Genomic DNA, 214,032 nt, shown 5'->3' with positions numbered 1-214,032 from the left:
CGGAGTAGCAGGAACGGCTCTCAACTTGGCAGGCTGACGGAATCAAATAAGAGCAATCCTAGAGCATAATTTGTAAAGACAGTCAAGATCTGGCAATTCCACAGAGGAGACAAGTTCAGAGGCTTTAACTTTGTCTGCGAACAAAATATGGGCGTACTTAAAGCTCGAAAATTGATTTAAAAAGCCCCAAACACACATATGTGTGCGTTTACTTTGCATTTGATGTGGGTTGTCGAGACCAGTGTGCACATAGACGCAGGGTGGACCATACACGAAAATGATCACAATCTACTAACTGGGACTTTTGAGCAGACAGGCCAAGAAATACTCAGGCTTGATTGCATCAAAGAATGGTTTGGAAAACCTGGAGCGCCAAAGAGGCAGGAGAGATCAGGGAGCATGACACATGCAACACCCATTTTTTTTTCATACAGGAAGCATTGCGGAACCCAATTATCTTAAGTGAAATTAATATGTTGCAGTAAAATATTTGCATTAAAAAGATTAACAATAGGCAGCAACACTTTCTTTTTTAAATTACCGATATTTGTCTTTCACTCCTTCCATGTACTAAATAACAATTTGGAAACTTTCAAAAGTTTTTATTCTCTGAAATTTATTTAGTTGAAAGTATTCAGTTTTAAGTGAGTTCATGTCAAATAAACATTACATAAACAAGTAAATGAAACAAATATGCTGCAAATGCTTTTTGAGGAACTAAATTGTTCTTTTTTTTAAAGCTTTCACCATCCGTAGCATATCTTCAGTTAAAAATTCAGTTTTATTTTTTCACAAAGGCAAGGCTCTTTCCAAAAAAGCTTGGGTCCCCTATATTTTCTCACTCCTCTGTGCTCTTGTTTTCTTAGACGAGTGAATCATCCTCTTCAGCTCCAGATCAATAGACATCTCCACATGACTACTCACAAACTGCCTCGCTCTTCTACTTCGCTCTGCAATTGCCATGGAGACTCCAGTAAGCAGATTTGCTACAACTTGTCAGAGACATGCAGTGGTTTGTAAAGGTCCCTGAGGCACACACGGAAACATGAACCGACGGCGTTCAAAGTTCAGAGGTAGCAAAAAGAATCTCTTGACCTGCTAGGTGCGTCCCCCCATTTCACCCAGCAGCTCATCCATGTTAGTGGAGATCAACATTTCCTTTAGGATAGCCAAACACCTTTTACTATACATGGTTGGTTACCGGTTTTTGACTGGTTTGCACAGGGACAGTAAAAGTCCAAAAGCAAAACTGTTACGGCTAATTAAAGGGAGGAGACCCAGCAGCAGGAAGAAATGACCCAGATTCAGTTTCCAACTAGAAAAAGGCTTTAATGCCAAAACCACAACTGAAACCAGGAGCATAGATGAAAAAGACGCTCCGACCCAGAAACAAGAACAGACACCATGTAAATAGACAAACATAATCAACATAATTCCGAACACCTGTGACTCGCAGGAGACCTCAGGAAGGGGAGGGCCTCCAGGAGATCACAGCAGAGGCAAAGTCATGGTTCTTCATGACATAACCCCTCCCCTATGTCTAGCTACCAGACGGACGACGATGAGGTTGATCAGGGTGCTCACGATGGAAACATGAGACTAGGGATCGGTCAACGATGAAACGGTCAGGGACCCACTGGCAATCTGTCGGACCTTATCCCTCCCAGTTGACCAGGTATTGTCAACCTCGTCCCACCCAAGCAAGGAGGGTCTTGACGGTGTACACAGGACCTCCATCCATGATACCAGGGGCTGGTGGGGATGCTGGAGTGGGTTGAAGAGGAGAGACTCTGGCAAGATTTAGTTTGCTGACGTGGAACACTGGGTGGATACGCAGAGAGCGAGGTAGTTAGAATCTCACAGCCACAGGGTTGATCATTTTGGAGATGGAACATGGACCAACGTAATGGGGAAGCAGCTTTTTGGACCCTCCTTTTAAGGGGACATCTGTGGAGGACAGCCACACCCTGTCTCCCACCTTGTACTGCGGAGAAGCGGACCTCCGACAATTGGCCACAGCCGAGAGTCGTTCTTGGTTCCGCAGCAGCTCGAGCCTGTACCTGCTCCTGGTTCGACGACGCCGACTCACAAACGCAGCAGGACTGGAAGCGGAAGCGGCGAGGAAACAGAGGTGGCTGATGACCATAGGCTGTTTGGAAGGGTGAGTATCCGGAGGAGTTGATGAGTGAGTTATGCGAATACTCAGCCCAAGAAAGCTGAGTATTCGCTGCACATGGCTTGTAACGTCGTCTCCAGATCCTGGTTGTACCTCTTTACCTGGCCGTTAGTCTGAGGATGGAACCCTGAACTCAGACTAACCTTGATCCAAAGGAGGTTGCAAAACTCCTTCCAGACCTCGGGTTCGGAGGTGATGTTCTAAGGTAATTCATATAGACGAAACAGATGCTGGGAAACAAGTACGGCTAGTTCTTTGGCTGAGGGAAGTTTCTGCAGAGGTATGGCATGCACCAGTTTCGAAAAATGGTCAATGATTGTACGTATGACCGTCTTACCTCTCGAGATGGGTAGACCAGTAATAAAATCCATAGCAACGTGGGACCAAGGTCTAGATGGCACAGGTAGAGGGTGAAGCATACTAGCAGGCGGGGTCTTGGGGGTCTTGACACTGGCACACACGGGAAAAGCAGCCACAAAGGCCCTAATGTCGGATGACATAGAGGGCCACCAAAAATGCTGGGCCAACAGAAAACTGGTCCTGGTCACTCCGGGATGACAGGCAAGTCAGGAGGAATGACCCCACTTTAACACTAGAGTGCGCAAGGATGGCGGCACAAACAACCGCCCTTCAGGACAGCCAGCAGGTATGGAGGCTAGATCGGGAACTGTCGCCTTAACTTTGCGCTCCAGAGTCCAGTGAGTGGTTCCCAAAACCAGTTGTGGAGAAATAATGGTGGAGGGTGTCAGACTTGATGTTTTTGCTCCCTGGTCGGTAGGACAGAGAAAAGTTTAACCTGTCGAAAAACAAAACCCACCTCGCCTGGCGAGGGTTGAGACACTTGGCAGTCCGGATGTACTCCAGATCTTTATGGTCAGTCCAAACCAAAAACGGCTGCTCAGGCCCCTCCAACCAATGATGCCACTCCTCCAAAGCTAGTTTAACTGCTAGCAGTTTTCTGTTCTCAATGTCGTAGTTTCTCTCTGCAGGAGTGAGCTTGCAGGAGACACACGCGAAGGGATGGACCTTACTATCGGAAGCTCTCTGAGACAAAACAGCCCCTACCCCAGACTCTGATGCATCAACCTCCACAATAAATTGTTTGGAGGGATCAGGCTGAGTAAGAATAGGGGCTGTAGAGAAATGTCTCTTCAGCTCAGTAAACGCCTTATCGGCCCCCTCATTCCAGATAAAACGTAACTTCGCTGATGTGAGTTTATGGAGGTGTGCAGCAACGCCACTGAAGCCTCTGATGAAGCGCCTGTAAAAATTGGCGCTGGAGTTGTTTGCGTCCAGTAGGAACAGGCCAATCCTGACAACATGAGGAGAAAGAATCACGAGGGTTTTATGAGTGTTCCTCATGCAGGTGTTTTTTGCAATCAAAATATTAACAAAAATGAAAAAAAAACAAAAACATTTAAACACATTCTTTGAGTAAGTGTCACAATTTGAGAAAAGAGATCACAAAACCCAAAATAAACCAATAAATAATAAATGCTCCATCAAATCCCATCACAAATAAAACTGCCAAACTTTTCAAAACTCTAAAAGTGACTCTAAGCTAACCAATACACATTTCATTACGATATTCTGGACAAAAACATTAATATTTGGTCATCATTACCTGAGAACAGGGAGAAAAAATCAGAAGAGTGATTTTATTCGTGTTGCTCATGCAGGTGTTTATTGCAATGAAGGGAAACAGCGTGACTCCCCCTTGTGGTGGGTGAAGTCATAACTAATCAATCCCAGAACATTCCCCAAGACAAATCAGTCAATTTGCAATATCATAAAAAATATTTAACACTTTAGTAAACTTTTAAAAGCAATATCATTAATATATGAACGTAAAAGTTAAATAAAATAATTTGGAGTTAATATTATGGTTAGGGTATACCATTCTATTTACGCCCATCATATTAACATGACACAGTTTGCAGGTTATTTCTGTAAATAAGAACTGGACTGATTGATCCTTCCCCCTTGCGTTCCAAATATGAAGTACTTGTCCCAAAAAGCCAAAATCCAATAGACCTATATGAAAATAAACAGCTATTACACATTCTTTATCCCTTGTGCTATCCTATGGGGTCAAGATGACCATTGGCGTGTTATTCCTACCATGACAAAGGTGGATAAAGGTGGAGAGGATTTTGTGTAATCCATGGAAACCAGTGAAGATCACAAATCATTGAAGAAAAAAGTTCAGCGCACTGTCTTGTGGGGTCTAGATGACCCCACTCCCAATGTCAAAGTGCCTATAGCACAAGGGTTAAATCCATCAGAAGAACCATTCTTGCTCTGATGCCTTCTTTTTAACGTGCTTGTTGGAGCCATTTGGCTGAATTTAGGTTATTTATTAGATTTCATGCATGCGCCTGTCATTCCTTGGCCATGCAGCTGTTCTGGCTTCCTATTGGTTGGGTGTATTTTGGGAGCTACCATGTCTTTTATTGGCATTTGCTTTTTGGATTTTGAACTTGGGAAGCATGGCAGCACAGTGATCTTAGACCATGTTTAGAATGTGTTTAGAAAGTGATTAGAACATGTTATTGTCATAGTTAGGACGTGTTCATGCCCTTGAAAAGTATTTTTTGTGGTTTGTACTTTATATTTTTACTGTTCAAGAAAGTGCAAGAAAAGAAATTACATAAAAGGAAGAACGAAATTTTTTTTACTATGAAGCACACGTAAAGATGGTTTCTGCTGTCTAAGATATCCAAATGTAACAGCTACAGTGCTAATCTGAATTTTTTATTTCTGGGATATTTTTTTGCTATTGCACTAGTTATTCAAGTTATAAACTAGCCAGTCAGATGCCTCAATAACAGGATGTGGTCTCATGTTGAACGTTCAAAATGTTTGACAGATTCTCCCAAGCCCGCTTTCCGAGGTAGGGTTGTGGCCTTCCATCAAATTTACTCTTGAATAGTGAGAGTGGTTACCATAGAAATGCTGACTCAGACCAATCACTGCTTATTATGGATTTCTGCCCTCAACATGGCGACGTCCGTAAGGCAAAAAGATGGCGACTGAATTAGCTTGATTTTGTCTGAACCAGACCCAAGTCATTTTCTATTGGTGACATTGTACTCAGTTTAATCCTTCAAAATAAAAGTGGCAGAAAACCATTCATGTCAATTTAAAGGTTTTTGCAGCTAAATAACACCAGTTAACACAACCAACACTGACCCAGAATTCTGTGCTTTATTATATTTCTATTAGCTTCAATCAAACCCAGCAAATATGTCAGGTTCTGCCTGCCATTATATTGTGTGCCTTTGGCTGGAACTCGGCAAAACACTGAACTAAGTGCACTAAAAAAAAGTAAGAGTCTATTAGTATTTTATTAACAATTAAATATATCATGGATCCACCCAGTACTGTGATGGTCATATCCTGTTTTTACAGTGACATTAGTTAAATCCTGTAAAATTTTGAGGTTTGAAGATCAGGCCCAATTACATTTGTAATTAACTAGCCCTGCTGTATTGGAACATCAGTGGATGAGCATTGTTTTAGTGTTTTTGATCCCTAACTGAATTAAAATCTCTTCAGGCCTCTTCAGGCTGTTAGGGTAAACAAATGATCCCCAAAAGTGTGGATCACTTACTTAAACCTTGTAAGATGTGTCCTGTGGAAGCCATGGTTGGACTTAACCAGGGATGCCTAAAACCCAAAACATCCAGCTTCTGAACCTGTACTCACATAAACATGGGGTGAAATCACAAATGTGCTTCCAGTTTGCAGACCGTTTGCTGAGGTGTGCTCACTTTAGCCCATTACAGTTGGAAATGAGACACGGCCCTCACCCATCATCACAGTAATTGCTTAAATTGCACCTACATGTATTGCTCCCAAACTGCTGCCAATTTACCAATGAGAACAGCTGGATGAGAATATGAAAAAGCAGAGTGTTGGAGGAATGAGTAGTATATGTTTCCACCTCACTGACACACCAATGCTAATGTAACACTAACACTGGCAAATCTGTGATATTTGAGAGCTTTCAAAACCAGTCTCTGTGGTTAAAGACTGGTTTTCTGAAATTTTACAAAAGCTTTCAAATTGAAATCACAGGGATTAAGCTTGCTTTGATCACTCCAAATATTGTCACCTATGGAAGCATTTATGTATTATAACTCAAAATAAAAGTCAATACAGTCAATATAGCTTGCAACATCTTTTGTTGTGGTTAGCTAGCAAATTAAGTAGTTAACAAAGGATGAATTATATATCAACCCGAATGTCAATATTCCAAAAGTCATAACAACATTAATAAACTTACCTTTTCACTTTTTAGGTCTTGTTTAGGGCCACTGAGAGACACTAGATCTTTGTTCTTTGGTTAAATGTAAATACCGTAGTCAACTTTTTTTCTGCGTCTTCAGTCAAAAGACTGGTAGATAAAATAGTAAGACGATTCTTGTAAGTTTTGTATCTTCATCTTGTTTAGGGCCACTGAAGAGACACTGGGCCAGCCGAAGTTCCCGCTCCACAGATATTTCTTCTTCTACTGGATTTTGGCCAGTTCCTTTGCCTTTTTAATGGACTCTCTTTTCTGGTTTTGGGAAAAATTTATTACATCAAATTTACTTTTTGGATTGAATCACTTTCAGTCAACATGATAGAAACGAGCATGTTTAACAATTTATTTCATCACACAATATTTATTTATTTATATTACGTTATGTTACGTCAATACATTGCGTTGTATATACTGGCTTAATTTTAATCAATTTAAAAAGTCCATGTTTCCCTTTTTCAGTGTACAGTTCACATTTCTTCTCAAATGTACTTTAAAGGTTTATATTTTGACAATTTTCTAACATCTGTGTCCCAGTTGGTCCTTTGTTTTTTCTTTGGAACCGCTTCCAGAACAGCCCCTGACTTTGTCTCTGGTACTAAAACTTTCGCAATTCCTCTTTTAGTTTGGATTTTTGTGCCAGATGTGTTGTGTCTCCCCAGTTTGTCTTTGTTGATTACCTTACAGCGGATTTCTCATTTATCTTACATAGTTGTTTATTCATTGTCTGGATCTGTATTGCATTACTTCATAAACACACCATAACAATAGCAACCCCCAGTCTAAGTGAAGTACCAGCAACCACAACCATCTAACTCTACTATTAAAGTAAAGTGTTGCAGAACAGAAACAATGAAGCAAGAAAAATGCAGAGCAGTCCAAAAACATGTTTCACAGTTTGACTCGAAATTGTTCATTGGAAAGGTATGGGAGTCTGTCTTTACATGGCCCTGGGATAGACTAGCAAACTGTACTGGGTGTACCCCATCTTCAAGCTGAAGAGACTGGGAGTGGTTTTTGAAGATGGTATGGATGGATGGACATGTTGTTGACCACTTTATCGTACGTCAACACATCTTTATCCAGTAGGGCAACATTTCATTCATTCTCACAAGGTTCAATGATTTTGATTGGTCTTATGGACAGCTTTCACTGGTGCACGAAAATACACTTCAATACATCCCAAACAAGAACTGACAGACAACAGAAATACTCATATACGGTTCAAGGTTGACTGCAGCTGGGATGGTACAATGAATGAATCGTCTGCAGTGTTACTTAAGAAAGGACTACAAAGTTCCTACATTTTGTCTTGCGTGGGGCTGTACAAACCTCCATACAGTTTAAATCAGGTTTTAAGCACATACTGATAAGAGCCTAGATTGAAATTGACTGAATTTAAGTTGTTTCCAGTTCTTTAAGCGTAGGACTGGCACATGGAAAACCAGGGTTCGATTCCCTTGAGGTGCAATGAGCTTCATCCAGTGTGGGGCCTGGGCAAGAAGAGCATCTGGCATAAAAATCTCTACCAAACCACCTCTGCAAATCAGTAAAAATTCAGAAACACCAAAACACTTAGATCATAAACTACTGATATTTAAATGAATGTAAAAGCAAACCCCAATACATCTGACCTGATGGCATATAGGGCAGAAATGGGCAGAGGAGGCCAATGATGCATTTCTGTACCATTTATGTGTCTACTGTCTTAGGCGACAACCACAGGTAGAAACCTTGTATATGTGATGTTGAATTGCGCAAGCAACAAGTCTACAATTTATTTGGTAACATTTGTCCTGCAGAAACAGCCTTCTCTTTATACCATGAGCAAATGTGAATCTGATACCCCGTTAAAACAGTACGGTCCCACTCAGGGCTTAGTCCTAGCTCACAAATTTACACCAGCAATGTGTTCAACAGTTATAGAGACCTGTCAACTTTTTAACTGAATGCCAGCGTTTCACTGAGCTGAAACATGCTTTCACAGTCACACAGCTGCCAGTGGAAGAACTCTCAGCTCTGTGTTGGACGCTCGTGTCAGCTGTTGCAATAAAATGACTGCCTTTATCAGAGTGTAATCACTGTTATTGTGCTTTCTCCCTTGTCACTGTCACACAGCCAGAGGAAATGGCTGCAAGTCTATTTTCAGGCTCCCTGCAGTTTGCTGTCAACAGTTCAACCCTTCTGTTTGAACAAGCACACATGTCGGAGCCTTCAAAAACGCTAAGGACATTACTTCGATACCAGGTTGATGAATGAAACTTTCAGCATTGGTGGAGTTCTTGGTCGGCTGCAAATCTTCATTTGTCAGGCCGATTGTTTTGTTGTTGCTTCCTTTAAACCCTCCGATCCAGCCACTCCACAACGAGGATCATTTATCGAGCCGTTTGATAGGATTTTTGTCCTTGCTTTAGCAGTCGAAACCTGAGCGATGAGTTCATTTTCAGATCCAAAGGTTCTGCCAGGCCAGACATGGGGCTGTAGTTTATTTGAAATGTAAATCTTGAGCCGTGTCTATTGGGCTTTCATCCTGTCCATGAAAAATGCATGCTGTGATCTCATTATCCTGCTCGCCTCTTGGAACGCCTCGTAAAATCAATCTGGGGCAGAGGAGGGGTGAGAACTCCACAGACTCTTCTTCTCTTTTCACAATCAGTGAAGAGGCCTGACAAGTGGGAGGAGAAGTGGAGAGGAGGGTTTGCAGAGAACCGATAGTCTGGCTCGATAAGCATGTTCAGGAGCAACATATAGGATGAAATCATGATTTGACAGCAAATGTTTGGGTGTCTAAAGTAAAAGTTCACTCTCATCGAGGCTGTCTGTGCTTGTATGCCCTAAGTTGCGGCTACTTGATACAAATTGGACACACATTCGTGGAAAAACAACCCACAGTGGGACAGTGCTGAGCTTGTAATTAGCAGCTTTAGATCCAAGTGATGTCCCACTCGGGTACAATTAAGAAACTAAAACACCAAGTTCTCCTATGAAGTATGTTTTGTCAACCTGCACAAATAAGAAGCGACCAAAAGATTAACATAAACAAGTACAACTCTTGGTTGAAATTTTTTGCATGGTTCTGCAGAAATGCTGCACAAACTCTCAGTGAAAGCTTGAGTTCAATTTGACTTGTAACTTGGATGTTTTTCATTATTTTTTTTTTTTATATTTACATTCTTCCCATTTTTTAATCAGCAAGTTTTGTTTAATTCTACACAAAATATTCAAAAATTAAAACACTATACAGATGGACGAAGTATTAGTTGTCACAGAATGATTATTTAAACCGAAAACCATTCATATCGTATTTGCTAAACACATTTCAGAGACTCCTATCTCATCAGTATGATTAACATTTTCCCTAAAATCCCATGGTATATCACTTGGTCTATGTCAGGGGTCGGCAACCCATGGCTCCGGAGCCACATGTGGCTCTTTCATCCATCTGTTGTGGCTCCCTGTGACTTTGGAAAATAATGAGTATTTTATAATAATTAAATTTTATTTTAGTTTTTTCATTTTTCATGGCATTTCAAAGGCGCTGCTGGCTCCGCACGAAGCACGAGCCACGTAAAAAAACAGCTTCGTAATGAGCTCGTATTTATCGGGCGAGACCTGCAGAGCTGATGGCAGGGAGAGGCACGTGGGGCGGCTTCAATAAACACTCCGATCTTCTGCCGGGAACTTGACGTACCGCGGGGCAGAGAGCAACTCGCTGATGACAGACTGAGAGTTCGCACCAGCGTTGCCAGATAGAGTCACAGGTTTCCAGCCGAAAAGTCTTCTGAAAACCGCCAGACCCAGCCAAAAACCGCCCAACACAGCTTTTGTTGATGTTTTTTTTTCATACTGGACTGATAAAATAAAAGATTTTTCTAAATAAAAGATAGTTCAGACTAAAAATAAAATGTGTACAATATTGAATATTTCTTCAGCGGAGCGCCTTCTTCCATTCATTTGCTTAACCTGCTCTATCCCCGCTATAACCTGCGTCCGGCTCTTTCATCCTTTTGTGGCGCTGGAGCGCCCGACTATCGTATTTTGCGCTCTCTGTGTAGAACAGACTGAGGAGCGCGGGGGAAACAAATCTCAGCTGCAGAGGATATGAACAGGTGAACAGGTAGAGAGGAAAAGCAGGTGGAGAGGCGGAGGAGGGGCTTTGGCTTCAAACTCTGTCAGAGAGATGGAAACACGGGCGTCAGATTCAGACGCAGCTTTCCCTGCAGGAGTTGAAGCAGAGACTTTCTCTGGGATGATTTTATAAACCCAAACATGGAAACATGATTACCAAGTAGAACTCTTCAAAATAATAATCCTGATCTCTCCACATTCTCAGTGTCTACCATGCATTGATAAACACATTGCTCCATGCAGCGATCAGACCAGAACCAGTAACTCCTCCCAACGCGGCCGCGGTATCATCCTTTAAAGAACATAATGTGCATATGCAGCGGTGCATGCTTCAGACGTTCTCCGATTGGCCAATCTCCATGTCAATCAAGTCCCGTACTTCTCAGTGAGGATTTTGATTGGCTGGTGGATTTTAAAGAAGTTCTTTTCTGGCCCGCGATCTACACTCATGTCATTGAAGATCGACCGGTAGATCACGATCGACGTAATGAGCACCTTTGAATAATATATGCATGCATAATATATATAACGATGTCAAAATGGGTTGTGACTCCGGGAGCTTACTTTTTTATTAGGGGCGGTCCCAAATGGCTCTTTGAGTAAAAAAGGTTGCCGACCCCTGGTCTATGTTTTCTGCCCTGTAGTTCTTCATTGTTCCACTAGAGGCAGTAGAATGGCTTTTCCTGGTCATTTCAAGTTCCAAGAGGTTGGAGCTGGAGGTTCATGGATATATAATGAAGGAGGACATCAAGGTAGTTGGTGTGAACCAAGAGAATGCAGAGGATAGACTTTTCCTGGTCATTTCAAAATGGCTGCCTCCATGAAATCTCAAAAACTCAAATTATAACTAAAGAAAGAGTTTGGATTTTATTGCAAAAAAAATTGGAAGGGGAGAGAAAGGGAAGATGGCTCTATAGGATACATAGAGTAGTGGGAAAAAATGGGGTTTGTGGGAGGGACTAGATTGGGGAAATAAGTATTAACCAGGATTAGACTTAGTTATACACAACTGAACTACAACCTGTTTATCATTGGAAAACGTATCAATGGTGGACTTTGCAGTGACAAGGAAACATTCAAACATATGTTGTTACATTGCATGACATATAATACACACAGAGTTGTATTACAGTGTCAATTTTTTGTCCCATAACCTGGGACAAAAAAGACATTTTATGGCATATGCACAGTTATTATTTTTATTGAGATTTCTTAGTAATACACAACAGATCAGTCAGTTGTGAGGTAGATGCATCTCAGTCCACACTCCATTCGAGTAGGTGGCGGTAAATGCACCAAAAAGTTGAGTGCCAACTGCCTTAAAGCCAAAGATGAAGAAAAATCTCCATACCTCTTTTGGTGGAACGGTTGCGCTCATTTTCAAAACTTTATGGTGAGAATAACTCATCTATTGTTATCATTTTTGTATGAATATGTGGGAAAATAGCAGCTGGGTAGCTCGGTTGGTAACATGAAAAGACTATCACGCAGTGAACCAGGCTTCGATTCCCGGAGGGGAATGAACAATGGGAATGGGGCAATTCCAATATCAATGGCAAGCAATTAACATCACCCAGTGAGGGCCCTTAGGCAAGACCCTTAACGCTACTGCCTCCCAAGCGCGGCTCGGCTTCAGCTCACTGCTCCCCCTGGGGATGGGTCAAATGCGGAGGACAAATTTCCCATTGTGGCATAAATGCAGTATAATTTTTTATATATTGCATATTTTTATATTTATCATATATATATTATATTATAATATATATTTTCTATATATATAAAAACATTGTTGGAGCAAGCAGGCTTTTTTGGAACTGTTTTAGAGATGACTTGTTAATCAAAATGTTGTTACTTAAAATTTTATGCCATGTTAAAGAAGACAAACTTCTACATTTTAAGTTTTTTTTATAAAAGCTTTCCTATAGCTGACCAACAGAAGACAGTGGAAACATTTATATTTACTGGTTTGGTCTGCAGCATTAATCACTCTATAGATGGTACACACTCTGTACCTAGATGTGCTGTAAATACTACATGGAGTTGATTGATTGCTGTACCATTAACGCAGGGCTGGCCAAGTCAGGTCCTCACGAGCCTCTACCCTGCCTGTTTTCCAGTTCCCCCGTCCCAGCTTGCTCCTGATTAGCTGACTCAGGTGATTCCAAATCTTGATTGACTGAACACACCTGATTTTGTCAGCATCAAGTACTCCAGGGATAGCTCAAAAATAGGGAAGGTTGTGGCTCTTTGGGACCAGAGTTGGCCATTAGTGTCTAGTCCAAAGCCGGGCAACTCAAAGCCTCAAAGGCCGGTGTGTCTGCATGTTTTCAGATGTCTTTGCACTACTCACAGCTGATTAACTGGATCAAGTGTCTAGCCAATCAGAACAAGATAGACCAGAGAATGTTGGAAAACAAGCCAGAATGAGGCCATCATGCACAGTAACTATGTTGGCCAGTGCAGTAGGTGGCGTTTTGTTTTGTTTTGTTTTCTGTCATCCAGAGATACATCATGGCTTTCCCGTGTAGTCTGCATGCTTATTATGATAACATTTTATTTGCATGGAATTCAGCTTATAATTACAATTATTTTACTGTATGTGTCTTTACATAGTCATGGCAATAGTCATGGTGGCTGTTACATCTAGGCTCAGTGGGTGGGTGTTGCATCTCCCGACCCTTCTCCCCAAAAATGTAATCAATATCACTGATTTTGTGCACAATCGTGAAAAGCCCACTGTACTGGCTCCTCCAACCACCTTGTTTCAATAGCTTCAAAGGGCCCCGAACTGTATGACCAAACACCATCTCAGCCGGACTGAAACCCAGAGACTCCTGAGTTACTTCCCTAGCTGCAAACAGTAGCAGTGGGACCCCATCATCCCATTCCTTCCCAAACTCCTGACAATAAACTATCAAAACTGTCTTTAATGTTTGATGAAACAGCTCAAGGGCCCCTTGGGAATTGGGATGATAGGCTGAAGATGTGCAGTGCTTGATAGACATGGTAACCACTCGCTCAAAGTGGGGAAAAAACTTCTCCACATCTTTTTCAAAAAAGGGGGGGACCAATTTAATATGTCGGGCCACATCAACTCTGATTGCTCCAAGCTCAAAGTAGAATAATAGCCATCCCTACAACCACACAAACTGGTCAATCCAATTCTGGCATTGGACAACTTTTAATGTTTTTAATGCTATGCTTCATGATTCGTTCATGATTCATCTGAGTGCAAGTTAAAGTTTTTGTAGCATTAGATCAAACCTTTAGACTCTTCAGAGGATCATTAACCGCCTCTCAATGAGCCAGATTAATCTCTGCTGCTTCCCATTTCCTTGAGCTATTTATATTTGTGGGTTTTAATCCAATCTGGATGTTCAGGGATCTTGATTGACTGTCAGCTGACACAGTTTCTTTTAGGCATGGGAATTTATTAATATCTTAGTGTTAGTGACTGTCATAAAAAGTGCTGCGAATAGCCTCTGAGAATATATAAATTGCTGTGTTATGGGAGAGACGGCATGACGCACTCCTTCCTGCTGCAGTCTTTGTTCATCTGTCTGGCCTGTCTAGCTTCCTGGAGATCAGTTTTAATAAAAATGCTGGACTGTTTATGTTTAACTTAAGGCACATTTTCATCACATATTGGTTCATGGGTCTGACGCACATTGCCTTGATGCACTGTACATCCTAGAGTTTGCTTTGATTTGTTCCTTATGCTGGATGAGTGGGTAGCAGAAATCTCTAAAACTATCTGTCACAACAAATTTAGAAGCTGACAAAATCGGCAGTCATGCTCGCGTTTTATCACGTCTTCTTTGGTCCGGTGAAGCAATCTCAGGGCAATGATGGCTCATAGCAGCTTTTCCTCTCAGGGAATGTCACTTGTTTTTTTCTTTTTTATGTTTAAAATCTCTCTCATCACTAGTGTTCTTCCTTACGATCTCAGCCAATTCCCCCTTACCCCTGGCAGGACCCATCAGTTGCAATGCTATTAGTGTGCCTCATGCTCCAATGGCCCCTGTGAAGGCTGTAAAATAGTGAAGGACTGTTAAACAGTCACAGTGTCAGCGATGTCAGCTGTTCTGCTACCAATCTGTTCTGTTAGCAGAGCAGATTGGGAACTAGATTGGTATCATTGCTAAAGGAATATTCCTTCGTGTATCTTAGTTGTAAGGCTGTCAGAGTGTCAGTGTGGAGGTGTGTTCACACTAAACACATATTTGGATGCACAGTAAAATGTATCTAGTAAATATGACAAACTGTCTCTCAGAGGGCCTAAACTTTTTAAGAGGTCAATTTTGATGTAGCAGAGCTGAGGATGTTGAGGTTCTCTTTGGGAGTGTCAAGGGTGGATAGGATGATGAATGTGTACATCAGAGGGACAGCACATGTTAGAGGTTTTGAAGATAAATATATGGAAGTCAGATTGAGATGTTGGTAAAAAGATGCTGCAGTTGGAGCTGGAGGTTCATGGATATATGATGAAGGAGGACATCATGGTAGTTGGTGTGAACCAAGAAAATGCAGAGGATAGGATTAGATATATGCACATGATTCTTTCTGGCAACTTTTAAGGGAAGCAGATGAAATGCAAAAGTAATTTTTCATCTTGGACAGATTAATAACATGTTTAAGACGGATTCATAACAAATCCAACAAAAAGGTGAGCACTTTAAAGACCTTTCTTATTTGTTTCTAAAAGTTGTGAGAAAGACAGAATAACTCCACTCTTGCCCAACATCCAAATGTCTTTAACCTTTATTATATGGCTTCCAATCTGATGGAATTAAGTTTCAAAGGTTGCAAAACCCTCACATGTTGTCTCACAAAACTAAATTACAAACAGTTTAATTTAATAGCTAATGTTGTATGTTTCCCTTTTAAACGGGATGAACAATAAACCATTCATTCATATTTGAAATTGCACCATATTACACACAAAAAATTATAATGATAAGAAGTTTTAGGTTTTCTATGACAAAGTTTTTTTTTTTTATGAGCTTGATGTTTTTAAGTGTTTCCCTTGGCAATATAGTCAATGAATCGATAAAAGCCTAGATCTTTGACTGAATTGAAAGTAATATGTGCTAGATTCATCCCATTTTACATGAAGAAAAGTGGACTCTAAAGCTACCGTCACACCACCTTTGGCTATGTGCGTTCAAGTACCATCATTTGATTAAAAGTCTAAATTCTCCCACTCTAGATTACCCCAAAGGTGTTCTATCAGGCCAATCAAGTTCCATATTTTTATGGACCTTGCTATGTGCACTAGTGGAGAAAGAGGAAGGGGCCCGCTCCAAACTGTTCCTACAAGGTTGCGAGCATGGAATTTTCCAAAATGTTTTGGTATTCTGAAGCATTCAGAGTTCTTTTCACTGGAACTAAGGGGCCAAGCTCAAGTCCTGAGCTTGGCCTCAAGCAACCCCACACCATAACAACTCCTCCACCAAATTTCACACTCGGCACAATTCAGTCAGAAATGTAGAGTTCTCCGGGCAACCTCCAAACCCAGATTTGTCCATCAGATTGCCAGATGGAAATGCTTGAGTCATCACTCCAGAAAAGGCATCTTCACTGCTCTGGAGTCCAGTGGCGGTGTGCTTTTCACCACTGCATCCAACGTTTTGCATTTCACTTGGTGATGTGGGTTGGATGCGGCTGCTCGGCCATGGAAACCCATTCCATGAAGCTCACTGTGTACTGTACTTGGGCTAATCTGAAGGTCACGTGAAGTTTGGAGCTCTGTAGAAACCGACTGTGAAGAAACTCTGCGACTTCCTTTCACTACGCGTTTCAGAATCCGTGGTCCTCTCTCCGTCAGTTTACGTGGCTTACCACTTCATGGCTGAGTTGCTGTTGTTCCCAAACTCTTCTATTTTGTTATGATAGAGCTGACAGTTGACTGTGGAATATTTAGGAGTGAGGAAATTTCACAACTGGATTTGTTGCACAGGTGGCGTCCTATGACAATTCCACGCTGGAATTCACTGAGCTCCTGAGAGCAGCCCATTCTTTCACAAATGTTTGTATAAACAGTCTGCATGCCAGAGTGCTTGATTGTATGCACCTGTAGCCAGGCCAAGTTATCAGGACACCTGATTCTGATCATTTGGATGGGTGAGGGAATTATTTGGTGTTATAGTGTATAGAGTTGTGAAATAAAAGCCTGGAGCAAAATTCACAAGATTTGCACAGCTTTGAAATTTAACACCAAGCCTCTTCCAACTGTAGTAATAAACTGGTAAACAGTAGCAAAAGAAAATAAAGCCCCTCTGTAATTGGTTAGCGTGAACACCATTGGTTAAATGCGCAGTCAAGAACCAATGTGACATGCCCGGTATGAAGAAAAGAAGAAATCAACACATCTTCATCTTCCTCATCTTCTGCCGTTTAATCCATTTCGGGGTCACGGGGCTGCAGGAGCCTATCCCGGCCACTTGTGGGCGAAGCCAGGGTACACCCTGGACAGTTCGCCAGTCTGTCGCAGTCAGTCGCAATCATCACCTATAAACCGTTATTTAAAGTTTGTTTTGTAATTGTTCCTACATTTTCCTTTTTTCCGTTGAATTAAAACTAAAATGTTATTGCATTGAATTTTTAGCTTGTTTACATTTTCTATTCTGTATTTGAGTGTGTGGTGGAGGGAATCGTTTTTACAAAGCAGAGCTGTTCTCTGCTTTGTAAAAAATATTTGGACACATGTGCAAACAGTGTTTGAGATCTAAAACATTTTTGAACAGTTTTTTTCTTTACAAGCAATTTTGACACAATTTAATGTAATAATATTTCTCTCATTACCTTTTTAGTTTATATTTATTTACACAGGGAGAGTGAACTCTTATTGTCAAGGATGCCCTGTTAACATTTGGCCAGTGTCACAGTCACACCAAGGAAATGACTTGTGCAATCAACCTGGGCAACTTTAGCTCGAGACCTATGTTGCTATAGCTTTAGTAACAACCCTAATGGGGGGATACGGGCTGTCTGCGGGTGAAAAATGGGCATAACTGCATGGGGCACATATGTGAAATATAAAGTTTGTAGTCTGCTCAGTAAAAAAAAAAAGAAACATCTTCACACATATTTTTCCTATGGGCATGCTGCAAGTGACAGTTCGTAGTCAACCCGTATACAACACAAAAGGGTAAGTAAGGATGAGGTACATGAGATGCAGATTTTTTATTTTTTCAACCCTCCTAACCCCTGCGTACTGCCCAGGGGGGCGAGCATTGTTTGTTTGCGTGCACTCCTGCGTGCATCACATATCACCTTCAACGCCCATGAGTGCAGCAAAAATTTGGTGCTGCTTGTTTCCTCTAACTTAAGTCTCTGCGTTGTTTACATACAAGTAAAGCATCCAAACCTAAAGGAGCATTCCTGCTGTAATATCATTTGGAATAATGGAAAGAACAGCTTCACCGTGTTCTGGTGCTCAGGTTTATTCAACGATTTCTCCCGAGAACTCAGTTAGTAGCGATTTGTTGCCGCCATCATCCAAGGTCCCCGTCACCGTGATTAAAATCTGTGTGAGCTAAACTGATTTGCACCCTGGGTAATGTAAGAACCTCTTAAATGAGAGGGAGAAAAACAGCACAGAATCTGGAGCGTCGCGTTCTGTCTAAGCTCAAAACGGCGAGGCTCTAAGCCAGCAATCTTTTCTTCTGGTGTCAGCCGACAGGAAAGACGACACCAGTCTCGCCTCCTGTCTGCCCCAAATGTCAAAAGGTGGAAATGTCAGGTGATGCATGTTGGCTGGTTGGCCTTTGAATAAACAAACAGGTCTGAGGAAGATTGTTGGGTTTATGGCACGTTGCTAGTAATAAAATAATAACTATGTTGTGAAGCACTTATTAATTTGATAATGAGTGTGAGCATACGTCTAAACAGAGGATGTAATTTTCCAACAGGATAAAACTCAACACAGACAAATTATGATTACATAATTAGATGCCTCACAAGCACAATGAGTGTGGTTTTAATTGTTAAACCAGAACAATCGAGCATTTTGTCTTAATCAGGTGGTTGAACTGGGTTTATTTTTAGCTGAATATTCAGTTGAACCCAATTATATCTGCTGAAGCAGGTACCTCTGGGCTGCTGTGGAAGCGTTTTACAAACGTAATTGGCTTTCCGTCTGTGGAAAGATCAGACGGTGGGAACATGGAGTGCGCACACCAAGACTCAGGCTCCTTTAGTGAGGATGAGGGAGTGGATGAGGCTGTCATTGAATTAAAAAGTTTCTGGAGTGTTGTGATAGATAGGAAAAGGGCAAAAAATGAGTTTCATTCATTCATTCATCTTCTAAACCATTTTGACCCTTTCGGGGTCACAGGGCTGCAGGAGCCTATCCTGGCCACTCAAGGGTGTCTCCTTGACAGGGGGCAGTCTGTCGCAGAATGAGAGTGTCCCAAGGAGCACATTTTCTGTTTTTAGTAATTAGTGTGTGGTCCCCAGGGTCAGAGCTATTATTATTCTATTACATTTTTAAGTTCAATAACTAGACTCACTGGGACCTCCATGTTGTTTCTTCCATTAATTGATTGCATGATGACTTTAGAAGAGTTGGAATGTGGGAGCAGGTTACTCCAAGTAAAACTGTTTAGTTAGTTAAATAGGAAGAAGAAAGAAACTTAATAATAAACAAAGGGAGTTTGAAAAATACCTATTTTATTGAAGTGAAACAAGAAAACAAGAAAAATTTTACTGTGAGGACTGTCACATCTGTTCAATTAAAAAAAAATTCTGGACCAATAAATTTATTGGAAAGACAGGAATCAAAAATGAAATTTAGAGGGTCTGAAAATCATAGCCCTGGAGAATGTTTGGAATAAATAGTTGTTTCACTTTGACTCATCTTTGAGCTGCCATGCTTGGTTAATCTAAACTCTTGTGTCTTTTGCTGTCAAGCCCAGAGTATTTTCTAAGTAACAAATACAGTCTTTTTCAAATAGCATTTTTTTTTCCATCTGCTACCTTTTCACAAGAATTTGAAATAGAAATACTCAGAAATGCAATTTTAGGCTTAATTTTCTTTAAACATTTCCTCCATCATAAGAAAAATGCTACAAGAACATGGTAAAAACACTCTTACAGTAGGCCAATGAATAAGTACCAAGGTCCTCCATGAGTTAAATATATTTTCTTTATGTGGAAAAGAGACTGTGGTTGGAGCTCCAAAGCTGAAAAAAAAACCTTCTATAGTATGATCCATGTATGTTGTTCCAAGTTGAGTTTTTTTTCTGTTCATTTAAAATGTCTAATTGATGCTCTGTGATCTGGTTCCTCTGGATGATGCATCTGTCTACCCCGGAGCTGCAGCTTCCTCGACCGCTGTGGAATTATCTAAATGGATGCTTGTTTGAGCAGCAAGCCCGCCTCAAAAGCAACAGGTTTTCCTAGAGTATCTTATCAATGAGAACAGAGAGGAGACGTTTTTCTCACATTTTAACCATGTCCAGGAGAAATGCATCCACGTCCACAGAGCTGTGCAGCACTCCTATCTCCCCAACAGCAGCTGATAAAACATTTAATATTGGAATAATTATTGCAGAGAATACCTCAACCGCTGGTGCACTTCTTATAAATATTAAAAGGAAATCCTAAATATTATACAGAATATTACAAAATATTTCAAATAAACACAAAGCATCACTGATGATGTTTTCATGTTCAAAATGAAGATTTATTTTTATTTTAGTTTGCTTAAAAAAAAAAAAAAAACAGCCAAAAATACACCCATCATCAAAGCTGCTGCTGCTGCTCAGTTAAGGGTTGATGGTTCTGCAAGTTCCTCTGGTTTGTCTGAGGACATTTTGGTATTTGCTTTAACGGTAAAAGGTTAAAGATTTTTTTATTTTTACACATGTTCATCATCTTTAATTTAGATACCAAGAATTAATACATCCCTCTAATAGAAAATAATTTAGCTTAGTTTTAGTTTTTTTAATTTAGCAATGATTATTCATCCGCCTTCAGAACTCATTGAATTCCACAGAGATGCTGGAGCCTATCCCAGCTCTTATGGGCAAAGGCGAGGTACACTCTGAAAAGGACACCGATCAATTTAGAGCACCCATTCATACCACTTTGATAAGTCAATTAATGAATCTTTGCAAATAAAAAAAACTATAAAAAGTGAAAATAATAAATGGAGACATTCAGAAATGCCCCAAAATTCATTTTTTTAAGGATGAAAACTACTTTTTGCTAATTTGCAATGTCTGATCTACAACGACTAAAAGAGCACAAATGATAAATCATTCAGATGAAGATCCTTTGAGCTCTACTGTTCCTTTAAAGGCCTCACATGAGAAAAAGTGCTATCACTGAGCTCAGTCAGGAGCAAGACAAACGAACAGTGAGCATTCAAGGCTTCATAAGCCCACAATCCCGAGGCGATTCAGCCTAAGCTTTTGTTCCCATGACAGCAGCAGGACGGAGCTCAGCCTGCAGTTTCACTGAGCAAATTGTGCCATGCTGCACATCTCACATCAGAAATTGTTGTGAATTTTCTCAAAGAAGTAGCCAGGCATAGTTTTACAAGTCTGCTTTGATTGCACAGCGGTAAACAAAAAAAATCAGAAAGGCAGAAAAAGTGTGGAAGGGGAAAGCTAGAAACCAGTATCTTAGGAGTCTGGCTGCTTGACAAACTGGTGTTGAAATTCAGATCACACAAATGGTTCGTCACCAGGCTGCATACAAGGGAAGGAAGAGGTGGGCAGAAAGACTCAGAAACTGTGGTAAACGTGACCCAGAATGCAACACCAGAATTGCATTGAATTATAACTTTTATCCCAGCCTTTTAGAAACTTTTAAATTATGCCACTTTTAAAAAAAAGGCATAAATGGATGAGCAGCAGAGCTAAACATTTGGGCAACCAACATTTGATACACTTCTTCTTAACCTTTGTGCTATCTTAGATGACCCCCACCCTTACATTGACGTGTTCTCCCTACCATGACAAAGGTGGATAAAGGTGGAAAGATTTCATGTAATCCATGGACACCAGTGAGGTTCACAAATCATTGAAAAAAAAAGGTTCAACACACTGTCTAGTGGGTCTAGAAGACCCAAATCCCAATGTTAAAGGGCCTAGGATAGCAAAAGGGTTACGGAAGTTTGCTAAATGTCCAAAAACTCCTAGTAATCTGAATACATTTAGAAGTTAATTTTCTCCAAATCTCCCATGGCTTGGTGTAACAAGCCACCTAGTGGTTACTTTGTGAACTGACCTCATTTTGTTGACTAGGTTTTGGAACGTCAATACATTTTTTTTAATGACACACAGTTGTGTGACATGTCACAAATTTTTATTTTAATTAAACTGTAACTGATTAAAACACATGAATTCTAATGTTTATGTTCTCAATCTTGTGCGTACCACCCAGCAACCTCGAGCTCCCTCTTTACTTTCATGTTTTTCCATTTCATTATTTTTTTACATTTTTTACAAAAAGAGCTGCATGATGCTGATTACAGCTAATATGCCAAACCCTTCCCTTGGCATTAATTCAGAAGCGATGGGTGAATGGCTCTTTGGTTCCTAAAATCAGGTGGGGGGGACCTTTAACTCAAGTTGGCATTCCCATTTGCACTCTTGCATTCCCCCACCACCACCATTCTCATTGCTCCTGTTTGGATGTTCATTCCGGGTCAAAGGTTCTGGATTAATGGGGCCGTCGCTCAGAGCCCCACTGGGTGGTAAATGAGCAGGGGTGGGGGGGGCTCTTTTTCCTTCTTCCATTGTTTGCTTATTTTCTGTCATGAATTGCTTGAGTCGCTCGGTCTGTCAGCCCTTGTTAGAGGCAGAGTCTCATAAAAAATGTAGAGATGTTGATGAAAAAAAGGAAGTGGGGGGAGTAGAGGTGTGTTTTCGGTGAACACAAAAAAAAGCTAAATAGGGACAATTTGTTGGTTGAAAGTTTAAAAAGGAGTAAATCTTTAATCTATTACACCTGCAAGAATCCTCCTTTCTTCTACTCTAAACCACAATGTGGCACCTGTTAAAGCAAGAAAGCCATAGGAGTTTGCCAGAAGTGTCTGATCGAGTACTTGGGGAGGGACAGTCTCTTTAAAAATAGATTGATTCCCTTCTGCAGAGGCAGCCATCGATAGCCAGCCATTATTCAGGAAGTTCAGGCAGTCTGGATTTGATTTGCGTCCTTTTCCTTTTGCAACTGAAAATACTCCTTCATATCATCACCGGTCCTGGCCAGCTAAGTATGGGATGGCTCTAAAGCAACAAATGCTTAGGACTTGTCAGGTTTGCCGGGACTGGATGATCATGAAGGACCTAAAATGCAGAGATGGGAGGCACAGGGTTCCAGGGCAATGGATTTATTCTCAAAAAACAAAAACTCATTGTGGTAAACTGGTAAACAGACAGGGCCATGGTCAGGGAAGAGCCGGTAATGGACCAGCCCAAGAGGAAGGCAGAGACAAGACTTAAATACAAACAGGACTGACAAGACACAGGTGAAGATGATCAGGAGAGATTGGGACCAGGGAAGTAAAACTCAATACAATGTCATGCAGGAAACCTTTCAAAATAAAACAGGAAGCAGAACTCAAATCATGACAGTGACATAACAGAAGCAACTCATATCATATAATTCTTTGTTTGTCAGAATAGTGTCGTGAAGTTACTGCTCATTATAATCTGCCATTGATGACTTCATAACTTTGTGCACCAATGTTAATGATAAAATTTATCACAAAAGTAATTTAAATTTAGTTTATTTTGAATTACTTTAATTTTCTTGGATGTTCAGTTCCAACTAGTGGGAATCCTAGCAGAAAGTCAAACTGGTTACACTGCTCTAAAGCTTTTCTAAGATTACTTATCTCAAATAATTTTAGTTTTGTAAAAAAAAAAAGTTTCTGTCTGGTTCTGGAATATTTAAAAGGAAAAACATTTGTTCGTTAAACTTTCTAAAGTATAAATATTGCTGACAAAGATGTAGGCCTTCTTCAAGTGTTCATTCTCTTTTCCTGACAAAGATCCTTAAAACAGATAATAAAAATAATCTAAACAAGGGAAAGAAGGGTCCTCTGTCTTGAACACAGTGTTCTCTGCAACTCCAATCACTATGGCAACTAGAATCCTTTCTCAGCAACTCGTTTAGATTAACAATAATGTCAGCACATCACTTCGTGTTGTTAATATGTTGTTATAGATGTACTTAAGCACAGCCTGATCCTGGCATTTGTGCTGCTGTGTTCTGTTTCCTGTCCGTCATCCAGCAAAGTGTAGCTATTCATAGAGGCAATCAATGGTAGCCAGCAGGAAGAGTGACAGAAAAAAGCTAAATGACGTGCGAGGCAGCTTTTAATAGCATGTACAAATGAACTGTACACTGCTGCTCACCAATGAACTGATCGGCGAGCTTGCCGAGAGATTTTCCCGCACCAATGGGCGAATTTGATTTTGACTTTGCGGACCCAAAATGTGGCCATAATTTGGGCAGGTTTGGGGTCAGTTTAACAGTTTTGCCCCTGATGTTACACTCTAGACAACAGAAAGACCAGGCAGAAAATGCATGTATATGAGAATTTTAGGAGAGCAAATAACTACTGAGGGGGGGCAGTCTCACATGAAACCAAAACATCTGGATTATCGCCGATAGTTTTGGGCAAATATTCTGTGGATTTATGTGGCAAAACTGGAACTTTAGAAAAAACTTACGTTTTTTTCCATCTGGAGTCAAAATAACTGCCAACCATTTAAAAAAAAAGAAGAAAAAACATGTCAGCAACAGCTAAACTTGGTGATTAGACAGATAGCGGCTGCTTTAGATACTAAAATGGAATGGTTATTTTTCTGAGCTTTGCCAGATTTTGGAGAACACTTTACTCCTTTAGTCAATACACTTAAGCTCGTGAGATGCATGGATCCAAAAACACAAAAAAGTGTAGCTCAGAATAGACCAGAATAATTTCAGACTGAGAACGTATTTAATGGTTTAGTCAAAATGTACCTGCTTTAGATCCAAGGATTTGTAAAAGTCACAAAACACCCATAGACTAAAAGAGCTAAACATCTGTCATAGAGTTTACTACCATATTCTTGTACTTTTTTTCCTTGCCTAACGCACCTAATAGTTCGGTACATCTTATATTTGATAAAAGTTTGAAAATAGACCATGCATTCACAGTTCGCCCTACAGTGTGGAAAAAGAAAAAATTCAAAATGATTTCCAAACAACCAGTTATACAGAATCTGAAAAATAATGGCACCCCTGAATCTATTTCCTTTTTCTAGTTTGTTCCTTACAGGCTGATGAGGAGCAGCACACAAGAGAACACAAATAGTTAAACAAATACTGTGGGGAAATTATCTGTGTATGTCGTCTACATGAGTCAGTATCTGTGCTCTACGGGGGCAGTAATGCAGGGTAGTTTCATTCATATGTTTCCCTCTGGCTTTATGAAGTTCTCTTTTGGTTTCAACCATCTTTGTTGTTTTTGAAAGCGGTGTCCTTTTTTTCTTAGATAAAACTTCCTAATACGATACGATGTCACTGCAACACATGTAGACACAAAAACAGCAGAGCCTGCGGGAGGATCGCTTTTCAACCGCAGCAACCACAGACTCTCACCCCCACACAGCCAGAGAGCATCAAAAGCCAGTCTCAAGTCTCCAAGCTGGTAAAAGTAAATGAGGTGGAAACATATGAAGCCTAAAACATCCCCAGGGAGACATTCTGTGCAAGAGACACCATTTTACAGAAGAATACAGCCACACAGGACTGAGCAAAACACCAAAGAGACACAAACCAAGGCAGAAGGGAAGCAGAAAGGGAGTTGACCTGCAACGCTGTCGACATGCAACAGAAACACAGCAAGTGAGAGCATTCGTTAAGAGACTGAAGTCTATTAATATTCATCAGGGTTTTTTTCTAGATGTTTTATTCTAGGAAATATTCTTGGTTGAAAAAAAATAGATTTTTCTTCATGTTGGATCCAGGAGGCAAACTTCCGGTTTGAAGCAGGTTTTAAAACAAAATGAGCTGAAGACCACTCATTTCAGCTACGGAGCCACTGAAGTGCTCGGTATGCTTGCAGGTCATGCCTCTGTCATTCCAATAGTTCCACATTAAAACATAAACAAAATAAGATCCAGATCCAGAAACTGTTGTCAGCATCATGGCTCGTGGGCTGACCACGAGAGTCAACTATTTACTGTACATGAGAACTGGACTGAGTGACGGCTCCCCGCTCCCGCTCCAGACAGGAAGTATCCACTGGATCCAAAAAGGCTTACCCATCTACTGACAAATAAACAGCTATTACTCAGTCATTCTTCTAAGAATAACCATTATTGCTCTAAAACCTTTTTCAACATGTTTTTGTTAATAATCTTTTCTTCTCATTTTTTTCTGTAGTGCAAATCGTAAACTGACCAATCAGATGCCTCGATTAAAAGCATGTGGTCTCACCTCCAACATTTAAAATGTTTGTCAGATTTTCCTGAGCCCGCTTTCAAGTGGTAGGGGTGTGACCTTCCAACAAGCTCATTCCTGATTGGCGAGAGTAGTTCTCATAGAAAAGTTCAGTCGCTGTACAGACGCTGACGAATCCATCCTTAGTGATGGTTCCAACATGGCGGCATCCATATTGCAAGGAAATGGCGCGAGGAATCGATTTCATTTTGTTGGAGTCGGAAGTGTGCCACTTTCTATGGGGTGGCTTCACTCTCACTCAGTCCGCTTCTCATACAGTTAATAGTCAACTAAGGCTGAAGTTTCATGATTTGTTATTATTTTGTTGTCTATTTGGCAATGTAACAGCACAGAGAGGGAGGTTTGATCTTCAAATTATTAGGTGACAATTAATTCTTTCAAATTAAACAACCTCTAAAGCTGCGATCCAAGTACTGTCAACTTCTGGGTCCCACCTATTTGCTCATTTTCCTAAAGTATACAGTAACAATGCGGTAAACTTGACAACCCAATTTGCATACTGGTTGTACTTGACTGGATTGCTCAAAACACATGGTGTGGAAGCTTTGAAACATTTCTGAATGTTCATAAAGTTCCAGATTTGCTCGTGTAATTTGAAGAACAGCGCTGTTGAGTCACTAGTCCAGGGGTCGGCAACCCGGGGCTCAGGAGCCACATGCGGCTCTTTAGCGCTGGACTAGTGGCTCCCTGGAGCATTTTCATAAATGTTTGAAAATGTAAAAAGATGGGGGAGAGAAATATATTTTTTGTTTTAATATGGTTTCTGTAGGAGGAATTAACAAGACACAAATGTTCTTAACGTTTTCTAATGCTGTAGGAATGTGTAGAATAAATATTGTAACGCCCAGGAGGTACATCAGTTGCTGCGGGAAAAACGGAATCAAAGCTGTCAACCAATTCTCATTCAACTGGCTGCACTAGTGAACTGTCCGTTTCCCATACACCGCACAATTCTGGACAGTCTCAGAGAGGAGAAGGCAGAAAGAGAAGCTGCGAGCAGCCTCCTTTCCGACATAAAAAAAACCATTTATTTTGAACACATATCACATTGAACATTGCACATGGGTCATCATCCTCTCCCCCTCCCACACTCATGGTGCAACATAATGAAACAACATAACAGGAAGAAATAATCTAAGGTGGAACAACAAAACTGCCATATGAAAAGAAACGTGGGCAAACAGAAACGCTCATGCTCAGCCCTAATTAGACCAGGAGACCGCTTCCCACAATCCCCTGCTGCTAACAGACCTAAAATGCACATGACCGCCCCTACAATATTAAATTTCAACATTTCTGTCAACGAAGATTTGCGTCATAGCCTGCGACACACGTTTCTACCAGCAGGGCTTTTTTATTTATTTATTTATTTTTTTAACTTTTAGCGGACCGCTAGGCAGGTGGCTGATGTAAATAGAACCACAGTCAGTTCCATGCATTGCTTGATGAAGTTGAAAGCGAATATTCTGATCTCCTGCTACACAACAAAGTCCGATGGCTGTCCAGGGGTGAAGTTTTGCGTCACTTTGTCATCTGTTTAGAACACGTGAAAACATTCCTGAAAAGCACAGACCTGAACTACCCGCAACTGGAAGATACTGAGTTCCTTGAAAAAACTGCACTTTTTGGTGGATATGACTGTGACAAGCCAGCTACACGAGCTGAATGAAAGTCTCCAGGCACGGCAAATGCTTGAAGCTGTTCTGTCATTCGAGCGCAAGCGGACAGTCTTTGCCAGAGATGTACATCGAAGAGCAGCAGAGGATGCTGCTGTATTTTATTCTTGCACTGACTTGCTTGGCATTTGCACAGAAATCAAGCTTAACTGTATTGATTTGATTTTATATACTTTACCTTTTCAAAAGGCTGCTGATTTCTTTTTTATTAAAGCAGGCTGCATTTAATTGCATTCTGTTTAGTTCCCAGAGAGGGGCACGTCACGTACGTTCCATTTTGTTGTTTTTGTTCGAATCCTCAAAATAAAAATGACATTAAAAATCTTAGTCATTTTGACTTAAATAGGGCTTTTAATATTTTGTGGCTCCAGATAAATTTGTTTTTTGTTTTTTTTCGTCCAATTTGCCTCTATCAACATTTTGGGTTGCCGACCCCTGCACTAAACTATCAAAAATGCGACCTCTGGATTAAAAAAAAAAAAGAAAATCTAGTATCCAAAAGTCCCAAAACTGATACATATTACAATAGTCACTTACTGTATTGGAGTTCACCTTTTGCTTTTGGGTTGTTTTTTTCAAACAGTGTATTGTGTTCTGCATACTGATTGGCTGTAAACGGTTGTCAATCAATCTCCTCTGTGTTGTTTCTCCTGTACAAAATGCAGTTTACAAATTTACATAAATCTTCAATCTTCAATGTTCTATGAAAGTTTGAACTTTAAGAGTTTAACCCTTGACCCCACCCTTACATTGACGTGTTATCCCTATCATGACAAAGGTGGATAAAGGTGAAGAGGTTTTCATGTAATCCATGGACACCAGTGAAGATCACAAATCATTGAAGAAAAAGGGTTTAGCACAGTGACTTGTGGGGTCTAGATGACCCCACTCCCAATGTTAAAGCTCCTAGGATAGCAAAAGGGTTACACAAGAGAGAAAAGTGTGAAAATGTTCTTGTCTGTCTGATAAAAGTGCATGAGATGTGTAGTGAGGAATTTTACAGCCTTGTAATTACTGTAAAAACATAAAGATGATGACTTTGCATATTTTATTGGTCGCCGGTTTCAAAATGTAAATCCCACAATAGATATATGAACACCATATGCTTAATTTCTGATTATGACAATGAATAAACTCACTTTTATGCTGCAAACAGATTATTTAATATCTTCAGATTGATGCCCATCGAACTATTTCACGTCCTGTGTCATAATCTCAGTGCTTGACCTTGCATCCATGTGCTCAGAGACAGTATTAAAAATCCTGCATCTCTTTATACTGTGTAAACAACAAGTTACCCGTCTGACCGCTGACCCCGGACTGCGCGGTTCCCCAGTCCTACTGTCACTCTCCCCCAGAGAGCCAGCAGGGGCAGCTGTGCCTGCCAAACCCCCGTCACCAGGGTCATGTGCACTGGCTCCAAATACACAGCTTACCTGTCCAAATAAGCACAAATTGTTTATCTCAGCGGCATCTGTCACATCCCTCTCCTCTCCCCTTTAACTCACAATCTGCTTTCTGTTGCCACATATAAAGTATGTGAGACTCGTTTTTCTTGATGATCGTTGAAACCTTTTTTAAATCTGACAACTCAATTTTTCTCAAGAACATTTTAAAATGCTGAAAGTAACCCAGTAAAGTACAAACATAAGGAGTAAACATCAGTCAATGTTAAACAGATTTTGCTTTTGAAAACTATATATGACTGTGTACGGAATAATAAAAAGACATTAGGATTACGTAACAATAGTGATGTAAGTTTTTATATACATCATTTTTTGTTTAGTTTTTTTATATCTATATTTTTATGCAACAAAAGAAAATAAAAAAAACTACAGTGGCGCTGAAGTGCAAATCACATCAACAAATCACGCAAAAGCACATTTAAGATTACAATGACGATTTAAAAATGCTTAACAAAGAATAAAGGAACCATATTACATTTTAGAAATCAAAGCACAAGTCCAATAAAATAAAAAAAATACAAATAAAAAATTTCATTTGATTTTCAGAAATCGAGTGTTTGAAAAAGTGAAACACAATAAGAAGTTGGAAAAAGTAGGTACTGTGGGACTTCACTGATTGGATAATGACGTTTGTGCATCATTTCAACCAAAACTTATTTGGCATGAAGTATTACTGGATATGCTCCATACCAATCATAGAACTTTTATTGATATGAGGACATTGAAGAAACATTTAATTAACATTATAAATCAACCATATTTGTTTTCCTTTGAAAACCTTCCTTTTTCCCCAATACTAATAATTATATATTTTGTCTTATTTTTATATTTGAGCATCAAATAAGATAACAATTGTATTATCAACAATTTAATTAAATGGTTATATAAATGTAATACTACTATTAACTCTATTCTCTTTAGTGCCAAAAAATGGGACTTTTTCAAATAAAATTTTCATCAACAAAGAAAAAATGTATCTCCAGATGTCCCTGTCCTTTAAACATGCTGGCCTTGTGGTTCAGGGTTTTATTGTAAAAATAAATGTTTTCATCTTAGGCTTCACTTTGCTTTTTTTTCATAAAATCGTTAATATGCTGAAAAATCTGCCTACCACTCTGCAGACAATGCACAAAGAAATCCTTAAGTATATGGAGTCCTTCAGAGAAAGTAAAAGTAAAAAAGGCTCTCTGCGGTGGTTACCATGGCAACACTGGTTGTCAAGGACCACCTCTGGGAAGGATCTTTAGGATCTATTAAAACATTGAAAGAACATGTACCAAAATATGAGTGAAGAGGTACAGTCGACGGCTTCTGCTGAAGATGGGATCAACTCCAGCCGACAAGATCAGTTACCAACTCAGGAAATTTAGCAATTACTCCAATAAGAAACAAACGGACATGAGAAAAAAGTAAATTCTACTAAATTCGTCTCAGCTGCTGTTGCAAAGACCTTGTTATAAATTAAAGTGTTTTATAGCGGCGGGTCAAACAAACCGTTGAAAAAATAATAATCAGGCAAAATGGTGTGGAAATTTAACCTTTGATGCTTAGTGTTAAGCAGAGAGTTGTGGGAGGGTGTTCTGGGAGGAAGGGATACTCAGCCTGCTGTTGAGGACCAAGTGCTTCACATACAACAAGGGCATGATGCTTGGTTTCCACATCCGGGAATGAGTCGGTCTTAGTTCCACTCTGCCAAAGTTGCCCTTTCTAACTCACTTGGTTCATGACTTTTTTTCAGATAAATAGCAGAGAAGTTTGGTTTTGGGAGCCGGAATCTCCTATTTGCATTCGCCTTTTTGGTTTCTTCAAATCATGACCTTTAGCTCTCTGAAGAGAGGTTTGCAGCTGAGCGTATATGGGATGAGCTGATAAGAGACTGGAAAGCCTCTCCAGGTTAGGAATGAGTCACTTCCGGGGGTGTGGGTGGTAAAGTTTGTTTCCACAACTCCCCTTGAAGCACTTATTAGGTTAACAGAATTTTAATAAATAGAGATCTTAAAACTTTGATTGAAAGACTCATCAGTGACACAGGAATTTGTGCATGAAAAAATCCCTAGTCTTCGGTGGTTGGGCTCTGGGCCGCAGACATCTTGCATGCTTGGCATGACCCCGGACCCCAGAGTCAAGACCCTGATGGTGGTTAAGGTCAAACCATACGGTGGCCAAGAGCCAGGAGCAGAGACGAAAATGTCTGAATGCAGATAAACAAACTTGAATGAATTTAAAGGCAGGAATTTTATTGTGATTGGCTGAAGAAAGTGAGCACTGATTGATAAGTGAGGTTTGAAGTGAAGAATCAACAGTCCAGCACACCTAAAGATGAGGTAGATCTTCCTTAATGAAATTGCGCCAAAGCTTCAGTTACATGTTTGTCCATATTCCCTCTACAGACAGCCATATCTGGTCTATGTGGCAACCATCCTAACTGTCTGCCACAGCTCTTCCCACCCTAAAGATTCAGTCTTCTTGAGAGCACATGTCAATGTCAGGTTTTCCAGTCAGGTGCAGTATATTTTCTTTGTCTGGGCGGTGAAATGAGGTCGGTTAGCAGGCAGATGGTCAAACAAACAGACAGACAGTCTTGACAGGGATTGGATTAACATGGAGATCTAATTGCATTTGAGAAAACAGAGAAGGCACATAAGGGAGAATTAATTGGCGCCCAAATGATGGCTCAGTTTCATAGCAACATTGGCACAAACAGAAAGACTGTTCCGATAAGCAGGGCTCTAAATTGAAGAAACCTATTTTACATAGTTGCTCAAAGTACCTCAAATGTCAGTTAATTAAATCCAACTCCTCTCCATTGAGGCTAATAATTAATGCCTCAGATGCTTGTGCGAAATCCGTCGACTTGAGAGTCCTTTCTTTGTCTCGCCGCTGTCTTGTTTTTCTGGCTCGGATCGCCTCTGTTCAGTTCTGCCTTTTATGTCAAGCTCAAAAATGCACAGATGCTCATGTTCTGGGTTTAATTACAGCGGCAGCGTGCGGCTAATTGTTCCCTCAGCCTGCCTCTGCTCTGAGCGCCTGAGGACAGCCCATCCAAAAGCTTGCATGTGATTAAATATTGAATACAAGCAGAGGTTTTAACGTCCGTTGTTGAATGCTGCGTGCGTGCTGCTGAGGAGTTCAGTGTGGTCAACAAAAGTGCAAGTTCATCAATGTGATTTATTTCGTTTTTTTTCTTCTTTTGTGCTTTCAAGCATGAATCCAGAGCTTTGGTTCCGCGTGACTCCAGAGTCAGGTGAATGAACATTGGTGCACGCCCCGTTAGCTTGTTTAACACTCTGCTTATTTCAGGCTGCAGGTTTGTCTTTTAGTTTCCCAGAGTGAGAGGAGGGCTGCAGCATCTGTGCTGCAGGTCAGAAACATCTGTGTCCTTCAGTAGCAAGTCAGCATCATATAGTTTACTCACTCACTCCATGAATGCATGTTTGTTTTTTTTCCTCAATGCTCGACCGTGATCAGAGGTAGGGTGGTCAACCTCTGATGAGAAGATCTCAGATTTGGTTCCTGCCATGTATCGAAGTGTCCTTGGGCAAGACACTAAACCCACAAATGCTCCGAATGGTTAAAGGTTGGCACTGGTGTTAGTCATCAGACCCGCCATCAGAGTGTGTGTATGAATGGGACTGTGACTGTAAAGTGCTTTGGGCCTTCTAAGCAGTAAAGCACTATATAAGTACACACCATTAAACATTTAGGACCATTTTTCCAAAAGACTTAAAGAAAATCTTTCCCATAATTAGTTCTTTTTTTGTGTGTGATTCAAAATCAATGGACAAGTCATTTCCGATTTTATAATCCATTGTGGATTTCAAAGAAATAAACCATTTCAGATTACTAGATTGGGGTATTTTTATTTGTTTGTTTGTTTTGCAGCTGGACATGTCTTTTAATTTAGACTTTAGCTGATGCTTTATTAGCTAATAACTAATATCAAAGCTTTGTGTTGCTCAGGTGTGAAAAACTTTGCACAAACTCCTTAGTGTCCCCCTCCGATGATCTTTTGATCTATTGTCAAAGCATTCTCAGTGGTCTTTTAGTTATGATTATGCCCTTTTTAGACAAAATTTAAAAAAAAAACTTGTGTTGTTTTCCAGGACATAGTTTCCACAGAGCGGCAGGAGTTCATTAGAAATTTACCTCTGAGTGTTGGTGTGGAGTAAGCCCGCCCCCACTTCCCACCACCCATCTGTTTATGCGCTCTCCCGCTAATTACAGCCCCTCACATGGAGCAGTGAGCTTGTGGCCCGCCCTCTGTATTTTCTACGTCACAACTACGATCTTTTTCAAACTGCATTTTTCCTGATTCACAACTATTTGAATAAAGAAAAATTCAGAAATGCAATTCATGCTTAATTTTCTCTATATGTGTCCTCCATCATGAGACAAATGCCACAAGAACATGTTAAAAACACCAAAAACGGGAATTTTTATCAGAGTGGGTCTTTAAGTGCGCCTCCAGGCCCCCCACATGTTTCACACTTTCCACTTATAGAGAACCGGAACATTGCGACTGTTAATTTGCTGCCTTGCTGCTGATTACTTTGCATTACAGTGAATCTTTGGAGGACATGCCGTGATTTTCCTTTTTCTTTCGAGCTGACTGATTATGGCTGGAGGGTAGTGGGGTGGGGGTGGCTGTGCTGGGTTTTGTTATTGAGGAATGAGCCCTGCACTGAAGTGGAAGAATTACACAGTGTGTGAAAAATTTGAATTCGCACCATGATGAGTGGCTGAACGGAGGCACAAATGAATCCAGGAAATCAGAAAAGATGGATGGCAGTTGCTGTGGGTAGCTGAGCCCTGCACAGCGGTTATCATATTATTTACAGCTCAGGATTCAATGCATCACTCAAAAATGAGCTGGCAGCCAAACGCCTGGTTTCTGAACTTTGCTTATTCACTCACAAACTCCTGGCAGCAGACGGCCAAAGTGCTCCATCCAGATGGAAAAATAACCAGCTTCCTGTGTGACTTTAATCCTTCCTTTTATGCAGTGTTACATTCAATGCATGGATTCATACAAATGCATCATGTCTGCCGGAACACATGATTTCAGTTGACTGTAAAATTCTACAACTAACACAGCACAGAAAACATACAAGTTATGTATAAATATGCACTTTTAAAGTAATAATGTTGTTCTGTTTTCGTTTATAATCCTTAATCACCACCCAAACCCTGCTTTTTTTCACCATACTAAACCTTGCAAGAATGCGAACCGGTCGGGAAAAAAAAGGCTACAGCGACCTCTGCTGGTAAATCAATAAAATAGACCAACATGAACAGTCCAAGACATGTCATGAAAATTTCTTACAAATAAATATAAATTGATTGCAGCGTTTACTGTTTTTGTAAATCGTGTATAAATCTAGCCAGTACTGCCCATCACTTGGTCCCCCCCAAAAAATCAAGTTTTTGAGAAAAAAACAACAAATAAATAAATTAAAAACTTTTTGGAAAATTGACTGATACGATAATGATGTTTTTTTTAAAATCATATTCACGAAAAAATCAATTTAAAAAGTCATATTGATATACAGACAAGAATATAATTAGGCTGAACAGATTTTTACCCTCGTATTTGACCAATTTCTAGCTTTTTTATGAATCAGGGAATAAACAAAGTTGTAACATACTCTAAATGAGGGGTTTCTCGCGCTGAATTTAAGTTGTTCAGGTGTTTTGAAATAATAATTTAGTTTAATTTAAATGTATAATTTTCACATTGTAAGTAAAAAACTTTCCGAAAAATTTCCTGTTGAAATAAGTCAAAATTTCTTGAATAAGCAAAAGAAAAAAACATGTGCCAAAGGGATAAAAAAATTATTTTTTACCAACCAAGAAATCTTGTTTTAAGATATAAATTGTAGTCACAAAGGCATGTTTTTTTTCTAAACGAATATCATTTTGTTATGAAAAACTTTCTTAATAGGACAATTTTTCCTGTAAGACAAAAACTAAAAAATATAAAATCTCAAAACAAGGATCTTTTAACTATCCTAAAATTCTTTCTTTGCTGTGAATGTCATGTTTTTAGATTATCATTCAAGGTTATAATTTAAGGTTATCAAGTAAATTGCTGAGGCCCTTGTGGGAGCTAGAAAATGGTGAATGAGGTTGGGGGCAGAAGAATTTTGGCGAGGTGGTAAATGAGAACAGCAGAGTGGAATGCCTTTACAAATGACATGATCAAAAGTGCACTTATATAATTGTTGTTATTCTTATCTAAAAATATTTGTTTTAAATATCACTTTTGGTGGCACAGTGATTAGCGCTTTGCCTCACGGCAAGAAGGCCCCTGGTTCAAGTCGTGGCTGGGGGACCTGAAACAGAACATCAATGAGGAACCTTTCTGTGTGGAGTTTGCATGTTCTCCCCGTGCATGTGTGGGTTCTCTTCGGGGACTTTGGCTTCCTCCCACCATCCAAAAACATGCTTCATTGGTTAACTGGTTAATCTAAATTGTCCATAGGTGGTAATGTGAGTGTGCATAGGTGTGTGATATGTGTGACGCTGCGACAGACTGGCGACCTGTCCAGAGTGTCCCCTGCCATCACCCATAAGTGTTCGGGATAGGCTCCGGCAGCCCCATGAGCCCGAAAGGGATAAACAGAAGAAGATGAATGATATCGCTTTTGGCATTTTGGCAATGATTAAAGAAGCTTGTGTTGATGATTTTTTAGTCTTAGTTCTCAGCTGCCCCCCCCCTCCCCCCATTCCCCTGTAGCTCTGGCCCTGCTGGGGTCATGAAAGACACAAGAAAAACCAGTTCACACCAGTGAATTTTTGTTTAACACAGCTTAACTGGAGCATATTCATAATCTTAACAATATGTTACACTTTGATGTACTTTCTCTAACTTTGTCAATAAATTATGAGACCAAAGAGGAGGTTCATGACTGTTGTGAAGGAGGATGCTGTAAGTCAGGAAAATGCAGAGGAGAGGGTTAGATGGAGGCAGATGATTCACTGGGATGACCCCAAAGGCAGCAGCTAAATGACAAAGATGTTAATTAATGATAACAAAATTGAGCCTTTTTTCAAAAATGTTCTAAACACAGATTCTAAAACATGGATTCTAGAACAAGCTCTTAGCCCACGGTGTTCACACTGGACAAGTGGGATGGGCTTCTTCTTTTGCTACTGTTAACCAGTGCGTGTCTGTTATGCTGTGTTCACACCTGGCATGTGAGACCTGTTCTTGAACGGCGTATGTCTGCCACTTACAATTGGAGGAGGTTTGGTGCGAAATTTCAAAACCGTGAAAATCTTGCTCCAGGTTTTGTCTTTCACAAATCTATTCTGATACATCAAAGACTTGGTGTCATAGAATTCCATCTAGCCACAAACTCAAATTATTCATTTCTCCTTTGTGAACAGTTTTCAAACGGCACTTCTGTGAATTAAAAAGGACGCCACCCATACATCATTACCAAATCCGAATCCCTGATTGGTCAGCAATCGACCTGGTTTAACTTTCCACGTGTGTTCAATGGCCGTCCGATTTGTATGTAGAGTCTCATAAAAGTTATAGAAACTTGCGCAGCTACGCATGAACGCGACAGTCTTGAACGCAGAAGTGTGAAATGCACGTTTACGCACACTTCCATCACGTTTTTCTTGGAAGTGGCCAGTTATACCCCAGCGTTGGCGAGGGCGGTGTAAACATAGCTGTGTATGTGAGTGAGTGTGAGACTGTGTGCCAATGTTACGGACTGGCAATCTGCCCAGGGTGTACAGCACCTTCACCCAACAGTAGCTGGGATAGTCTCCTGCAACCCCTCGCAAAAGGGATTTAATGGGTTTGGAAAATGGAATGGATGCTTATTTGGCACTTCCTGGTTCACATCTCATCCGTGAGCCCGCCCCATACATACACATATAAAATCAAACACTTTCTCAGTTTAGTAAATGAGACCTAAAAAAACCTGATGCAGTCTCAGAGCAGTTACATTTTTATTACTTTTTTCCTTAAAACATTCTGCTACATTAATCTCAGAGTCATTTGAAACTATTTTATGACTATGGTTTTCTATCAGACTGTTGTTGGTTGAACACAAGTTAATCCACTCTGGGAGCTGCAACCTGCTTTTCCTTTTACATTCCTGCCAGCGACTGTGTGATGGCCCATGAGGTGAAGGTGGAAAGCAGAGAGGCGGTGCAGAGCGTCTTCCAGCACATTCGTAGGAACAAGGACACACAACCTTGGAGAATTTTTAAAATAAGTCACATTTTCTGGCAAAACATCACATCATATCTATTGTTGAAACAATGATGTGTTGTCATGGTTACATTTTCTACCTAAAGTGATGGCTGCCAGCTTCTCCACTGTACTGTCCTGCACCCAAAAGCAAAAGTTCCTCTTCCAGTAACTTCTGACAGTAAAAAACATCTGCGCCCAGCCCCAGCATCTGGAAACACAAGAAAACTGTTATGCTAAAACTTTGCTGTGTCGTTTCTTTTTTTTATGTTCAAATAGTTTATGAAATGAAATAGCTTCCTTATTGTTGATGTTAACATTGTTACTTAAAGTGTTCAAAGAATGCTTGACTTTCAATGTAATTCTGAAAAAGTAAGTCCTAATATTTGATTAACCCTTTGACACTAGGGTTTCTTTCAGCTATGAAAAAAGATCACCTGTTTTTGCAAGTAGATATAAAGTGGATGTGATGCATATTTGATTCACAATAATTTAAATAAAGAAATATTCAGAAATGCAATTTTAAGATGAATGTTTTAAGACATGTCCTCCACCATGAGAAAAATACCAGAAGAACATATTAAACACACCAAAAACACCATTTTCATCTGAGTTGGTCTTTCTTATAAATTCTATTTCATCTTCTTCTGCAAAGTGTCATTTGCTACCTCAGCTTGCTCTCGGATCCCAGCTGGTAGCTTTACACTTGGATAGAGGTATATTCCACCCATGGCTGGCTGGCAGCTGAACCCTGGTAGATCATTCAGAACCTCCAGAGCTCGCTGAGCATTTCGGGTCAGAACAGTCCGGGTCAACAGCAGCTCCTGCGGGGAGATGATTGTCGGGAAACTGCAGACACTGTGTTGCAGCAGGTCAGGTTAGCTGTGTTATCACCTGGGCGTGTGTGTCGTATGACGGCTCTCCAGGTCCAGGTGGGTTCAGCATGAGGTCCAAAGCAAGCTGTCCAGTGGTGGGAGCACTGATGTCAGTACACAGCATGGTGTCAAACACTTTCATCACATCTGGGTCAATGTTGACTGCCTCCATGTATCCTGCTCTCAGACCACACCTGGAGACAGAAAAATGTTTCATTTCTAACATTCACTTTTTTTATGTATTCCTCAATTTCTGAGGTAAAATAATCCTGTTATATGTTGTCCCGTACCTTGCATTCATTTGCATTGAACATTTAGAAATGCATGACTGAAAGTCCCACTTCATTCATGTGTGCTATTGAACAAGTGTCCCCAGTGGTCTTTTAATTTTAATTATGCAGATTTTACCTCAAATCAAAATGTACTTGCATTGTTTTGGTTGAAGATTTTAATCCCATTTGAGCCCATGCTTCAAAATAACATCTCTATAACGCAAGAAGCATTTAACCCTTGTGTTATCCTAGGCACTTTAACATTGGGAGTTGGGTCATCTAGACCCACTAGACAGTGCGCTGAACCTCTTTTCTTCAATGATTTGTGATCTTCACTGGTGTCCATGGATTACATATAATCTTTCCACCTTTATCCACCTTTGTCATGGTAGGGAGAACACGTCAATGTAAGGGTGGGGTCATCTAAGATAGCACAAGGGTTAATGGATGAATATGGGGAATATTCTACCCTATTGTTGGTTGAAACTCTTTTATCAAATGGAAAATTTTATATAGTTACTCAAATGTTACTTATTAATTATTAGCTGTTACCCAAGAGTGTTAATTAATCTATCAATCTCTTTTAATGTAAAGCCTCAGTCACAACTGCCCTCACGGGTGGATACAGAGACTGGCTGCAGGTGAAAATTGTGTGATTGCACACGATTGTAAATGCACATCTTTTTCTGCAGGTATGCTGCAGGCTTCAGGTTTTAGTGAACACTTAAACAACATGTAAGGCTAAGTCAAGTAGGTGAGACGCAGGCGTGTCTTACATAGGTTGTTTTTTTTTCAACCCCCTGAACCATGCATACTGACAAGGAGCTTGTCAGTAAGTGAAAGTGAAAGGCACACGCTCCCTGGTCCCTCCACGCGCACAGCCTGACTGTTAGGACTATCTGAAGAAAGAACCTTTGTGTCAAAGCTCCAATACTGTAATCAAAGTGTCAACAGCAGCTGGGAGGTCCAGAAGAACAAAGACAACTAACAACCACTGAACAAACGAGTGAAACAGATGACAAACGAGAAGACTCAACTTGAAAATTCTAATCCCTTTAAGAGGCTTACTCTGCCACAGAGGCACAGGACAAGGAATGGAAGGAAACCAGCTCCACCGTCTCGCTGAACTCTTGGCCCATCTCAAACAGAACCTTCTTGTAGGAGAGGAACTCTGTGTTCTGTCCATATACGCTGTCCTGGTACACCTGAGGAGCAGAGGATGAGCAAAGAGGGGTGAAGAAGTCGTCAGGAATAGAGCCCTGCAGCCTAAGAAGATCTCTGATTACCTCATCGACCAACAGCAGGAGTTTCTCAGCTGTGGCCAACTGGATCACTTCCTGTATCGACTTCCTGTCTTGAACATGTCCTGAAGAGATCAACAACAACATGAGATTGGACTATGGCAGGGTGGGGATCATGACCCAATGAGTGTGGACCTGTGGGGTTTCCTGGGTTACTGATGTATACAGCTCTGGGATTACAGCCCCCTCGGGAGGAATCTAGAGCTTGACGCAGCTGGTTAAGGTCCAAAGCCCATCCTCTTTCTTCCATCAGCCGGTATGGCACCGCTAAGACTCCAGCTTCATCCAGCAAAGGGGGGAGTGTGTGAGGGCAAGGCTGGGGGGCCAAAATGCCTGTTTGCGTCTGCCCTTCTCCACTGGATAGCAGCTTCACAACAACCTAGAAGAATTTCCTTCATTTGAAACTTACAAATTAGACGTCAAGGAAAGTTTTGATTTAGGATTATTCTATTTTATTTTTCACCCCCCTGCCCAAAAAAAGGTTAATAATTGATAAATAATAAAGAGGAATAATTTGAAACTTAAAGCCTAGACAGAATTAATAAATAATTGTAGTTGAGCATGCTGCAGAGAAAAAGAGCAATGTTTTAGCTTTCGTTGTGAAATTTAGTTTTGAACTATTTAAGAAACGTCATTTTTAAATTTACGATAAAAAAATAAAATGAATAAATCAATTCACATATGTATATACCTTTACTAAATTAGATTAGATTAGATTAGATTAGATTAGATTAGATTAGATTAGATTAGATTAGATTAGATTAGATTAGATTAGATTTTTGTTAATGATACTGTACATGGCAGAAACTAATATTTACAGTACACTGCTACCATTAAAGCCCTTTGAGCACCAGAAGAGATGAAAACGTTCCTGGGATTTGCAGAAATACCAGTATCTCGTTTGGTGATGAAGTCTGCAATCGTCTGCCTGATGTGATGCAGCCCAGAAGATGCCGTGTATGACCCTGTTAAAACCACAAAACTATTCATGCAGGAGTTAAATATAAGCTTCAGTGGACAGATGTCACAATAAAAAAGAAAAAAACTTTCACCCAAACTTTGTCCTTCGCAGATTTGAAGGAGCCTCTGCGCTCTCAGCTTGACATCCAGAGGAAAGATCGTGTCTTGAAGCAGATGAGGATACAAACACACTGCCAGAACCTAAAAACATATATTCAATACTAATTTTATTTTATTGTATTTTATTGTATATTTTATTTTTTATTTTTTGTACATGTGACAAAAATCACAATATTTTTTATAAAACTCATAGCGTTTGAGTTTTTCTTATTTGTGATGCACATTTCAAGTTTTTGAGTCAAAGCCATAGGATAAAACACAGTCATTTCATTTAGAAATTTACTAAAAATAAATCAAAGACTCATGTGATTGATTAATTTAACTTATCTGTGTGTAACGGCTGTGTTGAACTCCACTTCAAACCAACCTGTCGAACAAATGAGACGGGCTTCATCCCCGCTCTATGAGGGTCCCCTGAGCTCAAATCAATAACACCCTTTAAGGGTTTCTGCCCACCCTGCAGGAAAACACATGATTGAGCTGAAAGATGGTTAAAAGACCATGCTTGGCTTATCAGAATTATGAATTCATACATTTCTCTATTTATTTTGCTGTCATAAATTTAACATTCACTTGTATGTTGCAAATTTTATAATAATGGATAATACCGTAGTTAAAATAAATGAAAAAACATTTTTTCTTTCAAATTACTGCCCCTGACAATTGCAAGGAATCTTTTATTATTTTACATTGCATGCATGTAACAGGATATTGGTTTTTACTTACCTGTGTCATGTTCTGAGTGATTTGATGAGCGAGATTCTGCAAAAAGCTCTGCGTCGAGACTCGAATTGCTCTCACTCTGGGATTCACATAATCCAGTGAAGTTGTCATCTTTGCAATAAATCTAGACGCTAAAAATGTTGTATTGCTCGATTCAATGACAGAGAGATTCTATTTCTGAAACTGTATTGCTTGAGATGGAATGCATAACCAACCAGTGAAATGTGAGAGCTGTTTGATGTCCTGTTAATTTGTACTGGATTTACTGTCAAATATTTAATCTTGAAAGTGGACTTTGTGTTTGTCTTCTTTTCTTTCTTTTTTTTTTTTATTGAAGAAGCATCCAGGAGACATTCAAGCAGCTGGACGGCTCAGTTGGCTGTGTGTAGAACTGGTGCATAAAACTAGAGTTTGTTTCCCAGGGGGCACAATGAGCTTCATCCAGTGTGGGTCCCTACTGCCTAATTATGTAGTCACAAGTGGGCCTAAGTCTGGGTCCCCCTGTGCCTGTCCCCAGCCAGGGTACAATACAGGGTTGTGTCAGGAAGGCTATCTGGTGTAAAAATCTCTCCCAAACCACCTGTGCAAATCTGTGAACCCCTGACGGGGTGTGCAAAAAGGTTGACATAAATAGAAACAAGGAACAAGCTGACCCCATGGGTCCATGAAAGAGCTTTATTTACTGGGAACTTGCACTTGATCTGAAATGCAGAGTAATAATACTGACAATGGCCTTAAGTACAGAAAGAAGAAAACTTCTGTCAAATCACTTAACACACAATGACTGTAGGCCAAGAAGGTTTGCATAGAGCTCCCAATAGAGCTGCTGGGAAAAAGTCTGGTTTGGGTCTACGGGGACAAAAGGGTTCTATTCTTCAACGTTGATCTAGAAGGCATTTGACTGCTAATACGAATAGCTTTTTCAGCTCAGAACCAAAGGGGCACTAGGATGTTATTCCAAATGTCTTTTATGTGAATCTTTAAAAGTTCAGCTGCCCTGAGGAACTGATTCCTGTGATGCAAGAGCTGAATGACTGAGAATCTCCACAGTCCGTGGGAACATTTAAAGGGGATTTTATGGTCTTGATTTTTACTCCATAAGGATTCTTCTAATATATTTCTATCATTTCTATCTCCATGAAAACAGGATCTACTGATAAATAAGAAGTTATATAAATTAGTTGGAGTGAGACATGAAAACATGCAAAGGCTCAGACCAGAATAGTTCTGGCAGGTCCAGGACAAGCTGAGCCACATCTGTTGATTAGAGCCAGATGATGGAACCCATCCTGTTTCAGGCGTGAGGCGCTGAATCCGAGCTGAGTGCTAATAGCCCTTACATAGCTTATACAAATGTGTGTAACACACTGGAGCCCCAGTGCGAGCGACATCCAGGAGGGTGAGGGTACTTGCCCCTTTTTTAGTTCCTGCACACTTGAAAGTAGTGTGGATAAACCTCGAGCCCTTGTAGAAGGATTTACTGACCTCTTTGTACAGTTTGTGCTCTCCCCAATGGGACATAGAGGGAAAGGAGTTCATGAGATCCCCCAAACCAAGACTTGATCAGGAGGATCTTAGTCAGTCTTAAATCCTTAATGAGTATAGTGGTCTGAGCCAACAGGAGATCACCTTATCCAGTTTTCATACCTTTCCAGTTGTAAAAAAAAAAGCAGCCAGTTTTCCTTCACTAGAGCAACAAAGGCCATCAACAAAGGCACGTTTGAGATATTTCCTTTCAGCAATGCTCCTTTTATACCAACATGTGAGTTTTTTACTTTATTTGAGAATAACCTGAGAATTTGTCTCCCTTTTTAACCAGTTTTTCCCCTTAAAACCTGAAAGGCATTGAGAGCAGACTGGCCCACAGGCTTTGTTTTTTATATTTGTGGCCATTGATTCCATTAGATGGGATTTATTGAGCTGAGAGGCCACAAATGGATTTACTTCCTACATTCCTGCACCAGGAATGTATTAAGTGCATTTCTTTATAAAACAAACTACATATTTATCAATATTTCCTTTCAAGTGGTTTCTTTTCATGTAGAATTTTGCTGCCAATTTTTTAGTTACCTGTTCAAAATCTACTGCAATTAAATTGTTTTCTCAAAATGTGACCATATAAAGAATTTATGATAAAAATGGCATATAAAAAGGGTGATTCGTGATTCATTCAATTACTAAAAAGATAAGCAGCTCTGCTTTTTAGCTCCAGAATGCTCTCGATGCATAACAGCCCTTTAGCATGATTGCTTTATAGCTTAGTTAAGTGTTGTCACTCTGTGCTTGTGTTTCTGCGTTTGTTAGCACCAGGACATCCCACTTCCTACTAATAAGGAATTTGGTTAGTTTCATGCATTTTTTCCCCAGTTACATATTTCATGTTTAATATTGCTGCAGTGGAGATATCGTCTGGATGAGATGGATATCGCGCTGGATGAGATGGCTAGCTTCGCTTTGCCGCCACCTGCTGCCTCAGCTTCTCCCTCCTCTTCTTCTCTGTCAGCCTAAAGAAAAGTGAGAGGACTTTAAGATTCAACACAAAATATGCCCTAACAAAAGTAAAACGAACCCAAACATATTTCTTTTCATTTTTTTCAATTCTTGTCCCACTTATTCTGATTTTAGCTCAGATTTTTTCAGCTGGTGAAATATATTCTTTGTAACATTTAATTCTTCTCTCTGATGTTTTTTTATCCTTTTCCTTTACTGTTTCTGTGTTTCTTTCCAAGGTTTATGAGTCATGTGATTACTTGCCTGCGGTTGCGAGCCTCCACCAGCTCGCTCAGCTGGTCCTGAGCAGCTCGCAGCTCTTCCAGACTCTGCTGGTAGCTAAGGTCTGCAGAGCCTGCCCTCTCCAGGAGAGACACCTGGGTGGACAGCTCGCTGGTTCGATCCCGAAGCCGCTGGATTGATGTATACAAGTTCTCATCGTCTTCTTCCTATTAATGAAGAGTGGGGATAGGGATCAGACAACGCCTGTTTAGTTAATAGCTTGTTGATGGACCCTTGAAACTCCAGGTCAATTTTTATTCTGTCACGCATGTGGAACCTCTTAAACCCACCTTTGCATTGACAATCTCTATATGAACCAAAAGAGACGCCAATTCCAGCTCCTCACTGTAGCTGTTTTTCAGAGGAACACTTCTGTACCCTTTAACACAGCAAAAATTGTTAAAAAGTGTTAATGATTATGAACAATTGTTAAAATCCTGAGACATTCCTTCTTTTCCAGCTAAACCGAGAACATCTAGTCTCACATTACCCTGCCTCATGTCCACAAGTTCATTCTTTCCTCTCCTTTACAAGCAGTCGCATCTTCACCAGACCCAGCATTAATACAAGTCAGTACATAGATTTTTCCTAATGGAAAATTACAAGCAGTCTTAATGGTGTTCCACAGGGTTGTGTTCTCTGCTCCCTACTCTTCTCATCTTACATGCCATCTCTGAGCTTTATGATTTTTCTTGGTAAACAGCTCTGTTTGTTTTTTATAAAATATAGAAAATATGTTTAAAAACACAAATGGAAGGAAGCACTAACCTAACCCCGGACGTTTTTAAGGGGGTATTGGTTCCGCCACAATAAGGCTCTTGGGCAGTGCTTTCAATTATGCAATTATCTATGTGCATGTGCAGGGTTACATACCACATGCTGGAATCTCATCTACTTTACCCTTACTTACTCTTACGTGTTATTTAAGTGTTGTCTATGACCTGTCACCCACAGGATGCCCCTAGAAAAACATGTTCATGAACATTTTTGGGTGAGACAAGCAAACTATGACTTTAATATTTGCTGTGGGCTATCTGCAAGAGTACACATTTTTCAGCCGCAGGTTGCAGCCCAGGATCCACCTGTATGGGCAGTTGTGACTAAGGTCTAAGCTATAGATCCCAAGCTAACCCCACCGTCTCTGTGATCCACAATAACTTGAGCCTTACACACACAGATGTAACACCCACAATAATCAGAAAACAATAAAACTGAACTTTTCAGTATCTCTTTATGAGCTCAGAAAAATCTCCATGCACTTGAACAATGAATAGAAAGACTGGAATTAAGATCCTACAGATAGAAGGTTCACCTGTTCGCAACAGGCGGACTGGGTACGTCGCCTGCGCCAGAAAGTTGGGGTCGCTGAACATGTCCTCTTCGTACACAGTGAAGCGCAGGAAGGAGAAGGTGGGATTGTGGATGTCAAACACAAACTGTTTCTGCAGCCACACTGGATTCAGGCCGTTATCAGCTGCAACGGATCAGATTGTTACTCTACAGCTGGTATGGATACGAGAACAACAACATTAGGGATCAATCCCTCACCGACAACATCAGTCTTGAACTTGCAGCAGTCGTAATCGGCTCCACAGATCTCCATTTCCACAAAAGGACACACGATGCTGCGGCCGTTTTTGGGGAGATGTCGGGCTCCAAGCACCTGGAAAGAAGTGCACGATCCAAACATAAAACACTAGTCTAAAGCTGGTCAATGATACATATAAGAGCAGGGGTCTTCAAGCTCCACTGCCACATGTGGCTCTTTGGTGAAAGAAAACAAAAAAAAGTTTTTAGTTTAAAAAGAACTGTAAAGTAAAAAATAAGTATCAGTCTTTCTTTTTTAAACATCCCTAAAATTAAAATGTAGAATACACTTCTTAAAGAAAAAAATATGCTTAAATCGAATTTAAAAGAAGAAAGGCTGCAAAACACCCATTATTTTTCTGAAATATTGAATCAGAATGATACTTTTAGTCATTATTTTATGGAGTGTAAAATAACACCCACCACTTGTGGTAAATAGCCACTTTGTTTCTTTTTAAAGCTTTATTCTTTTAATGTCTCCAAGCAATACAAAACATGTCTCTGACCTGGATCTGGATGGTAATTGGCTCCACATGCAGCGTGTCTTTGTCGAAAGGGTCGAAGGCGTCGTCCCTCATGATGTCAGGCTGAGGGACGTAGCCGCTGCCACCTCCCAGCATGAACAAAGCCTGGTTCAGCTGCATGGGTTTATCTGCAACATTAAAGATTATTTTTCCTCTCCGCTTACATTTATGGTGAGCTCATTAAACATGAAAAGGGGACTTCAGTCGGACCTGGTGTCTGGAAATTTAGAGCCACCAGCTGGGAGCCGCAGAGCCACATGGGAAGTGGGTCGTAGTTTGAAGAGTCCAGTCTCTGCCCTCTGGGGTAAACTCTAGACAGCTGGCGGCGATTGTACTGCAGGAAACGCTTCCCTCGACCTCGAGTCGCAAACTTCTCTGCCTTTGTCTCAGGGAAGGAGGACATGTCCCGGTAACAGGCGCGCTCCGTCCCAATTTCTGTAAGTGAAAGAATTCAAAACAATTCTGACGCATGTCGATGCGCGAATAAAGATCTTGTAAACTGAAGAAGTGATGCTCACTGTCCTCGTTGAAAGGGACAGGTCTGCAGTAAACCACCAGATCGGACAGCTCCACTGCAATCTTCTTTCTCCTCTCCATCTGTTTCTCCTCTTGCATCTGTTACCATGGAGATATACACAAACAAAGCGCCATAAAGATACAGAGAGGCTGGGGTCATATACCAATCAAACGCTGCTGTCTGCTGGTCCGTGTTCTGGTACCAACCCGAGCATCAGCATTTTGGGTGGCCTCCTTGATTTTGCCAACCCAACTGGAGAGATCCTCCAGGGTGTCAGCAGCCACGTCTAGAGTCTGGACCGGGTGAGAGGACATGTTCTGGGAGTGAATGGTGAACACGAAGGGCCGCAAGTTCTTCCCGTCTTTATGGACCACTGCAGGCATCCATGGAGAAGCAGTGTTACAGCAGAGCTTTATCCAAGAAAAGCCACGTCTGGACCAGTATTTTATTCAAAAATAAAATAAAAACCTTTTTTACATTCTGCATATCAAGGCTTAAACAATAATAAAATGAAAGTCAAAAAAAATTATCAGAAAACAACAGCTTTAACTAACTTTACCCACAATTTAACCAAAAGAATTTTTGCATAATTTTTGCTGCATTGTTGTGCAAAATACATCATAACCAAGTCAAATTATCACAATCTAACCAATTAAAGCAACTTTTAGACAAATAAAATCAAAAAGAAAAACATTGACTAAAAGAACTGAGAAAAAAACACAATTGAATCAAGTCAAACAGCAGCAATAACACAATTCTGGTAGAAGATCAATTTTCAGCCTCATTTTTAGAGCAGGTTTTGTTTCTCACCAACATGGCAGGTGGGTACATCGATGAAGCCCTTCAGGAGGTTACCCAGAGGACTGTTCTCTGATGACTGAAACACACAAACACCAGTCTCACAGGAGTTTCATTCAAAAAACAAGGTACAGGGACTCAAAAGTATAAAGTAAAGACAAAAAGGGAAGTTTGAAACAGAAAATTCTCGTTTGCACAGCCCTCTTAAGAGAAAAAGGCAGAACAAAAGTTAAACGCAGAAGCAAAAAAGTATTTTCTTCAAGCCTATAAAACATTTCTTGATTCCAAACACACAACACAAAGCAAGAGAGGCTTTCAGAAGTACGATAACATAAATCAGCTCTCTCTCTAATTCATTATTTCAGAAAAAAATACATAGCAGGCAAAAAAACATTTGTCAGTCACAGATTCTGCATTTTGTCCCATTGTAAAAAATCTGTGGAGTTTATCATAGATAGACTTCAGCTGTGAGAAACATAGCACAGAGTTCCCCTGCGCATTTCACTATTGACAGTTTTCTCCCGTTCATCACAAAAACTCAGCTAAGAATGCTTTATGAGAGAGGAGGGGAGCAGAGACGAAGAGCACGCCAGCCTGTCGCCTTCCTTGCCGGGTGCTAAAGAACATTTCACAGCTTCTACCGGTTCCTGAATTGCTATAACGAACGTTTGTGCCCCTGCATGGAGAAATGGCATCAGCTGACTCAGAAGCGTCTGGAAAAAACATCCTGAAACGCCGAGGAAGATATTGGTGGAGAATAATTATCATCTGGTGGAATGAATGATAGATTAAACCGGCCTCTTCTGGAAGAAGATGACCTTTCACACTTAACTGATGAAAGAGGAAGCACAAGCTCCTGGTTTTAAGGCACAGAGAGACACTCCTAAGGTGTGCTCTAAAGTGCTATGGTACAGTCTATTGCTCTGAATTAAACAAGAACTCTTTGTATGTTCCAATGTTCTTTAATAAATGCTTCACAAAGCATCAGCAATGTTTCAGAAGGTTTTTTAATGAGTAAGACTCTGTGACGGACATTCTTCACCCCGCAGGGGTGGTGTGGTGGTTCTCTGCATTCATGGATTTGGTATATTTGCAGGTGTCTCTGGTCCCTAACCCCCGTAAATAGGGGGGGAATACTGTATAAAAAAGAATTAAGAATAAACATCTTTCATAATTTTTATAGAATTATTTTCTGCACCATTTGTATGATGGTGCAGAAAATAGAAAATTGGAAATAACCCATTTTTGGTCATTCGTAAGCCTTCGTTGTAACAGGAATTACACTGCACAATGTGATTTCCTGAATTCCTGAATTTTTATAGTTTGTCACTCACAGGTGAAGTGCATCAATGATGATTATTAAATACGTCTATCATCTCTTTAAATGGGTCATGTTGCAGAAACTGCAAACGCCGAATACATTTTGACCCAATTTATAGTAATGATTAAGTTAAAGAAATTTTTTTCTGATGGGCTTTTATCCCTTAATTTTTTTTTTTCAAATGCCCACAGATAAACACATAGGAATCTTCAGCCAAAATGAAAGAAGAAGAGATCATCCATTTTAAAAACTTCTTTGCATTTTTGTACAAGCTCACCGCTTCATCCAGTTCTCTGGTGGGAGAGGTGGGCACCTCCTCCACGTAGTTGGCAGGAAACCACAGCTGCTTCTTTCCTCCATAGTCACCTCTCCACCTAAAAACATTGCATGTGTGTGACGTGCTTCAACAAAAACCTTAGAGGAAGCTGCTCAGCTCGCTTCTGGACTTACCAGCCGCCCTCCTGCTTGTCCACATTGAGGATGAGCGCTTGTTTGGGGAAACAGAGCTCGTCCTCTCTCTGTGCTCTGTAGTCATACAGAGCTTTGACGGTGCACTGAAACATGCAGGACACACTTATTTTCAACACCTCTTCAATAATACATGTATGTAAATATAGATGTGACCACATACAAGTTATTAAAGTATTAATAGTTATATGGTTAAATTACATATCAGAAATGTTAAGTGTATTGCTGCAGTTTTTACTGGCTAAACTGTTGGCAGGAAGTGCCCTGTGAAAGACTGGCAACCTGTTCAGGGTGTACCCTGCCTTCACTTTTTTTTAATACAATGGCAACTGTAAAAAAAAAAGAAAAAAAAAAGAAGAAGGATCGGGAACATGAATATTCTGCAAAGGGAAAAAGAACTTCAGAGGAGGCTGCACTGCCCCCAACTGACAGAAAGAAGCGCCCACAGAAAAAAGGCCCTACCCAGCAAGCAAGACTCTTGATCCACATTTATGTTAATTCCATAAAAATGTCTTTTGTGTGAATGAAAAAAATACCACTGAGTGACACAACAATAAAAATGTAGATTCAAGACAAAGGATCATAGAAATTAAGACCAGTACGGAGGATTAAATTGAATTTTAGCTGCACACATTTTGATTGAGAAAGCAAATTATTTTTATGTTTACAAATTGAAATAAAAGCTAATTTACTTCCTATGAATCACTAATGATAAAAAAAGAATTGTTGTTTAAACTTAAAACAAATTTTAACTTTATAAATGTCAACTGGATGAATCCTTTTTAGGTTAAGGAGGTTTTTTAACTAGACAATCACCATCTTTCAGGAACATGAAGATTGTATTACCTCCTACGGACACATTTTTATAGGCGAAAATAACCAGATAACAAGCTGTTGATCCCCCAGAACATGTCTTTGTCTCAATGTCGAGCTCTGACTCAACAACCTTGAAGGTTTATTCTTACTTTCTCCCTATTGTTTAGTTGATTCATTGATTGATTCCTGCAGGTTTTTCTCCTCTTCCAAACGGGACATCCATCTTTACAAATAAACAAAAATAGTTGTTCCAATATTGTAAGTGAATGCTGCCCTTAGGTGTTTCTCTGCTAGCGGCTGCTAGTGGTTGTCAGAAAAAGAGAACCGAATTGGATCATCCTTTACTTTCAAACAGAAAACCGAGTGTTTTACTTACCCGAGCTGTGGGCATCTTATTGGCTTCCACGTAGAAATGAGGCGTGCGGACTTCATACAACGCTCCATAATCGAGTTCCTGCAAGAACAACAGCAAAAAGAAAAACAAGGTATATACAAGGACAACATTAAATAATAATAATAATTTTAATGTTATCTTCTTGCTTTTTTCTAGTGAAAGTTTTGAGAAAATATGTCATACGTGCTCCTGTTTTTGTTTAGGTTTTACCAGATGTCACTGAATCCTGAATTCATTTGATTTTAAATGTGATTAGATATATGTCAAATCTCTTTTACTTTTTAAAACCGTATTTCTTTTATTATGAAAAACTATGTTCATGTAATCGGTCATTCAAATGGGGAAATTTGGAAATTTCATTGAGAAATCCGAGAATTCGTCAATGAAAATTTAAGAGAAAATCTTTTTTGGATCCATATATTTAATTAACAAAACTCCTTTTTCACTTTGACTCAACTAACAGACTGCTTTTATCTGCCTATCTGACTCACCGTGGTGCCCATCCTGTCCAGAGTGTCCTCGTTGATGGGATAGCGGAGCCTCATCTTGCGGTACAGAGGATGCTTCTCATAGTAGCTCACAAGATCCACCAGACTCTCAAACTCGGCTGAGCTTCCCAGCATGAAAAGCCGACCCTCCTGCTGGATGCGGCAGTGCTTGATCTTACCTTCCGCCCTGCAGAAAGCAACAGAAAACGATGACTGTGGATTGTTGTGAAAGTCTTGAAACTTGTGCGCTGATGTTCTACCTGAAGGAGATGGCGTAGGAGTTGTGTTCGCTACGTTTGCGCACCAAAAAAGCTCCGTCCCTCGGGACACGCATCAGCATGTGTTCAGCCTGAACGCGGGACAGACTGGAATGGTACCACCTGGACGGCCAGAGAACATTTAGTATCAATGTGTGGGTTTTCTTGCTATTAAAACATCTTCCATTTACAGTACTGATCTTCAGAAATGTCATTTGTAGGCAAACTAGATTTATTTTTCCCTCTGAACTGTTAAACATTTATCAGCATCTTCTGGATCTAAAAACTGTAAACTGAGCAAAACTCTTCACGTACTCTCTTAATATTTTAAGCACAGAGGGCTTATAAACAGAGAAGAAGTCCCCGTTTGTCAGTTGGTTAGAACTAAAAAAAAAACACACTAAAAGCAAATATTGTCTGTGAAGCACAGCACTTTCTGTGTGATACAGGAGAGCTATCGCTTGAATCTTTTGAGACTTGGAAATCAACTTGGACCTTTTGTCAAAGACTAGTTTATTACCAAGTATAACCGGAAACTTGCTGGGTCTTGAACTTCTGACATGAGACACTAGTGCAGAGACCTGAGACTTGCCTTGGACTTAAACCTGACACCAGACACTTTGGTCTGACTAAATTCCCTACTACAACTCAAAACCTATTCTGAGTTCCAGAAAGACATCTACCTTTTCTAAGTGACACTATCTGTAGCTTCTCTTCTAGATATTTAATAGTTTAATTTTTCAAAAAAATAGCTTCTATGAATTGTTTTATTTTTATTTTGAAGGTGTTTGGACATTTGGAAAAAGCTAACAAAACAAGGTAAAGACTGATTTAAAAATAAAAACTTCGGATCAATTACCTTGACAAAGATTCAAAAAATGTTTTACTTTACTTTTAGAAGAACATAAACACTCACCTGAGCACAGGTGTTAGCTCACCTTTGCACTGATAGTTTGCATGATTGAATGAATGAAAGATCTCACACTAGTTGGTTTAAAGGCATAGGTATGCGTGTGTGAACACTATCTGTTTTGTGTACATGTTGACATGTCGACATTTTTGCAGCTAGCAGGTGTGTTGATGACATTTCAGAGTGTGTGTGGACAGGCCCCGCCCTTTCTGTACTACATTTGAGCCCTGCCGCAATGATAAACAACCATTAAACTTGTCTGCTCTATGCTGCTTCATGGTCTAATCCCCCCCTCCCACTATCACCCCCCCCCCCCCCCCCCCTCTATAACGTGCCTCTCTCTTCTTCCCTCCTTTCCTTTTCCGTCCGGTCCAACACCAAAGATTTTCAAACATAACTGAAATGAATAAAGTTTGGCCTCAATTACAAAAGGGGTTTATTCAGTCATGCCTTTGGTTTGTATGAAGATTAATAACCCCTCTTGTTAAAGTAAAATATGTCCAACACAAGAGGCCTTCAGCTCTCATCTGTCTGCCCAGCTGTTGGACAGGACAAGTTAAAAAAGAAGAAAAAAAAAATGTTTTACTGCAGGACTACAACATCAAGAGATGATATTATGTGATGTTCTGGGACATCTGCCACTCACTCTCGGCTCTCGTGAGCATTGGGTTGTGGCACAGGGTTGCCCAGCCTCATCTCAAACTCGTTGCAGCGCAGCGGCGTGTCTCTGTAGTGACAGATGAGGCGGTAGAGGCTGTCAAACACCAGGTTGTCCGTCAGGTAGAAGCGGGTGGAGCCGGACTCCTGCCGTGAGTGGATCCTGCAGTGCTGGACTCGCCCGGAGCGCCTGGAGGACACGCCTGAGGTGATTAGAGCTCTGAATGGGGGAACTCGGCGAGCGGTGTTTAACTGGCAACAGTCGATTTAAAACGGTTTAATTTTATAATTTTACATTACATTACATCTTCCATGGGTGTCTAATTCCAGGCCTTGAGGGCCAACAGGTTTTCCAACCAACCTGCCATTGAAGCCATTGGTTAAACACACCTAATCCAGGTAATCAACAGCAGATAAGGCAGGATTTCTGGAAAACCAGCATGAGGCCGGCCCTCGAGGCCTGGAGTTGGACACCTCTACCTCTAAAAATTACCTTGGCTCACATGTGAGATATATGTGAAATCTATTCTGATTTAGATTATGACTTTGCCCATTCAATGTGGCAATAACAACAATGCAAACTTCATTTATTGGGGCTGAAAAAAAAGTATTTTAGCAAAAACAAATCTTGTGTGTTCTGCCATTTTTGAGTCCTCAGGATTTTCATATTTGAAATAGTTATATTTTGATATAGCTATGGAATTCTCTTCCTCAAGATCTATGCAATACCGACACCGACACCAAATTCAAGACTCATCTCTTCAAACAATCATACAGTTAATTCATTCAGTTAACACAACCTCATTTGTCTGTTTTTCTATCCTGTTTTTATCCTGTTTCTATGTCTTTATGTTTACTCATGTTTTACTCTGATCATTTCTTATTGATGTTTTATTCTGTTTTTGTTATTTTTAACCTTGTACAGCGACCTTGGGTGACCTGAAAGGCGCTTGAAATAAAATGTATTATTATTTTTATTATAGTTAGATGGACAATGGATAAAGGGTGAAAGGAAGGGCGTATATCAACATTGTTTACAAGACAATTTATAGTACTTCTGTTGAACCAGTCAAGTTTTGAGAAAATGTGCATTTTCGATTCCTTAGCATCAGGGTTTGAATATATGTAAGAGACAAAACACATGCAGATTACTCTGAGAAATAAGAATAAACAAGCCTAGCCAACATATGTTAGCTATTTTAATGTAAACAAAAAGGGGAAAACATGAAAAATGACATTTTTGGAAATGTGTCAAAGTCAAATGGGGAAAATTAGTTGATTTTTACGTTAAATGAATGTCTGTCTGTCAGGCTGTAACTCAACATTGAGTGTAAATAAGAACTGGACTGAGCGAGTGTGACGTCACCCCAAATAAATTACCGTACTTGCTTCCATCTCCAGCTAGTCAATTCAGTCGCCATTTTTAATGACATGGACGTGTTGGATCAGACTGCGTCAGTAAGCAGTGATTAGTCTGAGTCAGTCTGAGTCTATGTTTTTACGGCAACCGCTCTCTCCAATCAGGAATGAGATTGTTGGAAGGCCACACCCCTACCACTTGAAAGCAGGGTCGGGAGAATGTGCCAGTAAATATTTCTAAGGTTTGATGTGAGGCCATATATTTCTATTGTGGCATTTGGTTGGTGAGTTTATAACTAGAATAATTTTCAATACAGAAAAAGTATTTTTTTTTTAAAAAAGGATTAACAAGAATAAATAGAATGACTGAGTAAAAGCTGTTTATTTCTCTATAGAAGTCTATGGAATTTTGACTATTTGGAATGAGCGAGTACTTCCTATTTGAAACGTGAAGGGGGAAGGGATGCTGAGTCCAGATCTCATAAACAGTCAGTGTAACACAAGTAATACTGACCAGAAGGAAAGGGTGTAGTCTCCCACAAAAGTCTCACTCTCGCGCACCAGGAAGGTGCCGTCTTTTCCTCCGCCTTCACAGTAGTCCTGCAGGAGCTTCTCAGCCACCTGCCGGCCATCCCGCCCTCCACCTAACTTCCCGTGGAACCAGCGCTCTGCACAGTGCTGCTCGTTGTTGTTGCACTCCTGAAAGGATTACAGAAGAGAAAAATAATTATTTTAGTTTATGATTTAATAGGCAAATATTATCTTAAGCGTGCACTCTCAAGCTATTTCCATCAACATTTTTGATTTTGCTTTGTTACCATTTTGTCCAGTTTACAATCAATTAGGTTCACTCCTATTATCCCACGTTTTCTTTAATAGTATTAATTATAGTGACATACAGTGGAACATGAAACACCAACCATAAAGCTGAAAAGGTGCAAAAATATGAAAGCAATACTTGATACCCCAAACTGCTTTCAAATTATTTAGGGTTATTGCAAGGTCCTGCTAATAATTAGATTCTAATAAAATGATCATCATAAGTTGGAATTTTGTTATAAAGGTAACTTATTTATGTAATAATCGCTGATTTTCACTTTGTGGGATCTATAAAGTTTTATTCTATTCTAAAATTTATCGTCTTGCATCAGAAACTTTATAGGTTAAACAAGAAAAGTTCCAAAGACAAAACTTGTTACTCAGACGAACAGCTGAGATCCACAAAGTTTCATTCAAAGAACCTTAAAAATGTCTTTTGGTAAATGGTGTATACCTATATGGTAAATGGTACACTTGTACAGCACTTTACTACCTTTTTTGAAGGCACAAGGCGCTTTATCGTCACAGTCCCATTCACACGTGCACACCACACATTAACACAATGATGGCTTCTGGTAATGTGGCATTAAGTGTCTTGCCCGAAGACACCTCAACACATAGGCAGGCAAGGCAGGAACCGAACCTGCAATCTACAATCACCGCCCTACCTCTGCACCACGGCCAGCTTAAAACTAGGCTTTTTTTTTGTCTTAATGCTCAGTAGAACAAATAATAATACATGATTTTAGTAGTACTACTATATACCAAATGTAAAACATGATGGTAGAGGGATCATACTTTGAGCTTGATTTACAGCTACAACATATCTAGTGGTCATGGAGTTAACAATGAACTTCATAATTCCCCACAAAACAAAACTATTCTCCAGAATACACCAGTAGGTGTGGATAAATAATGGTGTGTATATGACTGTTGTTTTTGTTTTTTTAGAGCTAACAGTAGGTGTATCTAAGTATCCTCCTTACCTCTTTTCCTTCATCATCCTCCTCTTCATCCGCTGTTTGGTAATGAGACGTCTCCTCTGAGTAGTAAATCTTATTACTGGTCAAGACAAAATAGTGTGGCGTCCATGTCTGGAAAATCGCACAGAACAAACAGAAAGAGTCAGTTTGGATGCGTTACAGCAGCTCTCCAGCTGCTGCTCTGCTGGAGGAGACGCTCACATGGTCGATGGGGTCCTCCAGGTAAAGGATGCCGTTCTTCAGGGAGTTGCTGATGTCATTCTCAGAGTAGCTGGCTGACATCACCTCTTCATATAAAGTTCCTTCCACCAATTTCTTGTGCTGCAAATGAAACAGAGATAGATCAGCTGTCTGAACACAGGCTGTAGGAATTCTGGGGGGGGGGAATGTAAGAAGTGCACAAATGTGAGATTTAAAAATAAGACATAAAATGGCTTTAAAACCTAGAAGAAAGTAAACAGAAGGTAAACAAAGATAGGAGGAAGGAAAGACAAAGGAGAAAAAAGAAGCAACAGGTCGTTATCAATTGCACCTGAAATCACTTTTGCTGATGTACTGATGGTATCTTAGCAACAACAGTATGTTTTTTGTTTTTTTTCTTGGGTTGACAGATATGTGAAGCAATTTTTCATTGGCTATCTTAAAATAAAATTTCCAGCATTCCCCTTTTGCCAATAAATGACATGCATTCCATACATATATTTAGATGCAGGTTTTCACTTTGGGCAGTTTTGTGTCAATCATGTGTAATATATATGCAAACGATACATTTTTAATGTTCTGTTTGATAATCACTGTTTTCATATAAAGAACACCTTTAAGGGCCTATATGAAGCAAAATCTTTTTTTTTTAGCTTTTAAGTGTATAGTGTTTAATGTGAAAAACACCCCCAAACGGGTAGTTTTAAACCATTCACGCATACCCCTGCTCTCTGAGCACCAGCCCTTCCCAACCCACGAGAATGACTGGGTCCCCACGTTCGAAACAGCCCCTTCAAAGAAGAGTCTGCACTGTCAGCATCGCCCCCAGGCTAACACAAACACCCACTTTCTCTGTGGAGCTAGAGGTTTAGCATCAACTCAAGTGGTTCCTCTTGCATTTAATCTACAGAGACAGCAACAGCTCACCTTTTGGCGTAAGACAATGTCTTCTTAGTAGTAAAAATGTGTTTTAGGCTGCAACAGGTTTAGGAGTTTGTCATGAAATGGGCGGCACCCACACGGAGCGAAAGGCGGTAACTCAGAGATTGAGTCGTTTTACTTCAAGGTTGGAAAAAGAGCTGCGAAAATAACTTGTTTCTTTTTTTTATTTTTATGTTCTTTAGTGTGCCAAATGTGATATATTATCATATGTGGATATGGTTTAATCTGAAAGGTTAAGAATAGCATGATATAGGCCCTATAAAAAATGTTATGACTTCCCACTAAACATACGACTGTTGTGGTTCCATTGACTCAAACATTGTGTTTTGGTGGGCTTATTTTACCCCAAAAATCACACTGTAAGACTGAAAAGCGCTACATTAATGCAAAGAAAAGCCAACAATCTAAATCTAAATCAAATCTAAATAACAATATTTCTTTTTTATTTCTTGTAAATATATTTTTTCCATTTTTAATAAAATTGTTTTTGTTTTTCTTGTTTGTCCAGTCAGTTTTTGTCAAAGTCCGTTGTCTATTTTCTTTCGTTATTTTTTTAAGTGTAACTTGAGTGGAAACTAGAGTATTTTGTTCTAGTAAAGCATGCTTTTGTTTTGAAAGGTGAAAAAAGGGGAATAAGTCATGTGGTCAGCAGGTAACCCTTGTGAAAGGAACTGACCATACTTACATTGACATTTTACAAATGACTAAGTCTTACTAATCAGAAATATGTTTTTTTCCGTGTTTATTTGTAGATTTGTGTAGTAGATTTGAGAATGGAGACAGGAGCAGAGCGAAACGCACCTTGATGAGAATCTTCCTGCGCAGCTGGTACGGAGACGGGAGCTCATCTGCGTTGTTGTCGACCGGCTTTGTGAGCAGCAGATCTCCAAAGACTTTCTTGAAGTTTGTTGCCATGTTTCTCTGTTGGACCACACTGCAGTGGTCCTCGATGGACAAGATCACAGGATACCTGCACAGGTGCCGAGAGAAATGCAGGAAACGGTAGTGATTCTGTCAGACTCCTGTCAGTATGAAGAAAGGAGATGTTTTATTCAGATGTTCTTTGCCTACTGAACTATGGGTAATAAACTCACTCAGACGTGACAAAGGCATGCTCCTTAATTGTGTGCAACACATCCAAGAATTTGATCTTGGAGGTCAAAGTGTGGCCGTGGTAGATGATTGGCAGGTCCTCGGGACCATCCCAGCAGTCCACTGACATGTAAAAAAACAGAGAAAAGAGTGAATCCTTTATCACAAACATATGTGCAACAGAAAGACAAACTTCAGAAGCAACACTGAGGAAGATTAGCAGCAGAGAAGCAGCTCTGACTCACATTCAATGCACCGACAGCCCATCCTCAGACAGCGGGCGTAAGCTTCCAGAGATGACTCGCTGGAAAACTGGTCACCTGTCAGGTAACTGAAAACAGGGGAGCAGAAAAAAATACATCAAAAACCTAAATTACTTGTTTAAAAAAACATTTGCAACATTATCTGCAACTTAAGTTTGTCGGAATTTTTTTTTATAACCGCAAGAGATGAAAAATGGCAGCTTCCCTTATTTTTTTAGGTCCTTTCATAAACCGAGGAAACAACATTTGAGTGTTTCTGACTAAATGCCTTAATTATAACAAATACAGTCTTCTTTCACTTTTGGCTTGTCCCATCAGGGGTCGCCACAGTGAATCAGCCACGTCACTGCAGAAGATTCGCATGGTAAACTTGGCAATGTTTTACGCTGGATGCCCTTCCTGATGCAGCCCTCTCAAAGTAACTGGGCTTGGGACCGGCACAGAGATGGAGAAGGGAACAGGGAGCAGCCCGAATTTGAACCCTGGTTTCACGGACGAAAGGCGCCGCGCACCAGCACGAGCTAAACTGGCTCCCCCAATTATAACAAATACAGTATGTAGCAGAATCCAAAAGTCTGCATAAACAGAGAAAGGAAAAAATTGTCACAGGAATATCAGAAAATTTGAACCCATTTCTAAGAAACACTGCCAACATTCTCAAGCTACGTACAATCTGGGCATGTGTGACGGCGTTCAAGAACATGCTGAATGGGGGCTTTTGAACACACATTTAGTATATGGTGTTCATCCTGTGATGTTGATACCTAAACATTTTCAATCTGTGCATCAAAGCTGAGGAACCACTGAGTGTTCAGCAGGCCCCCCCACTGACCATTGGCGGTTGGGTAGCTCGGTTAGTAAGGTGAAGAGCTGCCACGCAGGGTTCGATTCCCGGAGGGGAATAAACAGTGGTATTGGGGGCAATTACCATATCAATGGCGAGCAATTAACATCACCCAGTGAGGGTCCTTAGGCAAGACCCTTAACGCTACTGCCTCCCGAGCGCGGTTCAGCTGCAGCTCACCGCTCCCCCAGGGGATGGGTCAAATGTGGAGAAGAATTTCCCATTGTGGGATAAGTAAAGTATAATAAAATTAAAAAAAAATTATACAGCGTCTGAAAACTCATTTTTATTAGAGTCAGGTTTTTGACAGCATAAAGTTGCTCTGTTGCTGTGTTTTATGTTTTCACTTTTGCTTTTTATTAGTGTTATTATTTGACCTTCTTTATATTTTACTATTTTAAATTTTTAATTGTTTGCTTCTAACTGTTTGCTTCATGTTAAGGTGCCAAATAAATGGGAGTTGATTAGATTTAAATTGACCATAAAGCTATGTTCACACCAGGCATGTTCAAGAACGTGCCAAAGGTTGGTTCTTGAACCTAAACATCTGGCTGTGTTAGTCCTCAGGAAACTCTTGGTGTTGGGACCTGCTGTGTCTAGTAATCCTCCTTGTTCTGATGCAGCACAGATTCACAATGCGTCTGAGGACGGACATGAGAATGAACATGATTTGGATATGGTTCTAGGACCACAAGTCACTGAAGAAGACGATGAGCTGCCTGCCCCTGTTCACCCTCTGTTGGATGTTTTGGGCCCTGCCAGTCATGACCGTGAGCAGTCAGCCCAGTCTGTGTCACATGTGTGTCCAGTTCCAAGCCCTGTTACTGGTTCAGAGGATGCTGATGCACTGCTAAGAAGGTCGAGTCGCACGCGCAAGCCGCCTAGTCGTTTTCAGTATTCTGCGTTGGGTAATCCCCTGGTGTCAATTGTGCAGAGCTTGTTTCAGAGTCTCTCTGATGTTTACACAGAAGCTCTTGCACTCAGCGATGACCCCATTATTGCTGACCCTTAGCTCAGGTGCGACTGGGACAGTCGTGGTCCAGTTGGGGGGGTTGTAACCCTGACATGCTTTGCAGCTTCGCCCCATCCACTGCTATGATGTAAAGCTCTCGCGAGAGTTTGTGCAATTATCGCACTAGGCTTTATAAAGGGGCATGCGCAATCAGTTCTGTTGACGGAAGTCAGATAAAGAGATCGAAGAGAGCTGTCACTGCATGCATGACGCGGGCGGGTGATGAGAGGCGCTATGAGAATGAGTAACGTGGGAACTGGTGAGTGTTTTGTATGGATTGGGGTGTCATTCTTATTAAACACTCTCAGTTGTGTGTTCAGGCGGATCAGCTGATGCTGGGGTTAGCTGAGCTCGTCTTGTTGAACGGGTTATGTGTGTTTTGTTGTTTTGTGCACACGGTGGTTTTGAAATGCTGACGTGTTGTCACTGATGTTTGGGATTTGATTCACTCTTTATTTGTTTGTATTCACTGAATTTATCGGTTATGTTTGATTTGGAGTACTCTTTTTGAACTTTAGTTGTTTATTTGCTGGAATTTGTGTTTTACTTTAATGTCCTCTTCCATTACAAAAAAGTAAGTAATTGCTGGTTCTGTGCAGGCCAGGTTCCACAGAGGATGGAGGTTGTTCGGCCTTGAATTCAGGCCTTTCCAAGCTGGTAACATTGGACTGGGCGGTAGGAAGCATCTACATCTACACCCCCATGTGTGGATATAATGGATTTATACTTCTTGGACTGGATTTATTAACATTATTGGAGGATGGACAGCAGGTGCACTGCATTGAACTGATTTATGTTTTTTGCTTGTTTATTTTCTGTTGTAAATCAAATATGAATATATATACACTTTCTCCATCTTAATGTCGCTTGTCATCATTTAGCACTTCCTCTGAGACGAACTTTGGCCCTTATAACTAGCTTTAACTAGTAGAGTCTTGTGGATTCTAGTTAACTGGCTACACATGCACCTATAGTCTTCATACTGCACAAGCAGGGAAGGGCTTCTTCTTTTGCTTCTGTTTACTAGTGGATGTCTATTATGCTACGTTCACACTAGGCATGTGAGGCGTGTTCTTGAACATTTCCTGATACTAGCGCATGTCCGCTACCTACAGTAGGAAGAGGTTTGGTATGAAATGTCAAAGCGGTGCAAATCCTGTGAGTCTCACTCCTGGCCTTTTCTTTCACAGCTCTATTTCTTATCTTTGAAAGACTTGGTGACATCTGATTTCGTCAGTGCACAAACTACATTATTATAAACTCCTCCATGATCGATTTTCAAACGGTTGGCACTTCTGTCATCACTACCAGATCTGACTTCCTGATCGGTCAAAGTTCAGCTGTTTAATGTTCCAACCAAGTTCATCGGGTGCTCAATGAATGCCCTGTTTGTAGGTAAAGCTCAATAATGGGCTTAAAAACCTGCATAGTGACGTGTAAAGGCGAGACTTTTGAACTTTGCCCCCCCCCCCCCCCTTCAAGCCCCTGCACCTACGTGTTGTGAGAGGAGGAAATCCAGTATTGGGAGAGAGGTCTTTTCATCTCATCGGGATTGACAGGTGAAAGACGTGGGTTACAAACCGAATTCTCTTTGGAAAACAAGAAGGCCAGGAACTGGGTGGGGGGGGACACAAAAAGACCGGGTTGGAAGATGAGATCAAACTTATCTCATCAAACTTATCTCTCATCAAACTAATTGGCTGTTGTTGTTTTTTAGTACAGCTTCTTACCTCATCCAGTTGTAGTGTGGGTTCAGGTTGCGGTGCTCCCTTCATGTAGCCCAGTAGAAACTCCCTAACGCGACTCAGGTCTGACGCCCAGGACTCCTGACAGGACAAAGAAAGCCCTCGGTATTTGCCCCCAGCGATTCTGCTCTAAGGAGCGGAACTTTTTTCCATACCTTCTGGTCCATCTGTAAAAACTTCTGGAAGTCATAAAGGGAGATCTGACAAAGCTCAGGCCGGTCGACGTTTCTGAAAACAATTTTAAAATGTTAAATCATGGTAGAGACCTGAACAGTCATACAGGTGAACGAGAAAGGAGATGTGATACATTAGCTATAATTATGTCATTTTTCAGGTTAATGTCCTGAAACATTGTGAAAAAAGGTTTCCAACACGCAAAGCCAAGTAAGAACTTCAACTTCTATTAGAGTGGGGGAAAAAAACACATGGAAACTTTCTCTGAAGGCCAAAACCTTCCAGACAGGGGTTTAAAGGGAAAGAGACACAGGATTGTGAGGAAGTGGAGGTGATGGAAGTGAAGGTAGCGGGACTCACCGCAAGGGAAAGGAGAGGTCCAGCTGCTCAATAATCTGAGGGGAAAAAAGGGGAGGAACCAGGTGATGGACAGGTAGGAGGAAGCCAGGTGAAGCACAAACAGCAGAGGACACAGTGAGCGTGGTGCCAGTGCAGAGGTGAAAACTACCACAGGGTTCAAGGGGAACTCACTCCAATAAAACCTTTCATCTTTAGCTTTCTTCAACAATTACATTTAGCAAGATAAACCACCCTTAATGATGCTGTTGCGTACAAATGTAACGCCTCTTTGTTCAGCCCATGTCCCACAGCCACTACATACATTTTGCGCATATTGCGGGAATGAAAATTGATCATATGTGAATATAGGTGGAAAAAGTGAGAAAAGTTGTTGTTTTTAGGTGAAATTTTCCACAGATGTATCATAAAACCACAAAAGAAGTACAAATAAATCACACAAAGAACACGTATATTAGCCAATTTGAACTTTGACCTTACTATTAACAATGTTTAGTGTTTATATATGAGACCAGAGCAATATATTTACTAAAACAACAAAAATTACGAGTTTTCTTTAACTTGCAACAGAATAATACTTGTGTGTATTTTCAAAGAGATTCTTAAAAAATGTGTCTCTGAACTAAATAAGCATTAAAAGTTTGTTTGACACTCACGCTCCTCTGAGCATCAAACATCAGAGTTCTGTACAGCTGTGCAAAGTTAGGGTACGACAGTTCACTTCTAGCCTCCACCTCCTGTGAAAAATGGAGAAGACCAAAGTCAGGCTTTGTGGTGATGAGTGGAAATTAACAGAGGAAGGAAGAGAAAAAGAAATAAAATGTGAAAATGAGCAAACTAGAGAACCAGACCTGCAACTTGTCTTTGAGAAAACGTGTATTAGGGACTCTGTAGTTGATCTGGGGCAGAAGAGCTTTGACTTCCTTCACAGTGATGCTGAGGAGGACACAACAGAACATGTATTGAAAGCTAAAGAATTAAATGTAAATATTAACTTTTAAAAACGTGCTGTTTAGTGATGTGAATATAGATTAAGAAGTTAAAAAGTAAACAATATTTTCCAAATTATATATTTGCTGCTGTGTCTGTAGTCCAGGTCCAAACAATTGTAAAGTTCCTACTAGAAAGTAAAGTCTTTGAAAAATTGAATAGTCATATGTTAAATGCTTTGTAGTTTATTAGAGGTTTTTGCTGTTCCAGAACAACCAGTGACCCTTGGGAGCATACACAGGGATATCAGAAGCATAAAAAAAAACCTGGACTAAATAAAATAGAATCTGCCCTCATTATACCCTGTTTTTCTCAGACTGGTTTAAACTAAATTGTTTCCAAAGTTTCAAATGAACCTTTTATTGTAAACTTAACCAAAGATCATTTTTTCAGAGTTGTTTCTCTTTCCATGTTGTGTTTTTCTACAGAGGAACACTGCATGGACACTCCCTCTGATGACCAAAACACCTGTAAGTGTTCAAAGGAGAAAAATGAAAAGAGAAAAGCAGGTGGAGAGGAAGAATCCAGGTCAGGATCTTCCGGTAAATCAATCTCCAGCTCCGCTAGCCCTCCTCCCAGCACTCCGTCTGGTTGCTGTTACCGTTTTCACAGCAGACAGGAAGTTGACCGGCGCATCGCATCATTTCCTGCTCCTTATCAGGCAGTGGCAGACTATTTGTTCTGGAAAGCTTTCCACGCAGGGCGCAATCGTGCGGGTTGGAGCGGTGGGACACACAAAGAGTGCACGTGCGGAGTGGGTCGTGGACCAATCAGCATCAAGCATCAAGCTGGAAAACCTGCTTCTGCTGGTGTTTGTGTTGTGCCACTAACCTGCCCTCGTGACTTCTGTCCATGACTTCAAACTGTTTCCTCAACCACCTGAGGAGCAAGAAAAGAAAAACTTTAAGGATTTCCTTTCACTAAAAAGCTTGAATTTTGGTTTGGTTTGTAAACAGTTTTTACAAAAATGTATTTGATATTTAAACAAACATCTTTTCCATTGCTGCCATGCTTGTGTTGTTATGGTGTTTGGGGCCCTGGCATGTGCACCAATGGTAAGGCCATATGGAGAATCTATAGGTTACCATTGAGTTTCTTGTAATGTAATAAATGTTGTGAGCATAACTTTTCTTTTTCTTTACATGTCAAGTCCACACAAACAGATTTATCTGCTCTTATAAAGTGATGATCAATACAGCTACCATTTATTTCTAATATGAGATGTGTTTCCTTCTAAATGCATCTGAAAACATGAGATTGTCTAGGCTTTTAAATATCACTACATTCACAGCCATTGGGGGTCCTAAACATGTGTGACATGGCGGTACGGCAGAGAAGAAGTAATGATGTGGGCTTGTTTTGTTGCCATGGGACACTGACAGTCTGACCTGACTGAATCTATCTGACCCAGGAATTCTAAGGAAATCTGTCTGACCAGTGAGGATGAGTTTAAAAAAATCATATCCAAGATGCCAAAATCCAATTGACTTCTATAGAGAAATAAAAAGCTATTACTCAGTCATTGTTTTTGTCAGATTAACCATTCTCACTCTGACACCTTTTTTTTTTTACATGTTCCTAATTTCTGATCCTAATTTTTTGCAAGATATTTTTTTCTGTAGTGCAACTTATTTGGGTTATAAAACCACCAATAATATGCCTCAATAAAAGTATGTAAACCCACATCAACTGTTTAAAGCGTTTGATTAACAGATTCTCCTGCGCACGCTTTCAAGTTGTAGAGGTTTAGATTTCCAACAAGCTCACTCCTGATTTATGAGAGTGGTTTCCATAGACATAATGAACTAAAAATTAAAGTTTTCATGGACTTAAAAAAATGAGACTGGACCAATTCTTTTTTTCCTCTGGTAGTCAGGAGGACAGGAAGCTTTCACTGATTTACTGGTTGGGTCTTGCGTTGGCTCAAAGACAGTTGAAGTTTACAGAGATCTTGGGCGTATAAAAACTCAAATCTGTGTTTCGGAGCAAAGCTGATCTCCATAAGCTATCTGGGATCTTACTTCAAACTGAGCTCCTCCAACCACACACACCTGTCAATCTGCTGTGGGGCCGGTGCTCTCTTGGTGTCCATCATCATCCAGTTGAGTCCAGAGATCCACATGTTGACCTCCTCCTCACTGTAAGCTGCAGTCACAGAAAAACACTTAAAGCACTACATATTTATGTTACATCAACCTTAGATAAAATGTTTAGGCCATAAAAACAGCAGTTTTGCTTTCCAAAAAATGCAAAATAAATGAATAAAAAATTGTTTTAGTTTGCATAGCACACTAATGTGAGTATTGGCAAACCACAACAGAAGAACCAAAGAAAACGTAAAAAAAGAAAAGAAAAAGAAAACATTTGTGTAAAAAAACATTTATAGAGATGATTTTTGGAAAATACAAAAATATTATGTTTTTATGTCAAAAGTATAGGTCTGTTTTATAAAACCCTTTCTAAAAATCAGAAAAACGTATCTATATTTACCTAAAACCACATAAACTAAAACACCATATCTTCGGCACTATAAGGTGCACTTAAAATCCTTGATGTTGTTTTTTTTTAGGACAGCGCACATACTCATAACCTGGTGCACCTAACATATGGATTCATTCTGGTTGTGTTTACTGATGTCAAAACGATTTCATGATGCTTATTATGAGTTGCGCTGAAGCTGCTTGGTTGAAGAGTATCAGTGAAAACATACTGACCAGCCACACAAAGGGTCCGCAGGCGAAACTCCACACCGTAGAGAACGATGAAGCAAAGGGTGGGGTCCAATTTACGAGCCTCCTCTGGGTAGCGCTCGAAGTCTCTGGAGCCCTTCCCCAACCGCAGCTCTCGAATCTCCCGTATGTCCACTGGAAGAGGAGACGAGGTAGGAAGAAAGGATAGTGTTGCATGAACACAAATATGCAAAACCATAAATCACACTTTGGCATGTTCATTTTTTTTTTTTTTTTGCCAGACATAGAAACCTGCAGCTGGAGAACTCAACAAACTCTAAACGTCGTCAAGTACACTGTTCTCTGTTTGGATAATGCTCTTCACATGAGAAATAGATACTGTGAAGGAGTGAGTCTTTTAAAGTGAGGATATATCCCAATAGCTGTAAAGTTATGCACAGATTCTGAAAAATCTAAACAAACAAAAAATGGTATGGGATCCCTTTTTTCTGAGGAATTAATTGCTAAATGTAAAAAATCAAGAATCTGTTTTGCTGTTGAAAGTGAAATGTACATTAATCTGATAATGGTATTTTAAAAAAAGCCATGGGAAGACTTGAGCAGGACTCTACGATTTAATAGCTTATAAATTTAGATTCATCTATTTAAGCCCTTTTCTTTATTATAGCTCATCACAACAATGCTTTAAATGTCAACAGTTGTAACTTGCAGCAGTGTTGTTCTCTGGGTCTGAAAACAGTTTTGGCAGATACATTTATAGACACAGGCATAAACCCAGCAGATTGTAGAAATACAATGTAGTAAAAACTTATCAGGTTGTGTAATGACTTAATTTCTGAAGATGGTTAACAAAGGACAACACGGTTTAATTTATGGCGGTGTCTGACAGTCTGGTGCTACACAATGACTTTGTCTTTGAACAATCTTTTTTTCTGACTATTATGTGACTTACAAATTGTAACTTAATAATTGTAGTCTGTGAGCACTTTTTCATGTGTCCCACTACTGTGAGTACAAAATTTTTCGGAGTAAAAGGCACATTACTTTTGCATAGTATGGCTGGAGGTGCGACTTGTGTGTGATTTTCTTAAAAATAAATAGCAACAACCACTAGAGGGCACTGTAAGTGTGTGTATGTCCGTATTTGCGATTTACAGCATCACAGAAGAAGAAGAACCGCTCAGTCTTGCCGGGCTTGGTGGTGTTGTTCAAAGCGATACAGAGGATGTAGAATTCAATGGATTTAGTGATAGAAAGAGTTCAGTTGACTTGTTAGCATTTGTTCTGTTATTACGATTTGCCTTTCAAGATAAAATGTCAGTTCTTGTTTATGTGAGTATGTTTAATAAATTCCTCCCAAAAGTGAGACTTGTTTATAATTTCTTCTACTTCATTATGCATTTTTATTGCTGCTATGGCTTATACTCCAGAGTGACCTGTAGTCTGAAAATAAAGATGTTGAGCAGCAACATGGTCTGATTTTTACAGGCAAGTCCATATCCAAAAGGATTTTCCCTGTCGGGTTTTTTTTTTTTTTTTTTTTTGCTACAGACAAATTAACAACAAAAAAGGAAGATCTAGATTTTAAGTTACTTTCATCCAGAAGCTCAGACAGCGAAAGCTGCCTCAGTGGACTTAACGGCATCCGGTGAGCAACCGCAGAGCCTAATGTAAACTCTGGACTCTACTTTGACACTTTAGTGGTTGACACACCCACAAAGAAAACCCAGTTTATGGATGCAGCAGATGTCTGCTGCAAATGCACACACCAACACACACCCGTGTGTGCTCCGTACTCTCTCATACCAGACACCCAGTGACAGACTCACAACCCTCACAGGGTTCTTCCTGAAAACAAGGACACCATTTTCCAGCTTAGAGTAGCTTCTGTCAAACAGAACCAGCAGTCTAGAACACCTCCTAAAGCTTTTTTTCCCTTTTTGTGGCGTGAAAACTTCACCTGTCAGACACAGTGTAGCAGGTAATCCAACTGCGTGAACAAACTGTGAGCCAAAACGCCACAACTTATCAAGTTGTAAATTATTCTGAAACAAAGGATAGTGAGGCTAGTCTGGTTCTGATCCACATGTGCAGCTGGCATAAAGAACATCTGGCTTGAGATGAAGAGAGAAGTCCATTTTCCACATGGAAACTAGCATCCTTTAGTTAAGAACACATTTATTACTGCGTACCAGATAAGTGCTGCTTTGAACTGGTGATAAAAAGAACATTTCACAAAGGGATGCATGAGCCTCATCATATATTCAACAATATTCTTCTGTTTAATTCCAGGATTGGGGTTGTTATGAGAGTCTGTTTGGGGCTCTTCGGTTAAACTAAAACATTTTCCTCCTTTGCAAACGTGGCAGATGGATAAAAGCAAAAAGGTTGGCTGGGTTTTAGAAACGTCCATGGAAGAAGCAGATGGAGGCAGTCACGTGGCTTTTTTCATGTTTGGGAAGCTGAGCAGACAACACAAGTAAAATATAAGGATCAGATTTGATCAGTTATGAGTTGTACCTCAATTGCAGGGACACAGAAGAACACGTTACTGACATACTACGTTCACACCAGCTTCTGTAACGCATGTTCAAGTGTCCATTTCCAATAAAAGTCTATGTAAACGCACATATATGCATGTTTTGGGCTTCTGCGTTCAAAACTCTCACGTGTGCATGTCGCTACGCACGATTTTAGGTCAATTTTTGAGTTTTACGTGCAATACACATGGCTATTGAGAGCGCTTTGAAAGTTAACCCAGTTGAACGTTGACCGATCAGGGTCTCAGATTTGGTAGTGATGCATGAGTTGTGTCCTTAAATCACGGTAGAGCCAACTGTTTGACAATGGATCATGGAGGAGAAATTATTAACTGAAGTTTGTGCCCGGGAGGAATTCTATGACATGTCCTGGTATCGGTATCACTGGTATCACATGCCTGCCTATTGTGTGTGTAACAACATGCGCACACCTTCATTTTACAAGTGATCAATCAATGATACAGGAGCCAAAACTCCCCGTTGGTAAGTTTTTGGAGCCAACAATGACACTGGTTCCAAACATGCAGCATTTTTTTCTGATGTTACTGAAAACTTTAATTGGCTTTGACAGGAAGTATGCTCCTACTTTTCTCCTGTCACACTGTCTCAAATTTCATTGGAGGTCTGAGCAGCATGTGATACAAAGTTGTCTTTCCAAAATAAATTATTGCTAATTTGTGTACTTTTCCTAAAACGCTTGTATCTCAAACAAGTCATCTTTAGCCGTTAGGTACAATTTAGGACGCCCACATATTGTGGTATTGTGACTTCTATTGAAAGAGCAAAAAAATGAAAGCTTTAAGAAGAACTTAGGTTTTAAAATCACTTGCTTGCTGTTATTATTGACCATTTCAGATCTCCTTTTGTGGCCAGGTAATGAGAGGCATTGCAGTTTATATTTATATTAATTACTTTTTTCTTAAAAAATAGATCTCTTTCATTTGCCTAGTTCCGGATTTTTGTGGGATTGCTATCTTAAGAGCTGCCCTTAAAGGCATAAATAATGTTGGACTTTGAAGTTATTAAAGGCTATAACAAGCAGAAACCCACAAAGTATTTTTCCATCGCTCTCTTTATCATTTCCTGTCATTTAGTTTGGACAGAGGACCAAAAAGAGCTCAGTTTGCCATTGTTTGCTTTGGTAGGTTTACACACACCTGTCCTCTAATACACAGTAACCAACACACACACAAAGAACCTAAGCATAGTCTGTGTACACTGTTTTCAGATTATGCCCTCTCATGACTTGGAGATCAGGTTTATGATAAATAAGAATGAGAGAAAACTGAGAGTTCAGATTTGAGACTCTGCCCTGGGTGCTGGAATGACGGAGGGCTCCTGAAGGCAACATTGTGCACAGAAAGCAGCCTGTGATAATTGCAGCACAATTCTGCTGTAGCATACTGTTCCTGGTACAGCTGCTGACATCAGTCCCAGCCAGATGGCTCCATCAGTTCGGAGTCAATTCCAGAGAGGACGAGGAGAGAAACCAGAGAACCGTGGGATTCTGGTCAAAACCTGGCAGAAAAAGTTCCACTTTTTACAATTGTTTAAGCCCTCTGAATGGGGACGAAGAACACTATCGTGGCTGGAGGAAAATTAGAGCACTTTCTGTCAAAAAGCACAAATTTAAATCAAAACCAATCACTCAGGAGGACTTTAGGGTCAATTAAAATATCATCTTTTTGTCATGTGATGTTTTTATGGAAAAAAAATGAAAGTTTATGGAGCTGAAGATGTTTTACTTTTACTAAAGTCACTGAAATTAGTACACCTGTCATTCACATCAATATATAGGGGGGAAAAACTCAAGAAACAGAATTAAAGGAAAATGTTCTAGCAGCATTTTTTTTCATGATGGAGGACATGTATAAATAAAATTAAAATTGCATTTCTGAGTATTTATTTTATTAAAATCGGAGTGAATCAGGAGCATAAAAACATGCCGTTTTGAAAAAGACCATAGTTATGATGAGGACAAAACAATGGGTGGGCCAAAGTCTCCCTGCTCTGCTCTATTCTGATGCATCCATTTGTAGACAAATAGATCCATGGATGTCTTTATTTTTCTCAAAATATCCTTCGCTCAAAACTGTACGACTGGATAGCTCCAATACTGCTCGCCCTTTTTGTTGCACATCTACAGTAATGATAGGTTGGAGGTGTGAGGGGCTGTAAGCTAGTGGGGGAGCATGTAAACATACGGGTGGAGGGAGGGATGGGGGTAGGCGTACTCTGCAGCAACAGTCCCTTGCACAACTTAGAGGTGAGTTTCTAAAGAACTACTGCTGCTCTGCAGAAACTATGAATTAAAAAACAATACACGTTTTTGGATTTTGGCTAAAAACAGCATAATCATAATTAAAAGACCACTGGGAACACTTTTACAATAGATTAAAAGAAGATTGGAGTGAGACTTTAAATCAAGATCAAGAACCAATCAACCAGCTTACATTTGCAAAACAAAAGACCACACCCCCTTGTATTAGCTTTCCCTTAATGATGTCATAATGCAATTAATATAATTCTATTGAATTCTGAAGCAGAAAAAAGCAGCTTTGCGTTGATATGCAATACTAGACAGTTATTAAGCGTTTATGCAATCAATTGACTGAATCCGTCTCAGAGAAAAGCAACTTTGTGCCAAGATTGGGGTGTTGCATATCGGCGCAAAGCCAAAAATGAAAAGCTGCTTTGGACCGTAAGCGTTCAAAAAGAGCGTGTGTTATTTACATGTCGCCGGCGACATCTCCAGTGTTAAAGGGTTAAACTGCAGATGTTAGTGTCAGCATGCTAATGGCAAGAAAGTTACAATGACTGGCATTCATTGTACATAGAAGCATCAGAAGACATATGTGAAAAAATGTAAGTGAGAGGTAAGTAAAGTGTTTGTGAAAAAATAAACTCCTGTGTCTTTTTTTAATCGATTAATGACTACCTCAAAATCGCTCTACAAACCTCCAAACTGAGACGCTCTCAACTGTCTGTCTGAGCGTAGTTAAACACAGAAATATGCACAAAAGCTTAGGGTCTGAAACTGAAGCCATTATTTGTTTAAGTCAGTGATAACACACAAAAGGAAGTAATAACACGTGGATATGCCTCTGACATTTGAGTCCAGGATTTAACTGTCCAAATGAGCTCTGGTTAACCTTCAATCGTGCTTTAAATTAGCCCCGGTCGGGCTAACCACTCAAAATATCCAAGGCCGCCGGCGCCTCGTTTGTGGTCGGTGTCTGTGCTTCCTGCAGAAGACGTCGTGTTTTTGTTTTTACTCCTCCAATCGGAGAAAGGAAGTTAGACCCTCCCTGATAAACCGGCACTTCCCGTGCCTCAGGATTTCATACCTCCACTGTTTGCAAAGAGCTCATCTCGAAGAAAAAGAAATCCAAAAGTGTGGGTGTGCAGACTGACTTCATTTTAAAGCAGCAGTAAGAAAAATGTAGAAACATTAGAAACAAAGGCAGGAAGTCTAGGAGAAATGGCAAATTGGGGGTGGGGGTGGGGGTTGAGGTAACAGAGAGAAAATAATACGATGAAAATAAATGAATGACCTCCAAAACAAACAGAATAAGAAAAAGACGTAAGAGGATTGGGGAAATCTTCAAATGAGACAGGGGGATAGGTGAACCAGGAGGAGGAAAATGGGGAGATAAGTGTTGGAGGAAGGGAGGCTGGGGAGATGGAGCTGAGAGAGATAAAGTGAAGGAGAGACCCGCTGAGTTCCTGGAATCTGCTGGAGGCTTCGTCCGGTGGGAGGTTGTTTGCAGAGGGGCGTTTATGGGTTATGAAAGCATGTGTGTGTGTGTCTGTGCGTGTTTGTGTGGAAAGCTGTATTTTCACCGGTGGAAGATGACTCAACAGAGATGGTGTTTGCGCTGGTTTTAGCTCCAACACCCCCCCCCCCCCACACACACACACACACACACACACACCACCACCACCTAATAAAGGTGCCAGTTGTGTGGTTTTAATTCATAGATAAATAATCCGCAAAGGCTCTTTTAAAAACAAAACCTGCAGCTGCTGTTAGGACTTAAAATCTGCAGGACAGGGGCGGTGGAACTTTAGAAAAAAGAAAACTTGGTCTCAGCGCATGAACTCCCAACAGCCAATGGAGTAAAAAAAAAACAACACAAATTTAACAGGAAAAACAATTTATTAACCAAGCTGACCATCATCAATCTACAGTAAGTAGAGTACTTTACAATTGGAAAAAAACCAAATTCAAATATTTATTAAAATGGATGCTCCAGAATATTTAGTTCCAAGATATCACCAATACCCAATGATTTACCATACACCTTATGTTTTACAGGTTTCTGTGGTTCTTTGTCATTACTAAAATGCTGCAAAGTGGAATTAAGGTTTAAAGGGCCTATCATGCAAGATCAACTTTTTTGATCTTTTAGTAAAAACACAAAAAACAACTCCAAAGCGGTATACTTTAATTTATAAGCACAATATGCACATCCATCTTTGCAAAAGCTTGGATGTTGATTTTTGTAATGGGAGAAACGCAGACACGCTGCTGAGGCTTACTCTAGGTTGACTTCATGTGTGGCACCCACAAGGAGCGAAAGGCGGTGCCTCAGAGATCCAGTTTTCTAACTTCTGTGTAAGAAAATAAGCTGCAAAATTACTAATTATAAAAAAATGTCTTTAGTGTGCCAAAGGTAGTATATATTATCATATGCATGGATATAGTTTACTCTGAAAGCCTTTAAAGTTAGATTATACAACATGGGAAATGAATCCCGTCTAACTATCCACCAGTGGTCACTATAGGAAAATTCAATACACCTTTAATATCAACTATCAGCTGACATCTGCAAGTGTTTTGCATAAAAAAGACTTGTCCCAAAAAAGGGGCTTTTAATTTGAAACTTATTTCGGATTTATGTCAAAATAAATAAACATTGCATTAATGAGTTAAAAAGTTTCTCTACAAAAAGGCTTCAGGACCGCCTATGATAATAGGCTTCATTTAGGACGTGGCTTTTTCTTCTGTGCATGCTCTATGTTTCCATTTTGAGCCACCTACAGCAGCCCGGCTAAATAAGAAAAACAGTAAAGGTATTTCTGCCTCTAAGGGTCGGCCTTTTTTCCCCACCGTGGGCCACATAAAGTAGAGTCAAAGACATATGGCACAAAGACGGAACCTCTATCAAGCTCACTTGTGAATGCCTTACTTATCCTTTGCATTAACACACACACAAAAAGGTACAAAACTGTCTTCAGGCCGCAAAATTCAGCACGACAACCGCTTGCTGTTTTAAGTGCAACATCACCACCTCGCTCTGTAGCTGCCTTGGCACGAGACCAGACAGACAGGAAGCTCCGATCAGTTCCGGCAAAGGTCGACGTGGAGGAGGTAAAGGTCGGGAGGTTGTGGTCTGTCTGTCTGTCCAGCGAGAAAGCTTTGACAGAGCCTCGGGTGTAAGGAGGAGGAGTTTTTTTTCTTCTGGAAACATATTTTGACTGAAATTTTTCAAGGAAGTTATAGTCTTATCTTTGCATGTCAATTGTTTGTAATAAAACATCCATTAAACCACCGATAAAATCACTTTAAAAAACAAAATATCTATTTTGTAGAGCTGCACGGTAGAGCAGTGATTAGGGCTCTCACCTCAAGCTACGTTCACACCTCCCTCTGCAACGCACATTCCCAGACGGAATTCAATGACAACAAGTCTTTCATGTATCGGTATAGAGCTTTGAAAGAAAAAGCCCGGGGCAAGATTCACCAGATTTACACCACTTTGACATTTTGTTCCAAGTCTCTTCCAACTGTAGGTACATGCGCTAGTATCCGGTAGCAATAATCTAAAGGCCCGTACACATCGGGACGAATATTCGCCAGGCGTTATTCGCCAGCGTTTTTCGCCACGTTTTTTGTGTTCACACCCAGGCGATTTTCGCTGACGATGAGCCGAGCGAACATGCAATTTCATTCCCTGACATTAGATGCCGCTTAGATGGCAGAAGAAGAGAGCAAGTATTTACGCGCTTGTCAGAATCATACAAAGAAAACATGAATATTTCAAGCACCAGTTGCTCCAACTGGCGCTTGGTTCGGGGATATTTTAGAATGTCCGTGGTTCTTCATTCGTGGCTGTGTAGATGCAACTCGGCGTCTATCTTCTTCGCTGGTATGTGTGCTCAGCAAGGCAGTTTTGTGTTTGAGCGCCCCCAAGTTGTGTTTTACTGTAACTTCAGAGGCTCCAGACACGTGTGCAAAAGCGGCATTCTCATTGGTCGAATAGATTTCGACGCGATGCGTCAAACCAAAAAAACGAACCCGAGGCGTTTTTAAAAAGTGACGCTTTGACGCGTGGCGTTTTTTCGCGTCGGTGTGCACACTCGCATTGGTGCCCTTTGTTTAGTCACGAGGCGTTAAACGTCGGCGAAAATCGCGGGCGAACAGGTGTGAACAGGCCTTAATGGGAACGCCGTTTCCTCAAAGCGCGTTTAAGAACCCACATTCAGTGACCAAAGCATTAGAAAATAATCTTCTAAACAGCCCACAGTGCAGATAATTAAAACTAAAATATTTTGAGTTCTTGTGATTTTTGGTGCTTTTCTTTTTTGTCTCGGTCAGAGTTAGGGTAATACTGTCTCCCCATGGGATGGCTCCATGGGATGGGTCTACTCTCAAAAGGGCAATGTGAAAGCTAACCTAAAATAGGGAGGGGTATTTATGTTTTTCTGCACGCCATGCATAGTGTAACCAAATTATGAGATGTGAAAGACGCGATGAGATAAACGGTGACGGAAAGTTATTTTTATGTAAAATTACACTGAGGGAAGACAAAACTAGAAATAGGGCTTATTTATGAATGTAAATTGATAACAAATCTTGGTGTTCAATGAAATAACATTGTTTCCCCACATACTCTTGGTGGTTTTTCTCTGTCTTGGTCATGCTTCTCCACAGCTTTGCTGTCGTCTGTCATCTGGATTCTGTCTGGGCTTCTCTGTGGGGCGTTTGTGTCTGCAAGTTGTCATTTAGGGTCATTCTGAGTTGTTTGTTGTGGTTTTACGTCTGCCAAAGCCTTCCTGTCACTACACAGCCATGCGATTGAGCCAAAGTGAGGGCGTAGAAGCCGGCTTCATGATGCATCAGACAATCAACAGACCCGGCTGCTTGATACTCACCCTCTCCTTCTATTTTGTCCCGGTTTCGACACCACACTATCTGCCTGGTGTCCTGCCGGATATGGAAGGTTCTCCTCTCAGGTCGCTGGGACTTCTTCTGGTAGAAGACCGTTAGGCCCATGCCCATCTCCAGGGTGTGGAGGATGCGGGGCCCGGCCCCTGTCCAGTCCAGCATTCTGGAGGTTATGACCGGAGCATTGGCACTACAGCTGGCCTCCTCTGCAGAGCCATTGAGGCAGCCGCTGAACCTGGCAGCACACATCTTCAGTGCATGTCTGTGTTTTGGGAGGAGACCTTGGAGCCTGTCAGGGTTCTTTTTTGGGGGGGCGGATGTTTGTGTGTCACTGAGGAGCATCCGCCTGCCTCTGAATCTAAACCTAGGCGCTCAGAGCAGTCAGGAGCAAAGGGTTGCTTAGCAAACACAGACTAAAAGGCATCCTTCAAGGAACAGCTGGAGCGTCTGAGCTGCTCTTCTAGAGGGGGAGTCGATCCCAATGTTATCCTTTCCAGATGCTTATGGCAGCGCAGCAGTGAAATCCGGCCGGGCTGAGCTCTCATCCCTGCTGGCCTCAGGTTTCCACCCTGTGCGCTCTGCCTGCTGATACTTGCGCTCAGGACGGCAGGCCGGTGCTGGATCCTACTGGCGCGCGTCAGCCTGCGGCCGCTGAGTCGGAGAACAACAGATCCTTCTGCGCGAGGAGCGACCGACTTACATAACAGCAGAGAAATCCTGGAGGTGGGAGCTGCGGCGCGGCCAGAGACAGCTTTACGGCCGGCGGAAGGAGCGCAGCGGAGCTGTGGCTGGAAGCGAGAATCCGCCCGAGCGGTGTGTTGCAGCCGCGCGGAGTCTCCGAGCGGCTGCGTGCGTGCGTCTGAGCTCCTGCTCCTGCGCGGCCACGATCTCCCTAGCTGAGCCTGCGCCTCCCCGCAGCTTCTGTGCCAGAGGTCCGGGAGGAAATTAGGGCTATCAGACCGGAAAAGCTTGAACCCAATTTTCTCTCCCTTCCCTGTAGTGTGAAGGGGGATGAGAGTTGGAGGGAGAGCGAGGAAGGCAGGGGAGAGGAGGAGGAGGAGGAGGAGAAATAGGGGAGAGCGACCTCCGCTGGTGTGCAAATCTTCTTCTGATCATGTTCTGTTGGAGCCGCAAACATCTTTGGAGCAGCCCCAAATTCTGTTGCTCTTTTAATTTGAACGTTTTACGCAAACAATTCCATCAACACAGAATGTGGATGAAAGGTTTTAGACCGGATTTAAATTATCAGAGGCGGCACTGGCTTAACTAGCACCATGGGCGATCATCCTACATGGAGCCCCCTCCCCACCCCCCAAAAAAACATGATAAAAGTCTTGTGCTTTTATCATGTTTTTGGCCTATTGTTCTGATGATCGAGGGCATTTATAAAAATAAAGCTCAAAATATCATGACCAAAATCCACCAAAAGTCCCATTTCATCGTTTAGAAAAACACACTGTATTTATGTTTTTGAGGTGACCTCATTAATTTTTAGAATGTTGCATTTAAATATTTACAATAATTGAATTCTCACCAAGAATTTTACATTTTCGTCTTTCCTTTAGTCTCTGAATTTAAGGACAAAAGTTGTTTAAGGTGAATCGCTTCACTTTTATTAGGGATCATTCATAAAACAATAAATGGATTTCAACTCAAGCATTCAAACATATGCCCAGCAATGTTTGACAGATCAGCATAAAAACATCAAGAAGTTAAAAAATAATTTCAAAATGTGTTTTGTTTAAAAAATGTGTCTTGCCGACAAATGTTGGAGCTTCAAAATTAGCTTTTTAAAGACTTGGCTGCATTAAACTGAGAAAATCCAATTTTAATGAATATGTTTTCATGTGAACGCCTAATACATGACCTGGATTCCAGAAACATTGTGTTTTTGTTTTTTGGAAACGTTTGTTGACATTCAAATCATGTGAAACAAAGTTTCCTACACTGCAGACAACACAGCAGGTGGGCAAAAATTATGGCGTTTTACACTATTATGCAGTACAAGAGTTCAGTTCAAATTTGATGCCTGATGGAGATCAAAGAATGGTTGGGAAGAGAGCATCATATGGAGGAAAAAGTAAAAAGAATGTAAAAAAGACTCAGCAAGAAAATACTTCCCAATACGTTAACTGATAACAGACCTGTGAAACTCCAAAGGCTTTGAAAATCTCATCATCCACAGTGGATTCAAAGAAACTGAAGAAATCTCTGTGCACAAGGGACTAGGGCAAAGGCGGTAATTGGATACTCGTGGTTTCCGAGCCTTCAGACAACACCGTATCAGTCCCCAGTATTATTGTGTTGATGACTTTACTAAATGGGAACAGATGTGGCTCCACAAACCTGTCAGAAAACACAATCCTCTGTTCCATCTGCAGGACTGTAGCCTTACCACAAAAAACAGATTTAGGATGAACCAATCCGCTAGTAAACAGTAGAAAAAGAAGAAGCCCCTCCCTCCTTGTGCTATGTGAACACCCTGGGGTGCCTTAAAGGACCCACGTTTTTGAAAAAGCATCACATGCCCAGTGTGTAGCTTGAAACTTTTCTGTTCAAAATATTATGTTATTCTTGTTCTGTTGCAAAAAAATTAAATCAAAAAACATTGTTCTTGTGATTTGTCTCCTAGTTTTATTGTCAGTTGAAAAAAAAATGTCTTAACTCTCCATAAATTGGCTTGTTAATAATTTAGCAATAAATAAAATTTTAAAACTTTAATGTTTAAAAAAACCCTGAGTCTGTCAGAAGCTCTTCCCCTGCCACCTATTCTCACATGGGAAAAAAACGCTCCTCTGAAAGCTGAAAGGGATTGTGGGATACAACTTTTTTCTCACATTATGCTCATCTTTTAAAGAGCATTTTGTGTCAATTCATTAAATGAGGACACAGAAACTCCAGTTCATTCATTATTAAGACTTTTGGATATAAATCAGGATGTTTTTATTCGTCTCCATCTGGACTCAAAAGGATCATAATTGACTGTTGTTTGACTAAAGAAAAACATTTTTTCTTTCTTTGAGGCACTTTGGAAACAAGAATGACGCTACAGAGTAAAAAGTTTTCAGTTGGCTAAAAGAAAGCTGCTGTCGTTGCTGCAGCTCTTTTGGAGCTCCAAAACCAAGCTGTGGAGTCTCTCTGACAGCGCCACCTGGTGGAAAAAACAGAGACAGTCGGCTTGAAGTGTGGGACAGTGTGGTATCAGTTCTACAGGCTTGAGTGGACTCACTGTGTAGGAGTCCGGCTCCTGCAGCCTCTTGTGTCGAGGGTGCAGCGTCTGCAGGGAGCTCTGCACTTTGGCTCTGGTTTTTGCTGCGCTGCAAAGAGGCTGTGTGACCTAAAAAAAAAAAAACGAGAGAAAACACAAACTCTTAATGAGGACAAAAGAGCTTCTGTCAGATATTCAATAAGACCCCAAAGAGAGGTAAGTGGACACTTTGTGTTCACCTGTCCTTTGAGGAACACTTCCTGCCGCAGACAGGAAACCTGAGCTGGAGTGACGGAGGCGGGCGAGTCGCCGCAACCCAGAGGGAAGTACTTAAGCTGCCGCCCCGCCTCTGGAGGAGGCTCCGCCTCCAAACTGAGCAGGTCCAGAAAAGGATGACCTGCAAAGGAAGCCAGAATAAAACTCAGGATGCTTTGCTTTTATTCTTACTGCTTTAAACTACCACCTCCCCCTAATAAATCCCTTTCCTTTTCTCTTTTTAAAAGTGTTTTGATCTTTCCAGCAGCTTTTCAGTCCTAATCTGTTCCTAAATACTCAATTGGACCTCAAGGTTTTCTTGTAGATTTCATTTACCATATTATAGGGTTTAAGTCACTCTATTAGTCGCTCTGGAGTAGAGGTTGCAATAGCCAAAAAACAAGAAAAAATTGGTCAAGAGGACAAAATCGTATCTAAGTTGCACTTTGGGGAGAAATGTATTTAACAGAACACGGGACAGAGAACAGATCATCCATCTTAATCATACTAATGGTTGTTGTTTCTCTTTCGGCTTTTCCCATCAGGGGTCGCCACAGCGAACGAGTCGCATGGTAAACTTGGCAATGTTTTACGCCGGATGCCCTTCCTGACGCAACCCTCTCAAAGCCACCGGGCTTGGTACCGGCACAGAAGTAGAGAAGGGAACAGGGAGCCCGGAGTCGAACCCTGGTTTCACGGACGGAAGGCGCCGCAAACCAGCACGAGCTAAACCGGCTCCTTAATCGAATAGACTGAATATGTGCATGCTTCACTACTGTAACCACTAAAGCTGGGTATCACCAATAATTTCAAGAATCGTTTCGATTCATGATTTTTTTCTAGGACATAGTATCCATTTTATCCACTCGATTTGATTTTGCATTTACACCATTTACACATTTAGTCCACAAATTGTTACTTTAAAAAAAATGTTTCCTTAAAAGAGTTTGGAAAATGTATGCCTCTGAGTAAATAAAGCTCTTCATTTATTCAGCAATATACCGTATGTTTAGGTCAACCAAGCGTTAGCATTTGCCGTCCTATGGGAAATTTCATTATCCATTAGCATCAAGCTACCAGACTTTGGGTTTACTGTTGTTATGCATTAAGTCACCGGAAAAGGAAAGGCATAAAAGATCAATCTCTACATTTATGGATCAATTATTGATTCCTTAAGCTTCAGATTGATTAATCGATTTTATCAACCCAGCCCTGGTAACCGTATTTTCCTTCATGAAACATAGGAGGAATCTAGTATATTTGCAAAAGATATGAAAATCATTAAGATAATCACAAAGAACATGTTACCAAGTCAACTATAATCTTTAAATCACTTAAAATCACTAAATCTGTTCAATTCTTCATCTTCTGTGTCGCTCTGGAACAATTCCACCAAGCCCGGCGTAACACTGAGCGGCGCTTCTTTTTCTGCATTGCTGTCAGTAGCAAATACTGATATACACCTACAGCACCCTCTAGAGGTTGTTATTATTTATAAAAAATAAAAAATCACAAGTAAGTTGCACCTGAGTATAAGTCACCCCCCTGGGCAAACTATGCAAAAAAACGTGGCTTCTACTCTGAAAATACGACAGTTTGTCAACCAGGGGATGCTGGAGGTTTTAATACGTAGATGAAAGGTTGGTCTTCTTGATTCTGCTGTATAGGAAACAGCTCCTGCAGTAGTTGTTCAGAGAGTTGCAGAAATGTAGCTCTTTCACATCAATACATGTTTGTGACTTCTCAATTGTACTTCTTCTTAAAGTCCCACTCCGATTATCTTTTGATCTATTGTGAAATAATTCCCAGAGGGCTTAATTATCAATATGCTGTTTTTAGCCAAAATAAAAAATAAAAAATAAAAAACTGTGACATAATTTCTGCAGAGCTGCAGTGGTTCATTAGAAATTTGCCTCTTAGTTGTGGACGGGACTGTTGAAGGAAAAACTGCGCGTGGATGCATGAGAGTGGAGCGGATCAGGAAGCTTGTGCCACAAGAACATGTTAAAAACACAAAAAACTGTTTGCTAATCTTCTTTTTAAAATCTTCTTCACATTTTTATCCAACTTATATTTGTAGAAAACTCATTGTTACATTGGAGCAGTCAGGTTTGGACGGCATTCCTACCTTGAGCATGTGCAATTTCCCTTTAAAAACTAAATCTTGGTTTCACTCAGGTTGTTTTGAGGTCATTTTTGCATATGTGAGAATGAGAAAAGTTCAAAAATGCTTGCTGGTTACAAAGGAAACACTTACCTTCAGCATCTATCAACCGGTACAAAGCTTTTCTTCCGGGAATGGTGCTTTTCTCTGGGTCCTCGCTGATCTTCATCTTCGGCCGTCCTCCCACCTCCACCAGCTGGAACACAAAATCCACAGAAATTTCATCCCGACAGGGTAAGAGTGACTACAGAGCGGGCGCGCACGCTTCTGTTCAGCAGGTTTACCTTGTAGACACAGCCGAGGGAGGGTTGTTCAGTACAGGTGACCAGATGTGTTCCAACGCCCACCACGCTGATCTCATTCTCCTGAAACGGGAACGTTGACACTCGGGAACAAAAAACAAATGCATCTGAGAAGGATTTTACTGCCTTTACCTTACTGTTGAGCTCTGCTATGCTTTTCTCAGAGATGTTGTTGGTCCCCACGATGATTAAAGAGTCAAAGTCAGCGATGGAGAAGCTGCAGAGGAGGAGGAGTCAGATCAAGCAGACGATGATCTGGTTGCGCTCGCGCAGCACACTCACTGTTTGCTGCAGAGCCGGAAGACACGGCGCACTTCAAGGGACTGCCTGCAGAGGTCGCCGCTGTCCAAACGAACTCCCAGAGGTTTGTAGCCCAGTTGACACAGAGACAGGGCCACAGCGCAGAAGTTCAGCAGGCCGCTGCTGAGGTCACACAAAAAAAACACACAACTCATCCTCCTTTCGGAAAACATCCTCCTGATCTAAGGATTTTTTTTAAATCCTGATGGCCACAAACATGCAAAAATGTCTTCAGATCACACACAGATTTTCCCAAAAAATTGAAAATCTGTTTTTCATTTGTGGAGAATGTGATGAAGAGTGAAGAGTTACCAGCTGACACTGTAGCTGTCAATCACAGGCAGGAAGTTACAAGGGTAAGCGATGGCATAAGACAAGAACGCTGCCAACTCGCCCTCACGAATCTTTCCAGGCTCCGCCCCCAGGAGCTCACACACCCGTCTGAGGTAGCCTTTAGTTAGAGAAATGACGTCGACGGGAGCTAAGTCACTGTTCGCTGCAACCAGAGTCTGATGGGGGAACGGAAGACATCTTTAACAAACAGGCACTAAGCTAACCACAACACAGGTGCACAAGCCACCTTTGAACACATCATTTAGCATGTTTTTGCTTTGTTTTCAATGTATTCAATAGCTAAGGACATTTGTTAGCTTTGGTTACACCTTTTGGTTCGATATTGTTACATGAAAGGACAGGATTTTATTTTGAAATTACAGAAGACAGAGGACAGACACAATATGCAAACTGCTTAAACTGTTAGCATGACACAGCACATTTTGTTCAAAAATTCCAGCAAGCATATATTAAGCATATTAGGCTTTAGAAAAAAACATAGCACTGTTACAGCTGCAATGAAGGTGATAAATGATATTATTGTTGCTCTTGACAAGAAACAATGTTGTGCATCGCTTTTTATTGATCTATCAAAAGCATTTGATACTGTCGATCATGGTGTTTTAAAGAGAAGACTTCTTCGGTCAGGATTCTCAGGGCAAGCAGTTGATTGGTTCTCTAATTATCTGAGTAATAGAACCCAGTGCATTAAATATGAAGGTCTATGTTCTGAATGTGTTACTGTCCAGAGGGGGGTTCCACAGGGTTCTACATTAGGCCCCCTCCTATTCATTATTTATATCAATAATTTGGGAGTAAATGTATCTGATGCTAATATGCATTTTTATGCTGATGATACAGTTATTTATTGCTGTGAATCAACTCTTTATCAGGCCATTGAATCCCTGCAGAAAGCCTTTGGTGCTGTCCAGCAATCCTTACTTCAACTCAAATTAGTTCTTAATTCTGATAAAACCAAGCTTGTGTTGTTTTCTAATTGTAAGAAGATGCCTCTTACAATTCCCACAGTGTCCACTCTTGAAGGAAACAACATAGAGGTGGTTCATGAGTATAAATACCTTGGTGTATTGATTGATGACTCCCTCACTTTCAAACCTCATGTGGAGAATCTTGTCAAGAAACTGAGACTAAAATTGGGTTTTTATTTTCGAAATAAGCTGTGTTTTTCGTTTGAAGTAAAGAAGCGACTTGTAGCTGCGACTTTCCTCTCTGTGTTGGATAATGGAGACCTGTTTTACATGAATGCTTCAGCTCGATGTCTTCGAATGATTGACACAGTTTATCATTCTTCTCTGAGGTTCATTACTAACTGTAAAACAATGACACATCACTGTGAGTTGTATTCTCAAGTGGGTTGGCCTGCCCTGGCCATACGGAGGAGGATTCATTGGTACACTTTCATTTATAAGGCACTGCTTGGACTATTGCCGACCTACATCTGTTCCTTACTGTCACAGAGGAGCGCTGATTCTTATTCTCTTCGTTCACGTGATCATGTGTTGCTCTCTGTTCCATTTGCTCGCACCGAACTGGGCAAACATGCTTTTGTCCACTCTGCACCTTATGCATGGAACATGTTGCAGAAGGACTGGAACTTGACAGAGTTGATTTCCTTGAATGCTTGTAAATTTAAACTGAGAGGTCTCGAGGCTGACTCCTTAACATGCACTTGTTTTTCATAATCGGTTTGTTATTTCCTGTTATTTTTCTCTTTGTAGTTATGTAACTTTATTTTAGTCGCTGCTGCCGCTTGGCCAGGACTCCCTTGAAAAAGAGGTTTTTAATCTCAACGGGACTTTCCTGGTTAATAAAGGTTAAATAAAAATAAAATAAAATAAATTTAGCAATACAGTGATCCCTTGCTATAACGCGGTTTACTTTACACGGTTTCGCTACTTCACGGATTTGCATCATGCCTTGTGTTCTGCATTCTGATTGGCTAAAAAGTCACTCTGCTTCTTCTCTACCTCTGCATCAATAACGTTGCAGTTTAATATGTACACGTGTGTAAAACAGCTTGCCAAATTTACATTACGTACGTGCAAATTCTCTTACAATTTCGAGTTTCTCCAAAACCCATAGAAAAAAGAGCGACAACAAGAACTGCCTATCACTGTGTTCTTCTCCCGAACAAACATACCTGCACCGCAGGCATCAAAAGAAGAAAACACTGCAGAGCGGAGTCAGGATGCAGCGGCTCAGACTGAAGAGCAGTGAAATACACCTGAGTCACTATTTGTCCGACTGTACTTTGAATTTTTTTCATAATCATTTTAAATTTTCTCCCGTATAATCCAAGTACTCGGATCATGGTAGGCGGGGCTAAACTCCGCAATTTGAAGTCTTCTGTTCACAATGAAGATTAAAATTATTATTTGACAGTACAGTACGGATGTTATTTGTTGAAAAAAATGTTTCTAAAGTACTTTTATTTGTGAAACAAATGCTTGAACCTGGAAAATGGTTTGTTCTTTCTTTTAAATGTTTAATAGAGTATTTAATTGTATAATAATAGTTTTAAAAAAATAAAGGTTTCTACTTCACGGATTTTGCCTATCACGGGTTCTTTTTGGAACGGAACCCCCGCGAAAAACAAGGGTTCACTGTACTTCAACAGCTCCACCTACAGCAAAACAATCCACCCTGCCCCCTGGATTTAAACTGTGTTATTACAAGTCGAAGAGAACACAAGTTAGTGCCAACAGCCTTATTGCATTTTAATTTGTATTATTTGTAATTGATTAATTAACAAGTTAGGTTATTCTAAGGTGGAATGTGAACAAATTCTTCTCAGAGCTTAAGGGATCAGAAAAGGAAAAGCTGATTATCAAGTCTTTTTTTAAAGTTCTAACCTTTTGTCAAGAAAACGAGTTCATGTGTAGTAAAGCCACAAGGCTTGGACATTTATTATACTGTTTCAAAATAAAATAAAGTACATTGAATTAAGCTCAAGAGCATTTTAGTGTATTTATGTGAGGGGAAAGAGGCACCCATTTTCTGTTTTTGGACGAAGAGAAACAAGTTTGGACCGACACAGCTCCTCACAGGAAACAAATGTGTTTGAATGTTTGCAAATAAAACAAATAGAAGAACTTAAAACATGTTGTAAATGGCTCAGTTGGTGTGTTAAAGGAGCATGATCAGGGCTCCAGACTAACTTTTTTCACTAGGAGCACTGTGGCCCCGAACTGAAAATTTTAGGGGCACAACCAGAAAATTTGGGGGCGCATACCGTAAATCAACATGCAAACCAAATCCACTAATTTCCACTGTATTAAATACTTTAATAATAGATGCAGAAAATTACAATGTGCTGTTTCTAATTCAGTGTCACATTTTATTCTGCACTTTTGAAAATGCAACAACAAGGTAAACAACAGCACCATTGCTGTCATGACAGTACAAATGGTATAAAAAACGGATAGAAATTCATCTTGGTGAACCCAAATAAGTGCAGCCAAGATGCACAATAAGCGTGTTTGAGATCACCCAGGTGGACGTAACGTAACGCTGCGCAGATCACCTGGTGTGTGACATATATTTTAGCTCCAACATCACCTGTCAATCATCACAAAAATATCAGGAGAAAGGGGTGGGAGCAAGGGGCAAACCTACCCGAACACAGCTGGAAATTTAGTACTGAACTGACTAAAAGCTGCCCTACAGGGCAAAACCTAAACCTTCCTCCAGGTCTGTGTGAGCCAGAGAAAAGTTCAGCACGGACTGCATGTAGGTAGAAAATTACGAGCGAATAGATACGTTCTAAAGGAAATTAAGGAACTCCTTAATGTGGTCCGGGGAGGGAGGGGGCTGTCAGGTCTCCTGCTTTCAAGCTCCTGCTTTCAAGCTTTCATTGTAACGCCCCCCAGAGTCATTTACCCCACTGTGATTGGTTGCTTTGTCAGCTCCGCGCACGACAATGAAAAATTGTCTTTCATACAAACTGGCGGGCTGCATTAACATTAAACTTTCATTTTAAGGCGGGGGCCGCAAAATATCATCTTGGGGCCGCAAATAGCCCGCGGGCACGAGTTTGAGACCCCTGCTGTACACTCTGGCACTGGTACACTAGCCGCAGGTCGGAAGAATGAATCAATAGTTGGTTTACTCATAGCTCAGATGCACATAACAGGTTGTGATGATATTTGTCTCCGTTTCCTTCCCACAGATGTTTACGCGCACTCGATTATCTCTAGGCCCCTCCCCCTACAGGCATTTTAGCCACTCACAGTGGCTTTCCCTATTCTTCTCACGACACATGCATTGGCCGTCTCACAGATCACGCGAGTGATCGTTTCATGAGTATGTGCGCGAGTGTGTGTGTCTGCCTGCGTGCGTGTGCGCTCGCGTATCATTGATCATTTCATTGCTCATTGACGTTCCCCTTCCACGTTTAATGTATGAAAAATACGAAGGGTGGGTCAGGCAAATTTACTGGTAGCACATGTGCGACTGGATGTAAAATTCAGTCGCACACTCTCAAATTTTGGTCGCAAAATGCGACCAAATGGTCGCAGTCTGGAGCCCTGAATGATTGAGTTTACCAGCTATTTAACAGGTTTTTGCTTTTAAATTCAACTGACAAATCTTGAAGTTTACTTCAAAGTTTGATAGGATTTCTTAGAAGAAACTTATTTTTACACATACCCAACTTTATGAAATGCTATAGTTAAAACATGTATTTAAAGTCTAGAATCTTTTATTATTATTTAGACATTATAGTTGGATTTTTTTTTACAAAGAACTCCTCTAAATCCCAGCAGATTTGACCAGTCGTCTCCACTGAAAATGCACCACCTGCTTGTAAAAAGGACTTAACGGTCTGCATGTCTGCCTCTGCCCTCCAGCCAAGCTTTTGAGTTCCAGCAGAGACACTACTCACCTGTGGACACACCTGCTCCAACGAGGTGAAAGAGGTGACGTACGAGTGCGCCATGGTCCCCGCGACGGGAATCCCAAACAGGAAGCCCGCCTGCACATTGCTGGTGAGATCGAACCCTACAAAAGATCCTAGTATGTAAGAAAACCCAACATCTGGATGTACGGAGAACGGCGGCCAGCAGCTTTGGCTGACCACACAAGGTTTACCTCCTATGTGTGAGTATCTGGAGGCGGTGAGTCCTCCGTCTGGTCCCTGCGCCCTGCGGAGCCCCATCTCCAGCAGCTGCCTTCCTGATCCTGCTGCCAAACGGAAGCGGGCGGCGTTGCTGCACACCAGGCTGAAAACCCATGAGGACATGAGGCCACAAGCCTTGATTTGGGTGCAAGCATGAAGCAAAAACAGTACAAGTATTTTATACATCTTTAACTGCATTCTGTTAGAAAACCAGAAGCATGACTCTAACTCCAACTTCCTTACAGTTTCTTAATCCAATAGAGGGCCCATGGTTGTGTAGCTGCTGTTTTCACCAGAACCAAAGCAGAATGAAAAACTGTTGATCTATTCATCTGCAAGTGGATGCATCAGAATGGAGCGAAGAAGGGAACTTGTATTTGTGACATCACAATTATAACCTTTTTCAAACTGCATGTTTTTGTCAGCTCCCAAATCACAACAATTTAAATAAAGATACACTCAAAAATGCTATTTTAAGCTGAATTTCCTTTGCAAATGTCCCCCGTCATGAGGAAAATGCTACAAGAACATGTTAAAAACAACAAAAACAACATTTTCATCAGTGTGGGTCTTTAAAGAACTACTTTTTACCTGGCGTAGTTCGTCAGACACAGCAGGCTGGTCTCTAGCAGCTGAACCACAGCCAGCGGTCCCTCCACCTCCATCAGAGGAACCTGCAGACAGGAAGATCTGTTACCCCATCTGACCCTTTCGCACCCCAACATGTCAGTTAGGCTGCAGGTTACCCTGGCAAAAACCACAGTGCCCTCTGGGACTGAGCGCAGCGTTACCCCCGAGCAGTCAAGTTCCCTGAGGAACTGGAAGAAGCCGGGGTCGGTGGTTGGCGGCAGGACGGAGCGCAGGAACTCCACATCTGTGAGCAGCGATACACAACAAAAACATTAGAGCTGGACGATGAACAAGTTCACCCCGACTCTGGTGGCCTGACCAGTAGAGATTGCAGTGACAGTCTGGTCTGCCTGCGACTCCCGCTGGGATCACAGAGACCACAGGAACGACATCTGGAGCAACATATAGAAGTTTTTTCCACTCGTAACGCAAAGTGATTTTCAATTCTCTATTGACCATTTGATCATGCAATTTGAAAATGCATTTTGACATTTAATTCAATATGAAAAAATTACAATTCAGTCTAACATTTTTAAAATGTAAGACTGCTCTTGTGGGTTTTTACCATAATTGAAATTAAAATGCCGTTTTGCAATTTACAATTCAATGTTGAATTTGGTCATGCATTTTGAACGGATTGAATGAATTTTGAAAATGCAAATTAAATCGTTAATTGATAATTGAGTATCACTTTTAATTATGAAAAGGAGGGGAAAAAAAACTTTCATAGCTTCAGCTATGGAGAGAGATCAAGTCTGGACCGGATCCTGAACCTCGTCTTTGGTCTGAATTCAGACTGCTATGAACCAAAGCTTGTAAATAAACCATGTGACTAAAGATCTCTTCACTCATTGGCCAAGAAGTACGAGGGTGGGGCAATTGCTTATTATGGTTTACTTTATTGTTCAAATATTTAACAAATTAAAAAAAATGCAACCAGAGGCTTGTACATTCTTACAACTTATAGGACTGTTGTGCTGCAGAGGGCACCGCTTAACATTTAAAATGAAACCCTCAGATGACGAGGATGGAGGTGCTCCGCTATTCATATTACAGAAAGGAAACACTGAATGTTTTTTTCCCCAGGAAAATCCCACCCTGGGCGACCGCCCATGTTGCCCATATCAAAAACCGCCACTGCATATACATAGTCGGGAAACAGTGAGGAGCAATGTGTATCATATGAAAAGTTGTTTTAATGAGCCTGCATTAATCCTGCATTTCAATTCCGCCAATGATCGGCTATGGTGGCCGTTTTGGTCCAGTTGTTCCGCTCCAAGCATGAAGCCTATTCAGACTGAGGAACGCTCAGTCTGATTGGACACTGACCGAGACCACCTCGAAAGACGGATCTGAGAGCGGTTCCTGGTCCAGGGTCCGCTTGGGTCTATTCAGACTAAAAAATGTGTTTTGGTTTATCAGGGAAAACGAACTCTGATTCACTTTAAGTGAACCAAATGTGTCCAGTCTGAATACACCCTAAAGCTGAAGAGTAGAGCTTCCTCTTTAATTTGTTGACTACAAGTTTTGTCTGAGAATGAAAACAAAAAAATATTTACGGTCCCAATGCAATAACTCCTTTATTACTTTACCACCATAGTGTGTTTTGTGTTTAGCTGAATAGTTAGTAATAAAATCTATTAACGCGGTTAACTCAATTTAAACCAATAGAGTCATAATAGAACGAAAAACATTTTTGTCAGTATTATATGATCCCTCATCCATCTTGTTATCTGCATAGCATCTAAAGCCCCTAAAGCCCCTGGGTGCAACTATTAGTGACAAAGTGTGAATGTCATTAAAGAAAACACAGTTTGCGTTGTCTTGCTTTGATTTAACTAAACTCTCACACAGAACTTGTTCAATTACACTCAGAATATGATGTAACTGTGACTGGAAAACGACATTAATCTGTTCCAGCTCTGTTCTAGTTTTATGGGTCCCCTGAACTTTACCCAGATCCATGGAACAGGCGCTTACGTTCAAAGTTAAAGGTCAAACTTTGGCACGAGGGGTTTTCTGAGGGTCGTGAGGCGTTTTGCGCAACCGGCGTGAATGGAGGTGAGGGCGAACCGAACCGACACGAGTCACGACGTTGACTTTTCTGCATGAAAGGCGCATGCTCCCTACCGTCTTCCGCAAAGCGAAAGCCGCGCAGGAACAGCAGGCAGTCGTGCAGGCCGGCGAACAGCGAGAAGCCGCCGCCGAACGGGTTGTCCCTGAAGAAGAGCTCGAAGACGGCGGGCTCCTGGTGGCGGCCGGCCCGCCAGTAGGCGTAGGCCATGGTGAACTGGTAGAGGTCGGTGAGCAGCGGGGGGACCCGCGCGCGCACGGAGCGCTCCAGAAGCCCGCACGTGTCGCCGCGCGGCGCTGCCATGTTCTCGCCGCGGAGGCTGCACTGACTGAGGCGACGCGGACCCGGCGGAGGTGTCTGGGACCTGCAGTTCCCCGAAACCCCGCTCCCTGCTGGAAGCACTGGAAACGAACGCCAAACCCGCACGAGCGGCCAGAGGCTGCAGGCGCGGGCTGGCTACTGACACCCCACCCCTCCCCTCCTACTGAACACACTGACCCTTTAACAATAAAATGCTTTACAATAAACTTTTTAAAAAATATGTAACACAGATTTTATCATAATTTATATAATACATGCTTGGATTCCCTCTGCGCATGCTCAGACATGTGTTTTTTTTTCCCAAGCAACACATTCACATCTGTAAACATGCACTGAAAATTATCACTTTTTTAGGAAAATAAATACATTTCGATAAAGTATTGACTTTATTTTCTCTTTTAACATGTTTACATGTTTCTTTTTCTGTTTTAAGATGGATGTGAGCACTTTTAAAATGTAAAGATCCACTAACATGTTCTTGTTGCATTTTTCTAATAATGGGGGACATATATACAGAAAATTAAGCAAAAAATTGAATTTTTGAATATTTCTTAATTCCAATGGTGGTGAATCAGGAGTAGACAAAAAAATGCTGTTTGAAAGAGTGTAGTCGTGACGTCTGCTACAGAAATGGACGTATTGGGTTACCTTGCCAGAGCTATTATCTGGCTTAAAACTGTATGTCTGGATGGTTCCAATGTTGCTGAACATAACATAAAAAAGTGAATTTCTGATGAATTACTGCAGCTATGTAGAAACAATGTCCTAGAAAAAGACAGGTTTTTGGATTTGAGCTAAAATGGTTTTTATGATAGATCCTTTTTGGGATTCCTGGCAGGAGCCTGGAAAAGCTCCAGCACATCCAAAACTGCGCTGCTAGGGTCCTGACAAGGAGACGCAAATTTGACCACATCACTCCTGTCCTTCAGTCACTTCACTGGTTACGCATTCGTTCCAGAATTCAATACAAACTCTGTCTCCTCACCTACCAATGTGTCCATGGAACTGCCCCTGCCTACCTCAGTGAGCTCCTTTTCCCGCAAGCCACTTCACAACTCCTCCGTTCCAATTTCACACACTGCCTTCATCAGCCAAGGACCAGGCTAACCACTATGGGAGACAGAGGGTTTTTAGGCTGCTGCCCCTCGACTCTGGAACAATCTTCCACAATCCCTCAGAGCCCCACAAAGCCTTAGCACATTTAAAAAAGGCTTAAAAACTTTCCTTTTTAATAATGCTTTTTAGTACTTTTATTTTTGTCTTACTTTGTTCTTATTGTAAACCATTTTTATTCCTGCCTCCATTGCAGCGCTTTGAGATTTTATCTAAAATGTAAAGCGCATTCTAAATAAAATTTATTATTATTAGATCAAAAGATGATCAGAGTGAGTCTTAAAGGAAAACTTAAAATATATACTTTTCAATAATTGTAGAATCTTCTACTAACAGAGGAAATAAATAACAATAATTAAATTTCAAATCTTTAAGGTTTGTAAGTCTTGTTTTTTATTCCATTTATGTCAAAAGTATATTTTTTTCTTTAGGTATTTTAATTAAAAATAAAATTGTGTCTGTGCCTTTATTTTGGAGTTAAGGTCTGCTGAGAAAAATTAATCTGGTTAAGACTGAAAGTGTTGCTATGACAGTTTTGCAGTTTTGATCTGCACACCAACAGAAATGTTAGAACTTTGTCATGACTGGCCAAATAAATCAGAAAAGAAATATTTCTGAGATTTAGTCCGCATTTAAGGAGACTGTGGTGCTTTTATTTATTTATTTATTTCAAATAAATATCCATAAACCATTTATATTTTATAAGTTCTTCTATAATGTCCATCAATTTTTTTTAAGTAAAATTAGGTTTGTTCTGATGGGGATTCAAAGACTCCCAGTTGGATTATGGTATCATTTTTTCTATGATGGAGACTGATGGTTAAAGTGGTTTTTACTCCGTGAAGTGACATCATTCCAGCTGCCGCTCCTCGCTGCCCTCTTCTGCAACAGGAAAAAAAGCTGCCAGCTCATTGGTCAGCGTGTGCTTCTCTCCTCCCCACAGAAAGTGTGAAGGCTGTCCAGACTGGCTGGTCTCTGGCGGGTAAACAAAGAACGGACTGAGTTCGATGGCCAAAGCGGACCTAACCAGCCCGACTCCCCCCACCCGCTCCAGGCAGGGGTGATAGACCCGCCCGCTGGTGGGATGCATATACAGCGCCTCCGGGCGGAACGGGACGGCAAGCTTCTCCCCTCCGCCGCAGAAGGACAGCAGCTCCTGATCTCCTCCAAGTCCCCGCGGGCCTCCAGAGCTTTGCAGCAGGTGTGTGAAAACCATGGGCCGGTCGTCGCAGCGCAGGAAGTTCCTCTCCCTGCCGCACATAGACAGGAAGGGGAAGTCCTTCTCATAACGCCCGCTCTGGTTTGACCTCAGCCGGCTGAAGAAGAAGACTAGGAACTGTTTATCTGGAACAATAAGAGATGCAGAGGCTGTGTCAGCAGTGGGGAAGTGAAGACCTTAAACAGGAGAGAAACAGCAGGTCACAAGTGATGAAGAGACACGTCTGATGAGGATGTGAGGAAACGACTCCCATCTGCACTCTCTGAACTCAGGATTCAACCTAACCTGGGAGATTAAAATGAAAACAGCAGTTTTAAATGTTATCAATCATTTAGGATAAGCTCTATCTGTATTAATTTTGGAGACTGCACCAGTTTGTTTTGCATGAAAAGTTGTATTTTTGCATTTTAGTTTTTATACCAAAAATACTTTGTTTTTGCCTTTTTTAGAGCCATAAATACATAATCTGCAGTGTAAAAAAATATTTTAAAAAAGTATTTTCAATAAGGAAAAAGAAATCATGCGGTTTGTTTAGTGTGAAAATACACAGAAAATAATCAAAGAAAATCAACTGTTCAGTATTTAAGAAAAGTAAATTAAGTTCCTACAAACAAGCAAGAATTTTGTCCCTAAGTGACCCGGTATTTCTTTATTAAGACATTTCTTCTATCCTCCACTTCTTAGCCATATTAAAGTCACCTGGTTAAATGTATAAAATACATCTGTCTGGACCCTTAATCCTCTCCACCATGATCATGATCAAAGAGCTGTCAAAGGACACATGGGGCAACATATTTCACCATGATGACCTCTCAAACATCCCAGAGCAGGGACCTAAAGCAGGAGTATGGCTTCATGCCCCCCCCCCCCCCCCCCCAATCCATGTTTCTCTTGTAATACTTTTCCCTTTTACATCAATTCCATATTTGAAGTTTAAGCTTAAAAAATATTTTTGGATAAGTAAAAACAACTGTAGAATGACAAAATAAGACAAGACTAAAATATATAAAACAAAAGAATTACATAAACAAGACAGAATTATATAAACCAAGAGAATTATATAAATAAGAAAAAAATATATAAACAACGTGTTATAAATTGCAAAGACAGCACATCAGTTTCATATATATATATATATATCGAATAAACTACAGTACCCATAATTCTGAGCCAAGCGTTCCTGAAAAGAGAATTTTAAAATGGAACGGAACAAAAAGAGGGGAGCGGGGAATAGGAGGGGACCACAAGCCCAGGGGCGGGACCTTAAAACGCTGATAGCCAATTGGAAACATATCCGGCTGCGACAAAATCCCAGTCAGCCAATAGGAAATAATGAACTTGAATTAGAAAAATGCAGGCACAAAACCAATGATGAAATATGGAAAATAAGCAGCTTACCTTTGAAACAGGTGACAAAATTTTTAACTTTAGTGTCATCGAGGAAGAGCTGCAAATATAAAGCGATGGTTAGCATCACCGACTTACACGGAGACGCACGGGCTCGTTTAGCAATAACTTACTTGTCCTTGATGGTCCACGTAGTAAAAGTACTCTCGGATGCGGGGGTCGGGGCTCTGGCCCTGCACGTATGAAGCGGCGCTTCTGCAACCGACAGGACGGCAGCGCAGAGCCCCACCGCCGAGAACCGCCGTCCGGACAAGAAGCATGACTTCCCCGGATATAAATAAAAAAAGACTCTGGCACGAAGACCGTGTTAAACCGTGTTGACAAGCGTGTTCAGGACGCCAGGAGACGATGTTAAAATCATGTTTACAGACGCCAAGCAATAACACGGAATAATTTGAGTGCTGCACCGCACCACCGGGATGAACGAGCTGCTGCCCCCCTGCTGGACATGTTGAGAACAGAGAAAACAAAATCTCATAACTCTGACGACACTTTTTTTTTTTACCCTTTATTCAACCAAAGGCATTTTATCTGTTAACACAGGCATTTTAAACATAGCTTTATCACTCTGTTTTTTGTCCTGGTAAGAGTGTTGTAGCAAAATACAGCATTTATAAAAACCAAAAAATAAATTATTTTACATTAAAATAAGTCAAAATTCATTGGAATAACCTTAACTTCAGAAGATTACTTTTTTATGGAACTTAATAAAGTTGATGTAACCTCACCGCTTTTACGTGTATAAAGAAAATGATCCTATAAATTGCATTTCTGTGTATTCCTTTGTTCAAATTGTTGTGAATCAGGAGCAGATGAAAAAATGCCGTTTGAAGAAACTTGTAGCTGTGACAGGAACATCTGCTGGCTACAAGCTCCCTGCTCCGCTCCATTCTGATGCATCTAGGTGTAGACAAATAGATCCATGTACGTACGTCTTTGTGGAATCTGGATCAAAACTGTACAACTGTATAAACGTGTTCAGCTCAGGGGCCCCCCAGGCATTCGCCCACCCTTGCCTAGTGGTAAGTCCGTTCGTCCTCCCTTATTCAAGCCCTCCGAGGAGAAAATGTCTCCTGTTTTTTTTTTTTTTTGTCTCTTTCAAACAAGCTGAAATCTTTTAGGAGCAACCTGCCTTCCAATGGTTTCAATCCTATTTATCCAATAAGTACCAGTTTTTTAATGTAAATGGACGGTCCTCTGATTGCGCTTCAGTCAGCTATGGAGTCCCACAGGGCTCAGTTTTAGGACCCATCCTGTTTATGATTTACATGCTGCCCTTAGGAAACATAATCAGGAAACACAGAATCAATTTTCACTGTCGTGCGGATGATACACAGTTGTATTTATCCTTTAAGCCTGAACAGAATGACCATATAGAGCAGGGGTCTCAAACTCACGGCCCGCAGGCTTTTTGCGGCCCCCGCCTTAATATGAAATGAACAACTGTCACACACGTACATGCGTGACAGCTAACCGGGCTTTAACATGTACGTGTTTAAATTTAACATGTACGGCTTTAACGTGTATGCGGTTTAAATCATTTTAATTGATCACTTAACAACAAAAGCCGTCAGGACACATTTTCCACAATGCATTGTTTTGCAGTCTATCGCCGGCTTGCAGTCAGCACAATACTAAATTTCCAGCTGCGTTCACTCAGGTTGGGGCCTTGCTCCTACCCCTTTGTAATATTTTTGTGATGATTGACAGGTGATGTTGGAGCAAAAGCAAAACATACGTCCCACACCAGGTGATCTGTGCAGCGTTTCGTCCACCTGGGTGATTTCAAACACGCTTATTGTGCATCTTGGCTGCACCTAGTATTTGGTGTCGCCAAGATGAATTTCCATCCGTTTTTTTTATAAAAATATAGGAGTGGCTGACCGGCTGCTCTACAATAACTTGTGACCAGGGTTTAAATGTGCAAAAAGTCATAAGAAAGAAAATCCAAAAATGGTTACAGAATTTTGTTTCTCCTTGACTGATTTGTGTTTTAAAAAATAAACTTAAAAAAAAATTCAACAGAGACTCATAATTGGGAGCACATCCTCTGATTTCTCCACCTTAAATTTCAGTAAGTCCAAGTCCAGATTTACTGAATCATCTTTAAGCCACACTGAAGGTCTCAGCTGTATGAGAGGAAGTGCTGCCAAGTGTCCAGCAGTAAGAAGACAAGAGAAGCCGTGTTCAGAAGAACCATTCGACGGCAGAAGGGTTTTCTAATCATCTGTTAGCCATCAGAACACTGGAGTGATAGCTGATGGAAATGGGTTTATCTACTGTATGTAGATAAAGCACCAAAACCAAAAACCAGACAACAGCTGGAAGGTTTAAGGTTTTGGAATAATGTACCAGAATAAGAATGAAGGGAGAGTGTTTCTGATTAGTTTCAATGCATCTTCATTTACAAAAAATGTGCTTTTCTTTCAAACATATGAACAATTCAAAGTGACCAATAACTTTTAAACAGTAATGTAAAAAAACAGACACATTTTTCAAATATATCAAGAGATTTACATGAAAGTGAAGATTTATAAAGCCATATATCAAATAGTGTCTGGAGACCAAGATGCTTATGCCAAAAACTTAAAAAATGTTGGCATATAAATGGAATTTTGTATTTCAAATGTATAACAGTTGTTTTGGCGTTAGCATAGTTATGAATACTTTAGGCATTCATGGCCTCATGTTGTCATTTTGTTAAAAGTCTTACATTTTCCAACAAGTCCAACTTTTTTCTGCAAGAAAATGAAAGTCATCCGTTTACAGTAAGAATCACCAAACAATACACGTTTAATTTGAGTTGATATATCATCTAAAGTTAAGTAAAACAACAAAAATATGTACATGCAAACAAAAACCATTTCATTCATAAAAACTTTTTGTGACGTTTCTGAATAGAAACTTTTCAGAGGCGTTCGGAGAGACTTGTTAGAATTATTCATGTTTTCATGTGAGCTCAGTTTCATATTTTGTTCACATTTGACATAATTTTCATGCTGCTTCTGAGGAACTCCAGTCTCCTAACTTCTGATCTGTGTTAAATCTTCTGATGAGAGTGTCCAGAGTCCTCGCTTTGGACTAAAAGAGCGCCATGAAAAGCAGTTTTTGACCCGTCTCACACGTGGGTGGTGCCAGCCCTCAGTGGTGAGTGTGGGCGGCCTCTCTGTTTCTCCTCCTCTCTCCTCTTTCTGTCCTGGAGGAAGCGAGACACTCTTCTGATGGTCTGGAAGGTAAAAACGGCGCCGACGGTGTACAAGATGGCTGTGATCAGAGCAAACAGAGCCACGGCGGCATCTCCCCCGCCCACACTGCAGTTCATCCAGGTGTAGCCATTTCGGGAATAAAGCCTCTCGCGCTGCTTACACACATCCGTGGAGTTGACTTGTATCACAAAATGAAGGTAGAGGCCCACAGCTATCACATAGAGGACCGCCCCCACCACCTGGAACCCAAACGACCCCTTCAGTAACTTCTGTGACATCAGATGGGGCGGCTTGTTCCCCGCGACCACAAACAGCAGTGAAACCACCCCAAAGGTCAGGCTAAAGGCCACGCCTCCGTAGACGCCTGGCGCCCTCATCTGGCTGAACTGCATATCCAGATTTCGGACCTGCTCCAGCTCAGTGCCCTGCAGGTTGAAGTTGGTGTTGATGTCAAAGGTGCTAAACCCGCCCATTGAGGACATGCCGGACATGACCATCTGAGCTGAGACCACGCAGATCAGAACCAGGGCGTTGGTCAGGACAGTACAGATCAGCATGACACCTTTAATAAGAAGAAAGAGCAAATTCAACTTATTTCTTAGACTAAATGACAAAGTTTTAGAGTAAAACATAAAGAACACATTTAGAACCAAACCTTTGTTTCTTTCTAAACCATCATTGGGATTTTCTCAGGATGTTTTTTCATGTGTTTAAGGCTCGTTCTCCACTTCCTCATTTTAAGCTCAGACTTGTAGAAGAACTGAACCGGTCAGTCCAGTTTTGGTGGAGCAAAGAATGAATGAATTCTGAGAACCAGAGTTCTCTCTAATACTGAAGCTTTCATCTTTCCCTCTCGGTGAAGCCGCTTACCTCTCCTAGAACAAATGTTTGTGCATTTGGAAGAACTCCGAAACGATTCCCGGATACTCCTGGGACGGGAATGGGAGTCTGATGGGTAATACGGTGGCCGAGATGACCTGGAACAACAACAAAATGATTTTTATTCCAAGCATGGTCTGAGGTGGCTGCAGCACAAATAAAAAAGGTCCACCGTTTGGATTTTAGGTTAACAGAAAAAAACTTAAATAAAATAAACAAAAAATTCACTCAAAATCAAGACGTGTCCAGACTGTTCTGTTAGTTTTATTCTACGATGCATGGAATATGTGTTTTGCAAGGCTCAATACCTCCTCACAGGCAGAAGGCCGTGTTATTTATACACAACCTTCAATTCGGAAAATCCATACAGTTTAACAATAAAGTTTTGCAGCATTAAAACTTAAACTATAAAATGAAATCTAAAAAAATATTAAAATGTTAGTCAGTATTACAGCAATATAACATAAAAGTTAAAAAAAAAAAGACCGAGGACTAATTTTTAGACTCTTTATACTCCCCAGTGAATCTCACTTATGTTGGAAAAAATTAAATGAAAGAAAGTATTTAATAAACCAAGATTTGTAGGATAACAACTCCATGTGTGAACACACACTAATGCAGTGCTTAAGTGTTAGGTATCCTATGGAGACTCACCAGGGTTACATGTACGTCCTCTTTGAGAACCATTTCTGCATAACTCACAACAAAAGGTGTCCCACAGGGCTCTGTCTTTATACCCCTTGTTTATCCAATATTTCAGTTTAATTTCAGTGATATCTCATCTCATATCCAAATGAGAGACCATATACCATATGTTGCTCAACCCTAGTAAGACTTAAGGAGCCCAAATGATAATGTAGTAAAAAAAAACACATAATAGTCAAACTGTATGACTGAAATACTAATCTGTGGTCATGAAATAGTTAAATCATTTAAACCAAAAGTTGTGACCACAAAATACAGATAATGATATTCACATCTTCCCAGCTGGGTAAATAAATGGAGTGCAACTTTGCTGGTAAAGCAATCTGGCCCTTAATACGCTCTTTAATATTCAATTTAATTTAGTTTAATTTATATAGCCCAGTATCAAAACACAGTTGTCTCAGCAGGATTCACACCAATAACTGTACAAAAACTGAAAATCCGTCATAAAATATTAACAATAGGTAATTGATAAATTAAACTAGACAGCCCACAGACCCTCTTTCTTCTTCTATGGTTCAGCCTAAAGTAAAACTCAATCCTTATGTCTCTGTCCATCATGTAGCATTACTCTATATTGTTTTTCTTGTACAACAGACCAAGTAAATCCATATGAATCATGTTAGAATTATTTTGTGGCCAGGATTCAATATTTTGTTAGCATATTTAAATAGTTTCTTTGCTAAAATGTATTTAATTTTTGTACCATATCATCTGACGGGATTCACCGATACAAATACAGATACAAAAACTGCTTTTTTTTCAACTCCAAGTAAAACCTTCTGGTGCTGAAGATCCAATGGTGGGAGCACACTTCTACAGTGGGGCAAAAAAGTATTTATTCAGCAACCAATTCTGTAAATTCTTCCACTTAAAAAGATGAAAGAGGCCTGTAATTTTCATTATAGGTAAACCTCAACTATGGGAGACTAAATGAGAAACAAAAATCAAGAAAAATCACAGTCTGATTTTTAAAGAATTAATTAGTAAATTATGGTGGAAAATAACTATTTGGTCACCTCCAAAAAAAGAAAGATTTCTGGCTCTTACAGACCTGTAACTTCTTCCATAAGAGGATCCTCTGTCCTCCACTTGATACCTGTATTGATGGCACCTGTTTAGACTCATTAGCTGCGGTTACATGCGCAAAATATCTTTATTGGATCAATGGTCGGATTAGAATTCAACTGTGCACATGGGCCCAGAAAAACTTTTTCCGATTAGAACAAACGTTCACATGATCACACTTTTGGTTGGAATAAATCATTTGGGCATGCGCTGTAGTTGGAAAATACCGGAAGAGGAAATGTGTCCCACTGTAAACAAAGTGAGCTGCCATATACATGTATGCAGCAGCTCGGTAATATACGAGATGATCTTCTAAATGTGCTTTTGTTAATGTTATTAATATTATGAAGCGCCTGTTTGCTCGTCGTTTTATTTTATATTGGAGCCTGTAGGCACTCCAAAGCTTTCTCTAAAGCACCGCACCGTACAGTAAACCAGAGCAGTAGTGACACACAATCGGATCAACAATCAGCATAACCCACCTATCTTGATCGAAAAGAAATTTTGATCTGAATGATCGTGAGTATTCCGAACGGCGTGCTTACATGATGCATTTATCTTCCGATCAGGTGTTCTTTCCAATTACTTTTGTCCATGTAAACACAGCTACTGTCTATAAAAGACACCTGTCCACAACCTGAAACAGTCAACACTCCAAACTCCACTATGGCCAAAGAGCTGTCTTAAGACACCAGAAACACAAATTGTTGACCTGCACCATGCTGGGAAGACGTAATCTGCAACAGGTAAGCAGCTTGGTGTGAAAAAAAAAATCTACTGTGGGGGCAATTCTTAGGAAATGGAAGACATGCAAGACCACTGATAATCTCCCTCCATCTGGGGGTCCCCACAAGATCTCACCCCGTGTGGTCTTAATGATCACAAGAACGGTGAACAAAAATCCCAGAACCACATGGAGGGCCTTGTGAATGACCTGCAGAGAGCTGGACCAAAGTAACAAAAACTACCATCAGTAACACGCTACGCCGTAAGGGACTCAATAATAATTCTGTCTGGTCTGCAGTACCAGACGTGCCCCCCTGCTAAAACCAGTACATGCGTCTAAAGTTTGCTAGAGAGCATTTGGATGATCCAGAAGAGAATTGGGAGAATGTCCTTTGGTCAGATGAAACCAAAATACAACCATTTGGTAAGAACTCTACCCGTCGTGTTTGGAGGAGAAAGAATGCTGAATTGCACCCAAAGAACACCATAACCACTGAAGAGCACGGGGGTGGAAACATCATGCTTTGGGCTGCTTTTGAGCAAAGGAACCAGGACGACTAAGCCGTGTAAAGGAGAGAATAAATGGGACCATGTATCATCAGATTTTAAGTGAAAACCTCTTTCCATCAGCAAGGGCATTAAAGATTAAATCAGGCTGGGTCTTTCAGCGTGACAACCATCCCAAAGACACTTGACTTAAAAGAAAAAAAGACTTTTGTTTTTAATAGACAAAAACTAGGAGTCTTTACTCCAAATATGAATAACTGACAGCTGTTGCCACACTCCACAATAATAATGCATAATATTCAGCAACTGGTTATCTAATGTAATGAGGATGCTGCTAATAAAGTTGCTAAAACTGTGGACTGTTTTTTTTAAACACATTTAGAATTTACCAGTTTAATTTTTATGCCTTTATCCGTTGCACTTTAAAAGTCTAAAGATCGCAGTTATGGGTTAAGCGAAAATAGAAATCACATTTTGACGGTTCCTTCACAATCTTTGTACAAATAAATTTTAAAGCAGCTACATTATTTTACAGAGGATAAAGATAAGTTTTGCACTCATAGGTGAAACTCTAAACTAAAAATAAATAAATCGGATGCCCCCGTAGCCCCATACAGGCTGGTTCTTAAAACTATCGTCCGACATCAAAACAGTCTGGGGCCTGAAAAGGGTTGGAGACCACTGCCACACAGGATCTTACAAATCCTGACGCAGCAAGCGAGATACAGACCATCACACTACCACCACCGTGTTTAACTGTTGGGAGGTTGTTTGACTAAAATGCTGTTGGTTTGACATTTAATGTAATGGGACAGATGTGTTAAAAAAGAGTTCAGGTTTTGTGTCCACAGTCTAGATTTGGTTTCTACAAATTGAAAGTTCCACTCCGATCAGATCTAGATCAGGGCTGCAGTTTGGGGGCAAACAAACCTGCTGTTGTCCTGCGATGAGGCCTCCCCCCGGTCTCGGTCCAGTCTGTCTCGGTCCCGGTGATCCCGGTTGGAACGGGACGGATGACTCATACCTGCTAACCGAAACTGGCACAGAAACTGGTTATGAGCACCGAAACTTAAAGGGGAAAAAGCTGAACAAAAAAGCTAAGGGAATTATTCGCTGTTGTTTTTAAAAAACAGAAAAGTGTACAAATTAAGGTGTCAAAACACTTGACGTAAGACTGTTCCCTTTGACGTCACTTACGTTTTCGCGGAGGAAACGTAAATACACGAAATGTGGGCTTTTCGGCGATAATTAGCGTGATAACAAACGACATAGATTAGGAAAACGTTAGCTAAACGTTTATCAAACATTTTACTAAAGTAAACAGTACCGAAAGCACACGTCACAAGCAGGTGGAAGTTTAACACAATAAAAACAAAGTTTCTCGAGTCGAACGAAGCGTGCCTCTCGTTTTAGAACAAACTAATCTCATTTCGCTTTTGTAGTCAAAGACAAACTAACCTTAAGGTCAATGAAAACTGTCCAAAGTCCAACTCCAGCGTTCTTTATTCCCAACGATTTAGACTGTGGTTGTGTGTTTGAGCTCCTGAACAGCTCCACTACACCTGGCGGAAGGGGCGGAAGACAGAGCTGCAGGTGAGCAGGTCCCGCGGTCACCGCTGGAGCGTTACGTCACTGACGCAGAGCAGCTTCTCACAGCTGGTGTGAATCCGCCGCACTGTCCCTCGAGAGCAAAGAAGCCTCTGTTTTCAGGGAGAGTTGGCCTTTCGTTGACAACATGTCTGAAAGCATGTTGTTTATGTCTTTCCTTTGTATAAGAAAGAGAAAGCTTCCTACTTTTTGGCCTGTTAACCATTTCAGTGCAAAAATCTACATTGAAGCATCCATATTATAGTTTTTATGACACAAATGACCCTGAAATTGATATTAAAGGCAACAATCCCGTAGAAAAAGCTTATTTTTGAGTCAATATTAGTATCAATATTGACGAAGATTAAGAAACGATTAATACAAACTTCTTTAAAGCATTACAAAAATAAGAAATGCAATCATTTCATACCACAAACATTTTAGCTTCAATAATAATAGTTCAAAATACGTTTTTTGGATTCTTTCATCTGTAATACCTTTCTAACTGCTGTTCTCATTTGCCCCCCTTCCACAGTCTTCTGATTTAAAAAATAATAATAATAGAAAAACTCCACATTTGACTTCACTTTCTAGCATCCTTAATTCAAGTAAATCTGCTGCAGCAGGTGAATCCTATTTGGCACACACTCTTTTTTATTTTGAAAGGAACTTGTATGTGCTGCTGTCAAGACAAAAAGTTACATTTTTGTTTAATGGCCTCAAAAACATAAATAAAGTGCATTTTTTCTAAAGATAGGACTTTGCAGGGTTTTCGTCATTTAGAAACTGGATCACTTAGCTTCAAGTATTGCAGACCCCTGGTCAAGTAGAATTAGGTGGAGGAGGCTTCGTGTCACAAATTTTAAAGATAGAGATTTAAAGTAGTATTTGATGAGAAAGCAATAGACATTCTTTATTGACATCTGTCAAAGCTTTACTCTTGGAAAAGGTCTTTTACAGTTGTTGCTTAAATAGTATGGAACAACACAAGTAGCAAGGGAACAAAAAATAGTAAGAGAGTAAAACAATCAAAAGAAAAGGAACAAAAAAGTGTAACAAACAACATAAAAGGGTTGAGCTTTAGCTGTGAATCCTGCTTTAAACCACTCTTGAACCAGAAACCATGTTGAAGGCTGAAGCCAAAAAGAACTGGAGTATGGCTTCAGAATATTTTTGTACAATTCTTTTGGAATTCAAAGTTTTAAAATATGGAGAAACAAAACTGTTTCAACAACAACCTCTGCTTTGTGGAGCATGTCAGCTGCTGGTGTTGATCCAAAGTCGTCCACTAGAAGGCTTTAGAGCTCTTGATGTTTGTCCTGGTTTCTTTCCCTTTTCCAGCAGGACTTGGTTCCTGCACACACTTCCTGGTTTAACAGCCACAATGTTCCTGTGACTGACCAGCCATAAAATTCACGCATCCTCAGCAATGATTGACATGTTCATATAGTTTACACCAGGGATCTGCAACCTTTAATACTAAAAGAGCCATCGGGGTCTCTTTGTCCCTGATTAAAACCTAGTAGGAGCCACAAAGTCTTATTTCAATCTTTCAAAAATTGGGATTCTGCTTTGCTATTGTATTGATGTTACTTTTCAAATGTATATAAATTCTTTTATTTGGCATTAATAAAACCACAAAAATACACGTTTCTAATCTATTAAAAATGCAGTTTTTCTCTCTGTTCCAAGAGCACTTAAGATATACATTTAGAAATGTAGCTAATCTAAATAAAATCAGTGCTGAGTAAATTTTTAAAATTAGGGTTACTGTCATTTTATTTTTCTTCAGTCAAAGAGCCACAATGGAGGGGTAAATGAGCCACATGTGGCTCAGGTTGCAGATCCCTGGTTTACAAAGTTTTCAAAGTCCCGGTTTTTACTTCATAAATTCATGGACTCATGTCTGCATTGTGGTGAGAATGCTTCTTTTTATAGCAGGAAATGCAATTTATTAAATATCTCGTTCTTCACTTCCTCACATTCTGCTCAGACTTGGAGAAGAACTGAACTGGTCAGTCTAGTTCTGGTAGAGCAGAGAATGAACGAATTCTGAGAACAAGAGTTGCGCTAACCCTGAACTTTTCCCTGATGGTGACGCAGTCTACCTCTCCTGATACAAATGCCTTTTATTTTGGTGACAATCTGCTGTATCCTGTCTTGAAACTCCAGCCTGTGCTTTGGTGGAAAGTCAGGATAGGTTTGAGATGACCTGGGAATGAAGATACCGATACGGATTGGACTACCACCTCATCTACTGAGGAACTTCTACAGAGCCACCATAGAGAGCGTCCTTTGTCTGAGTGCGACGGTGTGGTACTGGAGCTGCACCACTCAATACTGGAAGGACTTGGCACAGGAGACTGAGAAACAGCTTCTTCCTCAGAGCTGTGAGGTTCCACCCCCCCTCCCCCTGTTTAGTTTAGAATTTACCTATTGAATTCTATGACTTCATGATCCTTATGATTTTATGTTTATCATTATTATATATATTAAATACTGGTATGAAGCTCTTTGAGACGACTATTGATATAATATTGTTTTATATAAACAAAATAGAATTTTTTATTTATTTATTTTTACAGTTTTGTTATTAACAAAAAACTGTCCCCTACCATCTCAAATGTCAGAAACATCTGTTTATTGCTCCTTAAGTAAAAGGTAAATGAGTTACTGTATGTCCTCCATCGTTAAACTGGTAAATTCTCCATCGAAAAAAGTCTCAAGAACACGTTAAAACCACCAAAAACATAATTTTGTTGGCCTTTTTGTCTCTTTGACCTTCATTAGTAAAACCTGAAAATTTAAAGAAAAGACAGACCATTATTTCTTCCCACTAGGAAGTGAGTGGGTTAAAAAAGTGGCGCATACAGAATTTTTAATATTATTTTTTAGGAGGAAATAATGTACATAAAACACATTTCTTTAACAAATAGTTGTGATTTCACTTTTTAGATGTCTATGAAAAAAGCATTTGGATTCTTGAACAAATGCTTAGTCTAGCACTGTGTTGGTATTTCTCTTGAAGGCCAACACCTCCTGAAAAGAAGAAGCTTATTTGCTGTGGCGGATTCACACCAGCCAAGAGAAGCTGCTCTGCGTCTGTTCAGTGAAACTCCAGCTGAGGCGGCAGGACCTGCTCACCTGCAGCTTTGCCTTCCGCCTCCTCCGCCAGGTGAGATGGGTGGAGCTCTTCAGGAGTTCAGTCAGACAGAGCAGCCGCAGCTTAATCGTTGAGAGAGGACGTTTTAACGGACTCTGAACTTTCTTCATCAACCTTAAGGTTAGTTTGCCTTCTGACAACAAAAGTGAAATTTTATACTTTTTGAAAACAGTACAGTAACAGTAAGCTTTAGACTACAACCTACTTCAGCACTTATTAAAGCATATTTTCATTACTAAAATATCTACAGGCCAAAGTTCTCTAAAGCTAATTTATTGTTGAATACCACACTTAAGTTTGCTAGATATAAAAATGGCAGAGGCAAAATTCTTTCTGTACACGCATGCATATTTCTGTCTTTTCTGTTTGGGTGGTAAGGCACTGTGAGGTCTTTGATATAGGATGGGGTCATACCATGTCAGGCCTTACGGGTTAGCAGGAGGATTTTGAACTCGATTCTAGAATCAACTGGGAGCCATTGAAGTAAAGCTAACACAGGAGTGATGTGATCTCTACTGCTACTTCTAGTTCAATCTAGCTGCTGCGTTCTGAACAAGCTGGAGACTTCTTAAGGAACTCTTAGGACACGCTGCTAACAAAGAGTTACAGTAATCCAGCCTAGATGTAACAAATGCATGGATCTTATATTGTGCAGGTGAAAAAATGTCATTTTACACATCTGAGATATGTGAGCCTTAAATGATAAATCCTGGTCAAATAAAACCCCTAGGTTTCTAACTGGAATGGAGGCTATACTTTCACCATCCAGGGAGACTATCTGAGCAGACTGAGCATATCTAAGGTTTTTTGGTCCTAAAACTGAACCCTGTGGGACTCAATAGCTGACTTGAGCCCAACAGAGGACTATCCATTTACATTGACAAACTGGTACTTATCGGATAAATAGGATTCAAACCATTGGAAGGCAGGTCCTCTGATCCCTAGGTCCTCCTCTAAATAGATTTCAACTTGTTTGACACAGACAAAGAAAAAACCAGGAGACATTTTCTCCTCGGAGAGAGCTTGAATAAGGGAGGACCATAAAACAACATGCCTTCAGACATGTTGTTGCTGGGACGGACTTACCATTAGGCAAGGGTGGGCGAATGCCTGGGGGCCCCCAACACTTTGGGGCCCCTGAGCTGAACACCTTCATACAGTTGTACAGTTTTGATCCAGATTACAGCTCAAACAAAGACGTACTTGGATTTGTTTGTCTACACCTGGATGCATCAGAATGGAGCGGAGCAGGGAGCTTGTAGCCTGCAGATGTACCTGTCACAGCTACAAGCTTTTTCAAACAGCATTTTTTCATCTTCTCCTGATTCACAACAATTTGAACAATAAATACTGAGAAATGCTATTTTCAGCCTAATTTTCTTTATACATGTCCTCCATCGTTTGAAAATGTCTCAAGAACATGTTAAAACCACCAAAAACACAATTTCTGTTGGCATTTTTGTCTCTTTGTCTTCATTAGTAAAACCTGACAATTTAAAGAAAAGACAGATCTTTATGTGTGCCTACTAGGAAGTGAGTGGGTTAAAAAATTGGCGCATTTAGACATTTTTTAGGAGGAAATAATTCTTTAGAAAATAGTTATGACTTAACTTTTTAGATGCCTATGAAAACATTTGGATTGTTGGACAACTTCTACGTTTACCACTGTGTTGGTATTTGTGTTGAAAGGCCAACACCTCCTGAAGGCTTATTTGCTGCAGCGGATTCACAGCAACCAAAGAAGCTGCTCTGCGTCTGTTTAGTGACGCTCCAGCTGAGGCGGCAGGACCTGCTCACCTGCAGCTCTGTCTTCCGCCTCCTCCGCCAGGTGAGGTGGGTGGAGCTCTTCAGGAGTGGAGTCAGACAGAGCAGCAGCTTAATCGTTGAGAGAGGACGTTTTATTAATGGACTCTGGAGTAATTTCATCGAACTTAAGGTTAGTTTGACTTTTGACAACAAAGGTGAAATTGGATACTTTTTGAAAACAGTGCAGTGAACGCTTTAGACTACAACCTAGTTCAGCACTTTTAAAGGCACATTTTCATTGCTAAAATATCTACAGGCTAAAGTTCTCTAAAGTTAATTTATTGTTGAAAAACATATACTTATGTTTCCTATGTACAAAAGTGGCAAAGGCAAAATTCTTTCTGTACATTCACACACTTTTCTGTTTTTAAAAACAACAGCAAAAGGATTTTTTGGTAATCTACATTTCTTTAAATGTTTCATGATCTCGGTGCTCAAACTAATTTTTCTTTCAGTTTCATTTAGCAGGTATGAGTCAACAGACCGGTTCAAATCAGGACAACCAGGGCGCTGATGGAGGGAAGCAGGAGGAGACAACCCCCCTCAATGAGACTCAGCCTCCAACACAGAACAGAAGGTTTGTTTGGACCAGAGCTGCCGTTCAGTCATGAAAGTCTGTAAGAACGGTGAACGATCAGAGGTGTTACGTCACCCATAGCAAATGCCCTAAATAAACAAAGTTAAAAAAAATAAAAAATTCTAAAGTATTTGGGATGTGGATACAAAGCCTTGGTCATAACTGCTCAGGGTGTCTGCAGGCAATAAATACACAAACCTGTTACGGACATGTTGGTGACCCGCAGAAAACATCCAGGTTGTAGATCGCTTGGTGAGACTCTAAGACAAAAGTGTTCACGAACATTTTTTCCTGTAAACGACAATTTGTGGCAAACACTTATACAACATGTAAGGATAAGTAGGTGAGACGCAGACGTGTCGTACTGATTTTTCATATTTTTCAGCACCCCCACAAATCCTGCAGACTACGTTAGGGACCTGTGAGTTCACGTGATAGGTGTGTTTTCCGCCTGACGCATAGAGATGAGGAAATTGAGACAATCAGAGCGAGCAGAATTTGTGTGCACATCTTTTGGCGTCCTACAGCCGGAATTTCTGCGGGTTCCTTTAGGGGCCGGTAGTCACACCTCACTGACGACTCGAGTGCGGTGTAAGGGGCATCTTATGACAGTGTGACTTGTGCGGTGCAAGTGCGTGCAGCTTACAATAGTCCTACAGACACTTCATGATACATTTACCGCTCGCACGACAATGGTACGCTCCACTTTTATGACGTCCCCAGAGGGACAGTAAGACACACCTGTGGTGTGTAAGATATAGCTGCTCCTCTCTAGGACCCTCTACGGACCTGGACAACCCAAAGCACCCTTAGGGTTCAATCCATGTATGAGTGCATGTGTCTGAGGCTTTGGGCAGCTTAAGAAGTCTAAGAAATAATGTTTCTTTTTGTCTGTTTTTCCAAATCATCTAGATCCCATCATACCTTACGTTTCAGGATTTTGCGGGTCCTGTACAAATGTATGGACATTTTGACCAGGAGAGGTAGGCATCTTCACCGTCAGCGGAAGGTTCAGTGTCAAAGAGAAACTTTGCTTCACCAGAACTGGTCTGACCGGTTCAGTTCTCCAAGTCTGAGCAGAATATGAGGAAGTGGAAAACGATCCTTAAAAACATTTAAGAACATCTAGTCTGGAAGAATCAAAATGTTAGTTTAGAAAGAAGCACAATATGGTTTCTTCTTTGGCTCTAAATGAGAATCAAATGTTTTCTTTTTTTTTAAAGCTATTGTGCTGATCTTTGCCATCCTGACCAACATCCTGGTCCTGGTCTGCGTGGTCTCAGCTCAGTTTGGGATTGTGGACACCAGCCTGAACCTGCAGGGCACTGATCTAGAGCTGGTGCGAGATATGGACACGCAGTTCAGCCAGAAGAAGCTGCCAGGCATGTACGGAGGCGTGATCTTCAGCCTGATCTTGGGGCTCGTTTCGCTGGTGTTTGTGGTCTTCGGGAGCAAACCCCCCCTGCAGATGTCACAGAATTGGATGAAGGCAGCGTTTGGGTTCCAGGTGGTGGGGGCGGTCCTCTATGTGATAGCTGTGAGCGTCTACCTTCATTTTGTGATACAAGTCAACTCCTCGGATGAGTGTAAGCAGCGTGAGAGGATTTATTCCCGAAATGGCTACACCTGGATGAACTGCGACGTGAGCGGAGCAGATGCAGCGGCTGCTCTGTTTGGTTTGATCACAGCCATCCTGTACACCGCCGGCGCCGTTTTTACCTTCCAGACCGACAGAAGAGTGTCTCGCTTCATTCAGGAAAGAGACGAAGAAGCAAAGAAACAGAGGAACCAATGAGGTCAAAACTGAGGGCTGGCAGCACCCACGTGTGAGAGGAGGCTCCTTTAGTCCACAGCGAGGACACAAGACACTTCCATCAACTGATTGTATCTCTTAAGATTTGAGCTAATATACTATCATTTAACTCTCTAAACATGTAGTCACAGGCTCCAGTTAGGCAGAATGAGCTACTGTGGTAATATAGGCCAAAATGTGACGTCCTCGCATGTGGATGCACAGATCAGAAGTTTACAGAGCTCCATAGAAGCAGCATGGAAATGATGTCATAGAGAAACTGACCTCTAATCGAAAACATGAATTATCTTAGCAGTTTGTGTTTATTCTAACAGACATCTGAAAAGTGTTTCTGATCAGAAAAACAAACAAAAGAATCAACAGTCTTTTGTTTTTTGCTTGACTTTAGGGACTTGGCAAATGGAATGTTTCTAATTTGATTTTTTTTACTGTAAAATAAATGAATTACATTTTGTGATAATAAAAAAAGTTTGATTTATTGCTATTAATTGAACATTCTAAAAAAAAAATGGCTGTCATGTTGTTAAAGCCAAATTCTGACCCTACAATCGAGTGTTGCAGCGGAAATAGAGACTCATCAGACCAGACATCGTTGTTCCAGTCTTCTATTGTCCAGTTTTGGTGATCCTGTATGAATTGTAGCCTCAGTTTCCTGTTCTTAGCTGACAGGATGGGCACCCGGTGTGGTCTTCTGCTGCTGTAGTCCATCTGCTTGTAGGTTGGACGTGTTGTGCGTTCAGAAATTCTCTTCTGCAGACCTCGGTTGTAACCAGTGGATATTTGAGTTCCTGTTACCTTTCTATCAGTTGGGTCTGGCCATTCTCCTCTGACCTCTGACATCAACAAGACATTTCTGCCCACAAAACAGCAGCTCACTGGATATTTTCTCTTTTTTGGACCAAAAAAACATGCCTAAATGCGTTGAGTTGCAGTCATGTGATTAGCTGATTACAAATGTGCATTAATGAGCATTTCCACAGGAAAATGGCCAGTTATCCATTAATTTATTTGGGAAGAAATTATCAAAGCTCAATATATGAAAAAATAATAGAAATACATTTAAATAACTGAAGTTAGTTTAAGTATCCTAAAAAGATGTGACAAAGGTAGAAAAGAATTTGAAGCGCTTGGAAAATCTTAGTTTGATCATTTTACATGCAGCCAGCAGAGGGCAGCAGTCTCTCTGTTTCAGAGAACAAAGTAGCCTGATCATGATGGAAAGATCTGAGGTTTGTTCCTCTGACGTTCATGTCCCATAACTCCAAACAGATTTTTGTAGAACTTCCGAAAGGCAAACCAGACTGACACTAATTGTCAAAAATTTAACAGAAAATAGTAAAAAAAAAAACTAACTTTTTTAACACAAAGGACAAAGACAAAAAAAGAGAAATTCACATGAACTTGTGAAAACTTTATTTTGTAGCAAAAGTAGCTCTGTTGTGCAGTTTGCTTTTGTCAACAAGTGTGTAACACTTTTCTGAGAACATTCGTTAAGCTGGTAAGACCCACATCTACCCACCACTGCAGCACCACTCTGGACCCAGAGAACCCAAACCTGGACCGTCAGTGTTCAGAAATAATCAGAAATCATCTTTTCTCTCAGAGAATATTAGTACGCCTCAGTGACTAGGTCACTTTAAAGTATTAAACTCCTAGGAGTTAGTTAAACAGTTACTAACTCCAACAACAGTAAGGCTGTCAGCCGTGGAGAATCGAACGTAGACACCGAGTGGTACCGTTTCATCGCAGGACTAACGTCTAACAAAGCGGCCAAAGTGCTTCTTCTGATTTTAGAGATGGTAAAAATCATCGGGGAAGGTTTCAACAGACTGTTATAAAAATTGCATCGCGTTTGGGGGGCTTTTGGATTAATAGTAGAAAACAAAGAGATTAACAAAACAGTCTGTGGTCCTGTTGGGATGTGTGGGCGGAGCTTCCCTCACCCAAACAGCAGTCAGAGTGGCGTGACGTAGTAATCTTTCTGGAAGCTGTGCGCCTGCTGGTTGTGCGTCTGCTGCTGCTCCTGCTGCTGCTGGATGATCTGCCGGACCTCCTCCTCCAGCTCCGGGGGGATGATGAGCTGGTCGTCGGGGTCCGGCTGAGCGGGGGCGTTGAAGTAGCCCCCCTGCTTCCTGACAGGGGCGTCGGCTGCCTCCTCGATGAGGTCCTGGTTTCTGCCCTGACAGGCGACGGAGCCGTTAGCTCGACCCCGGCGACCCAGAGTCCCCTGGCCAGAGTCTCCCCCGAGGCAGGGAGAGGATGGGGGTGCCGGGGAAGGGGTGAGGGCGGAGAGTGATGAGGGCGGCTCGTTGGCGCCGGACACGTGGATGTGAGTGCAGTCGTGGCGCAGCAGGCAGTGGACGTCGGCCTCCACCTCCACGCGGCTGCCGTTGGAGAACACGCCGGCGATAGGCTCCTCGTCCTCGCTGTCCAGCCCGTTGTCAGACAGAGCGCCGGAAAACTGTCTGTGGAAGCCCCCGCCCCCGTGTGCCGGTCTCCTGACTGCGACGCGCCCCGCGGGGTTCAGGGGCGCCATCTGCGATTCGGGCTGGGGCGGGGGCTCCTCAGACGACGCCGTAGACCCCACCTCGCTGCTCATCTCAGACGTGCTGAACTCGCTGCTCAGCTCGCTCACTGTCCCGGAGGAGGTCGGCGGCAGCGAGATCCCGGCGTCCACGCTGGACGAGGAGTAGGCCAGCGCGGCGGGGGGAGCACCCGGGCTGGGGGGTGGGGGCGGCGGCTCGCAAAAGCAGCAGCAGTCCTCGGTGATGCTGAGCTGCACGACCACCGCGCAGAGGCTGTCGGAGCAGCCGTAGCTCTGGGCGAGCGTCACCAACTTCTTGGCGGCAGCCAGAGCGTCTGGGACGTTTCGCACCGCCTCGATCGCCTCAACGGGGGACAGCAGCTCCCACAGGCCCCGAGTGCCCAAGAGGAAGAACTCGTCCTGAGGTGTGAGCGTCACCGTGGAGACGTGGGGGCGGGGCGTCACAGAGGGGCAGAGGAAGGAGTAACCCAGAATCCTGGTGGAGTCGGTCACACCGCTGACTTTGTTATCCTGTGCAAAAAAAATAATAATAAACTTAATAACTAATAAACTAACTTAATTAACGAAGCTAGAAATTCACAACCATCTCTGTGTAAGTTAAAAAAAGAATGCAACATTAATTTAAGAAATGCTAAATCTGGTAAAAAAAATTTGTAAAAGCTTCAAGTTATTCAATTCTATGTCTCCATGGTAAAGGAAAGCGTTCAAATGTTAATGCTAGTCTAAGATAGTGAGGCTACGCTGGGCAGGTTTCTGATTTACCACAGGAAGTCTAGCGTTTTATTTTGAAATTCCAGTGCACTCTCTCTAGGCTGCGTCTGAAGTTCCTCACTACTCCCTGGTGACTTACCTCTGTGATGATGGCGTTATGCTGCCGGACTCTCCGGTACTCCTCCTCCTCTCTGACGGTGTGGACGTCGGAGAGCTCCACGGCTCTGCCGTCTCGGCACAGCACCGCCCTGCACCTGCCCACGTTGGCCGCCTTCAGAGTAAAGCAGCCGCCGCCGTGCTCGCCGGGAGCCGTGGGGTCGTGTCTGATGTGACATAAAGCCGCCGCCCCGCCCATTCTCTGGCCCGCGGTGCCCAGTTTCCTACATGGGGGGGAAACAGACGTGCTGCAGCGACAGGAGCGTTTGAGTCAGAACGCAGGAGGAGCTGCAGGTTTACCTTTGCATAGTGAGGAAGGTGTTGCTCATGTAGTCCTCCTGCCTCTGGCCTCTGTGAAGCTCCTCTGCCAACACATCTCCCATGGTGCACTGCAGCAGGTGAGGCACCTCGGCGTTGCGGTCGCCGTCGAAAACCCCGTAAAGAGCTTCGCGGAAGCCGCAGAAGCTGTCCTGAGCCAGAGCGGCCACGCACAGCCTGAATGGACAGCATTCTTTTTCAAAACAGCGGACTTTGCAGACACAGCTGCATGCTCCATCAGGGGCATGCGTGCAGCTGCGGAGCATGCAACTGCGTCTGCAGAGCATGCAGCTGCATGCTCTGCAGACGCAGTTGCATGCTCCGCAGACGCTATCCTGCAGATCAACAGTAAACAACCCTCCAGGATTTACTCCATCAAGGCAAAAAGCCTCACTTGTTTCGGACTCCAGAAGCTTCGGTGTAGCCGTGGCTCCAGACCGCGGGGGCGCCGTGGTTCTCGCTCGCACACTGAGCTGAAGGAGACGGGTCCACCCTGAAACAGCGGATATTGCTGCAGGAAGGAAAAAAAACCCAAAAAAGTCGGATTAGGCAAGCGGCCGGGATGTGTTGGAGACTTTCCATAGAGATGTTTGTGTTGGCTCTCCGTACTTCAGGAGCTCCAGGCTCTTGTGGTCCAGGTTGAGTCGAGGATTTCCTGTGAGGTCGAGCTCCAGCAGTTTGGGGGGAAGCGTCTCGGGCAGCGTCACGTCGGTCAGCTCGTTGCAGCTCAGATCCACACACTGATAATGACAGAAGACCCTGAAACTCACAGCAACACTACACTTCCAGGTTTCTTTGCCTCCTTTATGCCAATATTTAACCCAAAAAACGGAATAAATTCCGGAAAAATACTAATATTTTACGAACAAGTGAGTTTTTTGACCAGTTGGTCAGAGGAATACCATGGTCCCTAAACCAGGAAGTGTGTTATTCAAATGAAAAGAAACTTGGTCCGTGTGACATACTTTTACTGTCCAGGAATTGTATTTATTAAATGTTTAATTTGGGGATTAAACCCACACCTTCTGGTGAGTTAGAGACCCACTCCGTGGTCTACAGGTGGATACATCAGAATGGAGCGGAGCGGGGAGATTGTGACCCGCCCAGCGTACCATCCGTTTTTCAAACGGGTTTTTTCTTTTCTGCTCCTGATTCATTTGCATAAAGAAAAACTCAAAAAGGCTAATTTCAGCTTCATAGTCTGAAATATCTGTCAAAAAACTGCCCCAAGAACATGTTAAAAAATCCTAAAACACAGTTTTCACAGGAGTGGGTGTCATGGGGGTGCGGTCATGCGACGGACCTTGATCTCAGGCAGCTGCAGGACCTCGGGGAAGGTGTTGATGCAGTTGGAGTGGGCCGACAGCGTGTGCAGACGCTGACAGCTGAGGATGGTGGTGGGCACGGACCTCAGCCGGTTGCCGCTCACGTCCAGCTCCTCCAGCAGCTCCAGTCGAGCCAGTTTGCTGTCGGTGGAAACGTCATCCCACATACGGTGTCACCAAGGAGAACGCTGCTGTTTTGTAAATATGGCCGGAGGTCTCAAGGTCACCTGGCGGTGAAGGTCTGCAGCTGGTTGTAGGCGAGGTGGAGCACCTTGAGGAGCCCGTGTCCGGAGAGCAGGGCGATGCATTTGTCCGTCAGGCTGTTGTTGGTCACGTAAAGCTCCTCCAGGCGGCTGAAGGCGTCCTCGGATGTGCTGGCCGCCGGTAGATCGACCATCTTGTTGGCCGACACGTTCAGGTAGCGTAAGCTGTGGCGACGCAAAGTTTCAAATGATAAGAGACGTTGAAAGAAAAATGAAAAACAAAAAAACAAAAAGGAGGAGGAGGAGGAGAGCACCTCTGTGCTTTGATGAAGAGGTTGTGTGGGAGCTCGGTCAGCCGGTTGTGCTGCAGGTCCAGAACCTCCAGCTGAGAAGACTCCAGCCTCTCTGGCAGCTGGCACACATCGTTCCAGCCCGCCAGCAGCTTTCTGAGGCTCCCGCTGGACAGCAACCTGCAACGCCACACCAACACAGCCGCCTCAGCGAGTGCAGGAGAGGCTCCACAACAGCCTCTGAAGTCCCTCTGAACTCCAGACCGAGCAGAAGCAAGCTGAGAAAAGCTTCACGCCGAGTCGGTTCCGTCTGTGCAGAACCCTAGAAGAACCCTGATCATGTTTCCCCGCAGTGATGGAAGGCAAGAAAACAATCAAACTAACCCAAACCGTGCTAAAAAGGTTTCATTGATCTCCTTACTGGGGATCTGCAAACATCTTTTATAAAGTCTAAATCTCTGCTCACTTCCTTTATTTTTGAAAAGAATAATATTTCACAAATAACAGCTTTTATGGTTATTTCCCAGGCGGCTAATTTGCTTTTCAATGAACTTTATTTAAAGTTGTAGCAATGAAAACAAAACATGAGGTAATGACATCATCAACAGCTGATGATTTAGAAATCATTTAATCAGAAAAATGCCTGTTAGGGCAGGCTATAAAAATCAAAAAATAAATAAGATCAATGTTGATCTTTACTTAAAACAACAAATAATCAAAACAAATAATCCATGAATTGATTTTCCGTTAAATTCAATTTTAGTCTTTTTTTTCAGGTAAATAAGTTTCTTTTAGTTAGTTTTTAAAGCAAGAATTCACATTTTATGAAAAAAAATCATTTATTTACTAGTGTTTTTCATTAAAAAAGTGAATATTTAAAAGATCATTTAATATTGTATTGCACTAAGTGAGTATTTTGATGTTAGTGATATCCACCTTTTATGAACTCCATTTTTTAATAGAGTGAACAGAATACTAACGCTCACTAAACTGTGGGGACTTAAAAATGAAAATGAAAAATGTTTTTGTTTTTTACAGTGCACTGTCTCCTGCATCCTGATTGGCTGTACACTGCTGTCAATCAATTTCTGCTCAGTTTGTTAAACTTAAACAAGTCTTCCATCGCGATCAGATATTTGTTTTCATTCCATAATACTGGACTTCTTTTTTTTAATCAAGGTTTGAACTTTGAGAATTTAAACTAGAGAAAAGTGTGAAAATGTTTCTGAGAAAAGCGTATTCAGTGTTGAGCGAGGGGTTTCACAGCCTTGAAATGTGCAGATTTCACCTGATGCGGCTTATTTTTAAATTGCAACTCCCAGAATAAACGAGGGACCCCTGTTTTCTCTACAGATTGTTCTCTTTTTAGGAAAAAAAAAAAGGTTCGGTGACTCTTTTACCCTCCCAGACTGTTAAAAACGGAACAATCTAAAAGCTGCCTTTAAATCAGTCTGATACGAACCAGTGGGTCACATGACCACACTTATCCAATCAAAGCCTCCTTACCTGTTTCTTGTGTGACACCATTTCTAAAGACATTTTCACGAACATCTTTTAAACTAATTTATTTGTACTCTGACATGAGACTTTCCTCCATTTTGCTGGATTTTAGCTTTCTCTTGTTTGACATTCGTTCTTCTGTCCCTAAACAACACTCTGGTGAGTTTGAACTAAACGCCTTCAGCTGTAAAATACCAACAAGAATCCCTGGTGAACCCTGTTTGTTTGTGGTGCAGCTCACCAAACAGGCAGCTCTGTGATGCAGTTGTAGTTGATGTCCAACACCTCCAGTCTGCTAGTTTCACAAACCCAGTCTGGAACACTGCTCAGTTTGTTCCTAGAAAGAAAGAAAAAAGAAAAAAAAGCTTTTTAACGTGACCTGCTGGCTTTTAAGACCCACTCTGAATTGTGTTTTTGGTTTTTCTAACACGTTCTTGTAGCATTTTTCTCATGATGGAGGATATATATTAATATATAATAATATATTATATAATATATAATTAATAATAGGCCTGCAGTGAACAATATACTGCAAATTTCTAATTGCATATCGCAAAAGACAATGAAAGTTGCAATAAATGGTTACCTTAAAAGTGATAAATCAATCTCATGGCAACTTGAAGCATTAACGAATCAAATCAATCCCTTTATGCATATGACCAATCAGATGGAGCCCTATTATGTTAGATGCTCGCCTCCTATGTCGACGAGGGTCATTTGGAGAATAATTTTTAAACTATTGCAATGAAATGGGAACGATGTTTTTGGTTGCTTTGCTCTTTGTTTATATACAGCAAATTATATTGTTGTCGCAATATTAATCACTAATCAGAGTTTTCCTCATACTGTGCGGCCCTAGTTAAGAAGCTTTAAATTCTCTCGTGAATCAGGAGCAGACGATAAAATGCTGTTTGAAAAAGTAAAAGATGTAGGCGCCAGAGTCGACAGGCCACAAGCTCCTGCTCTGCTGGATTCTGATGCATCCACTTGTACTTAACTAGATCCACGTACGTCTTTGTTTTCCTCGTCTGGGCTGGTATCGGGATCAAATCTTTACAGCTGGATAGCTACGATATTGCTCACCATTTTTATGGCACCGGTAATATTAGGTTGGTGGTGTGAGCTAGCAGGAGAGCATTTAAACAGATATGTGACGGGAAGGGGGGGTGGGGTTGCTCCACACCCACAAATCAGAGGTGAATTTCTAATTAACTACTGCCACTCTGCAGTAACTATGTCCTAGAAGCAACACCATAATTATAATTAAAAGAACACTAGAAACACTTTTAAAATAGATCAAAAGAACATTGCAGTGATCCAAGCTCTCATACCTGCACAGATCCAGAAAGGTGAGATTTTCCGGTGCAGGCTGGATCTCCAGCCGCCTCAGCTCTGAAGGAACAAAAGCAGCAGCATGACTCGCTTTCTCATTTACTCCGTCGTGCTCCTGAAACAATTCGAGAGCATCTGTACCGTTGTGCGCGGCGTGCAGGCTCTTGAGAGCGTGGCCGCTGACTCTGAGGATGGACAGAGAGTTTCTGTCACAGCGGAGCAGCTCCAGCCTGGTCAGGCACGTCACGTCCAGCTCTTGCAGACCCGTATCTCTCAGGTCCAACTGCGTGATGTGAAGCAGCTGCTCCGAGTCGGCCACAGTCACCTCCTGAAGGCGGTTCAGCCTGAGCAGACAGAAGGTCACAGAGACACAAACATGCTTTCGCTTCAGTGTTTGGACAGCTGAGAGATGAACACAGACGTCATCACGATTCATTTATGCATAAAACACACCGACAAGACAAGATCTCACCTGAGATCTACGTAGTGAACAGGCAGCCACTGCAGGCCAGCCACATCCAGCACAGAGAGCTGGTTCCCTGCCAGGCAGAGCCGTTCCAGGCCTCGGAGTTTCTCCAGGACGGGGGGGACACAGCTGAAGCTGTTGAATGACAGGCCGAGGTAGGTCAGGCCCTCCAGGGAGCTGAGCTCTGTGGGCAGCAAGCTCAGAAGGTTTCCATCCAGGAGGAGGGTCTGCAGACTGGAAAAAACACATGAAGAGATGTTTTTTGAGGCTTCTAAAGGAAAAAAAAACACAAAGCACTTCTTTTTCTGAAAAAAAAAGAGGACATTTTCTATTATTCTACTCTCAAACAACTTCAAATAGTCTTTTTGTCGGAGCCTTTGGGATCAACATCCCACTTACTTGTGCATACTTCCCACTTCTGCTGGCAAACAGGAGAGCCGGTTCCCAGAAAGGTTCAACTCGGTGAGCGAGGGGATATCGCACAGGGAAAGCGGGAACTCGGACAGAGCGTTGTTGGACAGACTGAGGCTTCTCAATTTACAAAACCTGAATAGAAACACAGAAACGCCCCAGGTGAGAGACTTGCAGAGCCTGCTGTGAGGACACTTCGCTGAAAATAAGACAGGTTTTTGAACAGAGCTCACGTAAAACACAAAGACTCGTCTGATATTTGAAAAACATCAGGATTATCCCCAGAATGTTTGATCCCATTATGTGTAGATCTGTCAAACTTATGGTGTTATCCAAAAGAACATTAGTGCAACAGTCAAACATGGTGGTGGTAGTATGATCATCTGGGCTGTTTTGCAGATTAGCTTAAAAAAACAAAAACAAAACATACATTAGGAGCTTTGGCAGAGAAAGTCCTCTGATACTTTGGTGAATTAAAACATCACCACCAAATCAGAGTCCCTGATTGGTCAAAGTTTAACCTGGTTCAACTTTCAACTAAAGTTCAAGGGCTGCACGTTTTGTACGTCGAGCCCAAAAAGGGTCTTGAAAATGTGTGAATGAACGTCACTCCAAGTAGCTGCAATCATCTTTTCATCCAAACACAGAAAACAATTATACAGGTAAAACCTTCCAGAACTACATTCTGAAGTTGTAACAGTGCAAACCAACAATCAAAGTATAATTTCCACCATTATAAAAGCAATTCGATCAGATTCAAAAATCCAAATGCAACACTCTGTGAACGCATGCAAACCCCCCCCCGCCAAACGGAGACGTGGTGATCAGTGATTGACATGTAAGCGCAAGAGTTTTGGACACAGAAGACGTGCATAAACTGCTGTTTACATACACCAAAAATAAAAAGAAGCTTCAATCCTTCAGACATGACAAAGACTCACCGACAGTCATCATAAGTGGGGTTAAATTCTGAAACAAGCCATGTGTCTACAGTCACAGCATGTGAACGCTCAGCTGGACGGAAACAAACCCGGTTCAGAGGCGGGTCAGGGGTGGAACAGCCGGACCCACGTCCTTCCGAGGAAAGTTACCATCAGGAAAACACAGAGCTGCCAGGGAAGCCGGTGTTTACATAGAAAACAATGGCCGCGTGTTTGTGTTGGGTTCCAGCACGTAAATGTCAGGCTTCAGCAAACCTCCTCAAGAAGTCAGAATTAGGAGGAAGAGCTCCTAAAGCCGTCTCATCGAGAACGGATAGAGCTGCTCCTCCAGACAGTTGAAGCTACTCAACAAAAGATGAGTGAGCAGAGATCTCGTTTGCCCCTCGGCTCAACAGCTGTCAACACAATGACACCAACAGTGTGTGTGTGTGTGTGTGTGTGTGTGTGTGTTGATTCGTCTCTCCAAATCTAAACAATCTGCAGCTGACAGAACACCAAGTAACCCGATGAGATCTGAACCGCAACAAAACGTTTGAAAAATCTGTTTTATTCCCCAACACAATCAGAGGGTGAGACAGAAGGATCTGTTCATGTCTGTGCAGCAGAAGAACAAGCTGCTTCTCACCTCTCCATTACTTCCTCAAAATATTAAATGAAGTTAAATTAAACCAAACTGCGCCTCCTAAGCTTTAGAAGAACCACAGAGCAGCCCTGAGGTCAGCTGATGTCAAATCTCTCCTCACCACTGCAGCTCTCCTTGAATTATTCAGACCGCTTGAGCCCCCCCCCCCCAGAACACACACAAACACTGTAACTGGATCGCAGCCGCCTCATCTCTTCAGTTCTCGCTCACAAAGCCCAGCGGGAGCCTGGAAGAAAACATCATTTGGTTTGCAGCCTGGTTTATGGAGAACCTTTCGTGAGATTCAAGATTCAAAGATTTAAAGGGTTTATTATCATATGTACAGTAAAGAAACGGGTTTCCCTGCACAATGAAATTATTTCTTTGCTGTCTGCTCCAAATGCCAAACGTATAGAGGAAACAAAACAATTCACTCACATCATACACACAAAAACACAAGATGTTGAGTGGCAGTTGTAAAAGTGCAAATGTGCAAAAGTGACAATGAAGGCGGGGCTTTCAGCAGCATCTGGATCCATGATGGGGGGAAATATAAAATCGTCTGCCAACGATGTTTTATTCAGAAAAACAAAAATATTCTTGTTACTGCAGTAGATGTAAAGCCTTTGTTTGGAATATGAGTGGATCTAAAATAAGCTCTTTATTTGGTGCATTTAACTGGATAAATGTAAGAGCCAAATTTTGACAGGTTGCTTTGGCATCATTTGGCCACCAGGGGTCCTCGCTCTTTTAGACTGGAGCTTCGTAGATTTAATGCTTCAAATTTTGCTTTGACGTGGACCAAATTCTCTGCAAGACGCTTGTCCAAAAGTCTGTCTATAAACCTGAAGCATGTGGGATGAGCTACTGCTAACCTTTATTGTCCAGGTGCTCATTGCTACTAGGAAAAGTGAGTTGGGATATCAGGGTTGAAAAAGTAAATGTCGAATCGAAAACATTGACCAAAAACAAAAAAACAAACCAACCAAAACAACATGCAAGCTTCGAGTGTGTGCGCCGTCTCACCTGGTGAGTGCCGGGACTCCTCTATGGGGGGACATGAAGTTGTTTTTGAGGTTGAGGTGGGTGAGGTCGTGGCTGTAGAACAGCTGGGGGGGGAGCTCCTCCAGACTGCAGCAGGACAGATCGACGGAGCTGACCCTCTGAGAGGCGATCTGACACAAGAAGACAAAACGCACTGAGAACGCACTCTCACACTTCAGAGAGTGTTATCAGCAAAAACCAATGCCATCATAGTGAATCGTTGTTTCGGAGGGTGGGGGGCGTTACTGCTGCTTTTGCTAAACTCCCAAACCGCCCTTCACCAGAAAAAAAAAAATACACCAACAACCTTTCTGATGAGGATCAGATGAGTGATCTGCAGGTGATCTTCTGAAGAACACTAAGGGCTTTTCTTAAAGGGATGAAGAGCTGACCAACATCATCTGACTAAGAAATTCCATTAAGGCTGAGCAGCTGTCTGCCTGAGCACACATCAGTGAGGAAGACTAGTTGGAAGAGCAAAACCAGCTGTAACATGAGTGAGGCGGTTCTGTTACAACAGAACGGTAAAAATGCTTTTTCACAATTCAGGGATTTAGATCATGAAGATGAAACAAAGTTTCAGCAGCATGGACAGCTTTTTTCTGTAGGGATCCATAGATGTCTGCAGTTTGAAAACATTCTAAAAAACATTTTGGCAGATTTTAATCTTTGATTTCACTTTCAATGCAAAGGTATTTTCTTTTTACTGATCGTGCTTGGTCATTTTATCAATCAGACTGTGAAATAAGGAATCCAAAGTGGAGTTAGGGAGCTTCTTCGCTTTTGTTTTTCCTGCTGATCTGTGATCAACACTTACGTTTTATGCTACGTTCACAATGGGCATGTGATGGGCGTTCAAGAACCCCTGGTCAGTGTGCAGTGTTCACTCTGGACTGTCGCTACCTTATACGAGTGCATGTACCTACAGTCGGAAGAGGCTAGGTGTGAAGTGGCAAAGCAGTGGAAATTTTATTTCACTTCTTGCTCCTGGCTTTTTCTTTCACAGCTCTATTCCCAAAAATGACAGACTCTGTCATAGAATTTAAGGCGGGAACAAACCATAATTATCAAACGATTGGTACTTCCGTGAATTGAAAAGGACGCCACCCATACGTCATTACCAAACCAGAGTCCCTGATTAGTCAAAGTTCAACATGTTTGATTGTCAATGCGTGTTCAACGGCCAAAAACAGTCAGAAAAACTTGCGTAGCTAAAGGGGGAAAACGATAGTTTAGAACGCAAAAGCCCAAAACGTCCGTAAACGCGTGTTTACAAAGACTTTTTATTGGAAGTGGTCGCTTGAACGCATGTTGCCGAGGCTAGTTTGCATGTAGCATTACTCCTACTCTCCAAAACAGCCGTTTACTCTGTAAGCTAACTTCCAGCTCTGTAAAAATGACAAAAAAAAACGAAGTTTAGATTTTAAAAAAGATTTTTAAAAGTCTGGCAAAATGAAAAAAAAACGTCAATAAGTTTGTGAATGAAACTTGGATTTTGGAAGAACTCTGGACTGGCATTCGCCAACTTAAAAAAAAAGAAAAGGCAAATTACCACTTAATACTGATCCAGAAAGTTAAAGAGCACGACATTTATGCTGTTTTTGCTGAAAGTTAGAACTGATAAAGAGAGGCACATATGTGGAACAAACTGAAACTATTCTGTTGACAAAAGGAAAAGAACTTGGCGTTTACAGTTATCCGTCCGAAACAATGCAAGCAATGAGAAGACGGCAGAAGATAAGATAAGCCCCGCCCCCTTGGAATGTACCTTTGAGGCCATCCTGTGCCAGCGCAGGTGCTCCGTGTACGAGTCATAGCTGACGTAGTAGGTCTGACTCTGAGGACCGGCTGAGCTGAAAGCCAGACAGTGGCTGTGCCGCTTCACCTCCTCCACCTGCAGCACACAACAGCCGTCAGTTCCCTCCGCCTGCATCCCATTTGCAGTTTCTACGGCTGTCCTGGTGCTTGACCATTTTAAACGTTAATGAACCCAGCAGAGGGGTTTCACCTTTGACCTCCCCTCCCCCCATCAAATGGCTGTCAAAAAGCTTTAAAAACTACACATGAAATACATGTAATCTGGCAAAAGAATGGACAAGGAAAAGCATTTCCAAATGACTAAAAGTTTATAAAACATTGCAATAGTCCTTCGTTTATCATAACGTTCTAAAGATACCCCCCAATAGGAGGAATCCATTATTTATAATAATTCTAGATGTTTTAAAGGCTGTTAAACTCCTCACTACACACTTTATATGCTTTATACAGACGGACATGAACATCTTCACACTTTTCTCTCTTGTTTAAACTCTCAAAGCTCAACCTTTGTGGAAAAATAGCTCCATTATTATAGAAGGAAAGCAAAGATCTGCTCGTGATTGAAGATTTACGTACATTTTGGAAATTTTAACACGTTTTGTACAGGAGACGTGGCCCAGAGGACGTTGATTGACAAGGTCTACATCCAATCAGGACACAGTGCGACCCAAAAGAGTGGAACTGGTCTAAACACAGATTCCTCCACAAACATTTTCTCCAAACAAAAGACTTCCACTACATTTTGCTCTGCAGGAAGGCACAATAAAAACACTAAGATCCAGTAGAGTTTGGGTTTGAAATGAAAGCTGTTTCTCCGCCACTTCTGCTGCTGCTTTGTTGGGGATTCTTCCCCTTACATTCACATGAGGATCTGCAGAGTGTCAGCTTTCAGCAACACCACGCTTTTGTTTGGGGTTGAAGCATCTCATCCCTGGTGGAGGCCTTCTGCAGCATGCCTCCTCTTTTTGCATAGTTGTTGCTAATCCGCTCAGAGGTGGATTTGTGTGTTTTTTTGGGGGGTGAAAATGGTTTTAATGAGCATTAAGCTCAGTTGAGCTTTCCCCCCTTCTTTGGAGGATTGTGTGAATACATTCTACTTGGCTTCCTATTCTTAGGACTGGTTTAAAAATACATGTTTTTGAAGTTGCAGTACCAGGGACCTTCACAGAGGTTCATTTGAATAATGCTAGCTTCACAGAATAATTCTAATGTACATCTAGGAATATCGTTTATTGACTTTTTCTCTGTTTTGACCAATTCTGTGAGAATAAATCTTGACTTTTTCCGTCACTCTCTTATAAAACTAATATTACCTGTTGTTTCTTAAAGACCCACTCCCATGAAAATGGTATTTTCTGTGTTTTTAACATGTTCATTTGGCATTTTTCTGATGATGGACAGACCCGTACTACGGTGGCCCAGAAGGGTCACAACCCAACAGATTAACTTAACACACAACACATTAACTTAACACACAACACATTAACTCACAACACAACACATTAACTCACAACACAACACAATAACTCACAACACAACACAATAACTCACAACACAATAACTCACAACACAACACAATAACTCACAACACAACACATTAACTCATGGCCCAGAAGGGTCACAACACAACACATTAACTTACCTCGCAACACTTTAACTCACAACAGAAGTAAAGCAGCAATTGAAGTGCTTTTATTCTGAAATTTCCACTAGGCTGAGCGGCTAACTGCCTAACAGAAAGTAACGTCACAGTGAGCTGTGGAGGGAGCATGATTTTTTTTGGTTTTAAATTTGCGGGTAAAAATGGCTTTGGCCGGGTTTGCATAATTTGGGCTGTTTTAGGGTCAGTTCGGCGGGTTTTTCCCCTCATGAATATATAAAAGTGGACTACGTGAGGCCGTATGGCTGTTGAACTTCTATGTACTGAAGCTCGGTAAACGCACCAGGCAGAGACGCTTAACGGGCTCTGTCATCTAACCTGTTGTTGGGGGGGTGCAACGCCCCGCCTCTTAGAAATTGTGTTCTTTAAAGCCTGACACTGCGGCTGCGTGTAGGAGGAGATACCAGCTAAAGTTATGGTCCGATCGCTACATGGATCGGTGTCTGTGTTTATCGATCCTTTTATTATTAGTCTGAACTATCTTTTATTTTGAAAAATCCTCGGATCGGGTGCTAAATCAGTCCAGTAGGGGGAAAAACTCAACGAAAGCTGTGTATTCTTCTTTCTCCTGATCTAATAAAAGGAGGACAGTATTGAATATTTCTTCAGCGGACCGGCCTTCTTTCATTCATTTTCTTAACCCGCTCTATGCGGCTCTTTCTTCCGTGTGCAAGGCCGGAGCGCGCCGACTATGGTGTCAACCTATGATGACCGTATTTTGCGCTCTCTGTGTAGGATACACTGGAGGAGCGCGGGGGGAAACATTTCTCAGCTCCAGAAGATGTGAACAGATGAACAGGTAGAGAGGAAAAGCAGGTAGAGAGGCGGGGGAGGGGCTTTGGCTTCAAACTCTGTCAGAGAGATGCAAACACGGCGTCAGATTTAGATGCAGCTTTCACTGCAGGAGTTGAAGCAGAGACTTTCCCTGGGCTGATCTTATGATCTCAAACATGGAAACATGATTACCAAGTAGAACTCTCCAAAACACTAAACCCCATCTCTCCACATTCTTGGTGTCTAGTGTTGCTGCGGAGTGTATGTGTGTGTGTGTTTGTTTGTGTGTGTGTTGGGGACCGCACGCGCCTGTGTGAGAGGAGGGAGCCGAAGAAAGGAGAGGAGAGGAGCGCGTGTGCAGGACAGAGAGGGGTGTGAGAGCGGAGGGAGGAGTGTGCGTTCATATTGTGTGTGTTTAGAGAAGAACCGTAATAAAGAGAAAGTTTCTGGCAACACTGCTGCTAGCTGCTCCTTTAGAAAAATCATGCTCCCTCCACAGCTCACTGTGACATTACTTTCTGTTAGGCAGTTAGCCGCTCAAATTTCAGAATAAAAGCACTTCAATTGCTGCTTTACTTCTGTTGTGAGTTAAAGTGTTGTGAGGTAAGTTAATGTGTTGTGACCCTTCTGGGCCATGAGTTAATGTGTTGTGTTGTGTGTTAATGTGTTGTGAGTTATTGTGTTGTGTTGTGTGTTAATGTGTTGTGAGTTAATGTGTTGTGTGTAAAGTTAATGTGTTGTGTGTAAAGTTAATGTGTTGTGTGTAAAGTTAATGTGTTGTGTGTAAAGTTAATGTGTTGTGTGTAAAGTTATTGTGTTATGTTGTGAGTTAATGTGTTGTGTTGTGAGTTAATGTGTTGTATTGTGAGTTATTGTGTTGTGTTGTGAGTTAATGTGTTGTGTTGTGAGTTAATGTGTTGTGTTGTGAGTTAATGTGTTGTGTTGTGAGTTAATGTGTTGTGTTGTGAGTTAATGTGTTGTGTGTAAAGTTAATGTGTTGTGTGTTAAGTTAATGTGTTGTGTGTTAAGTTAATGTGTTGTGTGTAAAGTTAATGTGTTGTGTGTAAAGTTAATGTGTTGTGTGTAAAGTTAATGTGTTGTGTTGTGACCCTTCTGGGCCACCGTACAGACCCTATGAAAACTAAAAATCTCTGCAGAAACTGTCCTAGAAACCCAGACAGGTTTTTTATTTTAATCCAGAGATGATGGGGGGTGTCGCTGCGACGTCTATTGATAAGAGCAGAGAAAGAAAGACGCTCCAGGTGTGCACGGAAGGGAGGCAGAAATTACCTTTCCCCCGATGAGGGGGAGGATGTGCATTTTGCCGGTGTGGGCGTGCTTGACAGACGAAACGATGAGGCAGGTTCCACTCAGCGTGACCTGCCGCTTTGACCAGCGGTTCACCGGCAGCGCCAGCTTCCCTTTCCTGACGTTGAACACTCCAGAGAGCTGCACGCGCTCAGAACCGCCAACGCTGCGAGGCTTCCCTGCAAGATGGGGGGGGGGGATAGTTGTGTTTAGTAAAATCAGAAATCCCTCCTGGGTTTGTTTTTTAAAAATCATCTTTTAGCATGTGTTTGTTCGCATGAATACTTTTAGCAGTGGATTTTGGGAATCGACTCCTAGTTCTTCTCAGAACGCAGCGGGCTGCTAGAGGGAGCGGGCTGCTCAAGCGGGATTGTTGACATAGAAATGAACTGTAATCAGCCCCCCCGCCCGGCCCCGCCACTAATATGCAAAACGTCGTCTGAAGTCACCGCTGTGTTGAAGCTGTCAGCTGTAACATGCAGCTGGGAGCCACAAGTGAAGGGACTGAGGCGGAGGTGAGATCAGCTGATTATGTAACGTCTTACAACAGCAGCACCTCCAACCTGCTGCCTCCTCCTGTGACTTTCCCAGCTTTTACCCACTGACTGTATGGAGAATAGGACTGAGTGACCCCTCCCCCCTGGCGTTCCAAACAGGATGTACCTGCTGGTTCCAAGAGGCCAAAGTCTCATAGACTTCTATATGTTCTTCCTAATCTGATTATCTTTTTAATTGTAGTTTTTTTTCTTTCTTGCAAGTGATTCAAGTTATGAACCGACTTATCAGATGCCTCAAAGTGTGTGGTCTCCAATCGAAACGTTTGACAGATTCTCCTGAGCCCGCTTTCAAATGGGTGCCTCTCAACAAGGTCACTCCTAATTGGTGAGAGTGGTTGCCATAGAAATGACACAGTCCGATTCGGACCAATCGCTGCTTACTGACTATGTCTGGTTTCAATATGGCGGCGTCCGAATTTTAAAAATCCGGCGATCGAATTGACTTCATTTCGTTAGAGCAGTAAGTAAGCCATTCTCTATGGCTAACGGTGCACTCACTCAGTCCAGTTCTTTAATACAGTCAATGGTGAGTCCGAATCAACTATGAATCTGAATTTTAAAGATTCAGATTAAAGAAAACAAGATCGTCATAATTTTACAAAGTTTTTAATAAAATCTCTCAAATCTTAGACTGGATTCGCACTGCAGACTAAAAGGACACAACTAGGATCATTCTATCCATAATTTCTATTTTGAAGAGGTTGAAAAACGCGAGATTCCATCTTTCCTATTCAAGCTGCGCTCATGCAGAAGGCTATAGAACAAACTTCTGATGTTCTGGTCAGGTTGAACTTTAGCCTACAGCCTTTCTCATTTGTGTCTGGGTGCTGGTTCAGTTTGTTTGGCTGAGCAGTGCGGACAGTGTTCACTTTGCTTTTTACACCTGGCAGACCAAATCAGCTGGAAATGTCCTGCAGATTCAACACCTGCTTGTTTGGAGACGCTCTGTAGAACCAGTGCTAACCAGGAAGTACCACAAGGCATTTAGAAATAACAAAGCAAAACAGTTTTTCGTGTTTCTGACTAAGTCCTCTCATTCCCTACCCACTCCTAGATTATGAAATGAAATTTTACAGCATTTTTGTCGTCAAACTGTGAACAGTTGCTTTTTATTAAAACGCACAGTGCCTCAGCCTTCAAAGAGTTTAGGTGAGCTTTAACACCTGACGAGGAAGCCACAACAGCAAAACACACTCCGTTGGTGGACACAGGCCAGTGTGAATCCACTTCAACACAGAATCCAGAATGACTGGAAAAACCTCGGAAACAAAGCAGAGCTCTACAGAAATCTATTTCCTAGTTGTTTCCTCATCAGGTTTTCAAATGCCTGTACCGGAACTGTATTATCTGCCACATCCCAACAGCCAGCTCAGTGTTTCTGCCCAAATGAGTTTCAATAAAGACGGTAAGGTTGCGCTATATTGGACGCGTACAAACATATGTTACCTGTTGCTAAAGTCAGAACCAGCTTTTTTTTTTAAACATATTTTTGTCAATGTTACATCAAGCTAGTGGACTGCACAGTGACATAATGGTTAGTGCTATGCCCAACAGTGAGAATGCTCACCTAGGACCTTTCTGTGTGGAGTTTGGAGAGTTTTCAACTCCTTCCTCCGACAGTCGAAAAACATACTTCATTGAAGATCCTAAACTGTCCCTAGGTGTGTGTGTGTGTGTGTGGGTGTGTGTGTGCGTGTGTGTGTGTGTTTGTGAGCCCTTATGACAGACAGGCAACCCTTCCAGGATGTACCCCGGCTTTTACCCAGCTTGGATAGGCTCCAGCAACCCCGTAACCCCAACAGCGATTCAGCAAATTGTGACTTAGAAAATACACTAGGCGGGCCTCAAACTTCCCGCTTCGCTCCATTCTGATGCATCCACTTGCAGACAAATAGATCCATGTACATTTTTTGTTTTCCTCATCTGACTTGGCATCTGGTTCAAACCTGCACGCCTGGATAGCTCCATTATTGTTCACCATTTTATTTACACCGGTAATATTAGGTTGTTGGTGTGAGGGGCTGTAAACTAGAGAGAGAGAGTGTAGAGAGATGGATGACAGGACGTGGGGGCAGGCTTGCTCCACGCAAAGTCACGGCCACAACTCAGAAGTGAATTTTTAATGAAGTACTGCTGGTCTGAAGAAACTATGTCCTAGAAAACAATACAGTTTTTTTTTTTAAATTTTGCCTAAAAACAGCATAATCATAACCAAAGGACAACCAGGAATGCTTGAAAATAGATCAAAAGATGATCGGAGTGGGTCTTTGAGGTCACCACAATAAACAATGTAAATTCTTTGTCAGTTGGACCGCAGCTTAAGATTTGAACAAAACCCATCAAGAATCAAGAATGAATGCAGATAAAAAGCAGAACTTTGAATAAAATATTGTTTTTTTCCCCCAATAATCAGCTGATTACTTTATCAGTTAGGGTTAGTTTTTGAGTGGCATAAATGTTAAAGTCTGACTGGAAATTTTCCGGTTTGTTTAAATGGTAAACACAACAGATGGTCTTGTTAGAAACTACACAATGAGGCCAGCATCCACCCTTCCCTGGGTGTGATGTGTTAATGTATACATGCCCTTTCCCTCAGTCTGCTTCCCTGAATGGGCAACATCCTGTCACAGATAAAGCAAAAAGTAAACAAATATTTTAAAAAAAGAAATAAAGAAACACACTCTTGAATCTTTTTCTTTGCAATCCTTAAAAAAAATGAAGTCCATGAAACAGCCAAGCTGCAAGTATCAGTGAGTCGGGTCTGAAGTATCGCTCACGTTTGCCCGTGTTCAACCTTGCGGAGTAGAGTGGCGACCTCTGCGCGCTGCAGCTGCAGCCCGCTCAGACGCAAAACACTGAGGAGGTGAAATCCGAGTTCCTCTGAGGTTGCTTTTGTCTTTCAGTCAGCACACTGAGAGTCTCTGTGATGGAGAGAAAATGTGCACGTGGCAGTGTGCAATCTGATGGGTCAAAGGTTTTTTTTGTGTGTGTGTGTGTGTTTGGACACACAAACACCAATCAGACAAGTTGAAAGTAGAATTGTCTGGTCATTTAGGGTATGTTTTTGAAAAGCAGAAATGAAACACATTCCTCATTAGAGGCTGAGATGAACGACACTCCCCCACCTCATGGTCTCATGCTGACATGCAGAACCTTCAGGTCATGCTCTGTTCTTCTACATTACAGCAGAGGAGTTAAAGTCCCACGCCGATCATCTTTAGATCTATTTTAAAAGCGTTCCCAGTGGTCTTTAGGTATGATTGTGCCATTTTTCGCCGAAATGAAAAAAACAGTTTCGTTTTCTAGGACATACTTTCTGCAGAGCGGCACAGGTTCATTAGATATTCGCCCCCCCGAGTTGTGGGCGAGACTGTTGATGCGGAAGTGAGCTTACGTTGATATCCCATCATCTCTCTATTTACACTTTCTTACAGCCCCTCACACCCAGAACCTAATATTATCAGTGCAACAAAAAGTGGTGAGCAATATAGGAGCCATCCAGCCATACAGTTTTGATCCAGATGCCAGCTCAGATGAGGAAAACAAAGACGTACGTGAATCTATTTGTCTGCAAGTAGATGCATCAGAATGGAGCGAAGCAGGGAGCTTGTGGCCTGTCGACTGTAGCATCTACATCACGGCTACAGACTTTTTCCGACTGCATTTTTTCGTCTGCTCCTGACAGGATCTGAATAAAGAAATACTCAGACATTTTTCATATATGTCTTCCATTGTGAGATAAATACTACAAAAAACATCCTAAACACAGCTTTCTTTGGAGTGGGTCTTTGAGAGGAGGAAAAAAAAACAAGGTCAAAAAACTAAATCCAGTTGTGCTAATCCCACACCGGATCACTGGTGTTTTTCCAGCCGCTTACCCCACTCCGCATCAAAACAGGGTCATCAATAACAAAAACAAAAACAGAAGGATTTTGGTCACCTGTGTTATCTCACTAGACTGCTCGCCCAGCGGCTGGAGTGGGTTTACAGGCACAACACTGCCTTTTGTGCGAGTGGGACAATTGAATACACTCGTTTAACAGTCCCAGTGACCAAACACAATGCCGGCACTCACGGTACACTGAGAATAGGCGAACAATGAGGGAGTCAAGAGCGGCTGAAGAGGCTTCCAACGGCTCGGCGAGAACCGGGTGGACCCAGGACAGAACAGGCTTGGGTTTCAGCAAAGACGTCACAAGAACTCACCGAAGTAGAAGCGGATGAGGCAGCCGATTTCGGCGTGCATCCCCTCCTCCTGCGCCCTCCATCCGTCTTCAAACCCGAGGTTAGACAGGTAGTCGTTCAGGATCTGCAGAGGCCGCTCGTCGTCCCCTAGCCGCCGCACGGCTCCCCCATGCAGCTGGAGGAAGAGGGCTGGAGTTAGGCTGGAGCTGATGGGCTCTGGCCACACTCGGTCTCCTCCAGGGATGTCCAGATTTCTGCTGGTCAGGGGGCGAGTCTGGGAGCTGCTGGGACAAAGAGGGGCCCGTTTGACCATCTTGGGGCTGTCTGTGGTGTCACTAACGTCATCATCCTGCCTGGTGGCTCGGTCAGTAGCAGCAGAGGGGTCAGAGGGTGCTGTGGAGGTTGGCGGGGAACAGGTGATGTCCACTTCATCCGAGGAACTCTCAAACGGGTCAGGTCCTTCTGTGGCGCTGTCACAGTTCGCACTCAGGACCGAGGAGTCGGTACCCAAACCCAGACCATCGCTGAGCGAGTCTCTGTGCTCTGTACTTCTCTGTCCACTTGGGCTGAAGTCCTCACAGGTGCTGCTCTCCATGTCTGAGCCAGAATATGCCCCGTAGCGGTCTGCAGCACTCGCATCCACACCAATGTCATTCAGGCAGATCTCAGAATTAGAGTTACGTGCAGTTTTTCCATCATGCATCAAGTTAGAGGTGAGATGACCATTCTCCTCTGATCTGGGGGTCCTGACATCCATGTTCTGAATTTGACACTTGCTGCAGTCAGTTTGTCCGTCTTTGCATGGGTCGTTTGGGTCAACTGCAGCTGGAGGTTTGAGTCTCAGTACAGCCCCAGCTTTGCTGCCATCGAGTCTACCAGCGATGTCCCTCGCAGTGGTGTCCACGGTGCACAGCACCGGCCGTGGGTGTGAGGGCATGAGCCAGTCGTGGACGTGAATGCAGCCGCGCCGGAGGTCCGATCTCACCCAGGATTTATCCGCGGCCTGGAGCTGCTTGGACTGCTTCTGCCGCAGGAAGGTCTTCCTATCCAGGCTGAGGGTGCTCAGCGGCGAGGCTGACGGAGCCGGGCTGGCGGCCTCAGCGGAGGACGCCCCGGGCGAGCTGGTGGTCGGCGGAGCCCCGAGAGACAGATTCCTCTTGTGTCTGTGGCGCCTCCTTCCCAGCAGAGAGTTGACAGATGCGCTGCTGTTTGCCGACGTTAAAGTGTAAACGTTACCGGACTTCACGGCGGGAATGCTCATGTTCTTCGCCGCGCCACCGATGCTGGCCACCTGGTTTTGGTAGATCCCGTTCCTTATCGCAATCTGCAGAAGGGAGGTGGCTCCCAGCCCCTTCCCAAAGAGTTTGGCTTCCGCGCCTCCGCCCTCATCCTCGCCGATGGAGGGTCTCTTCCCAGCGTGCTGTGGTGATAATCCGCTCGGTTTCACGGAGTTACTGTCACTGCCAGAGTCGGGCGTCCCCTGCGGTACTGGCGAAGCCGATGGAGCCCCAGAACTGCTTTCATTCGTACTTTCCATGCTCGTTGAGTAGCAACAGCCGGTCCGGTAGCAGCAACAAACCGCAGGTGAACGTTAGCCTGCGTTAGCTTCGAGCAGCTAGCTCGGTCTAGGTCGTTTCTCGGAGTAAAAGAGTGTTAGCTCTAGCATGCTAAGGTGCTGCGCATTTCCCCAACGGAGTTATCCCGCTACATCATCCCATTTTACCGGGCACCGGTTAGCTCTCTGCGCGGAGCCAACCTGCTGGTCGAGAAGCGAGAGGAAGCTTTTTTAGCTGTTAGCCATTGACAAGAGAAGTAGCGACTATTTTTACAGTAGAGCCCCGAAGAGGGTGGCGGTCAGCGACACACTCTGGACAGGGCGGGGCCTTATTGGATATGAATTATGATACGTTTACGGTTAGACAAAGCTCGGAATTTTCAAATTTCATCCCCTGACAAGAAACAATTCCTGCGAGTTCCTTAATGTTTTGCATAGCATAGTTACAGAAATCACGTTGCAATTGCATTTCACGTGTTTTAAATATAAAAGCAATAAATTTACGATGTATTAATATTCTTCCGATTTTCCCAGCATAGTGTCCCTTTGTTAATTAAAAACATTTACTATGAAATCTAAACACTGACTGATGACTGTTGCAAGCAATTTTAACATGCTGAAAAAATGCCCTTGAAGGCAACACTAACAGTTGTGACAAAGCAAGTTTGTCACTCGCAGAGGTAAATATAAACAATGACACTGCATTTTTTCGTAGTAAACCTTACATATGCATAAAAAGGGCAAACATAAATTTACTTAAAAAAAGTTTTCTTAGGTCTATTTATCAAGGTGTAGATGTTAAAATGATGAACATTACATGTCCTTTAGCGCCACCCACTGGAGAGAAATAAAAAATACAACTTCTTTTATTATTTTAAGAAATGCATTTTCAATGCCTTAAGTGTGATTAAACTTTTACAATATTGTTAATTGTTTGAAAGAATGTTTTACTAGGAAAAAAAAACATTTCCATAGTAAGATATTAAAATAAATGTGAACCATTTTAACAGATTATTTGTACTTTGGTGGCTTGTTTTTCTTTTTTGCAATATTTTTCCTATTTGGGTCATTTTATTTAAGAATCCACATTTTTGACATTGAAATGTTTATTGTTTTTAGGAAATTAACTTGATATATGGGATCAAAATTAAGTTACACTATTGTAGCTAAAACCTTTGCTTTGTTTGTTTTAAATTATTATCTGAATTGTTAACAATTGCAGGGGGTAAAATGTTTTATACTGATCCAGAAAGTCAAACATCCTAATTTCATTAAATCTAATAATGCTTTAAATGTGCAAATTAAACAAAAAATGAAAATAATCATAATCAGGGGATGTCTTTTTCATTTTTTTTAAACCTATTTGTGTTCTTTTTCAATGAAACACACAGTAAACTTTTTATAATTTTACTATTAAATTCAGATAAATTGCATATTAAACCATTTGAACAGCGTCTACTTGTGTCTGGGTGCTCCTCTGTGGGGCTGTGTTCCAGTGGACTGCTGTCACTTTGCAGGCCAACAGAGGGCAAAGTGCAAAGCCGTGTTGTAACTGTGGAGTTCATCACATTATTTCTCTCGCTCTGCTTTTCCCTTGCTTCCTCCTCCCACTCTCTGTCTCCACCTCATTTTTTTTTTTACATATCAGTCACATACAGACTTTGGCTCATCCGTCTTCATTGAGCCGTAAACCTAAAGAAGACTTTTGCAGCTAAACTGGCCTATTTGTCCGGACACGTTACAGTAAAGTTCAAGCAAACGTTGACCTGCTCTTTATTGCTCCCGAGATTTTCCTTGAATGCAGGCGCCCACTCAGGTAAGAACATGTGACTTTGAAGGATTAATCATAAGTGGAAAATGTCTCCCTTTGCATTGTGGAGATTAGCTTATTGACATTTTAAGACAAAGAGCCTACAGAGGCCTGTTTGTAGAGGGTTTAAAAGATCATTTAATCCTGCATTAGGGTTTGCAAACTTGCCTTTTTTGAAAGATGTAACAGCGCCGTCTCTGAGTGTGTCAAAAGAACATTTTTTAAGCTTGAGGTTCTGGTAGAGGCATGGCAAAAGAAACAATGAAAGTAAATGTTTTTAAACATTGGAATAATCGGAAATTAGTCCATGGAAGAATAATAGCAGAGGACAAAGCAGGGAAACGGTTTGGATTGAAGATCACAGCTGGGAAAGGGTCCTGTCACTTTCATTTCTCCGGTATTCCAATACTTTTGATCAGATTTACTCTTTAATGCAGCAAAGGAGCTGTAAAGAAAACATAAAGACAAGAAAAATCCCTTTAAAAGTAGGGAAATAGAGACTATAATTAGTTGTGGTTAGTTTAGGGCTCAAGGACTTTGCAGAGCAGCTCTCTACCCAATTTCAGCATGTGCACACGCACATGTGTGGTTGAGTCGCGCACTTCCGTTTGTTTTGGTTCCTCTGGTGAGGCCTTTTTAAATTTAGATGTTCTGCTGTTGGAAAAACAGCACAGAAAATGCACAATTGGAATGAAGTCACTCACTTTGATGGCCTGCCCAGCCCTGTCGAGCAGTTCTGGGAAAAACAGCGATGTAGCAAAATGAATGTGAATGTAAGCCCTTCTCACACTGTCGGAGGACTTTTATTGATGACCTGCGAGGCACTGCACATACAGGCATGTCTGTTGTTCTGGCCTTGTTTGTTTGCTTTTTGTTGCTTTTTAGTTAAAATGTTTTTGCATGTTTTTGCATGAACTTTATTCAAATAATGTTTGTCCTCCACAAACACCATTTAAAAATGAATAAAAACATCCAAAAAGAAATGTTTGTTAGTATTTGACATAGAAAAACAAAGCAGAGGGAAACCTAAGTATACATCTATTCTTTCAAGAAAATAGTAAAACAAAAAATTGTAAAAGCAACAATGTGGACTCAACAAGTCTGGATTATATGAAAAATAGGCATGTTGTGTTGTTTAAATGGCATGTAGTCTGTATTTTACACATTTTGTGTAAGCCCACTTCAGCCTAAGCCGTTTTGGAGGAACACTTAGACCCTCGCAATTAGACCCTCAGCTGGACAAATAAGCTTACACACCCCCAGCTTTTATTTGGGTAACTGTCAAAACGTAAGAACTATCTTTTTTTTCCCCATACACAGAAACACTGATAAGAAGAAAAAGATCTGTAAACACAAGTAAAAACCTGGGGCCATGAATGACACAGGTGAAACTTTTCCCACTATATGTGAACCCTGCAAACACAACTACAGTAATAAATGTCTTAATCTCACTGCAAAACATTCAAGTTATTAAAAATAAAAATCAACATGAAAGCAGTTCCTTACATCCCGGATAGCTCAGTTGGTTAAGCACAGGCAGGACTGGCACATGGGCAACCAGGGTTTGATTCCTCAGGGTGCATGAGCTGAATCCAGTGTGGGTCCTTGGGTAAGAGCCTTTGCGGCCTAACTATAGCCACGAGGGTGCTCCGATCTCCCTGTGCAGGTCCCCAGCCCAGATGAAGGTATTAAACTCTTTGCCAAACCACTAGTGTGAATCAGTGGAAGCAGACATGCTGTGGCACCACCTGAAAGGATATCCTGAAAGGTGAACAACAACAAACAACAGGGCTGTGTGACAGTGGTCAGGGGAATCACCGTGGTTCAAGTCCCGGCTGGGACCTTTCTGTGTGTAGTTTGCGTGTTCTTCTTATTCATGATTGGGTTTTCCCCGGGACCTCTGGCTTCCTCCAACAGTCCAAACATCGATTCATAGGTTAAAAGGTGTCTCTAAATTGCCCTTTGGTGTGGGTAGTGGGCAGCCCTGCAGCAGATATTTGACCTGTTTAGGCCGTACCCCACCTTCATCTAACAGTTGCTGGATTAGCTCCAGCAGTCCTGGAACCCCAAAAGGAATTTAGCTTAGTTAGGAAGATTCCTTCTTTGGTTTATTGCAAATAGGGTTGATCTGCATGAAAAATCCACACCAGTTTTCCTTTATTTACACACTAGTCTGTGTATTACTGTTTGAATATACACAAATGCAGACTGCTTTTTTTTCGATTTAAGAACCAACAAACCTCATTCATGCGGAATTTTTTCAAAACATGTGTCCTCTATTTTGTCAAACAGGAAAACCAAACAATAAAATCATAGAAAAACTTTCATTGATGCTTGATAAACATGCAAAATTAAAACAGGGTCTTTCAAAGGAAGCACCAACCATTTTTTAGTATTAAAAGTACATTCTAGTACATAAAACAATACAAGAAGAAAATTAAAAACATAAAAAATATACATTTTTTTAAAATACAGCTTTACCAAATTAAACATTAAAATTAAATTAATTAAATAAAACCCAATGTTGAAAATTGTCCTATACACCTTATGGAATGAGGCAATAGTTCATGACATAGCAGCAAATCTGTAAGACAATGGCTGAAAACAAGAAGAATCAATGTGTGACACTGACGAGATCAGAGTCTCCATGCAGCAAAGATTCAAGCTGAGATGAAACCGGCCAGAAAAGTGGGTCAAGCATACCAATTGATGAAGAGAGACTGATAACGTAAAAACAAAAACCTCTGGTTCAATACTTTGAGATAGAGATGAACTTCTCATTGTTGGGGTGTGATGAGCTGTTCACATGTGACGTCTGCAGACAAGTTATTAGTTCATTGAATAAATATAAAGATTAAATATTTCATTCTGTTTAAAATCTAGTAAGATTAAGTTTATTTGTTTTTCATTAACTTTTGATCCAAAAAGACTCGTAAAATTAATATCCAGAGTGTAATGTTTTTTGTGTTACCTTAACAGGGGTTGTGCATCTATCCCTGTCGTTATTGTGTCATCTTTGTGTCCTTAAATGTGTGTTTTTAATCCCTTTTATGCCTCCTTTGCACATTTGTTTAAGGCTGAGTGTTGTATTTATGTTTTCCAGTGTTCTGCTCAGCTGTACTTTTTAGATTTAGATCAGTTTTAGGAATTTTCTTTTTGTGGCTTTTATATTTTTGCTTGAATATTTGTTCATTTCTTTAGATTTAAACAGAACCGATTATTTTTTTTATTTCTGCTTCGACATGTTTTGGGTCATTTTTTTCTGACCTGTTTAATCTTCCTAGACCTCTTTTGTGTGTGCTTTGTGGTTACTGCTCAGCACATTTTAAAACTCTTTTAAACATTTTAAAAAACCATGTGGCCACCATGTGTGTATCTGCAGGATCCATTTTGTGCCTCTTCTCTTAGCGGTCCTTTTTTATTGTTTTCCTTGGTATAACAGGGAGCTTGTGGCCTGCCGATTGTAGTTTCTACGAAACAACTACACGTTTTTTCAAATAGCATTTTTGCCTCTGCTCTCGATTCATCACAATTTGAATAAAGAAATACTCAGAAACACAATTTTAATTCTTAATTTTCTTTATATGGGTCCTCATCACGAGAAAACTGCTACAAAAACATGTTAAAAAACACCAAAACCACAATTTTTATCTGAGTGGATCTTTAAAGTCAACTGTGATTCTGAGTACAATGTCTCAAGGCTATACAGTACGTTTGGGTGTTGTTAAAAATTATAATGAGAAAAGAAAAAGCATCTTATTCCATCTTTTAGAAGACAAGTATGGCCATGCAGCAACGGAATGATGATTCATTAGAAAGTGGTTCATATGTATCAGTTCCTTTTTTCTAGATATAGAAACATTAAGTGTCTACAAACAAATTTGTGTTTTGGGCTCATCATCAGCGTTTCTCCTCTGGTCACGAGTTCTGGTGACTAAGCCGCTGTCCTTTTTTTATCATAACCAATAAAGAGATCTCAGAGATTTCTGAGGGTGACTGCATATGACCTTAGTGTCACTTCCTCAAACTTTCTTGAACTGTTTTGTTCTTCTCACAAGTGGCTAATGTGACAGTCAGCCATCATGGAAGAACGAAGTCAGATCAACCTGACCTACATCACCGAGCGTATCATCACTATATTCTGTCCTCGTGGGTTTCCAGAGGATGTGTACCTTCACAGCCTGCAGGAGATCATTTCCATGCTGCAATCCAAGCATGGATACAACTACATGGTGAGGAGATTTTCAAAATAAAATCAGATGTTAAAAAAGATTTCTAAATTCGCCTTGTCTGCTCTCACTCAGCTCCTCAACCTTTCCCAGAAGCATGAGGCGCTCACTCGAATGAACCACAAGGTAATTTTTATTTTGTTGTTTAGAGCAGGATGTTTCAGTCATGTGAACGTGGGGTACATGGGTGTTTCTTTGGTCAGGTTCTGGACACATGTTGGCAGGACCCTTTGGTCACCGGTCTGGACCAGATTTTGCATGTGTGCAGAGAAATGGAGAACTGGTTACAGGCTGATCCTAAGCACGTCCTGGTGTTGCATTGCAGGGTAACACAAAACACACACAACACAACAGTGATTTAAAAAAATGTATTTCAGGTCACAACTGAAGTGAAAGATTCAGCATTACTTTTGTCAGCAGAAATTTGTAACAGTTAGCCTTTAAAAACTAGTCCCACACAGAAATACAAGGTTTTCTTATAATGTAAAGACGTGAAAGGTCATGAATAAAATGTATCAGTTTAATAATTTAAATAATGACAGAGAAAAACACAGACTGCCCTATTTTTCGGAGTATAAGTCGCAGTTTTTTTTTTTGCATGTTTTGGGTGACTCCCTTGATTAAAAAAAAAAGGCTCACATATTCCCCACTAACAACTGTTAGAGGTCGCTGTAGGTGTGTATTAGTATTTCCTACTGACAGCAACGCAGAAGAAGAAGCGTCACTCAGTTTTATGCCGGGCATGGTAGAGTTGTCCAAAGCGACACAGAGGTAAAACAATTCCATGGATTTAGTGATTTAAAGTAGTATAAAGAGCTTAATTGACCTATTAGCATGTTCATTGTGCTAAGCTCTGAATAATTGTGCACTTCCTCCTATATTTACATAGGCTAAACACAGTAGTGAAGTGTGCTTATATGTTCAGTGTATAATTGTTATCAATTCCATTGTGATTAACATTTCGAGGTGTAATGTCCGCTCTTTGTCCCATATTTTGTAAAATAAATTTCTCCCAAAAGTACGACTTGTATATTATGTTTTTTCTTTTTTACCACGCATTTTTTATGTCTGCGACTCATAGTGCGGAAAATATGGTAAACATGCTCAAAAGCATACTTAGGATATAAGAATGGGCCTCTGTGACAAAAAAAATCCCATTTTACAAACACGTTTATAGGTAAGAAATATATATATATATATATATATATATATATATATATATATATATATATATATATATATATATATATATATATATATATATGTTGATATTGTTAAGAGTTCACTTACTGCTGTTCTTTTTTATTTTTTTTAACTACCAGCTGTTGCAGTCCTGCAGTGTTGTTTCAGTCACTATTATAGTACGACACACATTTGCTTAGATAGCAATTGGCTGCTTTCTTTAATATTTGTTAGAAAACACGGTCCTTTTTCTGGTCCTACAAATAAAGTTGCAAACATGTTTGTTACTTGAGAACACACTGAAATGGACATACTTTAACTTTAACTGCTTTTTCCCCCATTGCTTAAGTGATTATATTTTAAAAATAAAGAACAAGCAACAAACTGTATAAAAAACTTGCATTGTAAGTAAGACAGGTTCTTAATGCCATTGTAAACAGTTATGTATTTTAATAAATCAAAAGGATAAAATTGTTCAGTTTAATATGTAGATTTTTTTTTTTTACCTACGTTTTGTGAAACATTTGTAGAAATGGCTCTGTGAAGTTTCAACAGAGGGTGGTCCTCCCATATAATGTATATTGTGATAGACTGTATGCTAACAGCTACTTTTGTCAGGCTTTTTCTCTCCTCTGGCACAGAAGTTTGCCAGACGATAGAGGAAAGCCCTGAAGACGGTCACAAAGATTTTTACTTTTCTATTTGATGTGTGATTGCAGGGAGGAAAAGGCCTTCTGGGAGTTCTGGTGGCATCTTACATTCACTTCAGCAACATGTCAGCCAGGTAACACCGCTGATCATTGAGTACTTCCTATTTACTAAATTAAGTTTGACAGCAGCTTCAGTATCTTTGATTCTGAAAGATACAAAAATAGAGTGAGATTTTCTAGTAGTTGAGTGTAGTACAATGTTCTGCATTAGTTTGGTGAGTGCATAAAACATTGTTATTCTTGCTAATTTATTTTGATAAATTCCTTCAGTGCCTCACTTCAACATGCTAGAGTGTTAACTCTATCCTTTTTTACACAAATATTCTATGTTTTCAGAGCACTTTAAGGTCTTTTGTGAACAAGGTGGTTTTCACTGAACATTTTGACTGATTAACGTGCATAGGAGAACTTTGACATCCTTCAGAAACTTTTTTTTCTCCTTGAGATTCAAGAGCATCAGTGACTTTCAGCGCGCCCTGGAATGCTTGCTGTTGCATTTTACCTTTAATCTTTTTCTGTATTTTGTTTTTGTGCAGACAAATCTTTGCAAATGCTGGATTGAAATGCCTCATCCACTCCTAAAACCTCAGATTAGAATAGATATCTTTTCAAATTCAACCTATTTAAAGAAGGCTTACACAAACCTCAACACACATCACACATATGAGTGAAACTGAAAGGAAAGGCCAAAGTTGACACCCTTTTAACAAACCAACATAGACTCAGTCTCACGTTTTTTTTTTTAACGTGGACCAAAAAGTGTGTTTACTGCCGTTATATCATATAACCGGAGGAACAAATAAAGGCTTGTTCTCACCTCAAGCACGTTTTGACACAGCCGTCCTTTCAGTTCTTTTTTTCTCCAAGTTGACTGTAAGAGGTCATGAACTTTCTACCTTCCAACCACATGAGAACTAGACTGAGGTACCCCGCCCCCTCATGTTCCAAACAGGAAGTACCTTGGTAACACTGCTTAACCTTTACTTGGATATGTGAAATATATAATATGTGATTGTTGGGACATAAATTCTGTAGTGCCCCTTGTGGCATCATGTCAAACATTCAAAATGTTTGATTGAAAAACAAAGAGGGAAAAAAATGTTTGATTGACAGATTCTCCCATGCCTGCTGTCAAGTGGGAGGGGTGTGGTCTTCCAATAAGCTCACTCCTGATTGGTGAGAATGGTTGATATAGTAATGTTGACTCAGACCGTCAATGCACTGCTTCCTGAAAACATCTGGCTTCAACATGGTGATGTCTATCTTACAAAAAAAAAAAAAAGACAAATGAATTGACTTCATTTCATTGAAGTCAAAAGTATGGCATTATTTTATCAGTGACATCACACTCACTCAGTCTTTTTCTTTTAAATGTGTTTAACTTGTCTAGGGAGCCATTAAAGCTTTTTTAGTATTATTTGGTAAAAAAATAATAAGTCAACTTTAAGAACGAGGTAGAATTTTCTTAACTCTTCTTTGATTCCTTCCATGTTTTATCCATTTGAAGTTAGATTTTAAATAAATAGAAGTTATCATCTCATAGTATTGTATATTTCAAATGTTTTGACAATAATTCTTCATCAATGCAAAGCTGTTGTTTTTTTCGATGGTTCCCAGGACTGCTTTTATTCTATCTAGTTGGCCCGGCTCACACGACCTAAATGTGTCAGATGTTTAGGCGGGAGGAACAGTAAAGGCTCAACGCTGACATTTACTGTTGGGAGTATTTGCAGATCAAAGAGCACTGACGCGACAATAGACCGAGGCTGATCTAGTGAGCGTCTTCATCAGGGGAAAGGGCAGCCTGGCTCGCCATGGAGACTTTAAACTGCTTCCTTCATGTCAACCTCAACAATCCTTTTTTTTAAAATAATGAAGTCAAAAGCAAACACGACAGCTCGGTACACGCTAGACCGTTGCCCAGCTTATCCTAAAATGTGGCAAATATTCAGATCGAACCGGTTTTACACTCTCTGGTGTGCACGTGCAAGTGTGCACACTTTTCATAGCCGTAAAGCTGACTCACAGTTGGGAAATGTCTGTTTTTTTTGTTTTTTTTTTCAGATTAGTGATATCAGCCATGTGGTTGGTTTCAAATGGACTGAGATAACAGGTTTTCCTTCCATCCATCCATTTTCTTAGCCCGCTGTATCTCTTTCAGGGTCACTGGGTTACTGGAGCCTGTCCCAGCTACTGTTGGGTGATGGCAGGGTATATCCTGGTCAGGTCATTAAAGAGCTTAGAAAATTATTCTAAGACATTTAGCAGAAAAATCCACAGGTTTTTAAACAAGCAAGAGAAATTCAGTCGTTGACGTGCATCAGACTGAGCAGACTGCCCAGCATAAAGTAAATGCTGGTAGGTTTTTCTGTGTGTACAAGTCACACTGGGCTCGTTGCAGAAGTGCAGCAGCTCCAAGAGCTGACTGCTCTGCTAAAATCGTGAGATGGCGAGTTTACCCAAAAGGTCCAACTTGATTAAAACTACTCTGAGTTAATTCCATCCTGAATGCAGACTCTGTCTGGTCCTTAAGGAGTCTCCAGGTTTTGCTTTATTTTGAAAATTGGGTGGAACCTTCCAGGATTAGAGCTTTTAAATATCTCCCTTCCTGGATGACTTAGTTGAGAGGTCACAGTTTAATGAGAAGAAAAAGACAAAATGAAGAATGGAGAACTCAATGAGAAAGATTTATCCAACATAAGATGAAGAGATCTGGATTATGTTCAGAATTTTCAGAGAAAAACTCTAAAGAGCAGTGAGACAAAAGAGAAACGTTGTTGTCTTTGTTTTCCTCATCCGAGCTGGTATCTGGCTCCAAACTGTATGGCTGGATAGGTCTGGAATTGCTCACCAATTTTGTTGCACCTGTGATGTTAAGAAGGAGGTGTGAGAGGCTGTAAACTAGAAGAAGAGCAGGTAAACGGATGAATGATGGGAAGTGGGGGCGGGGTTTCTCTGAGCCAACAGTCCCACCCACAACTCAGAGGCGAATTTCTAATAAACTACTTCAACTACTGCAAATTGAAGATTTTCTTAGTAAAAAAAAAAGCTCAGGATGTATTTTTAAGAAATATCATGAACATTTTTGCATAGAACCCAGACCCATTTTTCTCTTAAAAATAAAATGTTATGTATTTTACCACAAACCAATAGCAGACCACAGAATTCATTTCTGCTATTTTTCTGCTATACTGATGTCACAATGATTTTTATGGGTTAATATTTTGTAGAATATTTTTTAAAAACTACGTCATCATCAGTTCTTGTGGAAAAAAAATCCCCACATTGTTTCAGTCTATGTAGAAGTATCAGCAAATCCGTGGCTAAATGGAGCCGAATAAAGGATTTGGCGTGGTCCAGTTACCACTTAAAAACAATAAAGATGTAATTTGCTTTGTGGAGGACCTTTTTTTTGCTACTCTTTAGAACCATAAGTAAAATCAATATTTTATATTTCTTAGGTGGTGTTTATTTGTGTGTGGTCATTTTACTTTTTTTTTAAATGACCTTCAGTGCCAAATATATTCATATTTAAGTATAAAATCTGTTTTGATGACCACTTAAATGTTTGCCACTCTCAGTGCAGACCTCTCTCTGGACCATTTTGCCATGTGGAGGTTCTACAAAGACAAGCTGTCCACTGAGATGACGCCCTCGCAGAAACGGTGAAAAGCTCCAGTTTTAAACCATTGATCCTAAATGTCTTCAAGTCAATCCCCTGATCTGTGGTCACACCACCCCACTCCTCATAGTGACACATGGGGTTTATTTTTCAGGTACGCATGGACGCTGGGCAGTGTTCTAAAGGGAGGACTGAGGATGCGCTTCTCACCTTGTTTCCTCCTTTGTGTGGTTCTGCATGGCCTCCCCAAAATAGACCCAGATGGAGGTGAATAGAATCACTACATATGTGCTCTCTATCAGGCCAAGGCCTTCTGTCATTTCTAACCAATCTTTCCAAAGAGTTTAAAGCTACATTTACACCACCCTTGGCAACACCCGTTCAAGTGGCCACTTTCAATGAAACCTCAATATAAACACGCATAAATGCATGTTTTGGACCTCCGTGTTCAAAGCTCCCGGGTTCTAGTACCTTATGCAAATTTCTACAACTGTTTTCGGTTGTACTTTGACCCATCAGGGACTTAGATTTGGTTGTGAAATATGGTTGATGATACCTTTAATTCACAGAAGTTTGTATAGTGATCATGAAGGAAAAAGTAATAATTGCAGTTTGTGCCCAGACCGAATTCTATGAGATCAACTATTTCATATGTCAGAAAAGAGCTGTGAAAGAAAAAAAACCTGGAGAAAGATTTGTGAGATTTGCACCCCTTTTAAATTTTGCACCAAGCCTCTTCCAACTGTAGGTGGCGTAATTCTTGTTTTCATTTACCTGTTTTTAATGAGGACATTGCAAATTCTCACAATCCAATTCCGTCATGGGATCAGACTGCCAAAGCTTCTGTCTTCAACCAACGCCCAGTCCACACAATAACAACAGGATCCTTCAGGATGAGGACTTTCTGTGAAACACAAAGCTCTGAAGTCTGGTTTTGCAGCTGGAGTTTGTCTTTTCTGCTGCATAAATACGACACCCTGCAGTTAAGATTTTTGCCAACTCATGTCCCACCAGATGTTACAAATTGAGTTAACTGAGGTCTGAACAAAATGATCATATCCTTAATGTGATCTGCTGATATCTGATTTTCTCAGACTTTTACACGGTAGAAAGCAAATGAAAATAAAACGGCAATAGAGGTGAATGACACTACAGGCATTTGCTGGAGTAAAATACATTATGGCGTCTGACACAGTCATATTGGTCATACAGGAAGTATCCTGACTGCAAGACTATAAAGATTATTATCTTCTGGATCCAGCTCCTTTACGCTTTTTCTTTTTTCATGAAATTGGTTGTTTGGGTCCCCAAATGCAGGAAAATCAAATGCAGCCTTGGTGGAAGGGAAAACTAGTAATAAACTGAAACTGACTACTGAAGAAACAGCCCAAAAACGTGACTAAAACTAAAACTGAAACAAAAGCAGGAGGGATGGGCAACTCCAGACCTTGAGAACCGGTGTGTCTGCATGATTTCTAGATAACCAAGCCTTACTCATGACTGATCACCTGCTTCAGATGTGTTTGATAGTGATGATTTGACATCTCATTCAGTTCCCTTAGGTTAAAATTACTCGTTTCACGTGTGATACAAGTATAATTAATTTAAACGAAATATTTAAATTAATTTTAATTACTTTAAATTAGAAACAGCTGTCTCAAATACTAACCAATATCAACATTACATAAACCGGAAAAACAAATCCTTCGGTTTGGCCGTCAATTAAGTCACTAGAAGTGAGGCTCTATACTTGAAGTTTACTGTTTATATATTATCTATATATTGTAAACTTAAAATGTTCCAATTTAGTCTGAAGAAGTATTCAGTCATTATACTTCCAAGACTATATACGTACATGGTCTATAGAATACTTGCTATACTTATACTCAAGTATACCTCATAAAATAAACTTTAAGTGTACTACTTTTTGCTAAGGGTAAATGAAATGTAAAAAAATATTTTTGCAAATACAGTAAAAAATGAATTGTGTCTGTCGTTTTTCAAAAATGCATAACTTTGGTAAAAATGTAACTCCACATTTTTTTTTTAAATATTTGTTAGGATGCTGCCTCTTTCTGAGAGTCTATCAAAGTCTCCAAGCTGTTTGCACATCACCAGTCTAGTAAGTCTTTGAAGTCCTGTGAGTCCCATCAGATGGATCCCCTGCTGAAACATGTGATCATCTCCATTTCAGCCACGCTAATGCTGCTCAGACGAACCGCCTCTACTTTGTACTTCAGCCGGCTCAGCTGCTTAACGGGGACATCACAGTGAGTAGTATGCTTCCAATCATCAGTGAAGTCTATGACACTCATCATTCTATTTTATTTTTAAACCACTTTGGATACAAAATTACCTTAATGTGCATCTACTTAAAAAACGTCAGTGATTTTTTTTTCATAAATTCAGGCATCATGGGATTAAATATGGAGTTAATGTATTAAGGTAACCTCTAACCCCCTACCGAGAAAGTTAAAGGAAATTCTTTTTTATTTAACCTTAGAAACTATAGTTTGGAGGGTTGAAAAGTACAGAGCCTGTCTGATGATGTGGTATAAAAATTAGAAGAATTGTAGTTATGAAAACGTTAAAACATGCAAGTTAAATACTAGTTTGTGGCCACCAAATAGTTCATAGAACATGCAAACAAAATGATCTTATTGACTTTATTTGTGGTCTGTTGAGTAGTAGTAGTTTAGTAATACAAGATGGACAGAGCTGTGTTTCCATTGACTCTGAAATTGCGCAAATTGGATTTGTGATATTGAACCCGCTTAATGGAGACGCGTCAATTTTGATAAAATACATTTATCGAAGGTTCTGGCGCTTGGTGGAGGTGGTTCTTGAGGAGATTCAAAAGCGACACATTTTGCAAAACTACAGTGGAAACATTTTTTTCGAATATAATAAGTCACATGACCAGCAGCCGGGTGCCACGGGCTGCACTGCTCAGCGGGCGCCACAAGAGGTTCCACACCATCAGCTCATCAAAAAATTGAGGGTGTCATGCGGCATTGTTGGATCCACAGCTCCTCTGTGAAATAACCAATCATGAATTCTCCAAATCATTTCATATGAAGCCGCTTCCACATTTTAGGAGCTTGCCGCTTCATGGCCTGAATAAGACGCCAACGTCTCCTTTGATAGATGATGATGAGCGCTTGTGCCGTGGCAGAAACTTTAATGTATTGGCTGTAAATCAAATTATTGTTCTCATCCGTGATTTTGAATGACCTATGGCATGAATTTTGTTGTGTTTTTGTGTTTATTTGCATAATTATGATTTAATGGAAACAGTATAATTGCAAAATTGTGTTTTTTCGCCACTTCTAGAATTTTGATCAAGTTTTGCGGATCTGTGTAATGGAAACACAGCTAATGTGATTGAACTTTATTTTAGGCTTAACAGCAAATGCACTTTGAAAAGCCTGACAAGAAATCCTCTTTTTCCTGCAGAGTGCCAGGTGAAGACATGGCTCAATTTATTCTGTGGCTAGAAAGTGTATTGAAGTTTGCTGAAGTCAGAATGGAAACTAGTTTGAGGAAAATCTGTGGCTCAGATTTCTTCTTAAAACACACAACAAATTTGTAAGAAGTAGTTGGAAACTGGTTCAAATAAACATGTTGAACTTGCTGAAGAAGTTTGGGGATTGCATGGAGCAAACGGCAGTCTTATCTTTGATTTCAGGTGGTTTCTTACCATAAAAACAGCTGGTCAGGGAGTCGGCAGGTTGTCTTCCGTCTTCAGTTTCACACAGGGATCATAGCCGGACACACCCTCTCTTTCTCCAAGGCGGACCTTGACTGCGCCTGTGAAGGTATTTATAACCTGTTGTCTGCAGAGTGCACACTGTGCCAGCTGTTTTTAGAGCTCTGCTCCACAAGACCACCAGACTTTAATCTGTAACTGATAAATCTGTCAGCCTTGCTGCTTCGTGTGCACCTGAACCAACTGTGGAGCAGTATCAGGTGTGCAGAACGTGTGGAAACACTGGCGGCATTTGTGGTGAAGTGTCCAGCTGGCTGATTTTTTTTTTCCTGAATATTCCAGATTCTTCATTCCCAGATGATGGAAAGCTGGAACTGTTGTTCTCTGAAAGTCCAGAAAGATTTGCAGGTAAACTCCAAACTCTCTTCTTTATTTTGTCTTAAAATCAATGCACTAACAAAATTGTGTTTTGGTGTACAATTGCTGCATGATAAAACTCAAAATTTTCTACTGTACTTTAGATGAAACTTTGTACTCTCTTAAAACACTTGGGTTATTCCTTGAACTCAATTCTTGGGTTGTATGCATTAAGATTTACATTTTTTGGTTACTGTCTGAAGCTATACCAGTTTTGGGGGTTATAGTGGTAACATTTTAACCCAATTTATGTTTCTTTTCTTTCTTTGAAATTGGGGTAAAAACAACCCAACTTGGTTTATTTTTAACAATGGAGTTTTTATTGGGTGCATTTCGGACTACTGACAAAAGAGTTTTGATCTTGTTTTGAAACAATACGGTTCAGTTTGACTAAGGATTCATGAACATTTCTAAATATGCTATAAAGTTCATCATTTCTAATCTATAGTTTCATTTTGATGCTATTTAGATGATAACATGACGAGATTTCAGCTGTTTGGCTCAAATAGTCATCATTTATTTGAAATGTAGCTATGGAAATGAAAAAAGTTCTGCAAAAAATATTTTAAAAAAAAGAGTACAAAACAAATTTGAGTTTTACTAAGTTATCATTCATCAAACTGTTTTATTAAAATGTGTTGATCTGAGTCACTGAGTGTGTGACCAATATGAAACCACAAAAGAAGAGTATATGAGCAATTAGTTTTTTTCACATTGTAACTATCTTGATGTAGTATATTGCCAGAGTGTATTTATTTATTCATTTATTCATTTATTCATTTATTCATTCATTCATTCATTCATTCATTCATTCATTCATTCATTCATTCATTCATTCATTCATTCATTCCATCCATCCATCCATCCATCCATCCATCCATCCATCCATCTTCTTAACCTGATGTGTCCCTTTCAGGGTCACAGGGTTGCCGGAGCCTGTCCCGGCTACTGTTTCTTAATTTATTTAATGGGTTCGTACACTGCTTTTGCTTAGCAACATACCCACTAATACGTCATGGAAGCACTAAAGTGGTACTAAGCATTTCTCACACGTTATATTTTTGTTTTTGGCTTTGCTTTTGTGAAATATAAGGGATTGCAGTGATTAAAAAATAAATAAAAATGGACATGTGTTTTTTTTTGGTCAATGTTTTTGATTAAAATCTCCTTTAATAAACATATAGTGTGTTTTGTTAAAGGTTTATGAATACATAAAAATCTGGACACTGACAGATTTATTTTGGTGCTTTCGTTTGCCTCCTAGTCATGCAGAAGAGAAATTTGAGGCACATTTGAAAAATAAAAAAAGGTTCAGTCGCCATGTGGGGGCAGTGTTAGACACAAGGCCAATCAAAGTGGCCCTCAGGACCAACCATTAGGCTCTCTACAGGAAACACTTTGAGGGGTAATCACACACACACACACACACACACACATAGACTGGAATTCAGACTGAAGTCCCTGTAGACAGAGGCAGACACACAGACTTACAGCAGAAGTACAAAAAAAAAAAAGCCCACATGGAGCTTTGACTTGTATTTGACTCGAGGCCCTGCGCTGTACAGTCACATGACGGACATGTCTGTGTCTGTGTGTGAGTGGGCGTGTCTTTTGTTGTTGTTTTTGTTGCTGTTTCTGACAAGCATTTGTTATTTTGGGGGTTCAGGAAGAGAATTGTGGCACAACGGACCAACTGTGACCGTGGACTATGACACCTTGGACCCTTTGGTCAGACGTGACTCATATAAGGACATGTCTGATCTTCAAACAGGTAACCCACACCACCACATACTCAAAATTAAGAAAGAAAACTAACCAAAAAAAGGCTTTTACCAATAACTCCTAAGTAGTTTGATGTCAAAATGCCGGAACAATTAATGTGTTAAACGTTTGCTTATTTTGAAAATGTTCTATGTATTTAAGAAAAATGTACCAATTCATGTTGAATGCATGTTTCTTGAAGAACTATTGTTGAAAGCATTTAGAAAGCAGGAAATGTCTTTGAAAACAAAGACGAAAAACTTGAAACGACCAACAAAAAAAAAAACATTTTACTGCAGGAATCCAAGCGGGGAAACCTAGAAATGCTTAAGCTTTGAAAAAAGAACTAAGAAACTAAACAGGCATTCCGGCACTTCAGTATCAGCTGTTAAGTGTAGTAGTGCTGTAATGCTATTGTTTTTTTGAGTGATGAATTAATTGCAAAATCTAATTAGTGTATTTTTAATCTAACCTAATAACTGCATTGAAAAGCTTCATTTTTGAGGGGTTGTCATTTAAATTCTTGACATTGTGAGACAATAAAAGAACAAAAAATGACAAAAAAGTGGCTTTATGACGTTTTTGATCATAACAGATTTCCAACCTTTACTTTTACACCACCAATGGGGACTTTTTTCCATTTTAAACATTTAAATAATGAACAATGTTTCTTAGTTGTGACTGTGTCAAAAAAACGTGTGACAAGTTTAACTTTTTATGTTTACCTGGAAAGTTGGTGCAGGGTCTGTAGCTGTTACCTTGACAACGCTTTGCACCGTTTATCAAAAAGTCCCTTTTTGTAAAAAACAATTTAAACCTAAAAAATAACAAGACTAAAGTACTAATCATTGATTTGATATGTATTTCTTTTGTAAGTGACCATGGTATAAGAGGAATAATATCCTTTGAGGCGTCCATTATCAGAAATGAATGGACTTTGCAGAAGCAACCGTCCAACGCTCTGCTTCGTCCTTTAATTGATCATAGTGGACACCTTACCAGTATTATCCCTTAGATAACAGATAATAATTAAAAATGAGATTCACGCGATGTAGAAAAATAACGATTTAAATGACAAAACTTGTAATTAAACTGTATCAAGACATAAAAATGTATGGAATTCTGTAAATCATAAAGGATGTCATTTGGATTTTTATTGCTTCTGAAATGCATCTGCCCAAACGTATTTCCAGTCACACTCTTGCTACAGGAACATTTTTAAAGGGAAAAAAAGCACCCTTAAACCTCGTTGATGCTTACTCTAACGTAATACATAACTCAGTCATGTTGCTTTCAATGTAATCACCTCCCCCATGTTGGATGTGGCAAACGGAAACATTCTTTGCATGGGAAATTTTAATTTTAAAACTTTCATTTTCACAAAAAGAAATGAAAGTTGCAGATTTTTCCCCCCAGAAAAGATTATTTTTTTTGCTTCAAGATGGTAAAGTTTCCTGGTTACTTGTTCATAACCTTGTTATAAATAAATGGATTGATGGCTTGATCCATTAAAGGATGCATTAATAGAGGGTATGGATGGGTTTGGATGGATGGATTTTGCATAAATAGATGCATCAATGGATGGACGTACAAAAGTGTGAATGGATAGATGAATGGATTAGTGAGCAAATGCATAGATTGATGAATGTTTCAGTCATTCTAGTGCAGTGCACAACAGAGAATGTCTAGAACTTCTATACCTGTGATGCTAAACAGTGGTGGCTTGTACAGCTGACAGTTTATTGGACGTTTGGTGGGGCTGACTATGCGCAGTGGTTGAGGAAAATGTCACCCAGGCATATATGTAAGACCTCAGTCTCAACTGCCTTTATGGATACGCGAGATTTATTGTGGGCAAAAAATGGGCAAACGTGTATGGGGCACACAGGTGGCCCACAGGAAATATCAAGGTCATAGATGCTGGGTGAGCCTGCAAGAGGAAAATGTTGCACAGTTTTTTCTAAGGGCTTGCTGCAAGAAACATGTTTTAGAAAACATTTTTACAATATGCCACGGTAAGTAGCATAGAGCCTGTTAATGCTGTCCAAACGAGAGGTGCATGCTTTTACGTGCCCGTTGCGTGCAGCCTGGCTGTTACAAATTAGGACATTAGACAATCGAGAGTCTGGGGGTCTTCCTCGACACCACTCTCTCCTTCACCACCCATGTCAATAAGATCTCCCAGACCCCTTATTTCCACCTTCGCAGCATTCTTCGTCTCCATCCCTCTCTCCGCCCCTCACTCCATAGGCATTCTAGTGCACATTCTCATCACTTCCCTTTAAAAACAAATGTGAATCAGGGCCTTCTTGCTGTGAGGCAAGGGCAAAATCTGGGGCAATCAAAAAGTTGTCTTTGATAACTGAAAGTCTGAGTTTGTGGCTTTGTGCTTTAAGATGATTCATGTGAGGGTGGGCGTCATAGCAATATTATGCCACAAGCAGTTATTGTATGATAAATATGATCTGCATCCATTCTGAGACTTTCTTGATGAAAGCAAAGCAACCTGCACAAAAACACACAGTAGACATCTGCAACGCCAGCTTGAACCGCTCATTGAGGTTTCAGCTCCAGCTGTTTTATTTCACGGCCACATTTTCCCCCTGCTGGCCGTGTAATTTAGATCTAGTCACATGGAACAGGGTTGCGTAAACTCACAAACACACACAAGGGGACGGTGGGTCCTCACAAGTGGGCTGAAGGTGCTGGTTAGCGGCGCCGGTGCACACAGGAATGTTGTTTTGAAGTACAGGTGGTTCCTCTCTGACTTCAGCTGCTTCTATCGCTCAATCTCCCTGTCTTTCCCTTTCTTCTCCAGCCTGCTTCTGTCTACTTTCAGGTTCAAGTTGCAGGTTGCAATTTGTCCACTACCCCCCCACTCAGCACTCTCCAGATCCCGCCTCTGTGTTTACATTCCCCTTCTCCAAATTTGGGCAGTTCAAGGTCACCGTGCTGAGGAGTATTTTTTTCTATTTCCTTGAAAGTGTGATGTGCGTGCCGTACGCCCCGTAGCCACTTGGATGTGTGCAGCTCGGGTGAATGATCCACACATTACTGCTCCAAACGCATGAGTGCACACTCTCTCTCCCCTACCTGTGTTAGGCGGGACAGGATGGAAGGGGGAGGGCAAGCAGGGAGGGAGGAAAACGCTTGGAAGGCGGGGATTCGCACCGCAGGGACGGAGGAGTGACATGAGGGTAAAGAAAGAGGGCGGGAGTTGGTGGATGGGGGCTGGGGGGGGGGGGGGGGCACCAGAGAGCTGTTAGCACCTTCACAGAAAGAATGTTTTCTGCTTGTCTTCTTCAGACAAACGAAGCTGCTCGGAGTCTTTTCCGATCTGCTTTCACTCCCATCCTCTTTCCCCCCGTCCTGTCATCTGTTTCTCTTTTCCTCCGGATGCTCCAGCAAAGCATTCCCATCCTGTTTCTAGCCTGAGCTCGGGACAGGGAAAGTTTACCTCTAACTACCGGTAAAGTATTCCTTTCTGCCCTGTTTTTGTGCGATTTGAGTGATTTAAATCCATTCTGACTTGAGATGAAAAGTTTGTGAGAATCTCTGTGCGAAACGTCTTTAAGCAGCTGCAAAGTTTTACCATGCATGTCTGGTATTTGGGTTTTATTGCCTCTCTGGACTTAAGAGGCTGCGCTCACACAGCTCTGGTATTCACTGTATGTATTGTTGCAGTCACTGTTCCGAGAGAAGCTTTCTTTAAAATCCAGAGTTTTCCCTCTGCCAAAATTTGTAGGAAGTAATTGATCTAACTATGAGTTAAAAAGAAAAGATTCTTATTTACTGGATTCTAAGATCTAAGATATCCAGATCCACTGTGTTGTCAGATCACTGCGTGCGTCAGTGTGTGTTCTGCGCCGTCTGACCAGCCTCAGGTAGACATGTTTGATGGTCACATCCCTTCCATGACACACAAGCTCACCCATGCATCCGTCAAGCCCACACAAACAGCTCTGTGTTATCTACATGGACTACGTCTGCAGCCATGAGTCATGTGCAGCACTAATGCAGGCGTGTAGTCACGTGTGGCTGAACTGGGATTGTATTTTTTTTTCATACATGCTAAACGTGTTCACACTGGACAAGCAGGGAGGGGCTTACCAGTGCATGTCCGCCACCTACAGTTGGAAGAAGCTTGGGACGAAAATCTTGTGGTTTGAGGGCGAAACCTGAAACGGTTCGGTTCATTGCTAGCGGCCTTGCAATGGTGGATACGGATTACCATAATGTCAAAAGAGTGGTCTTGGTTTATCTTTATTTGAAAAACACAGGTAAACATCGTCAGGCTCGTAGCTGTGTCTGGGTTAACCACATAAATCAGGTCTATATGTCGCAACCAAATCCGAGTCTCCGGTTGGTGAAAGTTTAATGGTCACACGTTTTGTAGGTTAAAGCCCAAAAAGGTCGTAAAAACTTGCCTAGCTATGCGTGAACGTGAGAGGTTTTAATGCAGAAGCTACGCTTGTTCACATAGGCCTTGTGTGACAGTAGCATTAGAATTGCAATGTTACATGACTCCTTTAAGTTACTTTCTTTTACTTACATGCAGAAGTAAAAGATATTAGTTTAAGGTGAGGGTCAACATGGTGTTATAGTTACTAATAATTTTCAAGCAACGTTCACTCTGCCCTCGGCAACATGCATTCAAGCGCCCACTTCCAATACGAAGTCTGTGTGAACGCGAATAAATGTGCATTCGGGTTTATGTTTTCAAAGCTACTGTGTTTAGAAATAGCTGTGCAAGATTTTACAACCGTTGTTGGGCTCTACGTACAAAACGTGTGGCCATTGAACACTCGTTACCAGTTAAACCAGGTCGAACTGTGACCAATCAGGGACTCAGAGACCGCAGAGAAAAAACATCTATCTGCATTTTTTCTGTTTTATTTATATTCTGATTCTGAAGAAAGTTTATTTTGGAAAACTGCTGGATCCGACTCATTGTTGCTCAGTCACGTGCCGAATGTAGATAGCTATTTTCTTAAAGTTGATGCTCCAACTGCCAAATTAAAACCCCCAAGCTAGCAAAGTAAAAAAAAACAACAACTATTTCTTAAGTTTAAATTTTGCAGCCAAGAGCTAGTGAGGAGACGAAAGGGCCTCCAACTTTAAAATAAAAAAAATCTGCATTTAACAGACAGAAGTCAGGAGTCCAAATCACAGTTTGACAGTTATTCCCGCAAACCATAATAATAATGCACAATAGTCATCAACCGGCTCTCTAAACGTACGAGGATGCTGCTTTGACTTTGACAGTTATGGGTTAAAGGAAAATCTATATGACATTTGAATGGTTCCTGCAAAAAATGTGTGTACAAATAAAGTTTAAAGCAGCTGGTGGTATTTTACAGAGGATGAAGATGACCTTTAACCTTAAAAGTTAAGGGAAACCAGTAGCCCAAAAAAAAAAAAAAAAACAACTGACGTCAACATCAGCCTCGTTCAGACTGGTCCATGAAAAATTGTCTGACATGGTCCTCAAAAATGTCAAGGGCTACTGTCTTACAATACTTGGTTATAATGATATAGGAGACATGGTGCAACTGATAACTGCCAAAGAATCTTTGTCTTCATCGTTTGAAGTTCTACCATTTTGATGTTCTTGAGATACTTCAAAAACTGAGTTGAACACCTGAGGATTATGTACAAATCACCGTACAAAGTTGAGGAAATGTGAGGTCAATGGAGTTTAGTATGTCTTGTATTGTGTCAAAACATAGAATTTTTATTACAACATGCTGTTGGGTAAAAAGAAAACTGATGAGTTCATCATTGTTTTGTGTCTTTGAATTTTGGTAAACTAATTTTTTATACTGTCATATATTTAGAGGCACATGACAATATTATGTGTCAAAAGCATTGGCACATTTTTGTGTGGCAGATTCATTCTGATTAGGTTCTAACCACAAGAAATTAAACATTTTTCATTTAAAAAATGCTTCATTTAGTGCTGTCAGGTGATTAAATTTTTTTTTGTGCGATTAATTAATCATAACCTGTAATTAATCTATTTTCAATCTTACCCAGTAATTGCAGTAAAAAGTCTAATTTTGAGGTATTTTCATTTTAATTTGTGACAGTGTGGCTCAATAAAAGATCAAAATACAACTAAAAAAGTGGCTTTATGAAGTTTTCTTTGTACAACAGACTTCCAACCTTTACTTTTACACCACCAAGGGGGATTTTTTTCAATCTTGAACAAAAAAACCCCCCCAAAAATCTACAAGAACAAAATATCATATCCAGAGTGCTTTAATTTAAAAAAAAAACCCGTAACATATCAAAAAACTGTAAGAACCTATCTAAGCAATCCAAAAAATATTGAGCACAAACGTAATCAACTTAATTACTTAATAAGTTTATTGACATACCGTATTTTACAGTTTATCGATTGATGTGATCAACCCTCCGCATACCCCATCAATTAATCAGTAAAAGCAAGTGCCAAACTGAATTTAGTCACATAGCTAATAAAGAATTAATTTCAAAGGTGTGAGGCTCTGTGACTATGTAATAAAAAAGGCACGTCAACCAAGAGCTCGGGTCTTAAGAGGTTAAAGCAAAAAGCTGTCTTTGGGTTGAGTTGCATATTTTTTTATTACTCCACAAAAGTAAGAAGCAAACTAAAGGAAGTCGGATGTGTTCTAAAAAAAACTAAGATTAATATTAAATCCATCAAAATGTTTTGTAGCAGTGTTTTTAACGGAATGCTGACACTGATTTTTGTCCCCTTACAGCTTCTTCCCACTTCCCAGAACTTGGAAATGGAAGCTTGCACCGCAGAGTGAAAAAGAAGAGTAAAGAGGAAGGACCTTTCCAGTTGTCGAGCCCCAACAGCCCATGCCGCAGTGACCGAGCTCCATCTGCCAGCAGCGACTCTGGTCTTTCTGTAGCCTCGCAGGGACTAGGTGGAGCCCGACAGAGAGGCGAGGCCACACAGGACAAGGGCACCCACCCAGGGAAGCTGGTCTTTGGGGCAGACTCTGATCCTGCCCAGGCTCTCATGGAGGTCATGGCACAGCTAGCTTTATCCAGTGAAGCAGAGGTGGGTGTGACGATTAACGGAAAGTCTTCAAGTGACAGAGAGACGGATATACTGGACGATGAGGATGAAGCAGAACATGCTGTGGAAGGGCCAAGCTCCAGCAGCGGTTGTTCCCTCTTGTCAGAAACACTCAAAGAGAAGTCTACTGACCGTTGGGTACGTCAGCACACGGCACCGGGCGCCAGCGATAGTTTACCCACAAAGGATAAGGAAAGAACAACCAATACCAACAAGCAGCGGCCTTCACTTCTACTCACCCCTCTCACTCCTCCTCAAGGACTCAGCAGCAGGGAGGTAGTCCACACAGTGCCAGTGGATGGGGTCAGCAAACGAACTGGCAAAGATCATACACTCAACATGGAGCCCTCCTCTTTGTGTCAAGAAGAAGAGCTGGCAGCTCTAACTTCCGATGTCGATGAGTCCATAGAGCAGCTGAATCAGCTGATTTTGGACTTGGATCCCACTTTTGTTCCCGTCTCTACCTCCCTTTCCCCGTTGTCACGCACCACCTCACTACAAACCAACGGTCTCAGCCTCAAAGGAAGTAGCCACCGGTCAGGTAAGGCCACTCAATGAAGGGATTTGACAGCTTAATCAACACAAAAAATGGCTGGTTCTAAAGTGGGGATTGAGAGCTTACCTTGTGATACATTTCCATGAGTGGAAAAAAATCATTTCAGCGATCTGACGACTCACTGAGCGATGTAAATAAGGGCCCTGCTTCTGACACAGAGATGTGTTCATCTTTAGAGTCTGTCCCATTTTCAGTGGAATTATACAGAACTTGGGGAATAAAATGACATAATTGGACGAGCTGCAGAGAAACAACATCACAATAGTATCTCCTAGAAGTATAAGATAAAGAAATGACAGATTTGCAATCAGCTCCACAATCTCAGATCTTTTGTTAAGAAAAGGAATTTCTAAAAGTTCGGCTTTAACTTGGTGATCTCTAAAAAACACGCAGGCAACGTTGTCGATGTTGGTTCTCATTTATCAAGGTGGCGTCTTGAAGTTGAGTCATGGCATCTGGACTTCAGATCTTTTTACTTGAATGAGTGGTAAAACGTTTAAAGAAAGATTTTAAGTCCAGATGTCTTGATTCAACTTTAAGGCGTAAACAACTTTATTTGTAAAACTGAATCTTTCCCTTGAAGCACATTGAGCCTCAATCCCACAACTTGGACTGCTTTCTAAAACACTAAAGTGAGCCAAGGCACTGAAAGGGCTACTGTTACTTACCCTAGAATCACCTGATCCAGCTAAATACAAAGTAAGTTGGCCTGATGTCAAATATACATGGTTGGTATGGAGGACCAGTGTTAAAGATCACTGCTCTACATTGATGTAGTTGTGTTAACCGAAGAGCTAGTTGAAAGAAGAAACTATTGACTTTAATGCTACATTCACATCAGGCCTGTGTTGCGCATTCAAGATTATGCTAAACGGGGTTTCATGAATTCAACTTGTGGTGTTCACACCAGACCAGCTCTGGACAAGCAAGACGTTGCAGAAAGGGTCTTCTTCTTCTGTTTTTCTACTATTTACTAACGCTTGTCCACCACCTACAATTGGAAGAGGCTCTTGGTGCGAAGTGTCGAAGTGATGCCAAATCTTGCTCAATCTTTTTTTCCCCCCCAGCTCTAAGCTGAAATTTGAAAGACTTGTAATTCTGACCGAGCACAAACTGCAATTAGTTATTTTTCCTCCATGATCATGTTTACAATGGTTGGCACAACCGTGTTTTGAAAAGGCTGCTATCCACACGTCACTACTGAATTAGAGTCCCTGATTGGTCAAAGTTCAGCTGTTTAACGCTAAAGCAGTCGAAAGGTCAACAGTTTGAACTTCAGCGTGCGTTCAGTGAACGGTTTGTGTGTAAAGCCTAAAAACAGACTTAAAATTTGCATAAATATGTGGGTTCTGAACGCAGCCCCAAAAATGCTGGTGTGTGAATGCGCTGTGAATGTAGCTGTACGCCTATTAGTTTCTAGTGGCAATTAAACGACTGAAAACCAAAAAAAACAGAGGTCAAAATGAGCTTCCTTGGATTGACGCCTACACTTAAGGTTTATTTTGTGCACCTACCAATGTAGATGTTTCAAACATGGATCAATAGGAGAGCAAGAACTTTCAAGATAGAAATCCTTTGGCTAACTCTTGAGTTTAGTTCAGTTTTCTCTAGGATAAGCTGGAAGATTGGTGAGGTAGTTTACCTTTAAACCCAACCTAGTTTTCCATGAGACAGAAAGATTTAAAGTGACCAATAACTCAAACTGACAGGTACATGTGGGTTTTAGACATAATCGTAGTTCAGCAACAAACACTCCAGGTTGCACCATGCTTATCTGATCAGTTGAGGTCATGTTGGGTATACAAATATGATGGATGAAGACATCAACTCTGAAGTAATTTTGAAAACACCTGACCGTCTGACCCTACAATTTCACAGTTTCTACAGCAAGTCAGAGATAGTATAAGGACAAATCGTACTTATAACCTCAGCTATTTTAAGCAATTTTCCAGAAAAAAAAAAAAATTATGGAGTAAAACTGAAAGTTAATTCAAAACACTAGGCTGAAGACAAATGAGTCCTATGAGGTCTTGACCCAAAACTCAAAATATGTCTGTTTTCCTGACCTCTGGTCTGCCTCTCCTTAATTTTTTCACTTCAACCTGCTGAGATGTGAGACTGATTTTCTTTTTCCTGGTCATATCCACTGGGACAGTGCCTGGAGGAAGAGGCCCGTATCTGCCATGACCTGCATTACTAATTTACAGTGGTGGACAAAATTGTTGGTACCCCTCAGTTAAAGAAAGAAAGTCCACAATGCTCACTGAAATGACTTGAAACGATTAAAAGTAACAATAAATGTAAATTTATTAAAAAAAATTAAATAATCAAAATCAGTCATTACTTTTGAGTTGTTGATTAACAGAATTATTAAAAAAAAGAAACTTACGAAAGTTTCTTACGAAATGGTACCATTAACTTCATATTTTGTTGCACAACCTTTTGAGGCAATCACTACAATTAAACAGTTTCTGTATTTGTCAATGAGCCTTCTGCACCTGTCGATGGGTATTTTGGCCCACTCCTCATGAGCAAACTGCTCCAGTTGTCTCAGGTATGACGGCTGTCTTCTCCAAATGGAATGTTTCAGCTCCTTCCACAGATGTTCAATGGGATTCAGATCTGGGCTCATAGAAGGCCACTTCAGAATAGTCCAATGCTTTTCTCTTAGACATTCTTGGGGTTTTTTGGCTGTGTGTTTTGGATCGATGTCCTGTTGGAAGACCCATGACCGGCGACTGAGACCAAGCTTTCTGACACTAGGCAGAACATTTCTATCCAGAATGCCTTGATAATCTGGAGATTTCATTTTACCTTGCACAACTTCAAGACACCCTGTGGCAGATGCAGCAAAGCAGCCCCAAAACAGAACTGAGCCTCCACCATGTTTCACATTAGGGACAGTCTTCTTTTCGTTGTATGCTTCATTTTTGAGTCTACCAACATAGAGCTGATGTACCTTGATCTAAGAGTTCACCTTTAATGTCTTTGGAGGTTGTTCTGGGCTCTTTGGATACAGTTCTAACTATCCGTCTCCTCAATTTGTCATCAATTTTCCTCTTCCGGCCACGTCCAGGGAGGTTGGCTACTGTCCCGTGGGTCTTAAACTTCTGAATAATATTTGCCACTGTCGTCACAGGAACTTCAAGCTGCTTAGAGATGGTTTTATAGCCTTTACGATGTTTGTCTATAATTTTGTTTCTAATGTCCTGGGACAATTCTCTCCTTCGCTTTCTGTTGTCCATGTTCAGTGTGGTTCACACCTTTTCACCAAACAGCAATGTGACTATTTGTCTCCCTTTAAATATGCAGACTGATTAATTATGGGTTTGAAAACAGCTGTGATGTCAATGAAAGGACATACCTGAGTTCATCATGACCCCCTTGGCAATTAGTTCTCAGTCTTTTATGGAGGTACCATCATTTTGTCCAGCCCTATATCATTATTTTGTTTTTTTAAACAATCCTGTTAATCAACAACTCAAAAGTAATGGCTGATTTTGATTATTTAATTTTCAATAAATTTATTGTTACTTTTGAACGTTTCAAGTCATTTCAGTGAGCATTGTGGACTTTCTTTCTTCAACTGAAGGGTACCAACAATTTTGTCCACCACTGTAATTTCTGTCCGACATCAATTCAAACCCTGTTAGCCTGAAGAGCAGCTGGTCCACCAAAGCTAGCATCTGACAAACCTCCACAACAAACTCGTGGACAATAGCGAACCTTTGCAACTCTTTAGGGCTGATATTTGTCCCTTTACCTGCCTGTTTGTGCACCTTTAGTTGAAAATTTCTGCACACAGAATTTGTATACACGAAATAAGGCTTTGGTGTTTGTACATACAGTAAATAGGTCAGGGGGTTGAAGTCTGATAGTTCCTGAGGGCCCATTTTCAAGCAGTAACTAGCGCTTGACTGGCTTCTTTACTGTTAGTGTGTGTTTTCGAGTGTATGTTTCAAGGCAGGAACTTGTAAGTAATCAGGAATGCTTTTGAAGTTCTGACACAACACTTCGCCCTTGTTCGCGCCCTCATCATTTTCCTCTGTAGAGAAAAGGCCTCGAACAAATACAGAAAGCTTGAAGTGATACTTGACACTGCAAGCCTCCATGGAAGCTCCCCCGGCTGGGCCGCCGGTGGGACAGTAACAGGATTAGTTTCAGCTGACTCACTGAAGGCTTTTTTCTTTTCTTCGCTTTTAAAAGGGATGGGTCCCCACCGTGAACACCAGACTTCTTTTATAATTATAAAGTCATGCATAAAAAGAAAAATTTTACTCTTAAAAAAAGTTGTCTGTGTTAGACCAACTGTGGAAGCATTGGAGGGAAAAACTTTTACTGCTTTCTTGGGAATTGAGAAAGCCAGTGATCCACAATGAAAAAGATCATTCAGGAACAGCAGGTCTGTGGAGAACACCAAACACCAATCAAACAAACTGTCACACATGATGGTGGGAGGGTCATAATTCTTCAAAATATTGGGGTGTATATGGAATCATGGGTCCTGCACATTTTGGTCGCTAACTAGAAAACACTTTCATAGAAATGTTGTTTAAAGGGCCTATATCATGCTATTTTTTAAGTCTTTAATAGTAAACAATATCCATGTCTATGTTAATATACTACTTTTGGCACACAAAAGAACGATTTTTTAAATGAAATATGAGTTATATCTGCAGTTCATTTTCCCAAACAAAAATAAAGCAACTCCATCTCTGAGGCCTTCTCTTCTTGTGGGTGCCGCTCATTTCATGACGTCAACCTAGAACTGGCCTCGGCAGCGTCCGCGTTTAGCCGATCACCCGGCTAAACGCGGAGAATGTTGTGTTAGTATGTTAGCTTGGGGGCGGTTCTGGCAGCCCAGACTGTTCCTGAAAGGTTCCTCAGTTATTTACGTCGGAATGTGAGAACCCACTTGTCTTTGTGGATTGAGAGGGGCTGGTGCTCAGAGCGCAGGTTTCTAGAGGACTACTCAGAAATGCGCGAATGGATCAAAATACAGCTTTGGGGTTGTGTTTTGTAAGGAATGAACAATATAATACACTTAACCCTTGTGCTATCCATTGGGAGTTGGGTCATCTAGACCCACTAGACAGTGCGCTGAACCTTTTATCTTCAATGATTTGTGAACCTCACTGGTGGCCATGGATTACATGAAATCTTTCCACCTTTTTCCACCTTTGTCATGGTAGGGAGAACACTTCAATGTAAGGGTGGGGTCATAGGATAGCACAAGGGTTAAAAGGTCAAAAAGTTGATTTTGCGTACTATAGGCCTTTTTAGTGCACCTTATGCAAAAAATACATTAATGGCAGATAATGATGTTAGTAGAATTCTTTACTTACATACTAAAAAATTAAAAATTGTAAACTTCTTCACGTCACACTGAGATTAATTACTGTAGATGATGATTACGTATGAACTCCATAAACAAAAATTCAGTTGACTTCGAAATACTTTGAAAAAGGATAATTATACAAAATCATTCAGCTCTGGTGTGTCAGCGTGCTTTTGAGCAAGACCCTGAACCTCACTTTATTACCTGTTTTGCATTGCAGTTCTTTTTTTCAGTTCTACCACAAATAGTACATAAACGTCTGTTTGAATAGGTGAAGAAAGTGCCATTTGTAGGGTCCTTAAGGAAGGTGGAAAATGGTAAATTACACTTCATAAATATTTATGAGTATAAATAACGTTAAATATGTAGTTTATCGTAATCTCGTTGAAAAGCAATTCCTACCAACATCATTAATATCTGAACCGTCACCACCAACACATAATAACACGCTCTTCGAACTACTGTAATCCTTCCACCTTTTACACTATTAACATGATTCCAACATATTCTGAAGCTGACAATAGTAGCTTTGCGCTGATGTGAAACGACTTACAGTAATAATAAAGTGTTTAAAGTAGTAAATGGCGCATACGGATATACCACTTTATTACCTTGCTATACAAGTCCCAATCCTATCAGTCTTTAATTTATGATTATGCCATTTTTTTCCCAGCAAAATAAAAAAACTTGTGTTGTTGCAGAAACTTTTACTAGTGTCTGCAGAGCAGGAGTATTTTATCAGAAATGTACCTCTGAGTTGTGGAGGTAAGACTCTGTTGTTTGTTTACACTCCATCCCACTAGTTTACAGCTCATCACAACTCTAAGGTGACGGTGCAACAAAAACGGCGAGTAATATTGGAGCTATCTTGTTTTGACCCAAAATTACCTCGAGGAAAACAAAGTCATACATGGAACTATTTGTCTCCAAGTGAATGAATCAGAATTAAGAAGAGTAGTGAGACTTGCTGTGTCACAAAAGAGAACTTTTTCAAACTGTTTTTTAAAATCTCCTCCTTCACAACGATTTGAATAAAGAAACATTCAGAAATGACATCTTAAAATTACATTCCTTTGTATGTGTCCTTCATCCTGAGACAATTGCTACAAAAACATGTTAAAAACAACAGGTTTTTTTTTTTTAAAGTACAAAGAACTTAACATTCACAGTCCCATTCAATGATGCACACACACATTCAAACACTGACGGTAGCTTTGCTGCCTTACATGCCAACCTATCACCACCAGGAGGAATGTGGGGTTCAATGTTTTTGCATACTGGCACAAAGTTGCTTTTCTCCACATCAAAATCGACTGGAATTAAAATCATTGGCTAAACGATCAAAATTTACGGTAGTTTGAAGTGCGTGTGTTATTTCGTGTTGTTGGTGACAGCTCCAGTATTAAGTCGGAGAACTTGTTTTCTCAAGATAACGACTGAACCTCTGTAATCTCAAGAAAACAAGCTGAAGTATATATCAGACCATATGATCGTTCTCCCTCTCCCATATTTAGTCATACTGCTGCATGGATCATTTGTGCAGATTTTGCTAAATTATTAAATCAAATCTTATGCTATCTAAAGCTTAATATTCCCACCAAACTTTCATTTCTAAATGTACCAAGTGTATTACATGACTGTCTCTCATGGAGTTGGTCTAACTTGATTGCACAGACTTGCCATACTAATTTGTTTTCTTTTGAGCTAAATACCAATACCAGTTTTAAACTAATCGAAAAAAGTTTAAAATTCAATAAATGAAATGTAGAATATTTGTTTATATATATATATAGAATTCGTATAGAATTCTAAATTAAGGAATTGTGTTAATGAGCTGCTGTCTTCTGCAAAGATTGCATAACAGACCTTTGTGATCAGGGTGTGAAGAGGCAAATACGTTTAGACAGCAAGATGCCCGTCATGTAAAGCTGATTCAAGCCCTCGCAGCTGTCATATTACAATGGACTCATGTCTATGAGGTGAGCAGACGTTTGTTTTAGCTGATGTTTTTCCACCAAGGAACCCTGATGTTCCACCATCTGCTCACTGCGACAGCTCGCTTAGTCAGACAAGCTTCGCCTGAGCTGGCTGATGGAGGCTTTTGTTAAAGACAAACATGGACTACGTTAATCCCTCTCATCACCTTTTATTGCTAAATTTTAGTCTGGTCATGGTAAAAGTTTAGTACTGTTTATTGTTATGGCTATTCCCAAGATTAGACTTAACTGTATTGTTTTTTTTTTTTAATAGCTAAACACATGCCTGGGTTTGAATCATAAGCTGATTAGGTGTTGGATCTTAATTTCTCTGCCTGTCTGGTTTTTCTTTTTTTCTCACCTTTTCTATCCTTCGTAACCTCACTTTTCTGTGTTTACTGGCTGCTTATTAGGATGGAAGCAACAAAGGCAGATCACGGATGTGACAGACTACGTTGGGCCTCAGAGTCCAGGATGGAGCCCTGGAGCTCAGCGCTTTAAAGGTTCTTCAGCCTTCAGCCTGCCCTTCTCACCTTCACAGGTAAACACTGTTCTCCTTTTATCCCATCCGGCAGCCTAAAACCTGCCCCGGATTGTCAAATTTCCCCAAAGAAAGCATGTTGAGAGATGTAGAATGTTATTTCCGGCTGTGGAGAGAAGGGATTCCCTCAAATGGAAGAGTATGCTTTTCTGTCAACAAACGTTCCTGGTTGGGACAGGGTCCTAGAATTACAAAGCAACATGAAATATAGGCCTCCATTATAACAAAAACAAAACAAAAACGAAAAAGCAGTACTTGCTCACTATTGAAGTCAGTGTGTGCCAGCTTAAAGCGCTAAATAAAACCCACAATAGCTTTTTTCCTGAAAGTGTTAGGATGAGTGAGGCTTGACCCAGAAGCAGGACAGAGACTGGAGGATGAATGAGGAAAGAGGGTTTTATTAAGTCCTCAGTGGCGTTGGTGGGTTCTGGCGTGACAGTTCTTGGCTTGGGTGGAATGAACTGCAAAGGTTGACCAAGGGTGAAGGTTGAGCCGATGGAACTTCCTGAAGAGGCAGAGATAAAGGCAGTTAGATTTCTGAGAGCACTAGGCACTTAGCACAAAAGCACGAGATGTAGACTTGGCTGAAGGAGTCAGTACTCAACCATGTGAAGCAGACGGACTGACATTGGCTGTAAGGTGGTGGTTCCTTATAAAGGCCGCAGGCTGATGAGATGATGGGTGGCAGGCTTGGAGATGAGCCCAGGATCCTAACAGAAAGTGCAGCATTTGACAAGGGTTTAACCCGTTTACAGTTGTTCGACTACCTTAACTCTGTAACCATTGATGCAATTAACTTGATTCCAGCGGATTCTTAAGCAGAGGAAAGCAGCCATCTGCTGATATGAAACACTACTATATGATCTACAATATTATAATGCCATGTACATGCCAAATATGCTATGCATGTTCAAAAAAGCTCACTCAAGAACACACGTTTAGCACAGGCGTTCACGCTGGACTGTCGTTACCTGATACTAGCACGTCTGCCACCTACAGTTGGAAGAGGCTTGGTGCAAAATGTCCAAGTGGTAACATTTTGCGAATCTTGCTGTTGGCTTTTTCTTTTACATCTCTACAGTATTTTGACATATGAAAGACTTATGTCATGTAATTCTGCCTAGGCACAAACTGCAATTATTAAAGTTTCCTCCATGATGAATGTTCAAACAGTTGGCACTTCCGTGAATTGAAAGGGACGCCGCCCAGAAAGGGTAACCGTCCAATCAACCTGATTTAACCTCTATTGAACACCTGTTTTGTACTTAGACTCCAAAAATGGCAGTAGAAACTTGTGAATGCAAGAGTTTTGAATATGTGCATTTACATAGACTTGTTATCGGACGTGGTCGCTTGAACACGCGTTGCTGTGGGTGGTGTGAACCACGCTCAAAGTGTTACATATAAGCCCAAGGCTGCTTCATTTCGGTGCACAGTCAATATGAAATACCACTTTTTTCCGCATCAGAATCAGCAGAATCATGTTAATCGTGTAATTGGTCATGGAGTCAAAGAGCGTGTGCTATTTAGGTGTCGTTAGCGACGTGTTAAAAGGTTAAGAGCTACATTTACTCTCCATTTTCCATTCTTTCCAGTCTTCCACCTGGTGCATTTTCAAACATCTCCACTGAAATCTTGCTTATAACTTTTATTTTGACAAAACTTTAGTTAAGAAAGAAATAAAATTTAGGTTGACTATAAGATGCTCTCTTAAATGTATGCATTGTGTTCAAAATCAAGGATGTGTAATTTGGGCTTATTAGGTCATATTCAGTGTCTTGCAATTTTGTTTGCAAGTACAAAAAAGATAACAAATGGGACTTATTAATCGAGTCTATTATCTACAATGCTGGTTTATAGGGAAAGCCATCAGTTTGCTTCTTCTTTGTTTAATCATCTAGAAAAGTGTGCTTCGTCCCTCTATATTCTTTTACATGATCAAAAATGTGTTTCTAAAGCTGCACCTGTATTTTTTTTGCGTTAATTTCTTAAAAGTGTAAAAATGTCCTTCTCTTTTCTTTTTCTTTTTTTTTTTACACATTTCTTAGTCTGTGGGCAGCATGAATGCTCCAACTGTTTACACCCAAACACAGACTACAGCCACACAGATCACAAGACTGATGTCTGCTGGTTTGTGTGCACCCCTCCTGCTTCTATGGGAGAAGCTCATTTTCTTGCCTCTTCTCTCTGTGTTTTCTCCTTATAAGTATGGGCGACTCCACAAAACCAGCAGTGTGGACTACCATGGCCAAATGCACACATCTGACCTGGTCCCTCCTACTCCAGCATTCCCAGTGACTCCTCCAACACCCTACGGTAAGAAATAATGTCCAAAATGAAAGCCTCATCGCCCGTTGGCTAGTTTTGTGTGTTTTTCAAATTCTTATCTTCCTCCTCCCTTCAGTGAAACATTTCTCAGAGGTTTCCCATCTCAGGACTGGTGGGCAGTGGGAGCACGGTTGGACACAAGGTACATTTTCCCCAGGAGCGTGTGTGTGACTGGATATAAGTGCGTGGACAAACACATTAAAAACCCACTCCAAAGGAAATTGTGTTTTTGGTGTTGTTAACATGTTTTTCTGATGATGGAGGACATATTTAAAGAAAATTAAGCTTAAGACAGCATTTCTGAATATCTCCTTTTTCAAATCACTGTGAATCAGTAGCAGACAAAAAGTGCAGTTTCATAAACCTTGTAGTTTTTATGTAGACAACTCAAAACTGTATTGCTGGATAGCTCAAACATTGCTCACTATTTTTGTTGCACCAGTAATGTTAGGTTGTGAGAGGCTGTAAACTAGCAGGCCATGTAAACAGATGGATGAGGGGAAATGAGAGCAGGCTTACTTCATGCCAATAGTCCCGCCAACAACTTAGATGTGAATTTCTTTTGACTAAAACCAGCATAATCCTATTGAAAAATGACTGGGAATGCTTTTACAAAACATCAAAAGATGATTGGAGTGGGACTTTAAAGGAAAAAAAAGAAATTTGGACAAAGCATTATTTGACTTTATTTCTTTTATTTTGAGGCTTCTCACGATGGATTTGAAGATGACTTCTCTGGTCCTGTCAGTAGCAGGCAGGTCACCAGCTAATTATAGCTGTGGGTAACAGAGGAAAAGACCACTGCAGGCAGGATGTCCACCGTGTCCTGTTCTGGGAGTGGACGAGGGGAAAGGGGAGGACGTTTTGTTATGTGGACTTCCTGCCCAAAGATATAAATGAGCAGCAAACAGCTGTGGTGTAGCGTCCAAATCTCTCAGCAGCTAAGGTTCATATCTAATCTCTTGGTGTTGCCTTTTGATACATAAATACATGATGGGAAATGTTAAAATGAAGCGGTGCGGCCTTGGGGAAGATGGCTGTTTCCCCTGTGATGAAATATTACTGTTATTTTTGGCACAAGTATTAGTAGTAATGCACCGATTTATACACAATTTAACATTTATTTTATTATAATTGTTTTCTTTAATCAGAATTAGCTATATTCTAACTATTCTAACTTCAGGAGTTCACACGACTGCCTAGAGTTAAAAAAAAAGGAAAACAAACTGATATCATGTATAAATAATCACAATACAAAGACAATAAACAACTAATATACAAACTGTAGCGCAAAAAATAAGAATATGGAAACGTTGCATGAAGTTGGAGGTGAACACAACTAAAACTGGAAAACCATGAAAGCTGTTTGTTTGAGGATGACCTGCGTGTTTAATGTAAACACACATTTGTCAGCACAGAGAGGCAGCAACGTGCGGAGAGAGCAGATGAAAGACTGATTATTATTTGTGCAGACAGAAAACACCCGACTCTCTCCCCCTGCTGGAAACACTAGAAGAGGAGACCAAAAGTCTTTCTCTTGTTGATGTTTAGCAGGTCAGACGGCCGTTTCCTGTTTCCCATATGAAATGCAGACGCTCATCTGGGAATCAATTTCCCGCATCTGGACAAAAACAAAGAGATTCCTTGCTTGAATATTTAGGATTTTATTTTCTTAAGGTTATTGCTGTCACCGTGAGGCACAACATTTAAAAAAAAGGTATTATGGACACGCTAACCCAGCTAATGTAGCAGTGTCAGACTGTGGTTTTTTCTGTGTTACTAACAAGGTTAGGTAAAACGGTCATTCCAAGCCCAAATAAAAATAGTTTTACTTAAAAGGCTTTGCAAAAATAAAAAGTTTTTAGTTGACTTTTAAAAGAGTCTATGGAGTCCAGGGAACGCAGGGACAATGGGAGCTCATTCCTGAGTTTAGGGGCAACAGCCTGGAAGGATCCCCTGGTCCGGAACCGTGTGCGAGGGACCATCAAAAAGTTCTGATCCACAGACCTCAGTGCACGAGATGGTCTATAGGAGGTGATCAAATCACAAACATATGGAGGAGCTTGACAATGGAGGCCCCTAAAAGCAACCAGGAGCCAATGAAGAGCTTTGAGGATAGGGGAGATCTTTTCTCTTAGTGCGGGTCAGGATTCTCGCAGCCGAGTTCTGGTTCAACTGCAGCCGCGACAGCTCCTTCTTACTCAGACAGGAAAACAGGTTGACAGTTTGTGTAGTTGATGTTTGTTTTAGTGGAATCAGTCTGTTTTTTTTTTTCACATGTTAAAAGCAAGGTTAGGAGTTACATGGAATGATTTCTTTTAGACTAGAGTCGCTGCCCTACGAATTACATAAGAAAAGTTAGACGCCATATTGGAAAAGGCAGGATGCACAAACAGAGCTGGGATAACAAAAATGTGGCTTTTCAACAGTAAATTATTACTGTCAACTAATAAAGGAGAACCTATGGAAAGCATTTTAGGAGGATCTGAATGAGTTTGCTCTCAGAATAGTGAACATTTAGGCTGATCTTGTAGTGACACAAACCAAGCCTGTTCAAAGTCAATGGTAGCATTGGACTTAACACTATTTTTACATTTTCTTTTCACCACCAATCTATTTTTATTTTTGTTTTTGGAGGATAACCTTAGTATTTGTATGTGTGCTCAGCGTCAAATCAGATGAGACGACCCGCTGAATTTAAGCAGATTACTCAGTGGAGGTAAAGAAACTAGCATTCCCTTAGTGGCGGCGAGTGAAGAGGGAAGAGCCCAGCGCCGAATCCCAACCCGGTGAGCGGACGAGGAACATTTGGCGCACCGTGTGGCATGGGTGCACAAGTCCTTCTGATAGAAGGCTGAGTGGGATCCACTTGTGTGACCCCCTGCTGGGCCTTGCCAGCTCCCCGCTAAGTTCATTTCCCCCGTGGGTGGTGCATTGGAACCGGCTCCGTTTCAGCAAGCCCTGGCTGCTGCGTGCTTTACAGTGCCCCCCACCCAGACCTCGCTGCGCCGGGGCCATGGACTGAAGTGCTCAATGTGCCCTCTCTCCCATCTTCGGGAGAGCCGGGGTCCCCATGCTCCTGGTGCAACTGGCGGAACTATCGACCGTCTTGCGCCACCATGGGTGGTCGACCTGCCTGCATACAATACGCGCAAGGGGTCTGCGGCGTTGTCAGTTACTCACCCAACCCGTGCTGAACCATAGACCAAGGAGTCTAACAGTTTGTGTAAATCTTAGTATTTGTGTAGATTTAAATATAATCACCTTCATGCATCAAGTATGCTTTGCGTTTCCTATTTAATGACATTTATTTATAGAAAAGTTGAAGATCTCACCCATCTGTTGGAGCTTGTACAAAAAATATATTACCACAGCCTGGGTCTCATCTTTGTGATGATCAGAGTTTCTTTCCTTTAGCAATCGGACCAGACTTAAGCATGTGATGGTGATTTTACTGTATCTGCAAGGCTGTGTGTCATTGCTCACTGCCCTTCCCAATGTGGTGCCAATCTTCACGTTCATTGGACAATGGTAACAGGCTGGCGTAGTGTCTCTATCTTATATAGCTCATTGGTTAAAGCCATTGTGAATATGCTTACGTGGCAAGCGCCTCTAACGTGGCTAACGTGTAGCGCTGTTTTTTTATCGTGTCGCTAAAAAGGTTGTGAGTTTGTGATGTCACTTTTGCTATAGAGGTTTTCCCTCCCCGTTAAAGAGTGGGGAGCTTATGTCCCGCCTAGTGTACTTTTCTATCTGCTCCCAAATCACAGCAATTTGAATAAAGAAAAACTCAGAAATGCAATTTTTGAGCTTAACATTCTTTACATATGTCCTCCACTATCAGAAAAGTGCCACAAAAACATGTTAAAAACACCAAAAAGCCCATATACATTTAATTTTGTGTTAACTACTTATGCAAAATGCACTAAAATCCTTTTTTTGTCACATCTGCTGCACAAACTAACAGACCCCACCCTAATTTTAGACAACAAACCATCAGAAGTTATTCTACCACATTCCCATGATAACTTAAGGCTGAGTCACAACATTGACATTCAGAAGCTGGTGGTGATTGAACTCAGGTTTCAGTTGAAAAAACAACACAATGAGGTTACTTTTAGGGTTTAAGAAAAGCAGATGGGCCGTTCAGACAACACTTGACTGGCTGAAGTTTTGGGGTCAGGGGTCAGGGGAAAGTCACAGGGAGTTGAAATGAAATGAGCACCGTCTTCACCAGATGGTTGTACTTCTCTCCGGCTTCCAACTGTTTTTCACAAGAATCTGTAACCTTTGACATAAGAAAAAATAAAAAAGACAGAAGCAGACTGAAAAAAACAAAAAAAACATTTTTCATCAAATCATCAATTTGCAAACAAAAATAGAAACTATGCAAATAAAAAAAAAACACTGCTGCCTTTGAAAAGAAATAATGTTGCAAATAAAAGAAATTCCACAAATAAAATAAACGCTCCTGCAAATGAAAGAGAAAAATAATAATGCGTAAAATAAAAAAGGCAACTTCTTGTTCATCCAAATAACTATTGTTACCCACGCCTTAGATTTTTGTTCGCGTGATTATTAATGATCAAAACAACCGCAGTAATACGCTGCTGGAAAAAGCCGTCAGTTGTTTCCACTCATATGTCTTTACATTCCAGGCTCTCTTTGCTAGTTGTGTTTGTCTGGGGTAGACGCTGCTCTGCAGTGAGACCGCGTGGTGCTATATGTGAATGTATTTTGCTGCATATGGGTGTAAAGCTACAAAGGTCATCATCCAAAAGACAATAGTTGCTTGGGTGAATGTAAAGTTGGCTTTTTTATTTGCAGTGTTCTTATAATGTATTTGCAGCAGTGTCTATTTTTATTTATAGTGTTTCTTTATTAGCAGATGATATAAGTTCAAACTTGTTATTAACTTTTTTTTTAAATATATCTCTGGGTTCTTTTACATATCTATGAATATCTGTTTAATATCAGCTTGATTTCTTTATTTATTTCATAGTTTTAATGTAATTTTTGTTCTACCATCTCTGGTTTTTCCCCTTTTTTCTTTATACTTTTCTGTTTTCTGTGTTTTAGATTTTTTTTCATCTTTTCTTTTTTTTTACTATTGTGTCAATATTCTTTTTCTCTTCTGGGTTATTTCCTTTTTTTCTCTCTTTATAACGCTTTCTCATTCTTTTTTCTACATCTGTGTCATTTCCTTTTTTCATCTTTCTGTATTTTTCAGGTTTTGGTAATTGACTAATTTCTGTGTCTTTTACGTTTTTAAATTGTTCTTTTTGGCTTTTTTTGTCGCATGTCCTTTTACAAGTAAGAGTAAACAATTAATGGAATACAAGGTCAGAAAAGCATACTGTTAAAAAAAATAGGGAAAACAATAGAAACTATATTCAAACATAAATTTTAAAAACTTCAAGTGGTTTTGAGATCATATGTTTTATGTCTTTAAATATTGTTAGAAAACCAAAGGAATAGCTCTCTATTGCCTTTTAAAACACTACTTCTTGTGTTATTGCATTTATTAACACATTCAATTATTTTAAAAGGAATTTTCTGGGAGGGGGCGGAATTTTACATCATACAGGAAATAAGTATATTTTCAAAAAAAGTAAAAAGATTTTTTTGTTTTTGTTTATTTGTTTTTTATTTTCCAAACTCTCCAAACTAGTCTAGATAAACTGAGATGAGGTTCATCTGAGTTCATTTGCTGTAAGGGAAATAAATGAATTCATTATAATCTGGTTCATCTGGACCATGTGCTGTTATTTATAACGTGCTGAGATGAGACACACGGCAGCAGGCAGTGTCTGTATATCTGCATGCTTCTGGTGGCAGTAGTGGGGAGAAAGTGGACACTCATGTCCAGACACAGAGGCCTCAAAGGCCCTTCAAACGCTGCCACCTCCTATCAACCTCTATGGTCCATAAAAGGGCCACATGTCACCTTTGACCCCACTGGAATCTGTTCTGACTGGAGGAAAGTGCTCTTGGTGACCTAGAAGAAACAATGCCTAATGGTCAGTGGGAGCGAGGAAAGGGGGTGGCGGCGGAGGGGAGAAATTCCATACACCTCCTCCCTCCCTCCCTCTTTCTGTCCCTCCCTCCATACAAACCCAGAAGCCGAGTGGTGTCACAACAAGCCAAGAACAAACAGGGAGCTTATTTTTCCATCTGGAGGTTGAGAAGAATTGTGCATGGCAATGAGAGGGTTGTGAGAGGAGCCAGGAGAACGCAGGCGGGCGGGCGGACTTCAGACTGCTTCTCTGCAGGCTGAAGTTGCTGCTCTGGAAACAGGGAGGCAGCAAAAGCTACAGACTTCACAACAGGAAGTGGAAGTTTGGAAGAAAGCAGGAAACCTTCAAAAACCAGCAGAACTTTGGAGGCCGTCACCATCATGACCGCGTCTCTCGGTATGTGCGTCTCCAAAACCAACGCTGATCATCATCTGTTTCTGTTCTCAGCTTTCTTGCTGAGGGGGCAAAGCTGGCCTCGGGTCTTTGGAAAAACTTGCTTTGTTTTTCTTAACGTGTGCTCCGTCCTCAAAAACGTCCCTTTATTCGTCTGGTTGGAAGCATAAAAACTCTACTTTGTGCTGCTGCTCTCGAGCTGTGCCTGACATCTCCCCTCGTGGTGAGATGGTGAGGTGGTTTGTTCCACTCCTGCGTTCATGATCTCATTGTGGTTTGAATGGATTCTTGGCATCGATTGCAGAGTTATTGAAGACCCTAAAAAAACTGTCTGTCTGACTGATCTTGATTGTGCTGAAAAGCTCACTCTTGTTTGTGTTGAGCTTTCAGTGTTGCAGGGATGTCATGACCACTAAACAAGCAGCAACATTTTTATATTCAACCAATGTTTTACTCTTAATTCATGAATAAAGACACCTTTTGTAAATCTATACACACATCTTTTCTGTTCTTTCAACACTATGTTGATTGTTTTAAAGTCAATAAATTTATTATTGTGGCTAAAGTTGAACTAAAGTCAATTTAAAAATATAAGCCTTCCTTTAATCTCATATTTCATCAGAAAGAAAGACAGTAGGGAAGAAAATATTTCTTTTTAGGAGTTAAATGGCATTTAACATATACATTTATCAATTTGCAGAGTCTGTTAAAAACATAAATCTGATGGATGTTTTGTTGTCTAAAAAGTTTTCAAGGCATAAAAAGAGCAACGTTTAAAAAAAGCACTTTAGAGCAGAGGACAAACAAATGAAAAGAGACAAAAGAAGATTGTGTTCAGTTTCTCTGTGTTGGCTCAAGTCTTTTTGTGGTTCAACAAAACGCTTATTGTTTTAGATGCGACGATGATGTTAAAGCAGAGACGACAGAGAAAATATCAGGATGTAATCCGGGTTTTGAAGACGTTGCTAACGGAATAACAGATTAAAAACAGGATTCTATGCTAATGCTTTCTAAAATGCCTACGTCTAAAATAATATTTGGAATGTCAGGAATTGGATGTAACAAACTAAAGCCCAGAAAGCAATAACTCCCAGTTTGGAATAACAATTTATCGTGATATGCAGATGTGATGACTTTGCTGGAGCTGATCAGGAACGTGACACTGGAGAGACAATGATGGATCTCTGATGCTGAATTCACACCAGGCATGGGATGCATTCAAGAATGCACTAAAGGCGTGTTCTTAACTGCGCTTTTAACCCGTGGTGTTCACACTGGTTAAGCTAGGAGAGGATTCTTTTTCTGTTTTTACTGTTTACTAGCGCATGTCTACCACCTACAGTTGAAGGAGGCCTGGTGTAAAATGTGGAAGCGGTGCTTATTTCATGAACCTTGCTCCAGGCTTTTTCTTTAACAGCTTTTGTCCGATATATGAAAGATTTGTCACAAACCGCAATCATTAATTTCTTCTCTGTGATCAATTTTCATACGGTTGGTACTTTTATGAATTAAAAAGGGACGCCATCCATACGTCACTACTAAATCAGAGTCCCTTATTGGTTAAAGGTCAACTTAGTTTATCTTTTAATGCGCGGTCAATGGCCACGCCCAAAAATGGTCGTAGAAACGTCCCAGATCAGGGTCCACTTGAGTGTATTCAGACCCAGATTATCAGGAGAAACAAACTCTGGTTCACCTTAAACAAACCAAATGTGTCCAGTCTGAATACACCCATAGACTTGCAGATAAATTACTCAGGACCATCTTTGCATTTTTAAACAAAATCGAAATAATTTTGTTCCTTTTTTATCTTTTAATTTCTTACACGGCACTGAGAATCCTTGAACTCTGGAAAGATCTACTACATTTCTACCTGACTATGTGTCTAAAAAGGTCCAAACCTCTGTTATTGGGAGGGAAAAAAAACACTGATAAGTTCTCACAGCATCTCACAGACTGTTCAGAAACAGAGAAGCCTCAGTGATGAAGGTGTTTACTCTCCATTGTGTTTACCTCTCACTTTGTGAAGCTGTTATTCTTCTCTCCCTGTTCTCCTCTCCTCCTCCTCCTCTTTACTATGTTGGTAAATCCTTCACTCTGAACTGAAGAGCAAAAGAATCTGATTTAAAGGTGACTGCTTACCACACTGTCCTCCCTCTGAGGAATGTGAGGAGCTTTATTAGTTTTCAGGAAAGGGTTCAAAGACCAGCTGAATATTTTTGGGTATGGTATCTATCTCCAAACTGCACAGCCGGATAGCTACAATATTTCTCGCCATTTTGGTTGCACCGGTATTGTTAGGTCAGGGGTGTGAGGGGGACGCAGGCTAGCTAGAGAGTGTAAACAGAGATCTCTCGGCAACTGAGAGCTCAAAAAAAATCTTAAAAGATGATCAAAGTGGGATTTTAAATGAAAGTGACTTTTTTTTAATGGAAACTCCCCATATATATCCAACAGCTCAGGATTGTGAAGAAATCATTTTCCACATAAGACTGTGAAACCCCCCTTGCGATTTGTTTGTTAACTATGTTAAATGTGTTTTTGGAATCCTGCCCTTAATCACTATGAGTCAAAATGGAAAAGCACTGCACTTTAATAATATTAACCTGCCATAGGAGATTACACTTACAAACATTGGCAGAGCTAGATTAAGGAGGAAAAAGAATTTGGAAGGGCTGCAAATGAGAACCACAAAGTGGAAATCTATTCAAAATCAAAGGATCAAAAAAAAAGTTTTATCATTATTAGTAATAAAACTTTAAAACGTTTTGCTGAGGTGTTATTACTAATGTAAAAAAATAATTATAAAAAACATCTTGAAAGCCCAGATGGGCTAGCATACACAATGCAGGGCCGTAACAATAATTTGAGGGGTTCAACATTTTATTCAAAACATTGCTTTTGTTATTTTTGCAGTGCTAAAACAAGGTGTTATTGAAGATTTCATCATCTTTGTCAATAATGATAGTACTACTGACTCAAAAATTGGGGGGCAAATAAACTGCCCCCCTCAGCTCCGCCTCTGCTCACAAACCAAGCATCATAATTAAGACACATGACTTAACAGTCCATATTCATTTTGGATCTTAAATATAGAAAAGAGACACTTATAACACATAGAAAGACAATAAGCACAAGAATAAAATTTTGTAAAAAAGATTTCCGGCTCTTGCTGATGTTAGTGCAAATATTGAATGTGAAGGAAAACTGGACTTTATCTTGAAGGGATCCATATACTCATAAGCTCAAATTAAAAAAGAGCTTCCACCTTTAGACAGGATAATCCTTTTGAATCAAAATGTGACCTGTGGCCTGTAAAATGCACTGCAGCATGACAGAACCGTTGACTGTATACAATATTGCAGTCCATAATATTGTGACTGCAAATCACTTTGGGCCTTCTAAGAAGGTAGTAAAGTGCTATATTAGTATACGCCAGTTCATAATTTAAAAACTGTCGGCGTAGGGGAATTAACTTTTTATGTGATCTATCTGATGACCAATAAAGTTTAGAAAAGTTATTGGAAACAAGTGTAGAACAAGTTGCAAAAGAAGTTGCACTTAAGTTCAGAAACATGAAAATCCAAATGGTTATTTATCAACCTCAGATAATAAGTATCATGTGTTGTTGCTATGGAGATTTTAAATCTATTTGCTGGACAATGTTGTCAATTTTATGTATCGTGGAAGCTGCAGTTTTAAACTAAACTGTGACTTAGTTTTCTTGTACCGTGCACAAATGAATCTTTGAGTAGAACTCCCACGGTGCTTTGGGTCTGAGCCTATTAATGGTGCTTCCAGGTCTCCTTTTTGTTTCTTCTGTAAATCGTAGTTAGTGGTATTGTGGGGAAAATCTGATCACGTTCTGCCTGATGTTTGTGCAGAAACACCACCGAACTACTGTAAACTTTGACCACAGCTGCATGCTTTCAGGCTTCCTGCTGCCTTCATTTGTGTAAACAGGAAGTGGATGCTTAAATTTCCCCCAAAAAATATGATGTTGGAATTTCAATTTGAAGGTATTAATGACAAGATCCTTCAGCTCTTGGTTTTTTTTTCTTCTTTTTTTTCATATTCAAAGCATAGCAGATTTTAAATGATGACTCAGCAAAAAAGATTGTTGGTGGGTTCTGGCGGCGCAGCAGGTGTCTTCCTCCTCCTTTGTTTTCCTCGTCTTGCTTTCATCCCCTGAGAGGCTGCAGTATGTGACTGCTGTGAACAGCTGCAACTCCCTGCAGAAGCCCAGTCTGAGCGCGTGCAGAAGCCAGGCGCTCACATTCCTCCGGCCCGCAGGGTTTTTTAGTCCGGCTGTGTTCACACAGCACATTTTTCTCTACCCCAGAAAACAAAGGTGGCCTCTTTTTTTCTATTTTTTGTTTCTTTTCTTACTCTTGCAGTTCTGAGAAGAACTGTTATCTTCAGAACAGAAGTGTGGGATGGGAGCATGATGGTGTGCCCTCATGTGGTGTCAGCTTGTAATCATAACTCTCAGTGATCAGGAAGGTCTGTGTGAGTTTGCTACGATTAATTTAAAAAAATTACAATTTTATTCATATACGTATTAGAATATGACAAAATGTACTGAAAATGTTGTTTTGTTTTATTAAGAGGATGAGTTATGATCAGAAGTGATTGAGTGAAAAAACAGTAAGATGAAGCTATTAGAACAGACCCAGATTTAGCCATCCCCACCATGGGGAGCAGGTCAGAATATCAGGGCGGCAAGTCTGTGTGTGCTGAGAGTTTAGGGCAGGGGTCGGGAACCTTTTTGGCCAAGAGAGCCATAAAACGCCACATATTTTTAAATGTAATTTAAAAAGAGCCATACAATAATGTAGCGTCCCTATCCCACACTGAGGCACGGAGACTTAACCTCTTTTAAGGTTCTTTATTCTGGTTACTGTAGACCACAACAAACGCCGTAAAATTAATTCAGCAACTCCTGAATCTCTCCCGCCGAGACGAGAGCGCTTCTCCCAAATTTATATTCGCTCACTGCCGCGTCAGCCCTCCCATTTCCCTTAATCGGCCCATAGCTGAACCCCATAGGTCCAAACTACCTAACAACAGGCTGAGCGACAGAACTGAGAGCCAATCAGATCTCTGCTTGATGCGTTTCATGAACTCCAGAACTTATAACGCGGCCCAACAGCCACCCAGTCCAACTCAGACCGCAACGATATGTTTGAAACTAAATATACAAGTGAATGTGTGCATTTGATGTAATTTCAACACTTTTAAAGTACAATAAGTCTGTGGATTATTTTTAATAACATTGTTATGCTATTGCTAATAAATGATGAGTATTTCTCGTGGTAGTTTTGCTGATGGTCTAGTCTGGTTGATACGTGGTGAGTTTCTGCTTCATGCAGGCATTGAGACTTTAAACGTGATCTTATGTCTGACTGTTCTTTAGATGTGAGGCAGACGCTCACATGCAGACGTGGAGACAAACACACACTCACACGCTGCAGTGAGTGAGAGGCAGCGGGTTTTACGTTTTTACAATCCCTGCGCGGTTCACCTGCTGCCTGTCCCCACAACACCTCAGCCCCACCCTCTGCTTTCTCCCTCACACATCCCGTCCCCGCAACTGCGCGCTCTTTCTCAGAGACGGGAGCGCGCAGTTTTAGGCACGGCAATTCACAGGGTTCCAGCTGGTACAAACTCTGTGAAATTATAGATAATTGTAAACTTATAGCGCTGGCGCAGATTTTTCTCTCCAAGCACCGCCACTACTGCGCGCCTCTGGCATCGCATCGCGCCCGAGAAGGACTGGACTAATGATAAAAAAAGCATAATTAAAGATTTGTCTGCGAGCCACATGTGACCATCAAAAGAGCCATATATGGCTCGCGAGCCATAGGTTCCCGACCCCTGGTTTAGGGTGTCAAATCCCTCCAACTTGCTAAAGAAAATGCTTAGAAAAACAAGCTATCGTCATATCAGTTTCTCAATCCATATATCTATCTTTTTTGATCTATTTGAGATGTATTTTAAGTGTCATGCTATGTACACACCAGGCATGCGTGGCGCGTTACTTATGCCTGCAGGTACCTAAAGTCGGTAGAAAGTCGGAGCAAATTATCATAGTGATGAAGATTTTTACCGCTTTATTACGCTGTATATAAGACTTGGTGTCTAATAATTAGCACTTCCGGGTTTTAACCCTTGTGCTATCTTAGATAACCCCACCCTTACATTGATGTGTTCTCCCTACCATGACCAAGGTGGATAAAGGTGGAAAGATTTCATGTAATCCATGGAAACCAGTGAAGATCACAAATCATTGAAGATAAAAGGTTCAGAGCACTGTCTAGTGGGTCTAGATGACCCAACTCCCAATGTTAAAGTGCCTAGGATAGCACAAGGGTTACAAAAGAAGCTACTAATACCAGTTCCCTAGCTCAGGGGTCGGCAACCTGTACCTCTCAAAGAGCCATTTTGATCAGTTTCCCACTGAGATAAAAGCACAGGGAGCCGCAACAGTAGGGGTTTTAGAAAAAATGGTTTCGCCGATATATCACGATAGTTCATTTGGCAACGCTTGTATTGATTCAAAATGTTGTCAGGATATTCATTTATTTTAATTATTTTTATTCTTTATGAGCGTGATGTTTCCTTTGATCTTTTCAACATTTTCCACAACCTTGAATAGACTTTTCCGCCTGTCAAAACAAATTCACTTTGATGCAGACTCGTTTCTATATTTCTTTCTTTAAATCCAGTAAACCCAATAATTATATTAATTTTATGGATGAGAACTATTTGTTATTAGGAAGCAGCTGTTAGTTTGTTGCGGGATCTGGAATCATAAGCGGTGAGTCTAAGCCCCGCCCCCGCCTCTCTACTTATTCGTTGTTTTCCCCCACGTGCACGCTGGAGGGGGGCTCCAGCGCTTTCTACACAGACGGCGCAACAAATGGTCATCGTAGCAGCAAGGTGACAGGATAGTAGGGGCACCCTAACGCAAATTTAATTCATTTTACGCGGAAATGAGTGGTTTTACTCTAGGGGGGAAAAAGGCTTTTTTTGGGCGTTCATGTGTCCGCTACGAGATCACCACTGAGTGTCTTTCCAGAAAAACTTTCCATCCCATTACAGACTCAGGTCCGCGTGCACAGCTGCAAACACGCCAATCTTAGAACATGATAGTTATTTTACAAAAACACAGAGTGCCGCAGCACAGGGAAGAAAGAGACGCATGCTGCTCCAGAGCCGCCGATTGCCAACCCACTGGTTTAATTTTCATCACGCTCTCCTTTGCCTCGCGTTTTGTACATAGATCCCGAGAACTGACCTAAAAACTGGCGTTGTGACTCGTGAACTCGAGTTTTGATTGTTGAAGCTAAAATGCAGGTACACGTGCATTTACACAGCCTTTTTATGGAATGCGGTTGCTCGAACGCATGTTTCCGAGCCTGGTGTGAACGTAGCCTAATGTTGAATGCTCTTCCTAATCTCTGTATTTACCGGGCTTGGGACAGACACAGGCATGACAGTGGTTTGTGCCCTCTTAGGGTTGCCCTTTACTTCCTAGTTGTCCATCTGTTTTTCCATCCAGGTGTTTTTTTCTGTATTTTATTTTATTTTATCTTGATTTTTGTCAGCCATAACTTCTGGGGGGGCAGTAACAACATTTAGGGGACATTGACACCCCCCCCCCCCCCTCCATGCCTGCATCTGGCCTTATTTGAGAGGCTTGTGTACAAAAAGAGGACTGGTTTATTTGTTCTTATCTCTAGCTTGACCTCCAGCAGTGAAACAATAAGTACATATTTGAACCATTTGTACAGTTCTTGGAAGGATTTCTCTCTGCTAGCTGAAAAAACACAAACCAGTGATTTTACTTTTAACTGGTAAGTTTCCACAAGACTGAAATGATGCTTTCGTGTAATTAATACATTTCTGTCCTCGTCACATCTTTGAATTTTTCCTTGAATGTATAATGCGTTCGATATTTTTCCTATTACAAATGGGATCCTTTTAACATCTTCTGCCAGGAGATTCTTTTACAACAGTTTTATTTACTAACTTTTACAAACTATCGTCTGTCTAACTTTTTTCTTGACACAGTTTCACATCTGCACATGTCTGTGTTTCACCATTACTACTGAGCCTAACCTCATTACTTTTTGTCTCTTTCAAGTGTCCCAGTGCATTGATAATCATGTGACATATTTATCATTGAATGGGTAAAAAAAACTCAGAAAGGGTTTTGAGGTTAGGCAGTAAAAGACAATTCAAAGTGTTTCAGACAAAAGCAAAAGAAAAATGAAACTTATAAAAAATCAGCATTTTTATTTTAATGTGGACCCTGCCATGTTGAAACCAACGTCAGTAAGAAGTGATTGGTCCACTTGGGTCTGGATCACTGTTTCTATGGTGACCACTGGCACAAATCAGGATTGAGCTTGTAGGAAGTCCACACCCCTACCACCTGACTTAATAGCTGCTTATTTCTCAATAGAGGTCTACGGCTATGTACGAATTCCTTCGCCAATCATTATATAAGTGCGTTCACCATTTTTTAGTGCTGTACGAATCTGCAGTCTCAAAATCGAGTGCCTTAGAAATTTCTCAGAAGTCTCAGTGAAAAACCCGTGTGCATCGATGCTCACTAGATTAGCAAATATAGACCACAATTTTTGCGGAAATAATGTATTTAAAGGTCTTTTTAAAACAAACTATCAACATTTTTATCATCAGAACACTGTAGATTCATAAATAGTCGTCCTAAATAGTTCATATCCATTAGATTTAGACTTTGTGAAATCAGTAACATTTTAAAAATGGTTAAAAATATTGAACATTTTAAAAATATAATAATAATAGTGAGCATGTTGTCCAAATTGCTTTTAAAATCCAGGGCACTAGATAGACTGGCTGCAGACTTTCTTCTGTGCCGTGTCTCCTGTACAGAATGCATTGAGTTTGCCGAAATCACATCATCTTTCATCGCAATCAGATCTTTGCTTTTTGTTCTATAATCCTGGACTTCTTTTTCTACTTCCCGATTAACTTTCAGAGTTTAAGCAAGAAAAGAAAAAGTGTGAAAATGTTTGTTTGAGGTAAACGTTAAAAGCGTGTGGTGGGAGTGGTTCACAGTATAATCCTGCTTTCGCGGTTTTTTACCTGTCACTGGTTATTTTTAGAATGTAACTCCCACGTTAAACGAAAAGACTACTGTACAGTCTATGGAATCTCCTTATAACATTTTGAAAAAGTATCACGCAACAGACTTTAGTTGTTGGAGTTTTGCTCAGCCGTGATTTTGTCTTCATTTTTTCAGCGTGATCATATGACTACTTTTGACTAATTTTGGACTCATTTTGTTCCACCCGTCTGCGTTTGAGTTGTAGAAACATTGGGGTCTTTCCTCAGTCAAGTGATAGAGGTTAGCTGAATATAAAATCGTCTGTTCATCTTTTACAGAAAAACTTTCACTTTAATACAATAATCTGAATTATTTAAGAGTAAAATATGCTAATTTGCAGACCTTTCACTTTGAGCTTGACACAAGGTACAACTACCTAATTTCATTTGGGGTGTGCGGCCACATTAAACCCCCCCCACACACACACACAAACACACACAAACACACAGACATAAATGCACATTATAAAACATCCCATCCACACAACACTTTTCTTGTTTAAATGTATAAATGTCATTACTTCTTATCTGATTATGGATATGACCCAGCAGAACATTTTTGTGAGCCATTTTCAACCGTGTATTGCCTCAATGATTCCCCAAATTTGTGTGGTGAAGGCCATTCAGAAGAATCTTCTGAGAAATGCCTTTCCCCAGCCCTCTCCTTTGTACCTCTCTGTTCTTCTCCCTCTTCATCATCAGCTGATCGTCTCTCTTTCTCTCTATCATTATCATCATCATCTGAACCTCTCTCCTCATTCTTCTTTGTTGGGACTGACTTGTCATGTATGTCTGCACTTATTTTTCCCAAAATAAGTGAACAGGTGGTCAGCAGAAGTTTAAACTAGAATGAGCATCTAGGTTTTTGTAATTGTAATAGTTTAATTATTCCTACCTGAAGTCATCTCTGCTCTCTCTGATATCAGATGCATCACCAACCTCATGTCGGTCTCCTTCACCTCTTGTCTGTGTTCCTCTCCACTAAATCCTAAGGCCAAGCAACAATTATTTCTTGTTTTAAATAAATTAAACATCTTGCTAATGCATGTTTTTTTTTTTAAATTAAGAATACTATTTGAAAATGACAGATTTGGTACGAACTGGCTTTGTCCTGAACGTCCACCATAAGACCAACCTGTTTCTTTCCTCCATCTGTCCTGATTCTTTTTCTCTCTCTTCTCTTCTTTCTCTCCATCCTCACAGCTGTGTGATATAAACTTTGTGTTTGGAAGATTTTCAAAGAATACAGAGACTAAACCATATGTAAAAATAGAATCATTTTTAGGGAGTTGGGGGGGGGGAATTTTCTTTTTCCTAAGGGGCGCCTTGCAAAAAAATAATTGAGAAGCACTGGATTAAGACAAGAAAAAAACTAATAAAACTTCAACATGTTCACTTTTTGTGTGGCTACAGAAAACATAAATATAATGTTAGTCTTTTTGTGTAAAATTTATCAAACATATTGTGATCATATAGTTGTTCAAAAATTACAGTTGCCTTTGCACCAACATTGAAGTAAATATAAAAAAAATAAATCACAATTTAGAAAGAATGTATTTGTTTTTTTTTTTGTAAGGGTTACATAAAATTGCATGTTAATAAACTGAAGGGTAAAACAACTACCATAGTAAAATGTCAAATAATTTAGTTGAAAATTATTACTGAAAACTATCTTAACTTTTATTACAACTTTTTAAAAAAATGCGGAGGAACTGTACATCAATACAGACTATAGAGTTTCTCTTTTTTTGATTTTTAGAAGAGTGAATGCTGCGGGATTTTTGTCAAGGTTAAAGTGCGCCTTGTCTCAAAAAAAGTTGAAAAACACTGATTTAGAGAAACCTTTCTTCATTCTCATTCTCAAAGGGACACATTTTTGTCCCTTTTGCGTTTTCTGTTTTGTACCCCCGATTGTTTTTTCTTTTGCCTTTCCATATAATCCTGTCATCAGATGATCACACAATTCAAATGAAAACAATTAACAGTGCGCCCTCGCGCGTCTTCCCTCCGGTTCGTCTGTACTGTCTGTACATGCTTGTGCCAAACTCCATGCTACTATGACAAGGAAATTTCCCATTCGTGGGATTAATAAATAAATAAATAAATCTAAATCAGTTTGATTTCGCTCTCTGTACAAGACCCGAGGGAGGGAGGAGCGGTTGCAGCGGGGGCGGCCAATCAGTTACGATGTGCTTCTGTTACTGATCATATCATGTAAATATATGTGCGCAAACAGCTGTGAAATTAAAAAATACTGACTATAAATAATTTTCACAACTTTGGTTTGGCGCCCCCTTTGGCCGGCGCCCCTAAGCGCATATGCTGCAAACCCACTTTTTGTGCCACTGGTGAGAATACAATTTGTTTTCTTCTCACTCTCTTTCATATTGTTGTTGCCTATATACATTTATCTTATATTGCTGCTCTACATAAGTTTTCACATGTTGGAAAAAAATATTTTTGAACTTTTGAACTTGAGCTTCTTAATTGGATCCGAAAGTTCTGAAAGTCATCATCAGTCAGCAGCCGTCCCAGTGCAAAATTTAGGCTGCTTTGATAGTTATAATAATTACAACAAATTATGTTTAAAAGCGCCTTTCAAAACACCCCAAAACACTGTACAGACTTTTGAGACTCATTAGAGGCCTCAGAGTACAAAAAACATGAATATAGCCAGCATTATTGTAAAACACAATGTTCTTTTGGATTTAATAATAATTTTATAACAATTTTTCATAAAGTAATGACGTTAACCCACTTCTGTGGCCAACCATCCAAATCTAGTGTAAAATGTTCCTGCAAAAGTTAGAATTTCTTTGAATTCTATCTTTTTTCCCCCATGTCACAGCTATGACTGTTTAGTTTTGTTCCAATTACTTGTAAATTGTGGCAAATTCGATTAAGACTCACAACTTTTTTTTAGAATTGAATTGAAAAGTTTCTTAATGTGCAGAAATTGAATTTAATTCAATTTCTACACATTAAAAAACTTTTTTTGCAAATTGCAAATCTTTGCAAAATGAATTTGCAGGACTTGTTCCAGGTTTCATATAAATGTGGAAAGTAGAAGAGTACAAAGTGTCCCTGAGGTCAGATGTCAGCCACAGGTCAGCCACAGAATGGCTGATTTGTAATCAGGCGGGCAGCAGATGTGACAAACCAGGAAAAGAATCCTCCTTTGTGGGAACCCAGAAGGAGAACCGGGACCGTGCCGCTCTCTGGGAATCGTCCCAAGAGGGAAAAACTTCACAGAAAGCGTGGGAATACCAGAGGAATTTGTTTGTCAGAAGCAGCAATAACAACTACAACCAATGAAGGGGTGTGTTCTTCTTTGAGCACTGAAGTGCCAGAAATCAGACTTCTTAGCTTCAGCTTTGACCTTCAACCTGCAGAAGTGAGGTTTGTGGAGAGTTTGTGTTGGAAGTAGTAATAATAATTTAAAAAAAATCAACATTCTGTCAGTGATTTATCTGTTTCCTCTTCATCAAAATTCTATATTTTTTTAATTAAACAAACCTAGAATTTGATGTCAACAACTCACTTAATTACTACTTTTTCCGCACTACAAGGTGCACTGAATCCATATCCATACTTCTTTTCCATAATCCATATTTCTTTTCCAAAAATGACAGTGCGTCTTATGTATGGAATAATTCTGGTTGGTTTTGGTGACATCATCATCATTTGGTGATATCAAATCGATTTTGAGAGGAACTAGGAGCCCTGTCAAAATATTTGGTAGCATGTTATTGTGCCTAACTTGCCTAATGTGTAGCGGTGTCTTAACATGTTCCTAACAAGGTTGGGAGTTAGCGTAAAGAGGATTGAGTCCTTCTCTCCAACTGCGAATCTCAACCTCCCACCACACACACAGACAGACACACCAATGGGAGTGTCAGGTGGCACTACGGGGGGCAACGTGCAAGATGGTTGGAGGAGGCATCATGAAATTCGCCAACCTTTCAGTGCAAAAGAAACCCAATCAAAAAGAATGTCAAAAATGCCCCCCCCCCCCCCCCCCCCCAAGACCTCCCCTCCTACCCAGTCATACAGTAAAGAACAGATCAAGAAAACAGGAAAACAAAATATGTAGCTAAAGGAAACGAATGAAAAAAAAGAAATTAAAAGGCTATAAAGCTCATAAAGCTAAGGCTTTATTTGTGACTGACATGCATTTCAACATACTGAGCTTGCAGCACCTTGACACTCATTACTGATCCATTCTTTGCTCCATTTTCCTAAACACCAACTTTATCAGTATTTGACTTACTAGAAAAGGAAAAATGAGACAGCAAGAACTATAAAACACAAAAAGAAACTTCAAGCATCCTCTGAAATATAACTCGAATTGCTACTTTTAAACCCCGAGCAGTCACTACATCAAAGAATTGACAGAAAATGTAGTTTTTAAACCACACAAAAATGGACAAAAATATATATTTTTAATAGATACAGATGGTGTCAATTATGATCTGTTGGATAATTTGGCACGCTTTTGTTCACAACAATGTTAGTTTAAGATCCAAAAATATTGAAGATTGATGGGCGGGGGGGATTACCTTATTTACCCATTGTCTAAAATTTTAACTTGATGTACACGCATTATAAGGAAGTCCTTTTAAACCAATTTCTCATTGTTTTGATATCAATTAGTTATTTTTTTTAAAATGAATACCAATAGATGAGTTGTTCTGACAATAAAGTTTTGAACAGTTGCTAAACTTTTTCCCGGCAAAAGTGTTTAGAAAGTCATTTTGAAATGAGCAGGAAAAGCCTTTCTACTGCCCCTAGTGGAATGATGATGAACTACAGGACAGAAAATATGGACCAAGGTCTATGGGCTTTCATGGACAGTTTGGATCAGGCTAAAGAGATACGGTTCACAGAAACACGTGCATCAAATATGTACACGATGTTTATGAGTGGTCATATTGGGTTAATAGTAACGTGTTAAGCTTGTTGACCAGCTTAACATTGCTAATTTAAATGTACTAAATAAGAAAAAGCCGGGAGGAGGAGGAAGGGAGACCGGGGGGGGGGGCGGGGTGAACAACAGGCTCTTTATAACCATCAACTGTTTTCAGCGTGACTCATCTGACTTCACTGTCCCTACTATCGCCAGGGGCATTTTCTGAATGACATGTTTCAGTGATATCAGGATGGGAATCGTGTCTGCTTCTAGAAATATAGCTATGTTGTGGGTTTACACAGACATGTTGGGTTTCTTAATAAATGGAGCTAAAGACAAAAAAAAAAAAAAAGAAACGGCTCAATACAGCAGGTGACAGGCGTGCTTCAACCCCATCTGTAATTCTAATAAAGATAGGATTCAAACAAAAGCAAACAGAGCGGTGACATAGGCAGCGGCCCTGAGTTTATGGAGTTGAGTATTTGCAGACGGTTTATTTGTTCCTCTTTTCGTTTTTGTCTCCAGAATCCCGGAGTTTCCTGGACAGCATGAACCGCAGCAGTGGAGGCGGATCCACAGATGGAGAACTGTTCAGGTCAGATGTCACCTCTGCTTCCTGTCAGAAGATCTTCGGCTCCATGTGCTCAGTATCATCTGGCAGCCCCCTCCCACACACAGACAGGTACACAGCCTGACTCACTAAGCAGCTCTAGCTGACGTTTGTTGTTAGGCTGAGCTCCAAAGAGAAAAGCAACCCAATTTAAACTATACAGTATGTAACACATTTTAAACAAAGCAAGCCAAAAAAGATCATCTACAAATACTCAGGTTAGCTGGTAATAGATCGCTGGTGTAACTGAGTCTATGATGTTCATCAGTTTAAAAAAATGTTGACATCGTGATCTTCAATATCAGAATCCTCTTTGTGAAATGTTGAAATTAATTTTATCCTGCACCATGTTAAAAAAAAAAATATGAAGAAATCTCTGTATGCTAAGAGTTGTTTTGTTTTAGCTTTATCCTCACAGCCCTAAATGTGGTGTAATTGTAATGCTTAATACTTAAGTTGTTTATAACTAGGGGTGTGACGATAATCACATCACCACACTTTTTTTTTTAACTCATTTTTTTTGTCAGACTGTTCTCTCCTTCACTCTCTGCACAGCGCCTGTCACGCCCTCTTGTCGGCGCGCGGCTCTCACTACCTCTACATTGCATGCGGCGCACTCCCTCTACTTACACACAGGCGCGCAGAAGCACACATCCTCATTTTAGAACAAAAGTTTCCATCTCGCGAGGAAATACGACAAATTTACTGCATTCTAATTATTAATTTCCATTGTATTCATTTCCATTACAAGCTTATGCGTTCTTGAGTGCGCGACACGGCCGCCCGCTGAAGGATTTTGTGTTGGGGGGGATTTATTACTGTTCTCCTTCACTCTGTAACATTAAACATGAACGCGCACTGTTAGAGTGAGATGAATATCACTACATGTTTTGTTTGGGAACTATTTTGTGCAGCGCAACGTTACATGTCTGTATAAATAATAAATAAGTATTGCTGGCTGGGTAGCTCGTTGGTAAGGTGAGAGGCTACAATGCAGGAATCCAGGGTTCGATTCCCGGAGGGGGATAAACAATGGTACTGGGTCAATTACCATATCAATGGCGAGCAATGAACATCACCCAGTGAGGGCCCTTAGGCAAGGCCCTTAACGCTACTGCCTCCCGAGCGCGGTTAGGCTGCAGCTCACCGCTCCCCCAGGGGATGGGTCAAAATGTGGAGAAGAATTTCCCCATTGTGGGATCAATAAAGTATCAATCAAAAATAAAGGCGAAGCGTCCTGCCCCGCGTTCTTCATGAGAGTCAGGCTTCATGGCTACCAAAAAGGCAACAAAGTGTCTACAGTCTGTTTATTACTGGGCAATATATAATATTCTGAAGATGTCTGTACCAGAGAGCACAGGTAGCGTTTTTCCCACACTGTCACAGCTCTATCTATAACCGGGAGACGTCTTCAACATCTGCCGTTCCATCTCTAGTGTGAGTCAGTAGAAATGCGAATCGATGTTTTGTGACTACAGTGGGACAAAAAAGTATTTAATCAGCCACCAATTGTGCAAGTTCTCCCACTTAAAAAGATAATTTTCATCATAGGTTTACCTCAACTATGAAAGACTAAATGAGAAAAAAAATCCAGAAAAACGCATTGTTTGATTTTTAAAGATTTCTTTTTGCAAATGATGGTGAAAAATAAGTATTTGATAAATAACAAAAGTTTAACTCAATACTTTGTTATACACCCTTTGTTTGCAATGACAGCATTAAAATGTTTTCTGTAAGTCTTCATAAGGTTTTCACAAACTGTTGCGGGTATTTTGGCCCATTCCTCCATGCAGATCTCCTCTAGAGCAGTGATGTTTTGGGGATGTCGCTGGGCAAAGAAAAGTCATGATCAAAACAAAAGAATTTGTATAAAAAATGTGGATAAGTTCTTTTCATAAAAAAGTCATGTTCCAACAAGGAAAAATCGTATTCAAAACAGATGTCAAATCAGAGGTTTTGAGATTTTTTTTTCTGCACAACTTTGTGTCTGAGTGTAGGTTTCATTTTGATAGTTATCTAGCTCCATATAAATGTTGCTGAACACTGATGAAAATGTTAAAGTGGACGGTGAATGTTATCAGCTGAAAAGCGTGTGCGATTGCATTTACTGCATTTCTCAGGAGAGGCAAACACGGTCGTCATGGAAACAGAACTTGATCTATTTTTTTTATCAAAATGCTGACAAATTATTATTTTCAGAACATGACTGGCTAAAATAGGTCACATGTCAAAAAGCAACAGCTTACCTCTGAAGACAGAAAATAACCCCTTGAATCCTTTCTTTCCACTTTATTCACTCCTTCCAGTTCCACTCCTCCTCCTGTATGGCTTGACCGGACTCCAAGCTCCCTGAACTCCCCGTATCCTCCTCAGCCCTCACCCCCCCACACCATCCTCACTCCAAATGCCCACAGCTCTCCTCTGGACCCTCTGAAAAGTCTGGCAGGGACTTTAGACGTCTGCAAAGGGACAGACAGCACAGACTTGTCCTCGTTGTTGTTGTTAGGGAACGGTGACCTAGAACGCAGCTTGCTTGAGGCCGTGGAGGACCTGGGGAGCCTGAATCTAGGGGGGGACAGAGGTCCTGCTCCAATGTTACCCGAGAAGAGAAGAGGGATGGAGGCGGGAGAGACGGGCTCCCACTCCCCGTCTCTCAGTGGGTTCTCCAGCCCTCACAGCAGCAGCAGCCTCAGCATCTCCTTTTCACCATCAACGACCTCTGACCCCTTCAGAGGACTCAGTGGCGCCCCCTCACCGGGAGCAGGTAAACTTACATTAAACACTTTTATTACATGTTTCAAATACTTTTAAACATCCCTCATACCTGAGTTTATTTCCAAGTACCTGTAAATTAAAAAATATATTTCATGGCTTTTTCCATTTGTAATTTAAGTGGAGTTCTGGATGAAACGGTCTGGAGTAAATGTGCGACATACGGCCTTAATAACCCTCACCGTCTAATATAAAGGCTGTGTCACACAGCCACTACGTATATTTTGAGCAAGTTGCACAGATAAAAATTGCTCAAACCTGAATATACATGGAAGGAGTGAGAAAAATGCGGTCTTTACTTGAAATTTTCAAAGATTATTACGTTTATCACCCATGTATCACAAAAGACAGAAATATCATACGTGAAAAATGTTCATAATGTACGTTGTGGCTGTGTGACACGGCCTTTGAGCAGAAGCATTAAAAACGTGGCAGTCAACCAGATTTTCGCCCCAATTTGGTGGCAAAAATGTTTTCCCCAAACATTTAAAGACTATATTATATTCTGTGGTAGAAAAAACACACTATCAGTTAAAAAAGGGGGCATCAGCTTAATATTTCAGTGAGGGACTGTTTACGAGTTGCCAAGCTAAAGTTAACAGTAAAATAGTTGACCTGAACTGTTTTTTTCAATTATATTTTTGCAAGAGTTTTTCTAATTTGCCAGTTTATTAACATTTGCCCTTTTTGACTTTTTTCATATGGAAGTTTTTTTCACCCATAATTCAAAGTGTTATTTAATTGACAATTAAATTTTGACATAAACACCCCATGAATCAATTTTTAGTTACTTTAACTTGAATTTAAAGTAAACAATTGATCGAAATATTAATATTGAACTGTAAATGCATTTTTATTTGAACCATGGTTCCAAAACCCATCAACTTTTAAAAAGCAATTTATTTTACTTTGATTTAATTTTTTTAAATGTCAGATTGAATTGTAATGTCTCTTATTGAATTTTAAATCGTAATAAGCATTTTCAAATAGCATGATCAAATTGAGAACTGCATTCAACTTTAAATTATGGGTGAAAAAACATTTAATAACATTTTTACAGCTGATGTTATCAAACAAAAACAATTATGCTTATTTTCCTAACAGGCTTTTCAGCATTTGTTTTTGTCTTTTTCCATTTTTAAATGCCCCAGACGTTGCTCCAGGTTTATGACAGGACTCTCTCCCTGTGGATTTCATCTGCATTTTTTTAAACCTAAAAATGGACGTGAGGGATTGGTTCAAAAGTTGTCCTGAATTCTTTAAACAAACCTGGCCCCGCCGAAGGAGGCTTTGGCCACCGACAGAGCAGGTCAGGCTGAGGTCTGGTTTGTGAGGCAATGAGGTTTTATCAGACGGCGCATTGTTCTACTGTGAGTCATACCTGCACAAATCTGGCTGTCAAAAGAGCCGTTGCACACTAACAGTCAGGAAACAAATGATGCGAGATGATCAACAGATTTTTAACATTTTATCTTAAAAAAACGTGTAGAAATAATAGCTTCCTTTCTGATTTTCTTTTTAATTGGAGTGAGGATTACTTTCACCAGTACATTACTTCAAGAGCAAGTGCTTGTGGCTTTTGTAGCATTCTGTAGCAGGTGATCCATAGCAACAAGTCCACTCTTGAATGAACATAATTTATAGACCCAATCTGATAACGGAGGACAAATGTAAAGAAAATTACGCACAAAATTATATTTCTGAGAATTACTTTATTCAAATTGTGGTAAATCAAACAAACAAAAAAAGCCCTTTGAAAGAAGAAGAAGAAAACACGCGGGGCGGGCAACTAGCTTCCTGCCACTGTAAACAGAAAGCTCTCATTAATGGGGAGGGGAAGGGAGTGCGTCAATGGTCCTTCCCACAACTCAGAAGCAAATTTCTCATAAATTACAACCACTCTGCAGAAAAAATGACCTAGAAAATGACTTTTTTTCCGATTTTGTCTAAAAACATTTTTATCTGGTTGAAATTGAGTTACTTTTTCAAAGTTTTGTCACTAGTAAGAAAAACTTCTTGGAACTCCAGCTGCGGAGAGTCGATACAAACTTTTTGAAACCTTTAAACGGTTTTCTCTTTGCTGCTGTTTGGCTTCAAACTCAGCCTGGATCCTAACAGGAGCTGTTTTAATCTGTGCCTTGCAGACTCCAGCAGTAAGCAGGACACTGTGAAGTTTGTTCAGGACACTTCCAAGTTCTGGTACAAGCCCGACATTTCCAGAGACCAAGGTAAATATTGGCCTTGGAGGAGAGCGGCCTATAACGGCCTCCTGCGAGCACACAATGCATCCTTGTGCAAAGCTCCAGATGCAGGCTAAAAGAAAACTTGCTTCTAACTTTAGCTTATCTCCACTTCCTCCCTATGTTGACCCACTAAACAGCCATTGCCGTGCTGAAGGACAAAGAGCCCGGCTCATTCATCGTCAGAGACAGCCATTCCTTCCGCGGGGCTTACGGACTGGCCATGAAGGTGGCCACTCCCCCTCCAACTGTGCTGCAGCACAGTAAAAAAGGTGAAAATGTGAAACAAATCCAACAAATCTTTATGGAAAATCTGACAACCTGGTGCACAGACCCATCTGGAAGCTGCTTCTTCTTGAAATTGAGTTATTTATGTGTAAAATGTCCTAAAATGATGCAGGAGGAGATCTGTCCAACGAGCTGGTGAGACACTTCCTGATAGAGTGCACGCCAAAGGGCGTCCGTCTGAAAGGCTGCCCCAATGAGCCCTACTTTGGTGAGATTTAGTAGCGGTCATTTTCAGATCCAGATGTGTTTAGCCTGCTCTTTGCTGCCCCCTGCGGGTCGGCTGGGCTCGGTGCAGCTGAAGTGTTTTGAACACTTCTCTTTTTCACAGGAAGCCTCACGGCCCTGGTGTGTCAGCACTCCATCACTCCCCTGGCACTGCCTTGCAGACTCATCCTGCCTGACAGAGGTAAACACGGTTTGTGTCACAGTTTGCTGTTAAATGGCTTCACGAGTCCAGCTGAGAATTTGACACGCCCTCGTGACGGGCGGCTGGACTCCTGCAGTTCCAAACATCACTGTAAATCATGACAAAAGTTACTGCAGGAGTCTGGAGTTTTTCTTCCAGACACATTGGTTCTAGGAAAATTGTTTAAAAAGTGTGTTACTTTGGTATTTTCCATACATTGTTACAGGTTTTCTCAACTGTCAATTTAAATTTCTAGAAAAATAGAGACAGGAGAAAAGAATAAAGTGATTTTATGAGAAGAAGCTAATGCAGATGCTTTTTCTATTGTATTTGTAATAAGATGTGTTTTGTCAAAAAAATGCTCAATTACATAATCTTTACCTGTATTGATCATTTTTACATACAATTATATTACAATATTCATGTTTTATTTGATTTTTCCGTATTTGTATTACACACTTTATTAAATTAAAAATAATTTATTAGATTAACTTTATATTTGAATGAACAAATCCTTGATTTCTTTTATATAAAAAAACAATTTTGTGTTAAAGTACATTAAAAAAATCTGCCGTGTTTCTCCCTGTGTTCCAATTAAACCCTGTTTATATGTATTTATTACATTTTAAATAAGAAAACGACACATTTATTTAATTATTTTAATTCCCTTTTAATCCCAAATTATTAGTGAATTATTTAGTGAAGCTGCAGAAGATACAAATAGAAAAGCAAGAATGCAAAAATATAAATTTTCACTTTCTGAAAGATCAAGAGACTAAATTATGTTAGCATTGAGTCTACATTGAGCCAAGTTTTATGATCACACATGTTTGTTCCTAGGTTGATTGGCGACTAAAGTGTCCTCAGGTGTGCATGTGTGAGTGTGTGTGGGAGGGATTGTGTGGCCCTGCGACAAACCTCTGTCCCGGTGTACCGCGCCTTCGCCCAGCGATGGGCTCCAGCGACCCCATGACCCTGAAAGGGCTGTAGCGGGTTAGGATGGATGGTTATTGAGTGTTTATGTCTTAAGGCGAGTCTTTCTTTGCTTCCAGACCCAGTGGAGGAGCTCAGTGATTCTCCAGCACAGACAGCAACAAACTCAGCTGCTGACCTTCTCAAGCAGGGAGCGGGTAAGTCCCCCCCATCTGTCACAATTCACCCCCTTCTTCGTGGAGTCTCTTATCTTATCTTACCTGCTTGTGAAACCTGCACATGTGCAGCGTGTAACGTGTGGTACCTGGGCTCCGTGGAGCTGGAGTCCCTGACGGGACACCAGGCGGTGCAAAAGGCCACCACGGTGACCCTCACCATGGACCCTCCGCCCCCCTCCACCGTGGTCCACTTTAAAGTGTCGGCTCAGGGAATCACGCTCACGGACAACCAGAGGAAGTGAGTGTTGGTGTGCACGCCTAAAACACACACGCTCACAGCTGAACACCATCACACATGTGGCTTTGTTTGTTTGGCTCCACAGGCTGTTCTTCAGGAGACACTATGCCGTCAACACAGTCATCTTCTGCTCTCTGGACCCCCAGGGGAGGAAGTGAGTGACCCCCCCACTTTTTTACCAATTCTGTACTTTCAAAGTGTGCCTCATTATTTTTAGCTTCTGAGATTTAATGAAACCCTAGACAACAAACAGCCGTCATATAGATCAAAAAGTCCCTTTTTTGTTCGAATAATAATAATAGTTATAATAATAAAAATAATTTATGGTTTGTCAAATTAACGTGTGTCTGAGAAACCTTAGCCTCGTCTACAATATAGATGAATTGAAACAACTGCCTGCAATTCATCAGTACATTACCTTCTGTATGTCGAAATTAGCTAAATAAATGTTAAAGGATAAAAAAAAGAAGTTGGCTTCAGCTGACGACAAACATGTGATTTGACATGTCAATGTCAAAAACGGACATTTTATTACAGATTTTAGTTACAATATGGGTTTGCGGATCTTCGGACAAACAGAGTGTATATTTGCATAAACCCCCTTTGTTTTTGAGGCTGAGCTTTATTTATGATAATTATATTTGTATGCTTTCCTTGTGTCACCGAACGGAAGAAAAGAAGAGAGAGAGTGGGATTTTAGAGATGGGGGATAAGGGGTTAAGATGGGGGCGATAGAGGAGGAGGGGGGCAGTCAATAATACAAGGTCATAATATAAGAGTGTGATAAGTAAATTGCATGATTTAGTCACATACACTGACAAATAGTCTGCACACAGCTCTTTACAGGTTTTAAGTAAATTCATACATTAATGATGGAAGATTTATTTCACAAAACTTCTGCGCACAGACAGGCACACACAAGATTTGCAAGACCAATACCCTTGGAGATATGGAAGTGGAGCACAATTAAAAATAAAAGTCAATATCAGAAATGCTTTTTCCTTTTCAAAATGAAGCTGCATGCAAACTGTAAAAACAGTTCCCATATTTGTGCAAAAGTGAATAAGGGTTGAATGAATGTGCGTTTATTCGCATACACCTTGATCGGACATTTAAAAAGGCTCACTTTTAATTACAGGGTATCTATTTTTAAAATGAATGAAGCAGACGGAACAACACCATCAATGCTAAATGAGCTGACAAAAGTTAAAACGGAAGGAATAGAATAAAGATTTAACAAAAGGCAAAAGCATTATTAATAACAGTTGTCTGATGGTGCTGTTATATAATATTATGTACAGCATATTAATATGTTTGTAGCATTATAGTTGTTTAAGTTGTTTAAAAAATGATATTGTTAATCATAAAAATCTATATTAAATCTTAAAAGTTTAGGATTATGATAATATATACAACAGTCCACTTTATAATCCGGAGCAATTTCTGTATGGATGATTTCTGGTTGTGTTTACTAATGTTTTAGAGGAACACAGCGCTCTGTCATAATGTTGGTCTTTTTTTATGCGTTGCATACAAGGTTGGGAGTTACAGGTTTTGTATCTAAGCTAAAGCTTCTAATGTGTAGCGTGTTCCAAACAGTAAAGTCTGACTGACTGACAATAGATCCAATGATGATTGGAGCTGGACTTTAGTTAATAATGTCAAATTGACAGTAAAATATATGTTACAAGAACCTTTGAAAATCCATCCAAAAGTTAACTTGGTGCCATCCAATCATCTTTCTATAGGAGAGCATTAAATAATGAGAAGGAAAAGTACTATGGAAGCTGCTAATCAGATCACTTTTTTAGTGTTTTATTTTAAAAATCCTTTTTAAACTGTGAACTAAAACCTTCATCAAGTCCTTTAACGCTACCACATTAAAAGACAGTTTTCAAGACTGCAAAGGCTGTCATTTACAGTAACCTTCCCCATTTGAAGCTGAAAATAAGTTCACATGTTTTATTTCTATCAGGTGGACACGAGACAGCGGATCCACAGCAAAGTAAGTTCTCTCCTTTCCTAATCTTGGCTCTGTTTTTTTTTTTTTTTCCCCCAAGATCACATGTTCAATTATTTAAAAAAAAATTTAATCTTTCTGCAAGTACAATCAGGAAATATTTCTTTAATTTGTTCAAACAGAGAATGGTTAAAAACAAAATCATTCACGGTTAATTTGTTTTGGGTTATTTTTTTGTTGATTTTAGCAACCATATAATCAAAGTTATGACAAATGATCAGCTTCTCTTAATGAGATGATGTGATTTTTAAATGAAATATTTGAGAGTAATCAGGCTGTGTACTGCGTGTGGCCCCAGAAGTGGGCCCAGAGCAGATTCTTGTGGAACACCCTAGGTAAACAGTAAAAAAAAAGACTCAAATGAGACTCCAACCCTATTTGTGTGCTGCTGTTTTCTAGGATCTTTGGATTTGTTGCCAGGAAATCACAGAGTGACACAGAGAATATGTGCCATCTCTTTGCGGAGCACGACCCGGAGCAGCCAGCAAGCGCCATCGTCAACTTTGTCTCAAAGGTTATGATTGGCTCCCATAAAAAGTGAGGTTCTTAAGAGCTGAAGCCAAAGACTGTTTAAGGATCGACTGAGACGCTGTTAACGGAAAAACAATACCCAAACTTCTGAGTTTTTCTCTCCTTCAGAGAATTGACTGCAATTCTTCATGCTACCACCAGAGGGAGATGGACATGTAAAACGTTCATGTCAAAAAGGAAATCATTATTTTATTTTTTTCATAAAATGTAAAAACATACATATACAATTTTTCCACTAACATTTACAACAAAAGTCTATTTTTGCAGAAGTTTAACTGCAGTCGACTTGTTGGAGACAGTATATAATGTCACAAAAAGTAATCTCCTCTTCAGATGATTATAAATATTTTTAGAAGTCGCTCTAAAAATGACTCGCCACTCCTTTAAATGAAAGATGCAATTGAGATTTCCCGACCAATAAACGTGAGCCGGTTAGAAATCTGATTTTTCTCTGTATGTATCAAGAATGACATGAGTTTTTTTTTTTTTTTAAGTATTATATTTATCACCCATAACAGATGTGTGGAATGTCTTCTACTCAAATATGACTCCCATATATTTTTGTACATTTACACATTCTGTACATTCTGGTAAAATAAGAGGATCCTGTGTAAAGCCTACCAAAGGTTTGGGTTTTACTAATATAGTTGTCAATACTTTACTCTACTTTAATCTAGAGTTTTTTTTATCTTTCTCTTTGATGTGTACCTCTTTTTTTGTTTTTGCACAATTATAAATTAATGTATTACCTCAAAATATATGAAGTTCTCTTATTAAATGGTCTTAAAACTCTTTCCCAGGAAAACACAAACCACTTTCACTGTCATCCTCCGAATCTCTTCCAGTTCAGCCCTCAATAATTTTCATGATCTATGACATCTATCATAGATCATCACTGGTTCCCTAATAGTTCTTTGGGGCTTGGTTGTATTTCAAATGTATCCTTACTGGGTTTTCCTCTTTTTCTCCTGTCAGTCACAATTGAGTGCTAAACTATTAACTATTCAAAATAGTTGTGTATCACATTGTCCGGCTCAAGGAAACTAGACAGGGAATGCATTATAACTGTAATTATTTGAGGGCCCAGGTCTGGGTCTCCCTGTGCTGGTCCCCAGCCCGAATAAAATTGTGTCAGGAAGGATATCCAGCGTAAAAATCACTGCCAAACCACCTGTGAATCAGTGAAAGCTGAAGAGACATGCTGAAAGGTGAACAACAACTTTTATTTGAGGGCCCAAGTGCTGGAGAAAACTGAAAAACTTCTGTGAAGAATTTTAAGACCCTCTTTCACTTTTGGCTCTCCTTAGTTCAAGACTTTTTGAAACAAAATCACTGGAACCATGTCAGTTCACAATGTAACCACTAGGTGGCTTGTTTTACAAGTAAATGCGCCTTTATCCACTCTGTTTATCAGTCCATCTTGACAACAGAAATACAAAAACCGTGGTCTTTGATTTAATTGCTCATGCACTTTTTTTGTTGCTAAATTTAACCTTCATTTTTATTATTTAGACAAATTTAGTTAAAGAGCCTATATCATCTATTGCTTAAATCTTTCAGAGTAAACTATATCTATAAATATAATAGGTGTCCCCTTAGGCACACTGAAGCCTTTTTTTCTAACTGAATATTAATTATTTTTGCACCTCTTTATCTAACCCGGAAGTAAGACCACTCGATCTCTGAGGCTCCGCCTTTCGCTCCGTGTGGGTGCCACCTATTTCATGACGTCTACTACAGTCAGCCTTGGCATCGTGTCTGTGTTTCAACCACAAAAAACAAACAATATCCGAACTTTTGCATAGATGGATGTGCATATTGTCCATAGAAAATTATAGTGTTTTGCTGATCAATGCTAGCTCTGCAGAGAAAGTGATTGTGTGTTAACCTGGGGGGCGGTGCTGGCAGGATAGAAGGGGCGGTTCCTTTCCTATCTATGTCACAATGTGAGGAACCGCTCTTTTTTGTGGATTGGGTGCTGCTCAGAGTGCAGGTTTTTAAAGGCATGCTCAGAAATGTGTGAAAGGATCAAAAACACAGCTTTGGGGGAGTAAAAATACCATTAAAAACTCAAAAAGTTGATTTTGCATGGTATGGGCACTTTAGAATGAGGGTGGGGCCTTCTAAAGAATAAAGTTCCCCCCCAAAAACATGGTTTCATCATCATAACAGAAAAACATCAGAAATGTCTAATGTGTTCCACTTGGTCTGTGGTATAAGTCACATCATTTTCAATTTAAGGAAAAATGGGTCTAGATTTTTATGGGTTGAAATGGCTCTGCAGCACGATGGCGTTTTACTTTACTTTTTTTTTTTTGGAAGGGTATGGATTAGATGACGTTATTCTAGAGCTTGAAAACTGAATGAGTTAAAGGCTCCTAAATCTGTCATGGCCAAGATTTGGAATCCACTGTGCACTGTGTAATACAGGACTGCAGCTTGGAAACATGAACCCTTTCTTGACAAATGTGTGTTTTTTATATATAATTAACTTTTCTGATGAAGAAGAGAGGATACCCCAGGTATTCCAGTCACCCAAATTTCCAGTTTAATATGAAGAATTTGGAACAAAGTGTTAAATATTGCTAAGAACACCCTGTAAATGCAAAACTTAGGTCAATGTTTTCCATTTTGAATATTTGATTTAGTTTGCAATTTTGTCACTAGATGGCGGTTCTCAGCCACACGTTTTCTCTTTTCTTTCTTTTTTCCTGGACACAGAATTTTCAAGTCTGAATGACATTGTTTGCGGCCCCCTGCTGCTTTTGTTTTTAGCTGCACGGAAAAGTGTCGCTCTCTTGAATGGATGCGCACGCATCTGGGAAAGCGACAATGGGAAAGTTCGGGAGCAGCAACCCATGGCAGGCCATGCGGGTGCCGTCTGGACTGACGGCTGTCTGTCCCGGTGATGGTCAGATTGCAGCTTCTGAATGAGGCGTCATTCAGCGGGGAGGGAGAGAGCGCAGGAGCTGCTGGAAGTGGGACAGAGACATGGGGAACTCGGCTGTCCTGCCTGCTGGTGGTAGTGGTGGTGGTGGTGTTTGGGTGGAGAGGGGGGGGTAGCCAAAGGGTGGGGGATGCAGTGATGGTGTGTGTGTGTCTTCATAGAGGGAGGGGGGGGGGGGTGGCTGTCGGTGGTGGATGACCTCACCCTAACGGGAAACTTTCCCACAGCCTGCACACAAAGAAGGCCGTCAAAAGGTAAAAAGGATGAGAAAGAATAGAAATTTAACACAGTGTGTAAAATAAAAAGAGGCAACGTGAGGAAGAGTGGTTAGTGGATGAGAAAGTGCTCGTTTCGGAGGGGGAGTCGTGTTGCCTTTTCAGAGCTTCCCAGATTCTCGGGGTTGATAGGAGCTCTGCTTTCGCTCAGGCGGGCCTGACACGCTCTTTTCCCTGTGGTCTGCCTCCTCTTTGCTGAGTCACCCGCCACCATTTTCTCCCCTCTGCTTTCATTTCCTGCAACGCTTCCTGTCAAGCACCTGGAGGAAAAGTGGTTTTCGCAGGCCCTGCTGCTCCTGCTGGACGACACGGCATTCCTGGCAGCGATTTCGAAAAGCTAAGGCAGGCTTCCGTTAGGGAATGCCTCCCTCACAGACTCCCTCTGATCCCCGGCCTTCTCTTGCTTTATTTGAGTTAGCTATATAAAGATCGTGCTAAGTGCTCCGCTGGCTGCTCTGGACGGAGGCAAGCACACACACACACACACACACACACCATCTCACAGGCTATATTTGCAGTTTAGGGAGTGGAGGGTGCAGTCTCTGCAGGGTTGGTTGCAAAAAGGGTGCTGGTTTTCTTCCTAAAAAACTCTTTCGGTAGAATAAGTCTGGCCAAATGCACATATGTTGCATACTTCATCTGCTTTTACTGTAAATTCTGGATCAAATCCAAGAAAAAGTTTGCTCCTATGGTGGCTTTTAGTGTAAAAACGGTGCTGTGTAAGCAATAATTGCTTGAAAAGGTGATGAATATTTGAACTTTCTTTCTGTCGAGCCTTTTGAAAATAGCATAAAAACCCCAAAGGTCCAAAAATCTCACATCCTTCATTCTTTACTGAACATTTTGGATGCTTGTTTTGATGGGATGGATTCCAAAAAGGCTAAAAATATGTGCAGCTTCTCTGTTTAGGCTCCATGTAGTTTATACACTGAGGCAAAAACTTCCCATTACCCCATTCAAACCAATGCCTGAGCAGCTGCTTCAGATTTTTCACTCTCCTCCATCCCCCTGGTCAGAACTGCAAGAGACAAATTTCTTTAAAAAAAAAAATGTTCCCCCAAAATGGCGGCTTTTCTATTGATTGTATCTCCATAGCAACCATTTTATGTTTTGGTAGCCTGGGTGTGACGAACAGATTTTTTTTTTTTTTAGAAGAGTCGACAAAAGCAACATTTTTGATTTCCTTGGAAACAGAGGTTTGTTTTTAACCACGCCCACATTCGTATTTTGTTCATATTGTGTGTCATATTATTTTGTTCTGCGTGAGCCAACAATTTATTTATTAGTGCGAAAAATATGGTACTTTTAGTTATGGTTTACATGCCCTCCCCTTAAGAAAAACATAGCAAAGTAAAACATAATATTTTAGCAAAAACAGATCCAGTGTCATCGGGTGAGTTTAAGTGGTGATTGTCCACTTTACTAAAGTTTGTATGTTTGGAAATGTAAAGAATAATTGTTTAGATTTCCCTTTGCCAAGTTGTCAGGTAGATTTTCCTCAGATGTCAAAAGCTAAGATGATGGATAGATAAGGTGATAGTCATGTGGGAAGAGCCTATTCTCTTCTCATATAAACATTAAAGCAGAAAATGTTTACTCTTTCGGACCTAAATAATGTCATTCTTTATGAACTCTCAGTGTACCCATTCATAAAGCTTTAGTTGTTAAAAAAAAACGAAATAGAAATAGAATTCTAGAATGGTTTCCTTCTGCTTATTTTTTTAGTTCTACTTGAGCTGGAACAAGGAGGGCAGCTCAGAGGTCATTTTCTTTTAGCGAAACAAAAGTTGAAAATCTACCCAGACTGAGCCAACCAAGTTAACTATTTTCTCCTTAGGGACAAAGTTCGACATCCATTAAGAAATAAAATCTGGCATCGTAGCTTCGGGGACGAACCAGGAAACCAACGAGTCAAAGTTAAACCAAATGAGAAATGTATTTACCCTGCTTTAAGAAATAAGAAGAAAATCAATGCTAATTTGCTTTTTCATCTCTTCAACAAAACTGGGCAACATCGCCCCCAAATGGGGAGCTTTTGGAACTGCAGGATATTTGGTTGGATTCGGTTCTTTGCTGAGAATGCAAAACTCATCGTATGAAATTCATTAACCAAATTCTGCAAAATCTGAGTGTGAGAGTACAAGGAGTCACTAGGAGAGGGTATTGCCTCGTGGTGGAGTTTTAACCTTTCTTGGGCATATCCTGCGTGACGCCTGATGATGATGGATGCCAAAAGACATTAAACATTAACATAAACAAAAATGCACAGAAAAGTGTTCTTAGGTGTAATTTTAGTGTGCAGGAAAGTGTTTATTATTATTTTTATTTATATTTTTTGCACAAGAAGAGGACGTCATCAGGGAATGAAAAGCTAGTATTTAGCAAGTCTGCGTGGCACGCTTTGACAGTTTTGCATTGTGACACACACAGACTAATTCATGCGCAGTCTTTGCACGCCAATCAACACTTCTGGCCTACGTGAGCGGAGACTCATGCCAGAGAAAACAGTGCCTTTAAGTCTGTCTTTAGAGCATTGTCTCTGCTCAAACTGACTGACAACACACCGTTTCATTCACACACACACACCAACACACAAAGGTCTGGGTACTTGGGTATCAGCGTCAGTCTTAATGAACCTGTCTCCAGGGGGCGGGGCTGGGCTAATGTTCCATACAAAGAGCCCCCGCTGGGCCACAGAGCCAACCAGAGGCCAACAGATTAACTTGCATTACATCAGCATCCCCACAATACACCTAATGAGGGGGGATTATATGCGGGAAAGTGTGTGTAGGCTCTCATGGTATTGCATCACTAATGAAATACGTGTTTCGTTTTTGCTGATTCAGATCTTCATGAGCATTGTGGTTCTAGGGCCTGAAACCTCCTCCTAACATCCTGTCAACAGCAGAATCTGAAAATCCCACTCTGTTCATCTTTTGATCTATTTTAAAATTGTTCCCAGTAAACTCCCAGACTTGTATGAAGAATACTCAGAAATGCGATGTTGAGCTTAAATTTCTTCATACATGTCCTCCATCATTAGCAAAACGCCACAAGAACTCAAAAACGCCCAATTTTCATCCAAGTGGCTCTTCAGAGTCTCATCAAGTCTAGTGATTCTTTCTTCATTGTGTTGAGTTTGCAGCATTAGCCTGTATTAACAATATCGTATGTCAGTGTAAAAGCTGTGCGTATGACAATAAAAGGATTCTGATTCTGATTCTGATTCTATTAGTTTGTGCAGCAACAGATCCCGAATAGCATTGAAAGAGAGTAAAAAAACATGTTTTGATATTTTGTTTCAATTCAATTGTATTTATACAGCCCAATGTTAAAATAATAGTCATCAATAGTCAATGGGTTTCATACTAGTAATTGTGAAAGAAGATTAAATCAGTCCTAAAATATAATAGGTAATTACGAAACGAAACTAGACTAGACTAGACTAGACTAGACTAGACTAAACAGACTGATCTAAACTGGGCATCCCTGCCCTTGGGGCCTTCTTCTCTATCTAAAACAACTTTCAGATGACTTTCTGCATAAAAGCTGGTGGGCTTGAAGTTCCTTGGGTAGGGGTGATGGTTTATTTACCAGCCGTGATACAGTACCGTAATTTTCGGACTAAAGAGCGCACCTGATTATAAGCCACACCCGTTACATTTTTAAAAGGATAAACCATTTTGTACATACATAAGCCGCACCGGTCTATAAGCCGCATGTGCCCACATTGAAACATGTGCTGTAGAATGAGAATGTGTATGTGCTGAAACCGCAAGCCGCCTATTTAATAAAGAGGAGGGAGCTTGCAGCGGAGGGAGGGCAGAGGGGGGGGGGGGGGCTCTCAGAGCTGAAAAACATTCACATAGTTATTATACAACACCTATATAGTTAGTTCATTAGTTAGATAGTTAGTAGGTAGTGGTTACTGTTATATGTTAATAAAGAATAGTGCGTAGTGATTGTTACTTGTACTGGTATTCATTTGCGACACGGCCGCCGGGGGATTTTTTTTAGGGGAGTAACCACGACACTGGAACTCCCGCTGCTTCATCACCGCAATGATCAATAACTTCTCTAAAAATGCTTTATTCCAAACAGTGCCTGTGACGCTGCAGTAACTCGGCAGCAATATGGTAACAGCACTAACATGGCTGGTTAAAAAAAACATACCGGTAAAAGTCACTGAGAGCAACAGTAACTTATAGGCGCCTCTGCGCAGCACGCGCCCCCTGTTCACTGAAACCATGGAAGTCTTCCTCCTCAGTGTCGGATGGGAATAGCGTCAGACATTCTTCGCCACACACTCTATCAGTCTCTCCTTCGTTGTCGTTGTCAGTGTCACTCTCATCCTGAGGCAAATTCTCTCCTGAGCTTGTGCTGTCTTCTTCTTCACGCATCACCAAACCCGTTGGTGATGGTAGATTCTTTCACACTGCTTTTAACGATTGCTTTTAACTTGAAAGATGCGTCAGCTGCATTTCGTCTTGCATTTTCCATGATGAGGGTCTGTTTGTGCTATTCATTCACAAAGCAGGAATTTACATTAAACTTGCATCTTCCTCGACACATATACCATATTCCCCTTGTATCATTCTTAGCCTTTCTGCTCGAGCGCCCCTAGCGGCCGTTAGAATAATGCATTAAAAAAAAAAGAAAAAAATGCATAAATTAGCCCCACCATTGAATAAGACGCAGGGTTGAAAGCGTGTGATAAAGGTAGCAGTTTATAATCCGGAAATTACGGGAGTTTAATCTGCTTAACTCAACAATCAGGCTTTAGATGAGTTTCCATTTAAACATGATGAGAGTCAACAGGAACTAGCTTCTTTATAAAACCAGCCTCCAGTTGTCATTTGAAGAACTGCAAGATCTGGTACTACTGAGTCTGCTTTACATGTAGGAACAGAACGCATGGGCCCACAAAAGACATCTCGTAAATTAATGAATGTAAATATACAATAAATGGCAATGTTTGTTGTTAAAAACAGACTACACTGGACACATTTTATGCTTTCACTGAGTGACTTTAATTTCTTGACCATGATGGAAAGGGCTCAATGTTTACATATAGACTCACTGTTTTTTCATGATGTTTATGGGAAGACGAATAAAGTAGGAATGATTCTGAAAGAGAAGTTTGCTAAAAATGTTCTGGAGGTGAAAAGATAGTCAGAAAGAGTGATGAGTCTGAAGCTGGAAGTTGAAGGTGTGATGATGACTGTTTTTGGTGGTTTTGCACCACAGGTAGAATATGTGCCAGAGGAAAGAGGGAAATTCTTAAAGGAGAGAAAATTTGTGTAGACTTAAGGTGATGAGGAAACAATAAGTAAAATGGTGTTCAAATCGAAGCAGACTTTCCTAAAGAATGAGGATTTACCAGGAAAGAATCTGAAAGACATCGGTGACTGCAAAGTTGTGGCTTGGTAGGGCAGCATAGATGCATACTGTCTACAGGTGAAAAATGGGCAAACATATACAGGTGGGCTGCTCAAAAATTTAAGGTCGTAGATCACTCAGTGTGCCCGTAGGGTGAAAATGTTTGTGTACATTTTATTCCTACTGGCATGCTACAGATGAAAGGTCATAGAGAACACTTAAACAACATGTAAAAGTAAGTAAGTGGGAAGAAGGTGAAAGAAACACATGCACGTTGTACAAATTATCCATTTTTTTCAACCCCTTCGAAACCTGCAGGCAGCTCAAGAGGGCCACTAGTACTGGTCAAGTGATAATTGTGAACTTTTTGTGTGCCCGTTAGTGTGGCGTAGTTTGCGGGTGTATCACCTTCACAACCAGTGCGTGCAGCATTTGCACGCAGTAGGGAGCCAGTACTTGCACCTTACTAACGACTAATGTTTGTCTCAGGAAACCATATAACATCATCTTCAATATGTCATAGTACATGCAACTTACAATATCCTTAAAAAATACTTCACTATACACCTCCCACATGATAATGGTACGTTCCATTTTCATGACATCCTTTAAGGTGGCCTTACGAGCCTCAAGAGATCTGCAAGGCACACCTTTAAGATGCAGCCGCACCTCTCTATGACCCTCTACAGACCGGGATGAAGATGAAGAAGACAAGTGCAGAGCAGAGGAAGAAGGGAAGGAAGTTGAGAGAGGAAGAGTGCTCCTAGATGATCGGACAGCTACAGCTAAAGTGGAGTTGAATAGTAGGAAGTTACGTACCGTGTCATCTGAATCAAAAAAAGCAGATAAAAAGACTTGTTAGTGGAATGAAGAAGTTTAGGAGTGTGTTAGGAAGAAAAGCTTGCTAGAACAAATTAGGATGAACATGAGTACTTAGTTTCTTTGAAAAGATGATGAATGAGGAAAAATATTAGAGAGCACTGAACAGAAGAGATGACTGTTGTGGAACATGAAAGGCTTTATCAGTAAAGAAGAAGTGAAGAGGACATTAAGGAAAATGAAGAGTGGAAAGGTAGTTTGGTCCTGGCAACATACCTGTGGAGGTATACAAGTGTTTAAGAAAGGTGGGAGTCAAGTTTCTGTGTGGACTGTTTAACAAGATCTTGGAAAACAAGAGGAGAAGTGTTCTAATGCCCATATAACGGACAAGGGAGACGTGCAGAGATGTGGAAAAAACAAAGAAATAAATCATGAGTCACAATGAAGGTATGGTGAAAGAGTGGTGGAAGCTCAGCTGAGGTCAGAAGAGAACATTTGTGAGCAGCAGTAGGGTTTCATGCCAAAATAGGGAAGAACAGATGCAACGTTTGCTTTGAGGATCCTGATGAGAAGAACAGAGAAGTAGCTGAATTAAATCTGTATAGATCTAGAGAAAGTCTATGACAGAAAAATGAGCTTTGGTTTGTATGAGGAAGTCTGCAGTGACAGAGAAATACATAGGAATTGTTCGGGAAATGGTTGGGGGCTGGAGGGCAGTGATGAGATGTGCTGTAGGTGTGACAGAGGAGTTCAAGGTGGAGGTGGGACCGCACCAAGGATCAGCTTTGAGCTCCTCTTGTTTACTGTGGTGACAGACAGACTGACAGGAATCTGTGGATCATCATGTTTGCAGATGACATAGTGATCTGTAGTTAGAGCAGGTGGATAAACTTCTAGAGAGGTGGAGATTTGCTCTGAAAAGGAGAGGAATGAAAGTCAGCTGCAGCAAGATGGATTATCTATAACTATCTGTGAATAAATGAGAAGGAATGGTGAGGTTTCAGAGACCAGGGGTGAAGAAGGTGGAGGACTTTAGCTACTTGGAGAGCAACCATGTTGAAACTACATTTACACAAGGTATTTGAGGAGTGCTCAAGAACACAACTGGCACTCAAAACACTCAAAACAAAACACTCAAAACACTAAATGCACATTCTTGGACAAGCAGCGAAGGGCTTTTTCTTCTTGTTCTACTGTTCACTAGCGCATGCCTGCTGCCTAAAGCTGGGAGAAGCTTGATGTGAAATGTCAAGCGGTATAAATTTCGTGAATCTTGCTCCAGGCTTTTTCTATCACAGCTCTATAATGATTTATGAAAGACTTGATGTCATAGAATTCCAGCTGGGCACAAACTGCAACGATTTATTTTTTCCTTTGTGATCAATGTTACAGTTGAGTACTTACCATGAAATAAAGTGGACACCATCCAAGTAAATGGGAGTCCCTTTATTGGTCAAAGTTTTTTTCAGTTTAACTCGCAGCATGGGTTCAATGGCTGCACATTTTGAACTTACACCCCAAAAATGGTCATAGAAACTTGCATATACGTGTGAAGCCAGAAACCCACATTTTCATAAACTTTTCATTGGAAGTGGTTGCTTGAATGTGTTTGGCCAAGGGTGGTGTGACCATAGCTTGAGATAGAGACAGGATTTTATTTCACTTCCCCTCTTCACTGCGCTTCTTCTTTACTTTTTCTTCTTCTTCTTCTGTGGACGTTAAAACCCCAGTGAGTCTGGGAACGTCGCAGAGAGAGTGCATGTGAATCTCCTGCGTTGAAAGACGCATGCTGCCTGTGCCGTTTTACTCCCAGCGTCCATTTTCCTCTCTTCCTTCCTTCCTTTTGTTTTTGACTCCATCAGTATTCTCATTCAGCACTTTTACCTCATGGGTTTCTTTTTTTTCCGTAGCCGCGACCCAAATTTCTGCCTGTCAATGGAACAACGCTGAGCATAAAAGGAGGCCAGAGCTCATGTCCAATCAGTAATTACAAATAAATGCAACAATTAATTGGAAAAAGAAATAGAGAACCAATCCTTCATGTAGGGAGATGGGGTTAGCGTGAGAGATAGGGAAAGAGACAGAAATAGAAACAGGGACTTTAGGGATGGCTGCACAATGGGCACCAGTGTTGGAGAGACTCCCAGTGTCTGTGCTCGCTGCTCCACATCATTCCTGTCACACCCCTCCGAGTGAGCCCGGGGTCATCTGGGGTAACCACGGAGAACAACGACACGAAGGGCATCGAGTGTCACAGTCCGCCTGTCGCCTCATTTGACTCAGAGCAGCGCCACTGTGGGGGGAAAATCATGTCAGAGATCAGCGTTGCCCCCGTCTGGAAGACTCCATCAGCCCCCAAAAGCACAAACTAGAACAGACTGGTTTAGAAATGACCAAGCCTGAAAGCAGAACTTTGTGACGGGAATAAAAAAAAACTGGTAGATGCACTAACAGCCACTCGAGATAGCCAAGAAGCCTTTGGGATCTTTGGCTCCTCCTAGTGTTTCTCTGTCATTTTAACTCTATAAAACCCACCAAATCAAAGACTTGACAAAATATTCCAATTTTTTAGAATCACAATGTTTTTTTAAAGCTTTTGATAAAATCCAAAGAAAATAATAATAATAATTTTTAAAAGAGATGTAGATAGTAGCAATTGTGATATGTTGGGTAAATTGATGAGTTTTAGTTTAAGAAGCAGAGATACAGATAATGTTCACACACGCATACCTATGCATTCAAACCAACTAGTATGAAATATTTCATTCAATCACGCAAAGCATTTGTGCCAAGGTGAGCTAGCACCTGTGCTGTAGTGATTGTTTATGTTCTTCTAAAGTGGATGATGGAATGTAAAAAGAAGGAGGGAGAGTGCCCAGGGGGGTATTTCAAAAAGCAGGTTATGTTAGCTCCCACGGTAAGTTTGAGGCAAGGAAGCGGATAACTTCAGCTTTCGGTTCCAAAAATGGAGGTATGTTTCAGGGTGTTTCAAGTAGCCATAGTAGCTCATGCTCTGAACATACCCTGGTCTGGAGCAGGTTTAGTTGAAGGTTAGTTTGTTTTCAGAGAGGTGAAGCAGCATGGCGTTTCCATTTGAAGATGATTTAGTGGATGAAGAAGCTCAGATAATACTTTTTCCACCATGACAGGGTGATAAAACCATGTACGGATGTTGTAGAGATACACTTTTTTACATTGATCTAACTTAATTATTTGCTTTAGTTAAGATAAATAATTTTTTTGAGTTCACTCAACTTAAAAATAACATGTAGTTATCAGATATTTATTTTACTTTCATTTACATTAATTCAATTAAGTAGGTGTAACTTTGGTGGTGCTGCTGTGAGATCAGCAGCGCAAGGAATTGTAGGATACCATTCCCTTTGCTTGGCTGGACGGATTTGGGTACAAGTGTAGGTTTCTGTCTAAATATATTTAGTTGTCGCTGTTTTACTGTGTTTTGCCGAGTTATTTTACCCTGTTATGTTTAATTTTTTCTGCACCATGAGTGAGAGGGAGGGAGAGGATAATGAGTTAATTTAGCACCCCTAATGCAATAGAATGGTATTAAACTGATGTTACAGTCAGTCATGATAATTAAATACATGGTATAAATTGTAAATCGACACTGTATCAGTTATTTTAATTTTAGAAAATCTGCAGTCTCTAACTTAGACATATGAGAGTTCAAGAAGAACAATAAATTAATATTGAAAAACATTTAATTGAATTGTAGTATTATGACATTTAGTTAGATAAATATGTAAATTTGAGTTGTATAAACAAATATTGAGTTGGATAGACAAGAAATTAGGTTGAATAAATTTAACTCAATTACTTGTTACCAATTGAATCAATTCATTGAATGAAGTTTTATAAGTTGTATGTACAGTATATACATCACAATGTAATTGGAAATAAGATCAGAAACTCATGCATTTACTCTTTCCGTTATTTTTCTCTAAGCAGAAACTCTTTCTTTTGCTGATGCAGCCGTGTTACTTTTTTGATGGACGTATAATCTTCATATGCCGTCGT

The 214,032-nt window shown here is 40.7% G+C and overlaps 8 protein-coding genes and 1 long non-coding RNA gene across 15 annotated transcripts; 3 read left to right on the top strand and 6 right to left on the bottom strand.

Moving 5' to 3' along the window:
• Nucleotides 1-37,166: 37,166 nt before the first annotated feature.
• LOC105353973 (alanine aminotransferase 2) lies at nt 37,167-41,917 on the bottom strand. 2 transcript variants are annotated; one of them, XM_011474271.4, is made up of 11 exons: nt 41,684-41,916; nt 41,325-41,414; nt 40,930-41,038; nt 40,709-40,842; nt 40,013-40,256; nt 39,863-39,942; nt 39,645-39,781; nt 38,324-38,498; nt 38,098-38,253; nt 37,531-37,640; nt 37,167-37,433 (listed from the first exon to the last, which is right to left on the bottom strand). In XM_011474271.4, the coding sequence occupies exons 1-11, from the start codon at nt 41,789-41,791 to the stop codon at nt 37,265-37,267; spliced, it is 1,512 nt and encodes a 503-aa protein (XP_011472573.1). In that variant the 5' UTR covers nt 41,792-41,916; the 3' UTR covers nt 37,167-37,264. The 2 variants fall into 2 exon arrangements, with proteins under 2 accessions (XP_011472573.1, XP_078802280.1); XM_078946154.1 differs by having other exon boundaries at nt 40,709-41,038; nt 41,684-41,917.
• Nucleotides 41,918-42,341: 424 nt separating this feature from the next.
• On the bottom strand, nt 42,342-77,503 carry LOC101167946 (1-phosphatidylinositol 4,5-bisphosphate phosphodiesterase gamma-1). The gene is made up of 32 exons (XM_023954402.2): nt 76,359-77,503; nt 66,685-66,834; nt 66,022-66,115; nt 64,802-64,849; nt 63,832-63,916; nt 63,637-63,717; nt 62,984-63,018; nt 62,605-62,677; nt 62,435-62,530; nt 62,200-62,318; nt 58,831-58,916; nt 58,588-58,708; nt 58,295-58,463; nt 56,552-56,671; nt 56,354-56,461; nt 55,063-55,247; nt 53,179-53,379; nt 51,626-51,745; nt 51,369-51,552; nt 50,860-50,937; nt 49,650-49,753; nt 49,477-49,573; nt 47,891-47,957; nt 47,287-47,453; nt 47,082-47,178; nt 46,774-46,998; nt 46,546-46,691; nt 46,001-46,115; nt 45,765-45,926; nt 44,743-44,831; nt 44,435-44,619; nt 42,342-44,184 (listed from the first exon to the last, which is right to left on the bottom strand). Exons 1-32 carry the CDS (start codon nt 76,711-76,713, stop codon nt 44,124-44,126), a joined length of 4,023 nt encoding a protein of 1,340 aa, XP_023810170.1. The 5' UTR covers nt 76,714-77,503; the 3' UTR covers nt 42,342-44,123.
• On the top strand, nt 60,866-64,538 carry LOC144991925 (uncharacterized). The gene is made up of 3 exons (XR_013655603.1): nt 60,866-60,963; nt 61,304-61,379; nt 64,399-64,538. It is a non-coding gene; the product is annotated as an uncharacterized LOC144991925 (long non-coding RNA).
• A 1,787-nt stretch (nt 77,504-79,290) lies between the features above and the next one.
• naprt (nicotinate phosphoribosyltransferase) lies at nt 79,291-91,266 on the bottom strand. 2 transcript variants are annotated; one of them, XM_023954403.2, is made up of 13 exons: nt 90,831-91,266; nt 88,817-88,944; nt 88,662-88,744; nt 88,043-88,173; nt 87,837-87,952; nt 82,913-83,109; nt 82,583-82,723; nt 82,433-82,517; nt 82,283-82,363; nt 82,092-82,194; nt 79,819-79,976; nt 79,601-79,708; nt 79,291-79,522 (listed from the first exon to the last, which is right to left on the bottom strand). In XM_023954403.2, the coding sequence occupies exons 1-13, from the start codon at nt 91,075-91,077 to the stop codon at nt 79,436-79,438; spliced, it is 1,665 nt and encodes a 554-aa protein (XP_023810171.1). In that variant the 5' UTR covers nt 91,078-91,266; the 3' UTR covers nt 79,291-79,435. The 2 variants fall into 2 exon arrangements, with proteins under 2 accessions (XP_023810171.1, XP_023810172.1); XM_023954404.2 differs by having other exon boundaries at nt 82,583-82,720; nt 90,831-91,265.
• A 1,553-nt stretch (nt 91,267-92,819) lies between these two features.
• On the bottom strand, nt 92,820-95,281 carry c4h8orf82 (chromosome 4 C8orf82 homolog). The gene is made up of 3 exons (XM_004068129.5): nt 94,948-95,281; nt 94,826-94,874; nt 92,820-93,552 (listed from the first exon to the last, which is right to left on the bottom strand). Exons 1-3 carry the CDS (start codon nt 95,092-95,094, stop codon nt 93,059-93,061), a joined length of 690 nt encoding a protein of 229 aa, XP_004068177.1. The 5' UTR covers nt 95,095-95,281; the 3' UTR covers nt 92,820-93,058.
• Nucleotides 95,282-97,210: 1,929 nt separating this feature from the next.
• On the bottom strand, nt 97,211-103,549 carry si:ch211-191a24.4 (MARVEL domain-containing protein 3). Of its 2 annotated transcripts, none has more exons than XM_004068225.5 (4): nt 103,384-103,549; nt 102,856-102,962; nt 98,911-99,017; nt 97,211-98,602 (listed from the first exon to the last, which is right to left on the bottom strand). In XM_004068225.5, the coding sequence occupies exons 2-4, from the start codon at nt 102,945-102,947 to the stop codon at nt 97,953-97,955; spliced, it is 849 nt and encodes a 282-aa protein (XP_004068273.1). In that variant the 5' UTR covers nt 102,948-102,962; nt 103,384-103,549; the 3' UTR covers nt 97,211-97,952. The 2 variants fall into 2 exon arrangements, with proteins under 2 accessions (XP_004068273.1, XP_020558213.1); XM_020702554.2 differs by lacking the exon at nt 103,384-103,549 and adding an exon at nt 103,123-103,338.
• Nucleotides 103,550-106,696: 3,147 nt separating this feature from the next.
• Nucleotides 106,697-111,355, top strand: LOC101167197 (MARVEL domain-containing protein 3). 3 transcript variants are annotated; one of them, XM_078946155.1, is made up of 5 exons: nt 106,697-106,795; nt 108,504-108,611; nt 108,937-109,058; nt 109,971-110,041; nt 110,282-111,355. In XM_078946155.1, the coding sequence occupies exons 3-5, from the start codon at nt 108,952-108,954 to the stop codon at nt 110,851-110,853; spliced, it is 750 nt and encodes a 249-aa protein (XP_078802281.1). In that variant the 5' UTR covers nt 106,697-106,795; nt 108,504-108,611; nt 108,937-108,951; the 3' UTR covers nt 110,854-111,355. The 3 variants fall into 3 exon arrangements, with proteins under 3 accessions (XP_078802281.1, XP_011472569.2, XP_023810169.1); XM_011474267.4 differs by lacking the exon at nt 106,697-106,795 and having other exon boundaries at nt 108,277-108,611; XM_023954401.2 differs by lacking the exon at nt 106,697-106,795 and having other exon boundaries at nt 108,510-108,611; nt 108,947-109,058.
• A 912-nt stretch (nt 111,356-112,267) lies between these two features.
• On the bottom strand, nt 112,268-136,023 carry LOC101166954 (PH domain leucine-rich repeat-containing protein phosphatase 1). The gene is made up of 17 exons (XM_023954400.2): nt 133,059-136,023; nt 128,278-128,474; nt 124,504-124,629; nt 122,718-122,866; nt 120,117-120,263; nt 119,724-119,951; nt 119,393-119,595; nt 119,251-119,311; nt 118,161-118,256; nt 116,444-116,599; nt 116,154-116,354; nt 115,905-116,067; nt 115,211-115,341; nt 114,996-115,112; nt 114,584-114,778; nt 114,267-114,507; nt 112,268-113,926 (listed from the first exon to the last, which is right to left on the bottom strand). The coding sequence occupies exons 1-17, from the start codon at nt 134,572-134,574 to the stop codon at nt 112,826-112,828; spliced, it is 5,028 nt and encodes a 1,675-aa protein (XP_023810168.1). The 5' UTR covers nt 134,575-136,023; the 3' UTR covers nt 112,268-112,825.
• Nucleotides 136,024-136,201: 178 nt separating this feature from the next.
• Nucleotides 136,202-201,330, top strand: LOC101166465 (tensin-3). 2 transcript variants are annotated; one of them, XM_011474266.4, is made up of 27 exons: nt 136,202-136,408; nt 140,461-140,634; nt 140,707-140,757; nt 140,835-140,957; nt 142,533-142,597; nt 146,105-146,188; nt 146,300-146,412; nt 148,207-148,267; nt 148,340-148,415; nt 149,834-149,963; nt 150,197-150,262; nt 151,938-152,042; nt 158,779-159,645; nt 167,388-167,515; nt 169,723-169,831; nt 169,920-169,985; nt 190,844-191,000; nt 193,235-193,692; nt 195,845-195,928; nt 196,081-196,212; nt 196,341-196,436; nt 196,557-196,634; nt 197,687-197,764; nt 197,855-198,023; nt 198,109-198,177; nt 199,999-200,028; nt 200,443-201,330. In XM_011474266.4, the coding sequence occupies exons 2-27, from the start codon at nt 140,485-140,487 to the stop codon at nt 200,582-200,584; spliced, it is 3,687 nt and encodes a 1,228-aa protein (XP_011472568.1). In that variant the 5' UTR covers nt 136,202-136,408; nt 140,461-140,484; the 3' UTR covers nt 200,585-201,330. The 2 variants fall into 2 exon arrangements, with proteins under 2 accessions (XP_011472568.1, XP_020558210.1); XM_020702551.2 differs by having other exon boundaries at nt 136,231-136,408; nt 196,344-196,436.
• Nucleotides 201,331-214,032: the final 12,702 nt, after the last annotated feature.

Source organism: Oryzias latipes, chromosome 4 (assembly GCF_053564925.1).
Source record: "Oryzias latipes strain Hd-rR chromosome 4, Olatipes_Hd-rR_3.1".
NCBI lineage: Eukaryota > Metazoa > Chordata > Actinopteri > Beloniformes > Adrianichthyidae > Oryzias > Oryzias latipes.
Note: the sequence above shows the minus strand (reverse complement) of the source record. Positions and strands in the feature narration are given on the sequence as shown.

Bases quoted from the DNA above. Each gene is read 5' to 3' on its own strand.
- LOC101166954 (XM_023954400.2), bottom strand. From the start codon at position 134,574: ATGGAAAGTACGAATGAAAGCAGTTCTGGGGCTCCATCGGCTTCGCCA. The intron at 119,952-120,116 runs GTAAGTGGGATG...TGTTTTTTCCAG, and splicing joins GAAGTGGGAAGTATGCACAA to TCTGCAGACCCTCCTCCTGG. The intron at 113,927-114,266 runs GTAAGTCACCAG...TTTTTTGCACAG, and splicing joins ATAACGCCATCATCACAGAG to GATAACAAAGTCAGCGGTGT.
- si:ch211-191a24.4 (XM_004068225.5), bottom strand. From the start codon at position 102,947: ATGAGTCATCCGTCCCGTTCCAACCGGGATCACCGGGACCGAGACAGA. The intron at 99,018-102,855 runs GTTTGTTTGCCC...TTGTTGTTCCAG, and splicing joins TCATCGCAGGACAACAGCAG to GTCATCTCGGCCACCGTATT. The intron at 98,603-98,910 runs GTAAGCGGCTTC...TTCTTATTAAAG, and splicing joins AAACATTTGTTCTAGGAGAG to GTGTCATGCTGATCTGTACT.
- LOC101167197 (XM_011474267.4), top strand. From the start codon at position 108,294: ATGCCTATGAAAACATTTGGATTGTTGGACAACTTCTACGTTTACCAC. The intron at 108,612-108,936 runs GTTAGTTTGACT...TTTTTCTTTCAG, and splicing joins GTAATTTCATCGAACTTAAG to TTTCATTTAGCAGGTATGAG. The intron at 109,059-109,970 runs GTTTGTTTGGAC...CAAATCATCTAG, and splicing joins CCTCCAACACAGAACAGAAG to ATCCCATCATACCTTACGTT.
- LOC101166465 (XM_011474266.4), top strand. From the start codon at position 140,485: ATGGAAGAACGAAGTCAGATCAACCTGACCTACATCACCGAGCGTATC. The intron at 149,964-150,196 runs GTATTTATAACC...TGAATATTCCAG, and splicing joins CCTTGACTGCGCCTGTGAAG to ATTCTTCATTCCCAGATGAT. The intron at 159,646-167,387 runs GTAAGGCCACTC...GCTGCTTATTAG, and splicing joins AGGAAGTAGCCACCGGTCAG to GATGGAAGCAACAAAGGCAG.
- c4h8orf82 (XM_004068129.5), bottom strand. From the start codon at position 95,094: ATGCTTCTTGTCCGGACGGCGGTTCTCGGCGGTGGGGCTCTGCGCTGC. The intron at 94,875-94,947 runs GTAAGTTATTGC...TTATATTTGCAG, and splicing joins ACGTGGACCATCAAGGACAA to CTCTTCCTCGATGACACTAA. The intron at 93,553-94,825 runs GTAAGCTGCTTA...TTATTGTTCCAG, and splicing joins TTTTGTCACCTGTTTCAAAG to ATAAACAGTTCCTAGTCTTC.
- LOC101167946 (XM_023954402.2), bottom strand. From the start codon at position 76,713: ATGCTCCTCAGTGACACACAAACATCCGCCCCCCCAAAAAAGAACCCT. The intron at 62,531-62,604 runs GTATGGAAAAAA...TTGTCCTGTCAG, and splicing joins TTTTACAGATGGACCAGAAG to GAGTCCTGGGCGTCAGACCT. The intron at 44,185-44,434 runs GCAAGTAATCAC...ACTTTTCTTTAG, and splicing joins GTGGAGGCTCGCAACCGCAG to GCTGACAGAGAAGAAGAGGA.
- LOC105353973 (XM_078946154.1), bottom strand. From the start codon at position 41,791: ATGACAACTTCACTGGATTATGTGAATCCCAGAGTGAGAGCAATTCGA. The intron at 39,782-39,862 runs GTAATCAGAGAT...TCTGCTCCTCAG, and splicing joins TCCTGCTGTTGGTCGATGAG to GTGTACCAGGACAGCGTATA. The intron at 38,499-39,644 runs GTAAGCCTCTTA...TTCTGTCTCCAG, and splicing joins TCCTGTGCCTCTGTGGCAGA to GTGTGGTCTGAGAGCAGGAT.
- naprt (XM_023954403.2), bottom strand. From the start codon at position 91,077: ATGGCAGCGCCGCGCGGCGACACGTGCGGGCTTCTGGAGCGCTCCGTG. The intron at 88,745-88,816 runs GTAACCTGCAGC...TCCTGTCTGCAG, and splicing joins GCACTGTGGTTTTTGCCAGG to GTTCCTCTGATGGAGGTGGA. The intron at 88,174-88,661 runs GTAAAAAGTAGT...ATGGGTTTTCAG, and splicing joins TGTCTGACGAACTACGCCAG to CCTGGTGTGCAGCAACGCCG.